Below are 254359 nucleotides of genomic sequence, written 5' to 3'. Positions count from 1 at the left end.
GCACTCCAGCCTGGGCAACAGAGCAAGACTCTCTCTTTAAAAAAAAAAAGAAAGAAAGAAAGAATGGAATTAGCGACCTTATGAAAGGGCTGGAGGAAACTAGCAATCACTCCTTTTTGCCCTCTGCCACGTGACAGCACAGCACTTGTCCCTTTCGGAAGAAGCCACAAGACAGGAAGCAGAGAACATCCCTCACCAGACACCAAACCTGCAGCACCTTGATCTTGGACATCCAGCCTCCAGAACGTGAGCGATACATTTCTATTGTTTAAAATTGCCAGTCTGTGTATTTTATTATATTAGGTTGGTGCAAAAGTCATCATGGTTTTTTTTGCCATGACTTTAATGTAAAAAACTACGATTGTTTTGCACCAACCTAATAGCAACCCAAATGGACTAAGAGATGCTGTGTGCATGCTGTGAAACCCAAGCTAGAATCACAGGCTCCCCTCTAGGGTCACACAGGGCAAGCCCCAGCCTCTCCCGAGTGCCACCTTCCAAAGTCTATCTTCTCCAGGCTTCAATAACAGCAATGTGTCCCAGCTGTGTGACCTTGCACCAGTGACTTGCTGTCTCTGAGCCTCAGCTGGCTCATGTGTAGAATGGGGATAATGTCGACAGGAAGGGTAAGGTGCTGTATGTATTATGCCTGATTCGCAGTGAGTCTGTATCAACACATACTTTGAACTCTGGAATGGAGGCCCAAATAGAGCTTATAATAGAACCTGGGGCCACATAGAATGAGTCCCTCAGCATCTGTCCCAGGCAGGCAGGCTGTAAACCCAGACAAATTCTAAAAGGACAAATGACTGCAGGACAAATATGGAAAAACAGAACTGAGATTCTAAGGACCAACTCAGAGATCCCCCATGGAGCAATTTCCCAGAGTTTGGACAAGTGAGCAGGGAGAGTTTTCTCATTCCTTTTGGAAGTGTTCATTAATTCCACTTCTGTTTTTTGTTTTAACATTCTCTTTCCCCTGACTTGAGGTTGATTTATTTAAGCCGTTTCTCTTCCAAGAAAAATGCTCTCTGCTTCTGTCTCTATCAGTGGAGAGACTGTCACTTAGAACCAAGAAGACCCTGGTTTAAATCAATTCACTCCAAGTGTTGCCTGATGGGCAGTGCTTCTCCCTCCAGCCCTGGCTCTTGAGGGGTCTGGCCAGCCAAAATAGTGGCATGTTCACACTTGGCCTAACCCACCACTTCCTGATATGTCCTGTTCAGCCGTGGAGCAGGGAAACAGTTCAGAAGACATGTGTCAAGACTTGCTCATGGAAGCAGGAATCCAAGAAACCCATTAGAGGGGAATGCTCCTGACATCTTACTTCTAGATGCTAGTGCCTTTCTCTTTCTCTTTGAGGGGTAATTAAGCCTCAGTCCCTGACCTCAGCATTCACATAGCCTGCCACTGTGCCTGACCCAGCAAGATCAAATGAATAGTGATAAAGTTCAAGAAGCCTTTGGAATAAGAACTTTTTTTTTTAGACAGGGTCTCACTCTGTTGCCCAGGCTGGAGTGCAGTGGCATGATCATGGCTCATTACAGCCTCAACCTCCCAGGTTCAAGCAATCCTCCCACCTCAGCCTCCCAGGTAGTTGGGACTACAGGTACACACCACCATGGTCAGCTAATTTTTTGTATTTTTTGTAGAGAAGGGGTTTCACCATGTGGCCCAGGCTGGTCTTGAATTCCTGGGCTTAAGTGATCCTCCTGCCTTGGGTTCCCAAAGTTCTGGGATTACAGCCATGAGTCACTGCACCCAGCCATGTTTTTTTTAAATACATAGTGGTGTGCCATCTTTGCAAATGTCAGTGTTTGCATGACATGAAAGATAAGGGTGTGGAATCTGTAGCCAGTCTGCCTGGTCTCAAGTCCTGGCTCTGCCTATTTCATGGCTGTGTGGCCTAGGGCAAAGTACCCAGCCTGTTTTTGCTGCTGTTTCCTCATCTGTATAATGGGGATAAAGCTGGTATCTATCTCATGCGGTTGTTGTAAGTATTAAGTTAATGAATGAAAATGGACTGGTACATAGTTTGTGCTCAGAAATGATTACAGTTATGCTAAGAGCCTGGCCAGAGGTAAAAATCAAGAGGGTTAAACAGGGGGTTCTAATGGTTCTTCTTCCCAGAAATTGTTACTGAAACCACAGGGATTCAGGCTAGGTCCTGCTGCTCACAGCACAGAAAGCCAATCACTAAGACAATGAGGATTGCCAAGGAAGAAGGCGTCAATTGGGTATCACATCCAAGGAAATCTGTCACAACTCTGTCTCCTTGATCAACTAAACTTAGGGGTTTATATAGCAAGGAAAAAATGTAACTACATCTAGGAAAATTGGAATTAGGGAGGGAAAAGGAAGAGGAGTTGGTCAACAAGAGGCAGGCATTGGCTTAGGCAAAATCATTGGGGGTAAGTGGTGCTCTGATGCCTAGGCTGAAGTGCAGCGGCAAGATCTTGGCTCACTGCAACCTCTGCTTCCTGGATTCAAGCGATTCTCCTGCATCAGCTTTCTGAGTAGCTGGGATTACAGGTGCACACCACCATGCCCAGCTAATTTTTGTATGTTTAGTAGAGACAGGGTTTTGCCATGTTGGCCAGGCTGGTTTTGAATTTCTGACCTCAGGTGATCTGCCCACCTTGGCATCCCGAAGTGCTGGGATTACACCCATTTTTTTCTAGCATCTCACTGTCCAGATCTGGTGAGTTTAATTCCTTGATATTATCTGGGAGGCCTGATGGTTGGTTTCCTGAGAAATGAACTCAGATAAGCCAAATGTAACTTTGTCAAGTTTTAAGACTGGGAGGTTTCATTTCAATATTTATTCCAAAGAAGCCATAAATATCAGTTCTATGGGACAATTGGGTGGGTTTCAAAAATGACTAGATTGTAGCTGGGTGCAGTGGCTCATACCTGTAATCCCAGCACTTTGGGAGGCCAAGGCAGATGGATCACCTGAGGTCAGAAGTTGAAGACTAGGCTGGCCAACATGGTGAAGCCCCATCTCTACTAAAAATACAAAAATTAGCCAGGCGTGATGGTGGGTGCCTGTAATCTCAGCTAGTCAGGAGGCTGAGGCAGGAGAATTGCTTGAACCCAGGAGGTGGAGGAGGAGGTTGCAGTGAGCTGAGGTCATGCCACTGTACTCCAGCCTAGGCAACAGAGCAAGACTCTGTCAAAAAAACAAAACAAAACAAAAAACAAAATGACAAGATTGGTATTTATGAACATTTCAAGCAAATGGACATTTGTAACATTGTTTCTTGTTCAAAATACCTCACTCAAAACCCTCCAGAAACTCAGCCAAATGGCGAGTGTGTGTCCAGTGCCTTCCATGCATTCTCCCACTTGATCCTTCCATCTCTTAAAATGGGCACTCAGCTATTACCCATTTTACGGATAAGGTTTGGGGAGGCAGAGCAAGAGTTGGATCCAGCTTGCAAACCCAGGTCCTTCCACCTGCACAGCTTGACCTCAGAGCAGCTGTGTCTCACAATGGTGGTGACATGGTGTGCTCAGGGCCTTTTGCTCCTCTCCTTGGTGACAGGACAAATAAAAGGCTCTCATCCATCAGCCTGGTTTCCTGGGATCTTGGGCAATCCCCAGGGATGTGTCCGCCTCTGTGAACAGTGCTCATCAGACTGTGACCTGACCAAGAAAGAGCCAGTGGCACCGGGACACTTTCTTTAGAACTTGGCTTACAACTGGGCACGGTGACTCACACCTGTAATCCCAGCACTTCGGGACGCCAAGGTGGGCAGATCACCTGAGGTCAGAAATTCAAAACCAGCCTGGCCAACATGGCAAAACCCTGTCTCTACTAAACGTACAAAAATTAGCCGGGCATGGTGGTGTGCACCTGTAATCCCAGCTACTCGGGAGGCTGATGCAGGAGAATAGCTTGAATCCAGGAAGCAGAGGTTGCAGTGAGCCAAGATCTTGCCACTGCACTCCAGCCTAGGCATCAGAGCAAGACTCTGTTTCAAAAAAAAAAAAAAAAAAAAGAACTTGGTCTTTGGTGCCAATGATGCTGTGCAAAGGCAGGGAAGCACCACATGAAGAGTTCCCAGACAAAGCCTCCTGCTCCACTCCAGATGCAAGCCCAAAGCAAACAGGGATAACGCTCAGGCTCAGTGGAGATCAAAGAAAGGCAAACCCAAATAACGGTAACCTCTTAAACTGGCAACATTTTTTAAAAAAAATAGCAAAACACGACTAAGCGTAATGGCTCACACCTGTAATCCGAGCACTTTGGGAACCAAGATCAAGCTGCTGCACTCCAGCCTGGGTGACAGAGTAAGACTACCTAAAAAAAAAAAAAAAAAAAAAGCAAGCAAACACCCAGTGCTGGTGAAGGTGTGGGGAAACATCCATTCATCTGATGGGAGACTTCTGAAGGGCAGTTTGGTGAGATATATCAAACATCCTAACACGTTCCATACCTTTTCATCCAGCAAATCCAGTTACAGGAGTTTATTTTATTTTATTTTATTTTTGAGACAGGGTCTCACTCTATCACCCAGGCTGGAGTACAGGGGCACGATCTCCACTCACTGCAACCTCCACCTCCCAGGTTCGAGCTATTCTCCTGCCTCAGCCTCTGGAGTAGCTGGGATTACAGGTGCACACCACTATGCCCAGCTAATTTTTGTATTTATTATTTTTTTGGTGAAGACAAGATTTCACTGTGTTGACCAGGCTGGTCTCTAACTCCTGGCCTCGAGTGACCTGCCTGCCTCAGCCTCCCAAAGTGTTGGGTTTACAGGCATAAGCCACCTTGACCAACCTAGTTACAGGAATTGATTCTAAGAAAGTAACTGTGGCTGAACGCTAAGAACTTAATGTTATTAAACATTAAATGTTGTTTATAATAGCGAAAAACTGGAAAAGCACTCAAGTGCTGAATGACAGGGGGCTGGTTACATCAATTACGGTTACACACAAGATGGATTCTCTGCAGCCATTAAACAGTCATGCAGAAGGGTTTTTCATGACAATTAAGAATGTTTAAGATATATTAGATGACAAACATGGGCTGTAAAACAGTGAGCGCCATATGACTTCATTTTTGCGAAATTAAGTATTATCTCTAATGTGAATATATCTGCACAGAGAAATGATTGGAAAGATATAAACCACAGTGTTGACAGCAGATTGTGAGTATATTATGGTTTTCCCTTTCTTTATGTGAACTGTTAATGAGTTCTTTAACAAACATGTATTCCTTGTGTTCATCACATAGCAGTTAAGAGTGTGGGCTTCAGAGTCAAGCCGCCTGAGTTCAAATCCCAGTTCCATTCCGGATTAGCTGAGGCCTCTCTGAGCTGCAGTCTTCAAGTACAAAATGGGGAGAATAATAATGAAGCCAAGACCTGGCTTGGAGGGTGTTGGGAGGTCTAAGTGAGATGATACAACCCAAGTGCTGCCCCTGGTGCGATGCCCCATAGTTACCCATCCCGTTATGGTTATCACTATGACTCATTACTGTTACCATTATTAATATAACCTTTGCAATTAGGAAGGTGAGGAGCCTTGGCCTCTGCCCATATTCTCTGGCCATCCAGAGCCCCCGAGAGTTGTCCCCAGCTCTTCCCCTCCAGGTTGGTGCTCGCTCTCAGACTTGCTGTGAGGCCTTCAGCCCACACTTGCCAGAACTCCAGTGTTCTCTCCTTCATACCCTTTTCGGCACCGAGGGCTTGGAAGAAACAGCCCAGCAAACACTGGTCTCCTGGCCCCAGAGCGAGACGCGGAAGTTTGCAGAAATGCATCAGCAAATGTTTGATTTGGGAGGAGAGGAAGCGCAGAGCCCATACCGAGAGCAAAACAGGATAGAAAGGAGATTTTTCAGTAAGGGCTTGGGCGAGATCGTCGTTCATCACTGGGGCCTCCTTGTTTTCTCACTTTGTTTCTTGACTTCAGTCCTGACCACCTCATTTGCTGTGGAACATCTGGTCTCAATATGGGCTAATTTTAATAAATCCAAGACATCTCCCTTTGCCCAGCAGACTTAGAAGAAGCCAAGGAGAAACCCCGTGGTGTTGCCAGCAAGGACCGTAGAGGCAAAGAGACAGACAGGAGAGAGGAGGATGCTTAATAACCAAGTGGGAACTGGGGGTGCATCTGAGAGGTGAGCTGAGACCCACGTGTTCCGAAATCAAGATTACGGGCCTGGCACAGGCATGCCTGTTGAAGCCAGCAGCAGCCTCTGGAAGCGACCACCTGCCCTTGGTTTCTATCCTTTCCTGTTGTTCCTCACTAGGCAGGAGCTGGCTTAGGTAGGTCACAGATTTTCCAGATGTGGGAGAACAGGATTTGGAACACCTTGTAGTTGTTACACACACGCATGCACGCACGCATATACACGCACATGCCTCTCCCCGACCGGGAGGGCAGAAGGGTCATGGAGCTTCAGCTAGAGTCTGTCCTCCATTGGTCTGGCCTGGAGGGATGCAGTGGCCCCTCTGCTTGTGGATGTCTCATGACCTGAGACAAAATAGAGTGATTGTGGCTGGCGAGCACTCGGAAGGGCCGATGGGAGCATCAGGTTGAAAATGAGAGAAAGAAGTGAATGAAAGAAGCTGTGATTCCTAGAAGTTCCCACTGCACCCACTTCCCACAACAACTCCACTACTCCAAGTGAGAAATTAATTCCTCCAGGATCAGGGTTGTAAAGAAGGTGCCAAAACTCAAGAAAAAGGCTTTGTGTTTGCAGGGTGTGAACTTGGCTTATGGGCCAGGGTGCTGGACCTCTTAGCATTTTAGGAGAGTCGGCAAGGCTGCCTTGCACGGGGGTGGGGTGGGTCTCTTCTGTTACTGGTGTTGGAAATAGAACAGTGGTCAGAGATATTACTTGTGGCAATCAGTTTTTTTTGTTGTTCTCACTTAGGTAGGTAGAAGATGTTCAAAGAATGGGAAAGTCATTATCCGCCTTCCCCTACAGGGAGTAGAGAGAGACCAGCTTTCCTCATTCTGAACCCTGGCCCTCCACTGGGAAAAGAGAGCCCTGAACTCAGTACTAAACAAGCCCAGTGGTTTTCAGCTCTGGACACAAGTTAAAATCTCCCACTGGTTCTCACACTTTCCTGGGCATCCATCGCCCTGTCCCTGAAGGCCTTGTTAAAACACAGATCTCTGGACCCCACCCTAACAGCTTTGGATCCTGTTGTCAGGGTGGGGCCTGAGAGTTTGCACTTTAACAAGTGCCCTAGTGATGCTGATGTTCCTGGTCCCGAGGTCCAACTTTGAGAACCGCTGCCCTTCCCCAGTCCTCAGAGACTGATTTGGTTGATCCGGAGTGGGATTTCGGTAGCTGTTGTTTAAAAGCACCCAGGGAAGGCCAGGCGCAGTGGTTTACACCTGTAATTCCAGCACTTTGGGAGGCCGAGGTGGGCAGATCACGAGGTCAGGAGATGGAGACTGTCCTGGTCAACATGGTGAAACCCTGTCTCTACAATACAAAAATTAGCTGGGCGTAGTGGTGCGTGCCTGTAGTCCCAGCTACTCGGGAGGCTGAGGCAGGAGATCACTTGAATCCAGGAGGCAGAGGTTACAGTGAGTTGAGATCACGTCACTACACTCCAGCCTGGGGACAGAGTGAGACTCTGTCTCAAAAAAAAAAAACCACCCAGGGAATCCCAGAATAAAGACCTGTGGCTCATACCACCAAGGCCAGTTACAGCACACCTACTACAAGAACACGTTATAAAAATAAGCACTTTTAGCTGGACATGGACTCTAAAAAATAAATAACATAAAAGTAGACATAAGCAGAAACATCCAGCTCTCAGTTAAGTACTTGCTAAGCTCCAGCTGCTTCAACCTCATTTAACACATGTTCCCTTTCCACATCCTAGTCTTAGCCCCTCCTGGGCTTTGCAGGAGCCATCTCCCTGTGGCCTGGCCTTGCTCAGGTTCTGGCTGAGCTCTGGGGTGGGAGCACTTGGTGACACCTCTTAACTCTTAGTCTGCAGTTCCCTTGACATGTTATTGCTCTGATTTTCTCTCCAGTATCTCTCCTTCTTTCCTTTGTTCTGGGAGAAATCTTCTCTTATCTTGTCTATGTGCAGAGATCCCCAGTGGCTTGCCTTCCTTATGACTGAGCAGATAGAAAGCGACTCGCCGTGGTCTGTGGGATAGCCAAGATCCTGTGACCCTTAGCCCTCCGCCCGGGCAGGCCCACATGGGCATAAATAACAAGGATGCCAAGGCAGGACAGTGGGCCCTGCCTCTAGCCAAGGCCTGGCAGAGGGGAGCTGTGGGCTTCCAGCCTCCTGTTGAAAAATTTATGAAACAAAGAGCAGATGCTTCGAACAATGGCTTCAGCAGACCGGGTCCCAGTACATTCTGGGAGGGAGGGACCGATGGATGCTGGCCAAGTCCTGCTCAGAGGAGCCTCAATGACCAGGCAGCTACAATGAGGACTGGGGAGGGGTCAAGCACATCACACCTCTCCTGGGCCAGGCTCTTACAGGCAGGATCTTAATTAACCCTTATGACAGCCGGGCACGATGGCTCACACCTGTAATCCCAGCACTTTGGGAGGCTGAGGTTGGTGGATCACCTGAGGTCAGGAGTTTGAGATCAGCCTGGCCCACATGGTGAAACCCCATCTCAACTAAAAATACAAAAACTAGCCAGGCATGGTGGCAGGTGCCTATAAGGAGAATCGCTTGAACCCGGTAGGCAGCAGTTGCAGTGAGCTGAGATCACGCCACTGCACTCCAGCCTGGGCCACAGAGCAAGATCCTGTCTCAAAGAAAATTAAAATTAAAAAAATAATGAATCTTTATGACACCACCGTAGATACTGTCAGATCTTGATCTGGAAGCTGTGACTGCTGACCTCTCCTGCCTCCTGGGGTCTTAGAAACAAGCCGAGTGGGAACTGGCATGAGGGCACATGTTGTGCATACAGGTGTGTGTGCATACAGGTTTGTGCATGCCTGTGTTCATGTGTGTGTTGATTCGCATACCTTCCTGCCCTCTCCCCACAGATTCCTACCCCTCAGTCTTCCCAGCTCCAGTGCACAGATTCCATCTTCATTTTCTTTTTTCCTTTCTTTCTTTTTTTTTTTTGTCGTTGTTGTTGAGATGGAGTCTCCCTCTGTTGCCAGGCTGGAGTGCAGTGGCGCAGTCTCAGCTCACTGCAACCTCTGCTTTCCTGGTTCAAATGATTCTCCTGCCTCAGCCTCCTGAGTAGCTGGGATTACAGGCACGTCCCACCACACCCAGCTAATTTTTGTATTTTTAGTAGAGTTGGTGTTTCATGACACTGGCCAGGATGGTATCAATCTCCTGACCTCGTGATCCACCCACCTCAACCTCCCAAAGTGCTGGGATTACAGGCGTGAGCCACCGTGCCCGGCTTCCATAATCATTTTCTTAAATCTTCATCTTTGCCCATAACCTCCCCCAGGGAGTCTCCCAGCCTAATTGGAGAGAGAGAGAGAGAGAGAGAGAGAGAGAGAGAGAGAAGGGTTGAATTGGTGTAGGATTCCCTTTATCTCAGATGGGAGGAAAATAGCTGGAAAGTTTGAAGGTCTAGGTGTCAATAGTCCTGTGTGTCGTTTTATGACTGGGTTCGGGCAGCACTGCAGCCAAGCCCTCTTGCCTCTCTCAATCTGTTTTGCTGTCTGTAAAATGCAGGCAAGGGAGGTGGGGAGGGCTTCCAGTCAAGTTAGTTTCACATCCATGCTTTGAGGCCCTGTGGTTCCAGAAACAGCAATAATGGGCAAAACATTAAAAGGGAAAATGTATTTTTTTTGAGACGGAGTCTGGCTCTGTCACCCAGGCTGGAACATAGTGGCACAATCTTGGCTCACTGCAACCTCTGCCTCTAAAAGGGAAAATTTTAAAGCACCCCGTTGTTTCAGAAAATAAAAGAGATAGTCACACTCATACTCAAAAACATTGTAGACCTCTTTGTGGTACAAAAATAGACTGAAACCCCAATGCTGTAAGGCGCTGAAGCCTGGACCCCTTGGGGCTCCAGGTCAGAGGCCAACTGTCTAGGTGTGTGCAGCGGCTCATGCCTGTAATCCCAGTACTTTGAGAGGCCGAGGTGGCAGAATCGCTTGATGTGGAGGTGGAGGCTGCAGTGAGCCTGGGCGACAGAGCGAGAACCTGTCTCAAAAAAAAGCAAAGTAAAAAGGAAAGATGTTTCTTTATTGTCGTACCGTCTTTCCTGGCATCTCCTACAGCTAGGTGTACCTGTGTGGCTAATGCCCAACCAGTGGAGGGTAAGTGGAAGCATCAGGTGCAGTTTTATAAAGGGAGAGTAGTACTCTTTCTTGCCTCTTCCACCCTCATGACAGCACGAATGCAGATGTAATGACAAGACTGAAGCTGCCATGTGGGAGCGTGGGGTAAAAGCCACTCACGGAGGACAGTAGACCTGGACAGAAGTCTCCTGAGCCCTTGATAATTACGGAGGTGCCATGCTAGCCCTGGACAGCCTATCTCTGGAGTTTGTGTGAAGTTTGCTTTTCACAGGGTTGCTGTAATTTTGGGTGTTCTATTACTCAAGCCTGAATCTAATATTCACTAAATCACAGGTGTCACACTTGGTGCCACTACTCATTAATTTGGGGCATTAGATTTACTTTCAAATTGTTGTTATTCTAAATAGCATAACATGAACCTCTTTATGCTCTTTATGTAAAAAACTCAATATTCATCTCTGGGGTTTTTTTCTCTCATGTATTCTGTTATCTTCCTAGGATAGATTTCTGTTAACAGAATTTTAGCACCAAAGAATATCTAGGCTGGGCATGGTGGCTCAGGCCTGTAATCCCAGCACTTTGGGAAGCTGAGGGGGGTGGATCACCTGAGGTCAGGAGTTCAAGTCCAGCCTGGCCAACATGGTGAAACTCTGTCTCTACTAAAAATACAAAACTTAGCTGGGTGTGGTGGTGGGCTACTTGGGAGGCTGAGGCAAGAGAATGGCTTAAACTCAGGAGCCAGAGGCTGCAACGAGCCAAGATCACCCCACTGCACTCTAGCCTGGGCAACAGAGCAAGACTCTGTCTCAAAACAACAACAACAAAAATCTACGTTTTAGTATCTCTCAATACATGCTGCCAACTAATGTCCTTTCTGCTATTGCTGTTGTTGTTAAAAAATAATGGACATGGGGTTTCCCTATGTTGCCCAGGCTGGTCCCTAACTCCTGGGCTCAAGCAATCCTTCCACCTGAGCCTCCCAAAGTGTTGAGATTACAGGCGTGAGCCACGACGCCTGTCCTATCAACCAATATTCTGAAATGGTTGTACAAATGACATTCCTGCCAGTTGTGTATTTGAATCCCTATTTCACAGTTCGTGCACTAGTTCAGGAGGCAGGGGAGTAGATGCTTTCTGTGCCCCCACCCCTGGCCATGCTCCTTGAGCCACTCTGGACTTGAGCTGCCGCTGGGCAGTCTCTCCTATTCCCCCTCACAGCTTCCCCATCTCGGGTGCCAGTCAACATCTCCCACTGTCCTGACCCCAGACCTTCTCCGAAGCTCCAGCTCTCAGGCAGGGGAAGTGTGGCAAGGAGTTAGTGCCCCGAGGAGATGGGAGATGGTGAAACATACCTGGGTGCTATTTGTTTGTGTTGGGTTTTTTCTCTTTTATTTTCAGTTGAAACATAATAACTATACATGTTTATGGGCTACAGACTGGAGTTTTGATGTGTATTGTTTTTGGCAGTGATTTATAAAAGAGGAATAACTGAGCCAACAGAGATATTTTTGAGGATAGAGGTGAGGACCAGATAAAAACAACGGCAATCATTTGTTTAGCATCTACTCTGTACCAGGTACTGCCTGGCTATTGACATGAAACTTTCTTGGCCGGGCGTGGTGGCTCACATCTGTAATCCCAGCAGTTTGGAAGGCCGAGGCAGGTGAATCACCTGAGGTCAGGAGTTTGAGAACAGCCTGGCCAACATGGTGATATCCTGTCTCTACTAAAAATACAAAAATTACCCCAGCCTGGTAGTGTGTACCTATAATCCCAGCCACTCAGGAGGCTGATGCAGGAGAATTGCTTGAACCCAGGAGGCAGAGGTTGCAGTGAGCACTACACTCCAGCCTGGGCGACAGAGCAAGACTCCGACTCAAAAAAACAAAAATAAATCAATCTCTCAGCAACTCTTCAATGCAGATTATTTTATATTCCCACTTTGCAGATGAGGAAACCAGGGTTTGGAGGTGTTAAGTAACTTGCTCAAGGCCTCGAAGCTCCGAAGCTGAAGCAGCATGGTTTGAACAAAGCCGGAGCCCCACCTCCTCTGAGGCAGCGGAGTAAGAGGAACACGGTCTCAGCAGGGAGGACAGAGTGGATGATCCAAAATGAATCCCAGTTTCCCTCCTACAAAATATGAGGGTCATGTGCAGAGAACCCTGGCCAGGCCTCCTGTGAGTGTGGAGTGTGTGTGTTTTAGGATGGGTGGGACAAAGTGAAACACTACAGAGAGCCAGGAGCAGGAGCTTGGTCCGTTGCTAACCAGCGCTATTGGAGTGAGGCTCCTGCCTTCCTATAGAGAGTGGGATGCGGGGCCCTATCTCCAGGGCTCAGCTGGAACAAACAGTTCTGGTGGCAGCCTTCTGTTTGTTTTCTCGGGCAGGCAACTTAAGGGGAGGCAGGGTCGCCCTGGACTGCGTCCTCGAGCTGTTGCAAACACTGCCTCGCCTCCCGCCTCACCCCACTCAATGCTGGGGCTCTCGGCTCGGGGCGATGGTGGGTCTGTGAGGGTGTCAGGTTGTCAGGAGCAAGGCTGGTGGCTTTGAGCAAGTTGTGTATCCCTTCCAGCCGCAGGTGCCCGTCCTTCCAGTGGAGGATGACATGCCGCCTTCATGGGAGCTGGAAAGATCAGCCCCTCTTCCAGCTTCTTCTGATTCATCTCCCTGACTCTCTGGAGCCCGCCTCAACTCCTCCCATTTTTTGATTTTATTTTTGTTTTTTTGTTGTTTTCTTGTTATCGAGTCTCATTCTGTTCCCCACGCTGAAGTTAGTGGTGCAATCTCAGCTCACTGCAGGCTCCGCCTCCCGGGTTCAAGTAATTCTCCTGCCATAGCCTCCCAGGCAGCTGGAACTACAGGCGCCCACCACCACACCCAGGTAATTCTTTTGAAATCTGAAAAGTCGCTAAAAATGCTGAGAGGTCCCTCTGCTACCAAGGTATGTGGGCACCTGAAGGGTCAGTTGCCTTGGCCAGATGCTGAGGGGCTGGTAGCGAGAAATATCAGCAGATAGGGGGGCTGCTACTGTCCCACAAAGGGGGGTCAGCTTGAGGTCGTGGGCTTAGGGCCCCAGTGTTGGGCCGACTGTGGTTAAGAACACAGTTTTGATGTTCCCCTGAGCTGAGTTCCAGTCCTGGCTCATGGTGGTTCCCTGGCTGGGCAACCTGGGGCTTGTGATTGTCCCTTTCTCAGCCTCAGTTTCCTCATCCCTAACAACTCTTGAATGTTGGGAATGTTGTATAAGTTAAATGAGATAATACAGACAGAGCTTAAAAAGGGGCTGGATGCGGCAGCTCATACCTGTAATCCTAGCACTTTGGGAGGCCAAGGCAGAAGGATCTTTTGAGGACAGGAGCTGGAGACCAACATGGGCAACCTAGCAAAATACCATCTCTACAGAAAATGTAAAAATTAGCCCCGTGTGGTGGCACGTGCCTGTAGTCCCAGCTACTCAGAAGGCTGAGGCGGGAGGATCACTTGAGCCCAGGACATCAAGGCTGCAGTCATCAAGGCTGAGATGGCACCACTGTACTCCAGCCTGGGCAACAGAGTGACTCCAAAAACAAACGGGGGGTGGGGCTGCTTAGAAAAGAGCTTGGCATGTAGAAAGGCCTCCGAATGTTAACTTATAATTATGGCAGAGATGAATTTCAAAATCACAAAGTGCTAAGAAACCACAGGCTGCCTTGTCCACAGAGACCTGCAATTCCTCTGGAACACTGAGGAAGGGTGGACGGTGATGACTAAACCCCCTCCCCTCAGGTCCCAGGACTCCAGGGCAGCACTCTCTGAGCCCTGGGTGGGAGGGGTAGAGCATGAGACCCTCCTTCCAGGTCCCCACTGCCAGCCTCCCTGGCCCCCCAGCACCCTGTCCTGCTCTGTGCCAGGAGGCTGCTCATACCCACCAATGGCCTTCTTCCTGTGACAGGGACCAAAGGTGAGGCTGGGTACAAGCCCGGGGCCCAGTTATGTGTCACACGGGAATCTGTCACACTCAAAGACACAAAAACAGCCTCTTGGCTGTTACTAAAAGGAAAAGAGGCCAGCAAGGTGGCTCACACCTGCAATCCCAGTGTCAGAGGCATGTGAACCAGAGCAACTCCATCTTAAATAGGAGCTGGGTAAAATGAGGCTGAAACCTACCGGGCTGCATTCCCAGACAGTTAAGGCATTCTAAGTTACAGGGTGAGCTAGGAGGTCGGCACAAGATACAGGTCATAAAGATCTTGCAGATAAAACAGTTTGCAGTAAAGAAGCCAGCTAAATCCTACCAGGACGGCGAGGAGAGTGACTTCTGGTCATCCTCACTGCTACACTCCCATCAGCGCCATGACAGTTTACAGATGTCATGGCAACGTCAGGAAGTTACCCTACATGGTCTAAAAAGTGAGGCATGAGTAATCCGTCCCTTGTTTAGTATATCATCAAGAAATAACCATAAAAATGGGCAACCAGCAGGCTTCAGGGCTGCTCTGTCTATAGAGTAGCCATTCTTTCATTCCGTTACTTTCTCAACAAACTTGCTTTCACTTTGCACTGCAGACTCGCCCTGAATTATTTCTTGCCAAGATCCAAGAACCCTCCCTTTGGACATGGGGTCAAGACCCCCTTTCCTGTAACACCGGCACTTTGGAAGGTCAAAGTAGAAGGATCATTTGAGCCCATGAGTTTGAGACCAGCCCTAGCAACATAGCAAGACCTCATTTCTACAAAATTTTTTTTTTTTTTTTTGAGACGGAGTTTCGCTCTTGTTACCCAGGCTGGAGTGCAATGGCGCGATCTCGGCTCACCGCAACCTCCTCCTCCTGGGTTCAGGCAATCCTCCTGCCTCAGCCTCCTGAGTAGCTGGGATTACAGGCACACGCCACCATGCCCAGCTAATTTTTTGTATTTTTAATAGAGACGGGGTTTCACCATGTTGACCAGGATGGTCTCGATCTCTTGACCTCGTGATCCACCCGCCTCGGCCTCCCAAAGTGCTGGGATTACAGGCATGAGCCACCACTCCCGGCCAAAAATGTTTTTTAAAAATTAGCTAGGCTCCCAGCACTTTGGGAGGCCGAGGCAGGTGGATCACGAGGTGAAGAGATCAAGACCATCCTGGCCAACATGGTGAAATCCTATCTCTACTAAAAATATAAAAAAATTAGCCGGATGTGGTGGCACATGCCTATAATGCCAGCTACTTGGGAGGCTGAGACAGGAGAATCGCTTGAATCCAGGAGGTGGAGGTTGCGGTGAGCCGAGAATGCACCATTGTACTCCAGCATGGGCAACAAGAGCAAAACTCTATCTTAAAAAAAAAAAAAAAAAAATTAGCTAGGCATGGTGGCATGAACCTGTAGTCCCAGCTACTCAGGAGACTGAGGCAGGAGGGTCACTTGAGCCCAGGAAGTCGAGGCTGCAGTGATCTGTGATCATCCCACTGCACTCCAGCCTGGGTGACAGAGTGAGATCCTGTCTCAGAAAAATGATAATAAAAGAAAAAGGAAGGAAAAGAAATGCCCCTTTCCAAACCTTTCCTCTAAAGAGAGTGCCAGCCTTAGACTCTGGTCCATTCCCTCCCAGGCACTCTAGACTCCTGTGTCATGGGGTGACCCCTCACACACACACATCAGCCCTGTGTCTCCGCACTGGGTACTTTTCATCCCAGTGTTAATTCTCCAACCTTTAGTAGTGAAACCTCCCCGCTCCTGCATATAATCTCTCACATGGGGCTTTAAAGGATTTAAAAAAAATAAACACGAACAAACCGTGAAGCTAAAAGCACAGCTATGTTGAAGCCTTGTCCTCTAATCTAGTTTTAAATAATAATGACAATGATAAAAATAGCCATTATGTATCGTGTTTTGTGGGAAGGACATTAGATTATAATTCAACATGCACAAAAATCCACAGCTGGGTATCATTATTACCTGCATTTCACAGATGGGGAAACTGAGTCACAGAGCCATTAAGCCACTTGTCCAAGGTCACACAGATCAGGACAAGATTGTATAAAGTCCCCTCCCTGACCAGCTGCTGCCACCTGAATGCAGAGACTCAGGGTGCCCTCGCTGTCCTCAGAGGCTTGTGTAACCATCTCTGTGCCCGTTGCTCTCCCGACATTCTTGCTTTCAGGGGTGGGCATAGGGATCCCTCCAGCTGGCCACGGGCTGGAGCATTCTGAATGAAATGCCAAGCCCAACTTAGAAAACTCTGCTCCAGACAACAGCCCAAGCATCTGCTGAGGGTTGTCTTCCTGTGTTTACTCTGAGGCTACCCTTGCTGACAAAGGCCGCTTGTCCTGTCCAAGAAGGGGGCAGATTTTAAAGACATGGATTGAGGATAAGTCGGAGGTGTAGGAGCTGCTGGGACCGACTGTATGGAGGTCGATGGCGGCCCTGCCACCCCGTCCCCTGCTTGCTGGCCCAGCTCCCGTCCAGTTTCCTCCACACACATGTGTATATGTGCACAGCTTGCCAGGATGCAGGACAAAGTGAAAAGGGCATCTCCTGAGTCTATGATGGCCTATGGGATTCCTGCATAGCTACAGTCATTTGCAAAGTGGTGGTACACGTGGACACGTGTGTATCAGTGTGGCACAGGCAGGACTGACTACATAAGTTCAGGGCCCGGCCCAAAATGAAAATGTGGCAGCCTTGTACAAAAGCATTAAGCATTTCATGATGGCGACAGCAGAGCATTAAATAAAAAATGGGGCTCTTAGGCCGGGTGCGGTGGCTCACGTCTGTCATCCCAGCACTTTGGGAGGCCAAGGCAGGTGGATCACAAGGTCAGCAATTCGAGACCAGCCTGGCCAATATGGTAAACCCTTGACAAAAATTAGCTGGGTATGGTGGTGTACACCTGTAATCCCAGCTACTCAGGAGACTGAGGCGGAAGAATTGCTTGAATCCAGGAGGTAGAGATTGCAGTGAGCTGAGTTCATGTCACTGCACTCCTACTTGGGAGACAGAGAGAGACTCCATCTTAAACAAAAAACGGGGCTCTTGTGAATTTGGGGTCCCCTGCCACTGCACAGGCCACACGCCCAGGAAGCAGTCCCTGTGCATGCGTGTTGTGTGGTTACACCTCAGGCGCCTTTCTGGTTAAAGGGCTCCAGGCTGCCATTCGAATCTCAAAGGGCAGTGGCACAGCTGTAACCTCAGCACTTTGGGAGACTGAGGCAGGCGGATCACCTGAGGTCAGGAATTAGAGACCAGCCTGGCCAACATGGCAAGACCCTATCTCTACTAAAAATATGCAAATTACCTGGATGTGGTGGTGGGTGCCTGTAGACCCAGCTACTCAGGAGGCTGAGGCAGAAGAATCGCTTGAGCCTGGGAGGCAGAGGTTGCAGTGAGCTGAGATCGCACCACTGCACTTCATCCTGTGTGACAGAGTGAGACTCTCTGTCTCAAAAAAAAAAAAAAAATCTCGCAGGGCTCCATGATACTCCAAAGGTTATAAAGCATTTAGTAGCAGAAGGCCAGTGCCAGACAGGCCTGGGTTTGAGTCCCAGGCACGTTACTTCCCCCTTGCAGGACTGGACTAAGTTCTGTGCTGTTTGGAGCCTGTTTCCTCGTCTGTAGAAAGGGGATTGTCATAACACTGACCTCCCAGTGCAGGAGAGACGGGACCAGCTCCACACAGCGCCTGGCACATTTCAAGCTCCCATTGTAGTTAACCTTTAGTTAACTCTGTTCTGCTTGTTGTGTGTAATGTCATCTAGAAGTTTCTAAATCCTCCTGCCAGTCTGACCTCAGCTAGTTGTGCCTTCCAAGAATGTCCCCAGCAGGCCCAGCACAAAGCATGGCAGGGCTCTCAGGGACCCTCATTGGCATTTCTGTCACCTGGTCTGCTGTGAAAAGGGGTGGGCCTACACAGGTTCAGCCGGCCTCTTCCTCCGGCCTTGTGCATTCATTGGCTGACCTGACTGATCTGCTCTGTGGTATGTGTACTGTAAGAACATGTGATGGAGGCAGCAGCCGGAGAGGACCCAGGGCTGGCAGATAGAGGCTTCTAGGCTGAGCTCAAAGGGGCTGTGCCCCTACCTGATAGCTTCTAAGTTGTGTCACTCTGGACAGAGCCTCTTTCGAAAGCAGGACATCCAGGAGATGGTTCTCAGGAGACCTGGGCCCAGTGGCCCTTGGTGGCCGTATTTCCGCTCCAGTGTGGTAGCTCCTCAGGGGTCTATGTGCTGCCTCCCCAGTTGTCCCCACTGGGTCTGCTACCATCACAGGGAGAGGACCCCGTTACCCAGTCACCCCTTCCCTCCTTTCCCCAGCCTGATCTCCTGGTCACTCCCATCCTCTTTCAGGGAGGAGACTCCCGGGGGAGAGGAAGGAAGGGGGACATCAGGCTCTGGGGCCTGAGAGAAGGGGCTGAGGCAGCAAGTATGACCTCGTCTGGGGACATCTACAGCCCCTTAGGCCTCCATTCCCACGGCTGTAACATGCAAGCAGAGCCTTCGCTTCTGCCCCGGGGAAGCCCTGCCCTGTGCACCCAGGGAAGCTTTCTTTTTTTTTAATATAAATATTTTATTGCGTTTTAGGTTTTGGGGTACATGTGAAGAACATGCAAGATTGTTGCATAGGTACACACATGGCAGTGTGGTTTGCTGCCTTCCTCCCCATCACCTATATCTGGCATTTCTCCCCATGTTATCCCTCCCAACTCCCCACCCTCCACTGTCCCTCCCCTATTTCCCCCCTACAGACCCCAGTGTGTGATGCTCCCCTCCCTGTGTCCATGTGTTCTCATTGTTCAGCACCTGCCTATGAGTGAGAACATGCGGTGTTTGATTTTCTGTTCTTGTGTCAGTTTGCTGAGAATGGTTTCCAGGTTCATCCATGTCCCTACAAAGGACACGAACTCATCGTTTTTTATGGCTGCATAGTATTCCATGGCGTATATGTGCCACATTTCAGGGAGGCTTTCAAACATGCACAATGTGCTTTTTTTTTTTTTTTTTTTTGAAATGTACTCTTGCTCTGTCACCCAGGTTGGAGTGCAGTGGTACCATCTCGGTTCACTGCAACCTCCGCCTCCCAGGTTCAAGCAATTTTCCTGCCTCAGTCTCCCATGTAGCTGGGATTACAGGCATGTAACACCATGCCTGGCTAATTTTTGTTTTTTTTTCTAGTAGAGATGGGGTTTCATCATGTTGTCCAGGCTGGTCTCAAACTCCTGACCTCAGGTGATCCGCCCACCTCGGCCTCCCAAAGGCGTGAGCCACAGTATCTGGCATTTTTGCACTGATGAGAAATGGAAAGAACCAAAGGTCCACCATGAGGGGAGGGGCAGACACATGGTGGGAGAGTCATACTCTGAAAGGTATACAGCAGTCAGAAGCTATGTGGGCTGACGGAGAAAGGTGTCCAGGAAATATTTTTAAGTGAAAAATAAACATTGCAGGCCGGGCACAGTGGCTTATGCCAGTAATCCTAGCACTTTGGGAGGCCAAGGTGGGAGGATCGCCTAAAGTCAGGAGTTCAAGACCAGCCTGACCAACATGGTGAAATCCCCGTCTACTAAAAATACAAAAATTAGCCAGGCATGGTGGCGCATGCCTGTAATCCCAGCTACTCCGGAGGAGGCTGAGGCAGGAGAATCACTTGAACCAGGGAGGCGGAGGTTGTGGTGAGCCAAGATCATGCCACTGCATTCCAGCCTGGACAACAAGAGTGAAACTCCATCTCAAAAAAAAAAAAAGAAAAGAAAAAAATTAATATTGCAGAACAACACATACAGTATAAGTCACTTATATGAAGACAAACTACTATACATTCTCTAAACATATTGATGTGCAGGGAAAGGTCTAGAAAGACATATTTTACATGGATTGTAGCACTTACCTGAAGGGGCTGAGGGGGTGACCGAGGGGGCTTTCACCCTCTGGAGCCCTTCCCCCAGGTGCAGTGACCCTGTCCAGGCTCCCAGACACCACAGAAGGAATGTAATTTATAATCTCAGGGCTAAGGCCAGGGTGTACCGCTGGCACTCAGGGTGGGAATTCTGTGTGGCTTGTAAATAACTCACTTCCTGGCCACTGATAGTAAAATTGTCACAATCACCTTTTATTAACTACCTACCAAGGGCAAGGCACAGCCCGGCATCTCCCTCACAGCAACAAGGTGAGTATTATAAGCACGGAATTGACTATCGAGAACTGTGGGGGTGTGCGTTTCACCCTGCTTTTGGGCTAGCAAGGTAGCCTGCTATGGATTCATGGATGCTGGCAGCAGATGCAAGACTCCTGCGACAGAGGCAAAGGGCTTTAACGCCCAAATGCAACAGGCAACAGGAGTTGTGTTCACCTTGGTTCCCCTGGTCTCATGGGGCAGATTTGGAGGTGGGCCCATGTTCAGTGGGGTTATGTCACAGCTGAAGAACCCTGAACTTGGAAAACTCCCAGTCTTAGAAGGGGGCTTCCAGCAAACCTGCCCAATCTTTGCCCTGGAGGGAAATGTTGTTTTTATTACCCTGGAAAGCAAACAAATCTTCCATCTTCCCGGGAGGGAGACACTAGCTCTGTCTTCTGTGAAAGGAAATCTCTGGACCCCAACCTCACTAAGCCAAAGGGAAGAATCAAGCCCGGAACTAGGTCAAGCAGTTCCCTAACACGGGAACTGAGGAGTGCAAACCTGCCTCCCAGGATGAAGCTACAGACCTCCCTCACGATTTGCCTACAGGGAAATTCCTTGTGGACAAAGGACAGACCGAACTGAGTCATCCTTCTGCTCACTTGAGACCAATGCTTATCTGATTGTTTTCCTCTGCCCTATTGTTTCACTAAGCCAGGCTATGGCACAAGTAACCATTCCTGTAAATTGGATATTCAGTGAAAGGCTAATAAGAAACTCAGAGGAATGTAACCTTTTGTCTCTTATCCACCCTCTGATCTGGAAGCCCCTCCTCCCTTAGAGTTGTCCCGGCTTTCGTGACTCAGCCAATGTACACTTTACATACATTGATTGATGTCTCACATTTTCCTAAAATGTATAAAACCAAGCTGTGCCCGGACCACCTTGGCCACATGTCCTCAGGAACTCCTAAGGACCCATCCTTCACCTGGGCAAAATAAACTTTCTAAATTGATTGAGACTTGCCTCAGCTGCTCTGTGTACCTGTCATAGGCTGCTGACTACACAAAGGTCTTTGAAAAGGTAATACAGAACAAAAGCTGTCACAAGATAAGCAGGAACACAAGAGGCTCTGGAGGACGATCTCCCAGTGTGACAGACTGGGGAAGGGAGGCGCTCAGAAGCTGAGTCACCTCCTCAAGGTCACACAGCCATGACACAGCTGACTCCAAAGCCCCTGCCTTTTCCTCCTGCCTCCCAAATGGGCTGCTGGTCTAGCCTGGGAACCAAAGACCCACACGTAAGATTGCTTCCAAGCAAGTATCCATGGTGTCGTGGTTATCACGGTCACCTAACAATATAGCTTCTGAGGGAAAATCCGCTCCGAGTTCTCGACAACGACTTGTAGCAGCATTGTGGGCACGGGGACTGTCTGTGGCCTGTGGAGCCAGCACCACCCAGATGTGCCTGATTTTGGGACTGGGTCATCCCAGAAGAGAAAATTCCTCTCTGGCTGTCCCTAGGTGATGTCAGAGCAGCTGGAAAAAAGAAAGAAGCTTCTGGAGGTGGGATAAATGCTCTTTTCTTTGGCAGAAGGAAAAAAAAAGTCACATTGTTCCATATTTATTTAAATATGAAATTTAGTTATAGAGCAAAAAGAGTTGGTGTTGACTTCCAGCACCCGGCCGGGAAGTGGTCTGGCCTTATTTCTCTCTCCTCAGAGCACCCTGTCCCCTGGTGACCTAATCCGAGTTTTCAGAGTTGGAGGCTGGACCCTGTCCCTGGGCCCCACCCGGTCCCTGGATCCCATCCCTCCCCGTCTGGAGAATGGCAGTTTGGGGCTCCTCTGTCACTCACTCCTCATCCGCAAAACAGGGGCACGCATGCCTGTCTCATGCCACCCTTGCCGATAAAAAGCAGTCGAAGAGTAAGCCAAACAGCTTCTCACTTGGTCAATTGCTAATATACGCATCTGTATTTATAGAGAAGGAAGCTGAGGTAGTCGGCCACTATCCCATGGATGCCTTTGAAGAGGGTCTGTCCCTCTCACAGTGCCCCTCTCGACTTCCTCCCAGCCATCAAGGAGGAAGTGTCTTCTGGAGCTGTGCCTCTGAGCTGTCTCTGAAGTCATATGAGGTTTGTATTCTCAGAGACTTGGGCAGGGCTGAGACCCAGGTCTCGTCCTACAGTGTGAGAACTCTTACCCAGGAAATGCTCCATGCAACACCCTTTAACACTGCTTATTGCATCTTAACTTCATAGCAACCTGGGAGAAAAGAGCTTTAATGCTGTTTTACAGATGGAGAAACCTCGGTTCTGAGGGTCTTGTGTGGCCAGGCCTCACGGCCAGGGGGGTCAGAGATGGGATGAGAACAGTAACAAGTCTTCCACTGTCTCAGCCCGGCTTCCTGTCCCCACACTGTAAAACTTCTGAACCATGACACCAGACTGAACCCCTGCACCCCGATGTCATCTCTGATGTCTCATGTGGTGGGCACCTGTAATCCCAGCTACTCAGGAGGCTGAGGCAGGAGAATCGCTTAAACCTGGGAAGTGGAGGTTGAAGTGAGCCGAGATCACACCACTACACTCCAGCCTGGGCAATAGAGCAAGACTCCATCTCAAAGAAAAAGGCCTTTGGTTCTATTCATGTTACTGCAAAAGACATGATTTCACTCTTTCTTGTGGCTGCATAGTATTCTATGAGCTTATATACCATATTTTCTTTATCCAATCAACAGTTGATGGACATTGAGGTTATGGTACAGGCTCAGTTTCCCCCTCTGCAACCTGGGATGCTGCCAGGCTCCTTGCCATCTGAGATTCTCATGGGATTCTAAGTTTTCTTCAATTGAACTGTGTGGTGTTAGTTTGGAAAGGTCCAGAGAGGGTCAGTGACATACCCAGGGTCACCCAGTGAGCTGAAGCAGTGCCAAGACAAGGTCCAAGCCCCCCGCCGTAGGGTCAGGGCTCTGCCAGCCACCCCTCCATGGCACAGGCCTCTGCAAGGACAGTGGTGGGTGGGCGGCCACCCTGACTCAGAGGGACACTGAGAACCCTGTTCTTCCCTTATGTGAGACCATTCTGGGTATGTCCCAAATAAGCTCCCATGGCAGACAGGGAAATTATAGGGCGGGGTGGTGGTGAGGAGGCCAGGAAGGACGGGGAGGATGGATGCTCAGGCCAGGAGGAGCCGGTCAGCCGCCCACACTTTCCTGCCCCGGGATGACTGGCAGCTGTGGAGATGGCATCTGCAGCAAGGTGCACCCGGAGGCCTTGGGGAGGGCTGGGCCCCCACCTCGGGAGATGCCCACCTGAGCCAAGTCTGGACAGCCGGGACTGGGGATGACCCATGATGTCTGTCACCGCCCAGGCAAGGTAGTGAGCTGGTGTCCCCTCCACCTGGAACGCTTGCTGCCCCTCACACTTCAGGCCTCAGTTTCAGTTTCCTTCTTTTTAAAAAATATTGTATAAAGAGGTATGGGTGCAGTTTTGTTCCAGGCATAAGGTGAAGTCGGGGCTTTTAGTGCAACCATCACCTGAATAGTTTACATCGTACCCATTGAGGGACTCCTCACCCTCACTCCCTCCCACCCTCCGAGTCTCCCGCATCCATCATTCCCCTCTGTGGGTCCATGTGCACACATTTTGTAGCTCCCACTTACCAGTGAGTGAGACTATGCAGCATTTGACTTTTTTTCTGAGTCGCTTCACTTAAGAGAATGGCCTTTGACTGGGTCCGGTGGTTCACGCCTGTCAGCCCAGCACTTTGGGAGGCCGAGGTAGGTAGATCACCCGAGGTCAGGAAATCCAGACTAGCCTGGCCAACGTGGCAAAATCCCATCTCTACTAAAAATACAAAAATTAGCCAGGCGTGGAGGTGGGCACCTGTAATCCCAGCTACTCGGGAGGCTGAGGCAGGAGAATCGCTTGAACCCAGGAGGCAGAGGTTGCAGTGAGCTGAGATCCCACCACTGCACTCCAGCCTCTGAAGTAGCTGGAGAAAAAAAGATTATGGTGTTTGGTTCTATCCATGTTGCTGCAAAAGACATGATTTCACTCTTTCTTACGGCTGCAGTATTCTATAAGCGTATATACCATATTTTCTTTATTCAATCAACAGTTGATGGACACTGTGGCTGATTCCGTATCTTTGCTATTGGAAATAGTGCTGGTATAAACAGCTGAGTGCAGGTACCTTTTTGATGGAATGACTTCTTTTCCTTTTGGTAGATGCTCAGTAGTGGGATTGCTGGATTGAACACTGGTTCTAATTTAGCTCTCAGTTTTGAGTCACCTTCTCAGGAGAGCCTTCGTGACCTGCCCATGTGGAGCAGCCCAGCCTGCTGGGTGCTGGTGACTATTTTCATCTGCTTTATTTCTGCCTCATCATCCTGGATCCACACATTTGTGAAATCCATGGAGCTCAGCTTTGTCTGGCTTCCCCGCTGCCTCCAACACCCAGCACAGGGCCTGGCACGTGGGGTGCCTGGTCCCTGCGCACGACGCCCAGAACTGTCATCGTGGTTCACTTGCACATGGAACGGCATGGCAGGATGGCAAGCTGCACCAGTGGGTGTTCACAGATGCGTGGGATAAAGGCAGGCCCCACACAAGATGAAAATGCAGGGCCCTAGTTCAAGGACTTCTTAGCAAGGTTAACGTCAATGGCGAGGCCATGCATGTACCATGTGCCTTTGATATGATATGAGGAGAAGAGCACTTTACCTCTGGGGTCCTCCCAAAAACCCATAATCCAGCCAGGCCCAGTGGCTCACACCTGTAATCCCAGTCCTTTGGGAGGCTGAGGGGGGCAGATTGCCTGAGCTCAAGAGTTCAAGACCAGCCTGGCCAACATGGCGAAACCCCATCTTTACTAAAATACAAAAAAAATTAGCCAGGCATGATGGTCCATGCCTGTAGTGCCAGCTACTCGGGAGGCTGAGGCAGGAGAATCACTTGAACCTGAGAGGTGGAGGTTGCAGTGAGCCAAGACCATGTCACTGCACTCCAGCCTGGGTGACAGAGCAAGACTTCATCTAAAAAACAAAACCAAACCTATAACTCCAGTCTAACTGGGGAGAAAAGCATCGGATAACTCCAAACTGAATGATGTTCTGTAAGATACCTGACCGACACTCCTCAAAGACCACGAGGAAATTTCAAGACAACAGCAGAGTGTTGAACCAAATGCCAAGCCCTCTAAGCACAGGGCCTGGGCAATGGCACAGGCCACATATCTGAGAAGCAGCCTGGGCAGGAGACCTGAAAAGCAAATGGTGGGGGTGCCCCAGGTCCTCCCAGCCCTTGGAAGCAGGAAAGGGGGCCCTGACAAGGAACCCTGCGGGTGGGGGTGGGAGTAGGAGGAAACAGGGGCCTAATCTGGAGAAGGGGTAAAGAGTGTGACTGTGGGCAGGACCCAGGGCCCCTCTCTGAGGTTCCTCAGCACAGGGGGGCTGCCATGAGGTTGGGCACTGCCCAAGCAGGCCATGCACCCCAGCCACAAAGAGACTCCCATAGCTTCAGGGCCCAGCAGCTGGGAAATCAGAGCTCAGCCACCTACAACCCATGAGTGTCCCCTGCATCCTGATTCTGCTCCTGTCCCCAACAACGAGCAAAATGAAGAGGGGAGGAGCCCTGTCAGTGTCAGACACCCCTTGCAGTGAGGGTCTGGCTGCGATCCGCACTAGGGCATGCAGAAGCAATGCCCAATCAGAAACAAGATCGGTACTTTTTTTTTTGAGACAGAGCTTTCCTCTTGTTGCCCAGGCTGGAGTGCAATGGCGAGATCTCAGTTTACCACAACCTCCACCTCCCGAGTTCAAGTGATTCTCCTGCCTCAGCCTCCCAGGTAGCTGGGATTACAGGCACGCGCCACCACATCCAGCTAATTTTGTATTTTTAGTAGAGACAGGGTTTCTCTATGTTGGTCAGGCTGGTCTCAAACTCCCGACTGCAGGTGATCTGCCCACCTCAGCCTCCCAAAGTGCTGGGATTACAGGCGTGAGCCACCATGCCCGGCCAAGACCAGTATTCTAAATTAGACAGGACTCATTTCGAAAACTATGTCAGCAGAAAAATAGAGAATCTGCTCAAGATATCTCCAAGGGGTAGAAATTGGGGCATTTGGCTTCACCCAGCTGATGTTTGGGTGGAAAGTAACATGCCTTCATATTCAGGCACAAACTAGTACAGTTCCCTCAGCGGTGAACTCTCCGGGGCATGCAAAGAACATTCTAATGAGGAAGGGGTCAGGAGGCCTGGGCTCCGGTTCTCTATTGCTAACTTGCTATGTGATTGGAATGAGTGCTTAGCCCTCTCTGGGCCTCAGTTTCTTTGGCTGAACAGTAAGGGAGCTGTTTGGGGTGAGCTCTGGCAGGCAGGAGCCTACTGTCCTCCCTCTCCTGCAGGGCTGGCTGGGCAGGGAGAGAGACAGGCTGGGGGAGGAAGGGTCTCTGGGGAAAGAAGAAGAGGGGCCTTCTTGGGGCTGACAGAGGCAGGGGAGCATCAGTGCAGAGGTGACACGAGGCGCCAAGGGGAGGTTCCGCTGTGGTTAGGAGCTGAGTTCAGAACTCACACTTGGGTTTGGATCCTGGCTCTGCTATCTACTTGCTGGGTGACTTTGGGCAGCAGTTCAACCTCTTTGGGTCTGTTTTCTTGTCTGCAATGTGGATTAAATGGCCATCCCTACCTCACGAGGGTGCTGTGATTAGATGAGGCAGGGCAAGTGAAGGGTATCACTCAATCTATAAGGAGCATCTGGCAGAGGTGACACGAGGGTGGATCACCCGAGGTCAGGAGTTTAAGACCTGCCTGGCCAACACAGTGAAACCCCATTTCTACTAAAGATACAAACATTAGCTGGACTTGGTGGAGGGCACCTGTAATCCCAGCTATGCGGGAAGCTGAGGCAGGAGAATCGCTTGAACCTGTGAGGTAGAGGTTGCAGTGAGCCGAGATCGTGCCACTGCCCTCCAGCCTGGGCGACAGAGCTAGAGTCTCTGTCTCAAAAAAAAAAAAAAAAAAAAAGAAAGAAAAATGATGAAAGAACTGCACCCACCCAAAGAAAGAGAGGTAGAGAGACAGGAAGGAAAGGAGGGCAAGAGGGAAGGAAGGAGGGAGGAAGGAAGTGCAGACCAAAGCCCCCGACCCGTAGCACTGCACACAGCCTCTCTCCAAATGCCCTGGTGCCACCACGCCAGGGCGGCCTGGAGCAGCACCTGCCGGCCACTTCCCCAGCCACACAGCACTGGCATCCTCGCTCCAGTCCAGCAGCCGTCCTCTGCTGGCCATAAAGGCCCCTTTCTCTGGTGGCTGTTTGTGTTGGGCCCTTCCCACCTCCACAAGCAGCCTCCAGACACTGCCAGCAGGCACGAGGACGCAGCCGCTGCCCGCTGCTGAAGGGCTGCCTTTGTGGACACACAGACCAGCCGGCTGGTGCACTCTGGCCCTTGGAAGCCAGCTGCTTCCCGCTCCTGCTCATCCAGGAGGTAAACAGGACCGAGAGCCAGCCTCTGCCATGTTCCCAGCCCCCTCCCCACCCCAGCTCTGTGAGGTCCTGACTCCAGGAATGAATACACAGCCGCTGTTCTTCCTCAACCCACAACATAAATCACTGCTCCTCTGGCCGGGCAGCCCGCATCACAGGCGCCACTGACGCCTGCTGCCTGGAAACCGGGCCGGTCCCGCTTCCGCCCACCTCCCGGAGCTGAAGGTGAGGCCGGACCAGGAGCAGCCTGGGGCCACAGCTGGTGACAGTTCCAAGGTGTATTTCTCATTTTCAAAACACTGTGTGCATTCAAACATGCCCTGCCTTGTTCCAGAGAGATCTAAAGCAGACAAGGACACATCGGATACAACCAGTGAAAATGAAGACCAGGATGAAAGGCTCAGAATGGTTGTTTTTTTTTTTTAAAGAGACAGGGTTTTAGTCTGTTGCCCAGGCTGAAGTGTCATGGTGAGATCCTAGCTCACTGCAACCTCAAACTCCTGGGCTCAAGCAGTCTTGCTGTCTCAGCCTCCTTAGTAATTCAGACTACAGGTGCACACCACCACACCAGGTTGAGATTTTGAGTATAGTTTAAAACAGAGGGCCAGGTGCAGTAGCTCATGCCTGTAATCCCGGCACTTTGGGAGGCCAAGGCAGGCGAATCACCTGAGGTTGGAAGTTCGAGCCCAGCCTGGCCAACATGGTGAAACCCTGTCTCTACTAAAAATACAAAAAATTAGCTGGGTGTGATGATGCATACCTGTAAGCCCAGCTACTCAAGAGGCTGAAGCAGAAGAATCGCTTGAACCCAGGAGGCAGCTCCAGAAGGCTCTCATGAAGTTGCAGTCAGACGGTGGCCGGCGTTGGAATGGCTCAAAACTGGAACAGCCGGGGATGACCAAGTATCTCTCATATAGTCTCAGGGCCTCTCCATGTGGTCTCTTCATGTGTGACAGCTTGGGCTTCCTAACAGCATGGCAGCCTCAGGACAGTTAGCCTACTTATTTGGCAGCTCGGGCCTCCAAGCCCAAGTATTCTAACTGACCAGGCCGAAGCTGTGCCACATATTACAGGCGAGGACTGGAAGTCATCCGTGTTACTTCCATTGCTTTCTGTGGGCTATGAGCAAGCAAGCCACAGGCCCATCAGATTCAAAGACACAGGACACAGACCTCATCTCTCCATGGAAGGAATGTCCAGTTCACTCAACATCATGTAGATTGAGAGATGTTGCAACCATCTTTGGAAAATATAATCTTCCAAACAGAGCCATCAACACTATCCAGTACAGGTAAGAACAAACTGAGGCAGGTTAAATCCTGAAACCTTTGACCTTTGAACATTTTATCTACACAAAATTTACCATTGTAGGCCTCAGCTAACCCACAAACACTTTGAGCTGTGATAGGCACCAAGTGTCGGCCAAGAAATGGGCTTTGGTAGTGGCTGTCTTTGTCTGATGGCAGGGCTGAGTTTGGGCAATTATTTAAATATACTGTTGAGTCTGGATGCCGTGGCTCACACCTGTAATCCCAACACTTTGGGAGGCTGAGGCGGGTGGATCCACTGAAGTCAGGAGTTTGAGAACAGCCTGACCAACATGGTGAAACCCCATCTCTACTAAAAATACAAAAATTAGCTGGGCATGGTGGCAGGCACCTGTAATCCCAGCTACTTAGGGAGGCTGAAGCAGGAGGATCTCTTGAACCTGGGAGGTGGAGGTTGCAGTGAGCCGAGATTGCACCACTGCACTCCAGCCTGGATGACAAGAGCGAGACTCCATCTCAAAAAAATAAAAGAAAAAGAAAATAAATACACCATTGAGTTTCACCATACTATTGATTTGTTTTAAATGAGCGGAGGCCAGAGACTATGGCTCACATGTGGTATCCCAGCACTTTGAGAGGTGGAAGCAGGATGATTGCTTAAGCCCACAAGTTAAGATCAGCCTGGGCAACATAGTGAGACTCCTATCTCCATTAAAACTTTACAAAATGTGGAAAACAGAAAAGTAGACCTACAGATGGAAATGGTGGAAACGTTGTTTGCCTCCACCCCTAAGACAGTTGAGGCTGAGATGAGTCAAGAGGTGCTGTCATCAGCCCCCACTGGCTGCTGATCAGCCTTGAATCTGTTAGCTGTAAGTTAGTTCTCTGGTGGAAAACAAAGAACAGCAACAATAAAAGAACAAATAAAACAATGTGTCTGTCTAAAGTATTTTGGGGTAAAATTATACAATGCCTGGGATTTGCTTTAAAATACTCCAGCAAAGAAACAAAAAGTGCGTAGAGGGACCAAGAGCTACCATGAGTTGCTAATTGTTGAAGTTAGGGGTGTGTACATGAAGGGTGTTTGTTTGTTAAGATGAAGTCTCGCTCTGTCACCTTGGTGTTTGTTAGATTGTTTGTTGAGACAAGAGGAAGTCACGTAGGCTGGAGTGCAGTGGTGGGATCTCAGCTCACTGCAGCCTCTGCCTCCTGAGTTAATGTGATTCTCCTGCCTCAGCCTTTCAAGTAGCTGAGATTACAGGTGCACACTGCCACACCTGGCTAATTTTTATATTTTAGTAGAGATGGGGTTTTTACCATGTTGGCCATGGCTGGTCTCGAACTCCTGACCTCAAGTGATCCGCCCGCCTCAGCCTCCCAAAGTGCTGGGATTACAGGCATGAGCCATCACACCCAGCCATGTGTCAATTTTCTTAAGTTAATTGATTCATAATTAAGAAAAGTCATCAAATGGTTATTGTTGGCTGTTCATTTCTTTTTCCTGTAATATTTTTTTGTCGTTTTTGAACTTGTTTTGTCTGCCAAGGGAGCAGGTATCTTTAGTGGATAAGGGGTACCAGGCATAAAAGATGAAGAGACAATTATTGGGCCAGAAGCTGAGATGTGTGGATCACCTGACGTCAGGAGTTCGATACCAGCCTGACCAGCCTGGCCAAGGTGGTGAATCCCCATCTCTACTAAAAATACAAAAAAAAAAAAAAAAAATTGGCTAGGTGTGGTGGTAGGTTCCTGTAGTCCTAGCTACCAGGGAGACCGAGGCAGGAGAATTGCTTGAACTGGGAGGTGGGGGATCACACCACTGCACTCCAGCCTGGGCAACAGAGTGAATTTGTCTCAAAAAAAAAAAAAAAAAAGAGAGAGAGAGACAATTATTGAAGAATAAGTGTTAGATAGAATGAATTTTGGTCATTAGCTTAACCCAGACCACCCCTATCCCATCCACTCCCTAACTTGAAAACCCTGGACACCTCCCAGGCCTGGTTGCCAGAGGCCTCGTCTAACACAAGACTGGCCCACCCTCTGGTGGCTACTGGCAGAAGTGCATAGATCCGTGCTCTCTCTCTCAGCTCACAGAAGCCAAGTTTTAGAGCTTCCACTAGAGGTCACAAACTGCTTGCTCCACAGGCCGAGTGCGACTGACAGATGCACTATCTATAAAGTATGAATATAGGGGCCAGGCTCTTAATATGTTACTAGCATTTCAAAATCTAGATATTTTACGTACAAATCCAGATTTCTGGCTTTTGGAAAGCCAGGTCTGACAATGACAGGAGGAGACTCACACTCTCCAGTTATCCGTCTGGCCTCTGTTGTTTATGTTGAGTTTTTCCAGCACGCAATCCCCGTAGTGGACAGAATAATAACTCCTAAATATTTGTGTCCACCATAAACCTTGGAATGTGACCTTATAATTAGTTAAGCATCTGAAGATAAAATCATATTGGATTTAGGGTGCACCCCAAATCCAACAACTTATGTCCCTATGGGAAGAGGGAGGATACCAGCTTGGTGCAGTGGCTCACATTTGTAGTCCCAGTGCTTTGGGAGGCTGAGGAAGGAGGATTGCTCGAGGCCAGGAGTTTGAGATGAGCTTGGGCATCATAGCAAGATCCAATCTCTACAGAAATTTTTAAAAATTAGCCACACTTGGTGGCTCACACCTGTAGTCCTAGCTGCTCAAGAGGCTGAAGCAATAGGGTCACTTGAGCCTGGGAGTGTGACATTACTGTCAGCTATGATCACACTGGTGTGTGCCAGCCTGGGCCACAGAGCCAGACCCTGTCTCAAAAAAGGAGAAGGAGAAGGAAGAAGAAAGAAGGAGGAGAAGAGGAGGAGGGAGAAGAGGAGGAGGGAGAAAAGGGGGAGGGAAAGGGGGAGGAGGGAGAGGAGGAGGGGGAGAAGAAAGAGGAGGGAGGAGGAGAATGAAGAAGAGGAGAATGGGGAAGAGAAGAAAGAGGAGGAAGATAGAGAGCCCCAGAGAAGAAGGCCATATGGAAATGGAGACAGCCTGGAGTAAGGCATCTGGAAATGGAGACAGCCTGGAGTAAGGCATCTGGAAATGGAGACAGCCTGGAGTAAGGTATCTGGAAACGGAGACAGCCTGGAGTAAGGCCAAGGAATGCACAGATGGCAGGCAACCACCAGAAGCTGGGGACACACCTGCACAGATCCTCCCCGAGAACTTCAAGAAGGACCCAACCCCACTGACACCTTGATTTTGAACTTTTGGCTCCCAGAACTGTAGGAGAATAAATTTGTGTTGTTTTAAACCACCCAGTATATGAGCATTTCTCATGACAGCCCTAGAAAACTAACAGGGAATCCCCAGGAAATCCTTGCCCTTCAACACCCCACACACAGGCCTCTGCTCTAAAGCCTCAAGGAACAGAGCTCACACCTCCCAACTGGGTGATGAACTAATCATTGGAACGTTCTTTCCACTAAACCAGTACGCAACACAACGTTAAGCTAGAGTCTATAAAAAGTGGGGAGAAGGGTTCCTGGAAAACACTGGAAAAAAGTGAGTGGAAACAAGACCTTAAAAAGAAAGGGCTCTTTCCCTGCGGCTGCCGAGTCGTGTGGAGGTGGAGGCTTGGGTGCATTCAAAATTCAGCTTCACCGTAACCCACCGCCATGGCCGAGGGAGGCATGGCTGCTGGAGGTGTAATGGACGTTAATACTGCTTTACGAGAGGTGCTGAAGACTGCCTTCATCCTCGATGGCCTAGCACGTGGAATTCACGAAGCTGCCAAAGCCTTAGACAAGCACCAAGCCCATCTTTGTGTGCTTGCATCCAACTGTGATGAGCCTATGTATGTCAAGTTGGTGGAGACCCTTTGTGCTGAACACCAGATCAACCTAATTAAGGTTGATGACAACAAGAAACTAGGGGAATGGGTCGGCCTCTGTAAAATTGACAGAGAGGGGAAGCCCCGTAAAGTGGTTGGTTGCAGTTGTGTAGTAGTTAAGGACTATGGCAAGGAATCTCAGGCCAAGGATGTCATCAAAGAGTACTTCAAATGCAAGAAATGAAGAAATAAATTATTTGGCTCACACAAAAGAAAGGAACCCCACTGGTTATGGGATCAGGGAGGGCTTCATGGAAGAAGTGGCACCTGAACTGGGCCTTCAAGGATGGCTCTGCCAAGACAAGCAGAAACTGGTGGGAGCGCAAGTCATATTCCAGGTGATAGAGAGTTCCAAAGGACGAACGTGTGGGTCACGCACAGTAACATTCATCCATTCCTTCCATGAACCTTTCTTCACTGAGCAGTGAGTAATGCGCTGAGTTGGATGGAGCTGTGTGGCCGAGTGGGGTCAGTAGGTTGAAATGAAACAGCAGGGTCTAAATCTTTAAAGAATCCCGGGTCCCCAAGCATGCTAAGTAAAGAATTTGACACTTATCCACCTTCAAGCTAAACGACTCTACTTGCCTCTTGTATAGAGGACTATTGGTTTTATGTCTTTCCAGGGTCCCTTACTCTGATAATAGACCCATGCCCTGGAGGCAAGGATGGGCACCTGATTGGCCCAGGCCTGGCCAATCACTTCATTTCATCCACCTGGCAACAGTAACAGATCCAATCAGGGTCCTTCCCTGGGATTAATATAGAGATTCTGGGTGCAAGCAGCTCTCTCTCAGGTGGGGCAGTCTCGTTCCCTGCCACATGGAGACGGCCCATCAGGAGTCAGACAGAATGAGGCCAACAGGTGAAAAGAAACAGTGAAGCAAAGACAGTCAGCATGGAGGAGCCCTGGGGGTGCTGGACTCACAGTTGCCATCCACGAAGACCTGGTTCCTCAAATTCTTCCTTCAGTTCCGAGACCTGTTGCAGCATCCCCACCTTCTATGACAGCCAATAAATTTCTTCTCTGTCTAGGCCAGTCGGAGTGAGGTAGGTGCCTGTCACTTGCAACCAAAGGGTCTTGGCTGGTACAGTTCTATTTCTAAAACTCTGCCCCTGCTGACCAAGCAGCCAGGGAAAGCAAAGGGAGACGGCGCCCATCCTGGCAGCAGCCCTCTCTCCACTTCAGAGAGGTCACTCCAGGGCACTTTCTGGTGGGTGGTTGGTGCTGATAGGGTGATGCTGACGAAGCACAGGATGTGAATCCAAGTCAATTACGAATAGGGTTGAGAAGATACCAAATCAGACTCTCTCCAAAGGACACACATGTCCACCTGCAGTCATTCCTTTGGATTACGGCTCCCTTTGAAACAAGCTAGGACTGACGTTCAGGAGGCAGAAAGTAGACCAATTTGCTAAAATGCCAAAATGCCTTAGATGCAGCCACCAAATTTACTGGTGCAAATTTTGTAAATCAAAATTACTAAAAACTTGTTTCTTTTAACTAACTATAACATTTCGGAAATTCATGTAACGTGTTGACATTTTGATTTCCAACAAGAATCAGTTGGGATACGTTGGCCTGGAAAAAAATTACAGAAGGATTCTAAAGGGAAAGGTAAAATTGTTTAAAGCAACTGAGGAGAAATGAATCCAATGGTGAGAAACAGCACTAGAAATGCTTGTAGATGTTTCATTTTGTTTTATTTTATTTTATTTGAGACGGGGTCTTGCTCTGTCACCCAGGCTCGAGTGCAGTGGTGCTATCTTGGCTCACTGCAACTTCCAACTCCTGGGTTCAAGCGATTCTCCAGAGTACCTGGGATTACAGGCAAGTGTCACCACACCCAACTAAATTTTTTTTATGTTTTTGGTAGAGACGAGGCTTCACCACATTGATCAGCTGGTAGGTGTTTTAGACATGGATGATATTCAAATGGCAGGTAGAGAAGGTAGCCTAAGGGTGATGTCAGGGCTGAATTGGGTCAAGATCATTCATTCATGCATTCATTTCAATGCATGTCCTAGTTACCCACCAGCCCCAGGCCGCAGGGATACAGATGTAGCAAGACGAGATCTGGGCCCTAAAGAACTTGGCTAGAGGAGCTTCAGGGAGTCAAAGAGATGTGACCCAATTCTATATCCTTATAGATATATCCTACATGTAGCCCAGGGCAGAGTAGAGGCCTGTGTGAGGCCATCAAGGAGCAGAGGCAGCCTCGTTCCCTCTGCCTGTAGAAGTCAGGGAAGCAGTGATGTTTGAGCTGGATTCACTTGTTTTTTGTTTGTTTGTTTGTTTGTTTTTGAGACGGGTCAGCTTGGGTGACAGAGCAAGACTGTAGTGCAATCATGGCTCACTGCAGCCTTGACCTCCCAGGCTCAAGCAATCCCCTGCCTCAGCCTCCCAAGTAACTGGGACTACAGGTGCAAGCCACCTCATCTGGCTAATTGTTTTGCCTTTTTGTAGAGATTGGGTCTTACTATATTGCCCAGACTGGCCTCAAATTCCTGGCCTCAAGTCACCCTCCCCGTTTGGCCCCCAGAGAGCTGTGATTAACCATGTGCACCACTGCGCCAGGTGGGACTGAGCCCCGACCCGCAGGATGCGTCGCCCTCTCCAGGCAGTGTCAGGATTGACTTGAATGCAGGACACCCAGGTGGTATCTGCTGGAGAACAACTTGGTGTGTAGAGAAAAATCCCCACATATTTTGGTGACCAGAGGGCAAGTATTCTGTGTTGACAGAGTTAGAGCAGAAGAAAAAAATAGTTTTGCTTTTCTTTCCCCCTTAGATAGACTGTAAAGGAGATTGAGGCTGGGCACGGTGGCTCATAACTATAATCCCAGCACTTTGGGAGGCTGAGACAGGTGGATCCCTTGAGGTCAGGAATTCTAGAGCAGCCTGGTCAACATAGTGAAACCTCATCTCTACTAAAAATACAAAAAAAAAATGTAGCTGGGCATGGTGGCATGCACCTGTAATCCCAGCTACTCAGGAGGCTGAGGCAGGAGAATCGCTTGAGCCCGGGAGGTGGAGGTTGCAGTGAGCTGAGATCGCGCCACTGCACTCCAGCCTGGGTGACAGGGCGAGACTCTGTCTCAAAAAATAAATTAATTAAATTAAAGAGATTGAGAGGAGATGCTGCAAGGAGAGGCCTCCTTCCCCAGCAGGGCCAGGGAAGCAAATATTCCCGGGAGACTTGCAAGACACCCACCCGCCCCTCTAATGGCATGGCAGGAATCCAAAGAGGATGGACAGTGGGAGCAGCAGCTCAACCTCCAGGCCTTGCCCAGCCTTCTCTAGAGGCTGACCCATCCCACAGGGTGTACATCAAGGCTGCCCACCCCTCCAGAGAAGCAGTGGCAGAGTCACACCAAATATGCAATGTGAGAGAAAGAGAGAAAGCAAGACAACCCAAAACCTAACAAAACATTTTCTGGACTCGTACGTTTTGTTTTTTTTTTTTAACATGTGCATGTTTTCACAGAATCACAACACTGGGCAATTGAGCCCCATCCCCTCATCTTACAGATGGGGAAATCAAATCCATGGAGAGGTGCTGACCCAGCTTCAGAAGCAGGGCCTGGCAGAGTCTCCGTGTCCTCCTCCTCCTGTGCTTCCCCAGTACCCACGCTCCCACCCACATTCAACCATGGCTTATTTATGAAAACACAAGTTTCCACTGTGGGCATTATCTCAGGGTGGGAGGCACACCAGGAGTGGCTAACACCCTGGGCAGCTGACCTTGCTGTCGGCCAGGCCTGTAGCAACACCAAGGCTCCACCACACACCCCTGCTGGCGCCAAGGTCAGCCCTGGGAAACAGAGTCTTCTCATCCATACATGGTGCTCAGTGGCTGGTGATTCCTGCCTCGTGGAGTTGCTGAGAGGATTCAACAGCATAATGTAGCCCAGATGCGGCCCATACTGGCTCACTCCTGTGATCCCAGCACTTTGGGAGGCTAAGCCCAGGAGTTCGAGACCAGCCTGGGCAACATAGCAGGACCCCCATCTCTATAAAAAGTTTAACAATTAGCCGGGCATGGTAGCTCACACCTGTAGTCCCAGCTACTAGGGAGGCTGAGGTGGGAGGATTACTTGTGCCCAGAAGTTTGAGGTTACTGTGAGCTATGATCTCACCACTGTACACCAGTCTAGACAACGGAGTGAGAAATCTTCTCTGGAAAAAAAAAAAAAAATAGGCTGGGTGCAGTGGCTCACACCTGTAATCTCAGCACTTTGGGAGACCGAGGCACACAAGGTCAGAGGTTCAAGACCAGCCTGGCCAATATGGTGAAACCCCATCTCTACTAAAAATACAAATATTAGCCAGGCATGGTGGCGTGCACCCGTAGTCCCAGCTACTTGGGAGGCTGAGGCAGGAGAATCACTTGAATCACTTGAAGCCGGGAGGAGGAGGTTGCAGTGAGCCAAGATCACGCCACTGCACTCCAACCTGGGTGACTCTGTCTCAAAAATAATAACAAAATAGTAATAATAATGCAAAGGACTTAGGGCATTAAGGGGAACATAGAAATGTTCATTTTTTCCTCTCCTTTCCCTCAAAATATAAACAGTTCAGATTTTTGTTTGTTTCTAGTCAAATGCGCCCCCTCTCTGAGCTCTCCACAAAGGTGGCAGGTGGGATGGAAAGGCCGCTGTAGGACTCTGAGTGTAGTTTGGGTTTTTTCTTTCAGATTTGTTCCCAGGTCCGAGTAATTTGCCTGAGAAAAGTCAATACATGGTCCCTGTTCCCAGGAATCTAAATGCCGAGGGAAAGCAAGGTGCCAGGATGCAGTGGGTGCACAGGGAGGCCTGGTTGAAGATGGCACCGTGCCCAGAGAGCGGGTGGGCAGGGGTTCTTATGCAGCTGGGCCCCAGTGACGGCTTCCCAGATGGCCACAGCCCCGTCTGCACTGCAGGTTAACACCTGGGCCTGTCCCCGGTGATGCTCTGTTTGCTGCTTGGCCAAGGGACCCTGGGAACCCAGCTTGACAGGACATGGTGACAATGGAAGGATTGTTCCAGAAGCTGGGGCCCTGGCTGGCCGCTGGCTTTTTGTCATCTGAGCAAGTGCCGATCCGCCAGGTACAAAAGCCAACATTTTCCTGCCAGTCGAAGACACTCATTCAGAAGGCTGCTCTCAGCTGCTGCAGGCGCCTCCCAGCCTCTCCGAATCTGCTGTTCTCATCTCTACCCCTGCCATCCTACATGCTGGGAGCAGCCCCTTGGCAAATCCTGTCGTTCCTCACACCACCTTCCAGAAAACTCCTGAGCCTCCAAGTCTGAGCTTGCTGGTGGCAGTGAGACACAATGAATGCCAGAAAAACTCCCCTTCCTAAGGAGCCATCCCAGCCAGACAGGCAGAGCCTGCCCAGGCTACAGGCTGGCACCGGGGGCTTGCTTTCACTGCTTGGAAAGCCCTAGGGCTGGTTAGCACCAGCGATCCGTCCATCAGATGACTGGCCCAAGGTCACGGTTCATAAGCTCCAGGGCTAGAGCTTACAGCTCCAGTGCCCAGATTCCATCCCCTCCACACCGCAAAAGGATCCGTTAAAAGGAAGACAAATCTAGTGAAGGGTGGGCAAAGCCTAATGGGAGACAAGTCACAGAATACTGATGACAGTCCTCAGCTCAGATACTCCCAGAAATAAAAATAAGACACATGGGTATTCTTCTGCCACACTGGCCAGCTGCAGTGGCTCATGCCTGTAATCCTAGCACTTTCGGAGGCCGAGATGGGCAGATCAGCCTGGCCAACACACTGAAACCCTGTCCTTACCAAAAATACGAAAATTAGCTGGGTACCATGGCATGTGCCTGTAGTCCCAGCTACTCAGGAGACTGAGGCAGGAGAATCACTTGAAGTGGGGAGGCAGAGGTTGCAGTGAGCTGAGATCCCAAGATCACACCACTGCACTCCAGCCTGGGCAACAGAGTGAGGCTCTGCCTCAAAAAAAAAAAAAAAAAATTAGAATCATGGGCCTGGTGCAGCAGCTCACACCTGTAATCCCAGCTCTTTGGGAGGCTGAGGTGGGAGGATCACCTGAGGTCAGGGGTTTGAGACCAGCCTGGCCAACATGGTAAAACCCCATCTCTACTAAAAATATAAGACGTAGCCAGCCATGGTGGTAGACACCTGTAGACCCAGCTACAGGGAGTCTGAGGCAGGAGAATCACTTTAATCTGGGAGGTGGAGGTTACAGTGAGCCAAGATTGTGCCACTGGACTTCAGTCTGGGCAACAGAGGGAGACTCTGTCTCAAACAATTTTTAAAAATTAGAATTATAATGCTGACAAGCATGTAGGAGCCCAAAACGTACTCCACTGATGACATTATCTCAGTTTGTTTCACCTTTTCCACGAGCCATTTGCTAAGAGGTAGCTGAAGTCTTTGAAAAGCTCATACTCTGGATGAAAAAGGTCTGGAGCTGCATTGTGATGATGGCTAAACGACACTGCAAATGTACTAAATGTCACTGAATTGTGCTGTATTGTATTGTAATTTTATTTTTTTAGAGATACAGTCTCCCTCTCTTGCCCAGGCTCAAGTGCAATGGCACGACCACAGCTCACTGCAGCCTCGGCCTCCTGGGTTCGAGCAATCCTTAGCCTCACCCAGTGCCCCTCCTTCCCAGACTGATTTAAAAAAACTTTCTTTTTTTTATACATACAGGGTCTTCCTATGTTGCCTAGGCCAGTCTCAAACTCCTGGGCTCAAGCAATCATCTTGCCTCAGCCTCCCAAAGTGCTGGGATTACAGGTGTAAGCCACCGCGCCCAGCCATAAATGCTGTTTTTGTGAAAAATAGTGCCAAGGGTAAGAATAATGAGAGTACTGCCAACAGATGGTGTTTATAAAGTTTTTATTTTCCATTTTCTTAAAAATAACATTTGCTTTCTTTATGCATGTGTGGAGTGTACTTGTTTCCTTAGGCTGAGTAATAGGCAGATAAAGACGACACGAGGCAGGGTCCCCAGGTGGAGGTGGGGCGGGGTGTGAGGACAGGGGAACAGGGGAAAGGGAGGGCAGGGGGACTCACGGGACGCTTGAGTGCCCATCAATGCACACACAGTCTAACACTTTGTGTTTTGACTTTTTTAAAAAGACATCTAAAATTACTGAGAGATACGATTTCAGCACTTAAATCTACAGACGGAAATCCAAGCACTTGAATACAATTCCTAACTCTAAGCTCAGTTATTGCACACCACACAGTATAAGCAGGCTTCAGGCTGGAAAGCAGTTTGCTCTGCTGGGAACCTCCTCGGGATGTCGGGGTCTCCTTCTGCACCCGCAGTGTCTCTCCCCTGGGACTGCCGCCAGCCTGCAGCCTGTCCATGACCCCAGGTATCAAAGCTTAGCCATTCCTTCTCCCCAAGGGCTGGGGGCTCCCGCTTTGGTGAAGCAGAGGGTCTCTGTGTTGATGCTAACAGATGCCACCCACTCTGAGGTGAAGTTGGAAGCAGGTGGAGCCCATGAAAGGCTGAGTGGGTGGCTGCCCGCTGCAGCCAGGTGGGCTGGAGTGAAGGGGTGTGACCATCCCCCACGTGCGGGACAATGGTGGGGGGCAGTCGTGATGCCCTGCCCACTCCCACCCACTGCCCCTCCTTCCCAAGCTCCCAGGCGTGCTTCCTTCTCCATCACCCTTGGCCCTCTCTGAGTGGTCTCTCAAGGCACATTTATTTTCTCTGTTCCAACCCACCTGATCTCAGATCTCTACCTCCCCCAACACCCACAGGTCAAGGAGGCCTGGGGCAGCCAAGGGGAGTTCCAGAACCAAGAGAACCATTCTTTGAACTCGTGGTTGGGCTTGTTCCAGCACGGCCCTGATTCCCCTACCTGCCTAAGCCAGGGGAGCGGGGGCAGGAAGGAGCCAGGCATTCAAGGAGAGGGCGCTGGAGGGGCTGGGTGGTAGGGCCCTGGGTCAAGGGCACAAATCAAGGAGCTGAGGAAGGACCAATCTTCAACTTTGCTCATGAGGAAACCTTAACCTTGTCTCACAAGAAGCCACTTTGAGGCCGACCTTCAGCCCCACTGGGAACTGCTGTTTTATCTACCTTTGGGGGGCCCAGTCTCAGTGGCATGAAAAATAATGCGGGGGCTTCAGAGGCAGGCAAGGCTGAACCCCTGCAATCCTGCCACAGGCTACTTCAATGCCTTTTGCTTTCTTCCTAAAATGTATTTACAAGGACACACAAACGTGCACAGCCAGGAGACCCAGAGACACAGAGAGAAATATGCACCCCACGAGCGGAGGGTGACATCAAGAGGAGAGGGACACCCTTCCTCTGCACCCCTTCCCTCCCCAGGCCCTCCAGCATCCTTAACAGCTCCCCCCACAGGAGGAAAGTTCCAGAACTCCAGCTGGGGCAGAGGGAAGAGATAGACAATACTAGCAAGAGCAGAAGTTTCAAGTAGCTCCGAGTGGGAGGCGTGGCTGCCTCAGAGAGCAGAGCGCTGACGAGGAACAGCATTTCCCTGAACTGAGCCGGGGCTAGAGGAGGAGGTGGAGGTCAGAGAGAGGACAGCAGAAGAGCGGACTGTGGGATCTGGAACACCTCAACAATCAGAACTGGGCTGCAGAATGGGAAGCGGTTTATGGGGCTAAGTGGAGCTCTGCCATTTCCCCCAAGAAGGACTCGGAAGATGTTGATTCTAGGGCAGAGTGAGGGGCAGACAGGGAGAGGCTCTTTTGTAAAGTCCAACAGACGCTCGCAGATGCTGGGAGGCTGGGGACAGCCAGGTTGGGAGCCTCATCCATAGAGCCTCACGCATGGACCCACACCCGCCGCCCACCCAGCACTCAGGGGGCCCCTTCTCATACTCCGGGGCCACCACGATGGCCCCTAGGTTCACACACAGACACACACACACGCACTGCGTTCGCCACGCACTGAAGGGCATCACAGGCCCAAGGCTGGGCAGAGATGCTGCACCAAAGGTGTTGAGGAGTTTGCTTTGATGGGGAGAACTGGATGGGTGGGAGAAAACAACAAACGAACGAAATGCACAGGATCTCTTCTCATCTGGCGAAGTGAGTTTGCCCTGCTCGGGACGTGACAGTGTGGTGTGGCCTCAGAGCCCGGCTGCCCCTGTCCCGTCTCCTCTGGCTTCTCATAACTTTTGCACTCTGCAGGCTACGAAACAGAGCTTGGGGAAGCCCCTCTGCTGGGGAAGCCCTAGGGATCCTCAGAGCGGCTAGAAAGAAACCCCAGGGCGGAGGGGAGGGGGACTGGACATGGCCAGTGGTGGCTCTCCTCTGGCAGGAGGAAGATCACAGTCTCAGAGCGTGGAAAGGCTGCAGCTTTCAATGGCTGCTTCTCTCTGGGGTCTCAGGGACAGGTCTCTCTGTTGGTTGGGGCAGGAGGGGAGTGTTAAGGGTCTGGGAGGAGGTGGGCACACACACCCCTAGCCCAGACCCAGGCTCCTCACCTGCTGCTCCTGGCCCTCAGGCACCCTGAAGTGGACAAGAGGACCCCAGCAAGGGGGATGGAGGCAGGAGCAGCACCCCACAAGAGCCAGGCAGAGGTCAACCATGTAACCACTGCCCACTGTCCCCAAGAGAGCAGCCCAGACCATGAATCCACCATGAGACCCAGAGAAAAGGGTCAGGCTATTCCAGGGTCTGGGATTCAGAGCCGCCCCATCTAGACTCCTAATAGTTCCCCCAGGCTCTGCAGCCACAGCCTCCTCCCACTGAGCCGACCCCCTCTCCTCACCCTGCTCTACCCGAACCACCCCGAGACAGACCTGGGGCAGCTTGGCAAGGCTCCCCTCCCCCACCTCTCAGCTGCTGCCCTCCTCCTCTTCTGCCACCTTCGTTACTCTCCTGTGTTTGGGGATCCGGCAAAGAGACAGGGCTTGCTGTGGCTGGGCATCCCAGGCCATCTCATCCGAGGCTGGCAGTGATGTCACACCACACTGGCCCAGTGTTGGAGGACCTCAGTCGGTAGACAGCTCCCTGCCCTCCCTCCCCTTTGCAATAGGGACAGGCTCACAGGCCAGAGTGTGACCTCAGAATGGGGACGGAGGAGGGCAGGCAGGGGCCGGTGGAGCCAGGGTAGGAACCGGAGGGGTCAGGGCTGGGCTGGGGGACGTGGATGGGGGCATCTCATTTCATGGATTTTTACCTGTCAGTTTGTATTTGTGTGTGAATGTATTTTAAACCCAACAACAAATGGAAAGAAAACAGCTACAAGGAGGCCGAAGGGGCCTTTAGGTGACTCACTCTGCCAGAAGCAGTGTGGATCAAGGACACATTTGTCAGCGCATGCCACACACACACGTGCACACACGCGCACACACGCGCACACACACATGCACGCATGCGCACACACATTCACACTGTCACCGTCCCAGCCATCTGTGCCATACACATGCCATGCACACTCCCACTCCCGGTCCTCCCAGTGGAGCAAGGTCCTTCCGACCACAATTCCGGATCCGTTCTTGAAGCTGCCGCTGCTGCTCAAAGCTCTGCTGTCGAGTCCCCCTGGCCACCACCTCCTGAGGGCATCTACCAGATGTAGCCCCCGTCGTCGGCCTCGCCTGCCTCGCCCTCCTCCTCCTCGGCCTCCTCGCCCGCTTCCTCCGTCTCCTTCTCCTCCTCATCCTCCCAGCCGACACCGCTCCCAAAGTCCCCTGAGAAACCCACGATGTCATCTGTGAAGGGAACAAGCCAACAGGGGGTGAGGGAGCTTCTAGCATGCCCCAACCTGGTATCCCACAACAAGGGCCCCCCAGGCCCCAGCCCCCAGCAGGCCCAAGTCCCCCAGCCCATACCGCAGTCAGGGCTCCCATGTGTGCGGGTGCCAGTCAGCTCCAGGCCCAGCTGGTCCACACACCAGCAGTCACCGCTGCTCTGGTCACACTGCATCTTCCGGTAGTAGCCATCCTCATCACAGCTCGGGATGAAGACTCCTAAATGGGACAGGGACAGGCAGGGTCAGAGCAGGGACCTGGGCTATGGACTCCTCAGAGAGTTGACCTCAGGGCCTCATGCATGAGCAGGGGTCTGCACACCCCCAGAGCCCATCCAGACCGGGAGCTGACCCCCCAACAGGCCCAGATGCCGAGGGCTAGACCCCAGCCAGCAATTCTTCCAGCTCTGCTCACTGAAGATGAGGAAACCCACTTGCTTGAACCACCACTCCAGCCCCTGTGCCAGCTCCCATCTGCCCCACCTGTTTCCCTGACTCCGTGGCCCAAGTCTTCTAGGACAGCCAGTCTGACTTCACTGGGTTCAATGCTCTCCATCCTCCCGGAGCTCCTCCAGCCTGGCTATCCCCTGCTGGGAAAGCCCAGCCTTCTCCTCCCAGCCCCTCTGAGTCCAACCTGCCTCCAGGCCCACCCACTTCCTGCAGACCCCCCGCTGCAGCTCCTGGGCACCCATGTGCAGGTCTCACTGCTGGTACTATCTTTTTGGTGTGTCCATTTGTGTGTTGTGTGTTTCCCGACTGGCCCGAACTAAGGGTCATGAGGCCAAGGAGTGTGTCTGTCTTGCCATCTGTTCTGAGCTGGGCTGTGTCAGTTGCTGTCGTATCTTGGGGACTGGCCCCCAGGCGTTTGTGGAGTACGTGAGTGAGTCTCTCTCATGGAGCGGCATCACTCAAACATTAGTCCCGTGCTTGCTGAAGGAAACTGAACTCAGTGGAGGGTTCCAGCATCCTTCTGTATACCAACCTCCTGCTCTGGCAATGGATGGGCATAAAATTGGTGCCTAAAACATGCTTTTCTAGGGGCAGATTGGGAGGCCCTGCCCCACCACAAGGAGAGGCACAGGAGCGGGCATCCCTCTTCCGTATTCCTGGGCCAGGGCCTCCTCTGGGCTCCACATCTGCCTTGAGGCCCAAGACTGGAGCCACTGGGTCTCAGAGGAACCTAGGAAGCCGCCCCCACCTCCTCCTTTATCACCTGGCCTGGCCCCTCACCTGGCTTCTTCTTGGCAGCCTCCTGGATCTGAACACGCTCCAGCTCTGCCAGGCAGGGGGGCTCTGCAGGGAGAGAAGTAGCCTTTGATGGGGCTGTCCCCTGGTGCTGGGGGGACACACTGAGCCCTTCAAGGCTTAGAGACTCAGGCAGGGGCTCTGCAAGGTGAAAACAGCCCATTTCTGACATGGGGCCACCCCACAGCAGGGGTGAGAAGCACAGGGGCTCAGTGGCATGAAAACACCCAGTCTCTCATTAGGGGACTCATCCCACAGCTGTGGATGACCTGAAGTCCCAAGAAGTCTTAGGGACCCATGAGAGAAGTCACAGGATTCAGAAGAGGAGGTGGCGTGAGCACACAGACACCCATGGGTGAGAGACCCCAGGGGAACGTAACGCTAAAGGGAATGTTAGAACTCCCAGGCCTGAAAATACAGTCATGTGCTACACGAGGACACCTGAGTCAACAATGGATGGCGGCCCCATAAGATTACAACACCACTTTTACTGTACCTTTTCTACTTTTTGAGACAGAGTCTCGCACTGTTGCCCAGGCTCGAGTGCAATGATGCAATCTCGGCTCACTGCAAACTCTGCCTCCTGGATTCAAACGATTCTCCTGTCTCAGCCTCCTGAGTAGCTGGGATTACAGGTGCCTACCACCACACCCAGCTAATTTTGTATTTTTAGTAGAGACAGAATTTCACTATTTTGGCCAAGCTGGTCTCTAACTCCTGACCTCATGATCCGCCCACCTCGGTCTCCCAAAGTGCTGGGCTTACAGGCATGAGCCACCTCGCCCAGCCCTTTACTGTACCTTTTCTATGTTTAGCTATGTTTATTTTATTTTACTTTGAGATGTAGTTGAGGCTGGAGTGCAATGGTGCAATCTCAGCTCACTGTGACCTCCACCTCCTGGGTTCAAGTGATTCTCCTGCCTCAGCCTCCTGAGTAGCTGGGATTACAGGTGCCCGCTATCACTTCTGGCTAATTTTTGTATTTTTAGTAGAGATGGGATTTTACAATGTTGGTCAGGTTGTCTCAAACTCCTTACCTCCGGTGATCCACCTGCCTCAGCCTCCCAAAGTACTGGGATTACAGGGGTGAGCCACTGTGCCCGGCCTATGTTTAGCTATGTTTAGATGCACAAATGCCTACCATTGTGTTACAACTGCCTGCAGTATTCAGCACATAACATGCTACACAAGTTGCAGCCTGGGAGCACTGGGCCAGGTGTGCAGGAGGCCATGCCACCGAGGTCCGTGTAAGTACTCCCGTGGTGCGCACATGGTGGCAACATCACCTCGTGATGCATTTCTCAGAATGCATCCCCCTCATTAAGTGATGCATGACTGTAATGGCAGCCAACCTCTAACCTGTCTGTGACCTTGGGAAGTCCCCACCTCTCCAAGATGGAAGCGTGCCTGGTTGTAAAATGAGGACAGTTCCCAGCCTCCTGCCCAAGAAGGTGGCTGCACAGAATGGATGGAGTGGGTTTCAAAGGCCTGGGAACTCAAAGTGCCGGAGCAATGCAGTTAACAGGAAGGCCGGGCAGTCGGGCTGTGAAACAGATCACAATACCACGCATTTGCAGAGGGATTTGTGAATTACATGGTGCTCTGCACAGATTCTCTTGGCTCATCCTCACAACTGTCTCCAAGGTAGGGATTGTTATTTCCTGATGGGGAGGAAGAAGCAGAATTCCGGGGGTCCCTGACTAGTGTATCGGGCTGAAGCCTTGCCAATGCTGCACTTCTTCCACCAAGATAGGAGGGAACCATCCAGCGAGGAACCTCAGGGCTGCCCCAGCTCCAGCCACACAGGTCAGGTAAGCCCTGGGAACCTCAATTTCCCCTCTGGCTCGAAAGCTCTGGTTTCAGGTATATTCAGCTGAGAAATTTTATCACGTCTCCAAGGCTGATGACAACATAGGAAATCACTTACTGGGGGCACAAAACGTAAGATGTGCCCTAAAGAAGAATCACTGAGAAGCAAATCTTCCTTAGCTCTAAGACCCTCACTTGTACAGCCCTTTCCCAAGCCCTCTGAGGGGCCCCAGAAAATTTACATTTGTATGTTGCTCAGGCTGGAGTGCAGTGGCACAATCTCAGCTCACTGCAGCCTTGGCCTCCTAGGGTCAAGTGATCCTCCTACCTCATCCTCCTAAGTGGCTGGGACCACAAACACATGCCACCATGCTCAGCTAATTTTTTTTTTTTTTTTTTTTTTCATAGAGACAAGGTCTCCCTGTATTGCTTAGGCTGGTCTCGAACTCCTGGGGTCAAGTGATCCAACCACCTTGGCCTCCGAAAGTGCTGAGAATTTTTTTCTTTCTTTTTTTTCTTTTTTTTTCTTTAGTAGAGACGGGGTTTCACTATGTTGGCCAGGCTGCTCTCAAACTCCTGACCTTGTGATCCACCTACCTCGGCCTCCCAAAGTGCTGGGATTACAGGCATAAGCCACCGCACTGGCCTGGGATTTTTTATTTTTTTTTTTAACTCTTTGTTAAGGAAGGCCTCCAGAATATAAGCTTCGGGATGCAAAAAATCTGGATCCGCTTGGGAGGCTGCCAAGGAAGGGAGCTGAAAGTGTTGGCTTTCCTGAGCCTTAAAGGATGAAGCCCTGAGGGAGTGCAGGAAGTGGGCAAGCTGGATAGTGTGGGGCCTGGGGAAGTGGCCAAGAACAAGCCACTCTGACCTCCCCAGAGAGCCTGGAACTTCAGGTAGAGCCCACACAGGTAAGGCAGGGGCCTGGGAGAGGGGCCGCACTCACTCTCCCTCCAGAAGCAGAAGCACCACTCAGCAGTGGAGACCCGGCCATCCTTGTAGGTGTCACAGGAGTTGAAGAAGGGACGGATGCAGACCTCGTACTTGTCCAGGTTGATGGCGGCCAGCTCCATCTGGTCCAGGAAGAGGTCGGCACTGGTGTCTAGCTTGGAGAACATCCAGCCAATGGAGTCCTTGCAGCTGGCCCCCAGGCTCTTGTCCAGCCCTGGAAAGAGCAGGATTCAGGAACACTTCATCCGGCTGTTCAGCCATCTCTCCACCCCGCCATCCCTCCACCTCGTCATCCGCCCCAGTCCTCTGTTCTGGGTCTGGGAAGCTTGGAATCTAACCATGGGATTGAGAAACTCAAGAATGGTGAAAGGTCCTTCCTTCCACCTCCACATAGGACTATGCCAGAACCATTCAAAACCTTGCTCTGAAAGCCCTTCAGGGAAAATGATTCCTACTTTCCCTGGGCTGTCTGTGTCAGGATTTAAGCTCCCTCCACTCGTGTTAAGAAGTTCTTCTGGGCCAGGCACAGTGGTTCACACCTGTCATCCCAGCACTTTGGGAGGCCAAGGAGGGCAAATCACAAGGTCAGGAGTTCGAGACTAGCCTGGCCAACATGGTGAAACCCCCATCTGTACAAAAAATTAGCTAGGTGTGGTGGCAGGCACCTGTAATTCCAGCTACTCAGGAGGCTGAGGCAGAAGAATAGCTTGAACCCGGGAGGTGGAAGTTGCAGTGAGCCGAGATCACGCCACTGCACTCCAGCCTGGACGACAGAGTAAAACTCCATCTCAAAAAAAAAAAAGTTCTTCCTACTAGCTAACTGGTATCCCTCCTGCTCTGGTGGAAGGTGACTTCTTGAGGGTGAAGGCTCTTTTGGGGCTCAGATTGTAGAGCCCAGAGTCTAGCCGGAGGGAACAAGGTCAGGCTGGCCCAACACACACCTGTGTCCTCAGCCCCTTCCCTACCTCCCTCCCTCCTCCAGGCGAAGCAGCAAGCTCCCATACCGCTGGCAGGGCTGGCTGCACTGCTTGCTGAGCCATTCTGCTTGGAGTTCTCGTGAAGGAGCTGGAACCAGTCCCGCAGCCGATCTCCCAGGTCAGCCAGGTCCTGACCGGTGCAGGTCTCTGCAGAACAGAGAGGAAGCATGGAGGGCAAATGTGCGGTGGGAAGCAAGCTTGATCTCAGTCTGGGATCCTGCCTCACAGGTGAGGAGGCTGCGCAGGGGTCAGGGAGGCAGCAGCAGAAGGGAAAGTGGAAATCAGGGGCTTCCTCTCCCAGCTCCCCACCCACACCTTCCTGGCATGAAGAACACCCAGCCCCAGCTCCCTGTGGCTGAGTCCATCCCTCTGCCCACCTTCCAGGTACCCAGGGGAGAAATGAGGGCCCAAGCCTTCTGCTCTGTGTTCATCTGGGCCTCTGACCTCACAGCTCTCTCAAGCCTTTCTGCATTGTTGCCACTTCCCTCTTGCTCTGCACGCCTCTTCTGCCATCCCCAAGCCCTGAAGGAGGTGCCAGGCAGCCTGCAGGGCCCCCAGCCTAGGGGCCCAGCGCTCTCCTCACCTGGTTTGCCATCAGCGGTGGAGGTGGCAGCCTGCTCCGTGGGGCAGGGGCAGGGGCCCTCGCATCGCACCGCCAGCTGCTTGCTGCTCAGGCAGGCCTGCTGCTCCAGCTTACACTGCACACGGGGACAGGTGGGATGGGGGACTGAGGGCTTACCCCAGGGGTCCCCACAGCTGGGGACACCCTCAAGCCTCCCGTGGCAGCTGCATCTGCTTCCTCCCCCGTGGAGCACCCCCATGAACAGCCTGAAGGGCTCTCTTGGTCCCTCTGCAGACCGAGGTACACAGTGGAGAGAGACAGGGCCCAGGAAGCAGGGCCCAGAGCTGGTCCCAGACACACGGGCTCCGGTGAACCTGCTTGGCCCTCTCTAAGGATCTGTCCCTCCCGTCCTCTCCCCTGCCCCTGTTGCCCCTCCCTTGTGTTAGCTGTCTGTTGCCCTGCTGGCTCTCATGGCCTGTCCCTTGGATAATCTCCCCACAGTCAGCCCAGTGGACTTTTCTCAGCGGTCCTGATAGAAACAGCACTTCCTGTGGAGCATCTGACAATGCCCCAGCCCTCGCTAAGAACCACTTCTGCCGCAGCCGCCTGCTAAAGCCAGGCTCTGAGAGGGGTTTGTGCGCTCCTTGTGATGAAAGCCTTTTCTCCTGGTCATATTTCTTTCTCCTCATAGGGTGGCTGCTAATGTGAAGTGAGCCATCACAGCACTCAGCAACATTATCTCACTGGGGAGGCTTAGGTTTCTCCTGCTCAGCAGAGAACAGCAAGGCGGAGAGAGACCCAGTGACTAGTCCAAGGCCACAGGCTGGGATGAAAATCAGACTTCCTGCCGACCTCCACCTCCCCACAGGATGGCGTGACCCGCGGGACAGATCGTACTGCAGCGTCCTGGCCAGACCTCGCCCTGGCCTTGAGTAGCAGAACACTCCCTCCTCTTCCCTCCTCCCCTTTGCCAGCTCTGCTACCTCCTCTGTGCCCCTCCCACCTCCTAAATGCAGCCTCTGCCCTGGCGTCTTGCTCATTCTCTCCCTCTCCTCCCTCTCTTCTTCCTGGGTGACCTCATCCCCACAGCAATGTCAATCATCACCACAGTGGGTGACTGAAATCTACATCTTACTCCAAGAAGGCCCCTCAGCCCTGGCACCCGCCCCGAGTCATTTGTCAGTGCCGTTCCCAAACCCAGCAATTACCGATTTCTTGTTGCCAGTAAAAACATTCGTCATCGGCACCTGCATTTCTATGGGACATTTTTTTTCTTTGAGACAAGGTCTCACTCTGTTGCCCAGGCTGGAGTGCGATGGTGCAGTTACAGCTCACTGCAGCCTCGAACTCCCGGCCTCCACCTCAGCCTCCCAAATAGCTGGAATCACAGGCCTGCACCACTGCACCTGCTAATTTTTGTATTTTTTCATAGAGACAGGGTCTCATTCTGTTGCCCAAGCTGGTCTCAAACTCCTGGACTCAAGCAATCCACCCATCTTAGCCTCCCAAAGTGCTGGGATTACAGGCGTGAGCCACCATGACCAGCCTAAAATGTTTTAAATGTTTTTCACAAATATTGTATCCTGAAATCCTCACAAAAATCCATAAGGTGCAAATTCATTCTCCTACTCAGTTCCTTCTTCCATCACCTCCTTATGGAGGATCATTTCCTGCTGTCCCAGAAAGCCTCTGCTCGCTGGTGAGCACCGGCGCCACTCTGTGGACATCCTCCTTTCTTCACCTCCTAACTGGACACCAGAGCTCCTTCCACAGCCCTGCACACTTGGCTGAGGCCTTCCCTCAGCTCCTTTGACTTGTGGTTACCAGTCCGCAGTGTCCCTTCCAGGCCCCACTCCCTACCTGCACCTGTCCGAGATCAGGGACAGACAGGGTCTGGCTCCAACTCTCAGGTAACCCCAGCCAGGGCTGCAGGTGGCCCTAGTATGTCTGGCTGCATTGCACGCACTGACCTTGCCATCTGGCCCCACGTCAGTCCTGGAACCCCCTGGGGAAGCCCCAGCTGGGTTGTCCTCTCTGCTTCCTGTGGCCTGGGGTGACCCCATCCCCCACCCTACCTGGGGCCAGTTCTCCTCACCACAGAGCTGTAAGTGTGGCCATCTGAGCCGCAGACAGAGGCAAGCTGGGCCATGTGGCAGGGCTTGCAGATGGAGTCTTTGTTTCCATGGAGTTTCACGGTGGGCTGCTTGATCCTACACAAGAGGGCAAAGGGTGGGGAGCACACCGGGGAGGATGTGAAAATGAGGAAGGAGCAGGGGAAGGGAGGGCTGAGGAGAACCTGTTCCAACAGGAAGGCGGCAGCAGTCTCCAGCAGATCAGCCCTCCCTGCCCCTGCCCACCCTCCCCGCACCCCTGCCGGGTAGAAACAACTGGGCAGGCACAAATTGCCCAGCTTCCCATCTTCCAGGGGTCACTGAGTCCCATGGGGCCTTCAGGCAGCAACTCTTCCACCAGAGGTAAAAGGGAGTTGTACTTCACTTAAGGGGTCAGACTAGAGCTGAGGGTGCAAACTGAAGACCCCTGGGCCATACTTGGCCACCAAGGGTTTTTTTTTTTTTTTTTTTGAGGCTGGAGTGCAATGGCTCGATCTCGGCTCACCGCAACCTCTGCCTCCTGGGTTCAGGCAATTCTCCTGCCTCAGCCTCCTGAGTAGCTGGGATTACAGGCACACGCCACCATGCCCAGCTAATTTTTTGTATTTTTAGTAGAGACGGGGTTTCACCATGTTGACCAGGATGGTCTTGATCTCTTGACCTCGTGATCCACCTGCCTTGGCCTCCCAAAGTGCTGGGATTACAGGCTTGAGCCACCACACCCAGCCTTTTTTTTTTTTAGTTGAGTTATTTATTCACTAACATTTACCAAATGGGAGAGTTCATATCAATACCTGGATTCCTGGCCTGTCTTTGAAAAATGGAAGATGTGGGAGTCCTGGACCCACATTCCCACATAGCTGTAATGGGCCAGGGCCGAGAAACAGCTGCCCGCTTTCCACCAGGCCTGTGTGCCACAGAGCGGCCTGTGATCAAGCATTCTTCATGCATTACATCACCAGCCAAGCCTCCCACAGGCTTCTAAGACTGCAACCCCATCTCTCATCTTCTGTGATTCAGGAGAAAGGAGGGAACTGGAACCTTTTACAGGGTCTTGGAGCCAGACAGAGTATTGTTCTTGGGCTGGAGCTAAGGCTTCCTTTTTTTTTTTTTTTTTTTTTTTTTTTGTGAGATGGAATCGCACTCTGTCACCCAGGCTAGAGTGCAGCTGTGTGATCTTGGCTCACTGAAACCTCCGCCTCCCGGGTTCACGCAGTTCTCCTGCCTCAGCCTCCTGAGTAGCTGGGACTACAGGCTCACGCCATCATGCCCAGCTAATTTTGTATTTTTAGTAGAGACAGGGTTTCACCATATTGGTCAGGCTGGTCTCAAACTCCTGATCTCAGGTGATCCACCCACCTCGGCCTCCCAAAGTGCCGGGATTACAGGTGTGAGCCACCGCACCGAGCCAGAGCTAAGGCTTCCTTAAATGTCCCTCACTCCTTTCTGCTCTGCAAGCTACAACCCCTCACAAGCTACCACCTTAAATATTTCATGAAGTCACTGCATGTGTCAGAGCTCAAAGGAACCTCAAATTATCTGGTCTAACCTATTTGTCTTAGACATGCTACATCAAGGCCCAAAAAGGAGATGTGACTTTCCCTGGACCCTACAGTGTTTGATAATTGTTCTCATATGGTGTGGCTTTCTCTTCACTCTTCTCTTGGATAACTTACTTGAGGTGAAGGTAGCTGCCATGTTGTGAGGATACTCAAGCATCCCTATGGAGGGGTCCAATGACCAGAAACTAAGTCCTCTCACCAACAGCATAAGAGAAGAGTGATCATAGAAGTGGATCCTCTAGCCCCTGACAGGTTTTCAGAAGAAATCAGCCCCAGCCAGCACCTTGATTATAACCTCATAACAGACCCTGAGCCAGAACCATCTAAGAGAACGGCTTCTGGATTCTGACCCTCAGAAATGATGTGAGATAATACATACTTGCTGTTTTAAGCACTAAGTTTTTAAATTTACTTCACAGCAGTAGATAACTAATTCATAAAGAGAAGGTCAGTTGAGCCCTTGCTCTTTGAACACACCCCCTCCAGGGCTCCCACCTCCTCAAACCCCTCACCTGTGCTCCAGCTTCTTGCGACTGATGCACATGGCCCGCTGGTAGCCCTGGGCGATGCACACCTTGTGGCGGCTGCACTTCACCTTCTGGCAGGGGTCCTTGGTGGTGTCCAGGGCTGCAGGGGCACAGGGTCAGGACACAGGTCACCTGGGAGAACCCAGGAACCTCCAGCCCCACTTCTGAGCTGGATGGCCTCTCCCTCCGGCAGGCCTTGATAACCAGAGCTCCTGAGCCTAGAAGTCCCATCCCTACTGGGGCCTGGCTGCTCAAGAAGCCCCCCATGTGGGGTCAGGGCTCGCCCTCAGCTCTCAAGTCTTCACACATGTCTGTCACTTTCCCCACTTGGGAGGGTCATGTTACCTTCATCTCCTTGCTGATTGTCCTCCCAGCTCTTGATGTAGTCATCCTAGAGGACAGAGAGGGACAAGGGAGAAGGGAAGGGCTAAGATCCACACCCCAGAGCTTCAACTGCAAGGCCAAAGAGAGGAGTGGCCTGGGCTGGTGATGACACTTGCCAGCAGCCATCATCCTGGTGGCTGACCCCTGCCCACCCAGGCCATGCCAGCTGCCTCCCCCACATCTCTATCCCTGTAAACCCATGTCCAGAATCCTTTCCAGCCTTTCCCATGAGCTTCTTACTGCCCCCATGCCACACCGGAGGCTAGCAGGGAAGGCAAGTCAGAGTGAGGGTATGGAGGGACAGAAGGGGAGGGTGCACTCCACAGAGACCACACGGAGCAGGGCCCCAGGCAGGACTCACCTCCACTTCCTGGAGATCAGGGAACAGCAGCAGGCCATGGGAAATGGAGCAGAGGCAGAAAGGGAGAGAGATGAGGATGTCAGTGTGAGGCCCTCTGGTGTTCCTGGGGTCCCCTGCCTCATCATGTGGCCATGGGTGTGGTCCGTTGACCCTCTGACCCTCAGGAACCCCAGTAAGAGGCCAATATTATATGTCTTCAGCACAGAGAGCTTAAAACTGGCCTCAGGAGTAGTAGGGACCTGTGGCTTTGAGAGGGTGGGGCACCCCCACTCCATATCCTGCCCAACCCCAGCCCCACCACCAGGATGGATGTCTGAGGGTCCCACACTGCCCGGAACAGTGCTTCTCACGCCTGTGTCCTGGGTGTCCCAGAAACTGCCTGCGAAACAGTGTACTGTCTGTCTCCTGCCAAGGCCCCTTCCTTGCCAGTCCCCTCTCCTGACCTCGGCCCACCATGTAAATGAGGTGGGAGGAAGGCCTCTCATCCAGGCTGCAAAGGGGCGGCTTTTGCTCAAGGTCTGACTTCTCTGCAGCGCTCAGCTGGTACACTGAGTGAGCGGGGAGGCCAGGCCTGTGAGGAGGCTTCCCAGGTTATGACGGTTCAGCTTCAAATCCTCAGAGGGAGAGGACCCAGAAAGGGTCCTACGAGGTCACCTGGTCCAGCCCCCTCTTTGTGCAGGAAAAAGCTCAGAGACAGGACATGACCTGACCCAGGTCCTCCCATCACAGAACCCCGGTCTCCCGATGCCCCGCACAAACCTCCCTTCTTGCTACAACACATTCTCTGAGGACTAAGGCACAAGGACACCTTCTCACCCAGCTCCAGCTGCAGGGGGCTCTCGTGGCCAGAGGGAGAGCGCCCCCACCCAGCCCAGCTTCCTGGCATGAAAACTCAGCTTATCTGGCTTCCTCCCTTTCCCCTGTGGGGCAGAGACAGTTGCTAAAAAACACCAAACAGTCCCAGGACACGCTTGGTGGAAGCTCTGCCAGGCAGGCAAGGAGGGGGCTACCCAGGCCTGGAGGCTGGCAGTGCCAAGGACTAGCTGCCTGCTTCCTCCGTGCAGGGCTCCAGGAGGGGCTCTGGGAGTGGGGCGGGGGAGGGGGGAGCAGGACACGAGAAGCCACCCGTAGCTGCGCCCTTCATCCTGAGTTCTGCCCCAGCCCAAAGGAGCAGACAGAGATGTGCAGAGGTCACACTGTGGGGTGTGGGTGAGCAGAGCTGTCGGGTCTGGGGAGAAGGGCATGGAGCCATAGCACCAAAGGGCACCCACATGCACACAGGAGTGGGCACACAGAGGGTAGCTAAAGGGCTTTGAAATCTCAAGGTCTTCAGGCTTCTGATGCCTCCCCTGGAAGCTGGCAAGTGTCCGAGCAGGCAGCGTGGGGCCTCCTGGACAAAGGCCAGAAGGGACCAGACCTGAGCAAGCAGTTGGCATCGCCACCAAGAAAGATTCGGTGTGCAAAGGCACAGACCTGAGCCCACACTTCTGCACCTATGTGTGATGTGCGCAGATGCAGGCGCACCCCTGCACCCTCACAGGTCTGTATCATGCAGTGTGTTTGCACAGGCGTGTGCTTGCATGTATGCACATCCTCATTGATGCGCAGGTGGACACATGCACACATGTGTGGAGCGATAGTAGGGAAACAAGGACACTAAGGCAGTTCACCCAGTGTCAGATGTTTTTCATCCAGAAGCGAGATAACAAAACCTACTCCATGAGCAGCCTCCAGTTTCGCCCTGGAGGACCCCCTTCAGGCTGGCCTTTCTGCCTCTTCCGAAGTGAGAGAGGGAGGCAGCAGGATACGGGAAGGAGGGGGAGGGTGGGAGGACCGCAGAGTGCTACCTCGAGGGCCCAGGGCAGCTCTCCCACTCTCTCCTTCTTCCTCTTGCTTTCATACACACCCCCCTGTGTGTCCCTGTGTCCTCTCCTCGGTCTCTCTCATTGAGCCTCTTCCCCACCCCTCTGCTGGGCCCACACCTGGCCCAGCAGCCAAGAGTCCCAAAGCCTCTGGGCCCAGGAGCTGACAGAGGAAGGCTGCAGGGGTGCTTCCTGGGAGCCTGCGGGGCACCGGGCCCAGCACCCACCCCATCCCTCAGGCTTGACCTGGCACTCCTGAGCCCCAGGCAAGCTTCTGGGAGGCTGCAGGCACCACTTCCCTCATTTGCTTTAACCAACAAAGCCTTCTTCAGAACTCTGCTGGGTGCAGGAGTCCTCTGCTGGGGGTCCACCCCACGGGAAATGGAGGGAGGCCGAGAGAGATGCAGTTGCTGAAACCATGGTGACAAGGGTTGGGGCAAAAGTGGCAACTGGCCTCCATCAGCTGGGGTTTCCCCATCTGTACTCATCATCCCCTGGGGCAGAGGTGGGGACAAGGCTATGCAGGTGACGGCGTGGGGGGTGGGGGGCGGAATGGCTGGGTTCTGGGAGGGAGGTATGAGCCACCTGCCCTCAACCAACAAGATCTGTGTGCCCATAACCCACCTGCACCAGAGCGGGAGTAGGGAAGGTGCCTCCGGCCCCTGGGCATCATCTGACACCCCTGGCACCAGCTCACCCCACCCCCTGGCCCAACCCTGTTGCTTTAACCTCCAATCAGGCTGTGAGCGGAATCTTTGGGACTCAGTACACAGTGGATTCTCAAAGGTCAAGACCAAGAATTTCTGATTAGAAATTTGGGGGAAAGTGGGGGTGGGGTAAAAGTTCTAAGAAAGGGGCTTTCCCCAGTAGCTCCGACATCCCCCACTCCCCTCCTGACTCAGCTGGCAGGTAGGGAGCCCCTTCTGTGCAAAGTGCTGCCCCAGGTTCTGGCCTTGGCTCTGTGGCCAGGTTGGGCAGGTGGGATGAGGGAGCCCCAGTGGATCTGGATTCCAGGACCCCCACTCCCAAGAGAGCAAAGGCAGCCAGTCATAGAGGAATGGGGAGAGCAGGGCCCTGGGGTCCTGCAGATCCCCAGGCTTCCCCTGACAGGGACTCCTTGGGCAAGCACCCTGACCTCAAGGGGCTCAGCTCCTATCTCCCAGGACTACTCAGAGATTAAAGCAGATGACACCAGTGGGGTGCCTGGAGTCCAGGAAGCACTCGACAAATCAAAGCCGCTATGATGGAAAAGAGACCCCGGGCTGAGGGTGGGGAAAATGGGGGACAGAGATGCCACGTGAGGAACACGGAAAAAGTGAAGAGGGAAAGGCCACCACGGGGAGAACAGAGACCAGAGGGGATTCGAGGAGAGTCCCCTGGGGGGGTTGGGGGCGGAGTGACAAGGAAGTCCTATGGGCAGCTTGGGAGTGGCCACTCTGAGGGCAAAGCCCAGGGACATACTGAGGGGCCCCTGAGGCCAGGTGTGGGCTGCCACCACCTTTAAGTTGAAAAAGAGGTGTTTGTTGGCAAGTGCAAATGATGCCTTTCAGTGTAGCAGTGGGCGGTGGGCGTCTATTTACAGCACCCCAGTGGGCTCATTAGCAGTCGTGAGAAATGGTCTGATCAGGCCACCTGGGGCTTCTCAGGAAACAGGCTTCGGTCTACACCTGAGAGTGGTGGCGGGTGGCTCTGCTGCTGACCTCACCTGAAGAATGGGGATTTGGAAGAGCCCATGGCTTATATTGCATGGTGCTTATGTATGCTTATCTATCTGTCTATCATCTATCTATCTATCTATCTGTCTATGAGTAAGCTTTTAATTAAAAAAAAAATTAATAGAGACGGGGTCTCACCATGTTGCCCAGGCTTGTCTTGAACTCCTGGGCTCAGGCAATCCTTCTGCCTCAGCCTCCCGCAGAGCTGGGATTACAGGCATGAGCCACTGCACCCAACCTGCATGGTGCTTTTAGAGTAAGTTCTCGCCAGGAATTTGGCTGGATCTGCTTTTTATCCTCACAGTCCTGTGAAGTAGGCAGAGCCCATAGGATCAACACCAGAAGAAAGGAGAAAACAAGGGCTCAGAGAGACAGAACACCTGCCCGAAGATCACAAGCCAGAAGAGGAGCTGAGCCAGGGTTCCCCACCCGCCACCCCACATGTGTTAGGGTCTCTCTCCTCAAGAGAAGACCAGCGTCTGCCCTGAGGAAGTGGAGGCAGAGAGAAGACACAGAAGAGGCATTGGACCAGGTGTCCACTTTCAGCCTCGCCCATGGCGTGTCCTCAGACAAGTCACTTCCCTGCTGTTCCAGGACCTCAGTGATGGCTGTACCTTAGAATCAGCAGAGGAGCTCTTTATTTTTATTTTATTGAACGGGATCTTACTGTCACCAGGCAGGAATAAAGTGGTGCAATCACAGCACTGTAGCCTCGAACTCCCAGGTAAAAACAATCCTCCCGCTTCAGCCCTCCAAGTACCTGGGACCACAGAATGTGCCACCATGCATGCCTGTCTAATTTTTGTTGTTGTATTTTTTTTCATAGAGATAGGGTCTCAGTATGCTGCCCAGGCTGATCTCAAACTCCTAGGCTCAAACGATCCTCCTGCCTCAGCCTCCCAAAGCACTGGGGTTACAGGCAGGAGCTACCATGCTGTGCCTAGAGGAGCTTTGTACACCTTCCAGTGTCCCACATGGTACCTGAGACCCTGGAATCCCACGGATGGGACCCGGCTCAGGCCACGCTTCTGCGCTGGCTCCAGGCAGGCAGTTTAGGGGCCAGCCGCCAGGCCTCAGGCCCCTCCCACTCTGCGCTTAAGTCTAATAATTTGCTTATGCTCTTGGGTGTCTTCACCCCAAACACAGGGCCTCTGGGATGAAAAAGAGCAGCCGTTCTTCCTCCCTCCGAGGGTGCCTCACACAAAGCAATACAAGGTACAGTGAGGAACAGGCTGGCCCCGGGAGAACCCAGGCCCCTGCTCCCAGTGCCAGGCCTGTTCCTGCAGCATGCACACCATGCCATGCTGGACAACCAAAGACTGTCCTACCTCTTCCCCTCCCAAATCCCTCTCACCTGCCCTCCCTGCCCTACACCCACTGGCCTGGACAGCCCCAACCAAATGACTGCAGCGGCTCCTACGGGTCTCCCTCCTCCCACAATCTTCTTCCACATGGCTGTTGCCACCCAGATCCTTCCGGAACAGAATTCTGACCCGACCACTCCCCCCTTGAAACCCGCCACTAAATATACAGTTTGGTCTAATTCTGGAGAAAAAAAGTGAGTTGCTGAAAAGGATGTACCAAAATGTTAAGTCACTACCTCTGCCGGCGAGGAATACAGAGCATGCTGGCATCTGTCTGCTTTTCCCTACCTTCCCCAAAATGTCTGCAACGAACATATATTACTTTGTAATAAAGCAAAAAAAACAAAAATCATAATCATGATAAATATAAATAATAAAAAAACAACATTTAAAAATAATAAAAACTGTAATGGGTATTCTATTTTGAAAGCCCCTCACGGGTTCCCTGTCACTTACAGAAGAAATTCCATCTTCTCTTGCTCTCTCCCTGGCTCCCCCAGCTCCATCCCTCCTGCAGGGTGTCAGCATGGCTAGACCTCAGCACAGGCTTCTCTATCTGGAATGTGAGTTCACATCAGCCCCAGAATTTGTACTCATCTCCCAAACCCAACTTAGCCATCATCTTCCCAAGCCCCACTCAACCTTCAGGTCAGCTGCGCCTCACAAAAGTCTACCATTGCTTCAGTGACAACAGGCAATGTCACCTCTGCTTCACTCTGCCCTAATTAGATGGCCAGTTCCTTGAGGGCAGAGACCATGTAAAGTTCTTCTCGGCATCTAGCACCTAGTAATAACACTCCTAACAAGAGCTGACATCTTTGCAGCTATTACCACGTGGCAAGCGATATGCTAAGCACTTTACATTCATTGGCTTATTTCCTCTTCACAACAGTTCTAAGAGAACATTACTATTATTATCCCCATGTCTCAGCTGATAAAATTGAGACACAGAGAGGATAAGTTACTTATGCAGGGTCACACAGCAATTGCACAGGAAAAGAGTGTTGCACTCTGAATTGTGATTCCAGAATCCGTGCCCCTAACCAGCACTCCATAAATGTTGGCTGATGAAAAAAGTCCTAGGCCAGGGGTGGGTCCCAGGAGGTCCAATCCCAGCGCATGGGTGGTTTCTCCTACCATACCAGCTCTGCTTCAAGCCCTAGGCAGGGAGTTTTGCATCCAGGAGAGGAGGGTCTGGCGGTGGAAGGGGAAGACACCTGGCAGACCCCAATCTCCAGGCACTTTTCAGAAACCCGTTCGCATGACCCCTGGTTTGGCTGGTTTGGAGCTAACCCATCTCCAGCTTTGATCTCTGCAGCTCAGCTCAGTTGCCATGGAGATGGTGCCCACTACGCCAAGCTGGGGGAGATGGCAGAGAGCGCGCAGGCCTAGTCGGGCTTAGGGGGCACATGCTGGGTGTTTCCAAGTGCTGTTTACTTCCCGTCCTTTTAATTAGCACCCAAATCACCCGCTCACTTCACAGCTTGAATTAACCCAATCTCTCCCAGCTTCTCCATCTGGTGGGAAGCTTGGGACCCAGCAGCGAATCAGTAAAGAAGAGCAGCTCTCCAAACCCTGGCTTATGGGGTCAAGATCCATCTGCTTCTTTGCAGCACAGTGTGACAGGAAGCTCTCACCCCTGACACCCCTCACCACCAAGGACTCAGGGGCCTGCGCTCCTGCTTGCCCTTGCCACTGACTGCCAGCAAGTGAGTCACTCCCCTTGCTGGACTGGCTTCCTTGTCTGTAAAATAAGCATGACCTCAGCTGGGCGCGATGGCTCACGCCTGTAATCCCAGCACTTTAGGAGGCCGAAGTGGGCGGATCATGAGGTCGAGAGATCAAGACCATCCTGGCCAACATAGTGAAACCCCGTCTCTACTAAAAATACAAAAATTAGCTGGGCGTGGGGGTGCACGCCTGTAGTCCAGTTACTCAGGAGGCTGAGGCAGGAGAATCTCATGAACCCAGGAGGCAGAGGTTGCAGTGAGCCGAGATTGCACCACTGCACTCCAGCCTGGCAACAGAATGAGACTCCATTTCAAAATAAAAATAAGAATAAAAATAAGAATGACCACTTGCCTTTCCCTCTGAGCTGCAGATGAACCCAGGCAGTCATGCCTGCAGGAGCACTTCGTAAACTGTGAAGCTCTGTACTTTCAAAAGACACAAGACAGGATGCCTGAACCCTGGGTTCTTTGGCACACACCCGGGGATCCCGGGGCAGGGATAGGCAGAGGTGCTATAGGGTCTCAGGGTTACGGGGGGCCTCAGTATAGACATCTGCCATTGTCTCCACTTGAGGACACACAGCCAGAGGCATGGCGACAGGATGGAAGGAAGACAGTCATCATAAGATGGAACACACCACAACTTCTGTAACCCTGTTACTGCATTTCTTCATTTTTTAATAGATCAAGAATCTCTAAAAATGGAAGTGGGCCAGGCCTTGCTCAGCCTCTGAGAGGCCCTGTACCTGCCATTCTTTTGGCCTCATTCCTCAGGCAAGGGAGACTGAGATGGAGCCCAGTCCACTGAAGAATGCCCAGGACTGGGGAGAAACTTGCCTCTGTGGCCTCCTCCTGCCCTCCCTGGAAATAGCCACGGGGGCACAGAGAGAGGGACCCAGAAAAGAGCAAGCCGGGGTCCAGTGGGGACACCTGGGATCCTCCCGCGCTAAGGATTAACACCCCATCACACGCCGGGAGAGGGCACATGAGGGGCAGAGGGGCCAGTCTTTAAATTCTTGCGCCTGTCTCAGAGGGAGTGGCAGAAGCTGTGTTGGGCCTGGATAAACAGAAGGAGACAGGCATCCAGAAGACTCCGGCCTCCCACCTCCTCTGTCCTCAGAGGAATTTCCTTGGAGGGCAAAAATGTGCTTATCATCATTCCCTGCGTGCCAGAAGCCGGGCCTGGGCTCAGGTATGCCCACGCCAACACCCCAGCTGACGCCTGGGCCCTATCTCCCTGCTGGTCCAGTGGCATCTTGGTGGCTACCCTAGTCCTTGGTCTCTGCTCCAGGCAGTGGCCCCAAAAGTCCATAAAGGGCAGAGAATGGGGAGGGGGGGTGCAAGGGGGGTTGGGGCTGTGTTCTGAGCTGCCTCAGAACCTTGGCTTCCCTTGTGGAACATGGGAGTGGGGGTCAGAATTCAAGCCTCAGGGAGGTCTGAGGGAGACCCCAGGGCTAGAGCTGAGACACAGGCGTGGTGCAGGGAAGAGCCCCAGACCACAAGAGGAGCAGGGTTGCAGGTGCCTGCCCTTTCTCTGGGCCTGTTGCTTCACCTGTGAAATGTGGGGCTCAGTGCTTCTAAGCCTCCAGGATTCTGCTCCCCCCGTTCTTCCAAACTGAGAACTTGGAGGGAAGCAGAAAAGGAGCCTGAATGATTTCAGACTCTTGGCATCCTCTGCCCTGTGCCAGGGAACAATGGGTCAGGGAAGGAGTGAGCTGTTTGCATCTAAGCAGAGATAAGACACCGGCCAGGCCTTAAAGCAGCCTTGACCGATTGTCAGGTGTTGGGGAAGAGCAGGAGGGGGCAAGATGGACTGACCTAAGGAAGCTGCTCTCTACCCAAGGGAGCCCTGTGCCAACCACACATGTCTGATAGTGGCAGCTCACTCTGTGGGCATAAGAAGGTGTGAGAGTGGGGAAGAGGCTCAGAGCACTCGCTCCACCAGATAAAGTGGGAGACTGGGTGCAGCCAGGGACAGGCATGGAGGGCTGAAGGACAGGGACACCCGGGGGACAGTCGTCCTTCACTCTATCATTCACTCCCTCATCCCGCAAATGAATCATTGGAATTCAACGAGCTGGGGTTGTTGCTGTGTTTGTCCCAACCTTTTGGGGTTCAGGAAGAGGAAGAGATCTCCCCAAATCACTAGCACAGTCAGACCAGCGCCCCGGCCCCTCTTTACTTGCACCCACAACTCAAGTAGCTTGGAGAGGAAAAGGGAGGGTGCAGAGGACAAGCTGGATGAGATTCTATCTGGCTCTAACATGCCACAATGCACATGTTTATATTGAACACCTACTGTGTGCAAAATACCCCATGCAATGCTCTGGGGATGGGATGGTAAGGTACACAAGGCAGTCTGTTCCCAGACCCTGTCCTCAGGGGCTCACGCTGAGAGGAATGTGACAAACACACATTACAAATACCAGCAGGAGGGCTCTGAAGATACAGCCCGAAGTGTAAGTGATGCTAGGAGGTGGCTCCCACCCTGTGCCAAATGAGTTATGGCCAGTAAACCCTGCAGGAACCCCAAGGAAGGAGCCACACCTGCAACTGGATGCTGGCCAAGCCCTTGGGCAGTCAGAGGCTGACGCACTTCAAGAGCCACAGCCAGGCCGGCTCTGCACTCTGAAGCTGGACACACTGGTATCTAAACTCTGTATCCAGGCCTAGGCCTGGGCATACATTCCCCATCCACAACCTAGGAAGACCACATTGCTCCTGCAGCAGACATGCAGAGGTGGCATTGTGGGCTGCACGTTTGTGTCCCCCCAAACCCATATACTGAAACCCTGACCTCCAAAGGGAGTCACTTAGGAGGCGGGGCCTTGGGGGACCGATTCAGTTTAGATAAGCCATCAGGGTAGGGCCCTCGTGATGAGGCCAGGGTCCATATAAGAGGCTAGAGGCTGGCACGGTGGCTCAGGTCTGTCATTCTAGCACTTTGGGAGGCAGAGGCAGGTGGGTTGCTTGAGTCCAAGAGTTCAAGACCAGCCTGAGCGACATGGTGACATTTTTTGTAGTCACCGTCTTTAAAAAAAAATACAAAAATTAGCCAGGCATGGTAGCATGTGCCTGTGATCCCAGCTACTAGGGAGGCAGAGGTGGGAGGATCGCTTGAGTCCAGGAGGTGGCGGTTGCAGTGAGCCAAGATTGCGTCACTGCACTCCAACCTGGGGGACAGAGTGAGACCCTGTCTAAAAAAAAAAAAAAAAAAAAAGAGGCTACATAGAGCTGGCTCTCTTTCTCTGCCATGTGAGGATATAATGAGAAAACTAAGCAAGGAAGAGGGCCCTCATCAGACACCGAGTCTGCCAGCATCCTGATCTTGGACTTCCCGGCCTCCAGAACTGTGAGGGTAAAATACATCTCTGTTGTTTAAGCCACCCCATCTCTGGTACCTTGTTACAGCAGCCCACAAGACGACAGACGGCACCTGCATCCCAGCCTGGTGCTTGCCCCAAGATGCCATTAGGCCCCACTTCTCAGGTTTCTTGGTCTCCAGCTAATCTAGACCCTCCCCTGATCTGGTCACAGATACTCTCTCCAGAGGAAAAAGAAAATCTCTTCCATGTACCCACAGACTTCCCACCTAGCCTGTGGCGGTGGTGTGATAGGCTAGGCAGGGTATACCTGTACGAGGCCAGGCCACTGCCGGGCTCTTCCTGGAGTCACAGCATGCCAAAGCCTCTGTAGATGATTTGGTTTCACCTCTCCATTAAACCACCAGGAAAATCAAGGCCCAGAAAGGTGAAGTGGCTGTCCCAAGGTCACACAGCTAGTTCTGTCACTCTCTGGGAAGATGAGCAGAGTGCTCTCCCTGGCCCTTGGGGCTCAGGGTAGGACAGAGCTCTTCTGTGCTAGGACTTCTGACCTCCTGGAGAAGGCGAGGGGAGGGTCCTGGCTTCATGCTTTCAGGCTGCTGTAAGACTGGAGTAGCATACAACAGCCTCTCCAGGCAAAGAGGGCTCTTCTCTCCCTCTCTTATAAGGCTTGGCATCTCGCTGGGTGTTCAAGAGCCCCTCATTCTGCTGACACTCCTCCAGTTAGAAGTCAGGGTGGAGGGGAATCCAGGGAAAAGCCCACCCTCCCATCCTTAAACCCCAATTGTTGTTGTTGTTGTTCTGTTTTTTGTTGTTTTTTTTTTTAGTCATTTTATCTGGCAGAGGACCCAAACCCCAATTATGAAATCCATCCTGACCCACTTTTGGGTTCTTCTCATACACCCACACTCAACCTCAGAAATCAGCGCAGCGCATCCCCACATTCGCGCTAGTTTAGGTGTGTGGGGTGGGAAGAAGAGAAGGATGGTCAGGAGGGAGCCCCTTTGTGGCTACTTGCTTTCTTGGTGTTCCTAAACACACGAGACTCATATGTAGCCAGCAGGTAATAATATCCCCGGACCAGACCCCAGGATCACGATGAAGTCCCTGGGGTACAGGGGGCTCAGATCTGTAGTGAATGAGTGAGAGTGAATGTGTAGTAATGTCTTTCTCACAGGGACAGGCATGATGTCCTGGTGTCCTGAGGACCCATCTGGTGCGTTTTCCACAGGGGAGGAGTATGGTACCTACTCTGGAAGCTCTCCAGCCCTCTGACAAGGTATCTTCAGGCCTATGAGTCCTTTTCAGTTCCCTAGTCTGAAACCAAAGCTCGGTGGGGTTATGTGATGTGTCTGGCATCCTGGGGCCAGTCAGTGGCACAGCCCAAACCTGCACCCAGGCCAGAGCTGTCCCAGCACACTGCACCCCAGCTCCTCCTGGGTGGAGAGCTGCCTCTGGAGGGTTGCTAGGCTAGGGTGGGGAGCAAGCTATGGGCAGGCTGCTGGAGACGTTGGGGGCTTTGGTCCACCTTCCTCAGAGGTGCCACTTCTACTAGGGGCATCCTCGGAGACTCAGAGGACACGAGCCTTTGTTCTTAGACTTTATACTTCAGGGTAGACCCATCCTTCTCACGTTTGCTAAGGGCGAGGCCTAGAATTCCCTGAAAAGCAAAACTGAGTGAGATGTCTTGGATTCAAATCTCAGCTCTGCCTTTTACTAGCTATTTGACCTTTGAGTAAGTTACTTCTCTGACTTCTCTGTGCCTCAGTTTCTACAACCATAAAATGGTAGGCTGGAAAGAAACAATAACTATGTCCCAGGTCGTTGAGAGGCACAAGAAACCACTCGAATTAAAGTGCTTTCCATAGGGATTGGCAGACATGAATGCTCACTGCACCAGGGATTCAACTTATATGAACTGTGAGACTCCCGGGTGCCAAGCACTGTGCTAGACACTCATAAATATAATGAAAATTTCATGGAAGTGGAGTACAAAGTACAGAAGAGCTAAGAAGAAAGAGAACAGTTGGTTCTTTGTAGCCAAGCTCTGAGGAATCTGCCCTGAAGAATGCTGTGTAATGGGCCTGTCTCCTCCAAGTGTCCATCCCTCAAGGTCCTAGACCTGTTCCAAAGACCTGCATTAAATTCCACCCACTTGTGCAGGAAGTGAATTGGGAGGTAGAAACATCGGGGAGCAGGGCTTGGAAAAGCCCAGCACTGCCAGGGCAGGGCCCAATTAAATCTATGGGCTAGGGAGCCAGGTGGAGTCCACAACCTCCCCGCTCCTCTGCCAGGAATTCCCTCCTCCCTGGCAGCCAGGCACTCAGCATTAGAAGAGATCTACCCAGGCACAGGCTGTGAGAGCCCTGAGCCCACTGGAGGGGAGGATTACTCAGTTGGTAAATCCTGCCTTCCCTGTAATCCTGGTGCTCAGAGAGACGCTAAGCTGCACTCCCTCTCGACCAGCTCTGACCAATTCCAAACTGAAACAACTCCCCAAGTTTTCTTGCTCTTCTTCCTTCTCCTGATCCTTTCAACGTAATTCCCTCAACTTCCCCTTCCAGTTCCATCCACACTGTTTACTGAGGCATTTCCTTCCCAATCCCGTTCCCCAAGAGTATCCCATTCCTCCTGCTTGCCTCCACCCTACCAGGCAAATGGGGTGCCCTGTGCCATTTTGGGATTGATTATGAACAAGGTCCCATTTCAACCTAGCAACCCCTTAGGGGTTCAAATAAAATTCCCACCTCTCCTTTGAGGAACCAAGGAGCCTATTTTCCAAAGAGCTGGGCTGATGTAAATAGAAAGCCCATTGCTACCGGGCCCAGTTAGAGTGCCTTCAGCCCTTAGGGGGGAAGTGGGGCTTCTTCTGGCAGAAGAGGGATGAGTATCTAGTGCCAAGTGGGTCCCTGTGTACTGTCTGTGCACTGCAGAACTTCAGGGGGCACCATTCCTATTGTGATACCCCTAGAGTTATGCAATACAGTGGCTCTGAGCTAGCAGCCTCCTTCCTGCCTTTCTGCAGAGGCTGTCAACAGATCCCCAGGGCCAGGCCCTCCTGCCCAGCCTTCTTTGTCCTACTTCTCTCCCTGACCCTGTCCGCTGGCAGCCAGGGCCACCTTAAGTGGGGTTTTAGAGGACATCTGCCCTACAAAAGCCTGAGGCTACCAAAATCAACACACTCCCTAAAGCTTTCCGGTGAATCTTATACGGCAAGTCCTGAAGACTTTCAAATGTAGTGCCTTTCTTCTGATGAGCCTGGGAGGAAGGGGAAGTAGTTGGCACCAATACAGGGAGACAGGTGGGCAGCCCAGTGCCATGGGGTCAAGCAGTAAATCATTTATTCTCACCCACCGAGCTGGCTATTGGAAGCAGGTGGAAGAAGGGAAGTGGGGAGGGATCTTTTATTTTTAAATCTTTCCTGTTCTGATTAAGCATTTCTTTTCCCTCTGACCTTCACTGGTCCCATTTTGGCAGATCAAACAGCCAGCGAGTCAGAGGGAGGCCTAGGCCAGTGACACATGGATTCCGGGTGGGCCAGCCTGCTACCGCCTCCTCGCTGCTATGGCCGGGCTGCTTCCCAGGCAGCGGCAGGAGACTGCGGCTCATCTGCGCCAGGCCTGCAGGTGCCTCGGGAAGCCCTCGCGGGGCTCCAGGCTCCTGCGGCTGGATGGGTCGCGAGTGGGGCGAAGGCGGAGATGAGCAGCCCATCGGGGGCCCCCGGCCACTCAGCCTGGAGACTTGGCTACCCGTGGTTCCTGCTGTTCCTCCGTGAATTACAACCTGCCAGTTTGACTTTGGGGAGAAACAGTCACTTGTCTGAGGATAACAAAAAGATCCAAATCTCTGCCTCTTCCCATCATTTGGCTGGATAGCCTAGGAAGCATGTGTGTTTTAAACAAATTTCCAAGGAACTTGTGGATGCACACAGTTTAAGAGAAAACGGGAACGGTCGTGGTGTGGCCTGCATTATACTGGGTGGGTCCGACAAGGGAATCTGGGGAAGGAGGAGGAAGGACCGGGGTCCTAGAAGAGGTTTCCTGGGGTCAGGGCGGAGGTGAGCACCAGGTCGCCAGGAGCAGCCAGCATCGCCTCTAGCGCATCCGGCCCCATCCCCCACAGCATCCCCAACATTCTCGGGGTCCAGCCACACCCTCCACCAGCTCTGCCTCACCCCTGCTTCCCCAGTCCCCAACCCGGACAGGCCGGGAGGAAGAAGCTGGCCCCTGCCGGGCCGCCGCCTGCGACTTCCCCTCTGATCCACAGGTGCCGGTAAACAAAGTGCCGCAGCCGCCGCTCTCCACCCCCCGCCCCCACCTCGTAGAGTTTGGCTCAAGGTTACGCTGGAGTTCGGGCGGTGCCCGCCGGGGGGCCCCCAGACCCAGCTTCTGGGCTCTCCCCGGCTTCTCAAGCCCACCGGGTCGGGTGCCTTCTTCCGGCTCCGAGCTGCTCCCCTCGCTCCGGGCTGGGTTTCCCCCTGAAAGGTTGGTCTGGGAAAACCCACCTGGGTCCTCGAGCTCCCCTCTGCACGGGGACCCCAGCCCTGGCTCCAGTGGCCACCCTGGGGCGGCCTCGGGCATCTTCTCCCCGTCGCTGCCCGCCCCCACCCCTCCGCGCCCCGTAAGGACACGCCTTCCACCATCTCGCCTAGGAGGGTTGCTGGGACCCCCCGACCCAGAGCCCCGGCCACGCTCCAGTCCCCTGCTGTTCTCCTGCAAAGCCCACGGTGGGAACGGAGGGCACCGCGCGAGCCGATGCCACCCTCCCCGCCGGCCCCACCCAGACCTGCCGGTGCTGCAGTGCCCCGTATGTGCAGCCTGCAGCAATCCCGCGGCTGGGGCAGGCCCGGGGGCGGCTCGCACAGGGTAGCGGGGGAGCGGATCGGGGGTCCAGCCGCAGCCGGAGTCCGGATACCGCCCTGCGCCCCCACCCCTTCCCGCTCCCGGAGCGCAGGGGAGACCCCGAAGCGCGCGCCCCCGAGCGTCGGGCGGGTGTGGGCTGGGGTCATGGGGCTGGGGGTCCCAGGGCCGCCGGCCCGGGCCGCAGGGACAGGGGAGGGGCACTGGGCTGTGCTCTCCACCGTGCTGTTTACTCTCCGGGTAATTAGCTGGCCGGGCTGCGGAGCCTCGGACTGCGATGTTTGGCAGCCTCTCTCGCAGACCCCGGAGCTTCCTCCCCGAACCGCAACCCGGGGCCTCTGCCCTGGCAGCCCTGCGGACTTACGTCTCGGAAGCGGTTCCAGTGCTTAATCTTGCCGCTGTATTGCGAGATGGACGACAGCCATTGCTCGTCCTCCATGAAATTGCCGGGGGTCTCACCCTCCTTCAGCCCCTTGGCGTCGCCTTCAGCCAGGGCTGCCGCAGCGAGGAGCAGCAGTGGCAGCACCAGCCGCCCGCAGCCCGGGGCGCACATCGTGGTCCGGGTTCGAACTGGGGGGTCCTGACTTCTGCAGTATTTTAATGTCCTTTCTCCCACCCTGCTGCTGGAGAAGCGCACGCGGCTGTCCTCAACCCTCCTCCCGCGGTCTGCCTCTGGTGACTGACGGAGAGTGGGTCGCCGCTGAAATGTGACCTGGTTAGGAGATGCACTTGTCTGAAAAAGCCCAGCACTGGCCGCGGAGAGGGAGAGAGAATCAGAGAGGCTGCGCCAGCAGGGGCTGTAACTGTAGCATCAGCATCACGTTTGACATCATCATACCTGGTTTAAAAAAAAAGAGAGAGAGAGTGGGTAGATTTCAAAGGGAAGCGCTCGCTGGATGAGAGCGCCAAACGCCAGCCAGCCGCAGCGGGGCCCAGCCCAGCATGGCACACAGGGAGTTCAGACCAGGAAATCAGAATCCCGAGATGTCCCTGAGTTCGCTCCAAGGATGGAGAGCACAAAGGGCCCCAGGATCTCCCTGGGGAAGATGGGATGGGGAAGAGGGCGCAAAACTCTCCGGTTACAAAGCCAGGCAGGCTCAGGTGTCAGAAAGGGAATTTGGCCAGACACTGTTTTTCCCCCCTTGCCTCCCACCCAGAGGGGCCTGCGCCACAGCCCTGACAGCTGGCTTCCTGCGAGTTATAGCTCTACCGTAATGGGTGGCTTCGTTAAGACAAAAGCCGTATAACAACTGGCTGCTCAGCACCATTGCTCCCCAGCGGCTCCACGTTTAGCAAGGCAAGGCCTCAGCACTGAGTGGCTGGTGAAATAGAGGCAGATGTCCTCCTCCCCAAGCAGCTGTTTAGGGGCTGTCACCCCTTTTGTTAGCTCTTCTAGGACAACCCTAAAAGGCAAATGTCTGACCATTTCATCTGCCTTGGAGGCTGCAAATTTGAAAAAGGCGTATTTACTTATGGTTTTTTGACTTCAAGTTAGTTTGAATAAGCCACTGGGGAACCGCGAAGGGGGGTGTGTGTGTGTAGGGGGGGAGTGCTGGTTTTGTTTGAGGTGTTTCTGGTTTTGTTAAAATCATGACCCTTCTTATTGCCTGTAGATTTAAATGTTGGCATGCCAGTGGGTAAGGCTGGAGGCTGGCCACAGTCCCAGGATCACAGCAGAAATGGGGAGAGGTTTACATTTCAAATACGTTAAAGAGGAAAGAGGTCATCTGATGAGACAAAACGTAGTGAACTTTTGGGACCCAAGCCCTAGATTGTGTTTTTATAAAAATAAAAAAATAAATAAACTTAGCTGCTGTGATCTAAAACAATAAAATTTAAAAGGCAATGATCTTATAAACATGATCTTAATTAGTAGGAAAAAACACAGCTGACAAGGTTCCTTGTCACCCTGAATCGGGCCTGTCTGGGAACTCTGAATGCCTCAGTGGCTCAGGCTTGAGTCCCGCTGGGAAAACAGAAAACAATAGCTCCCTTTCCGTGTTTTCTTGTTCCCTTTGCTGTTGGATTTAGTGGTGGCGCTGCAGTGAGGCCCTGGCCATTGGCATCTTCATCTCACAGCAATAAAGCATTCTTCCTGGGTGTGTCCTGGTGCTGTACAGTGAGAGAGCACGGCTTGCTGTCATGGAGACTGGGGATCATATCCCATGGGTTTACTGGCTGAATGCTTGAGCAATTACCTATTTTCTATCTAAAATTAATGGTAATACCACCATTAAAATTGCTGTAAAACAAAAGCAAAATTACATACTAAGTATCTGGACATAATGGGCATTTTTTAAAAAGTTAACCTTCCCTCTGATTGGGAAGACAAGGCTATGGTGTCCCGTAGTTCTGAAGATTTACCAAAATTTGCCATCTTTTCCACCATCTCAGTCCTACAGTCCTAGGTTTTTTTTTGTTTGTTGGTTTCTTGTTTTTAGCAAAGCTAACTATTTATCTCTAAGGCACTGAGGAGACAGGTACCAGATACCATAGCTCTCCCATTCCTGTTATATCTTAGGGGCTTCTAGAGTTACCAAAGTTGCTGAATAGAGTTTAGAAAGGTGCTGTCAAGATGCCCATCAATGACAATAGCTGTCTCCAGACTCTGGGGGTTAAAATGGCTCCCACAGTTCCAGGTAGCTTCCCCAGTGGGATTTGCCTTTCTGTAGCACCTTCAGGCTGGATCAATACTAGCCCTGTGTCGAAAGCTAATCAACAACAGTTCAGTCCCATTAGTTAAGCCAATAGTAATGCTATTTAGGAAGAAGAACCCAAATTTCCAGATGACTGGTGTAAAAGTTGTAGGAAATGGCCCATAGTTTTAGTTTAAAAAGAGGGGAAAAAAAAGGGCCAGGTGTGCTGACTCACACCTGTAATCTCAGCACTTTAGGAGGCCAAGAGGCAGGAGGATGGCTTGAGCCTAGGAGCTCCAGACCAGCTCGAGCAACACAGCAAGATCCTATCTTTATACAAAATGAAAAAAAAATTAGCCAGGCTGCACGTGCCTGCGGTTCCAGTTACTCAGAGGCTGATGCAAAGAGGATGCTTGAGCCTGGGAGTTCAAGGCTGCACTGAACTAGGATCGTGCCACTGCACTCCAGCTGGAGAAACAGAGTGAGACTCTCAAAAGAAAACAAAAAAGAATAAAAAGAAAAGGTTTTCCTTTTTATTCTTTTTTAGACAGAGTCTCGCTCTGTCACCCATGCTGGAGTACAGCGGCACAATCTCGGCTCACTGAAACCTCTGCCTCCCAAGTTCAAGTGATTCTCCTGCCTCGGCCTCCCAAAGTGCTGGGATTACAGGCATGAGCCACCACACCCAGCCTGGTTTTCCTAATTTTTATAAGAATTACTGGCAGGTCAGCCTTTTCAAAACAATGGCCCCAAACATGAGGAGCCTCTAGGTATATGTGTTGAGTGGTACATATATTTTACACATTTTTCTGTTTGCACTTAATATTTAGCAATTATAAAATGGAGAAAGAGAAACTTTAGTTTTCTAGTAAGAAACCCAAATTGAATACATCTTAAAACCCATTTAATTCCATTTCTAGATGACCCTACAAGCACAAAAACATAAATGCACAAAGATGACTGAATCCAGGATTGTTCATAATAGCCCAACCTGGAAACCAGCTAAATGTCCATTAGCCAGGAACTACCTAGTTAAAGGATAAAACATACCTGTAACAGACTAGTGTGCAGACATTAAAAATAATGATGTAGACCTGTATCCATTAAAACCAATGTGATCCACTATGTATTGCTGGGTGAGAAAAGCTCGTTATACAAGATCATATATAATAGGATCCCATTTGGAAGTGTAGTATTGTGGCTATTCTCCAACTTTCTGGAATCTGGAGCCCTTAACACTAAAAAAATTACTGAAGACCCCAAAGAACTTTTGTTTATTTTAGTTATATATTTATATATACCCATACATATATACTTACTGTATTTGAAAATCGAACTAAGAATTTAAACATTTTAAAATAAGAAGGTACCCATTTCATATTTAACAGAATAGTTTATGAAAAACAACTGTCTCTACCCCTCCCCCCAGTTAGTAAGAGAGTGGCACTGTTTTACATTTTTACATATCTCTTTACTGTCTGGCTCAGAAGAAGATGGGCAGAGTCTCACATAAGCTTCTGCATTACAGGAAGTGTATCTGTCACTGAGGCTGCCGTAACAAAGTACCACGGACTGGGTGGCTTCAACAACAGACAATTATTTTCTCACAGTTCTGGAGTCTTGGGGTTTAAGATCAAGCTGTTGGTAGGTTTGGTTTCTCCTGAGCCCTCGCTTCTCGGCTTGCAGGATGGCTGCCTTCCTGCTGTGTCCTCAGTGTGTCCAAATTCGCTCTTCTTGTAAAGACACCAGACGGACTGGATTAGGGCTGACCCTAACAGCCTCATTTTAACCTAATCACCCCAGTAAAAGCCCAATCCCCAAATAAACAGTCACATTCCGAGGTACTAGGAGTTAGAGATTCGACATGTAGATTTGGGTGGTCATGACTCAGCCCACAGCAGCAGGTACAAATGAAAATAGCTAGTAAGAGCACAGTAGAAGCACTCACAGCAAACTGAGTTAATCTCTGAAAATACATATATTTATACCCTAAACCTACAAATTTACAATATTCTAGAACACAAATGTACACACTCACACATTCCACTAACCATCAGGGTGATGTCACCATGTCACAGAGCCTCTGGAAAACTCCACTGAACACTCATGAGAGAATGAGTTAAAAAGGCACATAGCACCTTAGTATTTGTATGAAAACAGTTTGGACCTCCTCGTAGACATCCCCTAAAAGGTTCCTGGGGACTCCTAGAAGTCCAAAGGCCACACTGAGAGCTGCTGGTATAAGCTTTATGACTTAAGGCAATTTTTTTTTTTTTGAGACAGGGTCTCACTATCACCTAGGCTGGAATGCAGTGATGTGAGCATGGCTCACTGCAGCCTTGCCCTCCTGGGCTCAACTGATCCCACTTCGGCCTTTGAAGTGGCTGGAAATAGAGTCGCATGCCACCATGCCTGGCTGATTTTCTTTTGTAGAGACAGGGTGTCACCATGTTGCCCAGGCTGGTGTTGAACTCCTGGGCTTAAGTGATCCTCTTGCCTCCCTAAAGCGCTGGGATTACAGGTGTGAGCCACTGCCTCCAACTTTAAGAAAAATTCATTTACCTTGTTAAGTCTCAGTTTGTAAAATGAGGATAATAATACCTACTTAAGTGGGCTGTTGAAAAGATGTAAAAATAAATGACAAATGTGAGCACTCCACTAATATTAGCTGTTATTTGTGAAAAATTTCTTAACTTCTCACATTTGATATATGTTTAAATGTACAGGGAGTAATTTATTATTTATTCATTTTTTTATAGAGACGGGGTCTTGCTAGTTTGCCCATGCTGGTCTTGAACTCCTGGGTTCAAGTGAACCTCTGGTTTCAGCCTCCCATTTGAATTGAAGTATAACACACACTGACAAAAGCACAAAGCATAAGCTTGATGATTTTTCACAAAGTAAACTTGTCTTTGTTTAAAGGACATTTTACCAAAAAAAAAAAAAAAAAGCTTTTAATAAAAACCGTAACAGCAGCCACTTTCCTCACTTCTAGCAGCATGGGCTTGAACATTCATGCTCCCTGTGGTATCAAGATGGAAGCCGACAGGTGGATACTCCACCGACTCAACTCAATACACCTCTAGTGCCGCTGGGTTCCCCTGAGCTCAGGGACAGAAGCTCCAGCACAGTGCAAGGGCACACCGGAACCAAATCTGAATTATTACGATGCTGGATTCTACTCAATGCCCAGTTTAGGAAAATCTAGAGCTCACTTTAAAAATAATCATTGTAAGTAACATTTATAATGTGTCTAAAGTAAAAATTACTCTCCATAACAAAGTTCCATGTATAACAATTCACAAATCCTGTGAAATAGCAAGTGAGAGATTTTTTTCCCTCTTCCTCTTAAAGGAATTGAGGGTGAAGTCAGTGCCTCAAAAGCTGGCTGAGCAGTGTTAGGTACAATGAACTATTTCAGTGTAGAATGAATTACAAAATGGTAACATGAAGGAAGGTTTGATTGCAAGCACAGCAGCAGCAAGTCCTCCAACATTTACCCCATTATCATCTGGTGAGAGGAAGTCTGCATCTAGAAAAATTCTTTTCTAACCCTAGCTCTAACCCTTTTAATGTTGTTACTCTCTACCATTTTGCTTTCTCATGAAAGTTCACATCGAAACTATCTGTTTACTCCCTCTTCCACAACAGCAATGAAAACTGTATTTCCTACGAGCTACGCTGTCCCCAAAACTGGAATACAGACTTCATGAATTTTTTTTTTTTTTTTTTTAAGACAGAGTCTCACTCTGTAGCTCAGGCTGGAGTTCAGTGGTGCAATCTCAGCTCACTGCAACGTCCACCTCCTGGGTTCTGGTTCAAGCAATTTTCCTGCCTCAGCCTCCCAAGTAGCTGGGATTACAGACACGTGCCACCACACCCAGCTAATTTTTATGTATTTTTTTGTATTTTTCGTAGAGATGGGGTTTCACTGTGCTGGCCAGGCTGATCTTGAACTCCTGATCCTGTGATCCACCCACCTCAGCCTCCCAAAGTGCTGGGATTACTGATCTGAGCTACTGTGCCCAGCCCAAAGAACATTTTAACTCTGTCTATCACAGCATGTGAACGAAAAGGAAAAATTTAAAAAATTTTTAATTTAAAAAAGTTCCAATTCTACCAATATCTACCAACTTACAAAACTAACTCTAGAGAACACAAAAATACAAAAGTGCACATTCCATGAACCCCTGAGTGATGACGCTGTCCCGTCACGGAGACTCTGGAAAACCCTACTGTACAACTTGTGAGAGAATGAGAGGGAAAAAGGCAAACAACTTGCGAAGAATTACTTAAGTCTTATTAGGGAAGAGTAATCACTAAATTCTCAATAACACAATTTCCACTTCTATTTACAATTTGGTATTTGGGCCCTGTGTGGTGGCTCACACCTGTAATCCTAACACTTTGGGAGGCCAAAGTGGGAGGATGGCTTGAGCCCAGGAGTTTGAGGTCTGCCTGGGCAACACAGTGAAATCCCATCTCCACAAAAAAAAATTTTTTTAAGTAGCCAGACATGGTGGTGCCCACCTTTAGTCCCAGCTACTCGGTAGGCTGAGGTCAGAGGACAGCTTGAGCCCAGGAGGTCAAGGCTGCAGTGAGCTGTGATTGTGCCACTGCACTCCAGAGAGGGTGACAGAGTGAGACCCTGTATCCAAAAAAAAAAAAAAAAAAAATAGTATTCAATATACAGAGCTAAATTTTCCAAAGACAAAACTTAAAAAAAAAAAACTCCTACAAACATAAGTCTTAAGTCTCAGATACCCTCCAAAAGAAGTGACATTTACTTCCTGGCTGAGGTTGCCCAGTGGCTTGTCAGAAAGACACCAATGAGAGAGTGCAGGCACACCATGATGAGATGGGGCATAAACTCCACAGTCGGCTTCATAATTCAGCACTATCCCTGGAGCACATTCCCAAGTGCCATCTAACAATCTGAGGTGAGGTAAAATCTCAGTTTATATAGAAAATGAATATCCAATAGAAAAAAAGAGGCCTTCTGGGAAAAAAAAAATCAGCCTTGCAGGTGCTAGTATGTAAATCCTGCATGAATGATCAAGCTATGCTGGTGAATAAGTGAGGGCAACATTGTATCCCAACATAGGAAGGGGGTCAAATTCAAACTATGTGATCATACTAACAGGAAAACCATTACTTTAAACATTCATTTATTGACAAGTGATTGTGCAGTCCTAATAATAAATCTCAGTGTTAGACAGTCCTCACAATGTAGCGACTTGGCACAAAGTTAAGAAGCAGACTTAAAGAATAGAAAGAAAGGAAGAATCAAGATAAGAATAAGGAAGGAGAGGACATGGAGAGAGGAAGAATTGAGGAGGGAGGAGTGGGAGGCTCAGGCTCCCCAGCATTCACCCTGGAAGGATGGATGCAACTGCTGGGAATACCCACTCCCTCTGCTGGTCCGTGGTGAGGAAGGAGTGAGTGCCTCCTGGGGCTGACATTCTTCTAGTGAACTCTGCACAGTCCTGCTGATACCATCAGTTTGTTTTGCTGCTGCCTTGAAAAGTAAACAGAAAAGAGCTACAATACTGCAACTCTATCAGGGGCATGGGAAGACGAAGGTGGAGATGGGTGAAGGAACAGGAATCCAACAAATATTAAGAGGACAACCTTGGCTGGGGTGCAGTGGCTCACGCCTCTAATTCCAACACTTTGGGAGGCCAAGGCGTGCGGATCACAAGGTCAGGAGTTTGAGACCAGCCTGGCCAATGTGGTGAAACCCCATCTCTACTAAAAATACAAAGATTAGCCAGGTGTGGTGGCAGGCAGCTGTAGTCCCAGCTACTCGGGAGGCTGAGGTAGGAGAATCACTTGAACCTGGGAGGTGGAGGTTGCAGTGAGCTGAGATCGCGCCACTGCACTCCAGCCTGGGCAACAAAGTGAGACTCTGTCTCAAAAAAAAAAAGACAAACTTTGGTAGGAAAATGATAAACCAAGCAAAGTGAAAGGCAAAAACCTTTAATAGTTATTTTGTTAAAGATAAAATTCTGGGTAGTAAAGGAATTGAAAGCAGAGTCTCAAAGAGATATTTGCACACCTGTGTCTGTAACAGCACTTTCAATAGTCAAAAAGAAGCAAGCCAAGTGTTCACTGATGGAGAAACAGTGTGGTATACACATGTAACTGAACATTCGATTATATGTATAATACAGGAAGGAAATCCTGTCACCTGACATGACATGGATGAACCTTGAGGACATTATGCTAAGTGAAATAAGCCAGTCACAAAAAGACAAGTAACTATGATTCCACTTATGGGATACTGAGAATACTCAAAACCACAGAGACAGAAAGTAGAACAGTGGCTGCGGGGGGATGGGCAGAGTGGGAATTACTGTTTAATGGGCACAGTTTCCGTTGTACAAGCTGAGAAGCCTGTGGAGATGGGTGGCAGTGACGGCTGCACAGCATTATGAATGTATCAACAGTTAATGTTGTTGAACTGTGCGCTTAAAATGGTAAAGACAGTAAGTTTTATGAGTATTTTACCAGAATTTAAAAATTAAAAGGAAGACAACCAGAAAGAATACACTAAGGGTTATAGGCACAAGTTCTCCTTTTGCCCACCACCATCTTGGCTGGTAGTTTGACGGCTGTAGACAGCATTAGAGGCAATGGTGAATCCATGGAGAACCACCCAGGAAAGTCACCATCCAAATGTCCACATCCCTGCTTGGCAATTAAAACGAAGACACTTTTCTTCAGCACCTGGTGAGGATGTTCAGTTTCTAGTGCCTTCCAAGATCCACCTCAGGAGAAGTCAATTTGCCCACAGGAAGCGTAGTTTCCAAAGCTGTCTACTGTGAACCTCTGAGAGATATGAATTGAATTCAGCTTCAGGGAACCAAAGTAGAAGTTCTCAAACAACTGAAAAGGAAGAATAAAAACCCAGAATGAATGTTTAAAGTATAGATGAAAATATTAAACATCATTTTCTCTTGTAAAAACACCAAACCACAACAATCCCAACAAATGTCTCATGCTTTTTCTTTTCAGTGTTTACTCTGAATAATGATCCAGGAGAGGAGGGATGGGGGTGGGAGTGAGAAAAGAACAGCCAGCTCTCCTCTCCGATTACTTCTAAAGTCTCCTCTGACAAATGCACCAGAGAAAGAGGTTCTGTAAACTCAAATCCAAAATTCATCTCTTGAGCAGATATGACCAAGAACTTGTAGCAAAAACCCCGTGGCCAAACACTGACTCACACAGCCTGGCCAGGCTGCTTCTGACTTCGTTACTGACCATGCAGGGATCCCGGTTTTGTTGCACCAGGGTTAAATTTGACGTAACATACGCCTCTACCTAATCAACACCATTTGTTAGGAATGCTGACTAAAATCAATAGAAGATAAGGCTCCTTACTCACAAGTGATTCAGACAAGCCGCTGAGGGGCAGAGAACATCCACAGGCACAGAACAACCCAAGGGGCACTTCCACTTGCCAACAGAACAAGTGCAAGTGATTACTGATCACATACCTTTACTGAATGTAAATTCAAGCCAGCAACCTAAAATAAATACTTTTTACTATGATCCTGCACTTTATAAAAGCTTTCAAGTGTGTCAGAGGCAGGGATGAACCATACATACTCCAAGAGGGACTGAACTTTGTGATTACCGCATTTATAAGGCAGAACCCAAAATGACATCAGAATTCACCCCTGGAAAATGCAGCCATACTGCCTGAATAAGGAGTGTCAAAAGAATAAAGAGTGTACCTTCTTCTGTTAGGATGTAGGAACTGCTCTTTCTTAAAATGTCAGTACAATCCCAAAAAGCCTTTGTGTTTTAGAGATAGGGTTTCTCACTCTGTTGCCCAGGCTGGAGTGCCCTGGATTGCAGTAGCGTAATCATAACTCACTGCTGGCTCAACTCCTGAACTCAAGCAATCCTCCCATCTCAGCCTCGTGAAGCACGGAGATTACAGGCATGAGCCACCATGCCTGGCCCCAATAAAGCCCTGTGATACACGTACCCAAGATGCTTGAGTGGATCTTTGCACATAGGCAAGTGACTGTCTTTTCACTTATTTTTATACAACCTCCACACACATGGACTTTGGCCACCATTGCTTTTCCTCTTCCTGCAATTAATGGCCTAGCAAAATGCCTGAGGGTTCATTAAAGGCTAACTTTATAAAGCCCTGTAAATATTGATTCTTCAACATGACATCAACTTGACCCCAAAGATCTATTTAGAGGTTGTGTGCTGCATTGTCTTGTGTTTCAGAAAGGTGATCAGCTCCTGCCTGCATTGATTTACACAATTAACTTCTCTTCCTGGCTTTGGCAGCCTGCTCAAACCATATCCACCCTTTTATGTAAAGAAATTCAGCCTGAAATGGTTATCTGCTAATCCCTTTGCTGAATATTAATTTGAAGTGAAAGACACATCACTAAGACTGACAGATTTATAGCTCTGCAAACTGAAGCCTTCCAGGTATAGAAAAGCTATAACCAAGGAGGCAATAAAAGACAATATAAAGGAAACTCATCATTCTTTCAACAAGTTACTTTTTAAGGATTGGCAGGCTGTGGGTTCTCTACCTTCTCTTTGTGCCTGTGTTTTCAAGTAGTCGGGAGGCCACAGTGAGGAGCTGCAAGTGACCTACCCATGACTTCACTTTGCCTTATGCAGATGGCCTACGGACAGTGTGATCTGCCAGGGATATTCTCCTGCTCCAGGTTTAAGGAAAGAGCAAATGTAGCAGTCATGAAGTTAGCTGGGATGTGACTGCAATGAGGTAAGAGAAAAATTGAAGAGAGTTAACTAAACATAAATTCTCACATCCACTGAGGCAAGAGCAGGCTGTGCAAAGAGTGCTGGATTCTAAATGTATGCCTGGACATGGAAGTTGTGTGACCGTGGGTAGAAAATACTGCCCACTGTAACAACTACCACCGGTCAAAAGATCATAATGGGCAAAGACCTAATAAGAGCAAGTACAAGGCTGGGCGTGGTGGCTCATGGCTGAAATCCCAGCACTTTGGGAGGCCGAGGCAGTGATCATCTGAGGTTGGGAGTTTGAGACCAGCCTGATCAACGTGGAGAAACCCCATCTCTACTGAAAATACAAAATTAGCCAGGTGTGGTGGCACATGCTTATAATCCCCGCTACTCAGGAGGCTGAGGCAGAAGAATTACTTGAACCCAGGAGGCAGAGATTGTGGTGAGCCAAGATCACACCATTGCACTCCAGCCTGGGCAACAAGAGCAAAATACTGTCTCACAAACGAACAACAAAAAAAAAGAGCAAGTACAAGTACTCTGTGTGCTCACTGTGGAGGGTTTAAAAAAATAAAAAGTACCTTGTCAACTGTAAAGTGCTACGGAAAATTAGTATTTCCATAGCAATATGGTATTTCTTATGATGTTTTTAAATATCTCCCTGCCATCATTACCCGTGGGTTTATTTTACCTTTGTAAGTCGCCATGTTCTTTCACACCTTTTGATAATATCACAACTAATGGATTTCTCTCTCATCCAGACATCCCTAGTGCCAGTGCCAATCTTCATGTCGCCCTTCCTACCTCTGTTCTTGTCCTCTCTATATGTTTACAATGATTTAGTAACAGGTAATTTACTAGCAATTTTTCAGTTATCTTACTGCTTAGTTATTGTTTTTTTTTAATTTTTTATTTTTTATTTTGAGACAGACTCTGTCACCCAGGCTGGAGTGCAGTGGTGCGATCTCAGCTCACCACAATCTCCGCCTCCCACGTTCAAGTGATTCTCCTCCCTCAGTCTCCCAAGTAGCTGGGATTACAGGCATATGCCACCACACCCAGATAACTTTTGTATTCTTCAGTAGAGATGGGGTTTCACCAAATTGTCCAGGCTGGTCTCAAACTTCTGACCTCAAGTTATTCGCCTGCCTTGGCCTCTCAAAGTGCTGAGATTATAGGCATGAGCCACCATGCCTGGTCTGTTATGTCGTTACTCTTTGTTTTTTTCCTTTTCCTTTATTTTGTTAATAGAGACAGGGTCTCGCTATGTTGCCCAAGCTGGTCTTGAACTCCTGGGCTCAAGCAATCCTCCTGTCTTGGCCTCCCTAAGTGCTGGGATTATAGCATGAGACACTGTGTCCTGCCAATGTATCTTTATTCTTAAGTCTTTCTTTTAGTTCTGTCAATTATTTCTAGTGACTCACTAAAATATAAGCCCTAGAGAGGAAGAAACTGGATCCTACCATACACTGTAACATTATCTAGTAGACTGCATCTGATCGATAAATATCTGTTGGACAAAATGACAATGAAAACCAATGCTGTAGCTGTCTATGTAATCCCCAAGTCTGGAAAGAGAAAACTATGATATGCACTTGTCTAGACCGGATTTCAAGGTCTAATCTATAGGAATTTCTAAACAGGACTCACCAAATTATATTACTTCAAATCAAGTGGGCAGGGGACCTTTCTACATGTTACTTATTTGTGAAAACCTAGATCTCTTTCTTAGCTTCATTCCTGATCTGGAATATGGTTGTGCACCTGATGTTATGCATTTTCATGCAAAAGAGGCACATGAAGCAGTTCTGACTCCCAAGTGCTTACCTTCTCATTAGGGAGAGTGCATATCAGAGGAGGGAAATGCTGATGACCTGGGTGTGTCCACCTTATGAAAAGTCACTGAGTCCTTTGCTCTGTGATCTGTGTACTTTTCTGTACGTTTCTGTATGTATGTTCTATTTTAATGAAAAAAGTTTACCTAAAACAACATAGGCAGTAAAGGTTAAGTGTGTGAGATGAGAGGTACAGGCCATCAATAAACATAGTAGAAGGTAAGGAAACAAAGGATGCTGAGGGCTGAGGACCTAGGAAAGCAACCTGGACTAGACCAGTGCTGGGCCTCGTGACAAGTATGGGGCATTACACAGAGGAGAGAGGGCAGCCTGCAGGCATTAATGGGCCTGGTGGGCTGGACCAGGCTGTTTAGATGTCTAGAAGGTTCCTAGAGTGAAGCAGTGAGACAGACAGAGGAAGGAGAATCAGATTAAGGGTGTCTAGGGGACCTGAGGGTCAAATTCACAAGTTAGACTTCATCCTACATGATGGGGAACCACTGAAGGCTTTAGAGTAGGTTGGTGGCCCGAGATGAAAACCACATTTTAGGGAGATTAACCTGGGTGTGATGTGTTGTGCTGACTGGAGAAGGGAACAAGAGAAAGTAAAGAAAGGAGACCATGGTAATAGTTCAGTCAGGAGGGTGATGTTGAGTGTCTAAATTACAAACAGGCAGTGGGCTTAGAAAGACTGGAGCAGATGTGAATGAATGAATGAAGCCATGAATGAAACACAGACCAGAGCTAAATGACAAGAACTTATGAACACAAAGAAGGAAACAACAGACACTGGGGTCTACCTGTGGGTGGAGGGTGGGAGGAGGGAGAGTAGCAGAAAAGATAACTACTGGGGACTGGGCTTAATATCTGGGTGATGTCATCACATGCACAACAAACCCCTGGCACATGTTTACCTATGTAACAAACCTTCACATGTACCCCGAAACCTAAAATAAAAATTAAAAAAAAACATAGAAACACCTTGGTGACTTTCTGGATGAGAAGGAGATGGGAAAAATCAGTGATGATGGGTCAAACGGGTGTGTATGAGGCTACCACTGATAGTAACAGAACATTTCTGAGAGGGAGCTATTTCACAGGGAAAACGACGACAAGTTCAGGTATGCTTATACACTCACAGCTACCTCACAATGACTAACTCTCTGTGTCCCAAGCCCTTCTCCAATCTAGGATTTTCCTGGAAGACTCTGAGAATATGCATTAGAAACATCTGTAGCACAGTTAAGTGGAAACAGATCACCATAAAAGGCTTTCCAAGTGTCCCTTCTTTTATTGAGTTGTAGTTCTTTTTATATGAGGGAAATGAACCCTTTCTGTCTATGTTACAAGTTGCAAATACATATATTTCCTCCAGTTTGTCACTTGTCTTTTGACTTTGCTTATGATGGTATTTACCATGTTACTTAATTTTTATGAATTAACATTTATCATAACAGGAGATTTTAAAAACAAAGTTACTAAAGCCAATAGTTAAATATTAAAAGATCAGCTGGGCGCAGTGACTCACACCCGTAATCCCAGCACTTTGGATGGATGGATCACTTGAGGTCAGGAGTTCGAGACCAGGCTGGCCAACATGATGAAACCTTGTATCTACTAAAAATACAAAACTTAGCTGGGCGTGGTGGCAGGCACCTGTAATCCCAGCTCCATGGGAGTCTGGGGCTGGAGAATCGCTTGAACCTGGGAGGCAGAGGTTGCAGTGAGCAGAGATTGCACCACTGCACTCCAGCCTGGGTAAGACTTCGTCTCCAAAAAAAAAAGATCAAAGTGAACCATAAATATGTAGGTATTGAAAACATGAATAAAGATCGCAACAGCCAACATTTATTAAGTAAACACATGTGCATTATCTCATTGCATCCTCACAACCCCAGGAAATAGATCCCAAGATTAATCCCCATTTACAGTTGAGCCTTAGGTTTAGATGGCTTAAGTAACCTAACCTGCCCAAAGACATACATAAAGTTGACAGTATTCAGGACATCCCAAAATATGGCACCTTGGCATTTAAGCAAACAGCAGAAGGAGTAAAGTCTCTCCCACCTTCCATAGCCCTTCTTCCCTGCAGATGATAAAACCTAGAAAGGTCATCCTGTGACCTCCTGTTCTTCTCCCCCGAAGCAGGTCTCTCATTCGACAGGTACCCTCCCTTTACCCAGAGGAAAGAAACGTACTTATCTGTGAAGATACAGGGCATAGAGAAGAACTGGAACAAACAGGCCTTGCTAAGAGTCCCCTCAGTTTATTACCATTAGGCCACATCCTCTGTCCTACTACTGCACTTCTCCATGACAGTCACTTTTTATCAAACCTAATTTTAAAAATACACAAGTTATCTCTTCCTTTGGATCTTTATTTCTGAAGGCTCCTGTGTCATGTAAAGCTTCTATTAAATAACTGTGTACGCTTTTCTCTTATTAATCTGATTTTGTTACAGGGGCCTCAACCACGAACCTAGTGATAGGTGAGAGAAGAAATCTTTCCTCTCCTACAAAGTACAGGTAAAAAAAATTGAGTTTTATACCCAGGCAGCCTCACTCTAGAGTCTGAGCCCTTTGATTCCTGTACTCTTTTGCCTCTTACTTTGGGTGGCTCCCCGTGAAACAGGGCCCCATTAAATAGCCACAGTTAGGAACACTGACCCAGACAATTCCCGAAGACTGAAATGAACATGTTCTTTCACGTGCTATTCCTAGATTCACTGCCACAGCTTTTCCTGGACGTGGCTTAAGAATCCGATGGCTCTAGCTCAGTTGGAAGAATTTTCATTGAATTCTGGATGAAAATAAGCAAAAGTCAACTAAAAGGCTACATTTAATTTGGTACTTGAATGGGAAAAGAAGAAAAAGCTTAAACTACAAGTTTAAAAAAAAAGAAACTCGGTTGCTCTTTTGAACCTAAACTAAACTCGAAGAGCAGAGTGTTCTATTGTTTAGAAAATAATAGACCTAACAGGAAAAATTTAAATTGAAAACAATCTAGTTAAGATATCTGAATCATGTTGAGTTTTTTCTCCTCACTGTTGTTTTATAACAATTCCCATGGGGATTTTGAAACCTAAACCATTTTCTTTCTGAAAACATTTTTCTCTGACACACACACGTATTGTTATGGAAGTCAGTATTTTTTAAAACCTGCTATAAAGGAACATAATAACGAACAGTACACAAAACTACAAAATACTTAATGAGGAAATAAAAATAGAATTAAAACTGCCAATTGCTGTGATATCACTAGTAAACAACTTGGACGATTTAAGAAAATTTAAAACGAGGCCGGGCACAGTGACTCATGCCTGTAATTCCAGTACTTTGCAGGGCAGAGACAGGATGATCACCTTAGCCCAGGTGTTCAAGACCAGCTTGGGCAACATGGCAAAACCCAGTCTCTATTAAAAAAAATAGAAAAATTAGCCAGGTGTGATGGTATGCATCTGTGGTGGGAGGATCACTTGAGCTGGTAGGGTGGTACAGAGGTTGCAATAAGCCAAGATTGCACCACTGCACTCCAGCCTGAATAACACAGTGAGACCCTGTCTCAAAAAAACTAAAAAAAAAAAAATTAAAACCTAAATAAGTTTGACATTTGAAAACTGTTACACACACACAGCTGCTATCCTCTGTCAAGTACTCATAATGATAGAGACAGGAGGCAGAAAAATCCTAGGCAGACAGGGGCAGGTCCCCAGCAAGACTCGACCTTCACGCTGAAAAGTATGAAGCCTGCAGACCAAAGTGAGAACTTCTATCCCTGTCTGCCCATTCTCTCCCAATTGGTTTTTTATAAATAACGTTTTTTTACCAATCAAATGTTGCCTTTTCCAAAACCGCCTACAGCCCACCTCGCCCCCCTCATCCTGTGCCTATAAAAACCCCAGATTCAGTTGGTGGAGGGAGAGAAGCGGTGTGACTGGACAGAGGCAACCTGACTTCAAAGAGATGTCTGGACTTTGGAGGAGAGATGGCTTAACTTGGGAGAGATGGCTTGACTTCAGGGAACAGCTGGCCAGAGACAGGGAGACTTTGAGGGAAGATTACCTGCCCATCCCGTTCCCTTGTCCCTTTTTCAGCTCCTATGTCTGCTGAGAGCCATTTCCATCGCTTAATACAATTCTCTGCCTTCACCATCCTTCAAGTGTCGGAGCAACCTCATTCTTCTTGGATGCTGGAAAAGACCTTGGGACCCACTGGGTGCGGGTACCCAGAAAAGGCTGTCACACTGGCCCTTAGCCCTCACTGGCAGAGGGCAGTCACCCCACATGACAAGGCAAGGGTACCACTGAGCTGACAGCACACTGCTGTCCACGGACAGCAGGACTAAGAGAGCATTCTAACACACCCTCTAGGGCTCCGGGGGTTGCAAGCACCCTCATGTGGGCACTGCCACGGGGCCCACACAGAGCCTGCTTCTGCTGGCTCCCAGTATAGCCAGCCAGATCCCATACTCCCTTACTCATGTGCTCCGTCCCACAAGGGGTTGAGCATGGCAGGCCAAATAAATGGGGTACCCTTATCACAAAACCCCGTCTTGATGAAAGGGTCAAGAAAACTCCTGCAGTCAGGCACAGTGGCTCACGCCTCTAATCCCAGCACTTTGGGAGGCCGAGGCGGGGGATCACAAGGTCAAGAGACAAAAATTAGCTGGGCGTGGTGGCATACACGCCCAGCTACTCAGGAGTCTGAGGCAGGAGAACTGCTTGAACCCGGGAGGCAGAGGTTGCAGTAAGCCAAGATCACACCACTGCACTCCAGTCTGGCACCTGGTGACAGAGTGACACTCTGTCTTAAAAAAAAAAAAAAAAAAAAAAAAAGGGAAAAGAAAAATCCTGGGCGTGGTGGCTCACGCCTATAATCCCAGCACTTTGGGAGGCTGAGGTGGGTGCATCACAAGGTCAAGAGATCGAGACCATCCTGGTCAACATTGTGAAACCCCGTCTCTACTAAAAATACAAAAATTAGCTGGGCATGGTGGCGCATGCCTGTAGTCCCAGCCACTCGGGAGGCTGAGGCCGGAGAATTGCTTGAACCCAGGAGGTGGAGGTTGCAGTGAGCCGAGATTGCCCCATTGCACTCCAGCCTGGGTAACAAGAGCGAAACTCCGTCTCAAAAAAAAAAAGAAAAAGAAAAATCCTCTATCAATGATATCTTTAGAAAATTAAACTTTTCCTATCACCAAGTAAAAACAAAAATATGGACCTTTGATGAAAGGTTTTTGGTCAAAATCAACGTTTCCCGGACAAAGAATGGCAAGATAAAATCCAACCATCCGCTGTCCCCTGCTCACATGATCTATGAAGCCTACCATCTTTAGTTTGTACATGTCTCTTTCCTACGGAGAACACAGAGGGAATTATTGATTTCTGGTAATGTTGTGGTATACAATGAAATAAAACAAACAGCAAGATTTAAGGGCTCACTGTGGTCATTTTTCCTTGCATTCATTTCAAACCTTGTACTCCTTCCCCACTGCCCTGTGACATAGTCATCGAAGACCAGAAATAACTTCAAATGCAACAAGACTGCAAAAAGGAGACCAGTAATCTCAAACAGAGGACCCAGGGAAGGTGGAGAGGGGCCTTCTCTTCTCATATCTGTGACCTCAGGCTACAAAACCGAATGAATGGCCAGTCCGCAACCCAGCTCACTTGGCTTCCCAAATGAGGTTCACTCTTTTTCTTCAATCTTAGACAAAGCTGTGGTTAACTCTCTTTCAAGATCCCTCTTTTAAGGAAATCTACTTCTTGTGCTGGAGGCCTTGGTGAACTATTTGCTGTCTCAATACTACTTGAGTAAGAGGAAATTCAGTTTTGAAGCCAAAAGTGAAAATTCAAAATATTCAAGTCTTATTCTAGTTATAGTCATTCTTGACATATACGAGATAAACCAACCCTTAGAATATATCTGGTGCAACTGAAAGTGTTAAGTACTGGGGTTCAATTAATTCAAGCATTTAGAAGGATGCACTAGGTCATAATTCTCTTTAAGAGAGGATGCTATTGTTCTCATGTATGGCAATCAGACTTTTGAAACTCAACAGTGAACAGGAATAGCAAATGCATGCTACTTTGAGGTTTTCCCAGTATTTTTCTTCCTTAGTCTGTTTTACTAACTTCTATTTCTCACAATTATTCCATTTATAGATGAAAGTAACAGCAATAACACCATTTTGTACTTAATAATAATGCTTAACCACCTACCTCCCTACCAGGGATGGTATGAGGATGAATAGAAGATAGGCTGACAAGCACTCTGAGCTCTTGGGGAAGGCACTCGCAGTATGAAGCCTTGCTGTGGTTAAATAACATCTTTCATCTAAGGATCTAAACATGTCTTACAAAGCCCAACTCATTAACTCCAAAAAATTGCTATGATATTAACCAGAGATGAGCATTATTATCCCCATTTAGAATATAAGAAACAGGGACAAGCTAGAACCACTAATACTATGAGATAAATTTAAGAGTTCCTGGGATGAGGCCCAGGGTACAGGCCAGTAGAAGACCATGTCCGCAAGGCAGTGTGTATGTGTCTCTCAATGCCAGTAACAAATATGTACCAAAGAACGCCAAGTGGGGAAGTAAGTCCATCCCTAGGCTATGCATATACAACCAGATAGTGAAGAATGAGAAGCAAATGATGTAAAAACCTATCATCACAGCCCTTGGAAGATCCCAGCTGCAAAACAACAAAATCAAATAATGGTATATTTCAGATGCATTCCTCGTGAAGGAGACGTCTAGGTATAGGACTAGTATGACTTCAGGTAGCAAACAGAAATATATAAATACCAGACTAAAAATATAATAGATTTTGAAAAAAAACCAAGGTTTTTCGTATGTCATCCTACTAATCTCACTTAGAATTAAGATCACTTTAGTGGGAGTTAAGTCATCAAAAAGAATTAAGTTTACAAATAAGATCCCACCCCCCACCAAAAATAAATTTTGTTTCAAAGTTATGTTTATTAAAATTCCTCAAACCTAAAAAAAAAAAGGTTCTGAGTTTCTGCCAAATACCATGCATTTGTCTTCCGGGCCACCTGTGAGATTACTTCTGATGACAGCAAATGTGGGAGGTATGAAAAGGCAAGAAGGAAGTGAAGATCCACCACATCGGGGTCAAACAAAACCTTCCATCTACTTAAAAAATATTCACATGGGCTGTGCCCAAGTGGATTCTTTCTAAATATCATCACAAAAGAATGTAATTGAGCCTGTTTACCCACATGAAGAGGAACATGTGAAGGTAAGCCATGTTCCTCTTCACACAGACACACATACCTTCACCTAGGAACAAAAAATAGAAATTTCTTTTCTACTGAAGAGAGGGGACAAAAAGTTTCTTGGGGCAGACTAGACTTTAATGCTTTCCTATTGTGAAAAAAAGTAATTCAAAATCTAAGCTGTTGGAACCTTAAAATATTATGAGGCTTAAGGGAATGTGATTATGGGACCTGAGTCACGTAAACATGTAGCTGTAACCTAGGCAGCAGTAACTGTTGTTTTTCTGATTATAGATTAGCCTTTTTCCTCACTTACATTGTTTAGTAGATTGTTGTAAATGAATAAAGGATGCCAGAGAAGATCCCCTCCCTTTTAACTGTTGATCTTCATTATAGATTAAACTTCCTTCTTACCTTTCTCATACAAAGAGTTAATGACCATCACATCATCTAGGATGGAATGTCAAATATACCCTTTTTTTTTAAACAAGGTCTTACTCTGCCAGCCAGTCTGGAGTGCAGTGGCATGATCACAGCTCACTACAACCTCCACCTCCCAGGCACAACGATCCCCTCACCTCAGCCTCCTGAGTAGCTAAGACTACAGGTGCATGCCACCAGGCCTGGCTAATTTTTGCATTTTTTTGTAGAGACAGGGTTTTTCCATGTTGCCCAGACTGGTCTCAAACTCCTGGGCTCAATGATCCTCCCACCTTTGGATTACAGGCGTGAGCCACCACACTAAGTCCTACACTCTTAGTTGAAAAGGAAGTGAAAACAAGCTGTGCAGAAAAGAAAACAAACTGTAATTTACTACATTATAACTCATAAACCAATCTTGTATAGAAAATGTTACAGGCGGGGCGCGGTGGCTCACACCTATAATCCCAGCACTTTGGGAGGCTGAGGCGGGTGGATCACAAGGTTAAGAGATTGAGACCATCCTGGTCAACAAGGTGAAACCTCATCTCTACTAAAAATACAAAAATTAGCTGGGCATGGTGGTAGGCACCTGTAGTCCCAGCTACTCGGGAGGCTAAGGCAGGAGAATTGCTTGAACCCAGAAGGCGGAGGTTGCGGTGAGCCGAGATCGCGCCATTGCACTCCAGCCTGGGTAACAAGAGCAAAACTCCGTCTTGGAAAAAAAAAGAAAAGAAAAGAAAGAAAATGTTACAATCCTATTAAATTTCTTTGTTTTCTGCCTATATTAGCAGGATCTTAACTTTTAACTTTAAGCATTGACTTCATTTATCTGAAGTCCCTGTTTCCCAAATGGCCATTCCCAGCTTTTCATTTGAATAAACTTTTAAAAACTGGGTTCTGGCTGAGCATGGTCACTCACGCCTGTAATCCCAGCCCTTTGGGTGTCTGACGAGGGCTGATCACCTGAGGTCAGAAGTTCAAGACCAGCCTGGCCAACAAGATGAAACCCTGCCTCTACTAAAAATTCAAAAATTAGCCAGGCATGGTGGCAGGTGCCTGTAATCCCAGCTCCTCAGGAGGCTGAGGCAGAATAATGGCTTGAACCTGGAAGGCATAAGTTGCAGTGAGCCGAGATTGTGCCATTGCACTCCAGCCTAGGGGACAAGAGTGAGACTTCATCTCAAAAAACAAAAACAAAAAAACCCCAAAACAAAAGAAATCTAGGTTCTGATCCTTTCCATTATCGTTGGTTGACACTATCAATGATTATAACCCATTCCCTCCCCCAGTTTCTCCATCTTTAAACAGGGATGATCCTTCACAAGGGTTCTGCAGTTACAGTAAGATAAATTATAAGATGAAATTTTGAGCTCTGATTATTACTGTCGCTCACTGACTATAATCTCCAATGCATCACTATAGGAACCAAAAAGCAGAGTATCCTTAAAAGAAAAAAGGAGATTTATCAGTTACTCTGACAGCTTGCAGGCTCTGCAGTCATTATCTGGTCTCATAAGGCTGTAATATTTTTAAAGACCAAAATAGGAACATCTACTTCAGCATAAAAGACAACAAGGCTGGCAGGTAGTGACTATCCTAGAGTCATCTCCAAATACAGCCTTAACTCTGCCCAAGATGCCACTTTCAATCTGAAACATCAGACTGCAATGATCAGTGGTGTGAGAGCCAATAATATTATAGTAGCTAATAATAGCCAATAAAAGAGAGGACATAATGCACTTCCAGAAGGCCTGGGGCACCTCAGATCCAAGGAGCAAGGTCAAGGGCAGACTGTGGGAGGAGCAATTCTTATCAACATCATGGCCTCTGTGAGGGGAGCAGCAATAAGGCTGTTAAGTCAGTAGAACAGCTGTGATTTTTCAACCCATCAGCATGCCGCTCCTGTTTTTATCTCTACTAAAATAGTACCAAAAGGTTTGTGTGTCCCCAAAGCCCAAGTCGCCTCTCCACTGACTGAGATGGCATTCCTTGCACAGAATGGGAACAGGAACTTCCCTCACTTGTCCTGCTCTCAAATCCCCTGTCTGTCTTGCGGCAGTGAGCTCAGATGAGCATCAGCCTGACTTAAGGATGTGCTGGCAGACGGCAAACAGAGCCAGGGAGGCAAGGCTTGAAAACTTCCTTCAAATAATCACTTAGGGATGCACTTTGGGAATCTGGCCTGAGGCTCACTGCTGATGTAAGGATTATCAAGTTGAAGACTGCTGGTAAGGCCAAATGACCTATTAGAGGGTGACTTAAAACTGCTACATCCAAACAGGATGCCAGGCAGTTCTGCTGAGCACCTCAATATTCAAAATGCCGAGGGACTTCCCCTCTCTGCAGTCTTTCAATTTTGAAAAGCAGAAAGAAAAAAATATGAGTAGGGGGGTAGGAGGTGGAAGAGAAAAGAGGCTACACTGACACAGATGGAGAACCTATACCTAATCTCAGCACAGGCCGGGTATACTCTGCCCGTTTCTACATTACCATGCAGAATTAGCCTCAAGAGGTAAGAGCTGAAAGTTCAGTTTGCTGCATGATTTCTTCTCAAGGAAGCCTTGCCACAGGGTATGGATATTACTGCTTTACCTGACAAAACTGCCCCTGGGGCTAATGGCTCCAGAGACTCTTCAAGGCTGTGACCACCAACCCTAAGGGCAGGCGCCCTTTCAGAACTAATTTAGATGTTTCTGCAGATAAACTGAATCCCTTAGAAGAAGGCCTCTTCTTAAAGCTCTTATTTTTGGTGTGCTCATCTTCCCTCAAGTATTATTCATAATGGTCCCTCAAACAAATGGAACAGAAGATAATGTTTGGTCTCCAGTTTACACAGTAGAAAGGAAGTACAAGTCAGCAGAAATGAATCCTTAGAGCGGAGTACACAGGGGACAGCAACAGGGACTTTTCTTCCTGGCCTGGGTCTTTTGGGAGGCTGGACAAAAAGGGGCTATTATGCCAAGGCAACAGATTCAGCATCCAGAAGTTAAAGAGCAAATCAGACCAGGTGCAGTGGCTCATGCCTGTAATCCTAGCACCTGGGGAGGCCAAGGCGGGTGGATCACCAGGTCACGAGTTCGAGACCAGCCTGACCAACATGGTGAAAGCCCATCTCTACTAAAAATACAAAACTTGGCCTGGCATGGTGGAACACGCCTATAATCCCAGCTACTCAGGAGGCTGAGGCAGGAGAATCGCTTGAACCCAGGAGGCTGAGGTTGCTGTGAGCTGAGATCACACCATTGCACTCCAGCCTGGGCCACAGAGTGAGACTCCATCTCAAAAAAAAAAAAAAAAGAGCAAATCAGATGTCCTTAGGCAACATCAGACAATGCAAAGAGTACACATATATATAACAGCTGTCTAAATAATGGCTGGCCTTGGAATGGCTCCCTGGCAGAGGGAAGAGAGGCTGCCACTTGTTATCAACTAAGTTATTTTCAACTAAGTTACCTCATTAGACAGGAAGACATGAAATACTGCATCCTCTGTCAGAACCACAGGAAACGTGCCTTGGGTAGCATCACTATAGCTTTATAGACTACAACACATACTTTTCTATAATATAATTCAGATGGCCTCCTTCCCCTCTGCAAAGGTATAGGCTAGATGTCAAATAAGCAAAATTACTTGGAAGAGAGAGAGGGTTATCATCCCCATGCATGTCATAGTCATAAGGCCACTACAATTTAAGAAACTGGTATCAGACCAGGTGTGATGGCTCATGCTTATAATCCCAGCACTTTGAGGGGCCAAGGAGGGTGGATTACTTGAGCCCAGGAGTTTGAGACCAGTGTGGGCAACATGGCGAGACATCGCTACAAAAAAATACAAAAATTAGTTGGGTGTGGTGGTGCATGCCTGTAGTCCCATCAACTCAGGAGGCTGAAGTGGGAGGATGAGTTGAGCCTGGCAGACTGAGTCTGCAGTGAGCCAAGATGATGCCACTGCACTCCAGCCTGAGTGACAGAGCAAGAAAAAAAAAGTATCAATGTTTTAACCTACAACTGAGAGACTAAACTGTGAATTGTATTTCTGGTTGATTTACACCATTTTCTCACTTTTCATCTGTAACAATAATGTTCACATTTGAGTATTAATTCTAAAACTGTTTCATGCCGGGATATGGGGAAGAGAGCATCATTTCTTAAGAAGACATCACAGCTTCGTAGTATAGTAGACTTCACCCTTGTTTCTTTTACCTCTTTCCACCAGTGTCCTCTAACATTTGGAATAACACTTAGACATTGTTGGTACAAAGCCCCCCACACTAACACAGTTTCATTTGGTCTGGTCTCTAACAAAGGGCTGCTTTAAATAGGACAGTGTCATGTCACCATCTCTGGGTCCAGATTTGTATTCTGCTACTTGTTTGTTTATACAGTAACTAAAAACACACGATGCAGAACATACATACAATGAAATAATATTCAGTCTTGATAAGGAATGAAATTCTGACACGTTACAACATAGATGAACCTTAGAAAACATTATGCTGAATGAAATAAGCTGGACACAAAATGACAAATATGTAATTCCACTTACATGAGGTACCTAGAATAGCCAAATTCATAGAGACAGAAACTGGAATGGTGGTTAACAAGGAGAGGAGAAAATGGGGAGTTGTTGTCAAATGGGTACAGAGTTTCAATTTGGGATGATGAAAAACTTCTGGAGATGCATAGTGGTGATCGCTGCATAACAACATGAATGTACTTAATGCCACTGAATTGTACACCTAAAAATGGTTAAAACAGCCAATCTTATGTATATTTTAGCACAATTAAAATAACAACAACAGCTGGGCACAGGGGCTCACACCTGTAATCCCACCAGTTTGGGAGGCCAAGGTGGGCAGATCACTAGAGGTCAGGAGTTTGAGACCAGCCTGGCCAACATGAAACCCCATCTCTACTAAAAATACAAAAATTAGCCAGGCATGGTGACATGCACCTGTAATTCCAGCTACTTGGAAGGCTGAAGCACGAGAATCGCTTGAACCCAGGAGGCGGAGCCTGCAGTGAGCTGAGATCTGCCACTGCACTCCAGCCTGACAACAGAGCCAGACTCTATCTCCAAAAATAAACGAAAACAAAAAATAACCCCAACATACAGTGGACCCAAAGTGACCCACTCATTTCATCAGTGAACTACACCCAAAATAATGTGAACAGTCCTAGAAATCAACACATAAAAGAGATGAGTATTTTCTACAGTAAGAACAGACATCCCATTCAAAGAGTTCATAGGGATGACATCACAGGAACCAAAGACAATTGAATATTTATTCCCCCTCCCTCAAATGCACCAAGCAAGCATCTAGCTTAGTGTCTCAAATTTAGCGGGTATTCAGTAAACATTACCAAATATTTGTTTTTCACTCTGATAAGAGCCAGAAATGATTTTAAGAAAGGTAATGCTAACCTCTTAATTTTTTTCTACTTTTCCTGCCTTTGCCAAACCATGGCCTATTTCTTGTTATTGTGCTGGCTGGGCCCTTTCAAAAACCCTGCATCATTCCCTGCCTGAGCCAAGACAACACATGAAATTATTCCAGTCCCACTGCAAAGAGGAATAACCTATGAACACAAATTCAAAAGAGAGCAAAAATCATCATGTATAAACAGATAGCAACAAACCGGGGAAGGTGCAGCTTCCCAGAATGAATGCTGGCTTCTGCCAAAAATCAGCCAATTTCTTGTTTTTCAGTTCCATGTTAACAATGGCTGCACCTCACTGACAGCCATATGTTCAGGTGCTCTCATTAGTGTTTTAAGACTTCACTGTCCAAGCAAAGTAACACATAAAAAAATTCAGAGGAAAAGCTTTGGTGAAACATAGCTTACATTTGACTGAAATAAGAAGCTACAACAGGCTGGGCACAGTGGCTCACACCTGTAATCCCAGCACTTTGGGAGGCTGAGGAGGGTGGATCATGAGGTCAGGAGATCAAGACCATCCTGGTTAACGTGGTGAAATCCCATCTCTACTAAAAGTACAAAAATTAGCTGGGTGTGGTGGTATGCGCCTGTGTCCCAGCTACTCAGGAGACTGAGCAGAAGAATCGCTTGAACCCGGGAGGCAGAGGCTGCAGTGAGCCTAGATCACATTCTGCACTCCAGCCTAGGTGACAGAGTGAGACTCCGTCTCAAAACAAAACAAAACAAACAAACAAAGAGCTACAACATCAAACGGAAACATTTCCAACTGTACGTTTTCCTTATATATCTGATGTTCTAAGAAACTGCCCAATCACCTGTCAGAAGTCTCTCAGACCCTTTAAAACATAGTATATTATTTTTCTAGTGCTGGCAAAAAATGAAAAGCTCCTAATAATCTTCTACAATCTCCTACTTTTATAAGTTTTTTTTTTAATTGTACTTTAGGTTCTAGGGTACATGTGCAGATCATTCAGGATTGTTGAATAGGTACACACATGGCAATGTGGTTTGCTGCCCCCATCCCCGTCACCTACGTCTGGCATTTCTCCCCATGTTATCCCTCCCTGACCTTCCCACCGCCCCCCACTGTCTCTCCCTTGGATCCCCCCAAAAGACCCCAGTGTGTGATGCTCCCCTCCCTGCATCCACGTGTTCCATTGTTCAACACCCGCCTAATGAGTGAGAACATGCAGTGTTTGATTTTCTGTTCTCGTGTCAGTTTGCTGAGAATGATGGTTTCCATATTCATCCATTTCCCTACAAAGGACACAAACTCATCATTTTTTATGGCTGCACAGTATTCCATGGTGTATATGTGCCACATTTTCCTTGTCCAGTCTATCATCGATGGGCATTTGGGTTGGTTCCAGGTCTTTGCTATTGTAAACAGTGCCGCTATGAACATACATGTGCATGTGTCTATAATAGAGTGATTTATAACCCTTTGAGTATATACCCAGTAATGGGATTGCTGGGTCAAAGGGAATTTCTATTTCTAGGTCCTTGAGGAAGCACCACACTGTCTTCCACAATGGTTGAACTAGTTTGCATTCCCACCAACAGTGTAAAAATGTTCCTATTTCTCCACATCCTCTCCAGCATCCGTCATTCCAGATTTTTTTAGTGATCACCATTTTAACTGGCATGAGGTGATATCTCAACGTGGTTTTGATTTGCATTTCTCTCATGACCAGTGATAATGAGCATTTTTTCATGTTTGTTGGCCTCATTTACGTCTTCTTTTGAAAAGTGTCTGTTCATGTCCTTCTCCCACTTTTGGATGGGTTTGTTTTTTTCTTGTAAATCTGCTTTAGCTCTTTGTAGATTCTGGACATTAGCCCTTTGTCAGATGGGTAGATTTCAAAAATTTTTTCCCAATTGCTGGTTCACTCTAATGATTCTTTTGCTGTGCAGAAGCTCTGGAGTTTAATTAGGTCCCATTTGTCTATTTTGGCTTTTGTTGCCAATGCTTTTGGTGTTTCTGTCATGAAGTCCTTGCCTATGCCTATGCCTGAATGATTCTGCCTGGGTTTTCTTCAAGAGTTTTTATGGTGTTAGGTCTTACGTTTAAATCTTTAATCCATCTGGAGTTAATTTTAGTGTAAGGTGTCAGGAAGGGGTCCAGTTTCTGCTTTCTGCACACTGCTAGCCAGTTTTCCCAACACCATTTATTAAACAGGGAATCCTCCCCCATTGCTTGTTTTTGTCAAGTTTGTCAAAGATCAGATGGTTGTAGATGTGTGGCATTGCCTCCAAGGCCTCTGTTCTGTTCCACTGGTCTATATCTCTGTTTTGGTACCAGTACCATGTTGTTTTGATTACTGTTGTTTTGATTACTGTAGCTTTGTAGTATAGTTTGAAATCAGGTAGCCTGATGCCTCTGGCTTTGTTCTTTTTGCTTAGGATTGTCTTGGCTATGTGGGCTCTCTTTTGGTTCCATATGAAGTTTAAGGTGGCTTTTTCCAGTTCTGTGAAGGTAATTGGTAGCTTGATGGAGATAGTGTTGAATCTATAAATTATTTTGAGCAGTATGGCCATTTTCATGATATTGATTCTTCCTAACCATGAGCATGGAATGTTTCTCCATTTGTTTGTATCCTCTCATTTCCTTGAGCAGTGGTTTGTAGTTCTCCTTGAAGAGGTCTTTTACAACCTTTGTTAGTTGTATTCCTAGGTATTTTATTCTCTTTGTAGCAATTATGAATGGGAGTTCGCTCATGACTTGGCTCTCTGTTAGTCTGTTATTGGTGTATAGAAATGCCTATGATCTCTGCACACTGATTTTGTATCCTGAGACTTCGCTGAAGTTTAAGATTTTGGGCTGAGACGATGGGGTCTTCTAAATATACAATCATGTCATCTGCAAATAGAGACAATTTGACTCCCTCTTTTCCTAATTGCTCTGGCTAGAACTTCCAATACTATATTGAATAGGAGTGGTGACAGACGGCATCCTTGTCTAGTGCTGCATTTCAAAAGGAATGCTTCCAGTTTTTGCCCATTCAGTACAATATTGGTTGTAGGTTTGTTGTAAATAGCTTTTATTATTTTGAGATATGTTCATTTGATACCTAGTTCATTGAGAGTTTTTAGCATAAAAGGCTGTTGAATTTTGTTGAAGGCCTTCTCTGCATCTATTGAGAAAATCGTGGTTTTTGTCTTTGGTTCTGTTTATGTGGTGGGTTACATTTATAGACTTGCATATGTTGAACCAGCCTTGCATCCCTGGGATGAAGCCTACTTGATTGTGATGGATAAGCTTTTTGATGTGCTGTTGCAATCGGTTTGTCGGTATTTTATTAAAGATATTTGCATCTATGTTCATCATGAATATTGGGCTGAAGTTTTCTTTTTTTGTTGAGTCTCTCCGAGGTTTTGGTATCAGGATGATGTTGGTCTCATAAAATGATTTGGGAAGGATTCCCTCTTTTTGTATTGTTTGGAATAGTTTCAGAAGGAATGGTACCAGCTCCTCTTTGTAAGTCTGGTAGAATTCAGCTGTGAATCCATCTGGACCTGGACTTTTTTTTTATCCATTTCTTCCAGGTTTACTGGTTTATGTGCATAAAGTTGTTTGTAGCAATCTCTGATTGTAGTTTGTATTTCTGTGGACTCAGTGGTGATATCCTCTTTATCATTTTTTATTGCATCTATTTGATTCTTCCCCCTTTTCTCTTTTATTAATCTGGCTACTGGTCTTATTTTGTTGATCTTTTCAAAAAGCCAGCTCCTGGATTTATTGATGTTTTGAAGGATTTTTTTGTGTCTCTATCTCCTTCAATTCTGCTCTGATCTTAGTTATTTATCATCTTCTGCTAGCTTTTGAGTTTTTCTTATCTTGCTCCTTTAGCTCTTTCAATTTTGACAATAGGGTGTTGATTTTAGATCTTTCCTTGCTTCTCATGTGGGCATTTATTGCTATAAATTTCTCTCTAAACACTGCTTTAAATGTGTCCCAGAGATTCTGGTATGTTGAGTCTTCATTCACATTGGTTTCAAAGAACATCTTTATTTCTGCCTTCATTTCATTGTTTATCCAGTTGACATTCCAGTTGTTCAGTTTCCATGAAGTGGTGTGGTTCTGAGTTAGTTTCTTACTTCTCAGTTCTAATGTGATTACACTGTGGTCTGAGAGACTGTTTGTTATAATTTCCATTCTTTTGCATTTGCTGAGGAGTGATTTACTTCCAATTATGTGGTCAATTTCAGAGTAGGTGCCATGTGGTCCTGAGAAGAATGTATATTCTGTGGATTTGGGGTGGAGATGTCTGTAGATGTCTATTCGTTCCACTTGGTCCAGATCTGAGTTCAAGTCCTGGATATCCTCGTTAATTTCCTGTCTCGTTGATCTAATATTGACAGTGGAGTGTTAAAGTCTCCCACAATTATTGTGTAGGTCATTAAGGCCTCTTTGGAGGTCATTAAGAACTTGCTTTATGTACCTGGGTGCTCCTGTATTAGGTGCATATATATTTAGGATCGTTAGTTTTTCTTGATGCATTGATCCTTTTACCATTATGTAATGCCCTTCTTTGTCTCTTTTGATCTTTCTTGGTTTAAAATCCATTTTATCAGAAACAAGGATTGCAACTCCTGTTTTTTTTCACTCTCCATTTGCTCGATAAATCTTTCTCCATCCCTTTATTTTTAGCCTGTGTGTGTCCTTGCACGTGACATGGGTTTCCTGCATACAGTACACCAATGGGTTTTGACTTTTTACCCAATTTGTCAGTCTGTGCCTTTTGATTGGGGCATTTAGTCCATTTACATTTAAGGTTAATATCATTATGTGTGAATTTGATCCTGCCATTTTGATGCTAGCTGGATGTTTCGCCCATTAGTTGACACATTTTCTTCATTGTGTCGATGGTCTTTACCATTTGGTACATTTTTGGAGTGGCTGGTACTGGTTGTTCCTTTCCTTGTTTAGTGCTTCTTTCAGGAGCTCTTGTAAAGCAGGCCCAGTGGTGACAAAATAGCTCAGCAACTGCTTGTCCATAAAGGATTTTCTTTCTCCTTCGTTTATGAAGCCTAGTTTGGCTGGATATGAAATTCTAGGTTGAAAGTTCTTTTTTTTAAAGATGTTGAATATTGGCCCCCACTCTCTTCTGGCTTGTAGGGTTTCTGCCGAGAGATCCACTGTGAGTCTGATGGGCTTCCCTTTGTGGGTAACCCGACCTTTCTCTCTTGATGCCCTTAGCATTTTTCCCTTCATTTCAACCCTGGTGAATCCAACAACTATGTGCCTTGGGGTTGCTCTTCTCGAGGAATATCTTTGTGGTGTTCTCTGTATTTCCTGGACTTGAATGTTGGCCTGCCTTACTAAGTTGGGGAAGTTCTCCTGGATAATATCCTTAAGAGTGTTTTCCAGCTTGGATTCATTCTCTCTGTCACATTCAGTACACCTATCAAACAAAGATTAGGTCTTTTCACATGATCCCATATTTCTTGGAGGCTTTGTTCATTTCTTTTCATTCTTTTTTCTCTATTCTTGCCTTCTTGTTTTATTTCATTGAGTTGATCTTCAATCTCTGATATCCTTTCTTCTGCTTGGTCAATTCGGCTATTGAAACTTGTGGATGCTTCATGAAGTTCTCATGCTGTGTTTTTCAGCTCCATCAAGTCATTTATATTCTTCGCTAAGCTGTTTATTCTAGTTAGCATCTCATCTAACCTTTTTTCTAGGTTCTTAGTTTCTTTGCACTGGGTTAGTACATGTTCTTTTAGCTCTGAGAAGTTTGTTATTACCTACCTTCTGAAGCCTGTTTCTGTCAATTCATCAGATGCATTCTCCAACCATCTTTGATCCCTAGCTGGTGAGGAGTTGTGATCCCTTGGAGGAAGAAAGGTGTTCTGGTTTTTGGTGTTTTCATCCTTTTTGTGCTAGTTTCTTCCCATCTTAGTGGATTTATCTACGTATGGTCTTTGTAGTTGGTGACTTTCGGATGGGGTCTCTGAGTGGATGTCCTTTTTGTTGATGTTGAAGCTATTTCTTTCTGCTTCTTAGTTTTCCTTCTAACAGTCAGGCACCTCTGCTGCAGGGCCACTGGAGGTCCACTCCAGACCCCACTTGCCTGGGGATCACCTGCAGGGGCTGCAGAACAGGAACAGTTGCCGCCAGTTTCTTCCTCTTCTATCCTCATCCCAGAAGGGTACCTGCCAGATGTTGGCTTGAGCTCTCCTTTATGAGATGTCTCTTTGGATATACAGGGGTCAGGGAGTTGCTTGAGGAGACAGTCTATCCCTTATAGGAGCTCAAGTGCTGTGCTGGGAGCCCCATTGCTCTGTACAGAGCTGCTGGGCAGATACCTTTAAGTCTGCTGCAGCTGAACTCATAACTGCCTCTTTTCCCATGTGCTCTGTCCTAGGAAGGTTGGCTTTATTTATAAGTTTCTGTTGTGCTGCTGCCTTTTTTCATAGATGCCCTGCCCCACATGGAGTAGTCTAGTCACAGTCTGCCAGTAGAGGAGTTGCTGAGCTGCCACAGGCTCTGCCCAGCTGCTATGTGAACTGCCTCGGTAGTGGGGGATGCCCTTCCCCTGCCACTGAGCCGGACCATACTGGGTCCAGCTGCTCTTGCTGCCAAACTCTCAATCCAGAGCATTTCAGATTGCTTGTTTTGTGGGGGTGGTACCCACTGAGCCAGATTGCCTGGCTCCCTATCTCAGGCCCCTCCCTTTCAGTTAAATGGGCAGCTCTGTCTCTCAGACGTTCCAGCTGCCAGTCAAAATGGCCACCCAGACTTGTGTGAATTTCTGTGCACCCCCCTGGCACTGGCTGAAACTGCTGCACTGAAAACTCATGGCATTTTTCAGCCCGGGAATCTCCTGGTCTGTGGGCAGTGAAAACTTGTTTGGAAATGCAGTGAGCACTCACCCTCTGTGCTGTTCTCTCTGGGAACTGCACTTCGGAGCTGTTCCTCTTGGGCCATCTTTGGATCCTCCCATGAGTTTTGTTTTTCATCATCAAAGGAGAGAGGCAGAGCCATATCTTAACACTAACAAAGCACCATATTCTAGCAAGAAGTCTTCTCACAATCTCCTTCCCAAACTTTGACATTTTTCTGACATTCATGCTAATTGTAAAATTAGCACCATTTACTTGCAAGTTCAATGTATGTTACTTTTCATTTAATTTTTATTAATACCTTCTGTAATAAGGCATAAATGAAGCTGCAAACAAAATCACTGTCCATGTTTCAAGTTAATTAGTGCATACCACAGAGAAGCATGCAATTAGTTTTAGATGTATTTTGAAATAAAAGAAAGTTAAATGTAAATTTAAGCTCATTATTATTCTTATCAGCTGAGTCTTGCTATGTGTAGTAATAAAGTTGCAATCAAATTTAATTGAGAAATGAACTTGGAAGATTGTTAGTATGAGCTATAGGTATATTCAGTTTGCAGTTCTTCTTTTTTCTTGAGTAACTTCATTTTAAAAAAGAAACATTTGCTAGAAATTAAAATAATTAAGTAAACAGAAATTCAACAGGACTGACTGTTAACTAAATCTTTATGACATAATTAGCATATCTTGAGGGCCTGTTAAATAAGTGCGGCATATCTAATCATAAAGCAAAATTGTGTTGGGTGAAATAAAAAAAATTAAAAAAAAAACTAAACTCTAACCTCTAAGGATAGGAGTTGGCGAACTTTTTCTTTAAAGAGCCAGGAGGCCACAAGGATTCCACCACAACTACTCAACTGTGACAAATGGCATGTAAATAAATGAGTTGAACTGTGTTTCAATAAAGTTTTACTTATTTGGATTTCACATAATTTTCACATCATGAAATATTACAGTATTCTTCTTTTGATTTTTTTAAATCATTAAAACAATGTAAATACTATTCTTGGTTTGAGGGCCATATAAAAACAGGTGGTAGGCCACTTTTGGCTTTCAAACAATAGTTTGCCAACTCCTGCTCTAAGAGTTTATTTTTTGTTGTTTGTTTTTGCATAATTTTATTTATAAAAATGTTTGCATGAATAATTTTTAAAGTGTTCGAATCCTCTCCCTCATTTTCTTTTCTTTTTTTTTTTTTAATTGCATTTTAGGTTTTGGGGTACATGTGCAGAACATGCAAGACAGTTGCATAGGTACACATATGGCAGTGTGCTTTGCTTGCTGTCTCCCCTTCACCCACATTTGGCATTTCTCCCCAGGCTATCCCTCCCCATCTCCCCCTCCCACTGGCCCTCTCCTTTTCCCCCCAATAGACCCCAGTGTTTAGTACTCCCCTCTCTGTGTCCATGTGTTCTCATTTCTCATCACCTGCCTATGAGTGAGAATATGCGGTGTTTCATTTTCTGTTCTTGTGTCAGTCTAAGAGTTTATTATATGAAGTACAAGGCAAAAAATATCCCCTCTGGCAAACCTAGTGTTCCACTGATGCATAACAAAAAATCTTTTTCTTCTCTCCTTCCAAAATCTGATGTCTGTAGAAAACAGTTTTGATCATTCAATCCAAAAAAGTTTCCTGAGTGCTTGCCAGGTGCAAGACACATTGCTAAGCACTGAGAGGCACCTAAGAGGTCTCTGAACAATCAAAGTAGGGAGAGGCAGAGAGCTGAGAGATGGACAGAGCTCCATTGATTTGGATGGCTCTTACCAAGCGCTCCATTGATTTGGATGGCTCTTACCATTAAGGAAGAGGTAATATTTGTATTGGACTTTGAAAAACAAGTATCATTTGAATACATGAATATTGTAGTAAAAGAAAAACATAGAGATAAGGACAAAACCTTAGGGATTAGACATATTATGGAGTGAATTTTTTAAAAAGTAGCTCTAGAGTTTTCTAACCAGGAATGCCAATTGCCACTGAAGCCAAGAGAAGAAAGCATTTGAAGCAGAAAAGAGCTTAACACTCTCAATGCAGATACTGGAGAAAAGGTAAAAGTAGGTCAAAGCACTGAACAAATAGGGGCTATCAATGACTTTTTACAGTGTTGTTTTGGTACAATGATAGAGGTGACAGACAAGTTGGGGAGAATAAATAGGGACTAGTCTGAAAGGGACAGTGGTAGAAGAAAGGCTTTATAGTCTTTATTCACTATAGAACTAGAGAAATGGGTTCTCCTTTCTTAAAACAAAAAACACTTTCATGAAAGATGCAGCTACCTTCTTAGTAAGTTGCTCTAATATGAAACATTCTAATCAATCAGAAAGTTGTCCTTTACACCAATTAAATTCTTACACTCTTTAAAATCAAATGACCCAATTTATGTCATAATATCAAGTGTCAATAAAAGCTGCATCTATCAGCTGGGCATGGTGGCTCATGCCTGTAATCCCAGCACTTTGGGAGGCAGAGGCAGACAGATCATGAGATCAGGAGATTGAGATCATCCTGGCCAACATGGTGAAACCCTGTCTCTACTAAAAATACAAAAAAAAAAAAAAAAAAATTAGCCAGGCATAGTGGTGGGAACCTGTAGTCCCAGCTACTCAGGAGGCTGAGGCACACAATTGCTTAAACCTGGGAGGCGGAGGTTGCAGCGAGACAAGATTGTATCACTGCAGTCTAGTCTGGGCTACAGAGCGACACTCTGTCTCCAAAAAAAAAAAAAAAGCTGCATCTATCATAAACGTTTCAAAAAGACACAGCCAAGAATCAACAAACTTTTCTGGAAGGTGCTATATAAACACACACATGCCCCAAATGGTTAAGTGTCCTATTAATAAACTCCTAAGTGCATGTCTGTCTCTCCTTCTTTCTTATAAAATTTATTTCAACATAGTTTTAGACTTATAAAAATGTAATAAGAATAGTAAAATGAATCTTGAATACTTTTATCCTTCCTTCTTTTTTAATAACCTATTTTAAGAAAAGTGTTCTTTGGCTGAACTTCCTGCTTTTTGTTCTTTGTAATGTAGATATATGTAATGTCATTAAATTTTGGCCATCAGTTTAAAAACTGTACTTTAGGTAATGTTGTCCATGATTCAGTCACAAGTTGTAAGAAAGCAAAGTACAATATAAGCTCACTTAACAGAGTTCTGCTTAAAATTCATCAAGCTTCTTTAATCTGCAGATTGATGTTTTTCCCAACTATGCCCCATTCTCTCCTTTTGAGGTTCCAATTAAATGTATGTTAGATCTTCTCACTATCCTGAATGACTTGTTCTCTTTCTATAATTTTTATCTCTGTCTATGCATCATACTTGGTAATTTCTTCTGATCTAACTTCCAGTTCAATATTTCCCTCTTCAGCTGTATCTAATTTGCTGCAAAACTCATACACTGAGCTCTTTATTTCTGTTATTGCCATTTATGGTTCTAGCATTTCTATGTGGTTCTTTTTCAGAACTGTTATATTGCTTTTTCTTTTTGATAGTTCCCAATTCTCTGATAAAAATTTTAAGTTTGCCAGCCAGGCACAGTGTCTCATGCCTATAATCCTAGTACTTGGGAGGCCAAGGTAGAAGGACCAATTATGCTCAGGAGTTCAAGAGCAGTCTGGGCAATATAGTAAGATCCCATCTCTATATTTTAAATTTTTAAAAATTTCTTAATTCTTTATTTTCTGAGATGAACTCTCACTCTGTTGACCAGGCTGGAGTGCAGTGGCATGATCTTGGGTCACCGCAACCTCCACTTCCCAGGTTCAAGTGATTCTCCTGCCTCAGCCTCCCAGAGTGCTGGGATTACAGGTGTGAGCCACCATGTCTGGCTTTTTAAATTTTAAGAATTAAAAAACATTTAAACTTAGTTTTTATTTCTTTGAACACAGTAAGCATAGTTGTTTTTAGTCCAAGTCTGATAACTCTAGTTTATCATACATTTAGGAGTTTTAGAAGTCTGTTTGCTTATCGTGACTGGTTTCCTCTTATGTCTAATTATCTTTGACTGTGTCCTGGCCACTCTTGGAGAAAAAGTTCCTTGGAGGACTATTTTTAGAAGAGGGTGATGGTACCTTCTTCCTGAGTTTTTTGTTTGCTACTGCCATAGGCCTGAGAACACTACCAGTTCAGAGCCTCTTTCCTCCAAGTTCAAGAACTTAGGGTCTATTTCCTCCTTTTAGAACCCTAATAGTTAATTTTTGCACTGACTGGGGAATCTCTTTGTCATATTTTCCCCTCATATCATATTTTCTCTTTGCCATTTGCCAGAGATTTCCTTGACTCTTTCTTCCAATGTTTGAATACATACATATAACATACATATATATATATGCATATATATAATTGCCAAGGACTTTCTCATTCTCTAATGGATCCTTTTAAATAACATCTCTACTTTCCAAATGATTCTTCAGAAAGTTGCATATTTGTTTCACTAACAATTGTCTACTTCACATGATTGTCAAGAATAATGTAATTGCTTTCAGTGCTATATATAAAAGCTATTACAAAATATTAGTATGGCCAACTGAACTGCAGTTAGTGTATTAGCATTAAAAGCTTGAGAGGAAGTGATATCTGCTTAGTGATTTTACTTAAACAACATTAAAATAGTCAAAGAAATATAATGTAGTAAAAAAAAGTCCAAGAGCCACCGTGAAAATCAAGGGACAATAGCTTTATCCTAAATTCCATTTGCTGTTATGTATCCTGCTATAGTGCAATGGGACATTTAGCAATAGACAATCAAGGAAAGATTTTCTGAGAAATTTGAGTTTTGAGAAAAAAATCTAAAGAAGAGCCAAGTGACTAAGAAATAATTTTCAAAAACAGTATATAATATGGCTGAATACGGAATCAAATAATAAAACTGGATAATAAAAAAACACAATGTTTTCTTCTTCAAATGAAATAGTATACTTTCTGGCTGGGCACGGTAGCTCACACCTGTAATCCCAACATTTTGGGAGGCCAAGGCGGGTAGATCACATGAGGTCAGGAGTTCAAGACCAGCCTGACCTCACCAACACGGTGAAACCCTGTCTCTGCTAAAAATACAAAAGTACCCGGGAGTGGTGGCGCACACCTGTAGTCCCAGCTACTCAGGAGGCTAAGGCAGGAGAACCGCTTGAACCTGGGAGGCAGAAGCTGCAGTGCGCTGATATTGTGCCATTGAACTCCAGCCCAGGCAACAAGAGTGAAACTCTGTCTCAATAAAAAAAAGAAATAATATACTTTCTAAATGCTAATCTCCCTTTGCAAGCATTAATATCCTTTTTAAAAAGTTACAACACTTCTAGTTTCCAGTCTAGCATTAAGGAGCTTTGAAGTTGCCACTCCATCCTAACAAGTGAGAAGTTAAACAAACTAAAACCTTGACAACTCTTTGTAGGTCTGTCAGAGAAGTGAGATCACAGGACAAACTGCTGCCCCCAAAGTGGAGACATATAAAGGTGGATACAGAGAATCACAGCAGAGCAGAAACCCACAGGAGAAACCTCCAGAGAATGGAGAAGCCTAACCGTAAGAGATGAACTGCTAGAGGCTGCGTGGACAAGTCTAAGAGTTAGAAACTCCAGGGAACAACCTCACAGAGGTTTTTATAGTTTTACCTCCAGGAACTCTACTTGGTCTCCTACTTCCAGCAAGCGGAGGGCTAAAGGAACCATTCTGAAACAGGCCAGGCCACTTGGTTCTTAACAAGGCCTGCCCTCAAGAAAAACTATTTTATAGAGCTTAACTTGCTAGAGTTTTATGAAAGCTTAACAAACCTAGGGTAAGGATGATAACCAACTCCAGCCCCCTTTAGCCATCCACAAGGTGGAAGAGAAATATCCGTCCTAGTGGGCACTAACCTTCCATATAAAGGAACTCCACCTCAGCTGTCTCCAGCCTTCTTCATAGGGGCCCCTCTAACTATCCTGTCCCACCTAAGAAGGGTGATGAGAAACAGGTAACATTCACAGCTCAGTGGCACAAATTCACCAAAAGACTAAGACCTAATCACAGAATTACAGAACACTTCCTCTTCCTCCAATCTTACCGTCACACCACTAAAGGCCTTTTTACAGGCCAGTACATCATGTCCAGATTCAACAAAAAATTATGAGACACAGAAAAAGGCAAAACACACACACACACACACACACAATTTGAAGAGACGGCAAACATGAGAACCAGAGTAAGAAATGGCAGGGATGTTGGAATTATCAGACCAGAATCTAAAACAATCATGATTAATATGCTAAAGACTCCAATGGATAAAGGAGACATCATTCAAGTATGGCTGGATAATGTAGACAGAGAGCAGGAAATTTTAAGAAAGAATCAAAGAGAAATGCTAGTGATTAAAAACACTGTACCAGGCTGGTCATGGTAGCTCACACATTCAAGGCCAGCCTGGCCAACATGGTGAAACCCCATCTCTATAAAAATTAGCCAGGCATGATGGCAGGTGCCTATAATCCCAGCTACTTGGGAGGCTGAAGCAGGAGAATCACTTGAACCCAGGAGGCAGAGGTTGCAGTGAGCCGAGATTTGCCACTGCATTCCAGCCTGGGTGACAGAGCAAGACTCCATCTCAAAAATAAATAAATAAAAACTAAAAACACTGTAACAAAAATAAAGAATGCCTTTGATGTGCTCATTAGCAGACTGGACATGGCTGAGAAAGAATCTCTGAGCTTGAGGATATGACAACAGAAACTTCCCAAACTGAAAAGCAAAGAGAAAAAAGACTGAAAAAACACAGCAGAATATCCAAGAACTGTGGTACAAGTACAAAAGGTATAAGGTATACATAATGCAAATGCCAGGAGAAGAAAAAGAGGAACAGAAACCATATTTGAAGGAATAAAAACTGAGAATTTTCCCAACTTAATGTCAGATTCCAAATCACAGATAAAGGAGGCTCAGAGAGTACCAAGAAGAATAAATTCCCCCAAAAAATCTGTACCTAGGCATATCATAGTCACACTTCTGAAACCAAAGATAAAGAAAAAATTGAAACCAAAGATAAAGAAAGAAGTGAAAGGGAAAAAACAAACACCCTTCCTACACAGAAGCAAAGAAAGAATTACATTTGACTTTTCCTCAGAAACCATCAAGAAGAGAGTGGAATGAAATACTGTTGAGAGAAAAAAATCCCATCACCCTAGAATTCTGAACCCTGGGAAATTATCCTTCAAAAAATGAGGGAGAAACAAGTATAAGGAATATGCTAAGAAAGGAGAGAAAAAGAAATTATATATAAGGCTCAATTAAAACAAAAAAAAAAAGGCAGAAAAGGTGTGGGACACCAAAACAGGAAGAACAAGGGCAACAAATAGCAAACAGTAACATATATAATAAACATCCTTCTGAATTCTTTTATGTGGCAAATTAAAAAAATAACATATATAATAAACATTAATCCAACTATATTAATCAATAATCACTTTAAATATCAATGGTCTAAATACACCAATTAAGAGACAGAGAGTGTTAGATTTAAAAAAAAAAAAAAACACACCCAAACAGTATATTGTCTTCAAGAGACCCACTCATTTATTTATTTATTTGAGACAAGGTGTCACTCTGTCACCCAAGCTGGAGTGCAATGGTGCAATCATAGCTCACTGTAGCCTCAACCTCCCAGGCAAAAAGCGATCCTCCCACCTCAGCCTCCAAAGTAGCTGGGACTACAGGTATGCACCACCATGCCCAGCTAATTTTTAAAATTTTTTGTAGAGATAGGGTCCCACTGTGTTGCTTATGCTGGTCTTGAACTCCTGGGCTCAATCAATCCTCCCACCTGGGCCTCCCAAAACACTGGGATTACAGGCATGGGCCACTGTACTCAGTCAAGAGATCCACTTTAAATATAAAGACACACAGAGATTTTAAAAAAGGGATGTCCCAGTATAGATGGGTTCTTAATAAAGAAAGAAGAGTAAATAAATAAATGGATAAAGAAAATATACCACTCTAACACTAAGTGAAAGAAAGTTGAGTAGCTAAATTAATTTCAGACAGAGCAAACTTCAGAGCAAGGAAAGTTATTATGGATAAAGAGGAGCAATACATAATGATCAAAAGGTCAACTATCCAAGAAGACATAACAATTAACACATATATGCATTAAAACAGTGTCAATATGCATGAGGCAAACATTGACAGAAGCAAGAAGAAACAGATGAATTCACTATTACAGTTGGAGACTTTAACCCCCATGTATCAGAAATGGACAGAATCCAGAAAGCATAAAACCAGCGAGGATATAGTGGAACTCAACAGCACTACCAACTGACTGGATATAACTGACATCTACAGAATACTTCATCCAACAAGAGCATATTACATGTTCTTCTCAAGCTTACAAGGAACACTGACTAACAGATCACATTCTGGGCCATAAAATACAATGTAATAAATTTAAAAGAGAATCATACAGAGTCTGCTCTCAGGCCACAATGAAATTAAACTTGAAAGTGATAACAAAGATAGCAGGAAAATCCCAAATTAGGTGGAAATTAAACAACACACTTCAGCCAGGCGCAGTGGCTCACGCCTGTAATCCAAGCACTTCAGGAGTCCGAGGTGGGCAGATCACTTGAGGTCATGAGTTCCAGACCAGGCTGGCCAACATGGTGAAACCCCATCTCTAATAAAAATACAAAAATTATCTGGGTGTGGTAGCATGCACCTGTAATCCCTGCTACTTGGGAGGCTGAGGCACAAGAATTGCTTGAACCTAGGAGGGGGAGGTTGCAGTGAGCCAAAATCATGCCACTGCACTCCAGCCTGGACGACAGCACCAGACTCAGTCTCAAAAAAAAAAAAAAACAAAGAAACACACTTCTAACCAACACATGAGCCAAAAAGAAATCTTAGCTGGGTGTGGTAGCTCACTCGTGTAATCCCAACACTTTGTGAGGCTGAAATGGGAGGATTACTTGAGCCCAGGAGTTAGAGAACAGCCTGGATAACATAGTGAAATCCCATCTTTACAAAATGTTTAAAAGAAAAATTAGCCAGGCATGACAGTGCATGTCTGTAATCTCAGCTACTTGGAAGGATCACTTGAGTGAGCCCATGAGTTTGAGGCTGCAATGAGCTATGATTGTGTCACTGCACTCCAGCCCGGGTGACACAGTGATGAAGCCCTATACCTAAAGAAATTAAAAATTACCTTTTAAAAAGGAAACCTCCGAAACACACACACAAAAAACGAAAACAACAAAAAAACCCACACAACACACACACACACACACACACACACACACACACACACAAACATCAAGAGAAATTTAAACTATTTTAAGCTAAATGAAAATGAAGATACAACTTATTAAAATGTGTAGGATGCATCAAAACAGTGCTTAGAGGGAAATTTATAGTATTTAGTGCATATGTTAGAAAAGAAGAATGATATAAAATCAATAATCTAAGCTTCTACCTTAGGAAACTAGAAAAGTTAGAGCAAATTAAATCCAAATTAAGCAGAAGAAAAGAAATAATTTTAAAAATCAGAGCACAAATGAATACAATTGAAAAGAGGAACTCAGCAGAGAAACTCAAGAGTGAATCTTAATGCAAACTGCGGACTGTGGGTGATGATGTGTCAATGTGGTCTATCAAGTATAAACAGCTACCAGTGTGGTGTCAGATACCAACGGAGGGGGAGGTCGTGCATTTGCAGGGCTGGGGTATTTGGGAACACTACTTTCTGCTCAATTTTGTTGTGAACCTCTCTTCTCTGTCCTCTAAAAAGAAAAATTGAATTTATCTTTTCAACAACAACAAAAAAAAAAACCCTGAATTTATCTTTTCAATACTCTTCTAATACTGCAAAACAAAATATTCACTCAAAACAAGCCTCTCTCCTGAGAGTGTTTAAGACTTTAATTGTGCTTTTGTTCCCTTAGGACAGACCGACTAAAGAGCCCCAAGAGGGGCATGGGAGGCAGTCTCTACTCTTTGAGCTTGGTAGTAGTCACACTGTTCACTTTACGATTATTTGTTAAACAGCAAATGTATGACTCATGTACATAAATATATTTTTCAGCAAAAAAGAATAAGCGGTATTTTTTATAGCTTCCTTCATAAAAATTTCTCTAAGTAAAGCAAACTAAAGATCTCATTTAAATTTATTCATTCTAATTGTCCTTTTAAAGGCTCTAAAGAACAGAGATGGGACAAAACCAAAACTGAATGAAATACTTGGGTGGCTCATTCACATCTTTCAAGAAAAGTCTCAATGTAGCTAGAGATTTGAAACATTTTAATATAGTTAGCTTAATACTGCCAGTCCCTGCTTTCTCTAAATTTAAAGATTCTTATATATAAAATAGAAAAGGTACAAATTCATCTCCTTTTTACATGACTTACATTTTCCAGGATTTTTAAGTGTCTAAAGAAATGGCACTTTTACACTATCCTTTGATTTTAGACCTACAGTCCTTTCCATTCTTTCCCAAATACATCACTGTGCCTTTGTCATATCACCTTCTCTAATGAGTACAACCTAGGGCTCTAATGCCTCCTATTCACCCTGCAGTCAGAAGCTATGCTTTCGAACAGTTAATATCGTACCTCTGGTTCAATCTGCTGAGAGCACAATCTTGGAATACTGATTCTATTGCTTAAGACCCCAAACGGACTGTTATTACCTCTCTCCCCAAAAGCTGGCAGTTAATGACCATTCTACTTCTAGCTAGGGAGGGAACAGGTACTTCCAGGCAGTGTGTCTTTAGGTCAGCATGATTTCTCCAATTATAAATGTATCACTGTCTGTGGCTGTCCAAACAGCATCTCTTTTTATTATCTCTTAGATTAGAAATGGACACTCTCTGAGGGGACGCCATCCTACGAATTTGACCTAGGTCTTCTTCACTCATGCATCCTCCTTTTGGAGCTATCTGGCACTCTTCCATAAAAACCACCATAACCAAATATGTTTGTTCCTTTTCAGGTTTGAGTAACACAGGAGAATTATTCCAGGTATCAATTCTTAATTCAGTCTTTCCCAGGGAAAGAAAATTCTTATTTTAAATACTAGGAATAACCAGACACTAGTATATTACAGCTGCAACAACTCTCAAAAAAGCTGTACAAAAGAAAAATGTGGCTTCTACCTCCAATGGTCATTAAAGATTTCTTTTTTTTTCTTATTAAGGCACCCAGAACACAAAATATTATACCAAGCCAAAAGAACCAATTTTCTTCGTGGAGTAGAATAGCAATTGGCTGTTACTCATTAAATTCTTACAGCAATGAGCAATGACTTTCTTTCTTGTTTTGTTTCTCTTTGAATAGTAGATGAAGTTGATTTTTTTTCTAAGGCTGCCTCCCATCACCAGCGTTCCTGAGCCTTGGCCTATGCAGTTGTTAATATGCTGCACACGTATGCGCAGGCTCCTTAACAACCGATGCAGTTAACCTTTCTGTTTACTCCAAGTCAGTTCCTATCTTGTTAGTGAAATTGACTTTTTTCTTTCTAAACATAACAATTTCATAACATACAAAAATGATATATATAAAGTCCACTGGTTTTCTAAATCCTTTTATTTATTTTAAGGGCTTCACGGGCCATGGAGTCACGTTTTAATTGAGAAAGACATGTCCATTCACAGTAATGCCAAAAGGTGGGTGGACTGCTACTTCACAAACATAGTTAATTGTGTTGGGGGTGGGAGGTAACTGTTGAAGCCCACAATTTACCTTTATTTTAAGAAAGAAGTTAATTCCCTTGATTGAACATAGGTGATAGATTATTTTTCTGGAACTAGTGATTAAGGAGTAAAACATTAGAAACTATACTAAAGGGTACTTGGTCATAACTATCTGTGGTCAAAGGCACTTGTCCAAAACTCATGCCATGGTTTTTATATTCTAATTGCCTATTAACTATCTGTTTCCCTCATGGACTGGAAGCTCGTGGAAGGCAGAGATTGTATCATAATGACTGCTTCTCATCTTTAGGTCACATAGTCTGGCAGATGGTACATAGTCATTAAGTATTTCTGTTAGTGTTGGTATTATATTCAATACAAAAGTCTAATTATTAACTAGCTATGGTTTTAGACTAATTGGCACACTCACTGCCCCATCATTTATAAAACAAGTTTTAATTGGACATTATCCCAGTTCAGGCAGATATGCCCAACTTCAAATATGTAATGTTCTTTACCTAAACACTGAGCATCTTTAAGGGAGGCAGCAGAAAACAATGCTCAGTTAGTGAGTTTTGAGTCTTTTTGTTCTGATTCAGACTCTGCTACTAACTAGCAGTACCTCTGGCAAGTCACTTTACCTTAGTAGATCTCGTGTCAGAGATTAAAGTTGGGAATTGGACTAAATGGTCTCTAAGAACCTAGCTAGGTCCAGCACTAAAAGTGACTGGGTTTGATTTAGTAAGGGTAAACTGATACAGCAAGTCCTTGTCAACACTAGAGGGAGCTACATTCATGTCATCACTGGGGTGGTTCAGAAGATTTCCGGAAAAAGCATCTTTAAATGGAAAACTTACTTTGCAGAATAAGAGAAATTCCATACCAAGGTAAAAGTTCCACACTGCTCATAAAGCCACCCAACAGGCTCTCTCATCATCCCACTCTTACAGATGTTGAAGCACCTCACACCTGACTTGCACCAACACACAAGGCTTCAGTTTTAATTCCATGAAAAGTCAGTTGGCTTTGAGCCATTCCTAAAGATTTCTTTCCCCATTCAGTCTACTTTTTTTCTTAACCAAATTAACAACAAAAAGCAAAGTAATTCATGTTGATACTGGAAAATCCCCAAAGAAGGGAGATAAAAGAAGAGAAAGATTCATATCATACCGAAGCTGTAGCCTGGGAAAAACAGTAAAGTTAACTACAGCTGAATTCATTAGCAGCCTGCCACTCAAACGCAAAGCTACCTCAAAACCAAGAAAACTACTCAAAAAGAGAAAACCTATCACGGAAAGGAAAGACCTTGGCATAGCTCTGCAATGTGGGTGCTGGAATGCCTATCTGAGTTGATGGCTGGCATTGCCCTATTGGGCTCCACAGTAAGCAGTCACAGCTGTTGAAGAGTGATATCATTAATTAAGGCAATGGGGTCACATTCAGCATTGGGCAAGAAACTGTAAAGCGACAAGATAAGGGAATGGAGGATGGGATAGGGAAGAAAAAGTACAAGCATTTCTCAAGCTAAAGTTTATTCTGATATTATTATATACTCCCCTTCCACCTCAGCAAAACACCCATAGTCTTGAGAATGACCTAAACCCTTACAGAGCAAATGAAAAAAAGACTTGAAAACCTCTCCATTAGTATCAACTTATGTTTCTCTTTGTCCAGAGGAACAATGGCATGTTAACCTGATAGAGAAGGCATAAATCATGAATATTGCAGAACGGCAGTCTGTTGGAGAAAGATAAATGTAATCCTGAAGAACCCCTTTACATACATTTCATAGATGGCAAAGCCTCAACAGTCAGAAGTGCACCATCTACTTTTTAGGACATAGGCTGTTTCTGAGTCAAAATGGATTATAAAGCCACTTCAGAGACCGACTTTGTGGGTAAAGAGAAAAATCTGTTGGAACAAGATAAATAATTATTTTCTACTTAAAAAAATGCAAGCTCAAACCTCCAGAGGTAAGTACAGAGTAAAACTTAGGTTGAAATCAACTTATTTCTATGAATCCAAGTAGCTGGAATACTTAAGTGTTTCTTTTTTTTTTTTTCTTTTCATCGGTGTTTCTTAAATCGCCAATTTCAGGCAGGGTGCAGAGGCTCACACCTATAATTCCAGCACTTTGGGAGACACAGGTGGCAGGATCACTTGAGCCCAGGAAGTCAAGGCTCCAGTGAGCTGTGTTTGCACCACAGCATTCCAGCCTGAGAAACAGAGCTAGACACTGCCTCAGATAAACAAACAAACAAATCCATTTCAAGTACTCTAGAAGTGCCAAAGCCTTAAGAGGACCACCTACTTTTCCTTTCTTACCCTTTAGATACTTAAATTTTAACAAGTATGAGACAAGGTATGAAGAAGTATGAGAAAAATATACTGTATTGTTAAAAGGAAAACTACTTGTTTTCCTCCCTTATTTAGGACAGGTGCCAAAGGATTTTCAATTCACTCTGCTTCATACTGACCTTTAAAATATTTCGGCCATCAAATGATTCTCTTTCCTTGAAGATATATTTGCCATCTGGTGTGTAGAGATTGTACCTGCCTTCAGCTGTAAATATTCCAAAGATAATGTTAGAAGCTTAGGTTGGTTGGTTGTTTTCTCTTGGATTTCTATAGGTACATAGGTACAACTAGAAAAGTTTTCATGTACTACCTGGAAAGTGGCATAATGCAAAGGAAAAACATCAGGCTATGAATCAAGAGACCTGTCTTCTAGTCTCAGTTCTGTCATCAATTCATTCAATATACATTTACTCATTAATTTATTCATTTGACATTCTCCAGGCACTAACTGTATATTGCTAACTATGCAACTAGTTACATTCTTAAGCAAATTATGTCTCTATCGTGGACCTTAGTTCTTCATTGACAAAGTGAGAGGTAGGACTGAGTAATCTTCAAAGGTTCCTCACGTTCTACAGACCTAAGATAAGGGGCATATAATTTTAAATATGTAAAAATACATAAGAGTTCACACATTAACTAGTCAAAACTGCTAGCAATCATGCTCTGGGCTGATTTAAGAACTTCCCCCAAAGGAAAAAGAACCCTTTAGTTGCAATCAAAGGTATCCTTACAGACATTCTACACAGGAATGCAACAAATCTATGACCTTAGCCTAAATCAAGCTGTGCTCTAGCTTCTTGAGTTAATTTGGGTTGCATATCTCAAAAGAGATCCTTAAAGGTTGGCAAGAAAAAGAATATCAAAGAAGAGGGAAACAGGCAAGAAAAAAATGTAGCATCATTTCATGTTCTTTTCAAGTAAAAATTCAATACAGGAGAGTCCAGAGTACAAAAAATTCAAAGTATCCTCAAGAATTAACTCAGAATATTTTCTGAAATATTAATCATTTCCTACCAACTGACAGACATTCAAAAATACTTATTTCCACCTTTAAGTCTGCTCTTTTACTTTTATAAGTAAGAAGTATACGAAGCCAGAATTAATCAAATACATCCAGAGTTTTAACAACTCCATGAACATAATACGTAATACATGTTTCAGCTAGCCCACTGGAGTTGCACATGGGGAACTATGGAACTATTTCGCTAATGAGAAGAATGCTCTTAATTCAAGATCCCAATCCCATGCATATTTCACAACTTAAAAATAGGTCCCCTGTTAAGAGAAAAAGACTGTGTGAAGTTGCAAAAGAACAACAAATTAATACCAAATAAATATCAAAAAGTGGAAACAACACAAATGTCCACCAATTGATGAATGGATACATAAAATGTGGCATACCCATACAATGGACTATTATTCAGCCATAAAAAAATGAAGCGTCAGACATGGTGGCTCACATCTGTAATCCCAACACTTCGGGAGGCTGAGGCAGAAGGACTGCTTGAGTCCAGGAGTTTGAAACCAACCTGGGCAATATAGTGAGAACCCACCTCTATAAAAAAGCTTAAAAATTAGCTGTGTGTAGTGGTATTTACCTGTAGTCCCAACTACTTAGGAGACTGAGGTGGGAGAATCTCCCCAGTGCAGGAGGCGGAGGTTGCTGAGAGCTGAGATTACTCTACTGCACTCCAGCCTGGACAACAGAGACCTTGTCTCAAAAAAACACACACACACAGAAAAAAAAAAAAGGGAATGATGTACTTATATATCACGGATGAGCCTTGAAAACATTATGCTAAGTGAAAGAAGTCAGCCACAAAAGATCACATACTGAGTGATCCTGTTTATATGAAATGTCCAGAACAGGCAGCTCTATAGAGACATAAAGTAGACTGGTGGTGCCTAGGGCTTGGTGGAGGTTGGAGGAGGGCAGGGTGAGAGGGGTAGGAAGAAATGGCAAGTGACTGCCAGTGGGCAAGGAGTTTCATTTTAGGGTGATAAAAATGTTGAACGGATTGTGGTGATGACTGTACACCACAAGTGTACAGTCATTTTAGTATGGTTTTTAACCATACTAAAAATCACCAAATTATATATATCAAGAGTAAATTGTATAGTATGTGAACTGTATCCCAATAAAGCGATCATATTTTGAAAATCTGCAAACAGTTAGAAGGATAACTAGACTGTGAACACACAACATTCTCTTATATAAACCTCTAGTGCTAACTGAATATAAACCTGGATCCACACAACTTAGAATATACAGATTCCTATATAACTGAACTCTTTCTATGTGAAGAGATTAGTTAATAATGGACAAATCCAAAATGTACTGATAGCTAATAAATGTCTAATAAAATACTGTCTATACCTGCACTGTCCAAAACAGTAGCCACTATCCAGATGTGGTTATGTAAATTTTAATTAAAACTAAAAACAAAAGTTCACTTTTACAGTCTCACTAGCCACCTTTCAAGCACTCAATAACCACATGTGTCTAGCGGCTACCATATTAGACATCACAAACACAGAATACTTCCATCATCACAGACAGTTATCTTAATAAAATATATGTCTTCTGAACCAATAAATTTAGAGTATACTTATAGAGTTCTGAAACTCTGTCTTTACATAACTCTGATGTTAAAATATACAGAGGATTCTCACTGTTTTCCAAAATTAAAATATACCATCCAAAATAAAACAAATAGCACAAACCTAGTTAAATGTTTCCATTGGACAAGCTACATTATAATACCCAGTTATCTAAAATATTCCCACTTCCTGTAGTATTACTCCCCAAAGGAAAGAAATATGCTCAACTGGGCTGGGTGCAGTGGCTCTTGCCTGTAATCCCAGCCGAGGTGGGATTGGGCTGAGGTGGGTGGATCACGAAGTCAGGAGTTCAAGACCAGCCTGACTAACATGGGGAAACCCTGTCTCTACTAAAAATACAAAATTTAGTTGGGCATGGTGGCAGGTGCCTGTAATCCCAGTTATTCGGGAGGCTGAGGTAGGAGAATCACTTGAACCCAGGCAGGGGTGGAGGTTGCAGTGAGCCAAGATCGCACCACTGCACTCCAGTCTGGGTGACAGAGTGAGATGAAAAAAGCAAAAAAAAGAAATATGCTCAACTGGAACAAGTTCAAAGTTTTAGATTCTATTACCTACGCAAACAAGAGTCTATATATAGTCTTTGAGTTATCTGAAGCTCTTTTAATCTCAGTGTTCTCTAAAGTAAAACAGATATTTATTTGTAAGTCTTAAATAAAATTCAATATGGCATCACAAAATAGTAATATTTTAGAACTAATAACTAGATGACTAGTTATATTTCTTGGTGCTACAATGGCTCTAACCTAATGGGGTTAATATCAAATGATTTCCAGTTGGGATCTTTGGTACATATCTGAGAGAGATTAAAAGACGTGCCTTAACTAAAGGGAACACACAAATTGGCCTAACTAAAAACCTACAAATAGTCAATGCTTCACGTAGATTTTTTTCCTTTTTTTTTTTTTGAGATGGAGTCTTGCTCTGTCACTCAGGCTGGAGCAGTGTCACAATCTCGGCTCACTGCAACCTGCCTCTTGGGTTCAAGTGATTCTCCTGCCTCAGCCTCTCATTACAGGCATATGCCACCATACCTGGCTACTTTTCATATTTTTAGTAGAGATGGGGTTTCACCACATTGGCCAGGCTGGTCTTAAACTCCTGACCTCAAGCAACTCACCTGCCTCAGCCTCCCAAAGTGCTGGGATTATAGGCATGAGCCCTATATTTTCTAAAACCAAGGTTGGGGCCCAAGAAAGGAAATGAAACTGGAATACGTGATCTTGGTGCTAGCGTATTTTGAACCACAGGTCTTGCAAGAAAGAGCTGCATATGGCTTGAACTTGTAACTTCTGATCAGAGGTGGAAGGTACTAGAGAAGCTTTCACTTTGGAGGTGGAACAGGAAGAAAAGAAATTCTTTTTGAAATAAACACCCAAATCAAGGATTAAAACAAGGCAGTTTTATAAAAAGGCTCAGAGTCCATAAAGAAAAAATTTATTATTCTAACATAAGGTTTCTCAACCTCTGTGCTACTGACCTTTTGGGAAGAATAATTCTCTGTCATTGGGGGCTGTCCCACATATTGTGGAGTGTTAGACAGCACCCACTAGGTACCAGCAGCAACCCATCTCCAGCTCCCTAACTATGATAACCAAAAATGTCTCCAGACAATGCCAAATGTTCTCTGGGTGCAAAATCGGCCCTAGTTGAGAAACACTGATCTAACATTTACTAGCTCACCTTCCTTTCTCTTCTCTCTTAAAAAAAAAAAGCCACCAAGTATTGCATGCGACATACTTATGCCAAAAATTTATTCACTGTTTATATAAAATTTACCAGAGCATCCTGCATTTTTATTTGCTAAATCTGGCAATGCTATGTGTGACAGAAATAAAAGATCTGGAAGCCACAGTGCCATGCTATATATGTTCTTGCCCACTTCCACCATGCTCATCAGTATACGCTAAGAGGTCTAGAAAACAAGATATATCAGAGATTCTTTGATAGTCCATTCTATATAAACCTCAGAGATAGCGCAAGGCTGCTGATCACAAACTGCTATAGTTCTCTGGGAGACTTACCATTGGGGTCTTTCCTGAATAGTGTATTCATGACTGTAGCATGCAGTTTCACACTATTCCACTCTTTTACTATTAGTCCAGATGCCTGGAAACGTTCCAGCACTCGATCAACTAACTCTTGCAGTCTGGAGAAATTGGAGAAACGTAGTAGAGAAATCTCAGTAAACTTCTGAACATACGATTACTAATTCAACAATGTTTATGCAGCATGTGCTCTGTGCTAATCACTATACAAAGGCCTGCATCACAAGAGGAAGAGGAGGAGACTATCTCCCAACACCATGGAGCTAAAGCTCACTGTCTTGTCTGCTTGACAGATAGTAGAAATAAATGATGGTGATATATTATGGTGAGTGTGAAGGGAGTGATCAGCTCTACATGGAGAGGGCCAGGTTTCCACAGGAAGTTTAGACATAGTCTGGACTGATCGTTAAAGACTTGCAAATAACGCCAGGAAAGGAAGGGCACTTCAAGTAGAAGAAACAGCATATGCAAAGATACCAAGGGATATAAGATCAAAGCATATTCAAAAACTGTCAATTATTTATAATACAGCTATAACAGAGAAAGAAAAAAGGGACAATAGAGATGAGCTAAGTCTATAAGTAGCGGTCAGATTTAGGAAAAAACCACAGAACAACTTTCAAAAGGGAGTAATGTGGCCAGGTGTTGGTGGTTCACACCTGTGATCCCAGCACTTTGGGAGGCAGAGGTGGATAGATCACCTGCGGTCAGGAGTTCGAGACAAGCCTCTGACCAACATGGTGAAACCCCATCTCTACTAAAAATACAATATTAGCCAGGTGTGGTGGTGTGCGCCTGTAATCCCAGCTACCTGGGAGGCTGAGGCAGGAGAATTGCTTGAACTCAGGAGGTGGAGGTTGCAGTGAGGTGAGATCACGCCATTACACTCCAGTCTGGGCAACAGAGCAAGACTTCTTCTCAAAAAAAGAAAAAGAAAGAAAGAATGTGGTCTGATGTCCATTTTTGAAAGCTGATTCAATAGCAGAGTGGAAAAGGCTTTAGAAGAGGAACAGCTACAGAGGCCAGCTAGGTGGCTACTTCGACAGTCAAAATAACATCATCATGATGTGTTGGGCACTGTTCTAAGCATTTTTTATCTGTTAAATCACTTAATCCTCATAACCAATTATTATCCCCATTTTACCAATACAGAAACCAAGGTACAGAGAAGTTACAAAACTTGACCAAGGTCATAAAACTAAGTGGCAAATCAAAAATTAGAATGGCGGGGCACAGTGGCTCACATCTATGATCCCAGCACTTTGGGAGGCTGAGGCAGGTGGATCACTTCAGGTCAGGAGCTTGAGACCAGCCTGGCCAACATGGTGAAAACCTGTCTCTACTAAAAGTACAAAAATTAGCTGGGCATGGTGGCACACACTTGTAATCCCAGCTACTTGGGAGGCTGAAGTGGGAGGATCACTTGAACCCAGGAGGTAGAGGTTGTAGTGAGCTGAGATTGCACCACTGCACTCCAGCCTGGGTGACAGAGTGAGACTTCATCTCAAAACAAAACAAAAAAGAAAAACAAAATTAGAATGTACGCAGTCTGGCTTCAGAGTCCATGCTCCTAAGGATTGTATAATAAAGGGAGAAATGGGGACAGGCATGGTGGCTCATGCCTATAATCCCAGCACTTTGGGAGGCTGAGGCGCAAGGATTGCTTGGGCCAGGAGTCAGCCTAGACAATAGAGTGAGACGGTGTCTCTACAAAACATTTTTAAAAGTTAGCCGGCCATGGTGGCATGTGCCTACAGACCTAGCTACCAGGAGGCTGAAGCAAGAGGACTGCCTGAGCCGAGGAGTTTAAGGCTGCAGTAAGCCATGACTGCATCACTGTACTCCAGCCTGGGTGACACAGCAAGATCCCATCTCAAAAATAAAGGGGTTGGGGAGGGAATAATGAAGATCTGAACCAAGCTTGTCTAACCTGTGGCCCAGGACAGCTTTGAATGCAGCCCAAAAGAAATTCTTTAACTTTCTTAAAACATTGTCAGATTCTTTTTTTTTTTGCTCATCAGCTATCATTAGTGTTAGTGTATTTTATGTGTGGCTCAAGACAATTCCTTCTTCTTCCAATGTGGTCCAGGGAAACCAATATTGAACACACTGACTAAATTATGGTGGGGCAGTGAGAACTGAGACAAAGGAATGGGTTCACAAGAGCTATGTGAGAGAGAAGCTGGTGCCCATTTGGACCTGGCTGTGTTATGGGAGAGGAAGTGGTTGAGAATGACTCTCAAGTGTTGCCCTAAATGACCAGGTGGCTCATCAACCAAGGCAGGAGGCTGTGGGGAAGCAACTGCTTATTGTCCTGCTGTGTTATCTTGGGGAGGAGGTTAATATTGTGCAGGATTTTGCATATGTGGCACAGGATGCAAGAGAGATGGAAATACAGGCCAGGAACTCAGGAGAAAATCTAGGCAAATGACAGATTTGGGAGTTGTCAGTGTAGCAACAGTTGTCAAAAGCATGGGATAGATGCAGTCGCAGGGGCGGGAGGGCATATTCAGAATAAGCCAGGAAGACAGCTACAGACAGTGCCCTTTGAAACGCTTCTATGTAGGGAGCAGAGAAGGAACCAGCAAAGACAACTTACAAGGATGAGGAAATAATATCTGAGATGGGTATATGCTAAGTACAACTGAGGAACAGAAAGGATACCAGTATCCGGGGTGAAACTAGAAAGAGAAGTGATGAGGTCGGAGAGGCGTGACCAGGTTACCCGAAGCTCTCATGCCCATGGAAGGCCTTCAGTAGTTACTCTGAGTGAAGTGAGGAGCTTCTAGAGGGTGTCTGGCAGAAGACTGACATGATCTGGCTGCTCTGTGGAGGACTGACAGCAGTGGAAGCAGGACAGAAGCAGGAAGTCAGTTAGGAGGCTGTGGCAACCACCCAGGTGGCTGGGACTGTGGCACTGAAAGTGGTGAGAAATGAGCTTCCCTGGTATAAGGGAGTCAAAGAAGTGAAGCTGATTCTAAAAGAATTTTTGTTCTGAGCAACTGAGAGATTGAATATCAAAGAACACAATACATTCAAAAACTGGAGAAAATATGAATAAAGAGAAGGGCAGCAATGAAATGGAAAGGCAGGCTGAAGCCAAGCTGTGAAGATCCTAGGGGTCAGGCAGGATTGGACTCTTATTTGGTAGGCCACAGGAAACCAAGGATTGTTTTTTATTGTTGTTGTTGTTGTTGTTTTGAGACAGAGTCTCACTCTGTTGCCCAGGCTGGAGTACAGTGGTGCAATCTTGGCTGACTGTAACCTCCACCTCCCGGGTTCAAGTGGTTCTCCTGCCTCAGCCTCCTGAGTAGCTGAGATTACAGGTGCATGCCACCACACCCGGCTAATATTTTGTATTTTTAGTACAGACAGGATTTCACCATGTTGACCAGGATGGTTTTGATCTCCTGACCTCATGATCTGCCTGCCTTGGCCTCCCAAAGTACTGGGATTACAGGCGTGAGCCACTGTGCCCAGCCTGTTTTTCTTTTTCTTTTTTTTGAGATGGAGTTTCGCTCTTTTTACCCAGGCTGGAGTGCAATGGCACGATCTCGTCTCACGGCAACCTCCACCTCCTGGGTTCAGGCAATTCTCCTGCCTCAGCCTCCTGAGTAGCTGAGATTACAGGCACGCGCCACCATGCCCAGCTAATTTTTTGTATTTTTAGTAGAGACGGGGTTTCACCATGTTGACCAGAATGATTTCGATCTCTTGACCTCGTGGTCCACCCGCCTTGGCCTCCCAAAGTGCTGGGATTACAGGCTTGAGCCACCGCGCCTGGCCTGTTTTTCTTTTTTTAAGAGACATGATCTCACTTTGTTGCCTAGGCTAGAGTGAAGTGGCACAATCACAGCTCACTGCAGCCTTGAACTCCTGGGCTGAAGCTATCTTTCTGCCTCAGCCTGCTGAGTTGCTGGGACTACAAGTACATGCCACCATGCCCAGCTATTTTTTTAAAAACTTTTTGTAGAGATGGGGTATCGCTATATTGCATAAGTCTTGAACTCCTGGCCTCAAGTGATCTTCCCTCCTTAGCCTCCCAAAGTGCTGGGATGACAGGTGCGAGCCACCATGCCAGGCCACCAATGACGATTTTTAGGAAGCAAGAAACACAAGGAAAAACTAAAAGCATGGAAGCCAGTTAAGAGAGATATTGTACTTCCTTATATAGTTATCTTTTTTTTTTTGAGACAGAGTTTTGCTCTTGTTACCCAGACTGGACAGACTGGAGTGCAATGGCACGATCTCAGCTCACCGCAACCTCTGCCTCCTGGGTTCAGGCAATTCTCCTGCCTCAGCCTCCTGAGTAGCTGGGATTACAGGCACGCACCACCATGCCCAGCTAATTTTTTGTATTTTTAGTAGAGACAGGGTTTCACCATGTTGACCAGGATGGTCTCGATCTCTTGACCTCATGATCCACCCGCCTCAGCCTCCCAAAGTGCTGGGATTACAGGCGTGAGCCACCGCGCCCAGCCCTATAGTTATCTTAATCTCTTTCCCCAATTATAAAAATAGTACAAACTCATTATAGAAAATATGCAAAGTTCAGAAAAGCATAAAAAGGAAAACATAACCTCACCATGCACAGATAAACACTTAACCTTTTTGTGTTAAGTGTGTATCTACAGGTGATGTTATGTAATCAGAAAAAAATTTCAGATAAACTGGTTTTAAGTTTCTGACTAACACCATCGCAGAACCATAATATAATATAATATTTATTCTTCTTCCTTTTTTTTTTTGGAGACAGGGTCTCATTCTCTTGCTAGACTATAGTGCAGTGGCATGATCTCAGCTCACCACAACCCTCCACCTCCCAGGCTCAAGCGATTCTCCTGCCTCAGACTCACAAGTAGCTGGGATTACCAGCGGGCACCACTACCACCAGCTCCAGCTAATTTTGTATTTTTAGTCGAGATGGGATTTCACCACGTTGACCAGGCTAGTCTCCCAAAATTCTGGGATTACAGGCATGAGCCACAAAGCCTGGCTGAACCATACTTCTAAATATCGTAACTTAGATCTGAACATAACCATGCACCACAAACTGCACCTCGATTACAAATCACAATTGAATAATTCCTCAGTTTCCTTCTTCTCTTAAAGAAAAAAAAGTAGACAAAGAGTTCAGCTGTAAAGAACTGAACATGAAACACTGAGCATGAAATACCGGAGTAAGTAAACTAAACAGACTACATGAAAGAAATTAGTTCCCACCTTTGTCTTTTTGGAAAACTAGGATTTCTGACAATTTACAGACTCAAAACTTTGAAGAAACCAATGTCCTTTAAAAAGTTCTAGTGTAGCCAGGCTCAGCGTTCTAGAGTAGCACTTTGGGAGGCCGAGGCAGACCAATCACCCGAGGTTGAGAATTCAAGACCAGCCTGACCAACATGGAAAAATCCTGTCTCTACTAAAAATACAAAATTAGCCAGACATGGTGGCACATGCCTGCAATCCCAGCTAAATCAGGAGTCTGAGGCAGGAGAATCACTTGAACCCGGGAGGCAGAGGTTGCAGTTAGCCAAGATCACGGCACTGCACTCCAGCCTAGGCAACAAGAGCAAAACCCCATCTCAAAAAAAAAAAAAAAAAAAACAAAAACCAGTTCTAGTGTAACCTCTTTTACACAAGAGGAAATAATGCAGAGAGGTTCAGTTGCTCATTCAGTGACAGAGGAACCAGAATACAAGTCTACAGGCAGCCTGTCCTATTTCCTTTTTCTTTTCTTTCTTTCTTTTTTTTTTTTGAGACAGAATCACTCTGTCACCCAGTCTGGAGTGCAGTGGTGTGATCTGGGCTCACTGCAACCTCTGCCTCCCAGGTTCAAGCAATTCTCATGCCTCAGCCTGCCAAGTAGCTGGGATTACAGGAACCCGCCACCATACCTAGCCAATTTTTGTGTTTTTACCAGAGATGGGGTTTCGCCATGTTGGCCAGGCTGATCTCAAACTCCTGACCTCAGGTGATCTGCCCGCCTCGGCCTCCCAAAGTGCTGAGATTACAGGTGTGAGCCGCTGTGCCCAGCCTGTTCTGTTTTCAGTTGACTGTGCACTCCATGAAGGCCGGCTCTTTGTCTTATTCACTGTTTTATCTCTGCACCTAAACTAATGCCTGACTGGCACATAATCAGTGTTCAACAATTTTCACATGCATTCATGAATGAATTCATAGACAGTAAATATTTTGGAATTCTGTTAAGAGAACTTAAGGGCACTTGGACATAATCACTCAACTTCAGGTTGACAATGCGTCACTGTATTTCTAACAGTGTATTATTTCAATCCTTACTTTATTGATCCTTTCCTGTTTATAAATAAGTCACAAAACTTCTCTATGCCTTTGCTTCCTAATAAGCAAATTAAAAATAACACAGGGTTGCTACGAAAAAGGAAATGAATTTTTCTTATGCAGCTTTATCACTTAGCTAGTGTTCTGGATTTGAAAACAGAAGGCAGTTATTAATACATTAAATCTAAGCTCTTAGTTCAAAGCCCTGCAATGCTACCAAGCTCAAGCATTCCAGGACCATCTTTACAGATAAGGAGTTTGTGCTGCAGAATGATCACTGACTCCCTAGAAAGTGCAAATTTCAGACTTTTGTTTGAACTTTTCCTCCCAATTTAATTCAGCTTCATCCAATTAATGCTTCTGAGGCCAGGCGTGGTAGCTCACGCCTGTAATCCCAGCACTTTGGGAGGTGAAGGCAGGTGAATCACAAGGTCAAGAGATCAAGAACATCCTAACCAACATGGTAAAACCCCGCCTCTACTAAAAAATACAAAAATTAGCTGGGCATGGTGGTGTGCGCCTGTAGTCCCAGCTACTTGGGAGGCTGAGGCAGGAGAATTGCTTGAATCCAGGAGGCGGAGATTGCAGTGAGCCGAGATTGCGCCACTGCACTCCAGCCTGGCACCTGGCGACAAAGTGAGACTCTGTCTGAAAAAAAAAAATGCTTCCTGAGTGCTCACCGTGCACAGACATTATGTTAGTGACTACGAGAATAAAACTATAATGGTCCAAGGTATTATGTATGAAAAAAAGAATAAAAACTAAGCAAAGATGGTCCTTCTTATTAAAAATCTACAATCTACTAAGATACAATTTTTATTATTTTTTATATGAGACTATAAAGTAGATTTTGGTAATAACAGCAATACAGAGTGCTTTGGGTAATTTAAAAGTGGAAGAGATTATAGTGGGGTTAGGATCAGAACAGGTTACAAGGAGGATGGGCTTAGGATAAGAAGCTAACTGCACTCAATGCATTTTTGTATATCAGTTGAATAAATAAATAACAAACATTCTTCAAACATCTACTATGTCATGCATTATGAAAGGCAGCTGAATAATACATACTCCCTGCCCCTAAGAATCTTATAGTCTATTTAGGAAACAGAAGAAAGGATGGCAAGAGGAAAGAGAACCCTAAATTTAAATCGACTAAATCCTCCAATCAAAAGACACAGCCAAAACCCAACGGCATGTTACATCCAGACCCGTTTCACAGGCAAGGATACACAAAGACCCAAAACAAAGGGATGGAGAAAGATTTACCAACCAAATGGAGAGTAAAAATAAATAAATAAATAAATAAATAATAAATAAATAGCAGGAGTTGCAATTCTCGTAGCGGATAAAATAGATTTTAAAGCAACAAAGATATAGTGGTGAAAGGATCAATGCAACAACAAGAGCTAACGATCCTAACACCCAGATACATAGAGACTTAGACACAATGAGACAGAAAATTAATAAGGATATCAAGGACTCGAACTCAGATCCGGAACAAGTAAACTTAATAAATATTTATAGAGCTCTCCACTTCAAATACACAAAATAAACATTCTAGTCAATACCACATCACACGTACTCATAGGTTTAAATGAAACATTGATTGGCCATTATTAATACCCATTTTTTTTAAGAATAAAGCAATATATTTCCACTCACTCTCCCTCTTTCTCTTCCTCTTTCTTCCTCTCCTTTACTCATTTTTTTTCTTCTTTCCTTCACTCAAAAAAAGAAGAAATCAACTTGTAAACCTCTAGATCCAGGTCGGCAATGTCTCTCTCATTGATTGAATTCCTTCCTTCCCTTCCCTCCCTCCCTCCCCCCTTCCTCCCTTCCTTCATCCCTCCCTTCCTCAAAAAAAAAAAAAAAAGAGGAAAGAGAAATAGCATTTGGACACAAAGATGAGTAATATAAGGGAAATTTCAGTCACAACAAACAATATTAATAAAGACACAAAAGATCATCAACCAGTAATGAAGCAGGCTGGGGCCCAGGGCAGGGATAAGATAGGGGGAGATAAAGCTGAAGTACTAAGATGGTGTCATATGGAAGATCTTGAATGATAGACTGAGGATTATGAATTCAAAAGATGACATGAAATGATGCAAGATTTTTAAGGAAAGTCCTATGGTACATAAGCTATCACTTGGACTGATGTAGTAGTGTTTCATAATATCTATAGTCACTGACATAAAAGTAATGTCTAGGTTATATTCACAAGAATGAACTACAGAAATATATGTGTAACGTGATCAATTTATGTAAAATGATATGCATGGACAATAACTCTCAGTATTTTCTCTGGGGAGAAAAACTTGAGAGTCAGAGCAGGGAGAAGAGAGCTGTTTAACTTTCACTTCACCTATCTGTAAGATTTTATTTTTACAGGCAAAACAATGTAAAAAGAAGCTTGGCTGTGAAAGGAAGATAGCAAACTATGTATAGTGATGCCGGGCTACATCACTGTGGAATTTAATACACACATATATACCTCTCTCATCTTTTCACCTAACATCTCAAAAGAGTACACTATATCCACTTACTTTTTTTTTTTGAGACAGAGTTTCGCTCTTGTTACCCAGGCTGGAGTGCAATGGCGCAATCTTGGCTCACCACAACCTCCGCCTTCTGGATTCAGGCAATTCTCCTGCCTCAGCCTCCTGAGTAGCTGGGACTACAGGTGCGCACCACCATGTCCAGCTAATTTTTTGTATTTTTAGTAGCGACAGGGTTTCACCATGTTGACCAGGATGGTCTCGATCTCTTGATCCACCCGCCTCGGCCTCCCAAAGTGCTGGGATTACAGGTGTGAGCCACTGCGCCCCGCCTCCACTTACTTTTAATGTCCTCTTTCTGTCCCATAAGCACAGGTTTTACAGTCAAAAAGAGCTGGGTCAAGCCATAATTCTACCACTTACAAGCACATACTAATTACTACTCACCTGGACCTGACCAAGTATAACACCAAATTGTTAAAAAATATTAATAATAAATACATATATGTCTTTCTTTTAGCTTGTCTGATATTATATGTATGTGTGTGTGTGTGTATATATAGATATATATCAAAGACAAGCTTAAAGAAAAAAATTACTTGCTATCCAGAAATAATGACTGGTAAATTGTTTATGTATCCAGACTAACTTACTTATTTTTCTATTGCTGTCTCTTCCCACTTTTGAGATGGGGAAAGTCAGTGTGCAAATTGTTTTGTAATCTCTTTTTAACACATAATAACATACAGTGAACATTTTCCTAAGATGTAATGCTTAGTCAACCCACAGTACTCTCTATTCTACAGATGTTCTATAGTTTATTTTCCACCAATATTATTTTGATGACTATTTAGACTGCTGCCAGTATTTACTGTTATATACAATATTGTAATCAGGATCTTCATATAGATATTTGTCCATACTTCTGATTAATTCCATTGGATAAATTCCTACAGAAAGAATCAACAAGTCTAAGAAATATAAAATAAAACTCTAGGAGTAAACAGCCAATATGCTTTCTAGAAAGCTTATATTAATTTATACTTTTACCAGCAGTGACCTCGTGTCTTTTATCAAACATCTACCTAGTTTTCTTGTACTTCTAAAATTAGCCTTCCTTGTAACAGATGAATTATTGAATAGATTTAAGCTCCCTAAGATAAGGGGCATTTTACCCATTTTTGTATCCCTTATGGTGTCTGGTACAATGCCTGGTACTTTGTAGGTACTAAACGATTTATTTTTGGATATTTATCTTTTGTCTAACTATTTATTAGTATTCTTACTGATTTACAATTTTAAAGCTTTTAAAAGTATTCTTAGAATGGTATTTATCTGCCAGTAATGACCATTTTGTCATTTTAAAACTCATTCTTCCTTTTTCTTTTTAAGAGATAGGGTCTTGCTGTTGCTCAGACTGGCCTAAACCCCTGGGCTCAAGCAATCCTCAAGTCTCAGTCTCTCAAGTAGCTGGGGTTACAGATGCATGCCGCCATGCCTCAAACTCTCTTATTATTTCCTAATAACTTGGTAACTGCAGGTAACCTTGTTTTATCTCTGATTAGAAAGTATAATATGTAAGATACCAGCTCATTAAAATCTATTAAGCCTTACTTTAAGATCCAGTATGTAATCAATTTTTTCTACTGTTCTACTGAAAAGAATATAAATTCTGTAATCACTGGGCATATAATTCCAAAGATGACTATTAGATGAAACTTGTTCATGGTTAAAATATTCTGTATGTTTACTGACTTTACATCTGCTTGACCTACCAATAATTGAGAAATAGGTTGCAATCTCCTCCTATGAGGAAGGATTTCTCAGTTTTTCCCTAATAAAAAATTAATTATACAAATTTCACTTAATCTACTTTGAGGCTGTTTTATTAGGCTCATACAAGTTTAGAATGGTTACATCTTCCTGGTAAAACGAACCCTTTATCATATGTAATAGCCTTCTCTATTGCTAATAATGCATTGTTTATTTAAGTTTATCATGTTTGATATTAATTCTGTTATGCCAACATTCTTTTGGTATTTGCCTTTTATATTTTTTTCCTTTGTACTATTTCAACCTTATGTAGACATGTCACTTATTAAAAGCATATAACTTAATTTTATTTATATCTAATCTTGTAATATCTTTTCTTAACTGCTGAGTTTATTTCATTAACATATGTTATAATTATTATATGCCTGGATTTCTTCCCACCACCTTAGTTCTTAATTTCTGCTCATTCCACTTTTTCCTATGCTTCTTGCCCCTTTTTGGATTGAATTTATGTTTGTCCCCCTTTTTCTGTCTCTACTTGTTTGTAATTTATACTATTTTGACTTATTTTTAAATTTTTACTATGTACATTTAGCTTTTCAAAGTCTAAAGTTAATTATATCTTAATATCCTACCACTCCCCTGAAATTTACCAAAAAAACCTCTCTAGAACACTTTAATTCTAGAATTCCCCTTAGTCCTGATTTACATGCTGTTAGTAGATATTTTAGTTCCATCATTTTTAAATACCCCCTTAAATATAAAATCACTATTTTGTATAGACTGTCTCATTTGTTCACCATTGCTTTCTGCATCTCATACTAGTCTCCTTACATCTCAGACTTTCTGGATTCATTTTCCTTTTCCTGAAATAGACCCTTTAGAGGTTCCTTTACTGTGAATATCTCACAATGGTAAATTCTCTCAGCTTTTGCTCATCTCTGGAAGTCTTTATTTCATCTTTGTTGTTTAAATCTTTTATTTTATTTTTTCCTGAGTACACAATTCCAGGTTCCCGGTTGTCTTCTCTTAACATTTAGAAAATATTATTCCACTGTCTTTTGGCTTCTGCTGTTGCTATTGAGAAATCTGCTGTCGTCATAATTGCCAATCCTTTGTAGGTGGCTTCTTTTAAGATCTTTTCTTTGCCTTTAGTGATCTGTAGTTCCATTATGATCTACCTTGATGTGGACTTCTTTTTATGTATTCTGCTTGCATTTAATCTTTTTCCTCTTATCTGCTGTCTACCTTAAGCCAAGCCCCTCTAATTTCTTCAAGTCGCCATCTGTGTCACTCTCCTACTCCCCATGACCCACCTATATATCTGGAGTTTGCTAGGCTTTTTCTTGCCTTGGGACTTTTGTTCTGCTCTTCTGTTTGCCTAAAAGCTGGAAAAATCCTTTTCACTACTCTCAGCCTGCAAACTCCAACTCCTGTAGATCTCAGTTTAACATCAATTCCGTAGAGAGGCTTTGACTGTGCTCTTCCCTAAATTTCCATAATAGTTGCCCTCTGTTACAGAGCATCGTTTTTTCCCTTGTTTAGTCTTTATCCTACTTTGCAATCACATTAATATATTCATGTGATATTTGTTAATGTCTGGTTTTCCCCACTTGTCTGTAAACTATGCTGGAGCAATGGCTGTGTCCGGCTTTATTCATTACTCTATACTCAGACTCTAACATAGTGCCTGGGAAACAGTAGGCTTTCAATAAATTTTTGTTGAATAAACAAATGACCAACAGAAAGCCACCTTCCTTCAGATGGCATATAACAGCGCTTCTAGATCTAACCCCTGCCTACTCTGCAGCCTCATCTCCCACCTTACCCCATTCCCATCCCACACATTCTATTGGAAAATAATGTGCTTTCCTGCCTCTGTGACTTTGCATTTGCTCTTTAGTCCCATTTCCTAAAAAAGTACTCCTTTAGTCTGCAAACTCCTTATTCAGCAAAGAAACCTACTTCCTGAAGCCCTCCTTTAGGAGATTTGCCCATCCCTGGGCAGAGTTGTGCTGCCCTTCCCTGCAGCCCTGGCATCTCAATCACAGCCTCACCCTAGTGAATCCTAATGGATGCCATCTGCCTCTTGTGGATGACAGAAACTCTAGGGTCTACTGCCTGTATATCCTAGGCATTCAAAGAATGCCTGGGAAAAGGGGACTAGAAAGGCCATGCCAGGCAGAATAACTGAAGGTGCCAGGTCTTTGAGAAGATAAGAAGAAATGGGGTCAGAAGAATAAGGGATTAGTCTCATCAGAGCAAATGTTTTCAGAAAAACAAGAAAATTGAGTGGGATAGCAGAGATGAAAATAGGTGAACTATGATAGGAAAAGGAGGAAGCTGAGGCAGTAGCTTCATGTTCTTAGTAAAACGTGAGAAACAAATCTTTTGAGAGGGACAAGGGTGAAGGGTTGAGACAGTAACAGACAGAACAGCCACAGCATTCAGTATGTAAGTCCCAACAGCTGACTACTAGCTAATGTAAAAGCTTCCTTAAACAAATTCCTTACCAGTCACACTTTACCAAACCAAACCGAGGATGCATTAGTAAGTTCACTGTCCCAGCTCTCTGATTCCAGAGAACAAATCTAATCTAAGTGGTTCCATCCTTTTAAAGGTCAGGCATTTCACATTCAGTCATTTAAGAAAATCTTTGATTTTAAACATTATATATGAAAGCATACCAAAAACGTTGAGTGCTTGTGTTTTTATTACAACATGTACTTTGTTACACACAGCTTGTATTGAGCTGTCTTTTCACAGAAAGAAAAGGATTGAATGGTCCTTAAAAACAGGACCATGTGTTTGTTACTAGCTTCTGTGTTCATCTGTACTGTTTTGCAAAATATCTTGCACAAAGGAGGCACTTGAATAGTTTTTTCATGAAATTAATTAAGTGAGTAAGTCCCTTAGACATCCTAAATTTTGAAAGGGGAATTTACAAATCTTTTTGAAATAATACAAATGTGGCTATTCTCGGGAAGAGGAATAGACAGTGGAAAAGAGAAACTAGAGCAGTAAGAGGTAAGAATTATCCAAAAATATTCTTGGTTGATTATACTAGTGGATTCAGTGCATATTTCACATTTTCACAAGATTTTTTTTTTTTTTTTTTGAGACAGAGTTTTGCTCTGTCACCCAGGCTGGAGAGCAGTGGCACGATCTTGACTCACTGCAACCTCCACCTCCAGAGTTCAAGCAATTCTCCTGCCTCAGCCTCCTGAGTAGCTGCAATTACAGGCATGAGCCACCACACCTAGCTAATTTTTGTATTTTTAGTAGAGACAGGGTTTCGCCACGTTAGCCAGGCTGATCTCGAACTCCTGACCTCAGGTGATCTACCTACTTTGGCCTCCCCAAATGCTGGAATTACAGGCGTGAACTACTGTACCCAGCCTAAAATAATACATTTTAAGTTAAATTTTACACCCTACTTTAAGAACAAAAATTGGAACATAGTCTATCCTACTCAACTAACCCTACTTAAGCTCTCTGAACTTCCCTGATCTACCAAATGGGCATAAAAACAGTATTTATCTTACATAGATGTTAAAAAGACTAAATGGAAATAATACAATCTAAGCACCATGCCAGGCAAGAGTAAACGCTAACCAAAGTTAGTAATAATTCCATAGAAACTGCAATCTAAAATGTTAGAGATAAAATGTTACTCAGACCAGTGGTTCTTACAGTGTAATCCTTGGCTCTCAGAAGGTCCCTGAAACTCTTTCAGGGAGTCCCTAGGTCAAAACTCTTTATATGACATTATTTGTCTTTTTCACTAGGATGACATTTGCACTGGTGCAAAAGCAATGGTAGGTAAGGCTGCTGGGACCATAGCATGAATTACAGTAACAGCGTCAAACTGTGCTAGTAGTAGTATATTCTTCACTATATATTTGTACAGTTTTAAGTTTCATTTAATCTTGATAAAGCAGTAAAAATGATCAATTTTATTAAATCTCAGTCCCTGAGTGCACGTCTTTTAATATCCTATGCGATGAAACTGGCAGTATGTATAAAACACCTGTTCAAGCTCTGTTCCTTTTGGAAAAAGAAATACAAAACATAAAAGAAAATAAAGAAAAATAAACAAATAAAGTACTTGGTCCATATACCTAAGTAGATGGCTGTCTAAAAAATGCACTTGTGAGCTGCCTAAATTGTGAGTTGAACTAGTCTTGATCCATGGAACAACATCTTTACTTGAAAGATCCACAGACAAATTATGGTTATTCAGACCTGGCTATTTGGCAGACATTTTCTCAAAAGAGAATATGAAGGAAAATAATTGTCAGTATTTGGTACCAATATTAAAATTTGAGCTTTCAAGTAAAAATTAGAATTATGGAAAATGTATATCTGCCACCATGAGTTTGACAACTTCCCAATGCTTAAAAATTTTTATGAAATTGGTAGTGATATTAACATATTTTAAATATTGCAAAATGAAATGTGATTTGAGAAATCTGTGTAACTCAGTGAACCGGTATTTTCTAAATGACCCATGTTAGAAAACTGTGCGTGGCTTAAAGATCCAGTAAAAATGTATAACAGACCAATGGATTTTAATCTAACAGAGTATGAATGTTCACTAATACAGGTTCGGATTCCACAGCGCAACTAATCTTTCTTTAAAAAGGCTGAGCAGAGTGGCTCATGCCTATAATTCCAGCACTTTGGGAGGCAGAGGCGGGCAGATCACAAGGTCAGGAGATCAAGACCATCCTGGCCCACATGGTGAAACCCTGTCTCTACTAAAAGTACAAAAAATTAGCTGGGCATGGTGGCACATGCCTATAATCCCAGTTACTTAGAAGGCTGAGGCAGGAGAATCGCTTGAAGCAGGGAGTCAGAGGTGGCAGTGAGCCAAGACTGCGCCACTGCACTCCAGCCTGGGCAACAGAGCGAGACTCCACCTCAAAACAACAACAACAACAACAACTAGTTGACTTGTCAAATTCAGAGTAGTACAAAATATCCACAATTATCTAGAAAGACCATTAATGTACTCCTCACTTTTCCAACTACATACCTGTATCTGTGAGGCTGGATTTCCTCATATACTTCAACCAAAACAACATATCACAATAGGCTGAATGCAGAAGCAGCTATGAGAAACCAGCTGTCTTCTATTAAAGAGATTCACAAATATGTAAAACCATGCCTATCTTCTCACTCAATTTTGGGGTTGGAAAATACAGTTAGTTGCTTTTCATTTAAAAAAATGTTATATAAACAAGAAGTATTATTTTTAATGAATAAACAAGTAAATTTCTCAGTTTTAATTTCTCATCAGGTAAATATTGACAGATACAACTTAACGTAAAACAAAAATTCTTTGAGGTTCTCAATACTTTTTAAGAATTATGAAACCATGAGACCAAAACGTTTGTGAATTGCCATCTTAGATGATCCATTGTTTCTGTTCACAAAGTTCAAAAATAATCTACCCTATGCACAGTACACTGTAGTTCTACAGTACTGTGAAGGCATTTGGATAGTTAGAACACAAAGTAAATGATCCAGATATCAAATTTCAACCTGGCAGAAATATTTTGGGATATCCTAGTATGTGATCTCCTATAAAGTAATAACGTGCTCCTGGTTTTCAAGGTAGGTCATTAGAAGGCTCTTTAGGCACATGCCAGGTATTGAGGAAAAGAAAAATCTGGCACAGAACACACACGAAAATAGCTCCTATACCATTCTATACCATTTTGCCTCCCTTCCCGCTAAAACTTGCTTCCAAATGAACCAAGATAAGACGCCATTGAGATTATCGATTCAAATTAAGATAAGAGAAACCTTATAAGAAACCCTGTAGGAAAGCAAATAAATGTGGAAGCCTGCCTAGAGAATCAGATTTTCTCTAGAAGGTTTCTGGCTCCGTGTGAACCTTCTTCCACCCTGCCCTAAATAAAAAGACCACACAAAAACAAATTTCTAATGCATGTGGGGCTTCTCTGTTCACCAAAGGCTTTGATTCAACTAATAAATGACATTAACATTGGAAATGTCTCTGGATGCCAAGGCCAGCCTTAGAAATCGCCTTGACTGCAGACTGAGAATTCCTAGGAAGGATGTAGGTGTGGTAATAACAAAAATTCAAAAGAGTAAGCATTTTCTGATGCTTTGACAATATTAATCTGTGCCGAGCACTTTTTCAAGCATTTTATGTAATTTTTTTTTTTTTTTTTTTTTTTTGAGACAAAGTCTCACTCTGTCGCCCAGGCTGGAGTGCAGTGGTGTGAGCGTGGCTCACTGTAGCCTTGACCTCCTCAGGCTCAGGTGATCCTTCCACCTCAGCCTCTTGAGCAGCTGAGACTACAGGCGTATGCCATCGTGCCTGGCTAATTTTGTTTTTTTTGGGGGGTTTTCTTGGTAGAAATAGATCACTCTGTTGCCCAGGCTAGTCTTGTACTCCTGGGCTCAAGCGATCCACTCACCTCTGCCTTTCAAAGTGTTAGAATTACAGGCATAAGCCACTGCAGCCAAAATTAAGATTAATAACCCTATGAAATTGGTAAAGTTTTCATCCTCATTTTGTCCTGCTATTCACTATAACTGCACTGCATCACGTTTGAAACTTGTATTCAAAAATACCATCCTTCCTGCCTCTTATCCTGGAAAACACAAAGGAACCAGTGAGTCCTACAAAAACTAGATCGTTGCTATCAATACCCATTATCCAAGTAACTCAGTGGCTACCAGACTAGCCTGGTTCAGGGTGCGCTGCCTGTAGTCCCAGCTACCTGTAGTCCCAGCAGAAGGATCCCTGGATCCCAGGAGGCTGAGATCAGCCTGGGCATAGTAAGACACCCATCCTAAATATCAGAGTAAAAGTCTGATACTTTTTCCTACAACAAATTCCTCTTTCAAGAGATTAACTTACTATTTGAAAAAGAGAGAGAGAGAAGAAAAGGAATTAAAATGTTCTTTACAATAAGAACTCAAAAGGAATCAAAATGAATCAAACTTGCAAGGATGCTTTTAGGTACCTCTCAATTAAAACAAAGAAGCATTCCAGAAATATACCTGTTGGAGCCATCTTTCATATGGACTTTGGCGTAAAGAACATCCACCATGCCAGGATCATCATTCATGTATTCTATCCCTGCCATCTCCACTTCTAGGGGTTTACCCCCAGAAATGTCACTGCAAAGAAGAAAACATTAAGGTATTTATAACTGTTTAAGCTAAGAGGGCTATTACATTTTGAAACATGGTTAATATACATAGTTAAATATGTATGTTACTTACATATGTGCAAAAACTTAGTGTTTTTCCCTAACATTATCTAATTCCCCTTCTAATTTCAAAATTAATAAATTTTCAATGCAGGCAAATTGGAAAACACTGGAAACTATTTCCAATGTCACACCATATTTATCCCAATACCAGTTTATTAGCACTGTCTCACAGAGAAAGCCAAGTGATGACAGTTCTGATCCATAAAGACATTTACTATGTTGGCTCATCTCTCAGGGCCCCATCTCTACTATTTCTACAAGTTACGAAGAGCATTTCACTCATATACCAAAGGAGGAGGTGTATACTAATAACACATTTTTACTTACTTTTTTTTGTTGTTTTGAGACAGAGTTTTGCTCGTTGCCCAGGATAAAGTGCAATGGCATGATCTCTTCGGCTCACTGCAACCTCCGCCTCCTGGGTTCAAGTGATTCTCCTGCCTCAGCCTCCTGAGTAGCTGGGATTACAGGTGCACACCACCACACCCAGCTAATTTTTGTATTTTTAGTAGAAATGGGGTGTCACCATATTTGCCAGAGTGGTCTTGAACTCAGGTGATCCTCCCACCTCAGCTTCCCAAAGTGCTGCGACTACAGGCATGAGCCACTGTGCCCAGCCTGATATCACATCTTTAAGAGCAATATGTCAGTATTTACGAGAAGACTTCATCAATAAACACCCTTTCCCCAAGGAATTCCATTTCCAGGAGCCCATCCTAAGTAAACAATTATAAATTCAGTTACACGTAAACTTGTGTAACTGTTGATAAAGCAAAGTTCTCCTTTACAGAAGAACTCCAAAACTAATAAATGCAGAAGGAACAATGAAATTAGATCCTTGCAACCCTTGATAAATTAATGGATCTTGACAATGATCACCCATGGCTGCTGAAACTTGGGCAAAAGGCTAGGGGAAATATAAAGAGACCTCTTTAAAGAGGAGCTCTATAAATAATAGTTATGATAACCGCACCTGAACTCACTGACCAAGCTGAATATTAACAGAAAAACAACCAGACAGATTGCTTCTAGGAGAAGTGAATTCGCTGGAAAAAGGCATGAGGGAGCCTCAGGGGTAATGGCAGTGTTCCATGTCTTGACTGGGGTGAGGATGCATAGGTACAGACATTTGTCAAAGCTCATCAACTACACATCAGAGCTGTGCATTTTTACTGTAAGTAAATTATACCTCAAAGGAAAAACATACATATATGCATCCAAAATATTAATGGTAATTATTTTTAAGTGGTAAGATTACAAGTGATATTTTATTTTTGTTTATCTGTAATTCCTGGCTTTCCTAAAATTAACATGTATTCCCCTTGTGTTAAGAAAAGCTCCACCATTCTGTTTTCTTCCTGAACTCCTTATTAAAGAAATCTGTGCTGCAATCAGAAAAGGCCTTGTTGCGCCATGCTGAAACCCAATTAAAAATCAGCTCACTGCACAGCCTTCTCCAACCCCCAGGAAGATAGGCACTTTCTCTATCTTATCCACATCTATAGCCTCAAAACCTGACACCATGCCTTATACAAAATGGGTGTTCAATAAATCTCTGGTAAACGTTTAATAGATGTTTTAAGGGGGAAGCTGTTCTGGACAATTTTGAGAAGAATGTGGTCACATGCTGATATATTAAATAGTGTGGGTAACTGTCCCTGCCCAAATCTCCTGTTGAATTGTAACCCCTAATGTTGGACGTGGGGCCTAGTGGGAGGTGTAGGGATCATGGGGGCAGATCTCTTGTCAATGGCTTGGGTCATTCCCTTGGTGATAAATGAGCTCTCACTCTGAGTTGACACAAAATCCAGTTGTTTCAGTGTGTGGCACCTCCACCGCCACTCTCTGTTGCTTGTTCCTGCTTTTGCCATGTGACATGCCTGATCCCCTTCACCTTCTGCCATAATTGAAGCTTCCTGAGGCCTCCCTAGAAGTCGAGCATGCTCCTTCATAAGCCAATTATGCCTCCTTTCTTCATAAGCTACCCAGTCTCGGGTATTTCTTTTTTTTTTTTTTTTTTTTTTTTTGAGACAGAGTTACGCTCTTGTTACCCAGGCTGGAGTGCAATGGCGCATTCTCGGCTCACCGCAACCTCCGCCCCCTGGGTTCAGGCAATCCTCCTGAGTAGCTGGGATTACAGGCACGCACCACCGTGCCCAGCTCATTTTTTGTAATTTTTAGTAGAGACGGGGTTTCACCATGTTGACCAGGATGGTCTCGATCTCTTGACCTCGTGATCCACCCGCCTCGGCCTCCCAAAGTGCTGGGATTACAGGCTTGAGCCACCGCGCCCGGCCTCGGGTATTTCTTTATAGCAATAATGCAAGAACAGCATAATACACATGCTATATTGGCACTAAGTTAAAATGTGGCACTGCCTTAAAACAAAAGTTGGAATTAGATGGGGTACCAAGAATAAAAAAAAAAAATTAAAAAAGATACAATGAAACAGGATCCAAAGCCTGCTTTATGAGCAGAAACACACTCTTTCAACCTACCCCTAAAGCTTATCAAGAGGGAGATTAAAAAGCAGGATAGAAATCCAATGGTTTGCCCAATAAATACTCTTTGTCTTGGTGGCCAAACAATTACATCTGGGACACTGGTAAGCAAATTACTTTCCAACTGATGACATGTGAGGCAATAATTAGGCATTAATGTTTGCTCATGGGTATTTTCTCTTTTCTTTCTAGTCCCTTTTAAACTTTTCTGGTTTGACGTCAGGCCTGCTGGGAACACTGAGGCACAGGAGGGTGCTGCTGGGACTGAAGAGCTGCACATGTGTCAGACTCCAGACTCAGAGTGAGTACATGGTCTGTGTCCTACATCTCACAAAGAAAAGTCACCAGGGACACAGCCGGAGCATCTGAATTTACTAAACACTGAATAATTAATTCACAATCTATAGAGCTACATGAGCCTTTCACTGAAAAATTGAAATAAAAATCCTGTTTTTGGTCTCATCACATCCTTCAAATTAAAACACTACCCCAAAATTTAAAACAAACATTCAACTACTCATTGTTCAAAACCCACTTATGAGTGAGAACATGCGGTGTTTGGTTTTCTGTTCTTGTGTCAGTTTGCTGAGAATGGGGTCTGTTGAGGGGCGGGGAGGCTAGGAAAGGGATAGCAGGGGGTGAGGAAATTGCGGAGGGATAACATTAGGAGAAATACCCAACGTAGGTGACAGGGGGATGGATGCAGCAAACCTCCATGGCATGTGTATACTTATGTAACAATCTTGCACAATCTACATATGTACCCCAGAACTTAAAGTATAACAAAAAATAAATAAATACTCAACTACTCATTTCCTTAATATAGCACCACAGTTTTAATCAAATTCCAATATAGCCACATTTACTTTAATACTCCAATTTTAAAAACCATCAAATTAAACTACAGCATACTATGTACAGATCTATTCATTTTTCAGGGTTTTCCTTTTCATGTTTTAATTTGGCATCACTACACCATAAAAGGTTCAGGTTAGAAATGCCATTATTTACTGACATTTTTTCTAAGTCACAAGTACAAAGATTAAGGTCAAACAGTAAGAAAAAATTAGATGATTCAATTTGACTAACTGACTTACCAGAGCTTTAATAGAAGTACCTTTTTTGTTTTTTTTTTTTTTTGAGACGGAGTTTCGCTCTTGTTACCCAGGATGGAGTGCAATGGCGCGATCTCGGCTCACTGCAACCTCCGCCTCCTGGGTTCAGGCAATTCTCCTGCCTCAGCCTCCTGGGTAGCTGGGACTACAGGCACGCGCCACCACGCCCAGCTGATTTTTTGTATCTTTAGTAGAGACGGGGTTTGACCATTTTGACCAGGATGGTCTCAATCTCTTGACCTCGTGATCCACCCGCCTCGGCCTCCCAAAGTGCTGGGATTACAGGCTTGAGCCACCGCGCCCGGCCCTCCTTTTTGTTTTTTTTAAGAAGTAGTCTCTTCTCAGAAGTAAATCAATTTTGCACTTCTTACTTTTCACTTTTTAAACAAATGCATGTGACGAGGGAAATTAGGAGAAGAAGGTTGGGGAAGCTTGCTTTATTTTACTTGCTGGTTTCACATCTTCCCAGCTTTTTAAAAAGAGCATCTTTAAACAAAATTTTGCATGCACTGCAGATTTTTGGCAGGGTAACTTTGTCCTATTTCAAAAGCTTTGCTGAATTTGAAAAACTACAATTACTGTTTTCATACAGTCATGTCAAAAATTCTGAGGAACTATTAAGATCGCTCTTTATTCCCCAGGCACAGTAACTCTGACATGCTTAAAGGGCTCAGATTTGGCATTCAGGCACAAAAGGCACCAAGAGACATAAAAGGGAAGAACCCAGCTAAATCTTCACATAGCTTAGGATAAAGCTTCAGTGATTAAAAACCTGTGACTCGATTTTCATAAGGTAAGAAGAACAAATACTTCTCTAAACAAATATTTTCTCTACCTTTAAATTTTTTCTTAGGATTATCCCAATGGCACCCAAGAAACTCAGCAGCCTTCAGTTTAGTTTAGCAAAAAGTAAACTGGGAGTAAGTTCAAGTATCAGAACTGATCCTCAAACCAGGCAAAACTGCTCTGCTTTGTAAAATAAAGCATCACATTTTCCTTTATACAAGGAAAACGGCAAGTAACTAATGACAAACACAAAATTATTTTGAATTTTAGGTAAGATCTAGAGAAAACAGATATGTCCATTACTGAGCAAAGAATAAGACAAGAAGTGTTCTTTGCTCTCTGAGATGTAGAAAAGATAGTCAGATTGCAAATCTTATCAGCTTATGAACTTGCTCAAGAAAAACATCTTGTCTTTGAAACAATTTGTGGAAAAGGATAACAGGCCCATAAAGTGTTTATACTACACAGTTTCACATACAACATAACTAGAGAAAAACTGTAGATCCTTTTACCTTGTTCTACCCAATGAACCAGGTAAGCCATTTCTACAAGGCCATATTAGAATAGCATGGGGCCTGCCTGCAATAATGAAATAAAAGAACTATTTGAGTGAATTGGCTTTCAAATTTCTCTCCTGTAAATCTAACATAAAAGGAAGAAAGTAAAGGTAAACAGGGGAAGATATGGTTCTTTGAAATAAAGCTGTTATGTCAGACGTATGTATAAATTAAAATTTTACAGTAAGAAAGGATAACAACTCTGCCCTCAGAATAGTAATGCTTTCCCTGAGTCAAAACAGATTGCTTAGACTGTTTCTAGTATCCTTGCTGAACTGGCTAGGCATGGCAGCTCACTCCTGCCATGCCCAGCCAGGCAGTGGCCGAGGCAGGAGGGTTGCTTGAGACCAGAAGTTTGAGACCACCCTAGGCAACAGAGCAAGACCCCATCCCTACCAAAAAAAAAAATTTTATATAAAAAGTTTAAATTTTTTTAAATTCTCGATGAATCAAATAAAATTATTAGCTTTTCTTTTTTTTAAGTCAGTGTTTCTGAAATATAATGAAGATTTTCCTAGAGAATCATGTTACAATGTTTGAGTTACTATGATAGGATAATGACCCCCAAAGATGATGTCCCACTCTCTGGAATTTATAAATATGCTATCTTACATGGCAAAAAGACTTTTGTAGATATGATTAAGGTTAAGGAATCTGACATGACAGGTTATCCTGGATTACCTGAGTGGGCTCCATGAAATCACATGAGTCCTTCCCATGTGATTCGGCCTCTAGTTCAAAAATAAGTCTGTAATACCAAAAAGATGCCAGCCCAGGTAGACCACCCATTCCCATCCCTGAGGATACTCACTTAATGAATTCCTCTTTACACTGCTGCAGCATCTCACATGTCTGCTGGATCTCCTCCTCACTCAAAAGGACCAACATCCCAATAGTTAGATGAAGCTTTTTAGGATTCTGGAAAATGCTGCTGTCAACCCCATGATCCTTTATCAAAGGAAGAAAAACAAGAAACTCAGCCCATACCAAGGCAAATGGCAAGAATAAAACTGAGTCCCCAGAAATAAACCAACACATCTACAGCCAAGTGATTTTCCATAAGTGCCAAGACCATTCAGTAGAGAAAGTCTCCTCAATAAATAATGCTGGAACAATAAAATACCCACATGCAAAAGAATGAAGATAGACTACTACCTCCTACCATATACACAAATTAACACAAAATGAATCATGACCTGGAATTTGGCAATGGATTCTCAGATATGACACCAAAAATATGAATGACAAAAGAAAAAAATAAACTGGACTTCATCAAATTAAAAAACTTTTGTGCATCATAGGACACTATCAGGAAAGTGAAAACTACAGAATGGCAGAAATATTTGCAAGTAATTTATCTGATAAAGGTCTAGTATCCAGAATATATAAAGAATTCTTCCAACTCAACAACGAAAAGACAATGTAATTTTTTGTTATTATAATGTTCTGGGTACATGTGCAGAACATACAGGTTTGTTACATAGGTATACACGTGCCATGGTAGTTTGCTGCACCCCATCAACCCATCATCTACATTAGGTATTTCTCCTAATGCTGTCCCACCCTAGTCTCCCACCCCCAACAGGCCCCAGTGTGTGATATTCTCCTCCCTGTGTCCATGGGTTCTCATGGTTCAACTCCCGCTTATGAGTGAGAACATTCGGTGTTTGGTTTTCTGTTCTTGCGTTACTTTGCTGAGAATGATGGTTTCCAGCTTCATCCATGTCCCTGCAAAAGACATGAACTCATCCTTTTTGATGGCTGCATTATATTCCATGGTATGTATGTGTCAATCTATATTTGATGGGCATTTGGGTTGGTTCCAAGTCTTTGCTATTGTCAACAGTGCCACAATAAACATACATGTGCATGTGTCTTTATAGTAGAATTATTTATAATCCTTTGGGTATATACCCAAATGGTATTGCTGGGTCAGATGGTATTTCTAGTTCCAGGTCCTTGAGGAATCGCCACACTGTCTTCCACAATGGTTGAACTAATTTACACTCCCTCCAACAGTGTAAAAGTGTTTCTGTTTCTCCACTTCCTCTCTATTATCTGTTGTTTCCTGACTTTTTAATGACTGCCATTCTAACTGGTGTAAGATGGTATCTCAATGTGGTTTTGAGTTGCATTTCTCTAATGACCAGTGGTGATGAGCTTTTTTTTGTATGTTTGATGGCTGCATAAATGTCTTCTTTTGAAGACATTTGTCCACTTTTTGATGGGTTGTTTTTCTCTTGTAAATTTGTTTAAGTTTTTTTGTAGATTCAGATATTAGCCCTTAAGATAATCTAATTTTTTTTATTTTTTAAGAAACTGGGTCTTGCTCTGTCACCCGGGCTGGACTGCAGTGGCATAATCACAGTTCACTGTAACCTCAAACTCCTGAGCTCAAGCGATCCTCCTGCCTCAGCCTCCCGCATAGCTGGGATTATGGGCGTGAGCCACAGAACCCAGTTGAACCTAATTTTAAAATGGGAAAAGGCACCAGGCACGGTGGTTCACGCCTGTAATCCCAGCATTTTGGGAGGCTGTGGCAGGCGGATGACTTGATGTCAGGAGTTCAAGACCAGCCAGACCAACATGGTGAAACCCCATCTCCAAGAAAAATATAAAAATTAGCTGGGTATGGTGGCAGGCACCCGTAATCCCAGCTACTCAGGAGTCTGAGACAGAAGAATTGCTTAAACCCGGGAAGCGGAGGTTGCAGTGAGCCAAGATCACACCATTACACTCCAGTCTGGGCGACAAAGTGAGACTCTGTCTCAAAAAAAAAAAAAAAAACAGGAAAAGGACTTCAACAGACCTTTCTCCAAAGAAGAAATACAAGTGGCTAACAAACAGAACTGGATAACAAGCACATGAGCATCATTAGTCACTTAGGGAAATGCAAATCAAAACCACTATAAGGTACCATTTCACACTCAACTAAACTATCTATAATCAAAATAATGGAAAATGACAAGTGCTGGCGAGGATATGTAGAAATTGGAACCCTCATACATTGTTGCTAGGAAGGTAAAATGACTCAGCCACTGTGAAAAACAGTTTGGCAGTTCCTCAAAAAGTTAAACATAGAATTACCATACGACCCAGCAATTCTACTCCTAGGTGTATTCCCAAGAGAATTGAAAAAGAAACTCAAATACATGTATATGCATGGTTCCAGAAGCACTACTCACAATAGCCAAAAGATGGAAATAACCCAAACGTCCATCAACAGATGAATGGATAAAAAAACTGTGGTATATACACACAGTGGAATATTATTCAGCTACAATAAAGGAATGAAATTCTGGCTGGGCGCAGTGGCTCTTGCCTGTAATTCTGGCACTTTGGGAGGCTGAGGCAGGCAGATCACCTGACATCAAGAGTTCAAAACCAACCTGGCCAATATGGTGAAATCCTGTCTCTACTAAAAATATATAAATTAGCCAGGTGTGGTGGTGGGCATCTGTAATCCCAGCTACTCGGGAGGCTGAGGCAAGGAGAATTGCTTGAACCTGGGAGGTGGAGGTTGCAGTGAGCTGAGATCGTGTCACTGCACTCCAGCCTGCGTGACAAGAGCAAGACTCCATCTCAAAAAAAAAAAAAAGAATGAAATTCTGATACATGCCACAACACCACGATGAATCTTAAAAACATTATGCTAAGTAAAAGAAGCCAGACACAAAAGGTCACATGTTGTATGACTCCTGCTGTAATCTGGGTATTTGACTCTCCAAATCTCATGGTGAAATTGGATCCTCAACACCTAAGGTGAGGCTTAATGGGAGGTGTTTGGGTCCCAGGGGCAGATCGCTCATGAAAAGTGTAGTAGTAGAGTTAAAACTTACTCATTACTGCCAGGACAACGGTGTTAAGAATTTCATTTTTTTTTTCTTTTTTTTGAGATGGAGTCTCGCTCTCGTCACCCAGGCTGGAGTGCAGCGACACCATCTCAGCTCACTGCAACCTCCACCTCCGGGTTCAAGCAATTCTCCCTGCCTCAGTCTCCCAAGTAGCTGGGATTACAGATGCCCGCTACCATGCCTGGCTAATTTATATATTTTTAGTAGAGACAGGGTTTCACTCTACTACTACAGCTGATTACTATAATCAAAAGAGAGCCTAACACCTCCCCTTGCACTCCTACTTGCTCTCTTGCCATGTGATCTCCGCACACACCAGCTCCTCTTCACTTTCCACCGTTGAGTGGAAGCAGCCTGAAGCCCTCACCAGAAGCAGATAACTGACACCATACTTCTTGTACAGCCTGGAGAACTGTGAGCCAAATAAATCCCTTTTCCTTATAAATTACCAGGCTCAGGTATTCCTTTATGGCAACAATGGATGGAGTGAGACAATTCCATTTATATGATATATCTAGAACAGGTACCCACAGAGACAGAACACAAACTGGTGGTTATCAGGGGCTGGGGAGGCGTGAGGGAAGAGCAACTACTTAATGGGTATGGGGCTTCCTTTTGGGGTGATATAAATGCTAGAAAACAAGAGCAAGTTGGTAACTGCAGAATACAAATGTGCTAAATACCACTGAACTGTTCATTTTTAAATGGTTAATTTTGTTATGTAAATTTAACCTCAATAAAAACTTTTTTAAAAAAGGAAATGATGGCCTAGGAATGGAGTGGTCCAGAAAAAACAGAATGTCATCTAAATGTGGGTTCTAAAAATACCTTTTATTTTTATCAGCTTTGTTAGTTCAGGAGCAACTGAGTTTCTTATGTACTTCCCCAAGGAATAATACACTCTATAAAAACACACTGCTGTTTCTACCATAGTGGACACTGTAGTATTTTCAGGTAAAATACTTGGTGTTGAAAATCAATTCTTCCATGCAAAGAGATGACTGAAAAATGAATCAGGAGAATATCCAGACACTGGAGTTGTCACATAAAATATGATCAACTTTTTCTGGAATCATCATTCCTAGCACTTTAAAACTTTTGGCAGGTGGATCGCCTGAAGTCAGTGTGAGACCAGCCTGGCCAACATGGTGAAACGTTGTCTCTACTAAAAATACAAAAATTAGCCTGGCATAGTGGTGTGTGCCTGTAATCCCAGCTACTCGCAAGGCTGAGGCAGAATTGCTTGCACCCAGGAGGCGGAGGGTGCAGTGAGCCAAGATTGTGCCACTGGAGACAGAATTGAGCTTAGGAGACAGAATGAGACTCCATCTCAAAAAAAAAAAAAAAAAAATTAGCTCTAGAAAGAACAAAAAGTAAATACACCTCATAAATCCCTTTTTTAAAAACTTGAGGTGAAATTTACATAATATAAAATTAACCATTTTAAAGTGTACAATTCAGCAGTATTTATATTTAGTGTATTCACTGTTGTGTAACCACCAGCATTCTTTAATAGCGAAACATTTTTATCATCTAATAAAAGCATTCCATACCCATTTATTTACTTAATTCATTTTTATTTTTATTTTTGAGATGGAGTCTTCCTCTATCGTCCAGGCTGGAGTGCAATGGCATGATCTTGGCTTGCTGGAAACTTTGCCTCCTAGTTCAAGCAATTATCCTGCCTCAGCCTCCTGAGTAGCTGGCTTTACAGGCGCCTGCTACCACACCTGGCTAATTTTTGGAATTTTTGTAGACAGGGTTTTGCCAAGTTGGCCAGGCTGGTCTCGAACTCCTGACCTCAGGTGATACACCCACTTTGGCCTCCCAAAGTGCTGGGATTACAGGTGTGAGCCACCATGTCTGGCCCCCATACCCATTTAAATAAATAATCACTCCTCTTTCTCCATGCCCCATCCCCTAGTGACCTCTAATTTGCTTTTATCTCTTCTGGATATATTATATAGAAAGAATCATGCAATATAAGACCTCTGTGACCAGCTTCTTTCATTTAGCATGATGTTTTCAAGGTTCATCCAAGCTGTAGCATTATCACTGCTTCATTCCTTTTTAGAGTTGAATAATATTCTAGTGTATGGATGCATGTACCAAAATTTGCTTATTAATATAACTACTGACAAAGATTTCTGGTTTTTTTATACTTTTGCTATTATGAATAATGCTGCTGTAAACATCTGTGTACGCACTTCTGTGCTGACATCTATTTTCAGTTATTCTGGGTATATACCCAGAAGGATAACTGTTGGGTCACAAGGCAAATCTATGTTTAACTTTTTGAGAAACCACCAAACCATTCTCTGCGTTGGCTGAACTAACAAACATTCCCAGCAGCAATGTATGAAGGTTCCTGTTTCTCCACCTCTTCACTGACACTTCCTTTTTTAAAAAATTATAGTGATCCTAGCGGGTATAAAGTTGGATGTGCATTTCACTAATGATCAGTGATGATGGCATCTTTTCAAGTGCTTTTTGGACATTTGTACATCTTCTTTGGACAAATGTCTACTAAAATCTTCTGCCCATTTAAAAAATGTCTTTTTATTGTTGAGTTGTAAGAATTCTTTATAAATTATTGATACTATACCCATATCAGACCATGAATCCCTTTTAAAGGAAGGTAGGTCTCAATTTATTAATTTCATTCTGCAAATGAAAACAAGAAAGAAAAAGCTGAAGCTCTTCTATTCCAACGGGAATGAAACAAGAATCCTGTCTTTGAATTGAAAGTTCTTAGTGTATAATCAGGTCACTGGACTAATAAATTGCCCCAAAGGCAGAGAAATGTATAGATTACATACTGTTCTTGGTTTGCCTAAGGCTTACTGCCTAATACTTGCCTTGGCAACAGTAGTTAGTTGATTATTCATTTTCTAAGTGTTAATGGAGCTTGAGCTATTTTTATATCTGATGAAGAGTTTTGTGATTTCACACATCAACCCAAATTGCCTTATTTAATGAAAGTGATTTTAAGGAACAATCAGCTTAAAATGTGTCAAGGAAGGCTAAGTGCAAGTCTTACCACCCCAGCTACTCTAACCTATGACACAACTTGCCATGTTAGAAAAGGCATGCAAAGCCCCTCAAATGATTTTAGTATGCATAACCCCATCCCAAAGTACAGTCGAGAACAGTTCCCCAGCAATAACAGTAATATCTGTTGAGCCCTTGCTCTGCTCCAAACGTTTTCTATGCAATGTATAGACAAATATCTTATGAGAGAAGCACTATTATCATCCATACTTTACAGATGAGGAAACTGAGGTACTGAAAAATTAAACCACTTTCCTAAGGTAACTTTGCTAGGAAGAGATGAGGTCAAAATTCAAACCCAGGCAGTCAGGCCCCAAAGCCTATACTTTTGATCAATGTTATATACGTAGCCTTCCTAGTAATAGTTGCCCAAAGGAGGCTAGGACCATAGGACCCCACCCAGAGGCAAGCCCATATGCATTTCAACACAGCTCACTCAATAAATAGATCTAATCATTAACTCAGACCTGAGAATAAAGGAAATCTCATAATTATATGAAAGGAAAGTGGTTTTAACATTTGCCTTTTCTAGCCAGGCACAGTGGCTCCTGCCTGAAATCTCAGCACTTTAGTAAGTCAAAGCGGAAGGATCACTTGAGGCCAGGAACTCAAGACTAGCCTGGGCAACAAAGACCAGTTAAGACCAGCCTGGCAAACATGTTTCTTTTCGTAGAGAAAAAAATAATAATAATATTGAGTTTTATTCTCTACCAAAAAAAAAAAAAAAGAACTGTCTCTTTTTTTAGATATGACACCTAAAGAATAATCCATAAAAGGAAAAAAAAATGGATACCCTGAACTTAGTCAAAATTTAAAACTTGTGCTTCAAAAGATGCCATCAAGAAAATGAAAAGATAAGCCACAGAGAAAAATATTTGAGAGAAAAATATTTGCAAATCATGTCTGACAAATATAAACATAAAAAATTCTTAAAGTTCAACAGTAAAAGGAAATATAATCTAATTTTAAAATAAGCTAAAGATTTGAACAGATGTTTTCCCAAAGAGGATATACTAATGGCTAATAAGCTTATGAAAACAGGCTCAACATCATTCGTCATTAAAGAAATGGAAATCAAAACCAAAGTAAGATATCACCTCACATCCATCAGAATTATTATAATCAAAAAGATAAACAATAACAAGTATAGATGAGGAAATAGAAAAACTGAGCAGTCACTTTGTAAAATATAAATGTAAAATGGCACAGCCACTTTGGAAAACAGTTTGGCAGTTAAACAAAAAAATTAAACATAAATTTTTAAAAATTCACACAAAAAAATACAACCCAGCCATTTCACTCCTAGGATTCTACCCAACAAAATAAAAGCAAAGGTCCACCTAAAGATGTGTACATGAATCTCACAGCAGTATTATTTATAACAGCCAAAGAGTAGGAACAATCCATATGTCCACTAACTGGTGAATGAATAAACAAAATGTAGGCTAGCCATATATGAAACACTACTCGAAAATGAAAAGTAATGAACTACTAACACACACAAAAATATAAACCTCAAAACATTATGCTAAATAAAAGAAGTCAGAAGCAAAAGACTATGTAGTATATGATTCCATTTATAGGAGATATCCAGAAAGGACAAATCTAGAGACTGAAAACAGATTATCAGTTGTCTGTGCTGAGGAGAGGGACTGTAAACAGGCACAAGGGATCTTTTTAGGGTTACGGGAATGTGCTAAAGCTGGATTGTGGTAATGACTGCACAACTCTGTAAATTTATTTAGAATCACTAAATTGTACACTTAAAATAAATTTTATAGTATATAAATTATACCTTAATAAATCTGTTAAATAAGTTCTGTCTATGTCTTTTTTTTTTTTAATTCAAGGTCTCCTCTGTCACCCAAGCTGGAGGACAGTGGCATGATCATGAATCCTGCAGCCTCAAACTCCTGGCCTCAAGTGATCCTCTCTCCTTAGCCTCCCAAGTGGCTGGGACTACAAAAGCTCATACCGTCACGCCCAGCTAATTTTTTTTTTAATTTTTGTAGAAACGGGGTCTCATTATGCTGCCCAGGCTGGTCACAAACTCTTGGCCTTAAGCAGGCCTCCCACCTGAAGGCACCATACCTGGCCTCAAGCTGTAATTTTAAAACACTGTGTATACACAGAAATAATTGTATATGCCAGGCATGGTGGTTTGCACCTATAATCCCAGAACTTTGGGAGGCTGAGGTGGGAGGACTGCTTGAGAAGGAGTTCAAGACCAGCTGGGCAACTAAGCAAGGCTCCAATCTCTTAAAAAAATAAAATTTTGGAGGGGACTCAAGATGGCGCTGTGAGAACAACCCAGGATTGGAGCCCGCGTTGAATTCGCAAACTGTGAGTCAGTGCTGCATTTCCAGACTGATCTTTGTTGCCCACAGAACGGGGAAACTCCCAAGTATAAAAAGACACGGGACGCCAGGCAGCCGGGGCGGCGGCGGCCGGCCCTACCCAGCAATCCCCACAGGGCGCGCTTGTCCGGGTGCCTTGTTGAACCGGCAACCTGAGACTTGAGAGGGCTGGACTTGAGACTGAACGAGACTTGCACAGTAGCCCAGCCCAGGGGATTGCAGGGACAGATCGTTTGGGATACCCAGTGGGACGAACAAAACCGCGATTTCAAACTATCCCGGGCAGACGGTCCGAGACGCTCTGTGGGGGAGGGGCGTCCACCACTACGGAGGCAACCTGCCCCAACTGATATACACGCCCACTGCTGAGGCAGCCAGCCGTTGCCGAGGCAACCCGCCCCAACTGAGATACACGCCCACTGCTGACGCAGCCAGCCGTTGCCGAGGCAACCCGTCCCTACTGAGATACACGCCCACTGCTGACGCAGCCTGCCTTTGCTGAGGCAACACGCTACAACGAAGAGACTCCGCCGCAGGGCGTGGCGGAGACCACAGCAGAGCCAGCAGGAACAGCGCGAATCACACAACAGCAGGGCGGAGCCTCGGCAGCCAAACAGTGGCTAGTCTGCCTTTGAGCTGGGCAGGACACCTGATCGGACATCCAAAAATAAAGCCCAAACCCCTCAACACAGAGCATTTGAGAAAAAAAAAAGGGTTGTTTAATGAGCTGTGTTGCAGCAGAATCAAACATAGCAGCCTAACAGCCCTGAATGAACAACAGAGTGCACAGCTCAGCAATTAAACCCCTATAAAGTACAAACTGTCTCCTCAAGCAGCTCCCTGACCCCTCTATATCCAAAAGACTGTCATTAGGCAGGCATCATCCTGGGACAAAGAGAGCAGAAAAAGAAACTGGTAGCATCCCTCGCTGTGCCACGGCTACTAGAGGTGCACCCCAGACAAGCAGGGTCTGGAGCGGACCTCAACAGTCGTACAGCGAAGGGGCTACACTGGTAGAAGGAAAACCAAGCAACAGAAATACTTCATCATCAACATTCTGGGTGTCCACTCAGAGACCCAAACGAAAAGTCAGCAACTACGCAGACGACCAGCGGACAAATCCACAAAGATGGGAAGAAACCAGCGCAAAAAGGAGGAAAACACCCGAAACCAGAACACATCGCCTCCTAGAAAGGACCAAGACTCCTCACCAGCAAGGGAACAAAGCTGGACGGAGAATGACTGTGACGAAATGACGGAATTAGACTTCAGAAGATGGATAATGAGAAACTTTTGTGAGCTAAAAGATCATGTATTAAATCAATGCAAAGAAACTAAGAACCTTGAAAAAAGATTTGAAAAAAGATTTGAGGAAATGATAACAAGAATGGATACCTTAGAGAGGAATATGAATGAATTAAAGGAGCTGAAAAACACAATACGAGAACTTCGCGAAGCAAACGCAAGTTTCAATAGCCGAATTGACCAAGCAGAAGAAAGAATATCTGAAGTCGAAGACCAACTCAATGAAATAAAACGAGAAACCAAGATCAGAGAAAAAAGCGCAAAAAGGAATGAACAAAGTCTCCAAGAAATGTGGGACTATGTGAAAAGACCTAACCTACGTTTGATAGGTGTACCAGAAGGGGACGAAGAGAATGAATCCCAGCTGGAAAATACTCTTCAGGACATCATCCAGGAAAATTTCCCCCACCTAGCAAGACAAGCCAACACTCAATTGCAGGAAATACAGAGAACACCACAAAGATATTCCGCAAGAAGAGCAACCCCAAGGCACATAATCGTCAGATTCAACAGGGTTGAAATAAAGGAGAAAATACTAAGGGCAGCCAGAGAGAAAGGTCGGGTCACCCACAAAGGGAAGCCCATCAGACTCACAGCAGATCTCTCGGCAGAAACACTACAAGCCAGAAGAGAGTGGGGGCCAATATTCAAAATTCTTAAAGAAAAGAACTTTCAACCCAGAATTTCATATCCAGCCAAACTGAGCTTCAGAAGTGAAGGAAGAATAAAATCCTTTGCGAACAAGCAAGTACTCAGAGATTTTGTCACCACCAGGCCTGCTTTACAAGAGCTCCTAAAAGAGGCACTACACATAGAAAGGATCAATCAGTACCAGCCATTCCAAAATCACACTGAATGCTAAAGAGCTTCAACATAATGAAGAATCTACAACAACTAACAGGCAAAACAGCCACTTAGAATCAAAATGGCAGTATCAAATTCACACATAACAATATTAACCCTAAATGTAAATGGACTAAATGCACCAATCAAAAGACACAGACTGGCAAATTGGATAAAAATCCAAAACCCATCAGTGTGCTGTATCCAGGAAACCCATCTCACATGCAAGGATACACAAAGGCTCAAAATAAAGGGATGGAGGAAGATTTACCAAGCTAATGGAAAGCAAAAATAAGCAGGAGTTGCAATTCTCATCTCTGATAAAATAGACTTTAAAGCAACAAAGATCAAAAGAGACAAAGAAGGCCATTACATAATGGTAAAAGGATCGATACAACAAGAAGAGCTAACGATCCTAAACATATATGGACCCAACACAGGAGCACCCAGATACATAAGGCAAGTTCTTAATGACTTACAGAAGGACTTAGACTCCCACACAATAATAGTGGGAGACTTTAACACTCCACTGTCAATACTAGACAGATCAACCAGACAGAAAATCAACAAGGATACCCAGGGCTTGAACTCAGACCTGGAGCAAGCAAACCTGGTGGACATTTACAGAACTCTCCACCCCAAATCCACAGAATACACATTCTTCTCAGCACCACATCACACCTACTCTAAAATTGACCACATAATTGGAAGTAAAGCACTGCTCAACAAATGCAAAACAACTGAAATCATAACAAACAGCCTCTCAGACCATAGTGCAATCAAGTTAGAACTCAGAATTCAGAAACCGACCCAGAACCGCACAGCTTCATGGAAACTGAACAACTGGCTCTTGAATGTTGACTGGGTAAACAACGAAATGAAGGCAGAAATTAAGAAGTTCTTCGAAACCAATGAGAATGAAGACACAACGTGCCAGAACCTCTGGGACACATTTAAAGCAGTCTCTAGAGGAAAGTATATAGCAATAAGTGCCCATATGAGGAGAATGGAGAGATCCAAAATTGACACCCTATCGTCAAAATTGAAAGAGCTAGAGGAGCAAGATCAAAAAAACTCAAAACCCAGCAGAAGACAAGAAATTACTAAGATCAGAGCTGAGCTGAAGAAGATTGAGACACGAAAAACCCTTCAAAAAATCAATAAATCCAAGAGCTGGTTTTTTGAAAAGATCAACAAAATAGACAGACCACTAGCCAGATTGATTAAAAGTAAAAGAGAGAACAACCAAATAGATGCAATAAAAAATGATAAAGGGGAAATCACCACAGATTCCACAGAAATTCAAACCATCATCAGAGAATATTACAAACAACTCTATGCACATAAACTAGTAAACCTGGAAGAAATGGATAAATTCTTGGACTCCTGTGTCCTCCCAAGCCTAAACCAGGAGGAAGCTGAAACTATGAATAGACCAATAACAAGGTCTGAAGTTGAGGCAGCAATTAAGAGCCTACCTCACAAAAAAAGCCCAGGTCCAGATGGGTTCACAGCCGAATTCTACCAGACACACAAGGAGGAGCTGGTACCATTCCTTCTAAAACTATTTCAAACAATCCAAAAAGAGGGAATCCTTCCCAAATCATTTTATGAGACCAACATCATCCTGATACCAAAACCTGGCAGAGACCCAACGAGAAAAGAAAACTTCAGGCCAATATCCATGATGAACATAGATGCAAAAATCTTCAATAAAATATTGGCAAGCCGATTGCAACAGCAAATCAAAAAACTTATTCATCATGATCAAGTAGGATTCATCCCAGGGATGCAAGGCTGGTTCAACATACGCAAGTCTAACAACGTAATTCACCACATAAACAGAACCAAAAACAAAAACCACATGATTATCTCAATTGACGCAGAGAAGGCATTTGACAAAATTCAACAGCCCTTTATGCTAAAAAACCCTCAATAAACTCGGTATCGATGGAACGTATCTCAAAGTAATAAAAGCTATTTATGACAAACCAACAGCCAATATCATACTGAATGGGCAAAAACTGGAAGCATTCCCTTTGAAATCTGGTACTAGACAAGGATGCCCTCTCTCACCACTCCTATTCAATATAGTACTGGAAGTTCTAGCCAGAGCAATCAGGCAAGAAAAAGAAATAAAGGGTATTCAAATAGGAAAGGTGGAAGCCAAATTGTCTCTATTTGCAGACGACATGATAGTATACCTAGAAGACCCCATCGCCTCAGCCCCAAAACTCCTGAAACTGAGAAACAACTTCAGCAAAGTCTCAGGATATAAAATCAATGTGCAAAAATCACAAGCATTCGTCTACACCAACAACAGACTTAAAAAAAGCCAAATCAAGAGCGAACTGCCATTCGCAATTGCTACAAAAAGAATAAAATACCTTGGAATACAACTCACAAGGAACGTAAGGGACCTCTTCAAGGAGAACTACAAACCACTGCTCAATGAAATCAGAGAGGACACAAACAGATGGAGAAACATTCCATGTTCATGGTTAGGAAGAATTAATATCGTGAAAATGGCTATACTGCCCAAAGTAATTTACAGAATCAACGCTATCCCCATCAAGCTACCATTGACTTTCTTCACAGAACTGGAAAAAACCACCATGAACTTCATATGGAACCAAAAGAGAGCCCGCATAGCCAAGTCAATTCTAAGCAAAAAGAACACAGCGGGGGGCATCATACTACCGGATTTCAAACTATACTACAAGGCTACAGTAATCAAAACAGCATGGTACTGGTACCAAAACAGAGATATAGACCAATGGAACAAAACAGAGGCACCGGAGGCAACACAACATACATACAACTATACAATCTTTGATAAACCTGACAAAAACAAGCAATGGGGCAAGGATTCCATGTTTAACAAATGGTGTTGGGAAAACTGGCTAGCCATGTGCAGAAAGCAGAAACTGGACCCCTCCCTGACACCTTACACTAAAATTAACTCCAGATGGATTAAAGACTTAAACATAAGACCTGGCACCATAAAAACCCTAGAAGGAAATCTAGGCAAAACTACCCAGGACATAGGAGTAGGCAAGGACTTCATGAACAAAACACCAAGAGCATTGGCAACAAAAGCCAAAATAGACAAATGGGACCTAATGAAACTCCACAGCTTCTGCACGGCAAAAGAAACAGTCACTAGAGTGGATCGGCAACCAACAGAATGGGAAAAAATTTTCGCAGTCTACCCATCTGACAAAGGGCTGATATCCAGAATTTACAAACAACTCAAGCAGATTTACAGGAAAAAAACAAACAAGCCCATTCAAAAGTGGGCAAAGGATATGAACAGATACTTTACGAAAGAAGACATATACGAGGCCAACAATCATATGAAAAAATGCTCATCGTCACTGGTCATCAGAGAGATGCAAATCAAAACCACATTGAGATACCATCTCACGCCAGTTAGAATGGCGATCATTAAAAAATCTGGAGACAACAGATGCTGGAGAGGATGTGGAGAAAAAGGAACACTTTTACACTGTTGGTGGGAGTGTAAATTAGTTCAACCATTGTGGAAGACAGTGTGGCGATTCCTCAAGGCCTTAGAAATAGAAATTCCATTTGACCCAGCAATCCCATTACTGGGTATATATCCAAAAGACTATAAATCGTTCTACTATAAGGACACATGTACACGAATGTTCATTGCAGCACTGTTTACAATAGCAAAGACCTGGAATCAACCCAAATGCCCATTGATAATAGACTGGATTGGAAAAATGTGGCACATATACACCATGGAATATTATGCAGCAATCAATCAGAAATGATGAGTTCATGTCGTTTGTAGGGACATGGATGAATCTGGAAAACATCATCCTCAGCAAACTGACACAAGAACAGAAAATGAAACACCGCATATTCTCACTCATAGGTGGGTGATGAAAAATGAGAACACATGGACACAGAAAGGGGAGTACTAAACACTGGGGTCTATTGGGGGGAAAAGGGGAGGGCCAGTGGGAGGGGGAGGTGGGGAGGGATAGCCTGGGGAGAAATGCCAAATGTGGGTGAAGGGGAGAAGAAAAGCAAAGCACACTGCCATGTGTGTACCTACGCAACTGTCTTGCATGCTCTGCTCATGTACCCCAAAACCTATAATCCAATAAAAAATTTAAAAAAATAAATAAATAAAATAAAATAAAATTTTAAAATTGTTTTATGGAAATCTTTGTATATGATAAACATGGTATCCCAAATCTCTTAAATATTTTTTTAAATAAATTATGCTGGGGCAATTGGAGAGCCATTTGGAAAAAGAACATAGTTAGTTGTGGCCTGGTGCTTTGGCTCATGCCTGTAACTCTAACATTTTGGGAGGTTGAGGCAGGCAAACTGCCTCAGCTCAGGAGTTCAAGACCAGTCTGTGGAACATAGTAAAACTCCATCTCCACTTAAAATACAAAAAATTAGCTGGGCATGGGAGTGCACACCTTTAGTCCCAGCTAACTCAGAAGGCTGATGCAGAAGAACTGCTTGAACCCAGAAGTCGGAGTTTGCAGTGAGCCGAGATCATGCCACTGCACTCCAGCCTGGGCAACAGAGTGAGACTCTGTCTCCAAAAAAAAAAAATAATACAGTTACTTGTATCCATTCCTTGCATTACACACAGCATAAGCTACAAATCAGAGACCAAAATGTAAAAAAATGAAATTATAAAGTATCAAAAGAAAACATTAGTGAATTCCTCTTTAACCTGAATAGGAAAAGACTTTCAACTAATACTAGAAATCAAGATGCAATAAGAGAAAAGACTGATACATTTAACTACTTTGAAATAAAAAAACTTGGGAGGCCAAGGCAGGAGAACTGCTTGAAGTCATATGAGTCTGAGACCAGCTTGGGCAATGACACCATCTCTACAAAAACTTAAAACATAAAAAAAAATTAGCTGGTTATGGTGGCACATATGTACAGCCCTAGCTACTTGAGAGGTCAAAGAGGAAGATGGCTTGAGGCCAGGAGTTGGAGGGTACAGTGAGCAATGACTGCACCACTGCACTCCTGCCTGGGTGACAGAGTGAAATCCGTCTCGAGAAACAAAAAATCAAAATAACTTTCATTCAGCAAAAAAACACCAGAAGCAAAATGAAAAGGAAAACAATATACTAGAAGAAAGTAATTCCCAACACAGATCATAAATACAGGGCTAATATCTCTAATATATAAAGAACTTTTTTTTTAAGTGACAGGGTCTCACTATGGTACCCAGCTTGGCCTCAAACTGCTAGGCTCATGTCATCCTCCCGCCACAGCCCCCAGAGTAGCTGCAAATACATGTGTGTACCACTGCATCTGGCTTATAAATAATTTTTAAAAACCAAAGAAAAAACTCAAAAGGCTATTGAATAATAGGCAAAAGACACAGACATGTCACAAAATATATAAAAATGACTTGAACATGTGGAAAGACATATAATTTCACTCGTTCAAAAAATGCAAATTAAAACTACACTGGATACTATTTCTCACCCATCAAACTGACAAAAATTCAAAAGCTTGACAGTACACCCTGTTGGAGATGCTGTAGGGACATGGGCACTTTCATACATTGCTAGCGGAAATGCAAAACAGTACGATCCCTGTGGAGGGAAATTTGGCAATATCTAACAAAACAGTAGATACATAAATAAGTATTTACCATCTGACCCAATGCTCTCGACTGAACTGTGTCCCCCCTAAATTCATAGGCTGAAGCCCTTCCACCAAATGTAAATGTATTTGGAGACAGGGCTTTTAGGGACTAAAGTTAAAGGAGGCCATGAGGGCGGGGTCCTAATCCAACAGGACTGGTGTCTTCATACAGAAGAAAAAACACCAGGAGTGAGAAAGCACAGAGAAAAGGCTGAATTGGGCAACAACCCCAGAGAAACAGTCATGTGAGGACACAGCAAGCAGGTGGCCATCTGCCAGCCAGGAAGAACCTATAGCAGAAAGCAACCCTGCCAGCACTTTGACCTTAGTCTTCCAGCTTCTAGAACTAAGAGAAAATTAATTTATATTGTTGAAGCCACCCAGTCTGTGGTATTCTATGGCAGCAGCCTGAGTAGATTAATACACCTAACAATCCTACTTCTAGGAATTTATCCTGAAGATATATAAACAATGTAAAATATGGATGCATGAGATTAGATACTACAGCATTACTGCAAAACAGCTAAATGCTCAAGTATAGAGTGGTTGAAAACTATGTATAAACACATGTATAAAACCATACGGAGTCATTTTTCAGGACCTATTATTAAATGAGAAAGGCAAAGTGCAGGACTGAGCAGGGTGGCTCACACCTGTAACCCCAGCACTTTGGGAGGCCAAGATGGGCAGATCACTTAAGACCAGCCTAAGCAACATGGCAAAACCCCATCTCCACAAGAAATAACAAAAATTAGCTGGGCGTGGTAGTGCATGGGTGCCTGTAGTTTCAGCTACTTAGGAGGCTGAGGTGGGAGGATCACCTGAGTCCCAGAGGTTAAGGCTGCAATGAGCCATGACAGTGCCACTGCACTCCAGCCTGAGCAACAGAGCAAGACCCTGTCTCAAAAAAAAAAAAAAGGCAAGTGCAGAAGAGCTTCTATACTTTGCTAGCATTTGTTTAAGAAAGAAGGGAAAATAAGGCTGGGCACGGTGGCTCAAGCCTGTAATCCCAGCACTTTGGGAGGCCGAGGCGGGTGGATCACGAGGTCAAGAGATCAAGACCATCCTGTTCAACATGGTGAAACCCTGTCTCTACTAAAAATACAAAAAAAAATTAGCTGGGCATGGTGGCGTGCACTTGTAATCCCAGCTACTCGGGAGGCTGAGGCAGGAGAATTGCCTGAACCCAGGAAGTGGAGGTTGCGGTGAGCCAAGATCGCGCCATTGCACTCCAGCCTGGGTAACAGGAGCAAAATTCCGTTTCAAAAAAAAAAAAAGAAAGAAGGGAAAATAAGAAAACATATTAATACATAGATGCTTATTTTTACAAAAACAAACACAGGACAAATAAACCAGACAAAATGATATTGATCACAATAAGGGTGAAGGAGAAAAGGGCAGAAGGAATACAAGAACGTATGACACCTCTGGGTATGTACAGCTCTTACATGGTCTTGACTTTTGGAAGCACGTTAACGGTCTACATATTCAAACATAAAATAAAATTAAGTACGGGAACGGGAAAGAAACCTAAATTTGAAAGTAAACTAAAAATAAACCCAACTGTTGGTTTAAATGAATACCAAATCCACACTAGAGAGAGTTAAAAAAGAATCAGCAAATACAAGGCCGGGGTCAGCAGCTCACGCCTATAATCCCAGCACTTTGGGAGGCTGAGGCAGGCAGATGAGGTAAGGAGTTCGAGACCTTCCTGGCCAACATGGCAAAACCCCATGTCTAATAAAAATACAAAAATCAGCCAGGTGTGGTGGCACACCCATCTATAATCTGAGCTACTTGGGAGACTGAGGCAGGAGAAATTGCTTGAATCTGTGAGGCAGAGGTTGCAATTAGTCATGATCACACCACTGCACTCTAGCCTGGGGAACAGAGTGAGACTCTGTCTCAAAAACAAAAACAAACAAAAAACCCAAAATATTTGACTTCATATCATAATTTTGGGTAGGGTTAGGGGGAGGACTACAAACAAATCCTCAATTTTATTTTATTTGGTTTATTCTTGTAGAGGTATAGGCAAAGGAAATCCAAACTATTTTAGAAGTATTATGGGACTGAGCAAATGAGTAAAGGTGTTGATGATACTAGAAGCCAGGGTTCTTGCTGTGTAAGGAGGGACATACTAATATGAAATAGGGAAAAGCAAGAAAGAACCCTGTGGGGATGGACTGAAATCGGAGCTATCTGTGTGCACTCTTAATTTCTAAAATATGTACACATATGAATAGGTGCCGATATATATGCATGCATACGTATGTTGTGTGTCTGTGCATATGTGTATGTATGTGTCTGTGTGTGTGTGTGTTTTTGCATATATTTCCTAGATCTGCCACACTGAAAGAACATAAAAGCAGACATCCTGAGTATACGTGGCACCCACGTCTGGCCCTAACACCACCCCCCACTAAAAAGAATCAAGGCTCCTTGGAGAAATGTCTGATTCCAGGGCTGGAACAGCAAAGTAAAAGATAAGCCTGGAACAGCTTTTTATGCCAGAAAGTATGGGAGAGGGGAGAAAAAAAGAAAAAAAAAGGAAGCGGGGAGTAGGTATGTCACCAACACAGGACCCAGCTTGAAGGAACCCCCGCTGATTAAATCAGGGACAGTTTGAGCACCAAAATAACTAATAAGTGTAACAAACTACTGAAAAAAATAAAAATGTATGATTCTGTATCAATGATTGATAAACTGATAGACAAGAAAGGAGAAGTGTTTCTTACAGTAGCTTACCATATGCTAACAGAGAAACAGAGAAAACACTAGAGTTGGAAAGTCATAATTTTGTAACTATAATAGCAAACTTCATGGCTAGGCACGGTGCCTTATGCCCATAATCCCAGCATTTTGGGAGCCCAAGGCGGGCAGCTCGCCTGAGGTCAGGAGTTCGAGACCAACCTGGCCAAACATGGTAAAACCTCATCTCTACTAAAAATACAAAAATTAGCTGGGCGTGGTGTCACGCGCCTGTAATACCAACTACTCAGGAAGCTGAGGCAGGAGAATCACTTGAAACCAGAAGGCAAAGGTTGCAGTGAGACGAGACTGTGCCATTGCACTACAGCCTGGGCAACAAGAGCGAAATTCTGTCTCAAAAAAAAAAAAAAAAAATTCAGGCAAGAATTATTAAAGGATGTTAAATCTAAGGAGAAATTTTGCTGAGGAGTAGAATACTTGCATAGTCTTAAAATGTCCCCTTACAGGTTGCTTATCAGTTCAAGGGTAAAAATATAGTAACTATAAAGAAATTAATCAACACTGACTGGATAGTGTCAAAATTAACATCACCAACAAGGGGCACTGTATACTCTGAAGATACAGTAAAATGCTGCATCCAGGAATGCCTAAATCTACTCATAAGGAAACTCCAGACAGATAAAAAATGAGAAGCACAATGTTTAAAAAGTCAATGTCAAGAAAGACAAAGAGCTGAGTGTGGTGCCTGTAATGCTGGCTACTCAGGAGGCTGAGGTGGGAGGATCACCAGAGCCCAGGAGTTCAAGGTGCAGTGGTGTTCACACCACCAAGCCACAGCCTGGATAGCAGCAGAGCAAGACTCTATCTCAAAAAGAAAAGAAGAAAGACAGACAAAGAAAGCCTGTGGAAACGTTCCAGATTCAAGGAAGCTAGAAACATGACAATTAAATACAACACCTAATCCTAGACGGAATCCTAAACTAGAGCGGGAAAATTCTACAAAGGATATTATTGGATTAAGTGACAAAATTTGAATGTGGATGATAAATTAAATAAAACTATCAATGTTAAATATCCTGAGGTTGAGAACTATAAGATTATTATACATTAAAAAAATTGCAACTAAGGATTCAAGATGGCGCGGTAAGAACAACTCAGGATTGCAGCCCTCAGTGAACATGCAGAAGCTGCTACAGGTGTACCCCAGACAAGCAGGGCCTGGAGTGGACCTCAGCAGTCGTACAGCGGAGGGGCTAGGCTGGTAGAAGGAAAACCAAGCAACAGAAATACCTCATCATCAACATGCTGAGCATCCACTCAGAGGACCAATCAAAAAGTCAGCAACTACTCAGACGACAGGTGGATAAATCCACAAAGATGGGAAGAAACCAGCGCAAAAAGGAGGAAAACACCCGAAACCAGAACACCTCACCTCCTACAAAGGACCAAAACTCCTCACCAGCAAGGGAACAAAGCTGGACGGAGAATGACTGTGACAAAATGACCGAATTAGACTTCAGAAGGTGGGTAATGAGAAACTTCTGTGAGCTAAAAGAACATGTTCTAAATCAATGCAAAGAAACTAAGAACCTTGAAAAAAGATTCGAGGAAATGATAACAAGAATGGATAACTTAGAGAGGAATATGAATGAATTGAAGGAGCTGAAAAACACAACACGAGAACTTCGCGAAGCATGCACAAGTTTCAATAGCCGAATTGACCAAGCAGAAGAAAGAATATCAGAAGTCGAAGATCTACTCAATGAAATAAAACGAGAAACCAAGAGTAGAGGAAAAAGCGCAAAAAGAAATGAACAAAGTCTCCAAAAAATGTGGGACTATGTGAAGAGACCTAACCTACGTTTGATAGGTATACCAGAAGGTGACAAAGAGAACGAATTCAAGCTGGAAAATACTCTTCAGGATATTATCCAGGAAAATTTCCCCAACCTAGCAAGGCAGGCCAACATTCAAATCCAGGAAATACAGAGAACACCACAAAGATACTCTGCAAGAAGAGCAACCCCAAGGCACATAATCGTCAGATTTACCAGGGTTGAAATGAAGGAGAAAATACTAAGAGCAGACAGAGAGAAAGGTCGGGTCACCCACAAAGGGAAGTCCATCAGACTCACAGCAGATCTCTCGGCAAAAACTCTACAAGCCAGAAGAGAGTGGGGGCCAATATTCAACATTCTTAAAAAAAAGAACTTTCAACCAAGAATTACCTATCCAGCCAAACTGAGCTTCAGAAGTGAAGGAAAAATAAAATCCTTTGCGAACAAGCAAGTACTCAGAGATTTTGTCACCACCAGCCCTGCTTTACAAGAGCTCCTGAAAGAGGCACTACACATAGAAAGGAACAACCAGTACCAGCCACTCCAAAAACACAATAAATGCTAAACAGCATCAACAAAATGAGGAATCTACATCAACTAACAGGCAAAACAGCCAGCTAGCATCAAAATGGCAGTATCAAATTCACACATAACAATATTAACCCTAAATGTAAATGGGCTAAATGCACCAATCAAAAGATACAGACTGGCAAATTGGATAAAAAATCAAAACCCATCGGTATGCTGTATCCAGGAAACCCATCTCACACGCAAGGATACACAAAGGCTCAAAATAAAGGGATGGAGGAAGATTTACCAAGCAAATGGAGAGCAAAAAAAAGCTGGAGTTGCAATTCTCATCTCTGATAAAATAGACTTTAAAGCAACAAAGATCAAAAGAAACAAAGAAGGTCATTACATAATGATAAATGGATCGATACAACAAGAAGAGCTAACGATCCTAAATATATATGGACCCAATACAGGAGCACCCAGATATATAAGGCAAGTTCTTAATGACTTACAAAGAGACTTAGACTCCCACACAATAATAGTGGGAGACTTTAACACTCCACTGTCAATATTAGACTGACCAACCAGACAGAAAATTAACAAAGATATCCAGGGCTTGAACTCAGACCTGGAACAAGCAAACCTGATAGACATCTACAGAACTCTCCACCCCAAATCCACAGAATATACATTCTTCTCAGCACCACATCACACCTACTCGAAAATTGACCACATAATTGGAAGTAAAACACTCCTCAGCAAATACAAAAGAACGGCAATCATAACAAACAGTCTCTCAGACCATAGTGCAATCAAGTTAGAACTCAGAATTCAGAAACTGACCCAGAACTGCACAGTTTCGTGGAAACTGAACAACTGGCTCTTGAATGTTGACTGGATAAACAATAAAATGAAGGCAGAAATAAAGAAGTTCTTTGAAACCAACGAGAATGAAGACACAACATACCAGAATCTCTGGGACACATTTAAAGCAGTCTCTAGAGGAAAATATATAGCAACAAGTGCCCATATGAGAAGAGTGGAGAGATCCAAAATTGACACCCTATCGTCAAAATTGAAAGAGCTAGAAGAGCAAGATCAAAAAAACTAAAAACCTAGCAGAAGACAAGAAATAACTAAGATCAGAGCAGAACTGAAGGAGATAGAGACACGAAAAACCCTTCAAAAAATCAATAAATCCAAGAGCTGGTTTTTTGAAAAGATCAACAAAATAGACCACTAGCCAGACTGATAAAAAAGAAGAGAGAACAACCAAATAGATGCAATAAAAAATGATAAAGGGGAAATCACCACAGATTCCACAGAAATTCAAACCATCATCAGAGAATATTACAAACAACTCTATGCACATAAACTAGCAAACCTGGAAGAAATGGATAAATTCCTGGACACCTGTGTCCTCTCAAGCCTAAACCAGGAGGAAGCTGAAACTATGAATAGACCAATAACAAGGTCTGAAGTCGAGGCAGCAATTAAGAGCCTACCACACAAAAAAAGCCCAGGTCCAGATGGGTTCACAGCCGAATTCTACCAGACACACAAAGAGGAGCTGGTACCATTCCTTCTGAAACTATTCCAAATAATCCAAAAAGAGGGAATCCTTCCCAAATCATTTTATGAGACCAACATCATCCTGATACCAAAACCTGGCAGAGACCCAACAAGAAAAGAAAACTTCAGGCCAATATCCATGATGAACATAGATGCAAAAATCTTCAATAAAATACTGGCAAGCCGATTGCAACAGCACATCAAAAAACTTATCCATCATGATCAAGTAGGATTCACCCCGGGGATGCAAGGCTGGTTCAACATACGCAAGTCTATAAACGTAATTCACCACATAAACAGAACCAAAAACAAAAACCACATGATTATCTCAACTGATGCAGAGAAGGCATTTGACAAAATTCAACAGCCCTTTATGCTAAAAACCCTCAATAAACTCAGTATTCATGGAACGTATCTCAAAGTAATAAAAGCTATTTACAACAAACCAACAGCCAATATCATACTGAATGGGCAAAAACTGGAAGCATTCCCTTTGAAATCTGACACTAGACAAGGATGCCCTCTTTCACCACTCCTATTCAATATAGTACTGGAAGTTCTAGCCAGAGCAATCAGGCAAGAAAAAGAAATAAAGGGTATTAAATAGGAAAGGAGGAAGCCAAACTGTCTCTATTTGCAGACGACATGATAGTATACCTAGAAGACCCCATCGCCTCAGCCCAAAAACTCCTGAAACTGATAAGCAACTTCAGCAAAGTCCCAGGATATAAAATCAATGTGCAAAAATCACAAGCATTCCTATACACCAATAACAGACTTAAACATAGCCAAATCAAGAACGAATTGCCATTCACAATTGCTACAAAAAGAATAAAATACCTAGGAATACAACTCACAAGGAACGTAAGGGACCTCTTCAAGGAGAACTACAAACCACTGCTCAACGAAATAAGAGAGGACACAAACAGATGGAGAAACATTCCATGTTCATGGTTAGGAAGAATTAATATCGTGAAAATGGCTATACTGCCCAAAATAATTTACAGAATCAACGCTACCCCCATCAAGCTACCATTGACTTTCTTCACAGAACTGGAAAAAACCACCATGAACTTCATATGAGAGCCCACATAGCCAAGTCAATTCTAAGCAAAAAGAACACAGCGGGGGGCATCACACTACCGGATTTCAAACTATACTACAAGGCTACAGTAATCAAAACAGCATGGTACTGGTATCAAAACAGAGATACAGACCAATGGAACAGAACAGAGGCATCGGAGGCAACACAACATATCTACAACCATACAATCTTTGATAAACCTGACAAAAACAAGCAATGGGGAAAGGATTCCCTGTTTAATAAATGGTGTTGGGAAAACTGGCTAGCCATGTGCAGAAAGCAGAAACTGGACCCCTTCCTGACACCTTACACTAAAATTAACTCCAGATGGATTAAAGACTTAAACATAAGACCTGGCACCATAAAAACCCTAGAAGAAAATCTAGGCAAAACCATTCAGGACATAGGAGTAGGCAAGGACTTCATGACCAAAACACCAAAAGCATTGGCAACAAAAGCCAAAATAGACAAATGGGACCTAATCAAACTCCACAGCTTCTGCACGGCAAAAGAAACAGTCACTAGAGTGAATTGGCAACCAACACAATGGGAAAAAATTTTTGCAGTTTACCCATCTGACAAAGGGCTGATATCCAAAATTTACAAAGAACTCAAACAGATTTACAGGAAAAAAAAAAACAAGCCCATTCAAAAATGGGCAAAGGATATGAACAGACACCTTACAAAAGACATACATGAGGCCAACAAACATATGAAAAAATGCTCATCATCACTGGTCATTAGAGAGATGCAAATCAAAACCACATTGAGATACCATCTCACGCCAGTTAGAATGACGATCATTAAAAAACCTGGAGACAACAGATGCTGGAGAGGATGTGGAGAAATAGGAACACTTTTACACTGTTGGTGGGAGTGTAAATTAGTTCAACCATTGTGGAAGACAGTGTGGCGATTCCTCAAGGCCTTAGAAATAGAAATTCCATTTGACCCAGCAATCCCATTACTGGGTATATACCCAAAGGACTATAAATCCCATTACTGGGTATATACCCAAAGGACTATAAGGACACATGCACACGAATGTTCATTGCAGCACTGTTTACCATAGCAAAGACCTGGAACCAACCCAAATGCCCATCGATGATAGACTGGATTGGGAAAATGTGGCACATATACACCATGGAATATTGCAGCAATCAAAAATGATGAGTTTGTGTCCTTTGTAGGGACATGGATGAATCTGGAGAACATCACTCTCGGCAAACTGACACAAGAACAGAAAATGAAATACCGCATATTCTCACTCATAGGCAGGTGATGAAAAATGAGAACACATGGACACAGGGAAGGGAGTACTACACACTGGGGTCTGCAGGGGGGAATAGGGGAGGGACAGCGGGGGTGGGTAGCTGGGGAGGGATAGCCTGGGGAGAAAAGCCAAATGTGGGTGAAGGGGAGGAAGGCAGCAAAACACACTGCCATGTGTATACCTATGCAACTGTCTTGCATGTTCTGTACATGTACCCCAAAACCTAAAATGCAATTAAAAAAAAAAATTGCCAGACATAGTGGTGCATGCCTATAGTCTCAGCTACTCAGGAGGCTGAGGCAGGGGGGACAGCTTGAGACCAGGAGTCCAAAACTAGCCTGAACAACATAGCAAGATGCCATTCCCCCAATATTTTTAATTAAAAGATTTTGAAACATTTAGGATTAAAAGGCTATGACAAGTGCAACTCACTCTAAAGCAGTTCAGAGAGAAAGAAAAAAATGAATACTAAAACATATAGTGAAATATTAACAATATGTGAATCTGAGTAAAGGATACTATTCTTTGTCTTCAACTTTTCTGTGAGTTTTTAAAACTATTTCCTGTACAAATTCTCTACTGGTGCTATAACAAATTACGACAAACATAGTGGCTTATAACAATACAAACTTATCCTACCACCTTCTGGAGGTCAGAAGTCTAACAGGAGTCAGCAGGACTACATTCCTTGGGAGGAACCAGGGCAAATCATTTCCTTGACCTTTCTAGCTTCTAGAGGCTACCTGAATGTCTTGGCTCAGAGTACATCACTCCAATCTCCACTTTAAACGTCACATCTCCTTCTCTGACTCCGACCTTCCTGACCCCCTCTTTTTCTTTTTTTTTTCCTAAGACAGAGTCTTGCTCTGTCTCTCAGGCTGGAGTGCAATGGCAAGACCCCGGCTCACTGCAACCTCTACCTCGCAGGTTCAAGCGATTCTCCTGCCTCAGCCTCCCGAATAGCTGGGATTACTGACGCCTGCCACCACGTACAGCTAATTTTTGTATTTTTGGTAGAGATGGGGTTTCACCATGTTGGCCAGGCTGATCTCAAACTCCTGACCTCAAGTGATCTACCTGCCTTGGCCTCCCAAAGTGCTGGGATTACAGGCATTAGCTACTGTATCCGCCTGACTCCCTCTTATAAAGACCCTTGCGATTAAAATGGGATCGCCTGACAGATGCAGGATAATCTCCCCATCTCAAGATCCTTAGCTTAATCACATCTCAAAGTCTCTTTTGCCATGAAAGGTAATAGTTACCGATTTTGGGATTAGGATGTGACCATCTTTGAGGGCCATCATTCTGCCTGTCACATGCCCCCTTCCCAAAATGTTTTTTAAGGCATCTTTGGGGAAGTCCACTTGGGTGATAGAATTAAAGAAAACTAAGGATGCAATTACTATAAAAGCTGGGACAGCGGTTACCCTTCAGGGGAAGAAGATAGAGGCAAGAGAAGGAAGTCTGGGGTGCTGATAAGGTTGAATCTCCAGCCTGCATGGTGGTTATAAAAGCATCCATTTGTTCTGTATTGTCTTCTGATATGCATTACATTTAACAATTTTTTTTTAGAAAAACTCTAAATACAAAGAAAATAGGAAACTTTTTAAGCTTTTATAGATGTTGGGGCTTTTTTCCTTTTGTAGAGACAGGGTTGCACTATGTTGACAGGGCTGGTCTTGAACTCCTGGCCTCAAGTGATCCACTGGCCTCAGCCTCCCAAAGCACTAGGATTACAGTCATGAGCCACTGCACCTGGTCCAATGTTGGGACTTTTATTATTTTTTTGAGACAGAGTCTTGCTCTGTCTCCAGGCTGGAGTGCAGTAAACCAAGACTGGTGCCATCTTGGCTCACTGCAAACTCCACCTCCTGGGTTTAAGCCATTCCCCTGCCTCAGCCTCCCAAGTAGCTGGGACTACAGACACGTACCACCACACCTAGCTAATATTTTGTATTTTAGTAGAGACAGGATTTCACCATGTTGGCCAGGATGGTCTCAAACTCCTGACCTCATGATCCGCCCACCTTGGCCTCCCAAAGTGCTAGAATTACAGACATGAGCACCGAGCAGGGACTTTTTGAGATGAAGTCTCACTCTGTCACTCAGGCTGGAGTGCAGTGGCCCAATCTCTGCTCACTGCAACCTCTACCTCTTGGGTTCAAGTGATTCTCCTGCCTCAGCCTCCCAAGTAGCTGGGATTACAGGCATGTGCCTGTAGCATGTCTGGCTAACTTTTGTATTTTTAGTAGAGACAGGGTTTCACCATGTTGGTCAGGCTGGTCTTGAACTCCTGACCTTGTGATCCACCCCTTCAGCCTCCCAAAGTGCTGGGATCACAGGCATGAGCCACTGCACCCAGCTGTTGGGACTTTTTAAAGGTAATTACATTAGTTCCTCTAAAATAACTACACACACACACGTTTTATATATTTTTATATTGTTTTATATATTATATAAATGTATTTTTTATACACACACACACACATAGTGACTAGAGAGAGAAAAACAAGGGAAAGAAATGCCCTGTGACTGGCATGCCAAATAAAGACTTAACAAGCAGAGCCAGACTGAATTCTACAGGCCTGAAAGTATACACAAGTACCATTCTGGATGTGGAAATGACTAGCAAACATAGGAGGAACATGGGCTAATAGTTTAAAATTCCCTTTTCTTTCTCTTTATTCTTCAACCTTCTCTTGCATAAATTTGCCCTAATATCCAACTAAAAAAAGTAAGTTCTTCAACTTTGCTTTCCTTACCTTACCCTTTGGGAGCCTAGCACTCTAGTCAACTTGAGTTTACTTGCCAAGAAAACACTGAGTACTGAAAAACAAAACACACAGAAGTCAATGGAGCAGGACAAGGAACAGACGGGACACCTAAGGGTCACACAACTGAAAGTCCTTTTGGAATTCTAAGTCATAAGGGTTCTAATAATCCTTAACTCTACTGGAAACTATATAATTTACAAGTAACCCTACTGGACAATCTTTTTTTTTTTTTTTAACCTTCTCCTCTCTCTCGCTCTGTCCCACAATCTTTTAATGAATGGAGAAATGCTCTAAATTCTGCCCTACCTCACAATGCCATCTACCAAAAGAAACTTTTCTCTTACTGAATTATCTAAATTTAATTTGGAAACAAACAATCTTCAAGGCAATGGCATAAATCTCTAGAGCCATTGTTTTTGTTTGCTCAGAACATATCACATTCCCGCCGCAAGCCCATTCATTGAGATGAATGAAGACCAACCAACATCAAATTCTTTACTGCAGGGGTTTAATTACACTGGGCTCTGCTCCAAGTTCACCATTACTTGGAGATAGAACTGTCTTACTCCATTAGGTTGGCCACCCAGGCTGGCGCCTGAAAGTTCTAATGGTATTGACCTTCCACCCAGCAGGGAGAGGCAAAGGGTGAAGTAACAGGAATTTCCTGGGGCAGTTTTGTCTATGAAAATAAATGTGTTTCTTTATGGCTAGTCACAGCATCACTGAGCCTCAGTTTCTTTCTTGTTAAATAAGGCTTCATCCATGTATGCAAAAGCTTCCTCTAAAGAAACTTACGTACAAGCCTAAGTCACAGTTCACCAAGTTCAAGGTCATGTCCTGACTCATCAGTCCTGGGTTCACGACTCTCATTCAAACTGCAGCTCATGATTTACCATAAGCAATCACCACATCATCACGGGCCCTTCACTGGTATCACTTTTAATCCAGCACCCTGGGCTCAACTGGGGCAGAACTGCTAATAATACTATCAGCAGGAACAATTAACAAGATATAACAAAATCTAAAGATGTCAAGCTTGGGAGAAAGGCCAATAGAAAGCAGTATGGATTAGCCCACCAGGAGGCATTTTCTGCTTTCTTAAAACTCAACCATCCTGGCCAGGCGTTGTGGCTCACGCCTGTAATCCAGCACTTTGGGAGGCCAAGGCAGGCAGATCACAAGGCCAGGAGTTCGAGACCAGCCTGACGAACATGGTGAAAACTCGTCTCCACTAAAAAATACAAAAATTAGCCAGGCGTGGTGGCATGCACCTGTAATCCCAGCTACTCAGGAGGCTGAGGCAAGAGAATCACTTGAACCTGGGAGGCAGGGGTTGCAGTGAACCGAGATCGTGCCACTGCACTCTAGCCTGGGTGACACAGTGAGACTCTGTCTCAAAACAACAACAATAACAAAACTCAACCATCCTTTCCATGAGATGGGATATAACACAAGTTCAATTGCCAGAGCTGTCAACAGGTAGAAAGGAGGCCTCTCTCCAGACACAGATATGTAAGCTCATGTTCCACTATATGATAGTGAATAATCTGATCCAAATGTGTAGCATTCAGAATGTAAATAATTTATAACCCTCTGCCTGGATGGTACATGCCAATTGCCAGAAAGAAAAAATAATTCTCAAATTATATTCACATATATCATCTTTTAGGAACTCCAGGTATAACAAAGGTTTGTACCTTATAAAAAAGGCCTTTAACCTGGACTAAAGAGTCTAGGGCTCTAATTCCAACTCTGTCACAAACCAGGTGTAATTAGGCAAGTCATGTCACTAGGCCTCAGCTTCCTCCTCTGTAAAATAAGGGAGGTGGCCTGGCTTACCCGTAAGTCAAAGATCCTATAAACTTTTTACGTTTCCACAAAACCTAAATAATCACCTACTAACAAAATAGATTATGTGTGAGGGATCTACCAATTCACTTTCTGATATTCTATGCAAAGAAAAAGAGGAAATATGCATACTTCCCCTATATTCGTTGTATTTTCTTTCTTTTTTTATAGCCAAATCCTGTAAAATTGCTCTGGGCAGGTGATAATGAAGTTCACTCATATAAAGAAGTTATTCAAATAAGGCAAAGTGGTAAAAAGAGCATTTGGCTTTGCAACCAGATAGGCCTATGCTCAAATTCTACCACTTATCAGCAGCATGACCCCTAGGTGAGTTACTCAGTTGTTCTGAAGCTTAATTTCATCATTTATAAAACAGACAATACTTCTGTCTAAGGTTTGCTCTGAGGATTAAATGAAACACATGTAAAGTCTCTGGCACACAGTAGTATGGAATAAACACAAGCTTCCCCCTCTTCCTTTTTATATGACTGTGCAGCACTAGACAAATGCCATCTTTGCTCTCCCTTTTAAAGCAGCACTGGAAGCTAAATTAGGCTTTGCTGAGTCATTTCCATTATTCTTTAAGAATGTTCTGAAAAGCTGACTTTGATTGGCAACTCACTATGTGTTATTAATGAAATACTGTGTTAAGCTATATAAGCTTCAGAATAAAAAGGCTTTGATTCTCCTGGCTTAAAAATTCTATTTATTCATACATAATTACAAGAAAATGGATAGGTTCTTAAAATGCAGACAAATATTCAAGCATCGGCTTTTATACTGACCAGAGAAAAGAACTTCTCATATATTGTCTAAAGATCTTTACCTATTAAAGAAGAGTGAAGAGCATCTCCCCTCATTAAAGGATGCACCACCCCACTTACCTTAGATGAGCACAATGAATCCTTCAGCCTACTCTTCTAAAAGCTTCACTATTCCTCCTTAGTTACTTGAAAGCACTAGATAGCAAGGCATCTACTCAACTTACATTTATTCCCAAAGACAGACCGTGGTCCCTCTAACGTTTGTGATGGGTTAATAGTGAAGAGAGATCTGCTGCTGCTTCTTAATGCCACTCCTTCCCTTCCCTCCATATTGTAACTCATGGGGTTATTACAAGTCTGACTTGGTACAGCAGTAATTATAACAATTATAACAACAATAACACTTATTCAGCACTACGTGAGGTGCGTGCTCTGCTCCAAACACCTTAAATTTATTATTTACTCTTCATATCAACACTGCAACATAAATACTACCATTCCCACTTTAGAGCAGTACTCTGAAATATCTCTGGAATATAACCCTTCCTGAATATGCCACAGACCCTTGTCTTCTTTTAACAGACAGTTGGTACCTGCCTTGGTGCCCAACCCCTTACCTCTCAAGGCACCCTCTATACTACCTTCAATTATTATTCTACAGTGCAAAGTTCATCACAGTCCTTGCTTAAAACCGTAACTAATTCGTTTTTTTCTTTCTTTTGGAAACAGGGTCTCGCTCTGTCACCCAGGCTAGAGTGAGTGCAGTGGCACGATCATGGCTACTGTAGCCTCAAGCTCTGGACTCAAGAAATCCTCCTCCCATGTCAACCTCCCAAGTAGCTGGGACCACAGGTACACAATACCATGCCTGGCTAATTTATTTATTTTTTGTAGACATGGAGTTTCATCATGTTGCCCAGGCTGGTTTCAAACTCTTGGACTCAAGAGATCTTCCCACCTTAGCCTTCAAAGTGCTAAGACTACAGGTGTGAGCCACCATGCCGAGCCTTAACTATTTTCTTACTATCTTTTTTTAATTATTATTATTGAGACGGAGTTTCGCTCTTGTTACCCAGGCTGGAGTGCAATGGCGCGATCTCGGCTCACAGCAACCTCCGCCTCCTTGGTTCAGGCAATTCTCCTGCCTCAGCCTCCTGAGTAGCTGGGATTACAGGCACACGCCATCATGCCCAGTTAATTTTTTGTATTTTTAGTAGACACAGGGTTTCACCATGTTGACCAGGACGGTCTCGATCTCTTGACCTCGTGATCCACCCGCCTCAGCCTCCCAAAGTGCTGGGATTACAGGCGTGAGCCACCGCGCCCGGCTTTCTTACTATCTATAGGATTTTACATTCAAAATCCGTAACCCACACAAGAACTTTCACAACTTGAGTGCCATGTAATCTCTACTCTTAACTCCTACTTCTTCCTTGTTCTACCTCTTTCTAGGCACCAGCCTTAACAAATTCCTCACTCTCCTCACAAATGATATTTCCTCTGCCCAGAATGCTCCCTGCCCCCATTTGCCTGCCTGGCACAAACTCCTGTCTCTTCAAGACTGTTCAATTGTCAGCTCCCTTATCAAGCCTTCTCCAACCACTACAGAATTTCTCCTCTGGGTACCCACTGCACTTATCTAGTAGCACTTATCTCACAACACTATTTCTGAAAGAAGTCTATTTCTCACCCCCTAGAGTATGGGATCCATAAGAGCACTGTCCATTGTTGGCACATAATACATGTCCTACATATTATGTCTACCTTGTATGAAGTAGACATTTAATAAATAGTGCATGAATCAATCAGACATGCACCAAAACTTGTTCAAAACTACCATCTCAACTGAAATGAGACAATATATGAATCTTGTAAATATTTCCTTTTCTTATTTTCTTACCCAACATCAGAACTCAGGGGGTTTTACAATTTTCCTTACCACCAAAGACAACTATCCCATCTTCATTCTAAATTAGTTCAAAAGACAAAACTAAAAATCCTACCACTGCCCTTATATGTGAAAAATCCTAAATTATACACTAAAGCTTTTATATAAACATTTTCTTCTTCAGTGACTAACACTAACTGGAAAAAAAAATCCTGCCTGAGGGACTTGGGGGAATGCAGACACATTACCCATTCTACCCAGTATAAGCCTTCACACTACAATATGAGCAGAATTATGTAGTTTCTGCAACTATAACCTATTCAGGTTCTCTAGGCAGCCTGAGAAATCCCCTGTTGCTTGAGATGAATCTATAAGCCTTCAAATGTTCCAGTGCACATGGTTTTGAATTACTGTTTTTCATTACTGATGTGCTTTCTACTGGACCCTGCTGTGAGATAAAGTGGAATTATAGCAGCATTACTAGGCTAAAGAATGATTGAGAGATATACAGGGTTGTAATATACTTCTTGAACCTGTAGGCAGTGAGACATCTTTGAATCTTAATGCAAGAGAGGAAAAAGTGAAAAAATAAGGTGCAGCTTATCTGCAGATCACACAGATGAAGAATACTTTGCCCATGTCTGTGTGTAGCTAAATCCTACATTAAATACTCAGGCTTAGGAAACTGAAGCACAGGGATGATAGTGATAATGTCTGCAGTCAAACAATATTTCTTATGTAACTGATAAACACAAAGGTGATTTCAGGGAATGCTATCCTAAAACGTAAATTCAGTTTCCTTGAAGAGCCATGGGTGAGGTCAAGGACAAGTGTGCTACCAAACAAAGAGGAAAAGGAGGCTGACTGTTTTAAAGGAAGAAACAATTATATTCAAGGAAGGGTGGTAAGGAGGACAGAATGAGACCTGAGAGTAGAAAAGTTGCCTGTTGTACCAAAAATGTGACCTTCATGACAACATTTAACAATGAAAATTAATAGCTGTGATCGAATTCTCAGACTGACCCCTGATCACCTTTTACCCTGGTATAAGGGTTGTAGGTAGAACCTGTGGCTGTGATAATGTATCAATCCCTACGAATATTATTATGCCATATGGTACAGCTGACTTTAAGAGAGAGAGATTATCCTGATGAGCATAATCTACACATGAGCTGTTTAAAAAGCTAAGTCTTTGGCTGGTGGCAGAAGTCAGATCTGACACATAAGAAGGACTTGAAGACAGAGCAGCCATACATCAAGGAAACGGCGCCTTCAGACCTACAGACACAAGGATCCGAATTCTGCTAACAACCTGAATGAACCTGAAAGGTGATTCTTCCCAGGAGCCTCCAGATGAGATACCAGCATGGTCAACATCTTGATTTTGGCCTTATGAGACCCTAAGCAGAGAACCCACTCCAGCCCACTAGGTATTCTGACCTACAGGACTATGAAACTACTAGAGAACTGTGAGATGATACATGAGTGTGGTTTTAGGCTGCTAAGATTGTAGTAATTTATTATATAGCAATAGAAAACTCATAAGGCAGGGTAAAATGATAACCTGACATTTTAACAGAATCTTTCACATCAGAGATCCCAAAAGCACTTGATATATTTGACATGAGCTGTAAAAAAGAATAAATTCACCTTCTCAAAAAAAAGAAACAAAACATTAATACCAATTTTTTTTCAGAGGATGAAGTCTCGCCTTTAGTCCTGAATCAGGACTGAAGGCAGATATCCTAATGAACATGTCCTTAGATAATATCTGATCCATATGATATTTATTTTGAACAATTCGGGAATAGCATATGATTTGGAGTTGAATAATAACCCAAGCACAAGTGGAAAGCTGTGCTGCTCCACCGCCCCCCCTTTTTTTTTCTGAGATAGGATCTTGCTTTGTTATACAGACTGGCTAATTTTTGTATGTTTTGCAGAGACAAATTTTCACCATGCTGCCCAGGCTGGTCTCAAACTCCTGGGCTCAAGTGATTCAACTGCCTTAGCCTCTCAAAGGGCTGGGACTTCAGGTGTTAGCCACTGGGCCTGGCCTACTGCTCTTTTTTAAACCCTCAAATACTGTGCAAATTACTATCAAACTGTAGTCAAGGCTGTTGTTCCCACTTGAGAATGCCTGCTGAAAGATTGGTATAGTTGGTTAGCAGGTGGTCAGTTGGTTAGCAAGCAACCATCAAAATGTCTTCAATTTCAACAAGATTTTTTTTTTCCCACTCAAATAACTTTTCCTCAGTGACTCCCAGGACTGTCAACTATTTGTTCTATTGGGTTGCACAAATCAGAGCAGATACTAGATCCTACACTTTGTATCACTGCTCCACTTAACACTGTGATGTCCACTAGCTGTGGCACCTGAGGCAAGTTACTCTCATTAAGCTTCCATTCCTTCATCAGCAAAATGAGATATAAATATCTACCTCATAGGGAGGGACTGAAGATTAAAAAAATGAACATAGAAGGCATTTAGAACACTGTCTAGTAAAATGCGAAGCTCAATAAATATTTGCTATTTTACATATCACTCAATTATCAATTGAATGAATAAAAATACAAAATTAGCTGGGCATGGTGGCACACACCTATAATTCTAACCACCCAGGAGGCTGAGGTATGAGAATTGCTTGAACCCAGGGGGCAGAGGTTGCAGTGAACCAAGGTTGTGCCACTGCACTCCAGCCTGGGCAACAGAGTAAGATGCCACCTTAAAAAAAACAAAAAAAAAAGAACCAATTGGAACTTCAAGAGATAAAAAATAAAAGAGCTGCCCAGGCATGGCGGATCACGCCTGTAATCCCGGCACTTTGGTAGGTCTAGACTCAGATCACTGAGGCCAGGAGTTTGAGACCAGTCTCACAAACATGGTGAAACCCTGTCTCCATTAAAAATACAAAAATCAGCCAAGTGTGATGGCGTGTGCCTATAATCCCAGCTACTCGGGTGGCTGAGGCACTAGAATCACTTGAACCCAGGAGGCAGAGGTTACAGTGAGCTGAGATCATGCCACTGCACTCCAGCCTAAGCAACAGAGCAAGACCCCGTCTCAAAATATATACATAAATAAAAAAGGAAAAATGATAATTCCATCAAATGGGATTAACAACAGATTAGACACTTCCCAAAAAAAAAAATCAGTGAACCTGAAGACACAACTATAGAAACTATACCACCTGAAGCAGCCTGGGTGATGGGATCAGTCATACCCAAACCTCAGCATTACATAATATACCCATGTAACAAACCTGCACATGTACCCCCTGAATTTAAAATAGAAGCTGATTCCAAAGTGCCAAGTTTAGTTCAGGGCAGCCTTCCCTGTTCTGTTAACTAAACTTTGGGACATTGAAATGGGATATGGGAGATGACTGGTTAGAAAACATTATTCGTTTGCCTGCTTGGCAACGAATGCCTGCTTGGGTCTAGCACATCAACAGTTAAAGATGCCCAGAAGAGATAGGACTGAAGAGGCTGAAGACTTACTAAGCTTGAACTAACAGACAAGTTACATTCAGTTTTAGGACCTGAACTAGCAGACAAGTTACATTAAATTTTAGGAAGTTGGACCTGATAAGCTAAAATAAAAAGAAACTGAATTATTTTCATACATGGCTACTTTTCAGAAATAAAATAAACAAAATAGAAGCTGAAATTTGTTTTAAAAAAGAAGCTAAACTGATTTTTAACATTATAAAACAGGATAAATAAAAATTCTGAATAAATATTTAATTTTATTTTATTTATTTATTTTTTTCATGAACCATATAGGAGACTTAAGGATTATTTAACTATTTTTGAAAAACTGAAGCAGGAAAAAAGTCTGGTCAGAATCTCAGTAACTTGTGTACCAATATCAAGCAATTTTTTTTTTTTTTTGAGACAGTCTCACTCTATTCCCCAGGCTGTGCCCCCTGCAACCTCCACCTCCCAGGTTCAAGTGATTCTCGTGCCTCAGCCTCACATGTGCCACAACACTCAGCTAATTTTTGTATCTTTAGTAGAGATGGGGTTTCACCATGTTGGCCAGACTGATCTCAAACTCCTGACCTCAAGTGATCCACTCACCTCGGCCTCCCAAAGTGCTGGGATTACAGGTGTGAGCCACTGTGCCCAGCCTCTGATACACATGTAATCAGAGTTCCAGAAGGAAAGGAGAAAAAAGGAAAGAAAAGACATTTGAGAAAATAATGGCTGAAAATTATAGAAAACTGGAGTGAAACAGCAAGACAGCAGACTAGGAAGCTCTAGGCCCTCATTCCCCCAAAGACATATCAAATAACAACATATGAACCAAAGTAGCATTGGGAAAACCCTAAAAACCAGTTAAGAAGTTGCAGGAACCAAACATACACCTAACCATGAAAAGGTCACACTTCAAAGTGGTAGAAAATGTTGTGGCATTTTCATTCATCCTTGCCCCACTCAATCTGTCCCACCTTGTCCCACCAATGAGAAGAAGCTGCCCAGTTTCCAGCTCCTCCCTCAGGATGGAAGAAAAATAGAACTAGCTTCAATGTTCTGGCTTGTCTGGGGCAGCCTGAGGGACTGGTTTCTGGTGGCATAGTGTGGATATCAGGCTGGAGGCCACTGAAAGCAGTAGCCGGCACATGGCAGGGTGAGAGAGTGCAGATCATGAGTAACTTGGACAAAAGGATTGCTGGCAGAGGAATACAACAGACCACCTAAGAGTCCAAGTAAAAGCAGGGGTGAGACTCAGTGAAACTAGGGCATTTAAAAGCAGCTACATATACAGGGTAACTTTAAGAAAAAAAGCACACACTATGATCTAGGCATGGTGGCCCATGCCTGTAGTCCCAGCTACTTGGGAGGCTGAGGCAGGAGGATCACTTGAGCCAAGGAGTTCAAGGCTACAGTGAGTCATGAATATGCCACTGCACTCCAGCCTGGATGAGAGTAAGGCCGAGTGTTTAAAAATTGTGTTTAATAAAAATGGCACATGCACAGGCCCAAGGAAGACATATCCCCAGAAAAGGTTTGAGAGGACTCTGGGATAATCTGAGATAATTTTTTTTAATTACCAAAAGAATTAAGCACAACAGTATCTTACAAGTCCTTGAAAAAAAAAAATTCATAAACCCATACCAATAAAAATTAGATAAATTACAAAGTAAGGGGAGAAGGTAGGTCTCCTGCTTATAGTAGGATGTAGAAAGCTAACCACTAAATGCAGAGAGAATGCTTTAGAGTTGGAAAATGATCAATTTGCAACGATCATGGTTAAAGACTGGATCAGGCAAGAATCATCAATGGATGCAGAACCCAAGGAGAGATGTTAATGAGGAACAGGATATTTGCACAGTCTTTAAGTATCTCTCTGCAGATTGCTTATTAGTTGCAAAACAAAAATAAAATACAGTCATTATACTTAGGAGAAATTGGGTAGCATTCTGATTCAAGTATAACATCACCTATGTAAGGCAGAGGCAGATTACATGTCCCCAGATGTGACAGCCTGAGGACACAACATTACCTATATAGTAGTCTGACTGAGAAAGTGCAACTTAAAGCTAAACACAAGAAAACATAAGAAAAACACAAAATAAAGAATGCTCTTGAGGCTGGGCATGGTGGCTCACACCTGTAATCCCATCACTTTGGGAGGCCGAGGTGGGTGGATTGCTTGAACTCAGGAGTTCGAGACTAGCCTGGGCAACACAGTGAAATCCCATCTCTACCAAAAATACAGTTAGTTGGGCACGGTGGTGCATGCCTGTAGTCCCAGTTACTCAGGAGGCTGAGGCGAGAGGATCGCCTAAACCTGGGAGGTTGAGGTTGCAGTCAGCCGAGATAGTGCCACCACCCTCCAGACTAGGCAACAAAGTGAGATCCTGTCTCAAAAAAAAAAAAAAAAAAAAAAACCCACACAGAATGCTCTTTCTACAAAAAAAAAAAAAAGCTAGATACTATATGGGATAAATACAAGCAAAAAAGGCTAAAGAGGACTATATTCTTCGGTTATGTCAATAATATAAAATTCAGAAAGGGTATGAAAATGTTCCTGTTAAAAGAGGTTGAAGAGATATAAAAACTAAGCTGGGTATGGTGGCTCACATCTATAATTCCAACACTTTGGGAGGCTGAGGCCAGAGGATCACTTGAGGCCAGGAGTTTGAGATCCTCCTGGTCAATATAGCAAGACCCTGTCACTACAAATTAAAAAAAAAAGAGAGAAAGAGAGACAAAAAACTAAATGCAATGCCTGATCTTACCCTGGATCTTGTACTAAAGGGGGAAAATATTATAAAGGACAGTATTAGATCTTATGCCATTAAAGCTTATACTTTTTTATGGTATATTACTTATACTATCTTTATACAAATTTTTGTATATTATTTCCAATAAAAGAAATTTTAAAAGCCTGCCAGATAAGAATGACAACAAATTTCTTTTTTAATTTTTTTTGGAGACAGAGCCTCACTCTGTTACCCAGGCTAGAGTGCAGTGGTGTGATCTCAGCTCACTACAGCCTCTGCCTCCCAGGCTCAAGCAATTCTCCCTGCCTCAGCCTCTGGAGTAGCTGAGATTACAGGCACCCACCACCACACCAAGCTAATTTTTTAATTTCCCCATGTTGGACAGGCTTGACTCAAACTCCTGACCTCAAGTGATAACCCTGCCTCAGCCTTCCAAAGTGCTGGGATTACAGGCATGAGTCACTGACCCCAGGCAACAAAAAATTTCTTATTAGAAACTATACCTGGCCGGGTGTGGTGGGGTGTCATTCCAGCACTTTAGGAGGCTGAAGGAGGCAGATTGCTTGAGCCCAGAAGTTTGAGACCAGCCTGGGCAACATGGCAAAACCCCATCTCTACAAAAAATACAAAAATTAGCTGGGCATGGTGGTACACACTTGTAGTACCAGCTACTTGGGAGGCTGAGGCGGGAGGATTGCTTTAGCCCGGGAGGTGGAGGTTATGTCGAGCAAAGATTGCACCACTGCACTCCAACCTGGGTATCTGAGTAAGACTCTGTCTCAGTAAAAAAAAAATTTTAATAAAAAATAAAGAAACCGGCCAGGCGCGGTGGCTCACGCCTATAATCCCAGCACTTTGGGAGGCCGAGGCAGGTGGATCACAAGGTCAAGAGATCGAGACCATCCTGGTCAACAAGGTGAAACCCCATCTCTACTAAAAATACAAAAATTAGCTGGGCATGTTGATGCGCGCCTATAGTCCCAGCTACACGGGAGGCTGAGGCAGGAGAATTGCTTGAACCCAGGAGGCAGAGGTTACGGTGAGCCAAGATCATGCCATTGCACTCCAGTTTGGGTAACAACAGCGAAACTCCGTCTCAAAAAAAAAAAAAAAAAAAGAAATTATACATGCCAGAAGACAGTGAAATCATGTGTTCACAGTGTTGAAAAAATAAACTATCTACTTAGAATTCTATAACTAGTAAAAATCTTTCAAAAAAGAAGGTGAATTAAAAATTTTTTCAAACAAATAAAAGCTGAGTGAAATTATTTCCAGCAGATCTGAACTGTAACAAATGTGAGGCTGGGCGCGATGGCTCACGCCTGTAATCCCAGAGCTTTGGGAGGTCAAGGTGGATGGATCACCTGAGGTCAGGAGTTGGAGACCAGCCTGGCCAACATGGTGAAACGCTGTCTCTACTAAAAATACAAAAATTTAGCTGGGCATGATGAAAGGTGCCTATAATCCCTCCTACTCAGGAGGCTGAGGCAGGAGATCTCTTGAACCTAGGAGCCAGAAGGTGCAGTGAGCTGAGATTGCGCCATCGCATTTCAGTCTGGGCGACAGAGCAAGACTCTGTCTCAAAAAAAAAACAAAAAAAAAGAAAGGTTACAAGGTGTTGTTTTTATAAAGAAACAAAACAGACAACAACAAGAAGACAAAGGCCAGGAGGAGGAATAGATAATATATTGTAAGGTTCTTGCATTAAACATACGGTGGTGTAATATGAAGGTAAACTGTGATAAGTCAAAGACATGGATTGTAAACCTTAGAGCACTTATGTAAAAATAAAAAAAACAAGTATAGCTAATAAGCCAATATTTTTGATAAAATTAAAAAAATTTTAAACCCTCCAAAAAAGAAAAAAAAATTCCCTTGGGGGCAGTTGACAAAAAAATTAAAAAGAAATTAATTAATTAATTAATTAAAACCCTCAATCAAGCTGGGCACAGTGGCTCATGCCTGTAATCCCAGCACTTTGGGAGGCCGAGATGGGTGGATCACCTGAGGTCAGGAGTTCAAGACCAGCCTGACCAATAAGGTGAAACCCTGTCTCTACTAAAAAAAATTCAAAAATTAGCCAGGCGTGGTGGCATACACCTATAGTACCAGCTACTCAGAAGGCTGAGACAGAGAATCACTTGAACCCAGGAGGTGGAGGCTGCAGCGAGCTAAGATTGTGCCACTGCACTCTAGCTTGGGTAATAGAGCAAGACTCTGTCTTAAAAAAAATAAAAAAATAAAGGCCAGGCGCGGTAGCTCACGCCTGTAATCCCAGCACTTTGGGAGGCCGAGGCGGGTGGATCACGAGGTCAACAGATCGAGACCATCCTGGTCAACATGAGGAAACCTCATCTCTACTAAAAATACAAAAAAAAAATTAGCTGGGCATGGTGGCACGTGCCTGTAATCCCAGCTACTCAGGGGACTGAGGCAGAAGAATTGCCTGAACCCAGGAGGCGGAGGTTGCAGTGAGCCAAGATCGCGCCACGGCACTCCAGCCTGGGTAAACAAGAGCGAAACTCCGTCTCGAAAAAAAAATAATAAAATAAAAAAACCCTTTATCAAAAAAAAATGGGATATATAGAAGAGACAAACAGAAACAAACAAAAAAAGAAAAAAGAAGACCAAAAAAAAGAATAACGAAGAGACAAAGAGAAACAAAGAATAAGATGGTAGAATTAAACCCACCCATAGTTAGAATTACATTAAATGTAAATGTTCTATCTACTCCAGTTAAAAGGCAGAAATGTCAGGCTGCAATTTTTAAAAAAGAAACGATACCTAACTATACACTGTCTAAAATAGGCCTATTTTGAATATAAAGATATAAATATGTTAAAAGTAAAAGGATAGAAATTATAGTGTAAATACCAATCAAAATAAAGTTAGAATGGTTATATTAACATCAAAAAAGTAGACTTCAGAACAAGGAATATTAACAGGAATAGAGAAGGACATTTCATAATTCTAAAAGGATCTTATCAATAAAATGTGAAAAAAAACTGATAGAACTGAAAAGACAAATAGACGAATCCATAGTTATGGCTGGAGATTTCAACACTCCTCTCTCAGCAATTAAAAGAACAAGTAGATAGAAAATCAGTATGGATACAGAAGACATAAAGATAACTAATGACCAGTATGACCTTTATAATATTTATAGGACACTGTTAGGGACTATGTTTGTGCTCCCCTCAAATTCATATGTTAAAACTCTAACCTCCATAGGACAGTATTTGGAGATGGGGTTCTTTTCGTGGTAATCAGGTCATGAGAAAAGAGCCCTCATGATGGGATTAGTGTCTCTATAAGAAGGAAAAGATGGCCAGGCATGGTGGCTCAGGTCTGTAATCCTAGCACTTTGGGAGGCTGAGTCGGGTGCATCACCTGAGGTCAGAAGTTAAGAGACCAGCCTGGTCAACATGGCAATACCCCATCTCTACTAAAAATACAAAAATTAGCTGGGCGTGGTGGCATGCATCTGTAATCCCAGCTACTCAGGAGGCTGAGGCAGAAGAATCACTTGAATCTGGGAGACAGAGGTTGCAGTGAGCCAAAGATGGCACCACTGCACTCCAGCCTGGGCGACAGTGTGAGACTGTCCCAAAAAAGAAAAAGAAAAACAAATGCAAAACACATATCTGATAAAGGACATGTATTTAGAACATGTAAGAATTTTTATAACACATAGTAAGAAACAAAAGAAATTAAAAATGAGCAATAGAATACACTTTTTAAAAAAAGGTTAAAATGGTACATTTTAAGTTATTCATATTTCACCATAAAGAGAAAAGCTGGTATTTTTACCATCCTGAACAACAAAAATGAACAAAATATTTGAAAAGGTACTTCACAAAGGCAGATGTGCAAATGGGCAATGAGCACATGAAAAGATGCTTCGCAGCATTAGCTGTGACAGAAATGTGTGTAAAAACCACAATGAGCAACCATGATGAGATGCCCACTAGAGAAGGTTAAATTAAAATAAGATAAACACCACTAAGTGTTGGTAAGAATGTGGAGCAACCTAAACTCTCGCACATCATTTGTGGCAGTGTAAAAGAGGTACAACCACCTGGGGAAAAGATCTGACCATTTCCTATAAAACTAAACACACACCTGCACATGATCCAACAATTACACTACTAAGTATTTACCCAAGAGGTCTTATACTGAACACAAAGATTTGTGCATAAATTTATAATGGCCAGAGACTATAAACCATCCAAACATCTATCAGGGTTGAACGCATGAAGTGGTAAATTCATGCAAAGAAATACCACTCAGCAATAAAAAGCAGGAAACTCCTGTAACGCACAACATGAATGACTCTCAAAAACATTACGTTGAACCAAGAAAAGCCACACAAAAGGCTGCATATTATATAATTCCATTCATATAAAATTCTAGAAAAGGGAAACGTAATAGCAACACAAAGTAGATTAGTGGCTGCCTGGAATCAGTGGTAGGAGGTAAGAGGGGAGGGAGTGGGGATCAACTGCAAAGAGGAAACAAATATTTGAGGGCGATGTAAATATTCAATATCTTGTTGTGATGGTTGTTACACTGGTGTATATCTTTATCAAAACTCATCAAGCCATTTTCCTAAACCAAGTGCATTATAATATTATATATAAAGTATCTCATTAAAACTGACTTTTAAAACAGAATGGAAAAAACTATGAAAAAATTTAAAGTTTACATTCCCTTAACTCATCTTACTCTACCTCTTAGAATTTATCCCAAAGAAACCAGGAGTCAAAGACAAAAAGATGCATGTATAGATGTTCACTGCAGTGTTATTTAACAAAAATAATTTCCTCTAATGTTCCATCAATGAGGAATGATTAAACTAGGGTACATTCATAGAATATTTCAGAGCAATTAAAAATGAGAGTTAGAGATTCTTATGTATGGACCTGAAATATCATAAATATTAATTAAAAAGGTACTAAGAAAATAATATTTTTTGTGGGGTTTTTTTGTCTTTTGGTAGAGACAAGGTCTTACTACACTGCCTAGGCTGAACTCCTGGGCTCAAGCTACCCTCCTGCCTCAGCCTCCTGAGTAGCTGGGGTGCCTGCCACTGCACCTGGAGAATAAATGTATATTACAAATATACATGTATCTTCAAAAAATTTGTGAGCCAAGAGATTTTGTACTAAGAGATGCTATCTTTTTCCTATGCTATTAAGCAAGGGAACGATGAGATCATCCCTATTTTAGAGATGAGGAAACGCTCAGAGATGTCAAATGAGTTTCAGAGGAACCAAAAGAACTAAAAACCAGTCTCTCAAAAAACAACTGCTATCTCAGTGAACAGGTATATGCTCTTCAAACCTTCTAGAAGAGAACTCACCTAAATTGAGGTCATAAATGCAGAGTACTACTGGAAAAATGCCTACAGGCTTTCCTAGCCATCTTTGTGTCATTCTAACGTCAAAATGAAACTTACTAAAAATCTCTTCCATTTATTGTCGATAATGAGCCCTTCCTTATTTCCTCTTTAATGCTGTGCTTATTTCCAGCTGTTATCAGGGCCTGATTTGAAGACAGAAAGGAGGCTATGTTAATATGCAGTCTCCCTGAAAGCAGGAAGAAAGTCCTTTGGACTGATTAAGGCCAATATGATATTTCACAGCGAACAAGCTTATTCTGGCCAAATTAAAGCAGTAATTTTAATGTTTGTTCCCTGTCAGCCATGTCAGCAGGCAAAAATAAAAGAAAGCAGACTTGCATGCACACGTACAGAAAAAAAAAAGGCTAACCTATTACAATCTACTTAATACCCAGTATTTGTATCATTCCAAAAAATACATGCAATGACTGAGCTTCAACTAGTTCCCATTTACAAGGTAAAATAATTTCAAAATTTACCAGCCTCCACTCCTCCAAAAATTACTGGGCTGTATTGAAACCTTAGCATTCCTGATCTCCTACCCCACCCTCCCTTCCCATTGAGAATGAAATCATCTTGTTATGAAATGTTAAGGGGAAAAATGATTTTATAATGGTTCACTGACATTAATCTCCACATATATGTATTTGCCTTATAGATATGGCCTTATTTAAGCACATAAATGTAAAATTAGTCACTTAAAAATTGGTTTTACAAATAGAAAAATCAACCAGGTATGGTTGATTAAACTCATTAAAACTGACCTTTTACAGTTACAGGTGGTGAGCACCTGTAATCCCAGCTACTCGAGAGGCTGAGGCAAGAGACTTGCTCGAACCCAAGAGGCAGAGATTGCAGTGAGCAGGGAGCATACCACTGCACTCCAGCCTGGGCAACAGAGCAAAACTTTGTCTCAAAAAAAACAAACTCTTTTTACAATTCTATACTAAGCTCAGGCTATCTCTTGTATTTGCCCAATCTGAATCTATTCTCCTTCACAGCCCTCTTCATAAACAAGCAATTTTACTAATTCTCATCTTCTACCCCACAAAAGTACTTGGTTTCTAATTAATACTTTTTTTTTTTTTTTTTTTAAGACAGTCTCGCTCTGTCACTCAAGCTGGAGTGCAGCGGCATGATCTTGGCTCACTGCAGCCTCTACATTTTGGGTTCAAGCAATTCTCACGCCTCAGCCTCCTGGGTAGCTGGGATTACAGGTGCGCACCACCACGCCCAGCTAATTTTTGTATTTTTAGTGGTGATGGGGTTTCGCCATATTGGCCAGGCTGGTCTTGAACTCCTGACCTCAAGTGATCCACCCACCTTGGCCTCCCAAAGTGCTGGGATTACAGGCATGAGCTGCTGCACTCGGCCTGGTTTCTAATACTTCTAACACTGCATGTGCATCTCTCTAACGCCTAAAATTATCTTTAGCAATAGGGACCTGATCAAAAAAAGAAAAGAAAAAGAAAAAGGAGAAAGAGAAAGGGAAGGGAAGGAAGGAAAGAAGAAAGGATCTTGTAAAAATTTTCACCCAAAACATTTTCACTTTGCCACAACTTTCAAAGCTACCCTTTATCTACTCTTCACACTTCAAATAATACTAACAACTTAAACTTAACTGGTAGTAAAATACAGCAGGAGTAGCAGCTACCATTTATTAAATGCTTCTTATGCATCAAGTACCATGCTGAGTTCCTTATGTCATCTCATATATTTATTGAGACAGGTTCTCAATCTGTCACCCAGGATGGTGTACAGGGGCACAATCACGTCTCGCTGCAGGTTTGACTTCCTGGGCTCAAGCATCCTCCCACCTCAGCCTCCCAAGTAGTTAAAACTACAGATTTGTGCCACTACTCTGAGCTAATTTTTTATTTGCTGTAGAGACAGGGTCTCCCTATATTGCCCAGGGCAGTCTTGAACTCCTGCACCTGGCTCCAAATGCTTTTACTTCTGTCTATAAGATTAAGAAAGCATAGCATGGACTGACATATGCAAAAAAGTGAACCTTAACCTAAATGTTGTATCTCATACAAAAAATTAATTAGATTATAGATCTAAATATAAAAAAGCAAAACTACAAACATTCTAAAAGAAAACCTTCATATTTGAGGGTTAGAAAAAGATTTTTTTTTGAGACAGAGTCTCACTCTGTCACCCAGGCTAGAGTGCAGTGGTGCGATCTTGCTCACTGCAAACCCTCACCTCCAGGTTCAAGTGATTCTCCTGCCTCAGCTTCCTTAGTTGCTGGGATTACAGGTGCCCAACACCATACCTGGCTAATTTTCTATATTTTTAGCAGAGACTGGGTTTCACCATGCTGGCCAAGCTGGTCTCAAACTTCTGACCTCAAGTGATCCACCCACCCCGGCCTCCCAAAGTGCTTGTTACAGGTGTGAGCCACCACGCCTGGCCAGGAAGATTTTTTCAACATAACATCAAAAGTACAACCCATAAAAGAAAAAAATTAATAAACTAGACTTTTTCAAAATTTTAAAATTTCCTCTACAAAAGACACCAATAAGAATGAAAAGACAAGCTACAGATTAGGAGAAAATATCTGCAAACCTGTCATATAACCTTGAAAGGACTTGTATCGACAATGTATATAAAGAACCCTAAAAACTCAATGATAAGAAAATAACCCAATCGTTGTTGGTGTCTGTTGAGACAGAGTCTCACTGTGTTGTCCAGGTTGGAGTGCAGTGGCACCATCTCAGCTCACTGCAACCTCTGTCTCATGGGTTCAAGAAGATTCTCATCTCTCATCCTCCTGAGTAGCTGGGATTACAGATGTGCACCACCACACCTGGCTAATTTTTGTATTTTTAGTAGAGATGGGATTTCGCCCTTTTGGCGAGGCTGGTCTCAAACTCCTGGCCTCAAGTGATCCACCCACCTCCATCTCCCAAAGTGCTGGTATTACAGGCCTGGGCCATTGCACCCCGCCAAACAACCAAATTGTAAAACAGGTAAAAGACATGAACGGATACCTGGCCAAAGAAAATATAAGGATGGCAAAAAAAAGCACATGAAAAAAATGTTCAATATCATTAGCCATTAAAGAAATGTAAATTAAAACCACAATAAGATATCACTACACAGGTATCAGAATAGTTAAAATAACAAATAGTGATAATACCAAATGCCAGTGAGGATGGAGAGCAGCTGGAATTCTCATAAATTGATGTTGAGAATGTAAAACAGTACATGCATTCTGAAAAATGGTTTGGCAGCTTTTTATAAAGTTAAATATCACCTAACACATATCCCAGGAACCCCACTCCTGGGTATTTTACTGTAAAGAAATGAATACTTGGCCAGGCGCACTGGCTCATGCCTGTAATACCATCACTCTGGGAGGCTGAGGTGGGAGGATCATAAAGTCAGGAGTTCGAGACCAACATGACGAACCTGGTGAAACCCTGTCTCCACTAAAAATACAAAAATTAGCTGGACATGGTGGCACATGCCTGTAATCCCAGCTACTCGAGAGGCTGAGGCAGGAGAATTGCTTGAACCCAGGAGGCGGAGGTTACAGTGAGCCAAGATTGTGCCACTGCACTCCAGCCTGGTGTCAGAGTGAGACTGCATCTCAAAAAAAAAAAGAAATGAAAACTTATGTTCACACAAAAACCCGTACACAAATGTTTACAGCAGTTCTAATTATAATTGCCAAAAAACTGCAAAAACCCAAGGGTCCTCCAATGGGTGAATGGATAAACTGTAGGAAATGCATAAAGTGGAATATTACTCAGAAATAGTAAGGAACAAACTCCTGAGACACACACAACTTGGATGAATCTCAAAAGCACTATGCTTTTGAGTGAAAGAAGCCAGTTACCTACTATATGATTCCGTCTATATGATATTTTCAAAAAGACAAAACTACAAATACACACACACACACACACACACACACACACACACACGGCAAAACTACAGTGAAAAAGAGCTAAGGGATTGCTAGGGGTTGTGGATGGAAAAGAGGTGACTATAAAGGCAGAGCATGAGGGAGTTCTGTAATTACTGCCACAGGATACAGAACAGTTCAGTAATTACAGAAATCTATACATGCTTTAGAATTCATAGACATGTATACCCCAAATAAGTCAATTTTACTTATATTAATTCTGAAGATAAAATTGAAAAAATTCAACTCCTCAGAGATAACTGGTTAACTAAACAGGGATTTAAAGTTACAGTTTTACCTCTTGCTATATATCAAAACATACTCTAAATGAACTAAAAAGCTAAACATAAATTATGAAATAATACTGATCTTAATATATATGACACTCCTACAAATAAACTTTTTTTTTTTTTTTTTTTTTTTTGAGACCGAGTTTCGCTCTTGTTTACCCAGGCTGGAGTGCAATGGCACAATCTTGGCTCACTGCAACCTCCGCCTCCTGGGTTCAGGCAATTCTCCCGCCTCAGCCTCCCGAGCAGCTGAGATTACAGGCACGCGCCACTATGCCCAGCTAATTTTCTGTATTTTTAGTAGAGACGAGGTTTCACCATGTTCACCAGGATGGTCTCGATCTCTTGACCTCGTGATTCACCCGCCTCAGCCTCCCAAAGGGCTGGGACTATAGGCGTGAACCACCGCGCCCGGCCCAAATAAACTTTTAAAAAGAATATACCCAGAGAAAAATGGGCCAAGACATGAATAAACAGAATTAAGTATAGGAAAATGCTTTATTTCACAAATAACTGAAAAAACAGTAAAGCAATGAGAAAGTATTTTTTGTCAACTGGATCACACACAAAAGAAAAACTTAAAAGAATGATAACATCCAGTATTGGCAAAAGTGGGGAAAAAAACCTAAAGAAAACTAGTTTGGAGCTAAAGTGCTATAAGATTTCCTAAAGGTAATCTGGATGCCTATACATATCAAAAAATTCACATACATACACATATACTGTTTTTTCACTTCCAAGAATTTAAGTAAAATAACCCACTAGTGCAGAAAAATGTATGAAGCTTACTCATAACAAAATATAAATTTAAAAAGGTTAAATAATTATACATCTGGCCAGGTTAGGTGGCTCACACCTATAATCCCAGTACATTGGGAGGCTGAGGTGGGTGGATCGATCACCTGAGGTCAAGAGTTCAAGACCAGCATGACCAACATGATGAAACCCCATCTCTACTAAAGCACAAAAATTAGCCAGGCATGGTGGTAAGTGCCTGTAATCCCAGCTACTCAGGAGGCTCAGGCAGGGGAAACACTTGAACCCAGGAGACAGAGGTTGCAGTGAACCGAGATCGTGCCACTGCACTCCAGCCTGGGCAACAAGAACGAAGCTCAGTCTCAAAAATAAAATAAAATAATTATATATCCCTATAATAGAATAATAAATAGCCATTACAAATCCAAGTCACTAGAATAGTTAATGAAATCAGATTATGTTATTTTAGTAATCACTGCTATAATTTCCTACTTGTTCTCCAAAAGGTAAAAGACTTAGGTTTTGTGGGGTTTTTTCTGTTTTTTGCTTTTTGTTGTTGTTTTCTGAGACAGGTCTGACTTCATTGCCCAGGCTGGAGTGCAACAGTACATACAATCTCAGCTCACTGTAACCTCCACCTCCCAGACTCAAGCTATTCTTCCACCTCAGCTCCCAAGTAGCTGCGACTACAGTGCACACCATGGCGCCTGGCTAATTTTTGTATTTTTTGTAGAAACGGGGTTTCGCTATATTGCCCAGGTTGGTCTAAAACTCCTGAGCTCAAGCAATCTGCCTACCTCAGCCTTCCAAAGTGTTGGGATTATAGTCATGAGCCACCATGCCAGCCAAGATTTAGGTTTTTCTTTTTATTTTTTTCTGGGAGTGGGGGTCATAGCTTTGCAAGCTAGGAGGGGGTCGTAGGGTGTCAATTTAGGTTTTTCTTCAATGACAAAACAATGTTCATGACAGAATGGTATACTTTCAAAGAAAGTAAAATATAAGATCATATACAAGCTAAATTTTATTTTTAAAATGCATGTGAATTGGGGCCGGGTGAGGTAGCTCACACCGTAATCCCAGCACTTTGGAAGGCAGAGGCAGGTGAATCACAAGGTCAGGAGTTCAAGACAAGCCTGGCCAAAATGGTGAAATCCTCTCTCTGCTTAAAATACAAAAAATTAGCTGGGTGTAGTGGCGGGCACCTGTAATCCCAGCTACTCAGGAGGCTGAGGCAGGAGAATCACTTGAACCCGGGAGGTGGAGGTTGCAGCCAGCCAGGATTGCACCACTGCACTCCAGCCTGGGCGACAGAGTGAGACTCCATCTCAAAAAAAAAAAAAAAAAGTTTGTGAGTGTACAGACACATTGATACACACACATATATAGTATTTTCTAAATTTTCTATAATAATAAACATATATTGCTTTCATACATTTTTTCAGACTGATATACATTTTTTTTTTTTTTTGAGACAGAGTCTCACTCTGTCACCCAGCCTGGAGTGCAATGGCACCATCTTGGTTCACTGCAACCTCCGCCTCCTGGGTTCAAGAAATTTTCCTGCCTCAACCACCCGAGTAACTGGGATTACAGGCACCTGCCACCAAGCCCAGCTAATTTTTATATTTTTAGTAGAGATGGGATTTCACCATGTTGGCCAGGCCAGTCTCGAACTCCTGACCTCTGATCCGCCTGCCTTGGCCTCCCAAGATGCTGGGGTTACAGGAGTGAGCCACCCCACCCAGCCAAATCAGTATACATTTTTTATTCTGAGATGGAGTCTCAGCTGAAGTGCAGTAGCTGGGACTACAGGCACGAGCCACCACGTCCAGCTATATTTTATATTTTTAGTAGAGACAGAGTTTCACCATGTTGGTCAGGATGGTCTCAACCTCTTGACCTCATGATCCACACAGCTCGGCCTCCCAAAGTGCCACTGTGCCCAGCCAATATACATTTTGTTATATCACTAAATTATGTCCAAAATTAGTTTGAAACTTTTTTCTAATCCAGATTATCTGGTATTAACCTGGTCACAAGCATTTCACTGTTACCTTAAGTATGGCAATTCTACATGCAAATTTGTCTTTTAGTTACTAATCCCAAATGAGCCATGACTGTCCAAAGGCAGATGATCTACAGATAATGGCATCTCATTAATATCACCACCCAAAAGATGCAGAATAATGTGTATATTAAAATTAGCCTTTTGTGTCTTAAATTTTTTTTTTTTTTTGAGAAAGTCTCATGCTGTCTCCCAGCCTGGAGTGCAGTGGCACAATCTTGGCTCACTGCAACCTCCATCTCCCAGGTTCCAGCGATTCTCCTGCCTCAGCCTCCCAAGTAGCTGGAATTATAGGCACATGCCACCACGCCCAACTAATTTTTTTTGTATTTTTAGTAGAGACAGGGTTTCACCATGTTGGCCAGGCTGGTCTCGAACTCCCGATCTCAAGTAATCTACCCACCTCGGCCTCCCAAAGTGCAGGGATTAAAGAGGTGAGCTACTGCGCCCAGAGCAGTGTGTGTTAAAATCTTTTAAAGACATTTCTTTAATACATAGAAACTTACAACCTGCTATGTCCATATACTTTTTTTTTTCAGTTCAATATTATAAAAAGTCATAAGAAATAGTTATCTTTTTTGGTGGGGGAAGAGGTTTATACCTCCCTACTGTTTGATTTATGAACCATTTTTGTATTCTTTTTATATTTGACATTTTTAAATTTGTTTAGTTTGCACTTACCATGGAGCACTTCGCCAGTACTTCCTCCTGGAATCTCAGGAATCCTTCCTGAACTTCAACTTCATTGAGGAAAAAGGAAAGGAAGTGAGTGAAGGGCTGTTTCCTTCTAAAAGTGTCCAAAAGAACATCAATCCGTGTTCGGGCTGAAATTACACCATTTCGATGCTGGCCAGTGATTACTGTAAACAAGAAGAAAGGGTTAACATGCTCATGAACCCCCAAATGCTTATAAGATAGGTGACCTCTTGATACTGTCATCTCTGGGGAGCTAAAGCAGTTCTGAATTCGTATATGAATCTAAACAGGGGACAATAACAAGTGTAAAAAAACTGCTAATTAATTCAATGTAAGCAGAATAAGGCTTATAAATAGAAAATATCATTAAGATACCTTATAAAGTAGAAAAATGAATTCAAATGCTACAAAGCAAACCTTTGTTGGTAGGAATGTAAAATGGTGTAGCCACTATGAAAAAGTTTGGTAATTCCTTAAAAAGTTACACATAGCTGGGCGTGGTGGCCCACACCTGTAATTCCAGGATTTTGGGAGGCTGAGGTGGGTGGATCACTTGAGATCAGGAGTTCGACACCAGCCTGGCCAATACAGCGGAAGCCCATCTCTACTAAAAATACAAAAATTAGCTAGGAGTGGTGGCACATGTCTGTAATCCCAGCTACTTGGGAGGCTGAGGCATGAGAATGGCTTAAACCGGCAAGGTGGAGATTGCAGTGAACCGAGATCATGCCACTGAATTCCAGCCTGGGTGACAGAGCAGACTCTGTCTCCAAAAAACAAAAACAAAAAAGTTAAACATAGACTTACCATATAACCCAGAAATTCCACTCTTAGGGATACCCAAAATAAGTAAAAACAGAAAGAGAGAGAGAGAAGGAACAGGAAGGAAGGGCGGGGGGGGAGAGGAAAGGGAAAAAAGAAGGGAAGCGAAAGGGTAAGGGGAGGGAAAAGGAAGAGAAAGGAAAGGGAAAGGGAAAGGTAAGACATGGTGGCTCATGCCTGCAATCCCAGCACTTCGTGTGGGGAAAAAAAGCTTCTGATGTTCCAGAAGCGTTTCTTCTGATTTATTTATTTATTTTATTTTATTTTTCAAGACAGAGTCTTGCTCAGTTGCCCAGGCTAGAGTACAATGGCGCAATCTCAGTTCACTGCAACCTCTGCCTGATAGGATCAAGCAATTCTCCTGCCCAGCCTCTGGAGTAGCTGGGATTATAGGCACATGCCACCATGCTTGACTAATTTTTGTATTCTTAGCAAAGATGGGGTTTCACTATGTTGGCCAGGCTGGTCTCAAACTCTTGACCTGGTGATCCGCCTACCTCTGCCTCCCAAAGTGCTCGGATTACAGGCATGAGCCACCACTCCTGGTCCAATAAACCAGTTTATTCTCTTGCTTTTCAGTTAAATTAGTTCCACTAAATTCTTACATTTAACAATTAGACACACTAGTTTTTCCTTTTTTTTTTTTTCACCTTGCTCTGTTGCCCAGGAGTGGCATGATCTCAGCTCACTGCAACCTCTACCTCCTGGGTTCAAGCAATTCTCCTGTCTCAGCCTCTTGAATAGCTGAGATTACAGGCATGAGCTATTGTGCCTGGCCAATTTTGTATTTTTAGTAAAGACAAGGTTTCACCATATTGGTCAGGCTGGTCTTGAACTCCTGACCTCAAGTGATCCATCCTCCTCGGGCTCCCAAAGTGTTGAGATTACAGGCATGAGCCACCATGCCTGCCTAGTTTTTTTCGTTGTTGCTGTTACTGTTTGAGACAGAGTCTCATTGTGTAACCCAGGTTAGAGTACAATGGCACGATCATGGCTCACTGCAACCTTGACCTTCCCAGATCAAAAGATCCTCCCACCTCAGCCTCCCAAGTAGCTGTGACTATAAGCACGCACCAGCACACCCAGCCAATTTTTGTATATTTTTGTAGAGATGGGGTTTTGCCATGTTGCCCAGGCTGACCTTGAATACCTGGGCTCAAGTGATCCTCCCACCTAGGACTCCCAAAGTGTTGGGATTACAGGCATAAACCACCAAGCCCAAACTGATACCCTAGTTTTTCACACTGCAACATTTGTGCTAAGTTGAAATGGAATCTTTATAGCCTGTCTACCCTTTTCTAGATAAGTTCTGGAATGACTCTAGCACTTTTTTTTTTTTGGAGACAGAGTCTCACTCTGTCACCCAGACTGAAATGCATTGGTACGATCTCAACTCACTGCAACCTCTGTCTCCTGGGTTCAATTGATTCTTCTGCCTCAGCCTCATGAGTAGCTGGGATTACAGGCGTACTCCACCACACCAGGCTAATTTTTGCATTTTTAGTAGAGACGGGGTTTCACCATCTTGGCCAGGCTGGTCTCAAACTCCTTACCTCATGATCTACTTGCCTAGGCCTCCCAAAGTGCTGGGATTAGAGGCATAAACCACCGTGCCTGGCCAACTCTAGTATATTAAAATGGCTAAGGTCTCCACATTTATACCATGTTATAATTTTACTACAATAAAAAATATCATATAACTGGTGAGGCACAGTGGCTCATGCCCATAATCCCAGCACTTTGGGAGGCCAAGGCAGGCAGATCACCTGAGGTCATGAGTTCGAGACCAGCCTGACCAACATGGAGAAACCTCACCTCTACTAAAAATACAAAAATTAGCTGGGCATGGTAGCACATGCCTGTAATCCTAGCTCCTCAGGAGGCTGAGGCAGAGAAGCTTAAACTCAGGAGGCGGAGGTTGCAGTGAGCCGAAATCGTGCCACTGCACTCCACCCTGGGTGACAGAGCAAGACTCATCTCAAAACAAACAAACAAACAAAATTAGCTGGGTATGGTGGTATATACCTGTAATCCCAGCTACTTGGGAGGCTGAGGAAGGAGAATCACTTGAACCCAGGAGGTGGTGGTTGCAGTGAGCCAAGATCACACCATTGCACTCCGGCCTGGGCAACAAGAGCAAAATTCCATCTCAATTAAAAAAAAAAAAAATATATATATATATATATATATACACACACACACACACACACACATATATACAAACATACATATACACATATGTATATAATATACGTGTGTATGTATATATGTGTGTACACACACACACACATATATATATACAACTTACTACACAGATAGAAAAAATGGGAAACATATAACAAGTGTTAATAGCAATTATGTTTGGGTTCATATTATAAGAGACTTCCATTTATACCTCACATATGATTTCTGTAAGCTTTCTCTTTTTTGAAAGCATGTATTAATTTTATAATCAGAAAAAAATAGATGATACCCTAATGAAATTATAAAATGACTTTAGTATTTGTAACTCGAATGTTAAAGCTTAAGGAAAATAAATGTTCGCACTTACAATTCTAATAAACAATATTTATTTTAATAAATGCCTTTCCAAATGTTGTTAAAGTTCTAATGCTAGAGTTTGTTATTATCAGGGAACTAAAGAAAACTGCAGCACTGCATTGGCCAATATGGGAGCCCACATGCAGCTAGTTACATTAATCTGAATTCAGTAAACGTAAAAATTCAGTTCTTGTCACACTAGCAATATTTCAAGTAATCACAGTCACATGTGACCGGAATCTTCTGTATCCATGCCATCTAGCACAGGAGCTGCATGTGACAGTACCTGACACATGCAGCTCCTGTGCTAGATGGCATGGATACAGAAGATTCTCACCATCACAGTAAGTACTTCTGGATAGCACTGCTCTAAAGTCAATTGCTACTTATCTGCTGTCAAGGTGATTATTCTTTGGTGTGTGTGTGTGTGTGACAGGTTCTCACTCTGTCGCCCAGGCTGGAGTGTGTTGGCACGAACACAGCTCACTGCAGCCTCGACCCCCTGGGCTCAAGCAATCATCCAACCTCAATCTCCCGAAGTGCTGACATTACAGGTATGTGCCACTGTCCCCAGTCAGGGTGATTATTCTTACATAACATAAAATGAACAGTACTTACAATTTTTTCGCAAAAACAATAGAATCCATGAGCATTAATGGAAAATGGGGCTGGGAGCAGTGACTCAAGTCTATAATCCCAGCACTTTGGGAGGCCAGGGAGGAAGGATCACTTAAACCCAGGAGTCCAAAACCAGCCTGGGCAACATAGCAAAACCCCATCTCTACAAAAAAAAAATAAAAATTATCTGGGCATGGTGGCATGTGCCTGTAGTTACAGCTACTTGGAAGGCTGAGGGAGGTGGATTGCTTGAGCCCAGGAGTTCAAGGCTACAGTGAGCTATGATGGAGTCACTGCACTCTAGCCTGGCAACACGCTCATGCCTGTAACCCCAATACTTTGGAAGCGAAGGCAGGCAGGTCACTTGAGCTCAGGAGTTCCAGACCAGCCTGAGCAATGTGGCAAAACCTTGTCTCTACAAAAAATACAAAAAAATTTAAAAATTAGCCAGGTGTGGTGGCATGTGCCTGTAGTCCCAGCTATGGGAGGCTGAGATGGGAGGACTGATTGAGTCCAGGAGGTAGAGGCTGCAGTGAGCTGTGATCATGCCTACACTCCAGCCTGGACAACAGAGAGAGACTCTGTCTCCAAAAAAAAAAACTAAAATAAATGATTAAAAGGCCGGGTATGGTGGCTCAGCCTTTAATTCCAGCAACTTGGGAGGCCAAGACAGGCAGATTACTTGAGACCAAAAGTTCAAGATCAGCCTGGGAAACATGGTGAAACCCTGTCTCAATAAAAAATAAAAACTTTTAAATGAAAAAAGAAAAAAAAATGGGTTAATGAATTATTGGAGGTTGCTGCACGCTTTGACTTTAAAAAAGTTCCATCAGCCAGGCACAGTAGCTCACACCTGTAATCCCAGCACTTTAAAAGGCCAAGATGGGTGGATCACTTGAGACCAGCCTGGCCAACATGGTGAAACCCTGTCTCTATGAATAAATACAAAAATTAGCTGGGTATTACAGGCAGAAGAATTGCTTGACCCTGCAGGACAGAGGTTGCAGTGAGCCTTGGCACTCCAGCCTGGACAACAGAGCAAGGCTGTCTCCAAAAAAAAAAAAAATCCAGCCTTCCAGAATAAGTTTACAATTTTGTCCTAACAATGCCCCTCACTCAAAGCCATTGTACAACAAAAGCCTATGCCCTTGGTTCACACTTGATATAGATATCACTTGAGGCTTGATATAGAAACTTTCTGACTTGATTTATACTGCTAACCTATTTTTCCTCATCAGAACAGTTATTTGAGTCAAGTTATATTATTTTAATCACTACCCTGTTTTTATGATTTGCCTTAGGTTTAATAAAAATTAACTGTCAAAAATAAAATCAAAATATTTCTTTTTACTTATCTGACACACATAATACAAATGTGTGTGATAATACAAGTTTACATTTGAAACTAAAAAGTACAAATTAAATAACGGAAATATTTTGTTAATTTCTTTCGTTTCCTTCCTGGTTTACAAAATCAAGGGCAAAAAGTTGAGAACATAATGGAAAAGGCTAAACTTTACTTCATATTCACTGATCCCATTGGTTTTCTCTAATTCTAACTGGAAACAATTCATAAATCCACTTCAAGCTACCAAAACACAAAAATCAAGCTAGGCCAGGCACGGTGGCTCATGCCTGTAATCCCAGAAGTTTGGGAAGTGGAGGTGGGTGGATCATGAGGTGAGGAGTTCAAGATCAGCCTGATCAACACAGTGAAACCTCGTCTCTATTAAAAATACAAAAATTAGCCAGGTGTGGTGGCACACACCTGTAGTCCCAGCTACTCGGGAGGCTTGAACCCAGGAGGTAGAGGTTTCAGTGAGCCGAGACCATGCCATTGCACTCCAGCCTGGGCGACAGAGTGAAACTCCATCTCAAAAAAAAAAAAAAGAAGAAAAGAAAAAAGAAATCTAATACACAGTGAATTCTAGAAGCTTTATTCCATCAATCATCAATGTATGGTAAAGTATAAAATTAAGGCCCCGGTATTCAATCAAGATAAGGCTGTATAATTCCATCTTTCCTTATTTGGGAAATTGGTACTGATAAACCATAAAAAGGCCCATAGCTATAGAACCGCAAAAAGAACATAGTTACTAAACGCTGCAATCCATTACATTATTCTATACACATGCAAAAGTGACTTCAAATATAACTCATATCTACTGAGTCTCACCAATTTCCCCGTCTTGTCCAGGTTTAGGAATGCTAATAGACGTTTTGGTCTCCATTTCTATTTTCTTCCTAGTGTCCCCTCTCTTTCCAACTATATGCCTGTATAAAGAAAAAGTAATTAAAAGGTATTAAGTCAAAATGTACCAAAGTTAAGAATCTCATCATGTTTAAATCCTTTGTGACTAGAGATACTCCCTTACAGAAAAGTGGTTCAGTAAAAGCCCAATATTTGTGGAAGAAATTACAAGCTTTAGAACATGTTGCATTAAAGTCATGGGCAAAAATGAGTTTTTGGCCCTATAGCCAATTCAGTGCATAGAAAAACCATGCCCAACACCCATTTGCTTCTCAAAATTAGATTTAAAATCTAGGTCTGCAATTAAGTAAAAGAAAAGCTAGCCAGCAGGCACAGGAGCTCATGCCTGTAATCTCTGCTACTCAAGAAGCTAAGGTGAGAGGACTGCTTAAGACCAGGAGTTTGAGACCAGCCTAGGCAACAGAGTAAGACCCCATCTCTAAAAAAATATTTTAGGCCAGGTGGTGGTTCACACCTGTAATCCCAGCACTCTGGAAGGCCAAGGTGGGAAGATCTCCTGAAGTCAGGAGTTGGAGACCAGCCTGGCCAACATGGTGAAACCCCATCTCTACTAAAATACAAAACTTAACCAGGCATGGCGCCAGGGCACCTGTAATCCCAACTAATCAGGAGGCTGAGGCAGGAGAATCACTTGAACCCAGAGGCAGGGGTTGCAGTGAGCTGAGATCGTACCACTGTACTCTAGCCTGGACAACAAGAATGAGACTCCATATAAAAAAAAAATTTTTTTTTTTTTTTTTGAGACAGAGTTTCACTCTTGTTACCCAGGCTGGAGTGCAATGGCGCAATCTCGGCTCACCGCAACCTCCGCCTCCTGGGTTCAGGCAATTCTCCTGCCTCAGCCTCCTGAGTAGCTGGGATTACAGGCATGCACCACCATGCCCAGCTAATTTTTTTGTATTTTTAGTAAAGATGGGGTTTCACCATGTTGACCAAGATGGTCTCGATCTCTTGACCTCGTGATCCACCTGCCTCGGCCTCCCAAAGTGCTGGGATTACAGGCTTGAGCCACCAAAAAAAATTTTTTTAATAGAAAAATTAGAACATCTGAGGACTCATGACAACAGAAAGCTATAGCCAACTCTCTCCACTACCCCATGAAGACGGGACATGAGCTCACAATCCCCATCACTCCGGACAGTCTTTCACCTACCCCATTTCAATCACCTATTGACTCATTTACATTACTTGCCTAGGCTTTCAAGTGTAAATAATTGTAACAATCCAAAGTTCTCTTCTGGAACCCACAGTCATTTGCTATGTTCAAATGAATGAGACTACTGAATCCCAAGAGAGAAGTTTCAGAGTCTAAAGCAGTAAGAGGCCGTCACAGAGCTACAGAGTTAAGAGAAACAACTCGTCATCAATGTTATTTCAACTTTTATCATTTCAATTACAGTACCCAATACTATGGATAACTATGTCTAAAATTACTCATTTGTTTTTTCATGGGATAACCAAGCCCATTTCCTTACATTAAAATCTATTATTTTAGCCAGTTTCTTTAAATAAGATGATTAGAAGATTGGAAGTCTGTAGTTTCCAAGCGGTTTTCCATTGTATTGGGCTGGAGATTGGAGGGCACCAACTCTGTGAAGCCTTTGTCTTCCCACCTTACCAATTAGAAGTGCTTTCTATCAGGCTCCAGTTTGTTACTATGTGGCCAGTGAACAAGCTTACAACAAAATGCAGTGGCTCAAAGTGCTATTAATAATCTAGGCTTCAGCAACTTAGAAAGCAAAGTGGTTGAGGTTTAAAAGGCTTTAGAGTCAAATAAACCTTGAGCAACTCATATAACCACTGTAAGCCTACTTCTTCATGTATAAAAACGAAGTGAGAGGCTGATGCAGAAGGCTCCCTTGAGACCAAGAGTTCAAAGCTATGATGAGCTATGATCACACCACAGCACTCTGGCCTGGGTGACAGAGATCCTGTCTCTAAAAAAATTAAAATAGGGCTGGGTGCAGTAGCTGACGCCTGTAATCCCAGCACTTTGGGAGGCCGAGGCAGGCAGATCGTGAGGTCAGGAGATCGAGACCATCCTGGGCAACATGGTGAAACCCCATCTCTACTAAAAATACAAAAATTAGCTGGGTGTGGTGGCGCATGCCTGTAATCCCAGCTATCGGGAGGCTGAGGCAGGAGAATCACTTGAACCCAGGAGGCAGAGGTTGCAGTGAGCCAAGATCGCACCACTGCACTCCAGCCTGGGCAACAGAGCAAGGCTCTGTCTCAAAAAAATAAAATAAAATAATAAAAATTAATTAAATAAAGAAATAAAAATAGGCTGGCTGCAGTGGCTCATACCTGTAATTCCAGCACTTTGGGATGCTGAGGTGGGAGGATCACTTGAGGTCAGGAGTTCAAGATCAGCCTGGCCAACATGGCAAAACCGCAACTCTACTAAAAATACAAAAATTAGTGAGGCCAGGCAAGGTGGCTCAAGGCCAGGCATAGTGGCTCACGCCTGTAATCCAAGCACTTTGGGAGGCCGAGGCAGACAGATCACCTGAAGTCAGGAGATAGAAAGGAGCCTGGCCAACATGGTAAAACCCTGTCTCCACTAAATACAAAAATTAGCCAGACGTGGTGGCGGGTACATGTAATCCCACCTACTTGGGAAGCTGAGGCAGGAGAATCATTTCAACTCAGGAAGGAAAGGTTGCAATGAGTCAAGATCATGGCACTGCACTCCAGCTTAGGTGACAAGAGTGAAACTCTGTCTCAAAAAAAAAAAATTAGTGGGGTGTGGTGGCAGGCACCAGTAATCCCAGCTACTTGGGAGACTGAGTAGGAGAACTGCTTGAACCTGGGAGATAGAGGTTGCAGTGAGTAGAGATCGCACCATTGCAATCCAGCCTGGGAATCAGAGGGAGATTCCATCTCAATAAATTAAATAACTAAATTAAATTAAATTAAATTTGGCTAGGTGCAGTGGCTCACGCCTGCAATCCTAGCACTTTAGGAGGCCAAGGCAGGTGGATCACCTGAGGTCATGCGTTCAAGACCAGCCTGACCAACATGGTGAAACCCCATCTCTACTAAAAATACAAAAATTAGTCAGGTGTGGTGCTGCATGCCTGTAAATCCCAGCTACTTAGGAGACTTAGGCAGGAGAATGCCTTGAACCCAGGAGATGAAGGTTGCCATGAGCCAAGATCATGCCATTGCCTAGGCAACAAGAGCGAAACTCAGTCTCAAAAAATAAATAAATAAATAAATAATAAAAATAAAATTTGAAATAAAAAAAGAGTGAATAATACCTATTTGTCAAAAGGTTGTCAAAGGATTAAATGTGATCATATATGAAAGACCTTCCCAATGAGTGGCACAGAGCTCCACACAGGCCATGCTGTAGGGCAGATGCCCCTAACAGTGATAAGTTAAGGATACCAGGAGAAGGATCCTGTATGGCAAACACATCTGACAGCAATAACTTAAGCCTACCTGAGAATCACCCTATTATCTAAGAATGTGTGTTCAGATTTCCAAGCTACAGAATCTGGCTTGGATTCATTCCAACCCAAAGATTCATTCCTTTATCTATGAGCAATATCTGAATCCCCTGGCCCATTTATGGAACCCACACCATACAGGGAATCGAGTCCCTTTGTTTTGGGTTGGCTGCTAGGGGCAGGGTGCTAAGTGGAAATGTTATATAAACTGCATGCTTTTTACAAGCAGTTGAAGTTTTGTCAAGCACCGTCACTGCACCGCCCTTTATGTAAGTCCCCTTGATAAAATTCTGTGTCTCATTTGCTGGCTCTGGGTCTCTTCCCCAGCCTCTCTTACATAGTGCCATCCCTAACAAAGTCAACAGGTATGCGGCATGACACATGCTATCTTCATTAAACCCATACTGGCATATTTCCAGTTAAAAGTACAGCCAGACTCAAGAGGTTTACATGGAAAATCTAAAATATTCACTATAGGTCAGGCACAGTGGTTCATGCCTGTAATCACAGCATTTTTGGAGGCCGCGGCAGGCAGATCACTTGAGGTCAGGAGTTCAAAGACCAGCCTGGCCGACGTGGCAAAACCCTGTCTCTAACAAAAACACAAAAAATTAGCTGGGCATGGTGGCACATGCCTGTAGTCCCAGCTACTCGGGAGGCAGAAGCAAGAGAATCACCTGAACCAGGAAGACAGAGGTTGCAGTGAGCTGAGATTGCATCACTGCATTCCAGCCTGGATGCCAATGTAGAAGCCCTGTCTTTAAATAATAATATTTGGCTGGGCACGGTGGCTCAAGCCTGTAATCCGAGCATGTTGGGAGGCCAAGGCGGGTGGATCACAAGGTCAAGAGATTGAGACCATCCTGGTCAACATGGTGAAACCCCGTCTTTACTAAAAATAAAAAAAATTAGCTGGGCATGGTGGCGCATGCCTGTAATCCCAGCTACTCAGGAGGCTAAGGCGGGAGAATTGCTTGAACCCAGGAGGCAAAGTTTGCAGTGAGCCGAGATTGTGCCATTGCACTCCAGCCTGAGTAACAAGAGTGAAACTCCATCTCAAAAAATAATAATAATATTTAAAAGGTAACATGGGATACGGTGGCTGGGCATAGTGTCTTATGCCAGTACTTTGGGAGACCAAAGTAGGAGGATAACTTGAGTCCAGAAGTTCAAGATCAGCCAGGGAAACATAGTGAGAACCCCATCTCTACAAGTAATTTAAAAAATCAGGCAGTCTTGGTGGTGTGTGCCAATCCCAGCTACTTGGGAGGCTGTGGTGGGAGGACTGCTTTAGCCTGGGCAGTCGCGGCTGCAGTAAGCCGAGATCATGCAACTGCACTCTAGCCTGGAAACAGAGCAAGACCCTGTCTCAAAAATATAATAATAAAAAAAAAAAAAAAGGTGATATGGTTTGGATCTGTATCCCTGCCAAGTCTCATGTTGAAATGTAATCCTCAGTGTTGGAAGTGGGGCCTGGTGGCAGGTGTTTGGATCATGGGGGTGGATCCCTCTCCTTGCACACCATCTCCTTGATCAATGAGATCTGGTTGTTTAAAAGTGTGTGGCACCTCACTTCCCATCGTTTTTGCTCCTGCTTTCACCATGTGACATGCCTGCTCCCAATTCAGCTTCTGCCAAGAGTAAAAGGTCCCTGAGGCCTCCCCAGATGCCAGTGCCATGCTGTACTGTCTGTAGAGCCATGAGCCAATAAAACCTCTTTTCTTTATAAATTACCCAGCCTCAGGTATTTCTTCATAGCAATGCAAGAATGGCCTAACACAAGAGGTAAAATCAGCTTATCAATACATGTAGAACAATGAAATTATTCTGTAATCAGTCCTTTGAAATTTTAGGACATAAAACTACACTATTTTATCATTAGTGATCAAGCATTGCAATAAGAATGGAAGACCAAAGAGTTCACTTCCCACTAAGTTTCCTGGAAGTGTCTCCCCATGACTCACTTATAGAGCAAGCTAGGGGCCCTCACAGTAGACCGGAATCCTTGTGGGGTCTGCTCCACCTCATAGGCATCACAGGGCTCATCAGCGCACTCCATGGAGCCTGCACAGAAACCATGACATGTCACTCAGAAAAAATGTTGCTCTGTGGACAACAGCTTTCACCTTAGCTGTCAACCACTGTTGGGGTGTTTAAATAGCAATACACAGGCATAAAAAATGGTCAGACACTGTACATTGCATGACACTGCTCTGATATTCTTTCTAACCTGACCTTATAAGCAATAAACCATAAAAAACATATAATGACTATTTTAAAACTTTCAGTCTTGGAACCCTCGGAAGGTAGCATACAGTAGCTCCCCCTCATCTGTGGTTTCACTTTCTGAGGTTTCAGCTACCTGCAGTTAACTGCTGTCCAAAACTATTACTACAATAAGATACTGAGCATGACAGAGAGAGATCACATTTGCATTACTTTTATTACAATGTATTCTTATAATTGTTCTATTTTATTAGTTATTGTTATTAATCTCTTACTGTGCCTAATTAATAAACTAAACTTTATCAAAGATGTCTATACAATGCTGGGCCTCCATATTCAAGGATTCTCCATCTGTGGATTCAACCAACTGCAGACTAAAAATATTTGAAAAAAAATCTAGCCTGGGCAACAAAGTAAAACCCCTCATCTCTACAAAGATTAGCTGGGCATGGTGGCACATGCCTATAGTCCCACTACTGAGGAGGCTGATGTGGGAGAATCGTTTGAGCCCGAGAGGTTCAGGCTGCAGTGAACCAAGGTCGTGCCACTGCACTCCAGAATGGGCCTGTCTCTTAAAAAAAAAAAATTATTTGGAAAAAAATAAGTAAAATAACAATACAGCAATAAAACTAATACAAATTAAAAAACAATACATACCGGGCATGGTGGCAAATGCCTGTAATCCCAGCACTTTGGGAGGCTGAAGCGGGTGGATCACCCAAGGTGAGGAGTTTGACAACACCCTGGCCAACATAGTGAAACACTGTCTCAACCAAAAATACAAAACTTAGGCCAGGCATGGTGGCTCATGCCTATAATCCCAACACTTTGGAAGGCTGAGGCAGGTGGATCACAAGATCGAGAGATCAAGACCATCAAGGCCAACATGGTGAAATCCTGTCTCTACTAAAAATACAAAAATTAGCTAGGTGTGGTGGTGTGCACCTGTAGTCCCAGCTACTCGGGAGGCTGAGGCAGGAGAATTGCTTGAATCTGAGAGGCAGAGGTTGCAGTGAGCCGAGATTTCACCACCGCACTCCAGACTGGGTGACAGAGCAAGACTCCATCTCAAAAAAAAACAAAATAAAAGGAAAATACAAAAACTAGCCAGGTGTGGTGACACATGCCAGTAGACCCAGCTACTGGGGAGGCTGAGGCAGGAGAATTGCTTGAACCCAGGAGGCAGAGGTTGCAGTTAGCTGAGATCGCGTTGTTACACTCCAGCCAGGGTGACAAGAGCAAAACTCTATCTCAAAAAATAATAATAATAATAAATAATAAATAAAATAAAAAATAAAAAATACAGCATAACAACTATTTACAGAACACTTGCATTGTATTAGGTATATATGTATTATAAGAGAAGATTTAAAGTAGGATATGTGTAGGTTACATGCAAATGACACACTGTTCTACAGAAGGGACATGAGCATCCACGGATTTTGGTAACACTATTGGACACTGGACTAAATACATATGTTCATTTATTTCAAAAATTTATATATAATTACTTTAGGACTGGGCACAGTGGCTCATGCCCGTAATCCCAGCACTTCAGGAGGCCAAGGCAGGTGGATTACTTGAGGTCAGGAGTTCAAGACCAGCCTGGCCAACAATGGTGAAACCCTATCTCTACTAAAAATACAAAAATTAGCTGGGCATTGTGGCATGTGCCCGTAGTCCCAGTTACTTGGGAGGCTGAGGCACCAGAATTGCTGGAACCTGGGAGGAGGGGGTTGCAGTGAGCGGAGATCACACTACTACACTCCAGCCTAGGTGACGGAACAAGATTGTCTCAAAAAATAATAATAATTATAACTTTACAGACAAAGAAACTTAATTTTGTCATAGAACATTAATGGTTAATATTAATAATTAACTAAAATTACTCTTTATGATATTTAAGCCTCTGTAAAAAGAAAAAACATATCTTATAAATTGCAACCAAAAACACTTCAGCTAAACTCAAACTCATCAGTACCCTTAGACATGAACACAAATGGAGCTATATGAGGCCAAACATCTCAAATTTCAGTGGGGACACAGAAACACATTGAAACAAAACAAAGAATTGATCCTACAATACACAGGACACTTTACTTATCTGACCAAAGAGCAACTAGGATTACCTTGATAAAAGTCCTCTTCAACTTCTTCACGTTGATAGGTCTGTTCTTGGATTGGATTCTTCCTGTAATTCCGGCCATCAATTCTTATAAGCTGTGGACGCAGAACTTCCATGACACGTTCTCCAAATAATATTCCAGTGACGTCCTGAAAAATGTAATTAACATCTTACCTTTCTCAGTGAGAATTAAAGTCCTAACTCTAGTGACTAGAGATAGTCCTAACTCTAGTGACTAGAGATAGTCCTATCTCTAGTGTATTACATAGGTCTGAATTAGGCATCAGTTCACAGTGTCTCTTACACAAAAAAGGCACTGTTTCCCATTGGATTTCCCATCTGGAAACGAGTTTATGTCCATTTCGGCATTTTTTACCACACTGGCTCACTCCAGACAGCAAAGTAATGTGTAGACTATTTATCACCCTCCAAAACAGAGATTAAAAGGCATATACTCTAAAAAAAGAAGAAGAAAGGAGGAGGAGGAGGAGGAGGGGGAGGAGGAGGAGGAGGGGGAGGAGGAGGAGGAGAAAGGGAGGAAGAGAGGGAGGGCTGGCCAGGAGCAGTGGCTCACACCTGTAATCCTGGCATTTTGGTAGGCCAAGGTGGGAGGATTGCTTGAGGTTGGAAATCAAGACCAGCCTCTAAAAAAAGAAAAAGAGAAAAGGGCCAGGCATGGTGGCTCATTCCTGTAATCCCAGCACTTTGGGAAGCCGAGGAAGGAGGACTGCTTGAGCTCAAGAGTTTGAAACCAGCCTGGGCACATGGCAAAACCCGCTCTCTTTTAAAAAAAAAAAGCGGGGGCCGGGCCTCGTGGGTCACGCCTGTAATCCCAGCACTTTGGGAGGCTGAGGCAAGCGGATCACCTGAGGTCAGCCTGGCCAACATGGAGAAACCCCGTCTCTACTAAAATACAAAAAATTAGCCAGGCGTGGTGGCACATGCCTATAATCCCAGCTACTCAGGAGGCTGAAGCAGGAGAATTGAGGCTACTCAGGAGAACTGCTTGAACCTGGGAGGTGGAGGTTGCAGTGAGCCGAGATCACGCCACCGCACTCCAGCCTGGGCAACAAGAGCAAAACTCCATCTCAAAAAAAAAGAAGGAAAGAAAGAAAAAGAGAGATAAAAGAAAAAGGCATTATAAATGCCTAAACATAAACACAGCCTGTTCATGACTTTGAAAGAGAGAATAAAGGTCTCTTTATTACTTCAGCCTAGTGAGTAAAATGCAAACTTCAGTGATTATGTAACTATGTGCACACTATCTCACTTTTTTTTCCCCCAGGCGGTGTCTCATTCTTGTTGCCCAGGCTGGAGGGCAATGGCATGATCTCTGCTCTCTGCAACCTCTGGCTCCTGGGTTCAAGAGATTCTCCTGCCTCAGCCTTCCCAACTGGAATTACAGGTGCCCACCACCACACCCAGCTAATTTTTTGTATTTTTAGTAGAGACGGGGTTTCGCCATGTTGGCCAGGCTGGTCTTGAACTCCTGACCTCAGATGATCCACCTGCCTTGGCCCCCCCAAGTGCTGGGATTGCCCCCACAAAGTGCTGGGATTACAGGCGTGAGCCACCACATTGGGCACACTCGTATCTATCTAGCAAGACAGTTAAGACAATGAGGGATATTTAATAAATTTAACCACCCAGAAAAAAAAAAATACCCCTAAGTACTTTCAGAGATGCTAGACATTCATACCAATCAGCTGGTTACCTGTCAAAGCACAGTTAAAATAACAACTTAACCAATATGGTTCTCAGACCAACATATTGCTGATGGAAGGAATCCAATTTCTACAGGCCACTGCCCAACAAAATGCACATCACTCACTGAGAAACCAAGCTTCTGGTCACACCACTTAATTAATCAATAATTTAGGAAACAAAGGTTCTCACAGGCTAGCTGAGGTTAACTTGCACCAATATTCCTACCATGTACAGCTTGAAGCCCAAATAGTCTTGAAGCCCAAAATACTGAAGAGTTCCAAAGAAAACAAGTCGATCCTTAATAAAAACACTAATGTTCAGTCCAATCCTCAGCAAATAAGTCACTTTAATGGATGGTTTGGGTTGGGCGCGGTGGCTCACATCTGCAATCCCAGCACTTTGGGAGGCCGAGGAGGGCAGATCACCTGAGGTCAAGAGTTCGAGACCAGTCTTGCCAACATGGTGAAACCCCGTTGCTACTAAAAATACAAAAAGTAGCCGGGCGTGGTGGCGGGCGCCTATAACCCCAACTACTCGGAAGCCTGAGAGGTGGAAGTTGCAGTGAGCTGAGATCGCGCCACTCCACTCCAGCCTAGGCGACAGAGCAAGACTCCCTCTCCAAAAAAATAAAATAAAATGTTTAAAAATAGTAATAATTGATGGTTTGTGTGCTTACAGAACCAAGAAGAGGTTTCGTGAAAAATAACAAAGAAGGTAAACCGACAGGGATGAAGGAAAAGGGCACATAATTAGCAACAGTCGATGACATCATACCCCAATGGCCTATTCCCCGAGGCCTCTAAAATTCTCAACAAAAAAAAAACCTTCAAGGGGAAAGCTGAAAAAAAAAAGTTTCCCACAAAAACAGACTAAGGTGAAGGTCGGGACCTCAGGCCACAAGTTCCCGAAGAACCGGGGTCCGGGAGACAGCAAAAGTAGCATCTACCTGCCCTGCATGGCCCTGCGCTACGAGACTGCTCAGAAGGAAAGAGGGGAATAACCAACTTAACCCTGCTTCGAGGTGGTTTGGAGAAGAAGAGGAAAGCTGTGTCTTTCTGCAATACCGTGAGGGAAGCCGAGGCCCCGAATCATCAAAGAGAAGAAGAGTGCTAGAGGACTGCAGGCAAACCAAGACAGGGCGAGAAGGCGAAGGAGCCGGAAGTCCTCTCCTGGAGCGCGTTCCCTACTCCCCTACTCGCGTCTCAGCCCTGGCCACGCCCACCACGCACGGACGCGCGCACGCCGCCGGCTCCCATTGTGAGGGCGCGAGCACGCCGTCGTCCTGGTCGTGGTATGCGCAGCAGCTCCGGCGGACCCTGGGGGTGGGGCTGTAGGGGAAAGTGCTAAAGCCGCTGAGGTAAGAAGCCGAGGGCTCAAGGGCCCTTGGGAGCTTGGTGAAAAGGGAGTTAACCCCTAGGATCCTACCTGCAGGGACTAGGAAAATGGAGAAGGTAGGTGGAGAAACAGGAGACTGCTGTAGAAGACGTGCGAAAGGAAATTTCCCCAGGCCGGGTTGGACTGACTGCGCATGCGGGCCGAGGGGTGGAGACTGCGCAGTGGGACAGCGCCGATGGCGTCGTTTCCTGGAACCCAGCTGGGTGGGTAGCGTGGCTAGGAGTCTGCTTGGGAGCCGCTAGTGTTCTGACGGCTCCCTCTCCAGCCCCTTTCTCTCCACGTCCCACCCCGCAGTTCCAGCTGCGGCTTCTATTTGGTTTGGGTTGTAATCCAGCTATTCTTAAGTGGAAAAATTTGTTGATGGAATTTAATGATTTCTTGTAATTTGTACTAGGGTAGGAACTTTTAAGGAATTACTTTTTAAGAAAATAGGCATATATCTGTTAGAAAGGAAAGGAATTTATGAATGCGAGTACATGAAGTAAATGTTTAAGCATCTTAGCTCGGACACAGCAATCTGTGTCCAGAAAGCATCATTACTCTCCTGTGAGGATCTCCACTGCCAGCCCCAACCTCCCTGACAGGGCCAAGTCCCAGGATACTTAATCATCAGTATTTACTCAACAAAATTTTACTAAGCACCTCCGGTGAGCCCGGCCAACTAGTCGAAGATAGAGTTGTGCGAATACATCTGCACAATGAGAAAAAAAAACTTAATGGACCAGTACTCATGACACCGCACTTCTCTTACCTCCTGCTTGACCTTTGCTGAGCTGCATGCCCTGCGTTCTGTCATTTGTTCATCATTCATTCATCTGAAATGCCCGGGACTGGAAGCACAGTGGAAACACTGTGACCCAGGTTCTGTGCTCGGCATTGAGGGTAGAAAGACTTTTCGAAGGTAGCAGTATGTTTCTTAAGATCGTGAACCTTAAAATGAAAGTGTAAAGTGCCTAGTAGAGGGCATTGGCCTTCCTCCTGAACAGATTCTTTCCCCTCTGGGAGCTTGCTGACTGTTTTAGATAGAGAGAATTAAAACTTTTTCCATGAAGTTTTTTCATAGTAAGCATGAAAAACTGGGATCTGCATAGGAAAAACTCGGGAGTAACTCTCCGTTAATTATTTTGAATAGCTAAGATTTATGAAGTGTTTAATAAGCCTATAACTGTTCCAAGCGTTTTACATGTATTAACTTATCTTGTCACATCTGTGTGAGGTAGCTGCCGCTATTACAGGTTGAGTATCCCTAATCCAGAAATCCAAAATGCTCCAAAATTTAAAACTTCTTGAGTGAGGGGATGGTCAAAGGAAATGCTAATTGGAGCATTTTGAATTTCAGATTTTCGAATTTGGGAGGCTTAATCATTAAGTATAATGCAAATATCCCAAAACCTGAAAGAAATCCAAAATACTTCCAGTTCCAAGCATTTCAACCTGTTTCCCATTTTGCAGATAAGACAACCAAGGAACAAAAATATTAAATATGCTGGAGGTTGCAGTTTTTTGAATTTCTGCCATCAGACCTTGGCGATGATCTTGAGCAGTCGGATATAAATTACTCCCACATGGTTAGCGTTCCAGTAATGGAACACTAGGCATAAATGGGTTAAATTATTTGTCCACAGTCATGCCGCAAGTAAGTAGTGAAACCAGAACTCAGGCAGAGAGGCTTCATAATCTTACCCGCTATGCTGCTTTACCTTGCACATGACAAATGACATGCCAACAAGCCATTGCTTCAAAATGTCACAGCAGATAAGCTAAAATTGTCTCTATACCTCAGTTTTATTTTTTCATGTATAAAATGAGGAAGTTGGATTAGATGACCTTTAAGGAATCTGTGGTTTCTGTGAAACATTTAATTCATTCAGCAAGCATTTACTGAAATGAACAGCTACTTCCCCACTATAGGCCAGGTGTTATGTTTGGTTCTGGTGATTACTTAGTGCCTGCCTTGAGAGCAGTTACAATCTCTAGGGTGTATTAGTTTTGCTTTACTCTCATTTACCACTCGCTGGTAGCATTCAAAATTTAACCTACATCTTTAGAGCTAGAAAATACTTTGATATATCCTTCCACCTCAGCAGAAAACTACTTACAGTTAGCTTTGTGCTAATTCTGTGCTCCAGTTTTTAATCCTGGCTGTTTTGTGTATGGAATGATAGTAGTTCTGAGAGTTGGAAAGAAAACAAGATGAAAGGGAATTCCTTTGATTATATTCAGCTTAGAAGTCACACTGTGGCTAACTTTTGAAGCTGTCCTCACTCTGGCAGTTGCTTGGGTGCTCTGCTGAGCAACTGACTTCAAAATATAAAGTATAAAGCATTTGCAACTGAATAGAGCATTTATCAGGGTGTAGGAAAAATAGAGTTTTAAATCTTAGGTGAGATATATAAAGAGTTCACAGTGGGTTCCACTCTGAACTGATGAGAAATAAAGACTGAGCTACTCTCCAAAAGGTGGCTAAGTTATCTGTATGCTTTATTTGAATCCCACCAGGAATTCACATGAAGATTTGGACCTGATCCATCACTGCTTAAGTTCAAAAACAGTTGAAAAACTTGTCAGGCTATATTTTGACCCACTGCAGTCCAGAAGATTGGATATGAATCTGACTCCAAAAATTGTTGCCTCTGTGGATATGAATACAATTTGGAAAGTTAGCAGAGCTCAGAGAATAAAGGAAATGTAATCTAATAACAAGATTGAAAATGTCTGCTGAGCAGAGTGGCTCAGGCCTGTAATCCCAGCATTTTAGGGAGGCTGAGGCAGAGGATCTCTTGAGCCCAGGAATTGGAGACCAGCCTGAAGAATGTAGTGAAACTTCATTTCTACAAAAAATAAAATTAATGGGGTGTGATGGCACACACCTGTAGTCCCAGCTATTTGGGAGGCTGAAGAAAGAGGATAATTTGCACTCAGGAGGTCAAGGCTACAGTTAGCCAAGATCATGCCACTGCATTCCAGCCTGGGAAATAGAGCAAGACTCTGTCTTCGAAAAAAGAAAACATCATTAATCAATTTGCTTTTTTTTTTTGAGACACAGAGTCTTGCTCTGTCACCAGGCACTAGGCTGGAGTGCAATGGCACGGTCTCAGCTCACTGCAACCTCCACCTCCCAGGTTCAAGCAATCCTCCTGCCTCAGCCTCCTGAGTAGCTGGGACTACAGGTATGTGCCACCACACCCAGCTAATTTTTGTATTTTTAGTAGAGACAAGGTTTCACCACGTTGGCCAGGATGGTCTCCATCTCTTGACCTCGTGATCCGCCCTCCTCGGCCTCCCAAAGTGCTGGGATTACAGGCGTGAGCCACTGCGCCTGGCTTCAATTTGCATTTTTGCTGACAGTCTAGTTATAGTAGTTGCTTTACTGTTCCCATATCCCACTTCACTATTAATCAGTGTTACTTGTAATGAAATCAGAAACCAAGCTCTGCTTCTCTAACAGCTTTAAATCATCATCACAAAATTAAGCAAACAAAACAGCCAATGTTTCAAGACATACTATATCATTTTCATTACTAGAAAACTGGATTTTATATATATATATATATATATATATATATATATATATATATATTTGTATTTTATTCCCTCACTCTTTTCTGTTATCAAAAAACATGACCAGGTGCAGTGGCTCATGCCTGTAATCCCAGCACTTCGGGAGGCTGAGGTGGACAGATCACCTGAGGTTGGGAGTTCAAGACCAGCCTGGCCAACATGGGGAAACCCCGTCTCTACTAAAAATACAAAATTCGCCAGACATGGTGGCGCATGCCTGTAATCCCAGCTACTCGGGAGACTGAGGCAGGAGAATCACTTGAACCCAGAAGGCAGAAGTTAAATGAGCTAACATGGCACCATTTCGCTCCAGCCTGGGCAACAAAAGTGAAACTCCGTCTCAAAAAAAAAAAAAGAAAAGAAAAGTTTCAGACAGGCATGGTAGCTCACACCTATAATCCCGATACCTTGGGTGGCCAAGATGGGAGGATTGCTTGAGCCCAAGAGTTCCCGACAAGCCTGGGGACAACATGGTAAGAAGTTGTCTCCACCAAAAGTAAAAAAAAAAAAAAAAATAATTAACTGGGCATAGTGGCATGCCCCTGTGGTCCCAGCTACTTGGGAGGTTGAGAGGTTGGAATATTGCTTGAGCCTAGGAGGTTGAGACTGCAATGAGCAATGATCAGGCCACTGGACTTCAGCCTGGGTGAGAGAGTGAGAACCTCCCTAGAAAAAATAAATATATTTCAACTTTTTTTTTTTCTTTGAGATGGAGTTTCACTGTTGTTACCCAGACTGGAGTGCAATGGCACGATCTCGGCTCACCGCAACCTCCGCCTCCTGGGTTCAAGCAGTTCTCCTGCCTCAGCTTCCCAAGTAGCTGGGACTACAGGTGCGCACCACCATGCCCAACTAATGTTTGTATTTTTAGTAGAGACGGGGTTTCACCTTGTTGACCAGGATGGTCTCGATCTCTTGACCTCGTGATCTACCTGCCTCAGCCTCCCAAAGTGCTGGGATTATAGGCATGAGCCACTGTGCCCAGCCTCAACTTTTTATAATAAATATGTTCATGTCCAACTAACAAAAAAAGCGCTAATGAAAAGTATTCAGGCTGGTCTGGGTGCAGTGTTGTTACACTAACTGATCACAACCCGCTACAGATATCTTTGTTCCTTTTTCACTCCCACTGCTTCACTTGACTAGCAAAAAAAAAAAAAAACTCAGCTAAAATTCTCTCTGACCATTTCAGAGGGATATTCATTTTACAGTCCCCGTTTTTGGCACAATCTCAGCTCACTGCAACCTCCACCTCCCAGGTTCAAGTGATTCTTCTGCCTTAGCCTTCCTAGTAGCTGTGATTACAGTTGTCTGCCACCACACCCAGGTAATTTTTGTATTTTTAGTAGAGATGGGGTTTCTCAATGTTGGCCAGGCTGGTCTCTAACTCCTGATCTCAGATAATCCGCCCATCCCAGCTTCCCAAAATGCTGGGATTACAGGCCTAAACCACCATGCCCGGCCTACAATCCTTTTTGAAATAGTTTTTTTAAGTAGGCTAAAATTTGCATAACATAAAATTAACTATTAGCCATCTTAAAGTATACAATTCAATATAAAGTTATTTTTAATATAAATACTAGAACTTTATCCATTACAGCAGCCAGTAGCCACATGTGGTAACTTAAATTTTAGTTAACATTAAATAAAATTTAAAATACAGAAATACACTTCTTCAGCCACACCAGCTTATAGGTGCGACATGAAGCTAGTGGCTACCATGTTGTGCAGTGCAGAAATAGAACACTGGAATCTTTCCATCATGGCAGAGAGTTCCATTAGACACCATGGCACTAGACCATTTTTTCTTTTTCTTTTTTTTTTTAAATGGAGTCTGGCTCTATCGCCCTTCCTGCCTCAGTCTCCTGAGTAGCTGGGATTACAGGCACCTGCCACCACACCTGGCTAATTTTTGTATTTTTAGTAGAGACAGGGTTTTACCATGTTGGCCAGGCTGGTCTTGAACCCCCCAACCTCAGGTGACTGTCCGCCTGAGCCTCCCAAAGTGCTGGGATTACAGGTGTGAGCCACAACACCCAGCCATTTTTTCTTTAAAAAATACTATATACACTTTTTTTTTTTAAGATGAAGTTTCACTCTTGTTGCCCAGGCTGGAGTGCAATGGCACGATCACGGCTCACTGCAACCTCTGCCTTCCAGGTTGAAGCAGTTCTTCTGCCTCAGCCTCCTGAGTACCTGGGATTACAGACATGTGCCACCACGCCCAGCTTATTTTTGTATTTTTAGTGGAGACAGGGTTTCCCCATGTTGTCATGCTGGTCTTGAACTCCTGATCCCAGGTGATCTATATACACACCCGGCCACTATATACACTTTTTTGAGGGCTCAGCACAGTGAGACTTTGGGAAGCCAAGGTGGGAGGATCACTTGAAACCAGAAGTTAAAGACCAAAGTAGGCAACATAGCAAGACCTCATCTCTAATTAAAAAAAGAAAGAGACGGGGCACAGTGGCTTATGCTTGTAATCTCAGCACTTTGGGAGACCAGGGTGGGCGGAGGACTTGAAGTCAGGCATTAGAGACCAGCCTGGCCAACATGGTGAAACGTATCTCTACTAAAAATACAAAAATTAGCTGGACATGGTGGCTCCTGCCTGTAATTCCAGCTACTCAGGAGGCTGAGGCAGGAGAATCATTTGAACCCAGGAGGCAGAGGTTGCAGTGAGCCAAGATCATGCCACTGCATTCCAGCGTGGACAAGAGCAAGACCCCGTCTCAAAAAAAAAGGAAAGAAAATACTGTAAACACTTTTTAGAATCTATTGTTAAAGTCCTGTAAGCTTCTGTGGTAAAGGGAGTGTTTTGTTTTGAACTTTCGTAAGGTGTCATGTATTCAGTACAGTTTTCTTGTTAACATTTGAATTTTTTATGTGAAATACGATTAAATACAGCTGCTCTGTTCATACTAGACTTTGATTTCCAAGATCATTTTCTGAACTTTTTTTTGTTCCAGTTTTGGGACGCCACCAAGTGATAAATTTGGGTATTACATTTGGATGAAAAGGTTAATTTTTTTTTTTTTTTTTTTTTGAGATCGAGTCCTGCTCTGTCACCTAGGCTGGAGTGCAGTGGCACGATGTTGGCTCACTGCAACCTCTGCCTCCCGGGTTCTAGCCATTCTCTTGCCTCAGCCTCCCAAGTAGCTGAGATTACAGGTGCCTGCCACCACGGCCAGCTAATTTTGGGGGGTTTTTTGGGTTTTTTTTTTTTTTGGTATTTTTAGTAAGAGACAGAGTTTTGCCATGTTGGCAAGGGTGGTTTCGAACCCCTGACCTCAGATGATCTGTCCACCTCTGCCTCCCAAAGTGCGAGATTACAGGCGTGAGCCACTGCGCCTGGCCAAAAGATTAATTTTTAATGAGAAGGCCAAGATATATTTCCTAACTAGTTCCCCTTCCTTGGGAACAGAACACAGTGTTATTCTTAAATTTTATTTGGAAAATATTATAGGTGAATTTCTTGATGTGGCTTGATCAGGATGAATCCAAAACAAACTGTCCTGTGAAGTGTGGTGGTTTTATCCTCATATAACTTATTTTTTCTGTCAAATTTCTGCTTTATTGCTGCCATACCACCTCTTCATAACTCATAAATCACCCACAGTTGATCTCAGTTGACATAAACTGTTTGCTAATGGTAGGAATTTGTGTTTTAAGTGTACATACTATTCTTAAGCGTATTTTCAGTTCAAAACCTGACATTTTGGCCTGAGACATCAATAAAAGATTGTGAAAGTAGAGAGGGTAGAAAAAAGCGGAGCTAACTCTTAACAAAACTGTATGCTGGCCCTTATGGCAGCTAAAATGAAATGTCACTCTCACTTCCATAAACTTACCAATTGCTGTTTTTTCTCTGTAGTGAAGTAAGAATTCTACTAGAGAGGAAATGGCTGCTTCATCCTCCTCCTCCTCAGCTGGTGGTGTCAGTGGAAGTTCTGTCACTGGATCTGGTTTCAGTGTCTCAGACCTTGCCCCACCACGGAAAGCCCTTTTCACCTACCCCAAAGGAGCTGGAGAAATGTTAGAAGGTGATCTCATGCTGCTTTCCGAATAATTGGATTCAGACCTGCAATGAATATTAATTGTAAAGAAGCTATTAAGTGGATTAAAGATTAGTTTGTCCTGATTTCAGCCCCATATTTTATCTCTTGTCCCCATCTCAAAATATCTTTAAAAACAAATATTGCGGCCAGGCGCGGTGGCTCACGCCTGTAATCCCAGCACTTTGGGAGGCCAAGGCGGGTGGATCACGAGGTCAAGAGATCGAGACCATCCTGGTCAACAAGGTGAAACCCCGTCTCTACTAAAAATACAAAAATTAGTTGGGCATGGTGGTGCACACTTGTAGTCCCAGCTACTTGGGAGGCTGAGGCAGGAGAATTGCTTGAACCCAGGAGGCGGAGGTTGCAGTGAGCCGAGAATGTGCCATTGCACTCCACTCTGGGTAACAACAGCGAAACTCCGTCTCAAAAAAAAACAAAAACAAATCTTGCTCTGGAATCAGAATTTTTGAGCTGAAAAGGACTTTGGAAATCAAGGAAGTCATCTAGAGTTATTTAGATCCAGAAAAGTTAAGTGATTTGACCATGTTAAAGGCAGAGTCAGGGCTGGGCACGGTGGCTTACACATGTTATCTCAGCACTTTGGGAGGCCGAGGCAGACAGATCACTTGAGGCCAGTAGTTGGAGACCAGCCTGGCCAACAAGGTAAAACCCCATCTCTACTGAAAATATAAAAATTAGCTGGGCTTGGTAGAACGCACCTATAATCCCAGCTACCAGGGAGGCTGAGGCAGGAAAATGGCTTGAATCTGGGAGGTAGAAGTTGCCAGGTGCTGAGATCGTGCCACTGCACTCCAGCCTGGGTGACAGGGTGAGACTCTGTCTCCAAAAAAAAAAAAAAAAGGCAGAGTCAGCACTGAAACCAGGAATTCTCTTGACCTCCTACTCGAGTTTGCTTTATCCTGGCACCTGTCTACCTCCCCATGGTAGTAGGTTTGATGTATATTTTTCTAGTGGGACTGATCTACAGATAGATTCACCCTGTCAGGAAGGTTCTAAGAGGAAATAAAAGCTAATGTATTGCCCTTTTATGTGAACATGACTCCTGACCCACCGCAGGATGATGCTATGTGGTTTTTTTAGCCCCAGAGCCAGATTTACATCAAATCTTTCACCATCTTATTCAGCACCACTGGCCGGCTATACAGGCTATAAGCATGTTACTTGAAGAGCTACACAAATAATTCTTCACAGGAGCATAAAAATCATCCAAAGAGCTTATTTAAAATGCACATTTCTGTCCGGGTATAGTGGCTAACACCTGTAATCCCAGCACTTTGGGAGACCAAGACGGGTAGATCACCTGAGCTCAGGAGTTCAAGACCAGCCTGGCAAACATGGTTAAATCCTGTCTCTACTGAAAATACAAAAATTAGCCAGGCATGGTGGCAGGTGCCTGTAATCCCAGCAACTTGGGAGGCTGGGGCAGGAGAATCACTTGAACCTGGGAGGCGGAGGTTGCAGTGAGCCAAGATCCCACCACTGCACGCCAGCCTAGGGGACAGAATGAGATTCCTTCTCAAAAATAAAAATAAAATGCATATTTCTGGGCCCACCTTAGTGCTTCTGAATTACTCTACAGTATAGCTCAAGAATGCATCTTTTACCAGCATCCAGGGCCTTCTCTTGAAGGCAGTCTTTCATATTTTGAAAAACATTGGGACCAGGAATGGTGGCTCAAATCTGTAATTTCAGCACTTTGGGCAGGGAATCCAAGGCATGAGAATTGTTTGAGGCCAGGAGTTCAAGGCTACAATGAGCTATGATCATGCCATTGCACTCCAGCCTGGGTGACAGAATGAAACTGTCTCAAAAAAATAATAAATTTTTTAAAAGCATTGGGAGGCTGGGCACAGTGGCTCACGGCTGTAATCCCAACACTTTGGGAGGCCAAGACAGTCAGATCATGAGCGAGGTCAAGAGATCAAGACCATCCTGGTCAACATGGTGAAACCCTGCCTCAAGAAGAATTACTTGAAACCAGGAAGCAGAGGTTGCAGTGAGCTGAGATCGTGCCACTGCACTCCAGTCTGGCAACAGAGTGAGACTCCATCTCAAAAAAAAGCATTGGGAAAGAGCCTATTAAAGATTCAAAATTTACTTGATTCTAGCATTTTAGTGCTTAATTATATATTGATCTTTTTTGCTTTAAGTATTGCAAATTTTTTTTTTTTTTGAGACGAGTCTCACTGTGTCGCCCAGGCTGGAATGCAGTGGTGCAATGTCAGCTCACTGCAACCTCTGCCTCCCAGGTTCAAGCAATTCTGCCTCAGCCTCCTGAGTAGCTGGGATCACAGGCGCCCGCCACCACACCCAGCTAATTTTTGTGTAATTTTAGTAGAGACAGGATTTCTCCATGTGTTGCCCAGGCTTGTCTCGAACTCCTGACCTCAAGTGATCTGCCCGCCTCAGCCTCCCAAAGTGTTATGATTATAGGCGTGAGCCACCGTGCCCGGCCTTAATATTGCAAATTTACACAAATATATTTTAAAACTAGGAATATCTGTGAAAAAGATACAAACTATAGGCCAGTGATTCACACCTGTAATCCCAGCACTTTGAGAGTCTGAGGCAGGCAGACTGCTTGAACCTAGGAGTTTGAAACAAAATCCTGTCTCTAGAAAAAAATGCAAAAACTATCTGGGTGTGGTGGCATATGTCTGTAGTCCCAGTTACTTAGGAAGATGGGGTGGGAGGTTCACCTGAGCCTGGGAAGAAGAGGTGCAGTGAGCTATGATCACATCACTGCACGCCAGCCTCTTGTCTCAAAAAAAAAAAAGATATAAACTATAGATATAAGATATATTGGCCTTGGGGGTGATGAATAATCAGAAATAATTAAAAGAGTTTTGAATTAAGCCAGTAGATGACCAGGTAGTGTATGTAATTAGTGATACATATACTTTGCTCTTTGCCTTTTTAATTGTGTTACCTAAATACTCAAGTTAGTATCACTGAGTCTGGTTGGAAGTAGTGAAGAACTGGGGCCCTGTTTACCATATTTGGTGCTAAAACTATATTATGACTTCTTTTATATGTAGTAGCAGAGACCTAGTATTAAGGAAGTTTCCCACAAAACAAAAGTGGAAGACACTTAAATTGCTTAATGAGTTTTATAGCAGCAGAAGAATCAGTATTCAATAATGGAGCTCTAAGATTAAAGTCATTTAAGTTCTAGCTATAAGAGGAATTTAATACAGGAGGCACCTCCACAGTCTCAAAGCTATCAGCATTCTTTGTCAGTATACACCAAATTGTGGGGAGATATTGAAGAAGAAAGGCTTCTGAGATTAGTCTGAATGTTGATGTTCTAATGCGTTATAGAGCTATCCATTTTTATTCCATCTCAATATGCTTCATGCATGGAGAAATGTGTTGGGTCTCTGTTGTAGGATACATTTATATTAAGTGTAAATACACAGTGCCCAGTTTTGATTCTTAGATTTCAAGTTTTACCAATAATCTTAAAGCTGCTTAAACTTAAAAATGTGAAAAATAACATAGAGAAGCTTAATTATATATTGGATTATTTTGCTTTAATATTCTTAGTCAAATCAAGAATATTAAGTTGAAAAGAGTACTCTTAAATGTGCATGAAGATATTGGATTTGCTACCATGTTTATAGGTGATACTATTCTATTATACAATTAATCTAACACACATGTACCTGACCAATAATAGTTTAATAGAATATGAAAATAGAGCAAGAAGGGTTACCTGTCAAGAGTAAGGTAAGGAACAAAAGTAGTTAGGAATCAAGGATGGATGCTGGGTTTTTTTTGTTGGTTTTTTTTTTTTTTTTTTTTGAGATGGAGTCTCATTCTGTTGCAAGGCTGGAGTGCAGTGGTGCAATCTTGACTCACTGCAACCTCTGCTGCCTGGGTTCAAGCGATTCTCCTGCCTCAGCCTCCCAAGCAGTTGGGATTATAGGTGCCTGCTGCTATGCCGAGCTAATTTTTATAGTTTTAGTAGAGACGGGGTTTCACCATGTTGGCCAGGCTGACCTCAAACTCCTGACCTCCTAATCCACCTGCCTCAGCCTCCCAAAGCGCTGGGATTACAGGCATGAGCCACTGTGCCCAGCCAGATGCTGTTTTTAATCTCAACAGGTTCAACTTGTTGTTATATCTCATGAGTATAGGATAGTAAACCAGATTACCTGTAGTTAACCTTGTGAATTAACTTTTTTGTGCATCTGCTCTCTGATAACGAACATCTCACATAAGCAGTATATAGCAGTTTTCAGCATTCTCCTGCCCTTGGCCAAAATTGTCTTCACCCCGTTATTAGTGAGCAAGTTAGAGACTGCCTCCCAGCCCACTAGTGGCCATATTTTTGTGACATTGTAAGCCACTGAAGCATAAATTGTCTGCATTGTCTAATTTCCTACTGTGAGGTAATTTTTTTAATGTATTTGTTACCATCTTTTTTTCCTCGAGACGGAGTTTCGCTCTTGTTACCCAGGCTGGAGAGCAATGGCCCGACCTCGGCTCACCGCAACCTTCACCGCAACCTCCACCGCAACCTCCGCCTCCTGGGTTCAGGCAATTCTCCTGCCTCAGCCTCCTGAGTAGCTGGGATTACAGGCACGCACCACCGTGCCCAGCTAATTTTTTGTAATTTTAGTAGAGACAGGGTTTCACCATGTTGACCATGATGGTCTTGATCTCTTGACCTCATGATCCACCCGCCTCGGCCTCCCAAAGTGCTGGGATTACAGGCGTGAGCCACCGTGCCCAGCCTACCATCCTTATTTATTGGAGTTGGTGATGGTGTTAGATTTGGGCAATTTACTGAACTTTTCCCTGTTTATAACCTTTGCTTTTCCCTTAAGAGGAAAGCTGATGTATTGCTACTTGCTGTGTTACAAAGGGTTTGATTAGTTTCTAAATGGAAGAGATTGCCCCCAGCTGACTCCACTCTGGAGAAATTCCAGGCTTTAGACTGGTACTGATACCACATCTAATAGGATGTGGCTAAGAAGCAACTGGATTTTGTGATTAATAGGGAGCTGCACATCAGCAAGTGTGTGTCCCACAGGCGTATAGTGTGGTGGAGTGACATGCAGAGGTGCCTTTTTTAAAGTTTAGCTTGTATCCTGCTTTGAAGTTCACTGCCAAGGAAAATATGCAAATGTCACAACTTAACCATTTTATCCTAATGGTGCCTGTGATGAAATGTAAATGAAAGGTGGCACTTCCAAGAGCTTCCATATACATCTTGGCCTGATCCTTATAGCCCATAATCTGACTGCCTTGTGTGCAGTCCTAAACTTCAGGATCAAACCACCTGGGAGGTAAACTCTAATTGTCTATGCTTTGCTCTTTCTAAAATAAAATAGGAGTTTCAGTTGGACTTTTTCTTTTGCTTGAGACAGACAGAGTCTCAATCTGTCGTCAGGCTGGAGTGCAGTGGCGCAATCTTGGCTCACTGCAACCTCTGCCTCCAGGATTCCAGCAATTCTCCTACCTCAGCCTCCGGAGTACCTAGGATTACAGGCAGGTGCCGCCACGCCCGACTAATTTTTGTATTTGTAGTAGAGACAGGGTTTTACCATGTTGGCCAGGATAGTCTCCATCCCTTGACCTTGTGATCTGCCCTGCTTGGCCTCCCAAGGTGCTGGGATTACAGACATGAGCCACTGCACACGGCCTAATTGGACTTTTTAAGCAAGAGTATGAATAGGATAGTGAATGTTGACATATCATTTACACAGGAGACCTGGTGTCAACTGTTCTCAACAGTCTCTCTTCCTGTCATGGTATTTATAGTTATTTGCTGTTCATTGCTTTTATCTAAAAAAACTCAGTGATATATTACCTTGTCTAGATCTTTAAACTGGATAGTCAGTGTAATATTTAAGTGGTTTTTTTTTTGGAGATGGAGTCTTACTCTGTTGCCCAGGCTGGAGTGCAGTGGCACCATCTCAGCTCACTGTAGTCTCCACCTTCCAAGTTAAAGCATTTCTCCCACCTTAGCCTCTCAAGTAGCTGGGACTACAGGCATGTACCACCACACCCAGCTAATTTTTGTATTTTAATAGAGATGGGGTTTTGCCATATTACCCACGCTGGTCTTCAACTCCCAAGCTCAGGCAGTCTACCTACCTCAGCCTCTCAAAGTGCTAGGATTGCAGGTATGAGCCACTGCGCACAGCTGTTTGGTTAATTTAAAATGAAAATGTTGATTTGCTCAGTTTGATGATCAGCAGCTCACAAATGACGTATATTCAGCCAGAGAAATGGGAGCTGGTGGAGAGGATGGGATCATATCCCATTATCAGGTTTGAAGGCCAGGCGTGGTGGCTCTCGCCTGTAATCCCAGCACTTTGGGAGGCCAAGGCAGACAGATCACCTGAGGTCAGGAGTTTGAGACCAGCCTAGCCAATATGGTGAAACCCTGTCTCTACTAAAAATATAAAAATTAGCCGAGTGTGGTGGCAGGTGCCTGTAGTCCTAGCTGCTTGGCAGGGTAATGCAGGGAGAATTGCTGGAACCCAGAAGGCTGAGGTTGCAGTGAGCCAAGACTGTGCCACTGCACTCCAGCCTGGGCAAGAGTGAGACTCCATCTCAAAAAATAAAAATAAAATAAGGTTTGAATTTACATCATGTAACACTGTCTCTGAAGAGTATAAAGAGTATACATCCCAGTAATTATATTTTAAATTTTTTTTGTCTCTTTGAAGATACTATTGGGAGGATGCCCTATTGGTTATATATTTAAGCTCTTTGGATACAACATCTCTAGTTTTTTTTATTGGTTATTGTGACTTCTGAAATAACATCTCCCTTGTGTGAAACTCAGCATGAGGTCAAAATGTGTTAGTCCTGTCTCCTTGCCACTTAATACCTGGCCAGCACAACAACCCGTGATTGATGGGTGAATGCTTGACGCCTAGTAGTGCTGACATGAACTACTGCCTGAAAAAGGACAGCTGTGTCCTCTCTCCCCATTTGTTTTAGGATTTTTGCAATAAAGCACATCCCCCCAAATGGCTTCTACCACCCTTTTAAAAATCAAATGTTTGTACATGAGCTGTACAATTTTTGAGAATATGTTTTGCTGTATCAGCCCTTGCCTGACAAGGAATAACATGAACTAGCTTATGTTTCACGATCATCTTCCAAGTGCTGTGGCAACTGAGTTGGCCACTTCTTGTTGGCAGTTCTTGGCACCATGGTAGGTTCTGAACTTGCACCATACTCTGATCGTCATCCAGATTGCAGTGTTTTGGTTCATTTGGAAAATCAAGGTTACAGTTTGCGTTCACAGAATGAAATTTCCCAGCAGTGTTCTGTGATTGTCAGAGTGATGTAATTTGATATATTAAAAATCAACAATTGTATTTTTCTCAGCTTTGTTTTTTAGATTGAAAATGATTTGGAGTTTTGGTGAACCTTTATATTTTGAAACCACAGGAGCCAGCCACATGGCCAAATGTGTCAGCTGCCAGTGTTTGCTTGACATACAGAATAGGAGAACATTAAGGAACTCTCAGGTTGTGAGGAGGGAACTATTGATCAGGAGGACATCAGACTGAGGTTTCTTGTTTTTGTTTTTGTAAACACTGTTTTTAAACTTAAAAAAGTAGAGGGACTATTTTAATATTCTAGGTATAGAAGAAATAGCCTTTATAATAGTCTTAGTTCTAAATGAAACAGAACCCATCTTTCATTAAGAACTAGATCCTGGCCGGGCGCGATGGCTCAAGCCTGTAATCCCAGCACTTTGGGAGGCCAAGGCGGGTGGATCACGAGGTCAAGAGATCGAGACCATCATGGTCAACATGCTGAAACCCCGTCTCTACTAAAAATACAAAACATTAGCTGGGCATGGTGGCGCGTGCCTGTAATCCCAGCTACTCAGGAGGCTGAGGCAGGAGAATTGCCTGAACCCAGGAGGTGGAGGTTGTGGTGAGCCGAGATCGCGCCATTGCACTCCAGCCTGGGTAACAAGAGCAAAACTCCATCTCAAAAAAAAAAAAAAAAACTAGATCCTGTATATAGAAGCAGGGAAAAGAACAGACAAGTCTACTTGGTTTATCAGAAGCTATAAAACCCTTAGAGGAGATTAAAACCTTTTCTCCTTTTCTTTGTAGATGGCTCTGAGAGGTTCCTCTGCGAATCTGTTTTTAGCTATCAGGTGGCATCCACACTTAAACAGGTGAAACATGGTAAGCACATGAGTGTTGTGTATTTGGCTGTGAGAATAAATTTGCTAGGGGGTGGATGAGGCTGTGACAGAAAACCCCAAACTCAGCAAGGCTATTTAAGTGGACTTCCTAAATTAAAGAACATTCTAAGGTCTTAATCTAGTCATAATATCCACATTAAGGCTTAAGGTTGGGGCTGGGTGCAGTGGCTCACGCCTGTAATCCCAGCACTTTGGGAGGCTGAGGCGGGAGGATCACTTGAGGTCAGGAGTTTGAGACCAGACTGGCCAACATGATGAAACCCCATCTCCTGAGGTCAGGAGTCCAAGACTAGCCTGGCCAACATTATAAAACCCTGTGTCTACAAAAATAAAGAAGTATGATGGCAGGTGCCTGTAGTCCCAGCTACTCAGGAAGCTGAGGCGGGAGAATCACTTCAACAGGCAGGCAGAGGTTGCAACGAGATGAGATTGCGCCATTGCACTCCAGCCTGGGCAACAGAGTAAGACTTCATCCCCCTACCCCCCAAAAAAAAGAATCTTTAGGGGGAAAAAAATCCATCTATAAATTATTTTTATACCAGTCATCTTGGTGGCTGGTGGCAGTCCCGTGGGTAATACATTGTTGTATAATATTCTCTCCTTGACTCTTTACAGATCAGCAAGTTGCTCGGATGGAAAAACTAGCTGGTTTAGTAGAAGAGCTGGAGGCTGACGAGTGGCGGTTTAAGCCCATCGAGCAGCTGCTGGGATTCACCCCTTCTTCAGGTTGATGCTGCCTGGATCACAGCATCCTGTGGTGCACAGCTAGTTCAGAGCCAGTGGGGGACTTTCTCACAGCTTACATAGCCATCCAGAGAGATCCACAGCTATGTCGCTGAATTGTTAATGCACATTTGTACTTGGTTTCTCTGTATCTATTCACAGGCAACAAATACTTATATGTGTGATCTTTCAGGGAATGTTTTTGTTTATTTGTTTTTAAAAGTATTGGGAATCAGATTAAGACAATCGGTTTCAGAGAACCAGAAGGTTTGGGGTTAAGAGATATTTGTAAAATTTACACAAACCAGATAAGGTACATATCGGATTTAGCCAACTGAATGGCATCTGTCCTGTCATCCATACAGTGCCTGGAAATATTCACCAGTCAAGGTCAAGGTCAGCCTCTGTGGTTAAAAATAGAACATTCTGACCTAAAAAAGTTATTTTGCAGATGAATGTGATTTCAACTCAGGACCTATCCAAATGGGGAATTTTCAAATACTCATTTTTTTTTCCTATTTTTAGACATCAATTCTATAGATTCTAACTTTTTCTACCCTCTTCTAGATACGCCAAATGCTGGCAAAAAGAATTGCTTTTTGGATATGGCAGCACTTGTAAAAATAAAGCAGTAAGCAAAATCCTTTTAAACACAGAAATCCTGAGTTCATCTCATTGGTGGACTCAAGCAGTTCTGAAGCAAATAAATCCTTTGAAAGAGCTCCAAATTGGTGTCTTTATCCTTTCAAAATCTCAGGGATATGGGATGAGGAGAAGAGGTCAAATTACTTTTTACAAAAGGGAATCTAAAAACTATTTCTCCTAAACAAATGGTAGACTCGCTTTATGTCAGGGATATTTGTCTTTATAGGAGTAATGAATTTCTCTTATCGATAATTAAGTAGATTTTTTTTTAAGAGAGAGGTGTTGCTATGTTGCCCAGGTTGGTCTTGAACTCCTGGCCTCAAGTGATGGGATTACAGGCATGAGCCACCGAGCCTGGCCTCAAGTAAGTTTTTATACCATATAGGGAAAAATCTGGAAGGCTGAGAGATGTACTTTGTTTCCCCTCGTGGGGCCCCCAGTTCCACAGTAAACAACTGGGATAATCATTTATTAGATTGTATGCAAATTTTGTCTTAGACAATGTTTGTCTGTTTCCTCATTAATAACTTGCACTGATCTACTTAGAGTTGCTTAATTATAAGTAAATATAATCCTAGTAGCAATTGGCCTTAATCTCAAGGAGTTCAGTAACATGTTCTACCTGATGGGAGGTAGTGACCTCATTCAGTCTGTTAAGAGTCTGAGCCCTGTGAAGTTAAACACCTGCTCATGGTCACATAGCCCAGGCAGAAGAAAATCTCGGAACTTGGAATAGAGCCCAGTTGTCTGATAATTCATCTCATTATTGTCTCTAAAGCAAATCGGAGACTGGGCATGGTGGCTCCCGCCTGTATTCCCAACACTTGGAAAAGCCAGTGTGGGCAGATCACCTGAGGTCAGAATTTCAAGACCAGCCTGGCCAACATGGTGAAACTCTGTGTCTACTGAAAATACAAAAAGCAGCCTGGTGTGGTGGCACACACTTGTAATCCTAGCTACTCAGGAGGTTGAGACACAAGAATCACTTAAACCCAGGAGGCAGAGGTTGCAGTGACCCAAGATCATGCCATTGCACTCCAGCCTAGGCAAAGAGCGAGACTCTGTCCCAAAAAAATAAGAAAAATAAAAAATAATGCAAATCAGAGCACAAGAAGTACCAGTCCACTAACTCACCTTTTCCGTATTAATAATTCTCAACTAAAACAAAGAAGTTCCATATTTGGAAGCATTTTAGTTTTTTAACAGTACTTAGTAGCATCAACCATCTTGACTATCACCAAAGGAAAAACTTAAAATACCTAGACTGCAATAAACCTTTAAATTGGATTTTCAGTGAGAATTTAGAAGCAATCACTGCCTTCCTCTTAATTGTTTCATTTGTGTAACCGTGCAGCAGAGGCACTGTATTACCTCATCTTTACACTTTACTATTGGAACTTATTACAGAATATTTTCTCTAAATTGGATGTTTCTTTATATGACCTTAGAAACTGAAGTGATCGTAGCATTAAACAAAAATGCTTTCTGAAGCACCTTTCCCATTGATCATTTAGCTGCCATTTTAGTCTTTCCAAGAATAAGACTCACAATTTTTTGAAGAGAGTACCTCCCTCTCTGTACTTTCTGTCCGTCATGTCACATCATCCACAACTCCTGTTACTATGCTTTGGGCTCAAATATGGTCCCAGTTGCTCATCTGTCATCTGTCATCTCTTGTGCCAGTCACTCACAGGCATTATTTATAATCCTCTGAATAACATGGCAAGATATGTAATACCCCCTAATATAGAAGAGGAACTTGAAGTGCAGAGCAAGTGTCACTTGCCAGGGCTGCACAGCTAAGTCAATGGCCAAATCTGGACTTCAACTCGGCCAGACTCAGCAGCTTCTTGTAGATGCGCTATGCCACATCCCACCAAACCCAACCCAGTACATTGTATTAGGAAAAACGTGAAACTTTTTTTGGTTAAATAGTGAAATGAACTAACTACCTGGAAAAAATAAGCCTTGCACTACCTTCCCTCCTCCCTCCCAGGGCTTGGCAAAAAGAGAGCTCAAGCATGATGAAGGAATGGCTTCAGAAATGGGAATTAGCTGTATGTTGGCTTCTACATATCCTCTTAAGATTCAAGATGGAGAAAATATTAACAGCTTAGGAAAGGCTGTTCTGGGGACACCCAAGTGTCCCCAGAAGAGGGCAGAGGGCAGATGGCAGCCAGTGACCAGGACCCACAGTCAGCCACCCTAAGAGAACAGGTGGTAACACTGCCTTTTGTGCATAAAACATTTTCCAAAGCATTTTCACTTACCTTGTCTCTTGATTCTCTCAACCCTGTAAATAAATGAGACAGGTTTTTTGCTTTTTCATAGGGTTTCACTCTGTTGCCCAGGCTGGAGTGCAGTGATGCAATCATAGCTCACCGAAGCTCCAACCTTTTGGCCTTAAGCAATCCTCCCGCCCAAGCCTCTGGAGTAGCTGGGACCGCAGGTGCATGTCACCATATCTGGCTTTTATTATTATTATTATTTTTGTAAAGACAGGGTCTCATTGTGTTGTTCAGGCTAGTCTCAAACTCCTGAGCTCAAGTGATCCTCAACCTTGGCCTGCATGAGCCCCCATACCCAGCAAACTTAAGATAAGCAAGTATTATTTTACAGTTGAGAAAACACACACAGAAAAGGTAAGATACCAAGATTACAGCTAATAAGCAAGTGGCTGGGTGCGGTGGCTCACAACTATAATCCCAGCACTTTGGGAGGCCAGGGTGGGAGGATCACTTAAGGTCAGGAGTTCAAGACCAGCCTGGCCAACATGGAGAAACCCTGTCTCTACTAAAAATACACAAATCACCTGGGCATGGGGCTGGATACCTATAATCCCAGCTACTTAGGAGGCTGAGGCAGGAGAATCACTTGAACCCGGAAGGCAGAGGTTGCAGTGAGCCAAGATCACACCACTGCACTCCAGCCTGGGTGACAAAGCAAGACTCTTGTCTCAAAAAAAAAAAATTGTTGATGTCAATCTGACACATAATTCCATGTAACTTTTTCTCATGGTATGAGATACAATAGTATTTGTTTTACACAGTTGAACAAAATTTCCCTTTTTGACTTCACAATTAATTGTCCAGCATCAGCTTTGAAGTCCAGAGGTTTCACTAATACACAAATGTGTTACTGATTACTGCTGTCCCCTAACTGATACCTGGAATGACAGTGTCTGGACTCTAAATCAGATTCCTGACCCGAGAACCTCTCTTTATCTGCCCATTTACCTGCAGCCTGTGGCTCCCCTTCCCCACATGGCTGGGAGTCTTTGAATCTGCTGTTCCCAGAGTACCAGATACTCAAATGGTGGAAACTGGGCCTTAAGGCTAGAACCCTCACCTCTGTAAAGGGAAGAGGCCAGAGCCAGGATTCCTATCATCCAGAGGAAGAGGAGGAAGCTGCTCAGGAGCTAGCCCCCTTTCAGGCAAACATAAAAAATATTACACTTAGAGGAGGCCACTTTGCCTCTCCCTGTCCTTTCACTTAAGCACCTAACTTTGCCGAAAATATCTTGCCAGGCCTTCTAATTGCCTGAAGTTCAACCAAAACAAAGCCTTTCATTTAACTAAAGAGATGATAGTCTTAAGTAACCAGTACTTGGGAGAGTTAAAGCTCGGACTACAGGAAGACTGTAATGATACCAGATCTTTTCCTGTTTTCCCAGAGCTGAGTTTGGGATGGAGATGGCACTAGCCTTCTGTGCATAAATGTATTAGCATCTGGTCAAACAGAGGGTCTTGGAATTGTAGAGCTGAAAGAGATCTTAGAGGTCATCTAGTTCCCCCCTCATTTACATCTATGAAGTTGGGACTTTACCTATCTGGTTCACTGCTGTATCCTCAGTACCTAGGACACTACTTGGCACGTAGTAGGTGTATCATAGGTCTCTGCTGAGCGAATACATAGGAATTTGTGTGTTGTCTCTGTTTTAGAAACTACTAGCTATTTCTAGGCCAGGCATGGTGGCTCATGCCTATAATTCCAGCACTTTGGGAAGGCAATGTAGGCAGATCACCTGAGGTCAGGAGTTCAAGGCCAGCCTGGCCAAGATGGTAAAACCTTGTCTCTACTAAAAATACAAAAATTATTTGGGTGTGGTGTTGTGTGCCTGTAATCCCAACTGCATGGGAGGCTGAGGCAGGAGAATCACTTGAACCCAGGAGGTGGAGGTTGCAGTGAGCTGAAATCACTCCACTGCACTCCAGCCTGGATGATAGAGTGAGACTCCATCTTAAAAAAGTAAATAAAAGAAAGAAACTACTAGCTATTTCTAAGGCAAAATCCATAGTGGAGTAATACCTGAGTAATTCAGATAGTTAATGGGCATAGCCAAGACTATCAGCCAGATCTCAGCCCAGAGCTCCTGTAACACCACCCTGACAGGTGGAGGCTGTGGAACAAATGGAAACCATTCCGAAGCAGCCATCTCATCTGATTCCATCCACACAATGAGCCAAGGCAAAGGACACTGGTGGTTCCCTACCATCCTCATGGGCTCCTGCCACAGGCCTGGTGGTAGGATCACATGTCAGCATCCACGAGCTAGTCTCACCTCACAGTTACTCTCATTTCTCTAATCTGTCAAGTTTCCCCAGGAGGAGTTGTTTTCCCAAATCAGCCTGTTTCTTTTTCTAATATAAGCTGTTTAGAGGTCAGGGGCTGTGGTCTGTAGCACTTTGGGAGGCCAAGGTGGGCAGATCACCTGAGGTCACGAGTTCCAGAGCAGCCTGGCCAACATGTTGAAACCCCATCGCTACTAAAAATACAAAAATTAGCCAGGGCAGGGCATGGTGGCTCACGCCTGTAATCCCAGCACTTTGGGAGGCTGAGGTGGGCGGATCACCTGAGGTCAGGAGTTTGAGACCAGCCTGGCCAACATGGCAAAACCCCGTCTCTACTAAAAGTACAAGAATTAGCTGGCATGGTGGTGCACACCTGTAATCCCAGCCACTTGGGAGGCTGAGGCAAGAGAATCTCTAGAACCCGGGAGGTGGAGGTTGCAGTGAGCCAAGATTGCACCACTGCACTCCAGCCTGGGAGACAGAGCAAGATTCTATCTCAAAAAAAAAAACACCTGTTTAGAGCAGGTAATGAAACAACATACAATTTGTTACTAACAGCTGTAGAGGGGCTGTTCCTTCCCAAATGTCTTCTATTCTTTCAGCAGACACTTAGCACTCACTATGTGTCTAGTGTCTGCCAGATGCCAAGGACATGCTATAAAACAAGACACAGTCATCAACCTTAAGAAGTTTATAAATAAATATTAAGAAGGACAGAAAGGTCATTTTAAGTGTAATAACTGCTCTGATTGGGAAAGTAGAAGGTGCTAGACACTGCCATAGCTGAGACAACCAATCCAGCTGGGCCAGGCATCAAAGAGGGCTTTAATGAAGGACGAGGTTTAGGCTGAGACCTCAAGAAAATAAGTGGGGGCAGGGCGTGGTGGCTCACGCCTGTAAGCCCACACTTTCGGAGGCCCAAATGGGAGGATCGCTTCAGGCCAGGAGTTAAGACCAGCCTGGCCAACATAGTGAGACCCCCCACCTCTACAAAAAAATTTACAAATCAGCCAGTCATGGTGGCACATACCTATAGTCCTAGCTACTCCAGAGACTGAAGCAGGAAGAGTGCTTGAGCCCAGGAGTTCAAGGCTGTGATAAGATGATTGTGCCATTGTCTGGGTGACAGAGCAAGATCCTGTCTCAAAAAAAAAAAAAAAAAAAAAAGGCCAGTACAATGGCTCAGCCTATAATCCCAGCAGTTTGGGAGAGCGAGGCAGGTGGATCACAGGAGGCTAGGAAGTTCAAGACCAGCCTGGCCAACATGGTGAAACCTCATACCTACAAAAAGAAAAATTAGCCAGGGCACGGTGGTGGGCACCTGTACTCCCAGCTACTCAGGAGACAGTGGCAGGAAAATCACTTGAACCTGGGAGGCAGAGGTTGCAGTGAGCCGAGATCATACCATTGTACTGTAGCCTGGGCAGCAAGAGCAAGACTCCATTTCAAAAAAAAAAGACAAAGTTTGACGGGAATGGGAGGCAAAAATGAGGGACCGGGAGGGGGACAGCTCAAGGAGAATGCATAGTGAAGAGTTCGTTTTTTTCTTTTACGATGGGAGAGGTCAAAGAAAAAGGGATGATTGACAGACAGATCCCTGAGGAACTGGGAGGCGGTGGGAGCCAGAGTCTGGCTGGCATGAGGCGGGAGAACAGGACAGTGCTGATGTGAGTAAATGTGTAGGAGAGGCAGCAGGAAGAGGGGGCCTTCCCATCCGATGACCTCTATTTTCTCAGCGAAGGAGAGGCAAGTTGGCCTACTGCCTGTGTCCCAGGGTCAGAAGGATTGCCAAGCCCATTCAGGGGCCTGTGGCAGTGAGAGCTGTTGAGTTTGCAGGAGCCCCAATCTTTGGGGAAGTCCACCAGCAGCTCCCAGCAGCCTGGCAGGAGGAATGGAAAAAATGAGCAGTTGGTGGTTAAAATCTTGCATGGCAGGGGTAAGGGGCTAAGCAAATTGTTGGTCTAGGCTAGAGAGTGAAGGAAGTGAAAACAAAAAGAGGCCCCCAGAGAGAAACTAACAGGGTCAACCACTTATTGAGGGTCTACTATGGCACAGGCAATGCATAGGGAAAAAGAAAGAAAAGATACGGCATAGTTTCCAAACCTGGCATGCTGCAGAATTAAGCTGAAAAAAAAAACAAATGCAGACTCTTGGCTTCATTCCTGGGGTCTAGCAGGTCTAAGGGAAAGGGGGTTGCATGTGATAGTTATATAGTCAGATCTGGAAGCCTCTTGAACCCATGGAAGTGACAGAGGAGTAAACAGACACATGCAGTACATACTGTGGGATAAGGCCATGGCCCTGGTCTATACAGGCTGCCATGGAAGCCAAGAGGACGTGGGAGTGGGAATGCCGAGATGATAAGGAGCCTTTCCTAGAGAAGCGAGCCTGCTCTTGAATGTGTCAAAGAGAACGAGCGCACGCCAAGCACAAAGGGGAAGATGCCAAGCACAGGGAACAGCATGTGCAAAGTCAGGAACTGCAAGTCCCCTGGAACACCCATGTGGAACTGCAGCTCATTTGGTGTGGCTGGAGCACAGTGCGTAAACGGGGGTGTGGTGAGAAGTCTCAGGAGAAGGAGGCAAGAACCAGATTGTCTGAGCCTTGTTCACCACGCTCTACTTTCCATCCAAAGCACATTTCTCTGAAAGAGCCAGGGATGCCTAAGAAAGAGGCCAAGAATCCCAACTTGCACAGTAAATAACTTAGAAAGCAGGCTCATCTGAGCCTGGAAGGGTTAGCCCCTTAGGCTGGTGTAATGCAGCAAATGTGAACTTTGCAGACCACTAGGTGGTGAGCAGTATTTTTGCTCTGACTGCAGACAGCATTCATAGATGTTTAGTTTTTTATTTACTTTAAGGGAAAGGCATATGTCGTAAATACACAAAGAATTATGGAAGGAGCCTTCCTTCTGGGCTCTGAGCCAAAAGCCAGGATAAGAAGCAGCCTGAAGTGATCACATTTAAAGTATATGGACATTGCAGAAAGATGTTTTTCCCCAAATGGCTTCTCCTCCCTTTTTCCCTGGCCCCTAAAAGCCTGAAGTAGACTCCCACACCCTTTCTCTCCCTCTCTTTTCTCAGAAATCTCCAGACATATATTGGAAGATAAACCACACAAACATGGACACTTGTTTAGCAAACTGAAAGGTTACGTTTGGGGGGCTGTTCAAGTCACACTCTACCCACTTAACTTTCTGCAGTTTCCAAAAGAGTCAAATTTGTAATATCTTATAAAGTCAGAGCAACTAAGCTTTCAAAATAAACACACAATGATCAGAGGACAACCTAGGACTTTGCCACCCTAGGCCAATGTCATTCCCCAGAAAGGACTCAGGGCTCATTCTGTAATCTTGCTCCAATGCTCAAGGCTAGAGAATACTTTTTGCATGGCCGGGTGCAGTGGCTTACACCTGTAATCTCAGCACTCTGGAAGGGCAAGGTGGGCTGATCGCAAGGTCAGGAGTTAGAGACCAGCCTGGCCAACATGGTAAAACCCCATCTCTACTAAAAGTACAAAAATTAAGGTCAACATGGTAAAACCCTATCTCTACTAAAAATACGGAAAAAAGAAAGTAGCCGGGTGTGGTGGCACGTGCCTGTAATCCCAGCTACTTGGGAAGCTGAGGCATGAGAATCACTTGAACCCAGGAGGCAGAGATTGCAGTGAGCCAAGATCGCCCCATTGAACTCCAGCCTGGGTGATAGAGCAAGACTCCATCTCAAAAAAAAAAAAAGAGAGAGAGAGAACGCTTTTTGTCCGCATTCCTGATAATGAAAAGGAAAATCAGACTCTCAGCAGCAGCCCAAGACCACAGCTTGAGTATAAGTCGCCTCCAGAAACCAATAGACTCAGGAGCCAGGAAGAAGGCAGAACAATGTCCCCAAGGCATCTCTCAACACAGAGAGGAAGATGCTGGAAGAGCAGGATGAAGGGTCAAGGAGGAAGGCAGCCTTGCTGTCTGAAACACAGGGCCCTGACACCACCTGTAGTTAAGCCTTATCCAGTACCCTGCCAGCCAAGGAGGGTCCTTATTAGGCAAATAGGAAAACAGAGGCTGAGCCCCAAAGGTCTGCAGCTTCACTTGACCTTGGGATCAATTCCTCCAACTGCAAAGGGGAATTTCTTGCCCAAGGACAGATAAGCAAGCTCCCATTCTGAGTTACTGAAGTCTCTCTTTCTACTATGCTGGCTCTGTGGCCACGGTGCACTTTCCACTCAAAAGAGTTAGGCCAGGCCAGGTGTGGTGGCTCACACCTGTAATCTCAGCACTTTGGGAGGCTGAGGCAGGCAGATCACTTGAGGCCAGAAATTCAAGAGCAGCCTGGCCAACAAGGTAAAACCCTGTCTCTACTGAAAATACAAAAATTAGCCGGGCATGATGGTGCCACCTGTAGTCCCAGCTACTCAGGAGGCTGAGGCAGGAGAATCGCTTGAACACAGGAAGCAGAAGTTGCAGTGAGCCGAGATCACACCACTGCACTCCAGCCTGGGCGACAGTGCGAGACTCCGTCTCAAAAAAAAAAAAAAAAAAAAAAAGGCTCCTAGGAGTAGCCTAATTGGAAGCTGCTGAAAGGGATGGAAAGTCTTCAATAACAAAGGCAGGTGTGATGATCAGGAGGACTTAGGCTCAGAACTCACACCTCTCATTCTGTACCCCAGGCACTGGCAACCCGGGCAACACTCATCATGGTTAACACATTGTGCCAAGCACTCCCCACACACGATGTCGTTTACAGAAAGACCATGTGGGATGGGAGGAAGCCACCAAGTCATGGCAGGGATGGCAGGAAAGAATCCTACAGCCTAAGACTGATGGGTCCTTGGCTATTATATTAATTTGCCAGGGCTGCCGTAACAAAATATCACAGACCAAGTGCTTTAAACAACAGAAGCTTATTGTCTTGCAGTTCTAGAAGCCAGAAGTCCAAGATCAAGGTGCCAGCAAGACTGGTTTCTTCTGAGGGCTGCGAGGGAAAAAATCTGTTCCAGGCTTGTCTCCTTGGCCATCTTCTCCCAATGTCTCTTTACTTAGTCTTTCTTTTATGCATGTCTCTGTCCAAATGTCCCCTTTTTATAAGGACACCAGTCCCATTGGATTCGGGCCTACCCTACTGATCTCATTTCAACTAGATGACCTCTTTCAAGACCCATCTCCAAATAAGGTCACATCTGAGATACTGGGGTTAGGACTTCAACATACAAATTGGAGTGAGGACAACACAATTCAACCTGCAACAACAATCTCGAACCCAGCCCTTTCTTTACTTTATTTATTTATTTATTTTTGAGGCGGAGTTTCACTCTTGTCGCCCAGGCTGGAATGCAATGGCCCAATCTAGGCTCACTGCAACCTCCACCTCCCAGGTTCAAGCGACTCTCCTGCCTCAACCTCCTGAGTAACTGGGATCACAGGCATGTGCCACCATGCCCAGCTAATTTTGTACTTTTAGTCGAAACAGGGTTTCTCCATGTTGGTGAGGCTGGCAACTCCCAACCTCGTGATCTGCCCGCCTCAGCCTCCCAAAGTGCTGGGATTACAGGTGTGAGCTACCACGCCTGAGTATTTTTTTGAGATGGAGTCTTACTCTGTTGACAAGGCTGGAGTGGCTCACTACCACCTCTGCCTCCCAGGTTCAAGTAATTCTCCTGCCTCAGCCTTCCTAGTAGCTGGGACTAGAGGCATGTGCCACCACACCTGGCTAATTTTTCCATTTTTAATAGAAATGGGGTATTCACCATGTTGCCCGGGCTGGTCCTGAACTCCTGATCTCAAGTAATCTCCCCTCCTCAGCCTACCAAAGTGCTGGGATTATAAGCGTAAACCACTGCACCTAGCCTCCAGTTGTTATTTTTATTGGCAAAGTTATGAAAATCCTTGAGTGGGAAAGTGATTTGCACAGGCTCCATCAAGTTGACAAAACCAAGACTGGAACGAAGCTCTTTTGGGGCCCCCAGCCTTCAGCAGACTTCCCCAGGAGCAGCAGCTTGGTCTGCTTTTGGAACCCTCTTCCCCGAGAAGGGAATCCCTGAGCTTGAGCCAGTCTAGGAAGCACCCAGTTGAATCTACAGGCCTAGGACACCATGAAAACCCTTTTACCAACCAACATCTGGAAAGGGACTCTGCAATGCCAGAGTAGAAGGAGCCTTATTAATGGAGCTTCATACAGGCACTGGGCCTTATTTTCAATGGCCAGGCCTCTCATTAAGGTGGCAGGAATGCAGCCTGTGCACAGCTCTGCACTTTACTTGCAGCCCCCAACAATGTAGTTTGCCAGAAGTTGGCTGGGATTGTGCTGGGTTTCTGGGTTTCTCACAGATTCTCCCTCCTGGTTCACTGTCTTCAGACCCACCTTTGCCTGAGGCTGCCCAGAGGCTAATAGAGCTCTATTTTGCTGTTGTGAGAATTCACAAAAGGCACTTTTTTTTTTTTTTTTTTTTTTGAGGCAGTCTCGAACTATCATCCAGGCTGTAGCGTACTGGCACAATCTCAACTCACTACAACCTCCACCCCTAGGGTTCCAGCGATTCTCCTGTCTCAGCCTCCCAAGTAGCTGGGCCAACAAGCACATGCCACCACGCCCACTTAATTTTTGTATTTTCAGTAGAGATGGGGTTTCACCATGTTGGCGAGGTGGGTCTCAAACTCCTGACCTCAGGTGATCCGCCTGCCTCGGCCTCCCAAGTCCTAGGATTACAGGTGTGAGCCATCGCGCCCAACCCCAAAAATATACTTCTAAAAGCCGCATGCAACTAGCAGGAGAAACATAAGTTTAAGAGCCTTGCTCTTGCAGCTTCAAAAACAAGGAGGCAAAAAGTGAGATTGAATATAGCATAAACCACAGACTGAGTTGACAGGCTGCAGGGAAGGAAGTGAAAAGTTCACCTTGTCCTTCCCTCTAACAGAGGACTGCTGGTTTTGCAGAGGTTTGCTTTTTTTTTTTTCATTCAATAAAAATAGCTCGGTGGGACAACATATTATAGCAGTCGTGGAAATAAAAACTAGGAACCACATCATAGGATGTTCTGCTCCAAACTTGGCACAGATCCCCCAGGCAGCTCCAAGTTCCCTCTGGTTTAGGCAGAGGCAGCGGAGGCCCTCCCCTGTCCCAGGTGGGACCCGGCCTTCAGAGAGGAAGGGAGGCAGTGGAAGGGAGGCGGTGGAACAGAGGCATCAGCTGTTTCCCTTGCCTCTGGGCCAAGACCCTGGCCACGGTAGAAACACAACTTTGTCCCCTGTGTCTGCCTTCTGCACTGTAAAAAGTTTCCATCACAAAGGGTCGCGATTCAGGAAACCAAGGTTAGAAGCAAATGGGTCTTATTTGAAAATGGTCAAACCTGGCCAGGCCTTGGACTTCCTGCACTGATGGCTCTCCTGGGGCCTGGGACCAGCCCAGCAGGGTGGGGTGGGGCAGCAATGCAGGTTACAGGATGTGAAAGTGGGGACTGAGGTTAGGAAAAAGAATAAAAGGCTGTGACCAGAACACACCCAGCAGAGGCCATGTGCAGTTCTCTTCTTCTTCAGGGTTTCCTGTGGGTACACTGAGAACATTGTGTTCTGGCTGAGAACTTAGCTGGCGGAGCCTGTTGCATACTCAGCCCCTGGGTCCTAGTGCTGCCTCTCCCCTACCCTCAGGCCTGGTTCGCCTGCCTGCACCTGTGTGCAGCCCACTGTATGACCCAGGGAGGCTGTCTCCACTGTGCCCTCCTGCTGGGTAAGACCCCCAGCCACCAGACTCCGAGCACTTAAGATTCTGACCCAACCTGCATTTCCAAAGCATCTTCAGCCTGCCGGGTGCCCTCCCACAGTTGCATTTTATGTCCCTCACAACAAAACAGCCTTCAGATGACAAAACTGAGGTTCAGGGAAACTGGGAGGAACAATCAACATCAGTATTTATATTTGTTTGTTTATTTTAGAGAGGGGGGTTTCACCTTCACCCAGGTTGGAGTGCAAAGGCACCATCATCACTCACTACAGCTTCCAACTCCTGGGCTCAAGTGAACCTGAGCCTCCTAAGTAGCTGGGACTACAGGTGTGCGCCACCACCCCTAACTCATTTTTGTATTTTTTGTAGAGATAGGGTCTCATTATGTTGCCCAGGCTGGTCTTGAACTCCTGGGCTCAAGCAACCCTCCCGACTGGGCCTCCCAAAATGTTGAGATTAAGACACAAGCCACTGTGTGCCCAGCCTATGCCAGTATTTACTTATTTGTTTGTTTGTTTGTTTTTAAGGTAGAGTTTTGCTTCTCACTCAGACTGGAGTGTTATGGTGTGATCTTAGCTCACTGCAACCTCCACCTCCCAGGTTTAAGCGATTCTCCTGCCTCAGCCTCCCAAGTAGCTGGGATTACAGGCACCTGCCACCACACCCAACTGATTTTTGTATTTTTAGTAGAGACGGGGTTTCACCATGTTAGCCAGGCTGGTCTTGAACTTCTGACCTCAGGCAATCTGCCGCCTTGACCTCCCAAAGTGCTGAGATTACAGGCGTGAGCCACCGTTGCCCAGCCGCCAGTATTTATGAAAGGTTCTTGGATGCAGGTCTCATGTCACTTCAATATAACTGATTTTGAGGCATGATTTCAAACTCTGGCAGTGAATGTGAGCGTTTTCCCTCCAGGTGAGTTTGAAAACAGGCGCTTTCTCTGTTTATTCTTTGTTTCTTTGTTTGAGACACGGTCTCATTCTGTCGCCCAGGCTGGAGTGCAGCAGTGTGACCCTGACTCATTGCAGCTTCAACCTCCCTGGATCAATTGATCCTCCCGCCTCATCCTCCCGAGTAGCTGGGAATACAGGTATGCGCCACCAGCACCCACTAATTTTCTTATTTTTTGTGGAGACAGGGTCTCACTGTGTTGCCCAGGCTGGTATTGACCTCCTGGGCTCAAGCCTTCCTCCACCTGAGCCTCCCAAAGTGCTGGGATTACAAAGGTGTGAGCCGCCTTTCTTAATGAATTCTCTAAAATAGAGTCCAGCAGATGATGCAGTGTAAATAAATAAATAAAAATAAAATAGATAAAAGCTCAGGCAGGTGAGCCCAGAGCTGTCCAGAGGAGACTGAGCCTGAGCCCTGCTCTGCCCAGAGCCAGGAGAATCTGCCCTCTGCATGAACTCCCTCGACTGCTGATCTGCTGCCATAAGCCTCTGTGCGGCAGCCACACCAGCCCCTGGATTCTTCTGTGCTGTGTAAAGTCCTGGAACTCAGAGGCATATGCTGGGTCCCAGACTAAGCAGCCAAGGATGAGTGGGCCAGCAGAGGGGAAAAGGGGACTTAGGGGTGATGGAGGCTCTCTGGTTAGAGGAGAGCTTCCCAATTTTTTTAAAAAAAATAATAGAGACAGCCGGGCGCGGTGGCTCAAGCCTGTAATCCCAGCACTTTGGGAAGCCGAGGCGGGTGGATCACGAGGTCAAGAGATCGAGACCATCCTGGTCAACAAGGTGAAACCCCGTCTCTACTAAAAATATTTAAAAAATTAGCTGGGCATGGTGGCGCGTGCCTGTAATCCCAGCTACTCAGGAGGCTGAGGCAGGAGAATTGCCTGAACCCAGGAGGCGGAGGTTGCGGTGAGCTGAGATCGCGCCATTGCACTCCAGCCTGGGTAACAAGAGCGAAACTCTGTCTCAAAAAATAAAAATAAAAAAAATAAATAAATAATAGAGACAAGGTCCACTATGTTGCCCAGGCTGGTCTCAAACTCCTAAGCTCAAGTGATCCTCCCACCTCAGCCTCCCAAAGTGCTAGGATTACAGGCATGAGCCACTGTACCTGGCCATCTTTGCTTTTTTTTTTTTTTGAGATGGAGTCTCCCTCTGTCCCCCAGCTGGAGGGCTGTGTTGCAATCTTGGCTCACCACAACCTCTGCCTCCCAGGTTCAAGCAATTCTCCTGCCTCGGCTTCCCAAGTAACTGGGATTACAGGTGCGTGCCACCATGCCCTGTTAATTTTTTTTTTTTTTTTTGTATTTTTAGTGGAGACAGGGTTTTGCCATGTTGGCTAGGCTGGTCTCGAACTCCTTGACCTCAGGTAATCTGCCTGCCTTGGCCTCCCAAACTGCTGAGATTACAGGAATCAGCAACCGCACCCGGCCCATCTTTGCAATTTTTGAACTCAGTTCTAGATTATATACCCTCTACTAGATTGCAAACCTCTTTTTCCAAGTCATCTTTGTATCCTGTCCAATCATACCCTTTGTCTTGTGTGTGTGAAGTCCTTGTTCCACAGTCATTGAATGACTTGAATTAAAGCCACTCATGTGAAGGCCTTTCCCCCAGCTATAGCTCATTGTCACTCAGTAACTGCACAATAAACACCTACTCTGTTCTAAGCCCCTGACCAAAAAATAATAAAAAATAAAAAACCACCTACTCTGTAGTGAGCACTGGCTGATAATGGGCACACAATTGCCAAAAACAAATACACAGAGTCTCTGCCCATCCTAGAGATCACAGTCTAGTGGAAACAAAGACATTCAGTAAGTAGGAGCAGTCCCGAGGGCTCACGATTATCTCAGGGGAAGTCCAGGTTTCATAGGAGACTGCAGAGCACGGGGACCCAAGGCTGAGGGCCTTGAAGAAGAGGTAGATCTTGAAGCGGAGACCCAAAGGGGAGCGAGAGAAATTTGCCAGATGAAGGAAACTGGGAAAAGCAGTTTGGGCAGAACTAACCGTTTGTGAAGACCCAGAATTCAGAGAGCAGGTGGCTCATTGAAAGAAGTGACAGAAGTTTTCTAAGCCTTCTGAACTCTAGCCAACAGGAAGATCTTCCAACCCTCACTCCAGGGGAGACCCAGGCATTGTTGTTACCAGCTAGAAAGCAATCTACTCATTCTCTGTGGCCTTTCCCCAGGCCCCAAACCCCCACCCTGGGAAACAAAAGGAATCCTCAAGGATGGCTGGGACACACTGAGGCAGGAACACCATGGGTGTGGTTGGGAAGGTAGCTTCTGGTCCAGGTGCTGGAATCCTGGATTAAGACCCTGGGCAAATCACTTCCCACCTCTCTCTGGATCTCAATTTTCATGCTTTATGGTTCCTCAGTATTTGGCACAATGTCCAATACTCCAGCTTTTTTAAATTAATGAATGGCTGCAGTTACCATTTGTAAAAGGATCCCTTGCAATGCTAAGATTCTGGATCTGAGACCCATAGTCATCCCTACCCAGAACTCTTTTTTTTTTTTTTGAGATGGAGTTTCGCTGTTGTTACCCAGACTGGAGTGCAATGGCACAATCTCGGCTCACCGCAACCTCCGCCTTCTGGGTTTAAGCAATTCTCCTGCCTCAGCCTCCCGAGTAGCTGGGACTACAGGCGCGCACCACCATGCCCAGCTAATTTTTGTATTTTTAGTAGAGATGGGGTTTCACCTTGTTGACCAGGATGGTCTCGATCTCTTGACCTCGTCCTCCCGCCTCGGCCTCCCAAAGTGCTGGGATTATAGGCGTGAGCCACCGCACCCAGCCTAGAACTCTTTGAGCAACAGAAGCAACATGAAAGGACCCAGCACAGTGCCCAGCACACCCACAGCAAATGTTTGTTGAATGAACAAGTGAGTGTTCCCCATAAGTCACTAGAAGAGCTGTGATCCATCCTTACTTCTCTCAACAGCTGCTCTGATCTCCAGCACTCCTAACCCTGTGCAGTTACTGTCACTCACCCACTCCAAAGGCAGATGTCTGGTTTTGTGAAGGTAAACCCTGGCTCATGCCTTTAGTGCTCTATTCTAGGGGGAAAATATCCAAGACGACTCAGTATGGAGTTAAGAGGTAGGATAAGAAAGAAAAAGACTAAGAGTTTCAGTCTGAAAATTAACACATATCTCATGTTGCACTTTCTGTCTTATAAACACCAAACCTGCCAGATGTTCTGTCCCACTCCTGTAAACAACTAAAACTCACCAGGATTTGCTGGCTGAACTCTGAAATGGACAAGTGCTCCCTGAGCATTTGCCTGCTTGCCCTGAGCCAGGTGGCTACAGGAAGGGCAAAAGTTCCCAGCTGGGCAAACCCTCAACACATCTTTCCTCTCTCGTGGGTTTCCAGGCTAGCCCGCAGAAGCCTGATTCATCCACAACCATACTGAAACATAGAATTAATTCTGACTATACCCTGGGTGAGCTAGGCCATTATGGCAGCCAAACCACCAGTTACAGCATAATTTCTATGGGAAAATGTGTTCTGAGCTCCAAGCAACCAAATTATAAGAGGGACACAGGCACACCCAGGTTCGAATCCCAGTTTTAACACTTCCTAACCATGTGGTCGTGGGCAAGGCACCATCCTCCCCAGTCTGTTTCTTGCTTTGGAAAAAAAAAAAAAAAGCACCTCCCTTCGGTCAGGAATGGAGGCTCAAGCCTGTAATCCCAGCACTTTGGGAGGTCAAGGCAGGAGGAGTTCAAAAACAGCCTGGTCAACATAGAGACCCCCATCTCTACTAAAGAAACATTTTAAAATTTAGCTGGGCATAGTGGCGCATGCCTGTAGTGGCAGCTACTCAGGAGGCTAAGGTGAAGGATCACTTCAGCCCAGGAGTTTGAGGCTGCAGTGAGCTATGCACTCCAGCCTGGGTGACAGAGCAAGGCTATCTAAAAAAACAAAAAAACCAGAATACCTCTTCTAGAAGGTTCTAGTGGAGAATAAATAGACATCTGTGAAAATGTCTCAGCTGCTCCTGGCCCACAGGGGCTTTTACAGAGACAAGACCCAGGCAGAGTCCCTCTGAGCAACTTACCCAGCTTTGCATAGGGGCAGCATTTACCCCTGGACTTAGGCTCAGAGCAAGTGTTTATGAGACAAATGAGCTGCTGTCTCAGAAATCACAGAGCACTCCTCTACCTTTGACCTTCTGCAGGCTTTCACTGGCTTCTCTGAGCTAAGAACCTTCTCCACCCTCACCCAGCTCTCTCCCCTGCAATCTCTCCATGAACAGCATTGTTCTGGCTTCCTCTGCCTGGGTCCTGGGAAGGGGCTTAGCCTCCGGAAGGGGCCAGAAGCCCTGGCCTCTCACCCTGGGCCTGGATGTTAGCCTGGCCTGCCAGCGGGCAGCCCAAAAGAGTGAGCAGAGAAGAGGGCACGCTCCCAGGAACACCAGGGCTGATAGCAAGCCGACCTCCTCCCACAGGGGCTGGGGTTTGGCCCCTCCTTCATCTGTTTGTTTCCCTGCCGCAGCCAGAACGATCTGTACCCGAAGGATGGTGCTGACAGCCAAGGAATCCGTAGGGTCCTAAAGTTCGACCTACTTCCTTTACTTGCCCTTGTTCCCCAAATTCAGGGTTTCCTGGCCTTGGACTTGTTGTCCCTTGCTTGCGGACACTGGCACTGTGGAGGTCAATCACCTTGAGTGAGGCCCCCTACATGACACTGTGCCTTCCCCGTTCCATCCCCCAGGTGCCATGGCCCTGCAGTCTCCTCCCTGGTTCCAATCCTGTCCATCTGTCAATGTGCCTCCCTCCCTGGCACTGCTGCCTGGGTCTCCATTGTCCAGCCCCCACCCCACCTCCTTACCCATCACCCCAATCCATAGCAAAACAAACAAACAAACAAAAATTGGTGAAAATAATTTGGGCTCATGATAAAAATCCACCAGTGCAGAAAGTGTAGAGAGAAAAAGTCCAGGCATGGTGGCTGACAACTGTAATCCTAGCATTTGGGGAGGCCAAGGTGGGTGGATCACCTGAGGTCAGGGGTTCAAGACCAGCCTGGGAAGATGGAGAAACCCTGTCTCTACTAAAAATACAAAAATTAGCCAGGTGTGGTGGTGGGCACTTGTAATCCCAGCTACTCAGGAGCCTGAGGCAGGTGAATCGCTTGAACCCAGGAGGCAGAGGTTGCAGTGAGCAGAGATCGAGCCATTGCACTCCAACCTGGGCGACAGAGTGAGACTCTGTCTCAAAAAAAAGAAGAAAAGAAAAGAAAGCCTCTTCATCCCTCTTCAATAGCTTCTCCAGTATCCTTCTCGATGTTTTCTCCGCATGTTGAAGTGCGTGTATCTGCAGGGGAGTGTCCTCTTTTGTCTCCCCTCAGCCTGGGATTCGAGTGTACAAATTGTTCCGCAACCTGTTCCTGTCACCTCACAGCAGATCTTGGATATCTTTCCAAAATCTACCTCCCTCTTTTTAACACCCACATAATTCCCATGATTGGGATGTATGGTGATTTATTTAACTGTTTTCCTACCAGAGAAACCACTTAAGTCGTTTTCAAGTTTTTGCAATCATGTCCTAATTGGTTCCCTGCCTTAGGTCTCCAATCTCCAATCTGCCCTCCACACCACTGCTAGATTCCAATCCCTAATCTGATTTGTCATCACCGGATAACCCTCTTCCTGGGCCGGGCACGATGGCTCAAGCCTGTAATCCCAGCACTTTGGGAGGCCAAGGCAGGCAGATCATGAGGTCAAGAGATCGAGACCATCCTGGCCAACATAGTGAAACCCCGTCTCTACTAAAATATAAAAATTAGCTGGGCGTGGTGGCAAGAGTCTGTAGTCCCAGCTACTCGGGAGGCTGAGGCAGGAGAATTGCTTGAACCTGGGAGGCGGAGGTTGCAGTGAGCCGAGATCGTGTCACTGCACTCCAGCCTGGCACCTGGCGACAGAGCAAGACTCTGTCTCAAAAAAAAAAAAACCTCTTCCTGGTGGTAGGGTTATTCACTAGGGGTCTATCACCCCCATATACCTGAGGCTGCTTAAGGCATGGTGTTACCTTGGAGCTCCTGGCAAAAAACTCTCCAGACCCCTCAACTCAACACTTTCTGAGCCAGTCTCAGCAATGCCCTAAGGAAATGTACTAAGGTTCTCAGGCCATATGGATACTCATTCTTTTTATTTATTTATTTTTATTATTTTTTTGGGGGGACACAGTCTCCCTCTGTCACCTAGACTGGAGTGCAGTGGTACGACCCTGGCTCACTGAGCAACCTCTACCTCCCAAGTTCAAGTGATTCTCCTGCCTCAACCTCCCAAGTAGCTGGGATTAAGGTGTGCACAACCACACCCAGCTAATGTTTGTTTGTTTGTTTGTTTGTTTGTTTTGGAGATGAAGTCTTGCTCTGTTGCCCAGGCTGGAGTGCAATGGTACCATCTCTGCTCACTGCAACCTCTACCTTCTGAGTTCAAGCTAGTCTCCTGCCTCAGCCTCCCAAGTAGCTGGAATTACAGGCATGTGCCACCATGCCTAGCTAATTTTTGTATTTTTAGTAGAGACAGAGTTTCACCATGTTGGCCAGGCTGGACTCAAACACCTGACCTCAGGTGATCCACCCGCCTTGGCCTCCCAAAATGCTGGGATTACAGGTATGAGCCACCGTGCCCAGCTTTGTATTTTTTTAGTATAGACAGGGTTTCAACATGTTGGCCAGGCTGGTCTTGAACTCCTGACCTCAGGTGATTCACCCATCTAAGCTTCCCAAAGTGCTGGGATTACAGATGTGACCTACCATGCCTGGCCTCAGTTGTTTTTTTTTTTTTTTTTTTATTGAGAGGAACTCTGTCACCCACCGCCTCCCAGGTTCAAGTGATTCTCCTGCCTCAGCCTCCTGAGTAGCTGGGACTACAGGTGTGAGCCACCACACCCAGATAATTTTTGTATTTTTAGTAAAGACTGGGTTTCACTGTGTTTGCCAGGCTGGTCTCAAACTCCTGACCTCAAGTGATCTGCCACCCTTGGCCCCGCAAAGTGCAAGGATTTCCTCTTTTTTTTTCCTTCAAATATTATCATTGGAAACTGTGGACTAGGCTTTTTGTCAGGGCACCAGAAGATCCAGGACAAAACAGATACAGACCCTGGCCTCCTAGAGCTCGCAGTTTAGTGGGCAAGTCAGGCATTGGACAACCACACAGATAGATGAATGAATTACAAACCGAATTAGTACTTTGAAAAGAAACAGCAGAAGAGAATAAGGGATTTCGGGCAACCTGGGAAGCCCTCTCTGAAGAGGTGACAAGGTGCAGTGGAGAAATACCAGCAGACTGTAGGGTCTGGTTCCCACACTGGGCCATTCTGGACACTTCCCCTTTATTCTCCTCAAATGTGTAAGAAGGGGAATCCCCCCTTCAGTTTTAACTTTCTGTGACAATAATAAGTGCTGGCCGAGTTCAGAGGGAGCAGAGTTCCCCATGGCCTGGGAGGGGTCAGGGAGATTTCCCGCTGATTCCACATTGAACTTGAGTCACATGTGGGTTCCAATTCCATTTAATTCTGGGTCAAACACTTGTTGAGCACATACTGTATATATTCCAACACTGGGACAGGGGTGTGTGTGGGTGTGCTGGAGGGAATTATAGTGGTGGTGGTAGAGGGTATTTAAAGATTTATAATATAAAATACAACTGGGAGCAGTGGCTTACAACTGTAATCCCAGCACTTTGGGAGGCTGAGGTAGGTGGATCCTTAGGGCCAGGAGTTCGAGACCAGCCTGGCCAACATGGTGAAACCCTGGTCTCTACTAAAAATATAAAAATTAGCCGGACATGGTGGCGCATGCCTATATCCCAGCTACTTGGGAGGCTGAGGCAGGAGAATCGCTAGAACCTGGAAGGTGAAGGTTGCAGTGAGTTGAGACTGCACCACTGCACTCCAGTCTGGGTGACAGAATGAGACTCCATCTCAAAAAAAAAAAAAAATTATAATACATATACTGGGAGGCCAAGGCAAGAGAATGAGGATCCTCTTGAACCTGGAAGCAGAGGTTGAGGTGAGCTGAGATGGTGCCATTGCACTCCAGCATAGGCAACAAGAGCAAAATTCCATCTCACACACAAAAAAAAGCATGTTAAGGAGTGCAGGCATCCATTTTCCTCAGGGCCAAAGATTTCATATCCCAGAGGGAGAACCAGATGAGAGAAGAGAAAAATCTGCTGTGACCTCTGCCAGTCTCACTTCCAGGTCTATGTGTCTGTCTTTAGCATGATTAAAATACTGTAAATTATATGCTGTCCTTTGTTGATGTTCTCTTTATGATCCACCTTACACGGCTGTATATATTTTGCATATCTACATACATATTACTATGCAAAGTTGTATACACAAAGCCATGCATACTGTACTTTATGGAAAATTTAAGAGCGTTTCAGATATAATTAGAACCATATGTGTTTTCCCCTTCTGGGTTGTGGGTGGGAGATGAAATCTCCAGCCTGCCCCCAAGGCTTGCAAGGCTGAACGAAGCAGCCAGACTGGCTCTAAAGGCAATGGAGAGCTATTAAAAGGTTTGGAGAGGGAGGCCCTAGTGAAGCTGAACAGAATAAACAGAAAGTTCCAGGCTCTCCTTGCTTCTCCTTAAGAAAAATCAGAGCAGTAAATCCCAAACCAGTTCTGCCCGCAACTCATCTACAGATGAGCGTCCCTCGCTCCATCTGTGCAGGAAAGCCATAGTGTGGGGCCATAGGACTATGGGGTCAGCCTCTTCAAGTGGCAAGGCCCGAAGGCTGAGGGGCTTCAGGCCCCAGCAAAGCCCAGTGACACTGTTGTCAAATGTGAATGTCATCATCTGCCTCTAGGGCTGACCAGCTCTGGATGGGGACGTCAGGGTCAGGATCCTGTTCTGTGTGGCAAGAGCTTGGGGAAGCTGCTGCAGGCCTATTGGTGATCTTCTTTACTGGCCCAGACACCCTTAAAACTTCCTGGAGAGAGAGGCCACACACTTTATTGTGCAGCCCTCAACAAAAGCAGCAGCTGCATTAAGTGCTGAAGAAAAGCTCCCATAATAACCATGTGTGATAATAAAAAGATAAAGAGGCAAATAGGTATGTAGGTCAGCTCAAAAATAGCCACCCACCTGCCTGGCCTGGGTAGCCATTTGTGCCAGGTGGGTACAAAGGTTTTCCTTGCTTCCCTTCCTAAGCCGATGCCCCCTGCACTTTTCAAGGTTGCCTTACATAAAACCCCTTCCTGCGCTAGCTGGAGTAGCCTGGGCAGTAGAGACTGCTGCCCTGCCCTGCGCGCCCTCCACCAAATCATCCCTGGGGTCAGAGGACACAAAGGCTTGGCCTCCCTGACGTGAGTTCTTGGGGCTAAGTCAGAGTTTAGGGTAGTGACTCACAGACGACATCCTCTCCCCCTACGCCTAACTGCGCGCACCCAGGAAGCCTTCCCCTCCCCAACAGAGACCGCTTTGTAAGCTCGACCGGGTTGGAGAAGAGTTACAGCCTCAGGGTTGTGAGGGCCTTCTCGGCCTCGCCCTCCCTCGGGTCTCTCCCCTCTCCGACTCTCACCAGAAAGGCGCCAACCCCGCGCCCTGCCCCCGCCGAGCCGCTGGGGTCCAAAATGCTGAGCTCAGCATCTCTTTGGCCGGTCCGCCCTCTTCCTGGATGGTGGGAGGAGCCTCGTTCCTCCCGCGGGTGGGCGGGGCCAGGGCCAGCCCCGCCCTCCTCCCCTTCCCCGTCTCCCTCCATCCCCCCTCCCGTTCCTCAGTCGCACGTTCTCCAAGTCACGTCCCCGCTTCCCCCAGTAGGGGGTCGACGAGGACTGGACCCTCCCCCCAGTCAGCTGCTCTGCATCTGTCACCTCGCCGGTCGCGCTCCCTTGAGGTCGCACCTCCGCTGTGGGGGAGGGGAGAGGGAGCTGGGGGGGATTTTCCCTTCCCCCATCCCGCCGGCCCCAGACAAGCCACCGCAGACAGCGGCGAAATCAGTTAAGCTCTTGTGTGCGCCAGTTCCCGGAGCAGAATCTGAAAGTTTTTGTGTTTCTGTGCGGCTGCTTTTGAGTACAAAAAGATTCAGCAGTGGCTCCTGGGTGCTTATGCCAGAGTCTGGCCCTTTGTGGATTACATACGGGACAACTGGGGTGGGGAAGGGCCCCTCTTCACGGGCACCAATTCCCAGAGTGGCCTTCCTACGGGACCCCAGAGCTCCCAGGGGAGGATCCCAGAGGGGGCTGTGGTGGCAGAATCACTGTCACTTCTGGGACTGAGGGTGTCAGCCAAAGGGAAACCCCTTGGGTGTCAGTCAGTCTTGCCATTTGAGTCAGCATTGTAGGGGAGGAAGAACTTGATCAGATAAAACAAGGGCTGACCTAGAGAAAGTCTCTTGGGTCAACATCTCCTTAGCGATAACAGACTATCACTCCGTCTGTTCTACACCCCACCCTACAACATCGACTCGCGCTTTTCAGCATGTACAGTCCCTTTAGCTTACAACTA

General features: G+C 44.7%; 3 protein-coding genes, 1 non-coding gene and 1 pseudogene across 16 annotated transcripts; 3 read left to right on the top strand and 2 right to left on the bottom strand.

Annotated features, from left to right (window-relative positions):
• Window positions 1–32018: 32018 nt before the first annotated feature.
• Window positions 32019–33141, top strand: LOC100398401 (ribosomal protein S12 pseudogene; annotated as a pseudogene).
• Window positions 33142–39758: 6617 nt separating this feature from the next.
• SPOCK2 (SPARC (osteonectin), cwcv and kazal like domains proteoglycan 2) lies at window positions 39759–69730 on the bottom strand. The gene is made up of 11 exons (XM_035268039.3): window positions 69320–69730; window positions 54103–54111; window positions 53703–53748; window positions 53343–53457; window positions 51253–51367; window positions 49179–49293; window positions 48623–48742; window positions 47614–47832; window positions 44844–44906; window positions 43696–43833; window positions 39759–43575 (listed from the first exon to the last, which is right to left on the bottom strand). Exons 1-11 carry the CDS (start codon window positions 69506–69508, stop codon window positions 43430–43432), a joined length of 1275 nt encoding a protein of 424 aa, XP_035123930.1. The 5' UTR covers window positions 69509–69730; the 3' UTR covers window positions 39759–43429.
• A 7015-nt stretch (window positions 69731–76745) lies between these two features.
• On the bottom strand, window positions 76746–253561 carry ASCC1 (activating signal cointegrator 1 complex subunit 1). 6 transcript variants are annotated; one of them, XM_078345628.1, is made up of 11 exons: window positions 253434–253561; window positions 220865–221094; window positions 210352–210496; window positions 207961–208060; window positions 202446–202543; window positions 196274–196452; window positions 144403–144539; window positions 138418–138537; window positions 120785–120909; window positions 116258–116343; window positions 76746–78479 (listed from the first exon to the last, which is right to left on the bottom strand). In XM_078345628.1, exons 3-11 carry the CDS (start codon window positions 210461–210463, stop codon window positions 78363–78365), a joined length of 1074 nt encoding a protein of 357 aa, XP_078201754.1. In that variant the 5' UTR covers window positions 210464–210496; window positions 220865–221094; window positions 253434–253561; the 3' UTR covers window positions 76746–78362. The 6 variants fall into 6 exon arrangements, 5 of the variants coding, with proteins under 5 accessions (XP_078201754.1, XP_054098914.1, XP_035123925.1 ...); XR_004731955.3 differs by lacking the exons at window positions 220865–221094; window positions 253434–253561 and adding exons at window positions 115564–115691; window positions 213480–213574 and having other exon boundaries at window positions 77926–78479; XM_054242939.2 differs by lacking the exon at window positions 220865–221094.
• Window positions 180232–180359, top strand: LOC118146572 (small nucleolar RNA SNORA36 family). Its single transcript, XR_004732427.1, has one exon. It is a non-coding gene; the product is annotated as a small nucleolar RNA SNORA36 family (small nucleolar RNA).
• On the top strand, window positions 213312–230734 carry ANAPC16 (anaphase promoting complex subunit 16). Of its 8 annotated transcripts, none has more exons than XM_078345629.1 (5): window positions 213312–213411; window positions 217720–217842; window positions 220888–221056; window positions 229189–229263; window positions 229899–230734. In XM_078345629.1, exons 3-5 carry the CDS (start codon window positions 220915–220917, stop codon window positions 230012–230014), a joined length of 333 nt encoding a protein of 110 aa, XP_078201755.1. In that variant the 5' UTR covers window positions 213312–213411; window positions 217720–217842; window positions 220888–220914; the 3' UTR covers window positions 230015–230734. The 8 variants fall into 8 exon arrangements, with proteins under 8 accessions (XP_078201755.1, XP_078201759.1, XP_078201758.1 ...); XM_078345633.1 differs by lacking the exon at window positions 217720–217842 and adding an exon at window positions 216496–216619; XM_078345632.1 differs by lacking the exon at window positions 217720–217842 and adding an exon at window positions 216490–216619.
• Window positions 253562–254359: the final 798 nt, after the last annotated feature.

This window comes from Callithrix jacchus, chromosome 12 (genome assembly GCF_049354715.1).
Source record: "Callithrix jacchus isolate 240 chromosome 12, calJac240_pri, whole genome shotgun sequence".
NCBI classification, from domain to species: Eukaryota; Metazoa; Chordata; class Mammalia; order Primates; family Cebidae; genus Callithrix; species Callithrix jacchus.
The sequence above is the reverse complement of the archived record's forward strand: the minus strand, read 5'-3'. Positions and strand labels throughout refer to the sequence as shown.

Bases quoted from the DNA above. Each gene is read 5' to 3' on its own strand.
- SPOCK2 (XM_035268039.3), bottom strand. From the start codon at position 69,508: ATGTGCGCCCCGGGCTGCGGGCGGCTGGTGCTGCCACTGCTGCTCCTC. The intron at 47,833-48,622 runs GTATGGGAGCTT...TGCTCTTTCCAG, and splicing joins TGCAGCCAGCCCTGCCAGCG to GGCTGGACAAGAGCCTGGGG. The intron at 43,834-44,843 runs GTGAGGGGCCAG...TGTCCCATTTAG, and splicing joins GGCTGCCAAGAAGAAGCCAG to GAGTCTTCATCCCGAGCTGT.
- ASCC1 (XM_078345628.1), bottom strand. From the start codon at position 210,463: ATGGAAGTTCTGCGTCCACAGCTTATAAGAATTGATGGCCGGAATTAC. The intron at 208,061-210,351 runs GTAATCCTAGTT...GTTTCTGTGCAG, and splicing joins TGAAGAGGACTTTTATCAAG to GCTCCATGGAGTGCGCTGAT. The intron at 196,453-202,445 runs GTGAGACTCAGT...TCTTGTTTACAG, and splicing joins TGGACAAGACGGGGAAATTG to TAATCACTGGCCAGCATCGA.
- ANAPC16 (XM_003734468.6), top strand. From the start codon at position 220,915: ATGGCTGCTTCATCCTCCTCCTCCTCAGCTGGTGGTGTCAGTGGAAGT. The intron at 221,057-229,188 runs GTGATCTCATGC...TTTTCTTTGTAG, and splicing joins AGCTGGAGAAATGTTAGAAG to ATGGCTCTGAGAGGTTCCTC. The intron at 229,264-229,898 runs GTAAGCACATGA...GACTCTTTACAG, and splicing joins ACTTAAACAGGTGAAACATG to ATCAGCAAGTTGCTCGGATG.